General features: G+C 46.3%; 9 protein-coding genes and 1 long non-coding RNA gene across 25 annotated transcripts; 6 read left to right on the top strand and 4 right to left on the bottom strand.

Moving 5' to 3' along the window:
* Positions 1-48,311: 48,311 nt before the first annotated feature.
* On the bottom strand, positions 48,312-85,991 carry PDGFC (platelet derived growth factor C). Its single transcript, XM_078603019.1, has 6 exons — positions 84,453-85,991; positions 69,428-69,611; positions 66,688-66,874; positions 59,739-61,845; positions 58,272-58,492; positions 48,312-51,593 (listed from the first exon to the last, which is right to left on the bottom strand). The coding sequence occupies exons 1-6, from the start codon at positions 84,592-84,594 to the stop codon at positions 51,483-51,485; spliced, it is 2,952 nt and encodes a 983-aa protein (XP_078459145.1). The 5' UTR covers positions 84,595-85,991; the 3' UTR covers positions 48,312-51,482.
* Positions 85,992-91,011: 5,020 nt separating this feature from the next.
* Positions 91,012-101,937, bottom strand: PPME1 (protein phosphatase methylesterase 1). Its single transcript, XM_078603005.1, has 13 exons — positions 101,779-101,937; positions 99,985-100,084; positions 99,396-99,488; positions 98,940-98,997; positions 98,666-98,717; positions 97,773-97,927; positions 97,289-97,379; positions 96,613-96,678; positions 96,010-96,136; positions 94,389-94,518; positions 93,925-93,969; positions 93,199-93,263; positions 91,012-92,846 (listed from the first exon to the last, which is right to left on the bottom strand). Exons 1-13 carry the CDS (start codon positions 101,871-101,873, stop codon positions 92,775-92,777), a joined length of 1,149 nt encoding a protein of 382 aa, XP_078459131.1. The 5' UTR covers positions 101,874-101,937; the 3' UTR covers positions 91,012-92,774.
* A 1,679-nt stretch (positions 101,938-103,616) lies between these two features.
* Positions 103,617-149,797, top strand: C2CD3 (C2 domain containing 3 centriole elongation regulator). 7 transcript variants are annotated; one of them, XM_078603015.1, is made up of 35 exons: positions 103,618-103,775; positions 104,604-104,924; positions 105,611-105,768; positions 105,947-106,182; positions 106,726-106,937; positions 107,044-107,167; positions 107,692-107,889; positions 108,671-108,830; positions 108,929-109,071; positions 109,420-109,641; positions 110,010-110,125; positions 110,873-110,991; positions 111,600-111,734; positions 111,902-112,040; positions 112,540-112,892; positions 113,422-113,573; positions 114,058-114,307; positions 114,921-115,086; positions 115,636-115,828; positions 116,275-116,447; positions 116,954-117,089; positions 117,474-117,736; positions 118,535-118,630; positions 119,070-119,275; positions 120,683-121,133; positions 121,326-121,697; positions 122,416-122,554; positions 123,731-123,795; positions 124,649-124,839; positions 130,287-130,411; positions 132,172-132,402; positions 133,674-133,906; positions 135,277-136,375; positions 136,906-137,014; positions 145,600-147,101. In XM_078603015.1, the coding sequence occupies exons 1-35, from the start codon at positions 103,745-103,747 to the stop codon at positions 145,633-145,635; spliced, it is 7,353 nt and encodes a 2,450-aa protein (XP_078459141.1). In that variant the 5' UTR covers positions 103,618-103,744; the 3' UTR covers positions 145,636-147,101. The 7 variants fall into 7 exon arrangements, with proteins under 7 accessions (XP_078459143.1, XP_078459142.1, XP_078459141.1 ...); XM_078603014.1 differs by lacking the exon at positions 145,600-147,101 and adding an exon at positions 139,567-141,613; XM_078603013.1 differs by having other exon boundaries at positions 103,619-103,775; positions 104,640-104,924; positions 147,011-149,797.
* Positions 149,798-151,749: 1,952 nt separating this feature from the next.
* On the bottom strand, positions 151,750-154,898 carry LOC144724129 (uncharacterized). The gene is made up of 2 exons (XR_013586442.1): positions 153,375-154,898; positions 151,750-152,209 (listed from the first exon to the last, which is right to left on the bottom strand). It is a non-coding gene; the product is annotated as an uncharacterized LOC144724129 (long non-coding RNA).
* Positions 154,899-156,164: 1,266 nt separating this feature from the next.
* UCP2 (uncoupling protein 2) lies at positions 156,165-166,531 on the top strand. Of its 3 annotated transcripts, none has more exons than XM_078603025.1 (8): positions 156,165-156,339; positions 158,887-159,030; positions 159,961-160,277; positions 160,846-161,065; positions 162,492-162,689; positions 163,050-163,151; positions 163,835-164,015; positions 165,096-166,531. In XM_078603025.1, exons 3-8 carry the CDS (start codon positions 160,152-160,154, stop codon positions 165,208-165,210), a joined length of 942 nt encoding a protein of 313 aa, XP_078459151.1. In that variant the 5' UTR covers positions 156,165-156,339; positions 158,887-159,030; positions 159,961-160,151; the 3' UTR covers positions 165,211-166,531. The 3 variants fall into 3 exon arrangements, with proteins under 3 accessions (XP_078459151.1, XP_078459149.1, XP_078459150.1); XM_078603023.1 differs by having other exon boundaries at positions 158,851-159,030; XM_078603024.1 differs by lacking the exon at positions 156,165-156,339 and adding an exon at positions 158,148-158,172 and having other exon boundaries at positions 158,851-159,030.
* Positions 166,532-191,899: 25,368 nt separating this feature from the next.
* On the top strand, positions 191,900-207,166 carry LOC144723925 (uncharacterized). Its single transcript, XM_078602699.1, has 8 exons — positions 191,900-192,283; positions 192,416-192,425; positions 194,176-194,225; positions 195,875-196,296; positions 197,649-197,694; positions 202,604-203,028; positions 204,388-204,394; positions 204,672-207,166. Exons 1-8 carry the CDS (start codon positions 191,933-191,935, stop codon positions 205,674-205,676), a joined length of 2,316 nt encoding a protein of 771 aa, XP_078458825.1. The 5' UTR covers positions 191,900-191,932; the 3' UTR covers positions 205,677-207,166.
* Positions 207,167-210,755: 3,589 nt separating this feature from the next.
* LOC144723924 (mitochondria-eating protein-like) lies at positions 210,756-217,454 on the top strand. Its single transcript, XM_078602698.1, has 6 exons — positions 210,756-211,100; positions 212,346-212,451; positions 213,366-213,466; positions 215,889-216,007; positions 216,509-216,604; positions 217,211-217,454. The coding sequence occupies exons 1-6, from the start codon at positions 210,888-210,890 to the stop codon at positions 217,452-217,454; spliced, it is 879 nt and encodes a 292-aa protein (XP_078458824.1). The 5' UTR covers positions 210,756-210,887.
* A 3,580-nt stretch (positions 217,455-221,034) lies between these two features.
* ASIC5 (acid sensing ion channel subunit family member 5) lies at positions 221,035-232,954 on the top strand. The gene is given in 11 exon segments (XM_078602697.1): positions 221,035-221,069; positions 221,847-221,994; positions 221,996-222,114; positions 222,998-223,226; positions 224,596-224,730; positions 226,081-226,230; positions 227,340-227,487; positions 228,803-228,859; positions 229,604-229,772; positions 231,466-231,557; positions 232,640-232,954. Coding segments are annotated over 11 exon segments (1,458 nt in total). The 3' UTR covers positions 232,816-232,954.
* Positions 232,955-233,661: 707 nt separating this feature from the next.
* THOC2 (THO complex subunit 2) lies at positions 233,662-266,698 on the bottom strand. Of its 4 annotated transcripts, XM_078603004.1 has the most exons (38): positions 266,591-266,698; positions 265,261-265,319; positions 264,632-264,723; positions 264,437-264,488; positions 264,247-264,317; positions 263,460-263,581; positions 262,968-263,101; positions 262,403-262,572; positions 261,353-261,445; positions 261,091-261,246; positions 260,487-260,659; positions 259,261-259,456; positions 258,408-258,449; positions 257,936-258,066; positions 256,420-256,521; positions 256,141-256,225; positions 254,955-255,048; positions 254,417-254,497; positions 253,286-253,382; positions 252,584-252,701; positions 251,226-251,405; positions 250,068-250,232; positions 248,495-248,767; positions 247,510-247,651; positions 246,343-246,500; positions 245,371-245,499; positions 244,697-244,828; positions 243,856-244,040; positions 242,918-243,141; positions 241,767-241,866; positions 241,024-241,502; positions 240,357-240,415; positions 238,057-238,092; positions 237,638-237,769; positions 237,063-237,129; positions 236,027-236,184; positions 235,173-235,246; positions 233,662-234,854 (listed from the first exon to the last, which is right to left on the bottom strand). In XM_078603004.1, the coding sequence occupies exons 1-38, from the start codon at positions 266,653-266,655 to the stop codon at positions 234,824-234,826; spliced, it is 4,857 nt and encodes a 1,618-aa protein (XP_078459130.1). In that variant the 5' UTR covers positions 266,656-266,698; the 3' UTR covers positions 233,662-234,823. The 4 variants fall into 4 exon arrangements, with proteins under 4 accessions (XP_078459130.1, XP_078459127.1, XP_078459128.1 ...); XM_078603001.1 differs by lacking the exon at positions 233,662-234,854 and having other exon boundaries at positions 234,973-235,246; XM_078603002.1 differs by lacking the exon at positions 233,662-234,854 and having other exon boundaries at positions 234,973-235,246; positions 241,024-241,499.
* Positions 266,699-267,035: 337 nt separating this feature from the next.
* AASDHPPT (aminoadipate-semialdehyde dehydrogenase-phosphopantetheinyl transferase) lies at positions 267,036-287,921 on the top strand. Of its 5 annotated transcripts, none has more exons than XM_078602996.1 (7): positions 267,036-267,369; positions 268,773-268,929; positions 269,398-269,665; positions 277,044-277,165; positions 280,933-281,094; positions 282,890-282,955; positions 285,171-287,921. In XM_078602996.1, exons 1-7 carry the CDS (start codon positions 267,230-267,232, stop codon positions 285,345-285,347), a joined length of 1,092 nt encoding a protein of 363 aa, XP_078459122.1. In that variant the 5' UTR covers positions 267,036-267,229; the 3' UTR covers positions 285,348-287,921. The 5 variants fall into 5 exon arrangements, with proteins under 5 accessions (XP_078459122.1, XP_078459123.1, XP_078459126.1 ...); XM_078602997.1 differs by having other exon boundaries at positions 267,042-267,369; positions 285,176-287,921; XM_078603000.1 differs by lacking the exon at positions 267,036-267,369 and adding an exon at positions 267,376-267,528.
* Positions 287,922-288,358: the final 437 nt, after the last annotated feature.

Genomic DNA, 288,358 nt, shown 5'->3' with positions numbered 1-288,358 from the left:
AACGCACATTCACCCACTCGCCCACCAACTCACTTGCTTACCCACTCACTCGCCCACCTATTCTCTCACACACACACAAATTCTGTCACTAAATCACATGCTTGCTCTTCCGTCTACCAACACATCCACTCCCCCATCGACTTGCTCGATCACTCAAATGCTCACCCGTCCACTCGCCCCGCACACTCCCCACCCACTCTCACTAATCCACTCAACCACTCGCTCGCTCGCTCTCTCTATTTGTTTACGATCAGAGGAAACAAGAAGATGCTCGGTTTAGTCGGCATTTTGCTTCGTTCATCATGTCGGGTTTTCCCCCATTGCTTTTCTTTCTGTGCTCCCCCCCCCCCCCCCCTTTAAATGAAATATTATTTGTGTTTTCCCATTGTGAAACAAACTCAATCTGTGCTACTTTCTTCGTAGACACAAACCTCAACACGAAGAAGCACGTTCTGCTCCTCCTCTTTACCCCTTCCCTATCTCTTTACCCCTCAATTTCTCTCTCTCTTTTTAAACTACGACAAGTGCTGCATCTGCACCCAGCACACCTCGCAGTCCCATCGCCTCCGCCGGTAGGTAGCTCGTGTCTCCATGCAGCGGTCTCCGTCTCCTGCCACCGAGCACACGGCCTCCTCCAGCGCCCACTGCTCTCTCTCTCTCTCGCGCTCTCGCGCTCTGCTTAAGGCACGGCTCCGGCTGGAGCACGCCATGTACCACACACATGTCGGTGATGTGCACGTCGTCTTCGAACACTGGGGAGCCGGAAAAGCCCCTCTCTGTACCAGCGTGGACGGCACCCTCGTGTTCACCTTCTGAAGCGCTCGCTCGTCGCCGTGGCGTGCGCGATGACCACCACCACCACAACCACTACCACCACCACGTGACTTTTATTTTGTGTTGTGCGCGGTCCTTTTAGCGCCACAGCGCGTGGATTTGTAGCGTTTATTTTCATTTGTTTGCTGGTGACTTTGTGTGTTTCGTATCGAAATCGCCTCCAGTGCTTTTTCTCCTGGCGGCAATAAAAGTTGTTTGAAAGTCAAAGTCGTTCTCTCTCTCTGGTGCGCACAGTGGCCCGTGCCACCTCGACACGCACAGCAGGCCAGCATCGCTCAGTGCGCGCTTGGCACGTGCTTGGTGTTTGAGTCTGGTATGCACGGCTATGCTTTCGGTTAAAGACGGAGTGAGCGTGCACATGCACGTTATGTCCGCCTGCGCGCACTGATTATTATTATTGTATAGCCACCCTTAACAGCAGTGCAGAGTAATGATGTATATTGAGTGCACAGACATGTTGTTTTGACTTAGGGCAGTGCGACCGTATTATGTTTCTCATGTAGTCGTGAAACCTAACACTCTATGTTTTGTTCCCAGGAAGACTAAGGGATCCCACTGCTCTATAATTACTGTCAACTCTCCCTCGCAGATAGAAGAGGAGGGTTTCCACTTTCAGAACGATGTAGTTCCTTTTCATCCCGCCTCACCTACACAATCTATGTCTCCAATGTATCTCTCCCAATTGTCTCCAGTTCAACTGCGCTTCGTTGCTTCGGAAGTTTTTGTTTTGGCCGGGTTGACATCAACATCAACAACAACAACCACAACAAACTGACAGCCAATGCAATCGATGCGACCAAGGGTAACATCCACGGATGGAGATGGAGCAATGAAATCGGTTCTCGTGAAGGTGTTGTCTTTTTATTTTATTTATCGCTGGACCTTGAAACGGTAACGGCTTGTGGAGAGGGACCCTTCAGCCATAAGTGGATAGATCAAGGCTCATGATGAACTAAATAATCTAAGAAATGTAACCATCCCGAGGTGAACTCTATACATATGATGGTGTGTGTGTGTGTTTGCTATACACTCATGTGTGATTTTTGTTTTACTATAGCAAGTGATGTGCCCCTTTGGACGCTGTTTTTTCGGCACAAGTGGAGTTGGGCTGGGGATATGCGTCGGCATTCCAGCGCAGACTCGAAACACTTTATTAGTTTTGTTGAGCCATCCAAATAATGTTTCAATAAAAACCATTGTGGAACGAAAAAAAACATCTATGAACATGAATTAACTTGTTGCTTACCCAAAAGGTATTTAACTCTAGATTTGAAGCTTTCGTGACGGCAAAGATTCAAACTCTTTGGTTTTTTCGGTAAAGTCACGTGGGTAAAAAATAAAATGAAAACAACTAAATTAAATCACGACGTTTCGGAGGCAACCCAAGCTTCCGTCTTCAGGTAGAACCGTGATTTGGGCTGTAACGGTTCCACTTGAAGACGGAAGCTTGTGTTGCCTCCAAAACATCGTGATTTAATTTAGTTGTTTGCATTTATTTTATATTTTACCTACGTGACTTTACCGAAAAAACCAAAGAATATGTCCAAAATGTATTTATTAATATTTTACGTCTGTTTGCCTCAATATGCCGCGGCGCACTGCGCTCCAAAACCGGCAACTCGGGTTCAATTCCCAGTGACGAAGTGACATCTGAACCAGTCCTGAGCCCTCTCCTCTGGTGCAGCGTCAACGTCGGCGCGGGGGAGAAAGGTGTCAAGGCGTGGTGCTGGCCCCATCATTCGACGTTCAGGCCTCAACAGCACTTTCCCGACAGCCTATGCAGGCTATGCGGGTGGATCTGTCCTTACTATGCACGCATGTATCTATATGCGGTATATAAACGTTGATGTTTGCTTTATCAGGAATGTTGGAGCCTTGTGTTCTGCTCGCGTCTGATCTCCCAGGGTGGTTTAGGGTGCCGAGTGCCGATGGGACCTCACAAGAGTCGGTGCTATGCAAATCAATTGTCAAAATGCTTCCAAGCTGACAAAAATAACAAGGAACTGTACCATAAATATGTTAAGGCTTTATTAATTTTAATTTGTGGCGTTAACATACACACTCGCCTCCCAGCCCGCGGGCTTTGTTATTGTAAGCAGCGCTCCAGACAAGCTGTCCAGTGGGCGTTTCATGCGTTGAAACAAATATGACTTGCGCGTGACATTTTAATGAAATGTATAATAATTAAAAAAAACTACGAGCAGCGATCATCATGCCCGCACGGCTTGAGATGGCGTGACAACAACAACAGCAGCAACAACAACAACCTGGCGCACACGTGATAGAGGGGAGCCATCGTGGTTAGATTTTTGTGTCCCATGAAGGGTCGTTGAGGGACATGAGGTTTTGCATTTTTTGGGAAATAACGTTTTTTTTTGTAAGTTTCTCAATGAAAAAGAGTTTCTGGCTTTTCTTTTCATCCGTCGTTTTAGTTTTTCCAATAGTTGCTTTGTGCAATACAAGGCCATATTTAACGCATACCCCACAAGTTAGCATTTTAATATTATACTTTAAAGATTATACAATACGTATTGATCAAAATGTCTCTGACTAGAATAAGAATGTTGCATTTAGGCTCTGAAAAAAGTACAGTAGAGTTGTGTGAAAAGAGGGGGATGAATTATTCAGACCCGAAGCCATATCTGGAGCATTGCGTGAAAGTGTTCATAACGTGATGGAACTTCCACAAGGCGTCATGCTCACTGTGTTTGCCATAATCTTTCTCCACCATTCATTTGCTTCGCTACCTCTTGTCCACAAGGAAACCCTGTTGAGATTAGTTTTTGTTCATTGCCGTTGTTGGTGGGCGATACATGACTGATTTCATTTCAAGCAGATGCTTGTTTTGGCCACGACACAAACACCACACTGTTTAAAACAAGGAAACCTTGGAAGGATTGGTTTTTCCCTTTCTGTGCCTCATCATTCAGGCATGCTACGAACTAATTAATGTAGCCTTCGCCACGTTGCCCTGCTGAGGGTGCTTAGGTGTGCCACTTGATACAGCTATCGTGCTGTGACGGTTCCACCTGAAGACGGAAGCTTGTGTTGCCTCCGAAACGTCGTGATTTTTATTTTATTTTTATTTTACTTTCATCAATTTTATTTTTTTACCTACGTGACTTTACCGAAAAAAACCTAATAATATGTGCCACACACTGCCTGGGGTGGCACAGCCTCGCTCGCGTGCTCTCGCTCCCAAGTTCGCAGCAACACGCCCGGGAGTGTGAAGGCCAGAGGGGCCTCCTAGGGGAATATCCTGCCAGTCCAAATTAGGGAACGTAATCGGCAGCAGATGTTGTACAAGGTCAACATCGTTTGTGTTTTGTTTAGTTCACAAAACACTTGGCTCTACATTTGGCCTTAAACCCAAGGCTGTGGTGTTCCCCCCCCCCACCCACTACAGGAAGCTGCAGGTGTTTGAACTGTGGTGACTTCACTTGATTTGTTGTGCGGAGAGGTCAGTTGCCCGGTGATTATCGGGGACGCAGAGATTTGGCACGAGCTTATCTGCTTGTCACGCGCTCTTAGAAGCTGTGTGTACGCTGCACTGTAGCGAGCCACGGCGTGTCCTGTTGGCTCCGATTCACCCCGTGTGTCCCTCCTGCGATCCGTGTGCTCGAGTTCCTTGAGGGGGGGAAAAAACAACAACCGTGGGTCACCGAAAATTAAATGCCAAAGCTTTTGTGTTCCCGTAGTGCACAATATAAAAACCACTCCATCTAAATGCCACCCATGAGCTCCAATTTCTGTGCGTACTCTGAACGAACATGATGGAGGGGGAGGGGGTGGGGAGCGATTTGAGATGCATGTGTATTTAGACGTGCAGAGTGTTTTTTTTATTGTTGATCTTGCTCTCATTTTCGATCATCGGGGAGATTTCAAACGCGTCGGGCGTGTGGACAGAGCCACGAGGGTGGAGTGGCACGCTCCGAGCGTGCGTCCACCGGCCAAATCGTCTTGCGTGTGCAGGTGCTGTGTGAATTGTGTCCCATCAGAATCAATCAGAAAGGGTTTTATTCGCCATGAAAGTTTGTACAGACAAGGAATTTACTATGGCAGGAAGGTGCATACATTCAACATGTAGGAATCTTAAAACTTAAATAAGTGGTATACAGTCTAACTATACTAAAATTACAAAGTCTAACTAATACTAAGGGGCTAAAGTATGTAACATTTTAAATAAGTATACAATATAAAATGTAAACTAGCCGTAATATACAATCTTAAAATACAAAAATACAAACAGGGTAACATGTTGTAAAGATGGCAAGGTGTAATTTTGTAGATAAAATGTTAAAGTAAGTGTAAAAGGCATTTTAAGCCCTTGGCCTTGCTGAAGAGGCCAACAGCGGATGGGAAGAAACTGTGTTTATGACGTAGGGGCATGAGAGGCGGTGATGGTTTAAGGAGATCTTCATCTCAGTCGTGGCTAGACCAAGGTTTGATGATGATGATGATAATGAAACGTGAACTGCCATTGGCGGGGCAAATGGTTCAGCAAGTGCTCGAGCAATAACACGCGCGCGTCGATGGCTGACACATTCTAAACACTCTCTCGCATATTGGAATGCTCCGCAGTTGATTGTTAGCACCTGTGCTTCTCGGCGCTTGGTCAATGTCAGGCGCTATAACGAATGGCAGGGGAACGATTCATGTTGCCCGCGGATTTGGCTTGCCGCCTATAAATATCCACGACAGGGCCACACACACGAAGAGACCCGGCGCACGTTTGCCTTCAACGGGGCACAACTTTGCTCGTTCAAAATGTGAATAGTCACCTCCCACGATCATTGCGATCCAACAAGCCGCCAAAGACAAAGATCGCCCATATAGTCCTAACAGACTGTTGGGGCAAGTGCTGTTGGCGAGCACCTAATGAAGGCCCGCACGAGGGGGTGGGTGGCCATCAACCACGCCCGGCCGCCTTTGTCTCCCCATTGGCGATGTTTACACACCGCACCAGGTACTCATTTGAGGCTGAGTCGACCTACGGGAGGCCCAGGATCCGTTTCAGACAATCGTCACCGGTGTTGGCCGTGAGCGGCTTCCACGCACAGCTGTGCTAACCTGCTGCGCTAACCCGCTGCGCCACCGCTCTCCAACAAGCCACCCGGCACACAATACTTTAATCGCTCCGTCTCCACGGTGGAGGTCCTCTCGGGCGCGTTGCCTCCCTTGACTGCCATTCCGTCATTGTTCTCGACCCTTTTGCCACAATTTCTTCCAGTGACGGGTCCGTGCAACGTGCGATAGACAATGTTTACCTGTCTCCTGCAGTTTCCCGTCCTCTGTGCCATTGCGTGCTGTGTGTTTATTGCAATGCTGTTTGTCTTGTTACTTCTTCGGCATCCATTGTGAGTTGTTTTAAAATAAACAGAATGTCAGAGTGCACGTGAATCACAGCAGCACCCCCGTTTCGAGCATCAATAAAGTTAGCAATTTTATTTTAAAAGTGTATTCCTTATAAGGGCAATTCTCTGCTGGAATGCTTCTATAGTTCATTTCACCAACACAGTGTCAGGCGAACAGGAACTTGGTGTCCACTAAGGAGTACGGAAAACAACTCTGCTTTGTCTGATTTCTTTAAATGTATTTGTGTAGGCTGTGTAATCTTAACATAATTTTCTTACGTGGCATTTTTTCTCTTTTGACAGTCACTCCTGGGTTCATGTTATGGTTGTATTACGTGTTTTATTTTAACAGCAGCCTCATGGTATTCATCGCCGTCATTATAAGCCATGCTATTTCCACTGCTGGATGAAGGCCTCTTCGCAATGCGATAATCCACCCAACTCCTACACATGCTACCAAGTCTGTTCGTCTTGACCATTCGCCATCATCCCTGCTGGGAAAGTTGCTTTACCAAGCCTACTTGGGTTTTATTGACAAGTCATTACGATATCTCGAACTTGCATGTATTCTCTGAGCCACGTGTTCCTCTTTGTCTCTCGTTGTAATCCTAGTCGTGTACCTCCCCTTGCTCCTTTGTACACGTATTGGCTGTCGTGCCAGATGCATGATCCCATATGTCATCGCCAATGATTTTCAAACTCCAAATGTTTAATATGTGTGTGTGCTGCTGCTGCTGCTGCTAGCCCTTGCTTATGGTACTTGACATTATCGAGGTCTTTAAAAAAATCCATCTTTCTTCTTGTCCACCTCGTTATATCATCAGTTTGACCCTGGCCACAATTCAAACACTGTCCTGGGTATTCATACTTAAATGTGTTTTACCAGATATGTTCCTTGAGCATACTTCTTCAATTGTTTAGTGACATTTGTTTGCCACTTATTTATGTTAAATACAATTCTGCAGGCTTTTTTTTTTCCATTAATTTTCTGTGGTTAATTTACAGTTATTCACAGCAACATTAGAAGATGTCTGGTTTTGAGAAATAAATGCAGAAACTTAAATGAAACAAAATCCTATGACAGTCATGAGAACAACAATGAAAACATTAATAATCTACCAGCCATTGTCAATCTAATTCTGGATGAAGGCCTCCCCCTATGTGTCCATAATGGTTATTTGACCATACTTCACCATGTTGGTGAAGGGTGGGGGGTGATCCAGGAGCGGTTCACATGTTACTTGCCAATTATATTGTTAGCCATGGCCGGGAATCGAACTCTGGTAACATGCTTCATATCCACCGCACCACTACACCCTATCCTGATTAAACCGTTTGTAACTGGATGTGATAGATTACAATGAACCGATTTCAAATTGAAACGTATACACTCTGTACGAAATGCATTATTTTACAATATTTAGGACGTCTACATTATGCTCCTGTTTGTGAGGAGGATGAGATTTTCCCGGCACGCATTTTCTATTCTGAACATCTATTTCTCAAACGACAAATGAAGGGCCCTCATTTGAATAGCACACAGAAAATAATAACGTTATATAATAGTAATATTATAGGGAAACCGGCACTGTGCAGATACTGTGCCGGCGACAGTGGGCCCCTGTTTGAAGGAAACCCGCCGGTGTTTTTCTTTTGCGTCTTTTTCTGGGTTTCACGGGAAAGGGCTTGAAGCCAGACTTGAGGCCACACACGCACACACACACCCACTCACGCACACACCCACGCACACACGTACGCACACACACACACCTACCCACACCCACCAACAAACACACACACACCCACACACCAACAAACACACACACACCCACACAAACACACACACACCCACACAAACACACCCACCAACCAACACACACCCACCAACATATACACACACACCCACCATGCTGCACGAGGACGTGCAGAGAATTTCGCTCTGGCCTGACCCCCTCCCACCCCCCCACCGCCCCTCCTCCGTGCGCCTGTCACAATGTGCCCTCTCTGAGTGGACGCACGCACGCACCCACACACCCACCCACCCACACCCACACAAAGATCCCCCGTGTAGCCTTAACAGACTGTTAGGGCAAGTGCGGTTAGCGAGCACCTATGAATGCCGGCACGGCACACGAGGAGGTGGGTGGCCAACACCGCGCTCGGCCGCCTTTGTCTCCCCAGTGGCTATGTTTACACACCGCACCAAGTACTCAGTTTAGGCCGAGTCAACTTAGGGGAAGCCCAGGACCGGTTTTGATAATCGTCACTGGTGTTGTCCGTGAGCGGAAATCGGATTCTGATTGCCGGGTCCGTAGTGCAGAACGCTAACCGCTACACTACCACGACACACGCACACACGCACTAGTAACCATGGCTGTGTGGGTGCATGTCAATTGCTTGTGTATTCAGCCTCTTCCCCCCCCGACCCCGGCCCACCAAGTCCACCCACGGTGGGTGCTACAAAAACTGCTCCTGTTTGGAAGTGGTGAGTCACAGGACTCTTGATAAGCCCAGCCGACAGCCTCGCTACTGTTGCTGCTGCTGCTACTGCTGCTGCTATTGCTTCAGCTGAGATTGCTGTTAGGCCAATGGTGAGACATTGTCATGGTCATTTATGTGTCTAGGAAAGTCTCGCTGAGTATCAAGACTTTTGTAGGGTCCTGCTTTGTGATTTTTGGCAAGTCCTTTAAAGTGTCTTGCATGCGAGTTTATATAATAGAAATTCCATGGATATAAAATAAATAACACTTAATGGTCCGTAGAGATGGTTTCATGAACCCACTTTCCGTACTGCAAACTCCTTGCGCAACGAGTTTTTTTTCTCTTCACAAATCTCCGGGATCCACCAGCACTTATCTCTTGGGTTCACATCGGGGTTCCGGCTGTCTGGTTAAACCGAATTCTTAAGGTGTCGTCAGTCGATGACCTCGGTATGGTCATCAATAACTGTTCGATGAGCTGTTTCACTTAATTTGGCAGCATTTCAGCTGTGATTTTTTTTTATCCACTCCAGTTTGCCACCACGCAACGTAAGAGCACGGCACCCCCTAGAGTAGCTTAGACTTTTAATAATATGGGTTTTCCCCTTTTTTCTGGCAACAAAACTGAAACCTTTTCACAAGAAATCATGTGTGCATTAACCACAATACTTGTGATCAGAATGCAAACAAAAAACACACTGATAATATATACATTATCCTTGAAACTGATTGGTCCACACCAGAGACAGCTTTCTTTTGAGCTTCGTCTCAATTGGTGCGAGACCAGAGGACGCCAAAAGGCGTACAGCACAAAGACAATTTATTATCAGAGTGTGTTTTTTGTTTGCATTTTGACCACAAGTATTGTGGTTAATGCACACATGATTCCTTGTAAAAAGGTTTCAGTTTTGTTGCCAGAAAAAAAGAGGAAAAACCCTGTTATTCTACTTTGGTACTGACAAAGGAGGTCGAATGATGTAGCTTCGATTTCTCTTGAAGACATCTCAAAATTAGTTCTGTAATATCACCTTCTGCAGGCTGGTTTCTAATATAGTGCGATGCACTGCTCTCTGACAGTGCAATTACAAATAACATTTGATTAAAATGTAGGAATTCATTTTAATTTTGCGTGTGGCCACCATTGAACACCTCTCAAAAGTGAAGTTGACACCCTGCTTAAGAAAGCATACCGGGATGCTCATTCCATTTATGGCCCTGAGCCAGTGGTGGAAATTCCACATTCGTATGGTGGCTATCCGTGACTTCATAGGACTCCACCTCCTGCCATTCTCTCAATTTTCTTTCAGAAATGAAATCACTGCCAGTGATGCACAGAAAGGAGCACCACTACCCTCGCCATTCGCCACTAAGTGACAGTGACCCCACCACAGTGCCCGTGCCAGGTCAGGTGCACTTTGAGGCCACGTAAAGTATCGAAGGCTAAATCCAGGAGGAGATCACGGGGCAAACCCAGGTGCCATGGGTTGACTGACCGAGATGACTGGCAGATGCACACCAACTGTGTACCCCCTACCGTGCCAGTGGTGTGCCCACACACGAAGACTAAAACACGCCGAGCACGGAGGTACAACCCAGGGACACCACGGCGCCCCAACCAATCGCACCACCAGCTCACCAGTGGCACTACCGCACCACTACGCCCACACACTGATACATGGCTGCCCTCGTGCACATTCCGTGAATTTCTGCGGCCGGGATGGAATTCGATAGTGGGCGATAAGACTCCCCCGCCCGCCCGCCTCACGTTAAGCAAAAGGCCTGATGACTGGGAAAATGGGGATGGTTCACTTCCTGCGGGTATTGATGTTGTGATACTTTCCCCATCACGTCCTTTTCATCTTGCCGCTTGTTTATTTTATTTATTTATTTTGATTAGCCAGGGGGATGATGCCTCGGTTTGGCTGAGTAAGCGGGGTTGTTGGGCCGGGCATTTCTACCGGAGCCGAAGAAATCTTCAGCCGCGCACATCCCTGTCTTGCCCCGTTCGCCGAAGGCGGTGAATTCCGATGGTTGTGTGAGTGCGTGTCGTTGCGTGCGTCTGCGTGCGTGCGTCTGCGTGCGCGGTAATCCGTCTCGATGTCCAAAGGGGGGGGGCCCTTCCCTGAAGGCCACGATGAGGATGGGGGGCAACTTTAGGCCGATCGTTGCCAAAAATCTTCACCGTCGACGCATTTTACTCGCGACGGCCACTTGCACAGGAGCGGGATACGGTGACCCGGGCCCTCTCGAAAATGGGTGCGGCAACTATTTCCGGTGAACATTGCTGATGCCAACTGCCACAATTTCCCAAATGTGCTTGTGTTATGGTGTTGCTTACGACCAAATAGCCTGGATTAAGCCCGATTCCACCAGATTTCAGAAGATAATTAGAGTTTTGGCCTGTTCTTGCTTGGATGGGGGACCACCATGCGTCAACGTGAGTTTCTCGTTTCCTGCAGAGTCGGTGTTGCTGGCAGCAGAGTGCAGTGTAGCAACAATATATTATGCTACTGTACTCATGTGCTGCCATGCCCATGCATCGTACGTTCATCAACCTGCACCGATCCGTTCTCACAATCGTGCGGAGGCCTTCATCCAGCAGTGGATTGACCAAAAACAGGGCTGTGGAATGGAGATGTTGTACGTCGCTGCGTTTGTATTTGCTGCGTCGTGGTGAAACGTGTAAAGAGGGCGTTTATTTGCCAGCCAAACCCTCGTCACCCAGTGGTTGAGACTTTTAGTCTCTTGATACACGGTGCACAGCGAGCTCGAGGAGGGATCTTTATCTCCGAATGTATTCGCTTGCGTGCTGTTAATGCTGTGTCGTAGTGAGGCCTTATTTTACTGTGTTCAGTATCAGGGGTTAAACTTTACTCACTAATGTAGTCAACATGCAGCGATTTGCTGGGCCATATAATACTGTAATATCCGACGAGACCATGAAATTCAGTTTCCCATAGGTACTATTTTTTTGTTGTACAAAATCTGTGTGCGCGTGTGGGCAATAGTCGGTGTAGGTTGACTCGGCCTTAAATTAGTCCCTCGTTTGGTGTGTAATCATCGCCATTGGATTGACAAAGGGCTGTAAGTATTTTTTTGTACACAATATAAGTCAAAGGAATGTCACAATTTAAGAAGAGACAGTATGTACAGACCTACATCATTAATTAATGCAGCGTAAAATTTAAAGGCAAATGATGTAGTTTACCGAATATTCTGTGATATTTGAAGATTTAGTTTCCAAATATTCCTGCTATACTTTAGGGTCACGGAGTCCATTTTAATGTGACGCCGTTAACATATTTTGGGCCACCCTCAATTTGTATTGGAAAAACAAAACCTGTTGATTTGCGGATGCCTTCGGTCTCTCTGTGAACACTATGAACACCACAAATTGGCCCTGCAGTGGGACGCATATCACATTAAACCAGGGCGCTGTGGTCGTGGCTCGGCGCAGAGCCTCTCCTCTCTCATCAGTTGTGCCCAGCCTTGAGCGTCCCGTGAATGGTGGGGGGGTTATCTGGGAGCTCCGGTTTCCTTCCACGTGAAGCCACTTACTCGTGAATGGAATTGGCCAAACATCCCATCCTGGTGAAGGAACAAAAAGCTGTTGGGACTCGGTCGTACTTTCCTGCGTAATTGAAAGTGAATTATAACTCTGATAGGACAATTGAGGTTGGAATTGCCGCTTAAACCGTATCAAACGCGAACCACAATCAACGCACGATCTTGCTTGCTCTACGTGCGTTTTCGAAGTAAACTAAGCGACCGTAAATGATAGCGGCAATCGGATAACTTGCCATAATTCTTTCCTCGTCATTTCAAATTTACGAGAAGCGTCAAAAATTACCGCAGTAAACAAGCGATTCTGTTTCCACTGAGGCCTCTCAACCGCAAGCGATTGCACCCATGGCCTCGTGGATGCTATTACGCAAAGGCTGGCTTCGCCAGCGCGATCGTTTTGCATGGATGGGGCAATTCATAACTTGTGGATAAGTCTTTGATGATGAGCTTCTCAAGTTGCCAGTTCATCAATTGGTTCAGAATGTCCTCGGACACAGAAAACATTGTAGGCAAATCATAGCCATTGGCGACGGACTGCATCTGCGGATGCGTGAATGCTTTCGGTATAAACACTGCTGCTGGAAAGACGCATTGTATAAAGTCCATGAATGTGAATTCTTATACTTCACCAATTTGTTTGAGAATCGCGTGGAGGTCATGTTTTTCGATTCTCGTGTGGAGGTCATGATTTTCGATTCTCACGTGGCATGTAATGGGGTTTACGTCTCCCCTGCAGCCACTAGAGGGCGCTACCATTCACAACTTGAAAGGAAAGAATTGCTTCTGATTGGAATTGCGACCCTGAACCGACGTGCGGGGCATCGTTTTCACCCCCCCCAATAAGCCACACGCTGTGCAGTTTACCGATGTGGCTGTAATGTCATTGGGCGCATCTCGCCTCGCCAACGTCGCGTGTTGTGATCACTGTCGTGGATCGCCGTGGACGGAGCTTAGTTGTCACGCTCGGGTGTAATTGGCTGTAACAAATTGATGTTGGTACTTTCCAAGGTAAAGCGACGTCTATATCTGCCCGCAATACGGAGAAGTTAAGTGGATTATTTAACAATGCAAGTCCAGGCATATTTTTATTTTATTTGAAAAGGGGCTGTAATTGTTTTCAGGGAGGTAAGAGAAATAAGTGCAAGTTTATGGGAATGGCACATTTCCAGGGAACGTTTAGTCAGCTACCAAATATGGGAAGAAATGTAATTGCGAGGAAATTGGTTCACCCGCAAATTTCTATGAAGTCCCAAGGCCATTGCCGCCTTCCTGTTGCTTATTGCAGCCGTTGTCGGCGCAGGCTCGACAGGGACTTGATGAAAGGTTACGGAATGCAATGACGGAAAAATTACAACTCGGGCCCATGATGGCTTTTTGGTGATCTGCGAAAACCTGCAAAGGAAAAGGAAATCTGCGGACGCCGAACCGCGGTCAAAAACAGCAACTTGACTCATTCACTTACCTGCAGCACTTGCAAGCTGTTTAATGTCAGAAAATTATAAAACCAACGATTTTTTTTACATCGCAGTTGCTGCGGCACAAAGGCCCAAAACATCGAGTGGTAAGAAACATCCAGCACCGTTGAAAGTATCATCGATAAAAGTTACCACGATTGTTAAATTGAACACGGTTATGAATGCTTGGTGAAAATATATGATCGGAAGGGAAATCCAAAGTCGTGCAGTGGAATGAACATAGCATAAAGGGAAGCGTCGTGACTGACAGTAACGGAAAGTGTGGGGCTTGAACACAGTCGAGATGAGATGACACGATCACTGGTTGAGAAAGTCCCCAAAATGGGTGGGAGGCGTCAATGATTCACGTCCACGGGAACGGTAACCATGTCGGCAGCGATAGAAGAGCGATAAGGAAGTGACTGTCCACTGGGCAAGCGAGTGATTGGAGTGACTGTTGATGTCAGTCTCCGGTCTATTATTTTATCTTCATCTGCAAAAAAAAAAACACATTCCTTTAAAAAAAAACTCGTGAAAAATAAAACTTGACGCGCATTGAGGATTTGTTTTTGGCCATGACGACGGATAGGCAGCCGAGCTTTGCGTGATGTTTTTAGAAACTCTGTGCAACTGTGCGTCACCTCGACAAAAAGGGGGGGGGGATTTCCCTGGCCGTGCTCATGCGAGACTAATTGTTCCACCAGTGGCGACTCGGGTCCCCTCCGAGTCGCGGAGAGCCATGAGTCATCGCCTGCCGTGTTTACCATTCACGACGCCCATTCTCCCAAGTCTGCTACAACTTGCACCGAAGAGGCCCCTTTCATACAAATCGACGTCGTGCTTAGATCGCTTTCATGCAACAGTGCAAACATTTGTGGCTTCTTGAAGATGCGTGCTTTGTGAGCGTGACTCGAAGCCAGTCAGGAGGTGTCATAGCAGTCCGGGTTGCGTAGAGTCGTAACACAACTGCCTTGTGTTCGTATGTTTAAAGCTGACACAATACGTATTATTATTTAATCTTCCAATGTACCGGTCTTTTTACTGCGATAGCACCGCACAGAGAATCAATTTACTCACTCGACAATTCTCTTCTCAGACCGTGGGGCCCAGGTGATCCCAGACAAAGTATTTAGGATGAAACGATCTCGATTTGAAGCTTTCGTGACTGCAGGAATCCATATTCTTTGGTTCTTTCGGCAAAGTCACGTGGGTAGAAATAAAATAAATCACGACGTTTCGAACGCGACCATTGCCGTAATGGCGCTATTTATTCATCAAATCGAGGCCTCGCACAGTGTCCCTTGTGCTACACAAGTTAATATTTGTAATGTTGCATGTCAGAGCTATAGGCGACAATAATTGCGGATTCAGCTAATGGGCCGATCATAAATGATGTCACGCACCGGGGGGGGGGGGGTAAGACATTTGTGACGATGTGTGACGACGAGGGGGGGGGGGTGGAAATGTGACGTCACATCAAAATGCGCAACTTTAAATAAATACAGACAACACGTTATACTTAATTAAATATACTTTTTAATAAATGTTTTCTCCTACAACATCAGAGTGCAGCGGCACATTAAATACGCACTACAATGACAATAGTTTACAGCGATTTGAAGCATGTTAAAAAAATTGGGGGGGGGCAGAGCTTTGTGACGTCATTTGAGGGGGTGTCTGACTTTTTGTGACGCCGTGTGACGATGGGGGGGGGGGGGTCAAAAATCGCTCAAAATCGCGTGACGTCATTTATGGACGGCCCCTGAAGCGTGCATCGAGTTGCTCTTGAATTTGACATTTGCCGCAAGTTGTATGTACACGTCTCCTCTCTGGTTTCTAATTGATCTTGGCTTATTTACTGTTGAGCAGTGTTGGCAGCACTGTGAGCTAAACAATGGGACTGTAATATGCGTGTGGGGTGAGATATGGGTGATCTGTGTGAGAATGGATTATATAGGCACGTGGCTGGGTGAATCATCAGTGGTGCAATGGTTAGCGCACTGTGCTACGAGTTTGATTCCTGGCCACGGCAAACATCAGCAGAGAGTGATATTTGAACCGATCCTCAACCCTTTCCTTCACCAATCTGTGCTGACCAGCATGGTGCAGTCTGTGTCGGACAACCCACGCGATTGACCTGATGTCAGCAGGTCTTAGCGATACGCAAAGGTTGCTTGACGTGATTTGTTTAAGTCAAACATTTGTAGTAATATGTTTTACCCTTTCATCTGGTACAAAAACTGACACCTTTATACAAAGGGTCATGTTTGCAATAACCACAACACAAGCAGTCAAAATGCAAACAAAAAGAAACAACTCTGATAATGATAATGATATGCACTGTCCTTGAAGTTGATTGGTCCACACCCGAGACAGCTTTTCTTATAGCCTAGTCTCCATTGGTGTTGGACCAGGTGACGCCAAAAAGCGTACAACTCAAAACATCGGGTGTGGACCAATCAACTTCAAGGACACTGCATATCATTATCATTATCAGAGTTGTTTCTTTTTGTTTGCATTTTGACTGCTTGTGTTGTGGTTATTGCAAACATGACCCCTTGTATAAAGGTGTCAGTTTTTGTACCAGATGAAAGGGTAAAAACCTATTACTATATTCAACATTTGTATTTCTAATTTATTCGTCCCCGTGTGCCGTCGCTCTGTTTCTGTGTTCCCATCAATCGCTGGCCCCATTCTTGCGCAAGAGATTTGACTTTTCGGCGGATTTTTTTCACCCCATGAAATCTTCTCGACGAGTTGGCTAAAAAAGCACCGCGCTAACAGTTTTCAGAGCAGGGCGGCGGGATAAAAAAAATCAAACGAGATGCGAGAACTCGGGGTACATTGTCTCATTGGCATGTAAGGGCACATCTGCCTCGAGGTGCGTGGTAGACGCAGGATGTCTGCTGGGCATGTGCTGCTTCCAATGATTCACGACTTAAAATCAATGCTTTTGTTCATCATGCATGCAGGGAATCGTTCTCGGATTGAATTATTACCAGGTAAGGCCCACTGAGCTATATAGCTCTTTTTCAGAAGCGACCTGTCTATCACAAATGATAGTTCGACGAAGTGGCTTGTCATGTGGATGTTTAGAACAGCCAAAGACTCGAAACGCACGTTCCTGAACGTGGAGAGAAAACCCGGAGGACCCGAACAAAACTGTCAGAGCATGTTTATTGTTTGTATTTTCACCACAAGTATCTGCGGTTAATGTAGATATGATTCCTTGCAAAATGTTTCAGTTTGGTGTTTTATCATCTTAACACCTGTTTTGTTGCCAGAAAAAAGGGGAAAACTTATTCTTACAAGCGTGCACTCCTCGCACAGTGTTTTATAAGTCCCAGGGGGACATTACTATCAGATGGCTGGCAATAAATTACCATAACGTGGGTGAGAAATGGGTGCTCTCCAAATGTGAGTTTAATTTGTTGGCTTATCAGCAAAGAATTTATCAATAATAAAAATTGATTTGTATCTCCCTTTGTCCGTCGACTGCTGGATGAGGGCCTGCTCATGCCACGTTGATCATCGGAGCGTTGCTTCGTGGAAGTCCTCTGGAACCAGTTTCGAGATCACTTGCCACGGATATTAGCCATATCCTGAGAATCAAACTCGGGTCGCTGTGCCACGCTTGCGTCCGAATCTTGGGGGACCGTGAATGAATGAATGCCTTACCCGACTGATACAAGAGACGTCATCTACAATTTAAAGCGATCACAAATGAAATGGCATTCTGTTTCATGTTTTGCCCTACCCTGTGGCTCCATAGAAAGTTACAGGCGCAGCTGTGTTTGTAGTATTCGGTTTGTGCCGCAGATAATGTGCCAAGCGAGGAAAATACAATCGCTAATTATTTCCATCCTCGGCAGCGTGTGAGCCATGGGCATCATCCACACGGCTCTCTGAGTGGCCGGTACTGCTACATCGAGAGTGGCAATGCCCATTAGGAAAGGGCGGCCGTGGGAAAGACCGAGTTAGAGACCCCCCCCCCCCCCAGCGTGTGGCCCACGTTGTGCTCCCCAGGTGTGTCCGCACGCCCCGACCAAGCAAACAAAAAAGCCGAGCAACTCGACATAACGCTGGCAGTGGCGCTTTATCTGCAACGGGTTACGTCTCGCCACTTATCCTTCTCCCGACAGCGGGGTCTTTAATGATTGTTTTCAGGCCTTGTCACGTTCGCCAAGAAAGACTCGCAGCGTAAACCGGATACATTCCTGCTGACGATTGCCAACTCGCGCGGCGCGTTCTTAAGCAAGCTGTCTACAGGCCATCCAGGTGTGTGGACATTGATTACAGGGCGCCCCATTACTCTGCCGGGCCTGGAATCTCCTCCATCCCTTTCGTGCCGCACCCAAATCCCTCCTCGCCTGAGTGAGTGCGCGTGCGTGGGGTGTGGGTGCGCTCGTGAACAGCACTTGCCCCCAACAGTCTGTACAGGCTATACGGGGGATCTTTGCCTTCGTCTGCGTGTGGCGGTGTGCATGGGGGAGGGGGGAGAGAGCGGCGTAGCGGTGTGCGCTTCCAACCCCGCGGCTCACGGCCAACATCAGTGGCGGGCATCTGAACTGCTCCTGGGCCTTCCCAAAGTTTAAAAACAAAATCAGCTTCAAATGAGTGTCTGCGCTGCGTCAACATCGGCGCTGGGAGAACAAAGGTCGTGGTGCTAGCCACACCATCACCTCGGGCACCATTCCGGCCTTCAGAGCGGCTTAGTGAGTAACACCTGCCACTATCGTCGGCAATGTGGCACACTCCTGTTTTGTTTGCATGGGCAGTGAGTGATTGCATAATGGCTCGTGCCATGCAATGCACTTCCAGCACCCCGGGTTCCATTCCTAAAAGTAGATAATCCTGGTGGCAAGTGGTATTTATAATTATTATAATACATCATGTCGTGTATTTATTTATTTGCCCAGGAAAGCCCGTGCGAAATCTCAAGAACTTTCGAGTGGAATCTGATTTCAGTTGTTTGGCTATTTCCATCCGTGAACGTTTTGCATGTTTCAAACCTGCTCTGGCTCTCCCCTAGATCAGCTCGGCTTAAAACAGTACCTGCTATCATATGGCCATGGTTATCAGCAAAGGGTTTATCATGGGCCAGTGTGCTACACCTGCCTTCATAGTTGCCCACCAACAACAACACGCGCCCCAAACAGACTGAGCGGCTTCATCAAGGGACCATCTCTTGATGATGTTCACCTCCATACGCCGGTGCTCTTGGCAGGCGCGCGCGCGCGTGCGTGCGGTGCCCTCTGCCCTCCGAACCACACAAACCGAGATCCCATTCCCGCCCACGGCTACGCTTCGACTCGTCCCCCTAAATAGAGACCCGGAGCGCAGCGCGCGAACACCGCTCGCCTGCCAAAGCGGCGAGCGGCCACGTCGCCTCCCCGGCGTTCGCGTTCGCCGCGTTGCTCCGAATCTTCTGTCGACGCGCCTCGCGCTGCGCCCGCTAAACCCTTCGCGTGCGTAACTCGACGGCGTGCCTGCCCTTAACAGGCGCTCGCAAACAGCCCTCGCCCTTCTCATGGCGATTGGTGGTGGGGGGGGGACCTTCTCGACTGTGTCTGTGCCCCCCTCCACCCCGAGCTGAATCGTCCCCGGACACGTGAGCGCACGCACGCGCACGCCCTTCCGCGCGCGCGCCGCAGTTGGCTGGGAATGCGCGTGCCCGTGCGCGTGCCCGTGGCCGCGCGCCAGCGACTTTGCCCACCGCTGCTTGGCGCGACCCGCAAGCCGCAAGCGGCACAAACAGGAAGCCCGAGGAATGTCTCCGTCTCTGCACCTCATCGTCCTGCCACGAGTTCACTCCCATCTCACGCTCCCTCTCTCTCTCCCTGTCCATCTCCCTGTCTGTCTCTCTCCATGTCTGTGCGTCTGTCTGAACCCTCCCTGTGCCTCGCTCTTTATATCCATGTCTGTGCCTTTCCTCCCTGTCTCTCTGTCTGTCCACCTCCATGTCTGGTTGTTTGTGAGTCTCCTTGTCCATTTCTCTGTCTGTCCATCTTCCTCTCTCTCTCTCTCTGTCTATCTCCTTAGTTGTTAACCACTTAATTTCGCAATTGTTATCCGCGAAGCTCTTTCCCTCCTCTCCTCCCACTAAAATGACTCAATGTCCTCTCGGTCTCCTCTCATCATCATCAGCCACTGCTGGATGAAGGCCTCTACTAGCTGCCACCATCTCTCACCGTCCTGCGACAGAGCGAACCATCTAGCACCTGCACACGAGCTGACTTCACCACTCCGTCTCCACGGTGGATGATCTATGCGTCATCGTTCTTCTTCCTCTCTGAGAAACGCGTTTTTTTTTTTTGCCGCAAGCTGCAAATGCTCCCCGGATATCTTCCCACAGGCTGTGTACCTCTCACTTAATCCCCATTTCACTCTCTCTCCCCTTTGTTTTCTTTACGATTGCCTCTCTTTTTCCATTCCTCAATTTGGCACAGGGATACTGGGCCACGGCCAGGTATGCGGGTGCCCGGGTTTAGATTGTATTGGCACGGCCCTCGGCTTTTGTAACAAACATGGTTAAAAAAATATGTAATGGTTACTGCACTTGAGTTTTCGCAGGCATAGAGAGCCTTTTTGAGTTGTGTGTGCTCAACTTTCTCTTCCACCCCCGTCCCTTTCTCTCACTCTGTCAAAATGTTTGGTTTTCCACTCTCCATATTCACTGCCATCCCAGACCCAAATGTCACTTGCTCATTTGACACGAATGCCAACTCTCAGTGAAAGGTGTAAATTCTCACAGCCTCCTGCGATCGCCTGCGCTGAAAGGGACTGTGCCATCAGCCTGGGTGACCTAACGCCCATTGAAACCTTCACCGGAAGCAGCTGTACACTGACTGAATTGTGTGTACAATTCAGCGAACGCTTTAAACATACTCTTTGATTCTTTCGGTAAAGTCACGTAGGTCTTAAACAAAATTATATAAATTAAATCACGACGTTGCTGCCAGCTTGAGTAGTTTCTTGCTGTGGTTGTTCCCACCTGATGACGGACGCTTGTGTTGCGTACGAAACGTCGTGATTTGATTTAATTTATATTATTTTGTTATATACCTACGTGACTTTACCGAATGAACCAAAGAGTATGGATTCCTGCAGTCACGAAAACTTCAGATCTAGCTTTAAACATAGTCGGTCATATGCCATGTACATATATACGAGGGAAATACACTGCAATTTCTAGGGCCCCGCTAGCATCTGTGTCGAGTGATGTATTAACCGGTCTTAGACACCTGCCCCCCTTCCAGCTATGACAAACTTGCAGTGACCTGTGTGGTGAAGTATGGTCAAACAACCCCGCATGACCGACATAGCGTGGAGAAGCCTTTAACCACCAGTAGGTTGACAAAGGCTGTTAATTATTAATCGTCCTGAATGCACCTATGGGGGTCTATACAAGTCATTTACAATCACTGCATAATATGACTGAACTCATCGCGACTGACCGGGTGAGTGATGTTCATTCCAACGGCGTTCTACAAGGGCGAGGGAGCTGAAATTTGGAACGAACATAGTCGAGTCTATGATTATCACTAAAACAAAACAAAATGCCAAAACTAACATTTTAGAATTTGGACCCCCCAAAGATCACAGCTGCGGGAGCTGATTGTCCCTATCGCAGGGCAGGGTTAGCCTCGTGCTGTACTTTGTTCCGAGGCTGTGTTAAACACTTACAAGTGTACAATCACCATCATCGGCGAAGCAAGTGATTTGCCTCTCCATTGAGTGTGACACGAAAGTCAATACAAAGCAGAGAAACGTGCTGACCTTTACTGATACTAAATGCAAATAATATAAATAATAAGGATGAAATATGTTCATGTTTTTTTCAGTAGGACAGGGAAAAAATGTGGTGTTTTGGTTGGCTGGCTGGTTGGCCTTCATTACAAACACGGCTCTTATATATTTGAAAGATGGGCAATACACCTGAATTCCTACATTTACTGTCGTTCATTTTAAGAATCTGTGCACGAACGCTGAAGCAGTCCAATACTCCACACGACTGCTATACAGCATTCTCCAGATTATAAGACACGCTGAAAAAACGAAGACGCACACCAGAACTTGTTGCCAGTGTCAATACAACTATACAAATCTGGTCTCGCACGCACACACCTGCTGGATTATAAGATGCATTATAAGATGGTTTACATATAACCCTCTATCCATGGTTGCCAGGTCTGAGAATCAAACTTTGGTTGCTGAGTTCACAGTGCGGTGCTAATCACTGTGTCACTGCTCCCCATACTAGATAGACATCCATTATTTCATACCAGTCAATAGCCAAAAGCACAGTAAATAAATTATTATGTGGTCCATGGGGTATTCATATAAATGTATATACATATGACTGAGTTAATTATCACTATTCCAGGTATTGTTACCGTGTCCAGTGTAAAATAAAGATGTTCAACTCAGTGGCGAAGGAAGGGCATGGATAGTTATTAGTCTGCGATTGCGTCCTCGGCACATTTTCATCAACTCGGAAGGTTTTGGAGCAGCATCTCTAGCAGTGGCGAATGAACTCCGGAGGGATTGCAAGCCAACACCCAGAAACCAAAAACCGACCCCCGTTCAACAATAAACACGGAGTACTCGTGGCATTGTGGGTATATGTATTTATGCGGTGTCCTGACATCAGTTTAAATTTAAAGTTTCAATATATATTTTGCTTGAAATAAGGTTTCGTTGACGTGAAATGGGATAGCGTTGAATTCCACAAGCAAAGGGTTTAAGTTACTAAACCATCCGTGGCCGTGAAGACTTGCAATGCTAGGAATCTCCGAGGCCCTATTAGCCCTATGCCCTGGTGTTTGTACATGGCGGCCTATGTGCGCGGTGCAAATTAAGCACCTTATTTTTGAAGCTTCTGCAGACGGGGCACCTGTTCAAAAGGAGAGCGTGACAGACGCGACTCGCCCGAGCTGCAACGGGAGGAGAACCCGCGTGGGCTTCCGAGATGAGAAAAAAATATTTCTACCGTGATCTGAAACGCCAGTGGATCTATTCCAAAGGGTTTTTTAGAGCAACTCAATGCGGGGGTTCAGAAGAAGAAGAAGAAAAAAAGCCGACGTGAAACTTTCCCCTTCAAGATTTTGCTCCACACGCACGGGTCGCTTACGAATGTTTTGCCGGCATCACAATCTGCTGACGTTTTAAACGGCGGTGTTTTGCATTTTTGATCGGTGATTTTTTTGTTCGACCCCCTCGAGTAATTGAGCCGTCTCGCCAACGAGGGAAAAGAGGTCTGCGCTTTAACAAAAGTGAGCAAATCCCACATTGCGTGTGTGTGTGTGTACGTGTTAATGTGCTTGGAAAGTGTATGTAATGAGGAGTAGTCTGAATGGTTTTATGAGACAAAAAAGACAAACCCACTCTGCGTTACAGTCATGTCTTAGTACGTACTGATACATAACGGGAAGATGCAATAATTGCGAGGAGCGGTGATGCTTCACATCTTGCATATTGCATGGGGTGTGTGCACCGCGTTCCTTAACGCCGTATCTCACGGCTAATCTGTTTCCCGTGAGGATGGCCAGAACAACGACTTGCTGATGATCAACGAGGGGCGCGGCTCGGCTACACTGCTGAGCAGCCCCAACGACGAAGCTCCCGATCACAACCGAGCACTGCACTGCACTGAATTAGCTGGGAGAGTGCCGCCAATTGCCTTGTTATTATACCGATAAATCGGTGTCGCAATTGCAAATAACATCCATTGTGACAAAAAATAAGAATAGGTTTTACCCTTTCTGGCAATACAACAGGTGTTAAGATGTTCAAACACCAAATAGAAACCTTTGTGCAAGGAATCTTGTCTGCATTAACCACAGATACTTGTGGTGAACATGAAAACAAACATGCTCTGATAATGTTGCATTGTCGTGGAAACCGATTGGCCTACGTCAGAGACGGCCTTCTTATTTTTTCATACTTTGATACTGGCAAAAAGCTCCCAATTTTGTTTTACATCTATTGCCTGAGCAGCCTCTGGCCTTGCTTACCTTAAGTGCACAGCTGCGCCTTAAATTAAAAGATGCAGAGGCTGCAGAGAGGTTTCTTTTTGAGTTTCAGGGAGGGGGAAATGTTCCTCACATCTCAGCGGCACCCATTTCATCTGAAACCTGGTAAACACCAGAACGGTCCCAACGCTCCCCGGAATATAACCAGCCGTCACATTTCTCTCATTCTCCGTGCACGCGGCTTTTTATATCCATACTGTTGCTACGCTCCTATACATAGACCTGGGCGCAGCCAGCTCCAGAGGGGGGCCCCACAGATCCCCGGCTCCCGGTAGAAGTCGGGCGAGGTTGACACCACCGCTCCAGGCATTCGCGATCTTGGGGCGGCGAAGTGGAGCGTTGTTGGGGTGGGACTACGAAGAGCGCTTCCGAGTGCGGAACCCAGAGCCCGTAAGTTGGCCGGCCTGGTGGCGGGTTTAGTAAGCGATTTTCAATTTATGCTCTTTGTTTTTATTCGGTAAAGTCACGTAGGTAAAAAATAAAATAAATAAATGAAAACAACTAAATTCAATCACGACGTTTCGGGCGCAACACAAGCGTCCTTCTTCAGGTGGGGACAACATAGCGAAAGCGATTTTCAATTTGCCTGTTCCCCGTTGGAATCGCAGCAGACGAAGTGGATGTGCGACCCACTTCCTTCCAGCATCCCCGGCCACGATTTGGCAATGTGCAGAAGTGCTATCGTGGAGGAGTTAATTGGGTAGCGGTGATCTTTTTTTTTTAAAGCATTGCCCACCGAAGCACATTTCTTCCTTATTACAGATACACTTTATAGTTGTGCGAACATAATGGCATCTCAAGAGCCTGTACAGAAACGGCGAATAACAATTCTTACTTAAAATAATTACGAAAATAAAAGTAATTGTTGGGGGCGGGGGGGGGGTTGCCGCCACATCCCTACAAACGACCGGGGCCCTCCATTGGAGAATGGTCCGTTGTGTTTGTTTTACCAGTGGCGTATTTAATGTCGCGACGAGAAGGCAATTGGTTGAACTCGAGTTAAAGCATTCAAAATTGAGCGCAGCAACAACAAGACACACTCCGGCACGGTTGTGCGTTTGCAGGGGAGGAGGCACGCGTGTGCGTGCGTGCGTGTGCGTGCGTGTGTCAGGGGTGCACCATCTGGAATTTGTGTTGGCTGCAGGAGCAGCTCCGATTATTCGCGAGTGGGTGGGATGAGGCTGTGGGAGTGGACGTAGCGGAATTTGTTTCCGCAGATCAACTTTGAAATGTAGAACTCGGCTTCTCTCACCCATGCAGACAATCCCACTCTCGCGCTGTTGGTTTCCATTTTGGAATGTCAGACACGGGAGCAAATTACCTTTCCTGGCAGGTAAACGACTTCTGAGAAGGGGAGGGGGAGTGTATAGGACGGATGTATAGAGAGGAACACAGACCAGTGAACATATGCAAATTGCAGATACCAAATTGACTGTTTAGAAAAGTAAGGTGGCTTGAGCAGGATCCATTGCCCTCTGGGATGATTGCCGATAGACGGTAATGGATATGAAAGGGCAATGAAAGGATGCACGGGTGCGATATGGATCAATGCATCGCAAGAACGGTGATAGTGATGGCATGGAGAGGCCTTTATCCAGCAGTGGATAGATAATGGCTCCTAATGATGAGTAAGTGAGCTCTGAAGGCCTCGCATTATATATTTTGTATAAATTGCGAATTATTTATTTTAATGTAAGTGAATATTAATGTTGACCAGGCAAGCCTCGCAGACTTTCATGAATTTTTTGCAGAAGGGTCCTGCATTGGGATCTTTGGTCAATTCCGTTTAGGAGTGTTCGGCACGTGGGCGATAAACCTCCGTGCCTGGGGAGAGGAGAGCCTTGTACACACGATGGGACCGCACACTCACAGCTCCACGCAGATGTACACAATAATCCCCTTTTGCTTTGACCACCTCGTGGTCACCATGCTGCAGTCCACGTCTTCCAAAGTTTCTGATTTCGTGCAGGGTGTCACATCCGAGTACAAAACCAAGGCCGGACGCTGTTGAGCCTGGGTTAGAGGTGACGAGATCGCTCACATCGTAACGATCTTCTCAGCTTACAGTGACAAACAGGCGTTTGCTTGCAATAAAATGCACAATGCACGTTGGTTTTGTGATTATAGCAATTAGGAATCTTACACTGATGACTAAATTGGTGGCTTGTCAGCGATGATGAATGGTGTGTACGCTCGTTACCCTAACGATGCCACTTGAATTAGCCACACGGCGGGGGATGCGCTGTGAAGTGGTTTGGTGTGGAGGCCTTTGTTGACACTGCGGGACGCAATGCGTCCCAGCTGAGTGAGAGAGAGAGAACTTTTGGTTAACGTGCAGTGCCAAGGTTTGTGACAAATTTTGCCGTGAGGCAAACACAACCTCGACAAGAGAAAACAAGGACGGTTATTCACCCAACAACGCGTGCTCTGTTAATGCGGAATAGTTTGGTGATTGTTTGCTTTTTTCTGAGTTTGCATAATTATTTTACGGGTGGAAATCCTTCTTCCTGCAATTAACGACCATTTTCTTGTTATTGTTCAGTTCAAGGAAATAAAGTGGTACAATTCCTCACCGTGAACAGCACAAGTTGAGGGCAAGGCTATAATTTTTATTAAAATACCTGGCCTTGAATCAAGGACAAAGTCAAAAGTGATGCCAACAAATATTAGTCTTGTAAAAAGTTAGGGTGAACAAAAAAATTTAACGGTTTCACACACACACACTGCCTTACTTGTCGCAGCTGTACCTTGCTGCTGCTGCGCCTGCTGCTACTGCTATTGGCATGTGCTGAGTGTTTCAGTTAACTCCGCCTTTGCATCAGGTGGGTTGGGTCTGAAGATAAACGGCGATGAGTGGTGGGCTGATCTGAGGAGACCGAGTGGAAATGACCGGGATTGAACTAAGTTTGTTCATTAATCCTCTTCATCCCCGATGGGACGCAATGCCGCAATGGATTCTCTCCACTTCTTCCTGTCCTTGGCAACATCGCATTGAACTAAACTAGACAATGTTTATGTCACCAGGTAAGGCCCACTGAGCCATAGCGCTTTTTTTTTTCTTCCAGAAGCGACCTGGCCACAAATCAAAGTTCAACGAAGTGGCTTGTCGTGTGGATGTAAAAACCGGAGGACCCGGAGAAAAATCCACGCGACCACAGAGAGAGGAGAGAGAGAGAGAGAGGGACACGCAAACTCGAAATCTATAGGCGGCATGGTCTGGATGGAATCCACGACCTCCTGTATAGCAGGCGAGGTAGTTGACATCTCCTAGCCACCGTGGCGCCCCTGATGGGTTGGGCGCACAGCCAGTAGTTACCGCACCCTGCACCGTGGCGTCTCGGTAGCAAAAAAAGTGCTTTGCAAGAGCTGTGCTGTTTGCTTTTGTTTGCTTTTTTAAGAAAACTTTTTTTTTGGGTGGAAATACTCTCTTCTTCTGTTGTTAATACATTAAGAAAATTTTCGAAAAAATATATATTTATATTTGGTATCCTAATAATACTTTGTTGTGCAGTAGAAATTATTTAAATATTTCACTTTTTTGGTAAACTTTTTCAACTTAGCCGATGTGTCCTGGCACTACATCTAAAAGTTTGTTTATCTGAAAATGAGTAATTTTAATCCAGACAGCCCATGTTTCATGCCTGCAAACCGTGTTAGATTTTAAACATTTAAAGACGCTCTGTAAGTGACTGATACCACATTCCAAGCACTCAGACCCCAGCAAATAAGGCTTCAAAAAAACACAGGAGTTTATTTTGTTGAAATATAATCGTTCGCATATCAACGTTTAATCTGTTGTTCTTTGGTACAATTTGCACTATTGTACTTCCATTGCGAGGCTATAGAAAAACAAAAAACCTTGCTAGCCGTTTGTATATTTATTGTGTCATTTAAAACCGTGCCGCAAATGAAAATGCCCGTGACTAATTGGCGCGTGTAAGTTAAGAGGAGTGTTTTAAAAAATAACAACCAAAAATTAATTACACGGTCAGGTTCACGGGCCAAACGAGAACGGGCCACACGTAGGAGTGGGATAGATCGCAGCTGTTCACCACCTACGCAGCCGACGTCGGCATGGAAAGGCATTTCATCCAACAGACCGCGAAATTACGTGGTTGATGATTAGGTGTGTAAAAGATGTGTCGAGTCTGACGCCGACGATGACTGTTTTGTGCACGAGCATTTATGATTAAAAAAAAAGTCTGTGCTGTGTTGATTTTGTTCGTGTGACCCCCACATCACCCCTGCCTGCAGCCACTAGAGGCATGCAATTGACGACAATGTAAATATAAAATAATAATAATCATCATTGCATGCCCGCACGAGGATATATGGAGTCGAAGTGCTTGTGCACGCAAACGAGTGTGGGCAGAAGCTCGCCTCCGCTTACGGGGCTGGGCTAAATGATGACAATTCCACATTCATACGGTGGGAACAAGAATCACCGTAGGACGGACACCCGACAAAGGTCCGAGTCATTCCCAGACCTGGGATTTGAACTCGCAACCATCCAATTCTGTTGGGACAATGCAATGCGTCGCAAGCAGAGGCGAGCGAGTGACTTTCAATCGGACCTATGCTCTACCATGGGCAAGTTTCTGGATTGCAAAGGTTCAGTCTCCCCCAAAGTGACTCAGCCTCCCTCTGCACAATTAGCCTCTGACATGTCCCCCATAGTAAGAGGGCGATAGACGGCCACGGTCTGGGTTTGTTGGTGAGCATTTAGCTACGAGGCGGTTTGTGCCAGACCCAACTTGCACGTCCTGGTTTTAAAAATCCACCAGAGGTCGGAGCGCTGAGATGGCACTGCCGAGAAGCTGGTTCACAGCCTGGCAGGCAGCCGTGATTAAACCGGGTTCTGAAATTGTTGAGAGGTTTGATGATTGTCTCAGTTTGGTCACTAATGGCTGCATAGAAAAAAATCGCGTTAAATTTGATTCAGGCACTTAATCTGGCTAAGTTAAACTAAGCTGTACACTAAACAAAAAAATGTTGCCTAAATTCCAGTTGTGAGAATCAAAACTGTTCGTTTGATTGTCATGTGACACACATTACTCTCAGTAACTAAATCTATAATTCATCAGATGGTCACATTTGCTGAAATGTATTGACACGGTGACCTGAGATTTGATGACTAACGTGTAATCTTTCAGAAACCGTTGATGGTTTTTGCATAACGCACCAAGGCTGGGTGTTTTTTTTACTTATTTTCGCGTGTCGTTTGACGTTTACTCTCAGTGGTAGAGCAGGTGGGCATGCAGGGTGTTGTCACCCGTGTTTATGTTGAACAGAGGCCACATGAAGGAATCTCAGAAGTAATTCTGTGATATTCACTTCCTTGGGCTGTTCTCGAACGCAACGGGATTGCTATGCCCTGCTAGGGATCCAAAGAGTTTCATTGATAGTGCAATCGAAAAAAATTGAAAAAATGACAAAATAAATCAGGATGATGATGACTGCGACGACGACGATGATGACCACAAACTCTATGTTGTCGTCAAAACGACTCGCTTGTTGCATGTACTTATGTTGAACTTATTTCGCACCGTACGTAGCCCACCGTGCTAAGTGGAGGTGCGGAGGGTGGACAACAAACAAAATAAACTAAATGTAGTTCTAAAGAAATTAGTTAGTCAATCTATATGATTTAAAAGTGCTTCGATCCAGTGGCTTCCCAATATCAGAAGGAAGAGCGTTCCAGACGGCCACAGAAGCTCATCTGAAAGCACGCGACGCGGTTACCGCCGTCTTTGTCCGATGCGTTCGCCAAAAAGCTGCGCCCCCGATGCAGCTTTCAGCTAAGGGCCGCCACGCCCCAACTTGGTGTCATGGTGCGGCTTGGTGACTTCCCGTAAACGCTCACGGGCGAGGAGGTCGAGGCAGTAATTCGCACCGCAGTAGAACTCCGACACCGATAGTCTCAATTGGGAACACAATCGTGGAATGGAGAACGACTCCTGAATGCACCTTGCGATGGGAGCTGTGTGCGGCGGCTGCGGCTGCTTAAGGACGGCTCGGTTCGGGATCGCCCCCGGGGCTTTTTTCGGGATGGGGGTGGCAGGGCGTGGGAGGGCCCAGATTTCTCTGGAGGGGGGGTGTTGGCCTGTGAGTTGGAAGAACAAGGATGCATTTTTAGGGGATGAGGGTTCAAGGCAAATGTGTATTTAAAGGGTGCGGTGAATGTAACAGTACTTATTTTCACGGTGGCATTTCGAGAATTACTATCTACAAATCTCCAGCAATTTAATGGCCCTGTGACTCGCTAACTTGTCTTGAAAGCCAGAAGGCTATTTTACAATTGGACCAAAACAATTGCAGCAAAATTGCAGAGATCCTATTCATTCTATGAGATCTCTTTTACCAGTGGCAAAATATAGTAGTAGGTTTTTACCCTTTTAAAATGGTACAAATAAAGGTGTCAGTTTTGTACCAGTTTAAAAGGGTAAAAACCTACTACTATCCTATTCATTGTCACGTGTTTATGTACATGTCCAGTTTTAGTGGCGGCACAGCGGTTCACACACCACACTTATCAACCCGGCGACCTGAGTTCGATTCCTGGCCACGGCTAATATCAGTGGCGAATGAGATCTGAACTGACTTTAGACTCTACCCTTCACCATTGTTGCGCTGACCAGCGTGGTGAAGTGTTGTCGGGCAACTCCCCGCGACTGACACAACGCTCGGGGGAGGCCCTCATTCGGCAGTGAATCCATCGGCGGCTGATGATGCTGCTGCTCTGTCTTCACGTCTTAACCTTTCACACGCTACTAATATCTGCACGCTGGTCTGTTTCAGCACAGCGGTGCCACGCCGGCTCCGTGAGTGCGCGCAGTAAGAGCAGCGCTCTCTCTTCTCTCGCCCGGTGCCCGCTGTGCGTTTCATCACCGCGTTTCCCGGCGAAGACGCGGCCACCCCGAGGCTGCTGCACGCCATCACGCGCCGTGTCACCCCGCCACCAAGTGATGCACCGCGCGCGCGTGATGCAATGACGCGCTCAGCCACCCTCCTTGCGGAACCCATCGGAGCGCGTTTCAGCAGGTGCTCGGTGTGTATGCACCTGAGTGCAGTACCGTACCGCACCACGTTGTGATATGCCACGCGTCCGGGTTTGACTCCCGGCCACGGATAATATTAGTGGCACGTGATCGGTGGACCGATCATGGCCTCCAACCCCCAATCATTCCAACCCACGCTGGCCAACGTGGTGAAGTTGTGTGATCAAACACCCCCACCCAAACCAACACGGCATGGTGAGGCCTTCATCCGCCAGCAGTGACATTGTATTGGTTACAAATTGATCGACATACTTCAATGAATCTATTGTAAGTGGCTATGCCCACAAGTATTCTGCACCCTGCACATCTACACGTGATATGGAACAGGATAAATACAGCTTCTCAAATGTTTTTTTTTATGATTATATATCTATGCTGTATAATAATAATAATAATAACAAATTTCAGTCATTTGTCGATCCACTGCTGGATAACGGCTTCCCTTTTGCCATGTTGGTCATTTCCTGACAATGTGGGAACTACATTGAGAGATGCAGGTTGGTGAACGGAAAGCCCCGAGGATAGGTTCAGATTTCACTCACTACCAATTTTAACCATGGCTGGGATTCAAACTCGGGTGGCTGGGGTCCATAGTGCAGTGCGCACTGACCACCAGCATCACTCTCCCACAAGATCGCTGTAATTGCAGTCCAGTAGGTTCTTCATTGAATGCACCATTGCAATCATTGCTATTACTGTCATTGTGCCCCCGTTCAAGTCCAGGCCCAAGTCATTCTGCTTCTGCTCTGAATAATGTCTTAAAATAACTAAATAAATAGATGCAATATATTAATAAAAGTATATCTGCCTCCGCTGTTGCCCATGGCGCACACATCTCGCTGTTGAGACGACGTCACATTTCGACGTATTGCAAATCTACGTTGTGTTACGGTATTTGTTTTGCTGGATTTTGTTTTCGGCTGTATTGTAGATATGTGCACACGTTTGTATATGATGCATCCAAGTTGTTTGATAGTGCCCCGTCGTCTTGTACAAGCAAACGTGTACGTTAAGCGCGGCCACATATTTGAACTGAACACGTGTCGAGTCTGTTTTTCATCAAAGTGTGGAGGTGTGTTTATGCTTAGCGGTCAGCGCAGCTTAGCTTTACGAGGGAAAACTTTACCGTTGATTTGGAGCTCTGCTAAAGGACGTCCTCCTCGTTTTCTTGCGATACGAACCCTGCACGCGTCGGAAAATTGGCACGGAGGTTTACGGGAGAGAGAAAGGTGGCTTGCTCATGATTAATTGCGGCACGGGCCTCCTGTAAAAACACACAGAGGGGGGACTTACAAGCCAGGAAAATGTGCACGTTGGCACCCAAAGTCAATTCATCAACAGCGTCTGCTGCTGCAAAAAAAAAGTACGTAAAAAAACACAACCGAAAAAAATATACCGCCACTCGTGCGGTGTAGAGAAAAAAAACCTTGGGTGGGCAGCGAATACTGTGGAAGCCTTGGGAAATTCCTATGAAAGATACAAATAAATAAAGAACAGAAAGGAGCCGCACCCATGCGCTGTGTAAGTGCAAAAAACAATAGCATCCGTCGCGCTTTTTGTGCGTGAAATGAAAGTCGTGGGTCTTACGGGGATTTCAGACATCCCTTTCCGCTGTCTGCGAGGGCACACATTTGGACTGCGTGGCTCAGGATGCGACCTGTTGGGCTTTGTCTGCCCGGGGCTTTTAAGCACGAACCTTCTTTCCATTCCCTCTGGCTTCTCGCAGAAGAAACAAGGGCCACACCTTACGACGCCAAAAAGAAACAATTTCGCTAAATAAAAAAATTAAAATGTTTTTTTGGTAACTTTTCACCGATGGGGCTTGCACTGTTTATTGGTTTAACGTTTGGCCAAATATGCATTGGCGGCACAATAAAAGTAGGCGAGCGGCAGCAAGTTTCCACTTCAAGGCCTGCGCCTCATCTTAATTTCCTTCTAATTGGCAGCATTACAACGTGAACGAGCCAAATCGTTTCCATTGTTGCAAACAAAAAACAAAAACGCGAAACTCCGTTCGGCAGCCAGAAAAACGCATTTTAAGAAAATACGCATCGAGTATGAGGCAAGTGCACATGCAATAAATATTGGTGTTTTTTTTTCGCTTTCCTTAAACCTTGCTACACTACACAGTTGGATTACGCGCATTTTCCTGTCAAATTAATTCATTAATTTGGTGGCGACAGCTCGCTCTCGTGCGTGTAGATCGATGAACGGGCACGCTGCTCTCCGTTGCCCGAGATTTGTTCGTTGCACCAAAGAGTCCCTAGGCAGGTGATGGATTCTACTGAAAGCTGGGCAAACTAAAGCGAAACTTTTTTTATTTTACGAGTTAAGGCTCACAGAGCGGTTATAGCTCTTTTGCAGAGGCGACTTGGCCACAAATGATAGTTCAACGAAGTGGCTTATGATGTGGAAATTTAAAATATCCAAATACTCTAAATGCGTGATGTTGATTCTAAATGTGGAGGGGAACACCGGAGGACCCGGAGTAAAATCCACTCAACCACGGGGAGAGAGACACGCAAACTCCAAATATACAGCATGAACAATTTACATAGGTTTGACCATTTTTGACAATAAAACTAATTTAGAGATGGTCAAACACCGAATAGATACCCTATGCAAGAATATTCAAATATACAGGGGTCAGGATTGAATCCACGACCTCCTGCATACCAGGCGAGGGTGATAACATCTCGACACCTGGGCAAGTGGCATTCAGGGGGACGATGCTCCATGTGGTAAACACGGCACAGAATGATCACAAACCACACAACTCTGCGATACTGACGTTTACAATCACTGTGGTGCCAGCTGCAGTGGATTTTTTTAGGGCCACGAGGCGCTTATATTTCTTTGCATTCGAGCCAAGTATCGTGCAGTCCACCTGTACAAAAATATTCAAGAATTGGCCAAACATCCCCCCCCAAGCGTCGTTGGTGAGAGGTAGAAAGGGTAGTAATTCAGGACCAGGCAAGCCACCATAGACCCCTGGTGATGTCACTCGCGGTGCGTAGGGGTTGCGGTGGTTGAGACTGCCCCGTGCGTGATGTCACCCTGCTGCTCAAACTGCCCAGCTCGTGTTTTTGTTTTTACTTTCTGTGCACTTTATGTTTATACGGTTGCCTTGTACAGCATTTGCAGATGTTCTAATTTATAAACACCCCGTAAATTATTGTTCTTATAAAACAGGCTTTTTCTGGAAAAAAAGTATTGAGACTCTTGAGGATTTACTCGGCAAATAAAGAGGTACTGTTAATATAATGTATACGTTAAAATGTGTGTCATTTAAAATAATAACAATAATAATAATTTACAACCCTTTGTCCATCCACCGCTGGATGGAGGCATCCCTATACCGTATTGGTTATGAGAGTTGTTTGATCTTAACCTCGCCACGTTGGTCAGTGACGGGAGAGGGTCTAGGACTGTACTCTTGGTTTTTTCGGTAAAGTCACGTCGGTAAAAGAGAGAAAATAAATTAAATAACGACGTTTCGGAAGCAACACAAGCAACCGTCATCATGTGATTTAATTTATTTTCTCTTTTTTACCTACGTGACATTACCGAAAAAACAAAAGAGTATGGACCTTTGCCGTCACGAAAACTTCAAATCTAGAATTAAGGTCCAGGACTGTTTCAGATATTTATTCACCACTGATGTAAACCATGGCCAGGAATTGAACTAAGGAACTAAGGTTCGTGGCACTATGTGTGCCAACCCACTGGGCCAGCGCTACTCCCCTGAGGGTCATTGCATCATACGAAACGCGTGACCGCAGTGAATCATACTTGAGTGTTGGAGAAAGGCTTCGGCGTGATGTGAAGGAAAAATCCTCGCACGATACACTCAACAAAATGACATTTCCAAACCACAAAAAATATTAAAATGTTTTAGTTTACTTAACCCCTCGTGGTAAATGGAAAGGATTGTTTTTTGGAACCGTTCAAAATTGGCTTTGCAGCCGTGATTGCCGTTCAAAGGCTTTCTTCTCTCGATTTTTTTCTGGTTCGTGGCCTCAACGCGGCCTCCCATTGTGGCTTTGTAGCGCGCGTGGCGGTAATCTCAATGATCTGAAGCAACAGCAGAAGAAGAAAAAGAAGAGGAAAAAACTCTCTGGCAGCCAGAGACGGTGTCACCGAGGACCTCTCGGCATGCACGGCACCTCTTCCGCACTCCGCCCCGGCGCTATCCGCTGTGATCTGCGGCTTCTGCAGACCTTTGTTGCCATCGCCAGCGACGCGTGGCACCGCATTAAAGGCAGCTGCGGCAGCTGCGGCAGATCACCAAGCGTGACCAACCTGCAGCGGAGGAGCGTGCCGTGGTTGTGCCCTAGCGAGGACGGCGGCGTTGCAATGCGGTGCACGTTGAAGCAGCAATGGCCTCAGTGCCCGGGCTGAAGAGACTTGAATAATAACCATCGTAATGTACAGCGCGTTGGAAAACCCCTGCTGGGTAAACACCCCCCCCCACGTCCCAGTCCTCCGCCCACACACTGCAATGGTCATGAAATATTGTTTGACCATACTTCAAAATGTTTTGTTCGTACAGATAAGATATCACTGGCCACTGATGCTAGCCACGGGCTGGAAATCAAACTTAGGTAGCCAGCTTCGTTGTGCAGTGCACTAACCACTGAACCACTGCTCCATCCGAAGAACACTTTACCATCATCAATTGTTGAACTACCACTGCGATATGAATAAAGTCATCTATAGCAGGCTATACTTCAGGCAGTTACCCTTTTCAGATACTGCATTCCCTGAAAATAATAACATTCAGTGTTGCCTGGTAGTCGGTTCCCTTTCCCACAATGTTTCCCATGTGTGGAAAAAGCATTGCATCTGTCGCACACGAATGAAGAGGCATTACTTGGTTGTGATTAGTTTGTTGTCCTTCCCCCGTACCTCCGATTAGCGCCGTGGGCTAGGTACGGTGCCAAAGAGCTCCATCATACTATACATTCACACTCACCATTTCCCTCCCAGTCACTGATTTAATTTGTCAATTCGGCCCTTTGGTTCTATTTTCGTCTTTCTCACTTGTGCATATGAATCTAAGCGCGTTTAAATCGTAACTTCTGCCTAATTTTAAAATGTGTTTTTTTCTGAATTATTAGGTCTGTTCTACACCTTATAAATCAGCTTCTCCACTTTATTCAGGTTTTATTGCTTAATGTTTCATACTTGTGTTTGTTCTCGATCTCCGTGTGCGGTTGGTTCTGTATGTCATGTGTTCTGTACCGCATGAGCTCTCCCTTGGGAGAGAGAAAACAAAGACTTTTCATCTCAATGAGCCTCCGTCTCACTTTTCATAAAGTGTGGTTTGTTTCACAACTGCTGTGCTATTTACAGGAAATGTTGATCCGCCTGTCACTTGTCGGGGGTTCACTCGCCACCTCGGGCAGATTCGATTAATTGTCAAACTTTAGGGGGTCCCCCAATTTGATTCAACAATCGATTCTTTTTGCTTCGATTTTTTTTTAACCGTCTCAGCATTCGCACAGTTTCTTTGTCTCATTCGTACGCACACACAAATATACAATCATCAATTCTTACACAAGCTATTCGATTGGTGTTTTCGTGGGCCTTGCCAATCGATATTCATCGATTTGAACCCATTGCATTGTTGCATTTCTACTGATTTGTCTTCTCGTCAGCTCTGACTTGAACTCGACGGTGTCGATGCTCATTCTATTCCCGGTGCTGGTCCGCTGACACTTCTCAGCATGGAAATGAAAATGAAGCAACCGACATGAATGCGTGCTGAAATAATTTTGAAATACGAGTCGGGAACATTCTTTTGTGCGCGTGCTTGGTGCGCGTGTGTGCGCGTGTGTGCGCGTGTGTGTGCGTGCAACAGGTATTGTAAGTCTCATCGGAGTTGCAAACTGCCTTCCGCAGATTTCTACGTGGCCCTGGTCACGGGTTTTTTGTGTAGCAGCTGTGGTTGCAAGGTCTCCATCGGCATTACAAAGCGCGCCTTTGTACTCGGTTTTAGATGGAGACACTTTTAGTGTTGGTCCCACCTGCGACGACTATCTTCCGTTAACCATGACAAGAGAGAAGCGGGTCTCTTCCTGATAAGACACAGAAGTATCTTTTTGCGAGGACGATAGTGGTGACATGTGATGACGGCAAAATAGTTTTGCGTACGGTGAAAGACACGACTATAATACCGTCTGATGTTACCAGAACATACACCGCGCGTCATACTGCGTGGGTGTGCGTGCAAGGGAGCTCTGAGCCCCGGTGTGACCTGGTTTCATTCCCAACCACGGCTAACAGCGGTGGCGAGGGATATCTGTACTGGTTCTGGTCACCTCCCCGCATATTGCTCCCGCTTGAATAAGTACCCGACGTGTCGTGTAAACATTAGCAGAGACAAAGGTGGCTCTGGCCGCATAGGGTGGCTTGCAACAGCACTTTCCTCAACGGTTTACAGGGCTACGTGGGGAGATCTTTGAGTGCAGACGGCGGTGCAATGGTTTCTGCACTGCGCTGTTATGCCAGCAACCTGGGGTTCATTCCCAGTCACGTTCCCATCACTGCCGAGTGGGATCTGAACCTGCCCTCTAAGTAATTAAGTGTGGACATTTGTTGTCGTGCACTCTTAAGATTCCTGTCAATCACGAATGCGCCCTGGTCACGTATCGCGAGCTCTGTGGAACACCACTCTTCTGGGTCTGTTGCAAAACTGGCTCGGACATCAATAACAGGACTCAAGCATCTGCCTGTAGCCTGTTCCAGGTCTCCGAGCCGGAGATCCAACAGCAGCTCTGGCCCTGTGCCTCTCCTAAGGTAACGCGGCCTTAGATGAGAACCCGATCGCACGTGTAACTTGTGTTGATATAAATACTGGAACGACAACAAAAACAAAAGCAGGTGTTTTTTTACGTTGAACTTCTTTTGCACCGCACGTAGCCAACCGTGCTAATCGGAGGTATGATGCTGGTGGCCTCATCGCCCGTTGTTTTCGCCATTCCCAGCCTTAATAACAGCATCAGAGATACTCATGATGCTGAAGGTAGTTATTTTAAGTCTTCTGTTAAAACTGTGGCCTTTTTGTGTTTCCCTTTCATCACTGCTGAGTGCACAGCTGGAAAATCCTCGCGGCAAGCAGACACCACGTCGCACTCTTTCCCCTGGAACGAATCCCAACCAAAAAAAATCCATATCCCCACCTGAGTTTGCATTCTATTCCTAAAGCGGGCACGCGGAGAGGACTTGCAACCAGCGCAGAGGTCGCGGTAAATACTGTAGCCACTGATGCGAAAAATAAGGAGCACTCACGCCAGATTTCTGGGAAGAAGGAAGGCGTGTTGTCTGCCACGGGGACCGTGAGTGCCAAAGAAAACCACACGTGGTCAACATCGGCAAAGAAAATAAAATAAAAGTAAACGTCTCCTTCTGCAAACACGCAGAGCTCGAAGGTGCTCGATGCTGCTAGCGCTTAAACTGCACGACTTTGGCCATCAGTTGTACGGCGGTGTTTGCTTGTGTCTATTGTTAAGGCCTCGAGTTCATTTGTTTGTCAAGTTTCGTAGTCTGGTCAACAGAGTTGTCTCCTCCAACCTCCACCCACCACCACCCCATACTTCGTCTCACCTACAGTTAACCACAAGGGCCGGTGTTCTCCTCCTCGACACATTTTGCAGATCAAGTTCTGTTCTTGTGCGACACTTCTATATGCTGTGGCAACGAGGTGCATGCAGAAGGGCAGTACAGCAAGTAGGTTTGCCGAGCTATCGGCGCACAGTTTTTTGACGAATGTTTTCTCTTCATGTGCAGAGGTCCTCTCCATGCAGTCCAATTAAATTTATCAACTAAAACACTGAAAAGTAATTTGGTAGGCATGACACGACTAACTGAATAATCAATCAAACTGATTCTTACGCTCATGATACAAGCTTTGAAGTGTGTGAGAATCACGTGCTTACAAATTATATGCTAATGTTACAATTATGCTAATAGGGTGAAGCTAAACTTTACAAACAGGACTAAAACTACAAGAACAACAAAACAAGATTAACTCCCGAGTCGAATCGCAACCCCATTTCGTGAAAATCATCAAATTGTGGGGCTGACACTGGTACCTTATTAGGAAGTGGACAAACGTATCCTAGGAGAGCGGTGGCACAATGGTTAGCGCACTGCACTCTGTGCCGAAGTTCACTTCCAGGCCGTGACTAACATGGCTTGGAATATCTGAATCAAATCTGAATCAGTCCAGGGCACCCCCTTCACCAACCCTTGCTCACCGGCGTGATGAAAGCGTGTCCAAACAACCCCCACACGACTTAACAGGGCACAAGGGAGACCTTCATCCAGCGTTTAATTGACTAAAAGGAAAAACATCGATAGTATATATTCTTTCTGAAATGTAATTCCAAAGACATAGGCTTCTTCTGGGTGAACATTACAAAATGTCCCGTCCGTCATCGTAACATTTATCCGGCGCTGCTAACTGGTTGTGGAGGCCAGCAGACTGTGGCGTATATCGCGTTCGACATGGGCTCTGCTGCAATGAAATAACCGGGGGGGTGGGGGGTGGTGCCTGGGGGGGCTTTCCTGCAGTCGGTGGGCCCCGGTGCAGTTGCACAGCCTGCGCACGTGATCGCTGCCCAACTGCCAGGAGACACAGGGGGGCTGATTGCTGCGATCAGCCGGCCATTGCTTGACGTTGCCCTCCTGAAGATGTTCCCGCTTGCAAGCAGGGCAACATTAATAACGCCCGGATCGAGTTTTCCTACGGAACACAAACCAGCTCCGGTCTGCCCTACTCCTCGCCTCGCGGTCAGGCCCGCCAATGTTCTCTGGGTCGACTCATTACTCAATTACATCATCGGCCGTAAAAGACATTGCCCATGTGTTCATAAAAAACATCTCATTGTACAATCTTATTAGAGTCACATTTAATAACCGTAGTATAATTTTGAGCAAATGTTGTTCTCTCTCCGTATTTATTTATTTTTGTCGGTGTTTCTTTTCCTTTTTTGCTCTGCCGGTCAAGGGCACGGTCGGTTCAAATGGCTATTTTGTTGTTTTTGGTGCCAGTCTGCCGGCTTTGAAGCCTTCTCCACAAAACATCGTAAGGTTCGGGCGAGCCAGGCACAGACTGTGCCCTGCCTGTGCCAAAATAAACAAATTCTGCAAGGTATGTGGTGTTCTCTGCCCGCGTTCGCTGAATCGCCAAACTCCATGCATGCATCTACGCAGGTATCTTGTTCTTTGCCTTCTCATTTAGCATCGACGAAGTGGATATGTGGACGGAGCGGTGAAGCGGTGGCGAGTGTGTAAATTGTGCTAAAACAAAACCCGGCGTCCCGAGTTCAGTTGCCAGCCACGGCTAAACAGTCAGTGGTGAGCGATTATAAAAACCAGTCCTGGACCCCCATTTTATCCATCCGCGGTGACCAGCGTGAAGAACTGCGTGGCCAAACAAAGTCTGTGACTGAGCGTTAGGGGCTGTCCATAAATGACGTCACGCGATTTTGGACGATTTTTGACCCCCCCCTCGTCACACGGCGTCACAAAAAGTCAGACCCCCCCCCCTCAAATATGACATCACAAAGCTCTGCCCCCCCAAATAAAACATGCTTCAAATCGCCTTAAACTATTGTCATTGTAGTGCGTATTAAATGTGGTGCTGCACTCTGATGTTGTAGGAGAAAACATTTATTAAAAACTCTATTTATTTTAGTAGAACGTGTTGTCTATATTTATTTAAAGTTGCACATTTTGATGTGACGTCACATTTCTCACCCCCCCCCCCCCTCGTCACACATCGTCACAAATGTCTGACCCCCCCCCTCCCTAGGTGCGTGACGTCATTTATGGACGGCCCCTTACTTGGGAGGTCTTCGTCCGGCAGTTCAATTGTTAACTTGCAGCCTGCGCGTCATTCAGACGTCGTTGTCCGTCTGTCTCTCTCACCCTCCAGCCAGCAAAACTTCGTTTACATTCACTACTTTAATGAGCCAAGAATGTCTGTGTGTCCCGCGCGTGACGTCACTCCACGTCGTCCAGCCCCCCTCATTCATACTCATGAACAGGTGACGTCCTTCACATGGACCCCCCCCCCTCCCTCATTAATAATCATGAGCGGGTGACGTCACTCCACATCGAACAGCCCTCCACATTAATAATCATGAAGAGGTGACGTCTTCCAAATGGACACCCCCCCCTATTAATAATAATTAGCGGGTGACGTCACTCCATATGGGGGGGCGAGGCGCCTCCTCCCCCCTCTGATACAGCCCTGCAGGATGAGTCTAGCCTACCAGCATGATCACTCCCACTGATACAGCCCTGCAGGATGAGACTAACCTACCAGCATGATCACTCCCACTGGTACAGCCCTGCAGGATGAGACTAACCTACCAGCATGATCACTCCCACTGGTACAGCCCTGCAGGATGAGACTAACCTACCAGCATGATCACTCCCACTGGTACAGCCCTGCAGGATGAGACTAACCTACCAGCATGATCACTCCCACTGGTACAGCCCTGCAGGATGAGACTAACCTACCAGCATGATCACTCCCACTGATACAGCCCTGCAGGATGAGACTAACCTACCAGCATGATCACTCCCACTGGTACAGCCCTGCAGGATGAGACTAACCTACCAGCATGATCACTCCCACTGATACAGCCCTGCAGGATGAGTCTAACCTACCAGCATGATCACTCCCACTGGTACAGCCCTGCAGGATGAGACTAACCTACCAGCACGATCACTCCCACTGATACAGCCCTGCAGGATGAGACTAACCTACCAGCATGATCACGCCCACTGATACAGCCCTGCAGGATGAGACTAACCTACCAGCACGATCACTCCCACTGATACAGCCCTGCAGGATGAGACTAACCTACCAGCATGATCACGCCCACTGATACAGCCCTGCAGGATGAGACTAACCTACCAGCACGATCACTCCCACTGATACAGCTCTGCAGGATGAGACTAACCTACCAGCACGATCACTCCCACTGATACAGCCCTGCAGGATGAGACTAACCTACCAGCATGATCACTCCCACTGATACAGCCCTGCAGGATGAGACTAACCTACCAGCACGATCACTCCCACTGATACAGCCCTGCAGGATGAGACTAACCTACCAGCATGATCACTCCCACTGATACAGCCCTGCAGGATGAGACTAACCTACCAGCACGATCACTCCCACTGATACAGCCCTGCAGGATGAGACTAACCTACCAGCATGATCACTCCCACTGGTACAGCCCTGCAGGATGAGACTAACCTACCAGCACGACGACTCCCACTGATACAGCCCTGCAGGATGAGACTAACCTACCAGCATGATCACTCCCACTGATACAGCCCTGCAGGATGAGACTAACCTACCAGCACGATCACTCCCACTGATACAGCCCTGCAGGATGAGACTAACCTACCAGCATGATCACTCCCACTGGTACAGCCCTGCAGGATGAGACTAACCTACCAGCACGATCACTCCCACTGATACAGCCCTGCAGGATGAGACTAACCTACCAGCATGATCACTCCCACTGATACAGCCCTGCAGGATGAGACTAACCTACCAGCACGATCACTCCCACTGATACAGCCCTGCAGGATGAGTCTAGCCTACCAGCACGATCACTCCCACTGATACAGCCCTGCAGGATGAGACTAACCTACCAGCAGGACTCAGTCAAGGCTTTTTTCCTGCTATAAGTGAAGAACGATTATTATATGTATTATTTGGGGTGTGACAATTCCCCCCCCCACCCCGACAATTTGATGAATGGTCACGATTCTTCATCGCGATTAGATTCAAGGATTTATTTTTTCATTTTAAGAATTGTTCGACATATAACGGCCTCGAGTGGCTGCAGCTGCAGGGGCTGCTCGAACCCATTGACGCCCATTACATTTACACATCAGATTAAAACGCGATTCTTACACGCGTCAAAATCCAACCTACATATTAACTGACCAATCGACGCATTCTCCCCACCACTCGTATTGTACGTGTGTGTACGTTGAACTTCTTTCGCACCGTACGTAGCCAACCGCGCCGATATGGCAGTGCGGGAGAAAGGTCAACACACTGAACACAAAAAGCAGTTCTAAGCGATGAAATAACAAAAGCAATCATCTCTCAACATTTATTTCGCAGAACTAGAAGCCTGCGATTGAGCGGTGCTGGCTAACTTCATTGAAAGTACAAATGCACAACGTCCATTGATTGTCCCTGTATATGCTTCAAAATACACCGCAGCCTTTAAACGGTGCATAATGTTCTCTAAAAGGCGGCGGCGGTTGCCAGAAGGGGTTATTAAAAGCACATTTCGTCGAAGGCTCTTGCACTCCTTCTCTTTGCCTGCGATCGCTGTGCCAGGAATGTTATCTAGCCCGTTGCCAGCCTGAGCTTTCGTACGCTGCAGGACAATTGGTGCTTCTCCCTTGCCTCAGCACTCGACCTGCTTGAGTCCTTCATCCCATTATTAGGCTGGAGAAATGTGGTTACAGTTATGGCAAGAGTTGCAATAATTAAAATTCATCCTCAACCCTTTGTAAATCCAATGTTGGGATGAAGGCCCTTCCCTGCCCCCCGCCGCCACACCATTCCGTGTCTGCGATGGGTGTTGTTTAACCATACTTCACCACGCTGGTTAATACGGGGTTGTGAAAAGAGGGGAACCAGGACCGGTTAAGATTTCACTCGCCACGGATATTGGGCGTAGCCAGCAGTCGGTGCAGTAAAAGTGGTTTCCTGCTGTCACGAGCTTGCAAAAGGGCTCATCCCTTGTGGCTGCCCAGAGCCAGGTGTAATGTGCACGTCTAGAGGGCAAATTCTGTTGACTTGGCACAAAGTGTTTTTAATTTTTAATAGCCCCTCTATATGTGATGGGTGGAGTCCACCACCCCTGACCGGGATTTGAACTTAGAATTTCTCAAATGTGAGTCACAGGCTTCTGCAACTGTGCCACGCGACTAGAAGTCAAATAAGTAAATGAATGTTTCGTTCGTCATGGGCCTTCTACGTGAAAAGTATCCAGCAGCATTTATTCAAGCGAGAAAGCTTCCGGACTGGGTTCTGAGCAGAGGCAGGCTTGCTGCGTAATATGGATGGATATCAGGTGTCGTCCTATCGCTGCCAAAATAATTTAGTTGAAGTCACTCATTTGAATAGGCGGCGAGGTTCATGAGAAGCTCAGTCTCACTTCCGAAGGGCATCACGTCCACAGAAGGAATCAGAAACGCAAGCATCGCCTTCAAAGTCCTGGGTAACTCCCTACGTAGTCAAGGGATTTATTTTTTATTCTCTGCATTTGAAATATTTTGAAGACTCTGTTTAAAAAAAGAATATTTTTTCGTCTAAGAAAAAGAAAACTATCAGTATATTTGGACTTGCAAATACGTTACAGTCCATCTGGTCGCATTTCTACATGATAGGGGGGCACTCCGAGTTTCTGTATTGACGGTGTTGATTTAAAAGGAGTAAGTGAAGTGAATTGTACCCATTTGCACCCAATCTTGAGTGGGGAAATGGCAAAGTGATGCAATACCGGCAAGAGGAACTCAGATGCTTTTGCTTAGAGAAACAAAAACTACAGAGAATGCGAAACAACAACAACGTTAACATCTGAACTTCGATAGAACACAGAGCACGTCCCTTGGACCAAGGTCACCTCACTGTCCGTGATAGAAAAAGCACCAGGTGTGCATTGCATATGATTATATTTTATTTCTTCATTCTGTAAGGGAAATAAAGTGCGAATTTTATATTACTTCACCATCACGCTTCTTATATAATTATCAACCGAGTCTCAAGACTCTCTTTCAGAAAGGATGTATGTATGTTGAACTTCTTTCGCACGGCACGTAAACAACCGTGCTAATTGGAGGTGCGGATTCTGCTTTGGAAAGTTTGTTTGATTCCTCTTGCACCGTTCTTGCATGTGGGACAAAGACGAGAGCACTCCAGGAAAACTTGGACGTAACTTTCTAGAAAGTAGACGATTAATCGATTAATATTGATTCTTTTCAACCTCACGATATGCTCATCGAATAGTTTGTGTGTGGAGAGGACCAAGTGTCTCTTTCAGCTATTAGAAGCAGTTATATTTACCACGATATTGAAGAATAATTACTTAATTGAATCTCGACCCTGACTCTTACAACACCTGATTTATGCATTGTGGTCGCCCATTCAAGCACTATCCGGACCCAAACCTTGACTTTCGAAACATGACGACATCTGTGAAAACGAGCTTCATACCTCATCGGATTCTTCCAGTCTAAATATAGATTCTGCTCAAGATTCCGATTGATTCTGACATCGGGCACATTCATCGCTGTATTCCACACTAGCAGGGCTCCAAATATTCTCGCTGGCAGGAGGGTATCCACTCACAAATGCTGCTATGAACTGGGAGGTGCTCGTAACGTTAGACTCCTCTCTAAAAGCACAAATGGCAGAAATGTCAATAACTAGAGGAGTGGCAGCACCTGCAGTGGATTATGTTCTTCAGGTGAGCACAATTAAGATCATTACCTTCCCCCCCCCCTCCCCCCCCGTCTATTTCTCCGAGACGTTGATTCTCACAATCCTGCATGCAGGAGCTTCGTGTTACCACCGGCTCTAGCCTTTGTGTGCCTGGCAAAAGCGTAATTACAACCCACACAGCAAGGCAAGTGCCCGCACCCACCCCCTAACCTTTTGTCTCGCGATCACAATAGAGGCATTCTCTGCTGCGCCCTCTGGATTGTGGAGTATCGCTGCTTCCAGAGCCGACTGAAGTGGTGCCACAGGCCCATTACCTTTGCAGGGCTTCGACCAAAGTTGGTCCAAAAGGCAAACTTATGACGAATTGGCGATGACGCAAAGATCGTGTGTCACTGCGGCTCCTGCGTTATCGGTTGACGTGACTCGTCACTATCTTTGCACGTCCGCTATTGTCAGATGTAGGAGTGATGCCCGTTAAGGTGTTGGTCATAGAGCTCGACTTTAAAATAAACTTGCCAGAACAGAGGCTTCTGGCCTATCAATATGAGCGGCTGGGATGTTGTTTTTAATAGAACCAGTCAGATGTAATCACTAAGAGGAGGTTTTGATTTAAAGCTTTCGTGACTGCAGGGATTCATATTCTTGGTTCTTTCGGTAAAGTCACGTAGAAGGGAAATAATAAAATAATAAACATATAAAACAATAAAAATTCTCACGACGTTTCGACTGCAACACAAGCAATCAAACACCTGATGATGATGATTGCTTGTGTTGCAGTCGAAACGTCGTGAGAAATTTTATTGTTTATATATTTTATGTTTATTATTTCCCTTCTACGTGACTTTACCGAAAGAACCAAGAATATAAGAGGAGGTTGTTGATGGAGGAGAGGGCAGGCAAAATGACGTAGGCATTGTGAGAGTGGCTTCCTGATACCAGTGATGAAGGAAAGACCCAGAGCCAGAAGGTGGTGCTGGTGGTGGTGAGACTACCTCACTATTTTGTTTTATTTTACCAGGTAAGGCCCACTAAGAACTATGTAACTCTTTTCCAGAAGCGACCTGGCCACAAATGATAGCTCAGCGAAGTGGCTTATCATCGTGTGGATATTTGTAGCAGCCAAATACTCTGAACGCACGTTTCTAAAATGTGGAGGATAAAACCGAAGGACCCGGAGAGAAATCGACGCGACCACGGGAGGAGAGAGACATGCAAGCTCCAAATATACAGGCGTCAGGGTCGGGATCAAACCCATGAGTTCCTGTATAACAGGCGAGGCAGTTGACATCTAACCACCGTTCTTCCTGTAAGACGGGTCAACAGTGCAACAGCTGACAGATTTGGCACGAGAAAGGAAGCGGTGGCGAAGTGTTGTGCTATGAAACGCATTGGTCGTGTGATAACTCCTTCTTATCTGTGACTTTGTTTGCTTTTCACAGCTCTCAAATACCGCTGCTCCAAGAAAGCCACCGCCTGAGTTCTGCTATCCAACAATGCACCCCAACATAGCTGCTGACACTTGTAATTATTGAGCCCAGCTGGGTCTACATTGTTGGGTTTTTTCAGCAGCAATCAGGGGTCATTATTAGAGCTTTTAAAGTACATCAGGGTGAGACAGTTCCCATTTATTCGTCTCCTTGGTGATGGTCGTAGTAGTTGTAGAATGTAAATTGTCCGTGGGATGAGGGCCTCCCCACAGCGTGCTGGCCACGGTCGGTATATGACCACACCTCATTACGATGGTCAATGTACGCCTTTTGGCGTCATCTGGTCCAAGACCAATGGAGACTGGGCTCTAACAAAAGCTGTCTCGGGTGTGGACCAATCAACTTCAAGGACAGTGCATATCATTATCATCATCAGAGTTGTTTCTTTTTTGTTTGCATTTTGACTGCTTGTGTTGTGGTTATTGCAAACATGATGCCTTGTATTAAAGGTGTCAGTTTTTGTTCCAGTTGAAAGGGTAAAAACCTATTACTATGACGGTTGATTTGTTTTGCATTGCCCCGCAGGGAGCCCCTCAGCCTGTCGCCACCCGTCGTGCAGGGTGGTCGCCCCTTCAAACGCAAGGCTCAAGCCTGCTTAGCTTCCGTAATCTGAGATCGGTCGCAATTTGAGTCATTTGAACAGAGGCAGAAATCGAACTCCCTTTGTTTGATGCCAATTGATCCATCACCGAATTGCAAATAACAATGAACGCTCGCGATGTGACATCGGCAAGGCAATAGGATTAATCTCACTCGTCACCACCGACTTAAAATTTGACTGCCGAACAAACCACTCTCAAAATCCCAGCCCCTGGTGCATCCGTCCCTACCTCTGACGACGGTAAACCTAGAAAGCTGCGCAGGAATTGATTTGGGCGTCAGGACCGGAGTGTCTGAAAGCCCTGGGCCCCTGCTCCATTTGTCCCAAGCTTCTTGAGGCCTCGCGGAATGCGGTTCTGCGTGTTTCCGAGACGCGTTTACACGGGGACCCCCCCTCCTCCTCCTCCACCTCACTGGGCGGTGCCGGTCTTTGTTGCTCGGACTGAACTTGCAAGGGAAGGGCGAGGCTGGGATGCTCGATGTCGAGGACGCTCACAGTGGCGTGGGGGGGGCACTACCAACGTGGCAGGGAGCGAAACGGCAGAATAAGAGGGCCTAATTGCCACGGGCCTTCAACGTGAACGTAGCGGGCCCGACCCTCCCGGGACGTGCCGATTTGCTTGATCTGCCGGTGAGGGGCCACCCGTGGCCTCGGAGTAGAAAATAGAGACGTGTGGGGATTGATCGTGGGGGTTTGCGCGCATAAAATTGAGGGCTTCCTTTTCAGAACAATCAGGGTAATTAGGAGAACAAAGAGTACTTTATTTATAATCTCACCTCATGCCAGAGTGCCGTTCTAGGAATAGCTTGGATATTTGCCAGAGAAATATTTGTGGAAGGACTTTGGTGTGATTTGTCAAAAAATAAAAAAAATGTTGGCGCGGGGGGGGGTAGACGCGACGGCACTTCGCGCATCAAACAAAAGAATGACACCGTGGTAAGGTCGCATTTGCCGTGTTTAAAACGTTTCGTTTTATTATTTTCCATAATGCTTCTTGGTTTAAATACGGGACAAAAAAAATAGCGGGAGAAAACCAACCAACGCAGAGAACCAAACTTTTACACTTTTCCTGGACAACAACAAAACATTTCATAAAGGAAAGTCTTTTTTTTCGTTGTTGTTTATTTGTTGCAGAAATACGGGGCAGTGGTGTACAAAAAACAGGTGTGCGTTTAATTTAAAAAGACGACGTCAAAAAAAATACAACGGCTTACGCAACGGATCGATGATAATCTGTGGAAAAGCAAAATAACCCCCCTCCCATGTTAATGATCATCAGCGCGCTTCCCAAGGAGGGATACAGCCTGTCTCTGGCATCGTCCAATGTCACTCGTAATCGCGTGAGATATTCACTGTGACACTTGTTGCCCTCGCAATGCCCCCTGGTGCACCCATGGGCATTGCCACCCCCCCTCATCCAACATCCAACAATCACTCTCAGTCACAAGGGCCGTTACAAAACATCAGCGGCTTGTCTGGTTTCCTTTATAAAATTGGAATCGAGGAGTCAAGCGGAGTCAAACTAAAGCCAACGACGATAATAGCGGGCATTGGGCAGCCTTTTATTTAAATAAAAAACTGCAAAAATGTTCGTAGTATGGTCGCTCAAGAATTCCTTTTAAAAATGCTCCTTTTGTTGCGCGCCTGTGTGGATTGAGGAGCATGTGTTTTGTTTTAAACTCGGAGACCACTTCGGTTTTTTACGCCGCTCGTTCCTCCGTGGCTAAAGTTAACCGTTAAATGGACCGTAAAGTAAATGTACAATTAACTTGAGACAATCATAATGCATTGCCCGCCACCGACGTTTGAACCGTGTTCCCTTGGAACAATTAGAGGGCAGAGTGCGACGAATCGCTGCTCTTAAATTGCTTTCTTGAGTTTTGAGGATGGCGTGCAGTGTGGTTTTGTTATCGTTCACGAAGCGCGTACATATTGCATTGAACCAGAGTCTCAGGCCTGAAGGAGAATGGCACTGCTGGCATCTAGAAAGAATGCGGGCAAACGATATTCTCATCCCAGGCATCTTTCGCTGGGCTCACAATCGAAACCAAAATGAACGGCGATCGGCCTTCAAGAGCCTTGCCCATTCAAAATAATTAATTACGATAATACAAAAACAGCATAAATGCCCTTAACACTATCATTTATGTAATATTTACAAGAAAACAGCACCTACATCATATAAATTAAGTACACAGACGAAGAATTATTACTCTACGGGCGGTGAAAATGTCTTAAAATAAGACAGTAGTGGGGCACCATACCTTTTTTTTTTTTTTACAAAACCTGTTGTCTTGAAATGGTACAAATCTCAAACAAGCACATTCGTTTTTTATATAAAGTTTGGGAATTATTACCGTGATGTCCTTTTTTTCCATGAGTCTCAATATCTCTCTCCCCAAAATTAACGTATCCTTACTGCACATTTTTTTAAACCTAAATTTGCCCTTGACTACTCTCGTGTACTGCACGGGTATCGTGGTATATTGCAAGGAACATATTTAAGTGCTTTGACGTTTTGTTTCGCTTCCTTACTGTTGCGTTTTTCGACCGAGCGTAGCATCGGCGCACAGCAAAGAGGAGGAAGCGCCTTGGCGATGCGAAGAATTCTCCTCTTTGGCTTTTAAAGCATCGCCTTCTGTAAAGCAGTGCTTTAAAAGCCAGGAGTGAGCAAATAGGCCAACGTGAATTGCTTTCATAAACCAGAAACACAAAAAATATATATATAAAAACACCAGCAGCTTTCTCGTCCCTCTTTCAACACGCAATTTTTTTGTGTCATTTTCTGTTTCTTTTTCAATTCTCTTCAATCGCCCCCCCCCCCCTTTTCTTGTTCTCCCTCCCTCCCTCCCTGCCTCTCTCTGGACCATTCATACAGCCCGTTCCGGGAGAAGGACGAGGAAACAAAACATTTTGTAAACGCGGAGAGAAGCCTCGAGTGCGATTTTGAGCGATGGGGGAGGGAGGAGAGAAAAACGAAAAATAACAAATGTGGGATGGCAGGTGCCCAGGGGTAGCTCCAGTGAAAGGGGCGCTCATCCCGAACAACAGAATCCTCAGCGTCGGTCACAGGCCCAGCCAGGGAGGCCTTCAGGCACGCGTAGAAACTGTTTACAGGATTTAATTTTGTATGTTTGGTTGGTGGTGGTGGGTGGGGGAGCGGTTATTTAATATATCTGAGCCACTTCTGCGCTTTTCTGCGGCACGACCACCAATCCGTACGCGTCTCTCTCTCTCTCTCAATCACTCTCAACCCACAGCACCACCCTTCACCCCCCCCCCCCCCCCAGGAGGGGCTTTGCGTGTCCTGCTGGAAAGCTCTGCCTCGAACGGCATCGCCGTTAACCGTCCAGAGGAGCCCTTTAAAATGATAAAACGACGATGCCCTTGGGGCTTTTTCTCCTTTTGAGGCCCTCTCCGTTGCGTGACGCGCGCCATTCCTTTGGCAAGTAAAAGTTCGCCGAGTTTGTGCAATCAATTGCTGCTGACTTGAGTCTTTTCTGAGCAGCCGTGCCCTGTGGTGGGAGAGGAACAGCGGTGTTGAGGGGGCAGGGGGGGAATTGTGGGGTGGAGGAGGAGGAGTAGGTGGGTGGGGAGCCGCCGCAGTTGCTTGTCCTTAAACAGGTCCTTTTGGCCTCGTATCCCCAGCTAAGTGGCCTGGGTCTGCGTGACCAATTTGGCAGGGCGCCGGTAGACGCGACTGGCGGCGCGTGCCCCCTCCCCAGCCCCACGGCTCCCACTCTTGGATACCACGTCTTGTTGTTCGTGCCGTTGTCGGCGCTAGCTTCAGTCCTGATTGGGTTGCTTGTGCTTGTCGGGGGTGGGGGGCAGGGGTGGGTCGTGGTTGGTCTTGGGCTGTTGTGCTTTGCACGAGGAGCGCAGTGGCGTTGCTGTCAGTGGCGGCGCTGCTGCTGCTGCTGCTGTTTGTATTGTTTGAAGGCTGCTGCTCGATGCAAGTGGGGAAATTGCTGACAAATTGTCTTTGGCATTGAGGCTGTGACTGCTGGATTGCGCTGCTGCTGCTGTCGTCGTCGTCGCTGCTGCTGCTGTTGTCGCTGTTGTTTGTGGTGCAGCCATAAGTGCGATTATTATTCGTTTGTGGATGACTTGGCCACGATTTATCCGTTGACCCCGTTGGCACAGGTGCACTGGCACGCCTCGTGGTGCTCCAGGTGCACGTCCGTCAGGTTCTTGTGAAAGCTTCCTCTCCACGCCTTTATCTGCAAGACCTACGACGGCACCACCACCACCACGTGCACACACACACGCACGCACGCGCAACACACATGGACACAGTTAAATATTCCTTCAAGATCAAGATGTCATCAAGACAAAAGCCGTTGAAGCCACCACGCCTCGCCAACATGTTCTACCCTCTGCCAGATCGCACAGCTGCCACACAGTAGACGGGCGGGTCTCCAACAGAGGTGTCACGTGTCTCGCCTCCTAGACCGCCGGAGTAATTAGAGAACATCAACTAAGGCTCGTATCGTGCTCGAGGCGGTGACATGACCCAGCACTAGGCCTGGCCACTGTTGTCTCGGCAGTCTTGACGTCTACACTCTGTCCAAGGTAATCGGCGAGGCCTGAGTAGACCTAGGGGAGACCCATGACCGCTTCATACACCCTGACGTGCCAATGCTGTTATCCATGGCCGGCAATAAAACTCAGGTGGCTGGATTTGTAGCACAGTTCACTGCCAACTGGGCCACTGCTCCCAATAACAACACAATCCACGTATAAGCACACATACAAACTCGCACACACACATAAGCACAAAAATCAAGATCTGCTTTTAGCCTCCGCTGTTCGTGAGAACATTATTCCACTTTGGTCAGCACTGCACGCAAAGGGGTCTGGCCAAAACAATTCACTCCCATTTACCTTTAGGCTGAGTTAACCTAGGCAAGGTTAACCTGGGTAAGTTACCGTTTGCAAGCTCCTGAGAATGTTCAGGCCTCATGTTTTATATATTTTTTTGCTATTTTTTGTTCAGGAATAATGTTATGCATAGCCAGGAATCGATTCTAGGATGCTGATACAGAGGAAGCAAACAGTGACCACTGAGCTACATCATCAAATCCCTTCTGTTTATCCATCAAGGATGTGGTAAAAAGCGCTGTTAACAAGCACCTATGAAGGTTGACGTGGTACACGGGGAAGTTGTCATGGCCAGCGCCACGACAAAATGCCGATGCCTCCCTCGCGCTGATCTTCACTCGCTGCGCCAGATTCATTATCATAGAAGGCCGAGAGGGCCTAGGACATGCTTCAAGCAGATGAAGATGCCACTTTCCGTTTATGTTTATCCATGGCCAGGAATCGAACTCGCAGCACCGGAATTGTAGGACGTCGCACGAGCTTATGCACCATAACTCCACGTGCACACGCACGCGCGCACATGAAATAACACCTTTGGTCACACTTTGTGTGCAGCGCTAAAACGGCCTTAATCTAAAGCCTTCCCACACCAACTTTATTGACAGGAACAGATTAAATTTCTCCGTTTCATCTGCGCATGAGTTCGATATTAAATCTCCACCGTCTAGCCGCCTATTCCAATTCAGCATACTGCGGTGGAACAAATGTGGTTGGATGAAATATGTGAAACCGAAGTCAGCCCTCGAAATGTGCTTTCCAAAGAGGGTGCGTAGTAGGGTTTATTGTTTCTGCACGAACATTATGTTTTATGTGTGTGTGTGTCCGTGTGCATGGGGGACAGGAGTGCATTGCCGAATGCGATGCATGACGGACACTGCCGCCCAAGTCTTGATTCGCAGCTATGGCCAACTTACGTGGCGCGTGACATCTGAACCGATCCCTGGGCCTTCCCCTCTAAGTCAGCTGAATTTCAAATAAGTACCGGGCACATCGTGGAAACATCAGCACTGGGGAGACAACGTTGTCTGGTGTGTTGTGGCCTGAATAGCGGCTCGCTCCCAGTCGTGCCTCGACCCTGGAGACCGAGGTTTTTGTTCTTGGCCATGCGCAGTATCAGGGGCACGTGGTTCCCGATTCATCCGGCCTACCTTCCCCCAGCTGGTGTCAGCTGAGTAGCTGGTGCGGTGGTGTGGTCACCAGGAGCGTTGAGTAAACAAACGGTGTCTGGGTGTGCGTGGTGCAGGCCCACACACCGCTCATGCACGCAACCATTCCAGCACTAATATATGTTCACCAACAGCACTTGCCCCAAGCTATCCCGACTTTTCTGTTTACAGTAGAGGGTTGAATAGTGCACTTTTGTGGACAGGATATTAAAGGTACACAGCGACCCACGTATGCCTCGTTTCGATCCAAAGACACTGACAAGACGCTCAATGTTGACCCGGTAAGATAACGCCGACGCTTGGTCGCTGTGACACTTTTAGCATCTTGGACCCCAACAGATTTCGCTCGCCCCCCCCCACGAGGGTGTTTGCAGATTCCATCGGCTGGCGTCGATGCAGCGGCGCTACGATACAGCGGGTAAATAATCGTTCTCTCGAGGCCAATTAATTTACCCGCTAGGGATGCTTCCCTGGTGGAACGGTTGCCACGCTGGACATTGCAACGAGAGAGGAGGTCGCCGGTCCGATCTGCCAGCGTGCCGCTTGAAACAACTGGCCAAGTTTCCCTGTAACCCTCTGCCTCAGCGCAGCGGTGTAAACGGGTTACCGCCGCAGTTGATTTGCAGGTGGTGTGTGTGTGTTGGTAAATTGTGGGTATTCCCGCTCTTTTTCGAAAACGTCTGGCCAGGTGTGGAGGAGAAGTAGGCCAACGAATCTTCAAGAGGACCTTCTCCCAGCAGTGGCGTGGGGAAAAATGTGCAGGGCTGCATCTGTAACGTTGACTATTCACCTAAGATAGTCGCCTTGCTGAGTCTCGTTAACTCTTTGTCATGCCCCCCATCATTTGGGATGTTGGGCCAAATCCATTTCTCGGTGTTTGGCATGTGGAATGAAAGCAGAAAAGCTGGAGAAACCCACCGAGCGTGTGGGGGGGGGGGTAACATTTCATCGCGCCACACAGATGCATTCAATGATCCATTAGGGCAATGAGCTGACCACCTTGTAGCTCTTTAAGAAGGATTACACATTTCACATCGGTAGATTAGCTTTGTTATTCATTTACATTTTTTTAAAATCCTCTTGTTTGTGATACAACTGAATGATGCTTACAGTTAAAACATTCCAGAGGAATATGGAAAAACCCCCATCCTGCCCTGCCTTGGCTCGCAATGCCTTCCGCATGTGGAATAATCATTTGCAGGGGAGAGCGATGATTTTCTTTCCGTGAAGGCCAAACGACGTGAGATGTGAACGAGTGATCCGAGTGGCAAGACACACAGAGCTCTCCTAGGTGACGATTTAAGCCTTGGGGGACATCGATGATGATGGACATGGACGATGATGATAAATCGACATCAATGATCAATCAATCATTGATAATGGACATCGATGATGATCATCATGGACATCGATGATGATGATGATAATGGACGTCGATTACGATGATGATAATCGACATCGATGATCAATCAATGATCATGGATATCGATGATGATGATCATGGACATCGATGATGATGATGATGATCGACATCAATGATCATGGTCAATCGATGGTGATGATGATCATGGACATCAATGATGATGATGATCGACATCAATGATCATGGACATCGATGATGATGATGATCATGGACATCGATGATGATGATTACGGTCCAAGTGCAATGTACTTCGAGGGTACCGAGCCGTAGTCTACGGCAGCCCCATCAAGGTGGCGTCAGTGATGTCTGTGCCAGACAATGTACTTTCTCCATCGGAATTCACAGCCACTCAAACTTGATCGCGACACGGGCATCGTCTGCGATGCTTTGTCCCCGAGGCTCCAGTTTCTTGGGATTTTCTCCCACGCTCCTCACCCTCCACACCTATACAGTTCCACCCCTCACCAGCTGTAACAAGCTAATTGTTTAATCCTCAATTGACGTATTTAATGTGTCGTGACGTTTGGCCAATGTTATAATCGGTTCCGGTAGTTATATTAATATTACACTTCTAGCAGTGGCGTCAGTTCACTTTTGAAGTCGGCTGTTTGTTTCGTTTCAGGGATTTCCCAAACAAATGATGTGACCCCCCCCCCCCACACATAAAGTGTGCCACGTAAAAACGAGGCAATGTTTTCGGACAGTTTTTATTGTGGCTGTGATTATCTTTTGCTATAAATAACGCGTTAGAAACGAATTTAACAGCAATTTGGAAGGGGCTTGATTTTTATTGGCCCTGTCTCCCATTGCTCCCAACCTCTGCACCTTACCTACAGGCACGCACTCGCGCGCACACACACAGGCAGATATTTTACAACATGTTTGTTCTCCTTTTCTCTTGCTCCGAACTCTCACCCCCTCCCTCCCCTCCCTCTCCTGCCTCCCCCTCTCTTTTTTTTCCATCAAATTTTTTTTTGCAGTTGCAGGGCTGCACATTCCGTTGCCTCTCGCGGTTATACAACAAGCAGCTGCACGACCCCTCCAGCACGCGCCTCGCATAGCTCTAACCCCACAGGTGATCGGCCCAACGAGGCCAAACGGCACGCGGCTTTTCCCATCAGACCCCCCCCCCACCCCCCGAAACGATGCCCCCCCCCACCCACCCACCCAGCCACCCACCGCAAAATCCAACATCGCCACCGTCGGCTTTGATCAATCCGCTGTTGCACGAAGGCGCCCTCAAGACGGTACCGTAATCTAATTCTAGATTTGAAGCTTTCGTGACTGCAAGGATTCGTATTCTTAGGTTTTTTCGGTAAAGTCACGTAGGTAAAACATTAAAATTAATAAAAGTAAAATAAAATAAAAATAAAATAAAAATAAAATAAAAATCACGATGTTTCGGAGGCAACACAAGCTTCCGTCTTCAGGTGGAACCGTCACAGCACGCTTGCTTACTTGATACAGCAAGAGTGCTGTGACGGTTCCACCTGATGCCCCCGTCATTTAGCCCTTGACCATCGCCCATCATCACACGGAGCGGCGTGTCCTGCCGAATCCCACTTTACTTCTCCTAACAGATTTCATCGATGACTTTAAAATCTGCGCGTACGTTCTCTAAGCCAGCGGGTTCCCAACCTTTTCTCGACGCCCGGAAAATAATTTGTGGAAACGTCGCGGAGTGCAAAATAATGTCGTTTTGCGCAGGAACGAAATGGAATTTGCCACAATTCCACTCTCCGCTCCCCCCCCCACGCCACGGCAGGTGGTCACGTGTGGCCTGCAGGCTGCAGGTTGTGAACCACTTCTCGAAGTTGTGTGCTCCGCTCACAGGTCCATAATTACTTAATTTTGGGTTAAATGGTGTCGGTTTGTAATCTTTCAAATTTATCTATATTTATATATACTTATATATTTGCTCATATGTGTTTTATCATGTTATATTTCGCACCTCTGATTAACACGGCTGGCTACGTACCTTGCTAAAGAAGTTCAACATACATATACATACATAAACTTTTTTTTTATCCACATTATATCGACATGATCTCACCCAGAGAAATTAGTTATGAATTATAATATCGGTCCTGAAAGTCTATTTATGAAATTGTTCCTCTTACCATGTCTTGGCATGTACTAAGCGTGCATTTCTCCATGTTTGTGTAGTTGTCAGTGTTTGTTACACATGTCAACCCGTGTGATGTGGCCATATGCCACGGTCAGCTTTTGTACCAATTGGAGTCACCCATGCACTTGAAAACACAAATTCTTGCAGCCGGCCCTTTCACATCGCGTGCTTGTTATTTTAAACGTATCTTTTTTTTTCTCTTCTGTCTAAATCCCTACGTTGCAGGCTGGCCTTGACCAATTAAAGTTTCAGCTGTGGCTCTGCATGCAGCGGCACTCTCCAGGGTTAGCTTGTTTTGTTTTTCCCGAGGCTTGTGAAATGACCCTAAATATTTGGCTGGGAACGGTTGGCTTTGTAACGCCAGTCCACTCTGCAACGGATTAGTCGCGTGCAAGATAAGAGCTTAACATGAGGCCAGCCTTGACAGCAAAATTCAGCACGGCACGGGGAAGCTGCACGGCGAGGAAAATCATTTTTGGATAATTCCTAGAACACTTGACCCTCAAATGCAGCGATTCTTAGAGAAGGTTATATTTAAACTCGGCAGACACGCAAATATTTAAGGTTTCGGTTCGCTGCTTGATGAAGATCTCCCCAGGCCCTGTTCGTGTTCGTCATGGGAGTAGTCGACCACGCTTCACCACGATGGTCATTTTGGTGGGGGGAGGGGGGGGTGTGCCCAAGACCGGTTCCGATATCACGTGCTGCTGATGTTGGCCATGAAGGGGAATCCCACTCGGGTCACCAGGCGAGCAGCTCCCCCATGGTTTAGGATATAGTGAGGAGAACAACGCTTGGTGGTAAAGCGGCTGCCTGGCACGTGGGTTGCTGCACAACACAGGACAGCAAGCCCTATTCATGACAATTCATTAACTTACTTGGGGGCAGGAGGTCGTGGGTTCAACCACAACCCTGACACCTGTATATGTGGAGTTTGCATGTCTCTCTCCCCGTGGTCACGTGGATTTTTCTCGAGGTTCTCCGGCTTTTCCCTCCACATTTGGATTCAACATCACGCGTTTAGAGTATTTAGCTGCTATAAGTTTCCACGCGACAAGCCGCTTCGTTGAGCAATCATTTGTGGCCAGGTCGCTTCTGAAAAAGAGCTACATACCTCAGTGGGCCTTACCTGCTAAAAAAATATAAATAAAGTAGTTTTCATTTAGTTTTACTATGTGTACAAAACGAGTATAATACATCCGTGTGGCCAAATGCAGCTAAACAAACCGGTCATCTGCGCGTGCCCTCCCCCCGACCCCTGCAACCTCACGGCCCCCACAACCCGCGCGTACCGCCGGGCGCTGGTTACCTCGTGCACCTTGCGCGCCGTGCGCGTGGCCTTGCAGCGGCACTGCGTGCAGTTGTGGGCGCAGCAGGCGCAGTTCCCGCCGCAGCGGCGCACGAGCACGCAGCTCGGCCAGAAGACGGTGTCGGTGCGGCCAAGCTCCTCGCGCAGCGACACCGAGTAGTTGCGCGGCGTGCAGCTGTAGAGGCGCACCTCCTCCCGCAGGCGGTTCAGGTTGAGTTCCCCTGCGAGAGCAGACGCCCCGCGTGGAGGCGGTGTCAGTGCACGGTGGCCGGCGCACGTGTGTGCCGACGCAGTTATGTACGTTGAACTTCTTTCGCGCCGTACGTAGCCAACCGCGCTAATCGGAGGTGCCGGGGAGAAGGACGACCAACTAACGCACACAAAGCAGTTCTAAAGATGTTGGTTGTCAGCGAAGATTGAAAAGTGCACAACTCCAAGTGGCTTCCTAATAGCGGAAGGAAGAGCGTTCCAGACGGCCGCAAAAGCTCGGGCACGGTCGCTGGTTTGGTTGACAGACCATGGGTATGATTTACGTTTTGGTAAATTTCTCTGAAGTTTAAAAAAATATGTATATTTTAAAAAGATTTTACCACTATTTTTTGGGGGGAGAGAAATATTTGCCGTGTTTCGGCCGTTTCAGCGAGATGTGAATGTGGTTTAGAGTATTAAATACATCGCGGCTGGCATGTACTAAGGCGGAAATCGCAAGTTTGTGAATTCACTCAGGCCTTTGATTAGTCACAGTGCCTTTGTCTCATCTCCGCGAGCAGTTGTGCACGTTGTCAATTCTGTCTCGAGACGAGATAAACTGAGGACACCACCAAAGCTGTCCGGGTACATAGAGATGCCTTTTTAATTTCTGCTAGTTTGGGTGCAACACACACGGAAAAAAAACTCGTAATGGGCTGATGTCAGATTAAATGATGTTCTTGATGGGAATAAAGTACTCGGTATATAGTGGAGTGTATTATCATCACCGTAAGATTCCTAAAATGTAAATGTTTCAATTTGGTTCCCAAATTGTATGGCCCAGATGTTTCTTGGTTTCCTACTCAGGCAGAGTCAGCCTGAAGGTCAAGTTTCGTGCTGAACACTCACAAATACACGATCCCCATCATCAGTGAGCCAAGCAATTTCCCTCCTGTGCAGTGTGTGACCCTAAAGCCGACAGAAAACAGACAAAAGTCCCTTTGCCAGTTACTAACGTGGCACTGGAATGTGTTGCATGTAGGCCGCAAACAATCTGTGCCCGACCATCGACATTTAAGCCTCCTGAATGCAAACAACCGAAGCACCCAAAGCTTTTGCAGCCAATTTAAACCGTCGGCGCAGATGCGGTCGGGTTTGGGATCAGAGCCAGTGTCGGGGGGGGGGGGTGGAGGGCCTCGGCACTCCACTGGGCACCAAACACTCTGTCACAAGTTGGATGATATCAGTAGGGGGTGGGGGTAGCTTCGCCATCCTTACCGTTCCAGCGGCGGCCGTGAGCCGAGCTCCTCCCGCGAGCCTGCGGGACCGAGAAGGCCAGCCTGTCGAGCTCCACCTGCCACGACTCGGGCTCCAGGAACTTCACCATGTCCTCCAGCGTCTCGAACGCGGACAGCGTGTGCGAAAGCACCTCCATGGCGGAGCTCGCCAGCGGAGGGCCCAGGGTCCCCGGTGCCCCCGGCGCCGCCGAGCCCGCGGCACCGGCGGCCCCGCCGGCGGCACCGGCCCCATCGGCGGCCCCGCCGTGCGTGCCCAGGGAGTACGCGGTGGCGGCAGGGAGCACGTCCGCCTGGTGCCCGTGTCGCGCCGGGACGTGCATCTCCGCACTTAGCGACGTCCCGACGGGAACCCTGCTGAGTGCCGTCTGTGGTTGCTGCTGCTGCTGCTGCTGGTGATGCTGCTGCTGCTGTTGCGACTGGTGTGACTTGTGGTGGTGGTGTTGATACTGCTGCTGGTGCTGCTGCTGCTGCTGCTGCTGGTGCTGCTGCTGCTGGTGCTGCTGCTGGTGCTGCTGCTGCTGGTGCTGCTGCTGCTGGTGCTGCTGCTGCTGGTGCTGCTGCTGGTGCTGGTGCTGCTGCTCCCCATTCTGGTGCGTGCTGGCAGAAACGGCCAGCTCCTTGGCTCGCGTTCCAACCGCCAGAGCGGCGTCGGCGCCGTGCTGCTTGCTGCCCACGTGGGGCTTCTCCACCTCCAGCGTGCTCATGGGGTGCTTGGCCGCTTCCGCCGTGTGCTTGTCCCCGCCCGCGACGCTGCCGGCACCCAGCTTGCCGTGCTCCTGCGCGCGTTTCTGGGCGTGCATGTCGGCGAGGTGCTTGCTCACGTTCTGCAGGCCCGCGCCGCCGCCGGGCTGCCTGGCGCCCACGGCGGCGTGGTGAGCGTCCCCTCCGTGAGTTCCCGGCGTCCCCTCAGCTGGCCGATCCGCGACACGGTGCTGCGTCCCACTCGCGAGCGTGGCCACGGGCAACTTCGCCATCCCATGCACCGGCATGCCAGCGCCGGTGCCAGCCGACTTTTCGGATTCTGAGCCGACGCCGCGGCTGACGCTGCTGCTGCTGACGCCGCTCACGTGCGTTCCCGCCGGGTGCCTGGCCCGGTACGTGTACGTGCTGTGGTGCGGCTGCGTGCCCGTGCTTTCTGGCGGCACTTCCGCCACCGCCGCCTTGTCGATGGGAGCGTGCGAACCGGTGCCGGCCGTGCCGGCCGCGTGCGTGCCCACGACAAGCCTCTGCCTCATCGGATGCGACTGCGACCCCGCGCTTCCCAACGCGTCTTCTGGCTTGTCGGCGACGCGGTGGGAACCCGCGGACCACGCCGAGTGCGTGCCCACGGGGAGCCTCGCTCCGTGGACCTGCACCGCCGTGCTCCCGGTGGGAGTTTCTGCCGACTTCTCGACGTGACGGTGGGAACCGACGGCGATGGTGCCGCCGAGGTGGGTTCCCACCGGCACCCCGGCGCCTTGCGTCTGCGAGCCCTGGCGATGCGAGTGCCCTCCCGTGCCTCCCGTTGCATCTTCCGGCCTATCGGCGGCGCGGTGGGCGCCGGTGCCACCTGCGTGCGTTCCCACGGGAACCCTCGCTGCGTGCGTCGGCGTACGCTGATGATGCGACTGCGTCCCCGTATCTCCCGTCGCCTCTTCCGGCCTGTCGACCGCTCGCTGCGGCAGAACCGTGCCGACCGTGCCGCCGGAGAGCATCCCCGCGGGGACCCTCGCTCCGAGCGTCTGCTGCGGGTGGGAACCCGTGCCCGCCGGCGTTTCGGCCGGCTTGTCGGCGAGACGCCGCTGGGAACCCGTGCCGACGGCCCCTCCTCCGGACGGCGCCGACGCCGCCGCGGCCAAGGGGCTGCCGACGCCCAATTGCGTCTGCCCCGCGTGGTGCGCGGCGAGCACCGAGCCCCTCGCCGCCAGCGTCCCCGTCGCCGCCGCGGCGGCACCGGCGTCCGGAGTCAGGGCGGCGCCGCGGACCCCGGTCAGCGGCGCGGTGCCGATCGGCAGCATGGCGCCGGTGGCGGAGTCGGAGGCCGTGCCGGTGCCGACGGGTCCTCTGTGTAGGGTCCCCACCGCCAGGCCTGTGCCGCCAGACAGCTCCTGCAGGAAACCGATTTGTACGTTGTGTGAGCTTTTGTCGTTATCATCAGCGTCGGTCGTGATCTATCCGCGGCTGGATAAGGGCCTCTCCCAGATGCTGCAATCTTGCGCTGCCCTACGATGAAATACAATCCATGTGGCACCTGCATGCAAACGTATTTCATCAATCCATCTCTGCAGTGGGCATGTTCTTGATTTTGGATTTCATTCCATCGATCGTCTCGACCACCAGCCATGCAGGAGGGCGTGGGTTCGATCCCGACCCTGATGCCTGCTGTATATTTGGTTGCGTGGATTTTTTCCTCGGGTTCTCTCTTTTTTCCCCTCCACATTTAGAAACATGCATTTAGATCAATTCGATTATTTGGCTGCGATATATTTCCACATGATAAGCCACTTCGTTGAGCTATCACTTGTGGCCTGGTCGCTTCTGATAAATAATCTAATAGCTCGGTGGGCTTTTTAGTGATTTGCTTTCTTTTCGTATACTTTGCACTCCTAGCGTGTGTTCATACTGTTTGCTGTTGCAACTTTCAGACCCTGCTCTGACTGAACATCTGTGAAACAGAGCTTTAAAGCTCATGGCATTACTCCAGTATAAATCAATATTCGGATTCTGCTTCCAGCGGGCGTGTCCTGCCGAAGCCTCACTTGCCTTCATTAACGGTCAAGACGATGTCTCTAACTTGCATTCGTGTTTTTATTGGCGTTGTCATTAGCTATATCCAGATTGGATGATATCCAAATTGCGTGCAATGGAGTCAAGCCATGAAATGAAGAAACACCCCTCTGGGATGATAACAACAGCCAGCTGAGCATTACTCTGTGTCAGGGACCAGCCCCCAGATGATGGCATCACAGAACTACTTCTGGACTCTGTTCAATGGGTGCCTCATGTGCAACATTGGATTTCACACGCTACCCTCTCCCCACCATATAGAGTTGCAATTTGATTTGCGTGTAATTTATTTTGGGTCTCATTTTTTACTGCACCGTCCCAAGTAACATTATCGTGCCGTGCAATTTGCGTAAGTGGTAGGTAAACAATCGATTCCACCACGTGGTGGACTCTACGCGTGTATCATAATACGAATTGACTCTCATCAACGACTCAAAAGCATCGTCACGTACTCTCTGCTCGACAGCTCTAAGGAATATCCGCTGCGTTTCAGTCCTTTTTTCTTTATTTACATGTATAAATGTGTACGCATCACATGATATTCATCTATTTAATACATGTTGTTCATCAGAGTCTGGATATAATTAGGAGTATGAACGTGATTTTCTTTTGCCAGGTTTCACGATGACCACGTCACGAAATGTGCAAAAACGACTCTGTCCAGCGACTTGTCCAGTTGACAAGTCGCTTTTAATCGTGGATGGTCCGAGCGCCTTCGGAGGCTATGCTCTCTCCGTCGGAGCGAGTTGCGACTGCTCTGACACAGGTGCTCGGGCAGCCTCTGAGCCACCCTTCGACCGGAATTCATTTAGCCGAGTGCTCCGTTGCGCTTCCGTTGAGAGCCGCCGTTAAAAAAGACGGAAGGGGGGAACGTTCGGAGGAATGGCCAACACAAATGTTTTGCCTCAACCTCGGTGATTCCATTCAGGGCTTTGTTTGGTCCGCCAACCAAGCCGGTAGCCACGCTTTCTTGTCAGTACTCATTAGACGAAAGAAATCAAAACAATATGGAGGCGTTTCCGCGGAGGCCATGCTCTACGCGGCTCGCCTCCAAATCGTTACAACTCCAGCCAACGCATCATCGTTCATTGCGATTATTATCATCATTTAATGTTAAGTCGACGGCGTCAGGCCATATTCATTTTTTTTAAATGGCCTCTGCGGCAACAAGTGGCCTGAGCTTCCTCGTTGTGACTAATTATACGGTGGGTTATTCGGCGCCACGTCCCCTGCCAAGGGAACTGTGCAACAGCAATAACGCTGAACAGTGCAAAAGCTGCGCTCAGTGCCTATTTGGAAAGGCATCCGAAGTGTGCCGCAGCATCAAATATAGACGTCGTGCGCACGCAAGTGTACACGTCGGGGGTCCATCCGTGCGCGGCCGCGTTGGTGAAATGCGTTTTAACGACGAATGAGCATTCCGCGTGACGAACGTAACCTTCGGCGTTTATAATCTGCGTGTCGCCGGGGATGGGTGGTCGGAAGCACAGCCACTGCGGGAGGTGGAACAGAAGTTGAAAGGTGCGTGGACAGACATGCATGCTGGGAATTGCATTTTTGGGACGGAGATAGGAAGACGAGCTTCAGAGGACAAGCACAGATTGGTCAGATCACACTGAGCGTTCATAAAAGTTGAGTGATCCTGGGCAGGACACATCATGGCTAGCACGGATGATGGTCGATGGATGATGGCCGGTGATGGGATGGCAGTCAATAAAGGGAGCACACCTTCGAGGATGACTACCGCAAGGGGTGATGACATCGGTTCGTGTGCTGCAGTGAGATGGATTATGGTATGTATGTATGTATGTTGAACTTCTTTCGCACCGTACGTAGTCAACCGTGCTAATCAGAGGTACGGGGAAAGGACAACAAACTAAACACAAAAAGTATTGCAGGACTCTGTGAAGTGACAATATGGAGATGACTTTATACAACGGTGGACAGATCGTGGCTAAGGATGATGATGATGATAATAATTCCTGACCGTTGAAATTCAAGAACTGTTCCAAGTTAAACACATTCCTGCAGAGGGAGCTGGTAGGAACGTTGGGTTGCTCGGTCAATGGCCAGGGTCAACGGCGGCGTGGTGTATTCCGCAAATATGGCCGACTGTGAGGGCGGGCACAAGCCGGCGTGAGTAGGTTAAACGTTGAGTTTTATAAGGGCACCACGGGGTGACCAGCCCCTCCCCACCCAGCCCCACCCCTCCCACCCCCAACCCAGCCCCACCCTCTCCACCATCCCCACCCAGCCCCTCCCCACCCTCCCCACCCAGCCCCTCCCCACCCTCCCCACCCAGCCCCTCCCCACCCTCCCCTCCCAACCCAGCCCCTCCCACCCCACCCAGCCCCTCCCTGCACGACGGACACAATAATCCCCTGTGGGCTGGTGTAACCAGGAGGTTCCTGCCAGTAAAATCCAGCCTCTTAAATAAGCATGGGGGCAGCACTCCTCTCGTGTTTACGGCGTTGAGCCAGTGAAATAACTTCCCATTCCTATAGTGGTGGTAAGCGCATCAACAGGGAAAATGTAGTTGACGTCTCACGAATTGCTATTTATTTTAAAACCCTAGAGGGGTGATGAGTAATTTCTTCCAACCACTGCAACACCGCACAGGATAACACTTGAAAAGTAGTAACGTTTGGTAGTAAAGAGTAACGTATAGTAACGTTCATTAATATGCATGGTCAGTGTTTTGGTTAAAGAGATGTACCATTGGTATACCTGTCGCTGCGGACTATGGCGCTGTGGACCCTGCCGCCTGAGTTTGATTCGTGGCCACGGCTAACATCACTGGCAGAGTGAACTGAACCTGGTTACCTCATTCACCGACCCACGCTCGCCAGCATGGTGAGCTCTGGCCAAACAACACCTGTGACCGATACGGTGGGTTGTTTGACGAGCAAGTGTATTCACAAAGGCTGTAAATCGTGGTTATAAATATGAAGGCATTCCGAAAAAAAGGCTGAGGTCATTCATTATATATTTACATACTTATTATGAAAAAAGTCCTTTTGCATAGCCGTACCCTAGAGTATGATCATAAAATCTAAGCTGGCTCTACCTCCCGGACCGAATTAAACCACAGCGGCCCAAGCGCTGTTATTAAATTAGCCCAACGGATGTTCTGACAGCTTCGCGTGCCGCTGGCCAGCCATGCCGGACCGTCAAACAGAGAGACAATCGGCCACCCGCACCTCCTCGGACACAAAGCATGGCTCGCACTCGACCCAATCCGCGAGGGTGATGCTGCCGCCAATAACGGTGAGCCGCATTTTTTTTTTTTTACAATTCGATTAAAATGTAACGATTGCGGCGGGCACGTGGTGAGCTCTGGTGCCTCCGTTGGCTGCAGGGGGGGTTCACGCGAACCCCGTTACATAGAAGACGCACACGTGTCGAGAAACGCCGGTTCTTGCCAGACAATCGATGATTGTTCGACGCATTGGTCCACACCTCGTGGACACCCTGTATGATTAACAATGATCATACATGCAAGGGGCCATTTCTAGGTGGCAAAAGGGTGTGATCATGACCCCCCCCCCCCCCCCCGGCTTTCTGTCGCTCCCCAACTCCGACCAGGCCTATACCATAACACCTCCTTATCAATCCCTTTAGTTTTACTGTATAACAAATACACCACCACTTACAATAACTCAATTCTTAATTTCCAATTACTATCATGCTATGGTACAAAATTTATCATTTCTGTAAAGCACCTTTGTAAAGGCTCTATATAGATCTCATTAGGATAAGATAGACGTGATCTTATCATCAACATCATCATTCCATGCATGTCACATGACATCACCATACTTTTGTGTATGGCTAAAAGTGGCTTCCTACGCAATCCACGAGCTCCTTCCCTGAGTGCCGTCACCAGGACTTCAATTGTGGCCGGGGTCTGTCCAAGTCGGTGATCCAGAATAGTTTTTGTTCTACTCCCGCACACAGAACACCACATCAGATGTACCACTCGCTCCACTTGCGGCTACAAGTCACGTGCCGACTCCCGTCTACCGGTGGGCCGCAAAAAATATTCCCGTGAGAAATGTAAAGCTCACCCCCCCTTACCCCCTGTCCCCCCAGCTTTCGCCAAACGTTCCGTCTCTGCGGCGAGCGAGCGGTGGCGGCAGCGGCTTAGCGAGCGGCGCACCCACCGTGTCCACGGACGAGTAGTAGAGGCGGAATCCCGGCTTGGCGGGGAAGTACTCGTCGGAGCGAAAGCGCACGAGCAACTGGTTCGACTTGGAGATCTGCTTGCCGCTGGGCGCCTTGGCCCCGCACCACCGGCCCCGCACGCTGCTGGCGCCGTCTGCCACGTCCTCCACCTCCACGTAGTCGTACCTGCGCGCCCGGCACGCCGACAACATTTCCCGCACCTCCGATTAGCACGGTTGGCTCCGTATGACGCGTTATAAGTTCCACAATACGTTGCGTACATTCACTCCACCGTGTGAGCCGGGGACTGCACGCTAGCCGTGTTAGGGCTGCACGTGGGATGGTGCGGCTGCCTCCCGCCAGCGGCGAATCGAGGAGTCGCCTGACTGTGACTACGCTAAAGTGCGTTACACCACTTGCATCACTGATCAATGGTGCCCGATTCTCGCTTCTATAGGAATGGAATCCATCGGACAACCCCAGACACCACAGAATAGCGTTAGAAACTCAACGTGTGTTTTTATGAACTCGTTCGTTTTGGTTTGCAAATGCCGTATGAAAATAATAAAAACACACTGGGTGTCATGCAGTGGAGTAGTGTGGTTGGGATGAAGTGCTAGGAATAACATGGAACTCCCTGTCCAATTTTGCCCAATTCTTTTTGTGGCTTAGCTCCTCGACACCTCTGACCCATGGGCCCAGGCACAGTTGCACCATCTGCACTCTCGATAGCTACGCGACTGCCAGTGATGCAAACTCCTTAAATTGGACCTAACCAAGCCCCTATGTGTTAAAACTTAATTTGGAGCTTTATGTACACTATGTGTTGCTCGATAAATCTTCTGAAGTCTTCAAAACTGTCGCTAGACAATGCATCACGTATTAAACACATACAGTAAATTGGTACAGGACGCTTGACGCAGAATATGGCAGGAATTGCTCCTAAGTGTACATAATGCCATCGTCCCTGAAAGTCGTTACATTTGTCGCTGTTTGCTCTGAGAAAATTCTAGCGGTGGGTAACCCAATGGTTTGCCAGATCCTCCGACAAAATCTCTGCGTTGCCAAATCTGGCCCACGGGGCTCCGTGCTGCGCAGCCGGGGGGGATGATATCCCTCCTCGGCGAGTCGCTCGGCCGTGGAGCGGACTGAGCTCCCGTCGCTCGATCCCGGGCAGGGTGAGTGGTTCGGGACGGGGTGGGGGGGGACCCCCCTTTGCTTTACGCTGACAACAAAAACAAACGAGCGAGCCGTGGGACCCTTGTGAACCACGCCCGCGCGCCTGCTCGCGCGCTACAGAGGGCGTGCGCCCGGCTCCCGTGCTCTCTGTCCCACCTGCCCCCGGCGGTGTTTTTTTGCGAGTGCCCCTTGTTGCCCTTTGCCCTGGCATGCGCACTTAGGGCCATATAGAGGCACGGAGTGAAAGTCCCCCCCACCCCCCTGTAATCGGAGGACTGCATCTGATGCCGTTCGTTCCCCACACTATACCTCGGCCCTGATCCCATTACCCTCCCCGTTGCCACCCTCCGAGCTCCTCCCGCTCGCTGTCCCAAAACGACACCGGTTGCCGACCCGAACCCACGCCTTGTCCCCGAACGCCAACGCGACAACTGGGGCTTTAAAGTTTTTTTTCCGCCAGCTGCCGTTCCCCATTGTCGTGGCGATGGCGATGACTGGCGGACGGGCAGAGCGAGCTGCGTGGCCACGGTGGTGACGAGAGCCACTCGTGGCACTCATCGTGCAGTCAAAACACACGACGCAAATAAAAAAACAACGTATTGCCGGATTATCCATCTGCCATTCTCCCGCCACTGCTGAATGGAGGCAAAGGATTCTGCCAATTGGCATGGGGCTTACTTCCGAGTTCTGCCCTGAGGCCCAGTTGGCCTCCAGAGGGGCAGCTGGGACGGAGCGAGAGGGCACTCTGCTTAAGCACGTGACAACGAACACTGGAGAGGAGAGTGGGGCGGGGGGGCTCTTTTGCGATGCCACAATTCAGATGTCAACAATGTTACGTATTGTTAAATAGTGGGGGGGGGCAGTGTCATTCTGAGACCCTCTCTCTGGCAAGGCACCCCTGGCCGGGTGCCTCAAAAACATCGAGTTCTTTTTTTGTGTGCCTTGGCTGATTTGCTTTTAAACGATAAACTAAGACGTAGAAATGTTCGCTTTAATTGTTCGATGCTGCAGGCCACTAGACACAGTGCAGAGCACCTGCAGCTACCTCCATACTCAGAGCGGCGGTCCCAGGCTCGGCACTAGCGACTGAGCCACACAATCTGTTCTGCAACAAACTGGCGAGCAAGGGACTTAAGGGAGCCTTGGTTTCGCAATGCATTTCTCGTGCGCTTGCACCCATTCAAAGCAGTGCACGCACTGGCAAATGCCCTCCAACACGCGAATACAAATCGCACTGGCATGCAGCATAACGTGAAATGTTTACGTATTTTCTTAATTCAATTTCAAAGCCAATGTTGCCCATAAACCTCACAGACATGAGCACCGTTCCTTGGCGAACTGTACTGAATGTTTTAGGGGGTTTGTAGTTTTAGTGAAAACGTATGAGGTGTTCACCGACAGATGGATTGACGAGCAAACGAACAGACTGACAGACGTCAGGATGAACATAACACTGCTTGGGCATTGCACTGAGTATCCCATCGGCTCCCTAAACTAGGAGAGGGCATGCAGAGGCGACAGGGAAGGCCGCCCCCCTGGGATCTCTGGCGCCGTCCGTACTTGCACACGCTGTGCTCGGGCTCCTCCAGACCGAATCTCTCGTCGAATCCGAGCTGAATTCTCGCGCCAGCCTTGGCCAGGAGCCGCCACTGCAGGGCCAAGCCGCGCGGGTAGCCCAACGGGAAGCGAGGGCTCTGCAGGAATCCGTCGCCCAGCACGTACACCGTCTCCTCGGCTATGCCATCTGCAGCGACGGCACAAAAAACAACAACAACAACAACAAAACAGCGCGTCACTTAAGAGGGAGACGCAGCGCAGACAACAGAGAGGGCTTAAAGATCTTCAGCAACTCAACGTTTTCACAGCGCCCTCGTCAATCCACCGATGGACGAAGCCCGCGCACGTGTCGGCCGTGGGGGTTTGGTTTGGCCATGCTTTGCCACGCTGCTCTGTGCGGGTTGGCGAAGAAAGGGCCTCAGGGCCCGCACAGATGTTGCTCAACGCCGATGTTATCCTTGTTGCGGGGAATGAACCAAGGTCTCTCGGTTTATAGTGCAGTGTGTGCTAACCACTCCACCACAATAAATGTGTTATCTTATCAATACGTCCCTAGGCTGTGTGTCCCAGACTCCCTGACCCGTGTTTGAAGCCGAGATTATTAGAAAAAAAGGCTTCAAAGTTAAGGTCAAGAGTCATATTATGGCACTCTCCTGTGATCCCCAACCACCATGCATTTCAACAATGTTAGTTCTAGGTGTGTGATAACGAATCAATCCATCGACTAAAATTGCTTATCACGCTTGGGATACGCGCATCGAATTTTGCGTGCAAGAAATCCATTATTTGCAATGCATAACAGAGAAACGAATGATACGCTAATGTTTTATATATGTAGGGTAATGCATAAAATACAATTGTACATGTGGGATATAGAAACTGAGAAACTATACAAAAAGACAGTAACAATTTTACGAAAATAAATACTTCAATCGAACCACAATACTGAATTGTGACAATTCATGCAATCACTGAGGGTTTCTATCTAGTTAATGCGGTGCCATCATGATGGCACTTTGAGAGAGGGTCTGACCTTGAGATTTTAAAACCCCGTCCAATTTATCGAAACTTCAAACTCAAGTCGGACATCCCGAGGCTCCACAGCAAAGGTTGGCATCGACAGCATGAGGGCCCTTTTGTATTTTTGATTTTGTGCTGTATCCCTTTAAAACTGGGAGACCGTCAAAATTAACTGACTAAAGGGGGGGGGGGGGATTTGTGGTACTCTACCAAACTCTGTTACTGAACCGATGATAAAACCACATTCGCCAATTAATTCCGGGGCGCCACATTTTCTCCGTTGCTGCTGCCACATTCACTTACTTGAAATTAAATATGGCTTAAGTCCCTCAAGATTCCCAGCACTTATAGTGACGCCACGTTCGAAGACAAGACTATACACACGCGCATACCACACAAGTCTGCTGGCATCGTGCCTGTTGGGTTAAAATGAAATCCCTGCATGTCTTTAGTGATTTTTTTTGTTGTTGAAAGAATTGTGTGGAGGGGTTGATTTTCTTCGTCTACTTCTTTTCCTCCTCCTCCTTCTTCCACGCTGCCTTCCCTGTCAATCGAAGCGAAGTTGGATTTCGCACACCGTGCGAAAGAAAAACGATGAAAGGAAAGTCGAGAAGATCAGTTTAATAACAACCCGGGCTGTCGGTGATACAAGAATAATTTAAACGGCCACAACAGCGACGAGAAATATTGCATCTACAAAAAATTATTGGGGCTGCTGGCAAAATCTCCGCGTAAAGGAATGAGGAACATTCAGCGTGTCGCCCCTTTAACAGCCACAAAGAAAAGTCTCAAATTAAATCATTGCACACCTGCGCAGATGTAGCGGGCCTGCCTTGGGACGGCAGCGCAGGTGAGTGCGCCCTGTGAATCGGGCAGCAGTGCCCTCCGAACGCAATTGGAATGAGGATTTTTGTTTAAAGATCGCGAGACACGGCACCGATGTTCCCTGAAGCTTCGACAAGCTGAGAAGGAACGCGTCCAGTGCACAAGGGTTATTCACTACCAGGTGAACGGCGTTTGAGACAAAAGTCTCTTTTGATGGGTCAATCAGGCTTGCAAAACAGACAAAGCACAGTATAACTTAGGTGTAAAAAAACCCAAGCAATCGTGAAGATTAGAACAAAATCGTAGCGTATGATAAAAAATTAAGCGTGTGGGAATGAACTGATGGAGCAGTGGCACGGTGGCTGGCAAGCTGCACTCATAACTCGGTAAGCTGCGGTGGTTTGTGCCATCTTCACCGATCTTGAGCCCCCCCCCCCCACTTCACCAACACAAACTCGTCCGGTGAAATACTGTATCATCAAATAGCCCTGTGGCCCTCCCCACCCCCCCGCCCCCCCCCGTGACCGTCATAGCGTGGGGAAAAGCTTCATCCAGCAGTGGATGAACAAAGAGGCTGTAAATTCACTCGTGTACACAGCAAGCATGCAAACAGACGCACTTTCAGCCGCGCCTTTTTCCCCGAGCAAACCGGAGTGGCCCAACGCAGCGTGGACGGAGCCGGCGGCGTCTCGGGGCCGGCCAGCCTCGTGAGTGCGCCACGCGTGCCATGTGCTTCATGTAACGCTCATATTTGACAACGTCCAAGTCACGAATGTTCCATCGATGTTTTCTCTGCGGTGGGCGGCCGAAGTTGCGTTTTCATTCAATCAGCGATAGCATCCCCAGTGGCCACGTGTAGTCCTCGAAAATTCTAAATTGAAAACTCATTTCCTTAAGAACTGCTTTTTTATCTCTCTCCGTCTCTTTAAATTCTTAGTTTGTTGTCCCCCCCCCCCACCCGCACAACTCCGACGAGCACGGCTGGCTCCGTACGGTGCGAAAGAAGTCCAACAGGCATGCTCACATATTCACAGAGACGTCCTCTGAACTTATCCGGTCGTCGACAAACGCGCGGCGTCCGCAGCGGCGCGGGTCTCATCACGAAGACTCCGACACTCCACCCCCCACACGGTGGAGGCTGGCTGCGCAGAGACTCTGCCCTGTGTCTGGCACGTGTCGAGCGAGGCGCCACTGACGGCTTGGCACGATGCAGGCAGGCGGACCGACTCAGCCGCGGCTCCGAGATCCGTGGGATCAGGAACGCGGTGGCACTCAGCGGCAGCAGCAGCAAGCAGTTGGTGCCCCCTCGATCGACGCGGCATGAGACCCCCTTTGCCAGTACCACAATATAATGATAGGGTTTTCTTCCCCTTTTTTCTGGCAACAAAACTGAAACATTCTTACAAGGATTCGTGTCTACATTAACCACAATACTTGCAGGCAAAATGCAAACAAGTATTGTGGTTAATGCAGACATGAATCCTTGTAAAAAGGTTTCAGTTTTATTTCCAGAAAAAAGGGGAAAACCCCCTATTATTATCGACTCGGCGTTGTTGCTTTCAGCTGCTGATTGATGAGGCCCCCCTCCCCCCTCGATGGGTGGCTCGCGATTAATGGGAATCCTCAATTCGCGATGTGGGTGTGGATGTTGCCACTTGAAGCTGTCGTCTGTACGCTGGGGAGCCACCCTAGACGCTCGGTTCCTTGAGGAAACTGCACTTAAACACTCTGACGCCTCCTCCTTCTCACTTAACACTGACGCCTCCAACTCCTCCTCATTTAAACGAGTAGTAGGTAGGGAGGTGAACCTTTTGTTTGTGTGATTGAGAACGAGGCACTGAAAGCCGCAGCGCCGACACGCAGTTTGGTTATTCGAGAGCTACAAACGCATGCACCGTGCTGATCATACAACAGCCATCGTCCATCGTCTCTCCTCTGCCGGATGAAGCTATCGCCACGCCGCTTGCATCCGTCACGCCCCTGCGATGCCACGGTCCATCGATTGCACGGTTCATCAGTGTCAACTCTATCGTCGTGGTGGTTGTCTTGATGGTAGTCGGGTCGCATTTCCCTGCCAATCCGTCGCCAGTTTCGCCCATTGGCCGTAGCCCCCCCCCCTGCATCGAATTGTCGTGCCAAAAGCCCGCTCGCTGCCCATCGAGTCCGATACGCGCTGTGCGTGTGCACTCTCCGATTCGCGTTGCCACGTGTTTTCCGCTCCCCGTCTCGCGGCGTAAATTCAAGTACAGTATTCATTGTGTCTCTGATTCTGGGTGCACTTTTAAGCTTTTTGTCGCATTTCCTCAAGAACAAATAAAAAATAAGAGTATAGAGAAGTGAAGTTTTAAACAAACAAAAAGAAGAGCCTGCTTTCCCAATCGTGTGGGCCCGTTCCTTGTACGCGAGGCTGAATAGTGAATTGGGGGTGTTACACCGTTAGGCTATGCGCAGTTAAAAATCACATTTTATTTCTAACTTTAAACTAAAAAAACCATCGCGTTTTGTTATTTCTGTGAGCCCCCTTTACCACCCCACCCCCTAACTTCCCCGCTCACCCCCCCCCCCCGGGGGCTCCCCGCCGCCTCCTCCCCCCCGTCTGTCGTGCTGCCTTACAACGCCCAGAACTGAACACACAAAAAATAATTCCATTGCAGTTGACCACGAGTCGAGACACATTTTGGAAACTCGTGCTCAGTGAAATTTCCAACCACAAGAACTTGACATTGACACTGCCCGCAGTCATTCCAACCGTGTAATACAAAATGATACTTTAATGCTTGAATAGTCAAGTACTGTTCCCACATTGCTGACTTTATTCGCCTGATTGATATGCCCCCGAGATGCGGTTGCGTCTTTAGGTGCGGCTGCATTTTGATGCCATACAAAAAACGAATATTAATTGTATTTGTATCACTTTCCCAGGTGAAAGTCCATTAAAATCACCGACTCATTCGCAGGATTGTGATTGCTATGTAAAAACAATTCTTCTCGCTATGTAGTGGCAGGGAATTTGAAAGAGTCCCACTGAACTATGATGCTGGCATGCAATGGCTTACTCCAGAGTGGTGAAGTCATCGCGTCTTGAATTCCCTGTGTTGTGGTGAATTTCCACAGACATTGCTTAATGATTACGGAAACTGCACTTGTCCCTATACCAATGCTTGCAGACTTAAGAAGTGAATACGATTAGTTATAGTTATCACTATAGTTATTACGAGGTAATTTATGATACGTAAATAAGGCAGGCAAACCTCGCGGTAAATATAAATTTAACATTTAGGTAGAAGCAGGCCCATTGGTTGATGGATGTGAATGTTATTTTGTTTGACAATGAAATAAACCTTTCCCTGTTTATCATTCTTGTTATTATTTTAGTGCATAATCATGCAATAAATATTGTTTTGTAGCTTTTCCTTTAGCGACGTTGCAGCACATACGCAGAGCACTTGAAAGACTGCAGGGAACATTGTCAACAAAAGTGCCGTTGTTTTTATTGTTGTAGCAACTCTGCAGAATCAAGATTGGATGTAGAGGTGCATCTTTGCAATTGCTTTACTCACACCGCTGCTGGCAGAAGGGCCTTCACTCGAGGGTGTGTTTGGCCTACTCTTCTATACTACTGGCCAGACATTTTGCAAGAGGTAGGGAGTCCCCACACTTCACCCCACGATACGCAACCTGCCGACAGAGTAACCGCGGTGTTCCCAGTTGTACCGCTGGCTGGACGAAGGCTGGGAGATTTGACAAACTTGCCCGATGTTTGCTGCGTTGACGGACCAAACTGGTGACCTCTGGATTGTGAGTGCGGTGTGCCAATCATTACACTCTGGCAGCATGCCGAGAATGGATTTGTGCGATCTCTCTCAAAAGGAGATTCTTCAATGGGACGCTATGAATTAAGGTCCGTAAATGAACTCCTCCTTTCAAACGACATTCTAACCACTGTATTCGTTCATGATTGTTCACCAACTTGTGTGTATATTTCCTGAGGAGGTAAAGTAATTGTCGAATCACTGAAAATGTAAATAAAATAAACTGACTTAGTGGCTACAAGGGCCTTTATCCCAGATCGTCTTCCGATAGCGATGTCGGGACAAGCGCAGTCATATTTCTATCGGCTAAACTCAAAAGTAACGTGATGCTTTTTTGAAATGTAGAATTTAACTTTTTCGGTGACCCCCTGCATGAGTTCAATTCAGAAACGGTGGCATCTTTTGGACTCAGGCGCACCCTCCAAAACAAATCTGAACTGAATGTTTTGTGGCTGTAGCCCATCGGGAAGACGGTTAGAATTAGCGCCTGGACAGACACTCGCTTGCAATCAGATACTAAATATAAGCAGTGTTGAGCCTTCTCCTCCTGCCGCTCGCGTGCAACACCGAGGCGTCGAAAACACACGCTGCCTGGCCACGTGTGGACAGGGCGCCCGCAGATAAAATAAGGAGGGCGGCTGCCACCATGGCTCTCGGGTGTCCATTACACAATCATTAGAGGCTTCGTCGTTTTGCCCTGCGGGGGGGGGGGGTCAAAGTTTTGACAGCTCCTGTGCCAGAGCATCTGCCACCAGCGGCTGCCACCCCCACACCCCCCATCTCTTACTGCAACCCACCGCCTGTAATGTGGCACCGCATATTGTGTCCTTCTAAATTTGACACTCCGCTATGCCCGCGTCCGTAGCTCTCGGCTTTTATAAAGCAATGTCCTCCTCGTGCTAGAGTGCCCCTTTAATTCGTGAAGCCAATTAGAAATCCGGGTTTCCATGGAACCGTGTCTTTGAGACGGCAGCCGGTGTCAAATGAATATGGTCCATAAGCATTGGTGTGGATTGCCTATTAATCACGTTCTGCAGAGGAGCGAAACAAGAGTTTTGCTTTGTCAGTGTAAGTTTTTATTTTAGACAAGTCAAGTTTTGTTAAATAAAATGTAACTTATTTACATTAAACAGTGGAATTAAAGTGTATTTTCTAGATGTATAAATCCCACCCCCCCCTCTCAAGCAATGAAATGAATGTCCAAGCAAACCCCCCCCCCCCCCTCTTGACTTCATGATGCACCATTACCACCTGTCACTTGACGGGCACTTATCTTATGCAAAGCCTCGGCCACAGCAAAGAAATGTGGCATTTCCACCGGTGGCTTAGGGCTATGACTGGGAAATAAGTGCATTTGTATGGGGAAGCACTTTGACTTTGACACCCAAATGCTAAAACATCCACGGATTATTTAGCTACAATCTCTCAACTGTAAAAAAAATAACTGAAAGACAAAGTTTTGTTTTGATTGCTCCATCCGGTGTTCGTGGAGGGCTTTTTCCTTATAACATCAGGCAACCGAGCAGTTTTTGTGCAATTAGCAGCACTGCTGATGAGGGTTTTTGCTGCTGCTGGAAAACACTGGTCCATGAGGCTGATAGGCTACGTCTAAATGTAATCTTAATGTGGAGGTGCAGACCTTTTGTCTCTGTTTATTTTAGAGCACTGTAAGTAGGGTTGCCACCCCCCCCCCCCATATCTCAGAAACACGCGCGCACATCAGCCAGGGGTTTAATGAACCACACAGCACCGGCAGCATCCACAACCCATAGCGTTGGGCAATAACAACGTTGGGCTATTTATATGCGACCACAAGCATGTGCACGGTGCAGCATACATTTCTGCAAGTGGAAACACTTGCCAATTAAGAACACAAAAGAAATGCCGTGCGTGTAAGTACACGTGTTTTGTGTGAACGTGGATGTTGTTAAGCAAATACAGACTGAATACGTCTCTGTATGGTGTACATATGTATTTATAGATGTGCATTATGTGGTGCAGTCTGGTTAAGATCCCAGCCAACCAAGTCTGACCCAGGCTCTGCATATTGGTGTATTTGGCATAAGCCTCGCGTGGGTCGACTCAGCCTCAACTTAGTATCCGTTCTGGTGTGCTCATTATTAGCCGATTCTGATGACATAACAGTCTAAATGGTTACATCCGTGCCTACAGTAGAGCTACGACGACTATGCCTGTGTATAGTAAAACTTCACCTGTAGGTGGGTATAAGCAGACGAGAATACTGCATGTGTGTGTGTGCAAGGGCTAAGCCAATGGCAATAGACCACAACCTCTGTCCTCGCAGTTCACGTGGGCATGAGCACACTTTGTTGTACAACAGCGCAGTATATTGATAGCGAGGGCATTACTTAGAATTACTTAATGGTGCCAATGAAATGCCACCGTGTAATGGGACAAAGGTTTCGGTTGAAAATAAACTTCAGACGATCAGCACTGTCATTGCAGAACGGATTAAGGTTGAATGAAATGGTTAGGCAATGCTAACTCAGCAGGGAACATTCTTATAACCTATTCTTATAACTCAGCATTGTTAAGGCGCAGGCTGAAAAAAACACTATTATAAATGATACGCCTTTGCTAATGTCATGGGTCTATAAGATTAGCGAGTCACCTTATGCTCAAACTCACGTTCAGTGATTATCACCTCTTGCTGGTCTTCAATCACTGGTAGAAATTCCACATTCCTTTGGCCGGGGAGGCAATGCTGTATATCCATGGAACAAGCAACTGCTGACTGCAAGCCAGGCAGTGTCGTTTCACAAATTGGTGCTCAAATAGTAACCACAATGACATGGTGATACTGCTACTGATGATGCTGGATTATTCTTCGGCTGTCTCTGATGCTGCCCCGGGTGGTGATGATGGTAATCTGACGATTGCTGCTATCGTTGATCTCCCTGCTCATGATGATGATATCATTTTATTCAGAAGCTAAATCCACCTTGGCTGGGAATTGAACCCAAAGCCTCACTGACAGTCTTCGTGCTCTTGCGTGGTGGTTGTTGTGATTGATAGACACTCTAACGATGTTCTGGAAGGGCTTAGAAAGCCAAACATTCCTCATGTAGTTGAGCCTTTGCTTATGACTCGAGAGATTCAAAAGCCAACATATTTCCTAAAAGTTTTACTCTTTCATTTTTGAACTTGGCCCTGCGGAGCTTTGCTATTGGAGGTTTGGAAGGATGCCGAATCAAAATGTGACATCAGAAATATGATCACTCGATTTCTCTGATACTTTTGTTGCAATCGTTATGACCCTGAAGCCAATGGAAATCAGGCAAAACTACCCTTACCGGTGACCAGCATTACATCCACGTGCAATAGAATTGAGATGTGGTGTGCTAGTGTGGTGCAGCGTGATTGGCATGGGCCCTGGTACAAGGAATACAATGGAGGACCCTTAGGCCTCTCCAGCCTGTGGGCCCTGGCCCAGTTGCATGACCTGCACACTCTCGATAGCTACTCCAATGGTCATGGTGGCATGGTTCTGTGCACACACACACATACACACTGTACAGCGCGCATCCATCTGTCCAAGTTGCATTCTTTGGCCACGCATTGTGGCCTCTTCCCAACAAAGCAGCGTGTGTGTGCGTGCCCTTTGCTAAATGGCTTTGCCATCGGGCGAGCCATACATCCGTTAGAGCACGCGGGTTGCGGTGCTTTGCCTTTATGTCGAATTATATAAGGCAGGCGAATTACTTGATTTACCAGTGATCCGTTTCGTCCACGTGCAGTGTTTCTTTAGGCTGATCTCGCCCTATATCAGTGAAACCAATCAACTTGAGGGCCATATTTTTGGGGGAGGTACAAATGAGTAAATCTTGCTTTTGGGATATATTTAATTATGAGCGTATATTTGTTTATGAATCTGAGCCAAATTTAATCAGTATTACCCTTCTGGAACGTTACTAGAATTTCCACACAATAACTCAGTCGCATCTGTCTACGTATATTGATAACGGATATAAGTAATGTCTACGATAAATACACACACACACATTGCTCAGTGACACGGTGTGGTAACCATTGGCCCTGGTGCAAGGAATGAAATGGAGCCCCTTGTGTAATTCTCCCCTTCTTTTTTCGATGTAAAGCTTTCGTGACAGCAGGGATTCATCTTCTTGGTTCTTTCGGTAAAGTCACGTAGAAGGGAGATAATAAAGTAATAAAAATAAACTATAAAAAGATAATTATTTAATAAAATATTTACTTTATTATTTGTATTACTTTTTTAATTAAATAATACAAATAAAACATAGCAAAATAAGTAATTAATAAAAAAATTATTTTATGATGTTTTTTCATTATTTTATTATCTCCCTTCTACGTGACTTTACCGAAAGAACCAAGAAGATCTCCCCTTCTTCATAACCTGGCGCCAGGGCCCCCCGGCCTGTGGGCCCTGGCGCAGTTGCACCGCCTGCACACTCGAAAGTTACATCGCTGATATTGCTGTAGCCTGCGTCTGTATGTACTTATGCATGTTGAACTTATTTCGCACCGTACGTAGCCAACCGTGCTAATCAGAGGCGTGGGGGAAGGACAACAAACTCAACACAAAAAAGCAGCTCTAAAAAAATGAGTTTTCAATCTCGATTTAAAAGTGCATAGCTGCGGAGGATTCCTAATATCGGAAGGAAGAGATGGAAAGGGATGGGGAGGGGTGACGGGTGAAGGGGCAGAGCTTGGAATCGCAGCATGAACTTGCTCGGGAAAAGAGGGAGGGGGAGGAGGAAGACCCTATGCGCTATTAAGTCACAACCAAGAATTTATAGCTGGGAGGCGAACTTGCGTCAACAAAAACAAAATAGCGAGCGAACGATGATAAAAGTGTTCAGCGCATGTATTTGACCAACGTGAAGGCACTCAACTTAACCATTAAGCTACGCTGTTAAAATTCCTATGTGAGAACAGGCACATACGTTCATCTATAAAAATGTTGTTTATGGAATGCAATAAAGAAAAGAATGAGAATGTGCTGCTGCTGCCAGAATCTGTACGCCTTTTTCTCTCTCACTGTGTATCTTTGGCTCTTGTGTGTGTCATTGTGACATGGTGTGAAAATTACAAACGCGGTGGTTGTTTTCAGTTGGGGGACGGGGCATTGGTGTAGCCGGGGCTGGCATGGGCCCTGACGCACGAAAATAATATCCGCTCTCTCCAGGTACCCAGTGGCTGGACACCTCTGGCCTGTGGGCCCCGGTTCAACTGCACTACTTGCTAGCTGTACCGCTGATGCAGGCCTTGCTTGTATGCCAAGCAGTGAGAATAGTAACAGAATCATTATGCTATGTTCATTCGATTCACATGGATTGCACATGACGAGTTTACGTGACCTACATCGGCCAATAGCCGGGCAGTTGTGTCTATACACACGTGGTCTGTAACCGAGCACTTCGGAGGCAGCGACGATTGTTGGATCGCTACAAACTTTGTGAAACTACCTTCCCATGGGCGTCGAGGTACCATACCCTGGCTCGAAACGAGAAGGCGGCACGGCGATAGAGTGTTGCCTCCTCGCGTGCGAGGATTGTCTCGGGGTGATCCCGTTTCCTCCCACTCGTATGAACACTCGTGAAATTTGCTGAAAAGATCTCAAAAATAAAGACCTTTCCTGAAAATGGGTCACACGACTCGGTGTGGCTGTCCTGGATAAAATAAGTGAAAAAAATATATACAGTAACTACAACCCACGACCTTCATCATGGTGTATCTATATACACATGTTCTTTGGGAGGGGGGGGGTGTAGGGTTAAGGTTGTTAAAATGCATTGTTAAACGGTCACGCACGCAACATGAGCACGTTCCGAGAAGCATTGTGTGCCAGCAAGTGCTGCTGCTGTTGCTGCATCACGTTTCAGAGTCGCACGTTGTTATTCCAGCGAGCCCCCTCCACAACACTTCCCTTGCAATGTGATTCTCATATTTCCCGTCGTCGTGTTCGTTACAATGAACTGATGGGAGGCTGCATTTGTTTTACTTTTTGATTTTTTTTTACAGCGCTGCTGACGTTAAATGAGACAGTTGAGTTGAGGGTTCCAGGAGACTCATTCTCTAAGGTTCCTCACCCGCCCTCCCCCCCACACCACCAGTCCCAGCCTTGGTAGCTGACACTTGGGGAGGGAGGAATCCCCACCCAGTCTGTAACCACTCTCCCTACTCGGAGGCCCCACTGCACCCTGCAGGCATCAGGTGATGGTGTACGTGTCAGTCAATCCGCAGCGCTGTCTGATGGCTTTGTGGACAAGAATGACCCCCAATGGCATTTCGTTCCTAGAATCGGAGATTCTTCTTCTCACTCAATATATTCTGGGTCATCGGTAGACTGGTGAAAGGCACGTGGCGAGTTAGCCTGTAGCCGTAGTTGAGACTCGGCGCGACACGCACGGTGCGGAAATATTTTCTGAATCGCCGACTCACGGAGAGAAACATTTACGCGCTGTACAATCGCACATTCTTACGATGTTACATTCGGTGACTGGCAGGTCCTTTGTGTATTGCTGTAAAATTACATTACCTTGGAATTGACCATCTTCACCGTGTGTGTGTATATATAATATACCGTAAATAGTTTCCCCGGCGCTGCACAGTGTGTATGTAGATAGATTGCGCAAGGTCACATTTTCTTATAAATAGTTTCTGCACTGCATTTCCTTGGAAAATGTGAAAAGATACTCTGATAGCAAATTAGGTGTGTGTGTGTATGTGCGTGACATTGCAACCAAAAGACATTATTTGTTTCATCGTAAAACAATGTAACTCAATATGACTTTTCAGGTGGGGTCCTGCATTGGGATGTTTAGCCAATTCCACTCGTGCGTGTTTGGCTCTAGATGAGAGGAAACTGAAGAGCCCAGAACAAAGCCCACGAGCCGCCCTAGACTGGTGGCACTCGGCACTGCCATCTGATGGCCTCCTCCTCACGGCTCGAGTTCTACGCCAGCTGGAAAGCCCTGGTGATCTGCTTGCCAAGTACTAACCAGGCTCACACCTGCTTAGCTAGCGAGGTCTGACGAGGTCGCGAATGCATTCAGAAGCTGTTTCCTCGTACACAGTGAAAGCACCAATAAACAAATGAATGGCTGAATGAGAAGTAAGAAATATTGTGTGTAACACTGAGGACCGTTATGATCTACGTGGACATACATAGACTCTATATTAAAGTGATTCTTTTGGGATCTTACCCAAATAGACTGGGATCCGGTTTCAGCATCATCACCGGTAATGACAATATGGCACCGGTGTATACATACTGGATATGTTAGGTTGTACGTATCCGTACCTTTGTGTAGTGTTTACGAATGCCAAATTACTTAAAGGGACGGCTTACATTTTTAATAGTAACAGTTTTTTTTTCTGCAGTCAGATAGAAGGGATATCTCAACGTTTGAGCCTCTTGGCTTTCTTCACTTAATACTAAGGTGTGTAAAAGAACAACTTAGTCAATTATATTGCAAGAGATATCTGTTCAGAGCAGTGAATGGGATTGGGCAGAACACGGTGGCTAGAAGAAGACACGATGGCCGGGTGACGAGACGAGTGCTAGAATGTCAGCCAGGGGAGAGAACAGCCCAGGCAAGATGCCCACTGTGGAGATGGAGCGATGAAGTGGGCTCACGTGCAGGCGCGAGATGGATTGGGGAGGCCTACAAGCAGGAAACGTCTTGACAGCGAGGTCGTAGATGGTGACGCGGTGGGGGTTCGTGATGATGCAGATTAGTAGGTTGGGTGATGCGGGTCTTGTGCAATGCAATTCGCCGTTACTTCATGCACAAGTCTAGCGAGGCATCTACCACATTGGCTGCCTGACTCTACTGTCGCCCATGGAACTGCAGCATAGCTTGCATACTGCGTATAATTATCGCAGTTGGCAGCCCGTTATCAATCCACTGCTGGATGTGTTTTTTTATCATACTTCACCGTGCTGGTCAGTGCAGGTTGATGAAGACAAAAGGCGAGGGGCCCAGACAGATTCAGTTATTAGTCGTGGCTCGAAAAATATATATATATTGTCATAATGTACTGCCCTTTGTCCATCTGTTACTGGCTGAAGGCTTCCCCAGGCATTGTGTAGGCTATGCTACACGCATGTGAGTGCGTGTGTGTAGTCTGACCAACAGGTTTTCCGTTTAATAAGGGGGTATTGTAAGAGGGTGGAATTGCGCAAAATGTTAGGCATTTCCCTCGGGCTGCTGCAGGCAACTTAAACGCTTTGCTGACTTCAACTGCGCGCGTGTAGCAGTGGCGATTGTCCGAACGCGTCCTCTGGTTCCCCGCACTGCATGGTGCGATGTGTAAAACATCAGCACCGGGGAGACAAAGGCGGCCGGACGTGGTTCCGGCCACACCGCTCCCGTCGCACCGCTTAATAACTGCTCGCAAAGCAGCGCGTGCTCCCATCGGTCTGGACGGTTTTTCGGCGAACTTTATCCTCTAGGATGTGATACGCGTGCCGTCATTCTGCGGTTGGGCAGCGTAGAGGCGATACAAGGTGACTTACACGCCTTGAAGAGCGATCGGTACTCGTGTGGGCGAGGTGATGATCAGCAAGCGGCATAGCAAAGGCGATGACAACAGAGTCGTAAGAGAATGCACGTGGAGTTCGGAGGCTCTTGACGCAATCGCGGAAACGCGGCACAGACAGCAGCGGTCAAAGGCCGTGGCATGTGCCATGTCTTGTTGACTTTCTGAGCAAGGCACCGATGCATATTGACTCGCCAGGCTAAACGTGGTCGTACTATATCCGAAATGCCGTGCAGGTAAAAAGGCGACGAGTTTGCGGCGTTATCATACTGCGAGCTGATGATCGTGCTGACCGCTGGCGATGATGATAGTGCTGATACCGATGATTCTCATGATGAACCTACTGCTGCCGCTAATTATACTTCTGCTGCTGCAGCTGCTGTTGCAGATGGAGTTGCTGTCCAATGAAGACGCGTCTGCTCTATGCTGATGGCGATATATCGTACGATGAGAGTGCTGGTGTTAGTGATGATGATGTTGCCGATGCTGATGTTTCTTCTGCGTGTACTAACGATGGTGATTGTGATCCTACCGTCGCTGATGATGACACTGACGACGATACACTGCATCATAATGAGTCTGATGCCGGCGCTGCTGCTACTGCCCTCGATTATATTGCCTTGTGACGATGGTGATTCCGCTGCTCCTGATGATAATATTGATGGTGCATAGTACTAGAATTACTATGGTACTGCTGCTACCTACCGCTACTAACCGTGCGCATGATGCTCCTGCTGTTGACACCGTACCTGGTAGTTCTAGGCGAGAAGCACCGTGGTCCCCCCCCCCCCCCGTGTCCCTGTGGTCACTCCGCTCCCACTCACCGTTCCTTGTCTTGGGCGCGTTGCGTGACGCCTTCAGCATCTCCGACTGAGCTCCCACGGCACTCCCGGGGCGCGCTCCCTGGCTGAGCAGCAGCAGCAGGAACAGTGGCGCGCCAAGAAGCGACGACATTCCGCTCCGCATAGCTCGCAGCGAGCACCGACAGTGAACGAAACTAAACCAGGGTACAACCAAAGCGGGCAGACACCGCCACGGTCGATGGGCAGCGCTGGAGGCGACTTAGGCTCGTCACCACGGGCTCTGACAGCCCCTTAGAGTCCGTCCTTGTTGCAGCAGCCGCTACCGCACGTGGTGCCTGCGCTCTTTACGCGCGACCCACTCTTGGTTACAGCCGGAGCGGCGCGCGAGTTGAAGGGAGGAGACACCTGCCGTTCGCTACTGCTGCTGCTGCTTCTGCTGCTGCTTCTGAAGCTGCTTCTGCTGTTGCCGTACAAAGTCCTGCAGAAGTGTCGCGGATCGCCGTTAAATTACGCCTCTCTGCTGTCGTCGCTGTTGCTGTTATAGCTGCGTTAGTTGTTGCTGCTGTTGTTGTTTGAGCTGTGATTGCGGGACGCTAGGCTTACTGCTGCTACTGCTGCTGCAAGTTTGTCGCTCTCCCGTCCACTCCGCCCGCCTGTGCGCGCGCTTCGCGCCTCGCTGTTTCAAACCCACGGAGCGTCGTTGTTGTTCTTTGCCGAGTGGCTGTCTCGCATCGAGTCCCCTTTCGCTTTCTCGTTAATTTAAAACCAAAAGCGAAAACGGAGCAACGCTACCCGCCTCTCCCTCCCTGGCCGCTCGAGGGAACAGCGAGACGATGCGTGCGTGCGTGCGGAAGCACAACGCCGATGATCGCGTTTCGACTGCAGACTCTCTCGCCGCGCTCTCTGTGCCCTTCCACTCACTGCACACGCGGCTCTGTCGATGTGTCGAGATGGCTGTCCGCGAGCAGCGCGCCTGCTCGTCTGGCTGCTTGTCGGTCGGTCGGTGCCGTCTGTCCGTCTGGCCCCTGTGCGCGCGCGCGGTTCGATGTGTCGAGTCTGGGCCCCTTCCTGAGCGTGTCGCTCGCAGGCACGCAGCCGGGGAAGGCAGTCTGGGGGTCTATGCTCGGTGCTGCGTGCTGGCCCCGCAGTTTAATAAGACCGACTTGTGTAGAGCAACCTCCGCCCCTCTCTCTCTCTCACACACATACACGCGCACGTACCAGAAAGAATATACTGGCCTCAGGCCAAGGAAATGAGCTCAAGCCCTATGGAAGCGACGCAGCAGCTTAGACCGTAGCCGCGGCTGTGGCTTATTTTAAGTCCTCTGGCAAGGCGAGCGCCGATCGCCAGCTGAGAATGGTTGGGGTGCAGTGGCGTTTCAGATGTTTGCAGGGGAGGCAGGGGAGGGAGGGAAGGGAAGCATGCGGGGGTGGTGTGGGATGGAATGGAGGAGGCGACAATTATGAGTGGCACATTTCCCGAGGGCACAGACGGACTGGGTATATGGGGCAGCAGGACTGCCGTGTCTCACAGCGACGGGGTCGGGGTTTTTTCCCCCCTTTCTCCCCACAAGAACTGAAGGGGGAGTAGTCCGTACAGGTGTTGCGAGTCTGTGTATTTTCCGACGCGTTTGCCAGGTCTGAGCGGGTCTCCTGCGTAGGCAAAGAGGCCCAGGAGTGAGCAGATCATAAATCTTCATCACCCCCCCCACGCCCCCGTCACGCCACGCTGTCTGAAGTCTATAAGGCGAATGCGATGCATATATAGCAGGGTCGTAAGCAGGTTATTGCCAAGTCGGATCGTTTGAGCGTAGAGATAGATGATACACTCCGACTGTTGACTTCGACACAAGAGAAATGAGAACCCAGGCAAAGGCATTGAGGACATCGGTGTTTCTTTTTTAAATCGCGGCCAGGGTTGTTGTGGACAGCGCCCTTGTTTATCAATCCACTGCTGGATGAGGGAGGGCATCTCCGCGCCTGTACGGGTCACTGGGTTGTTTGATTAGAATCCTACATCGTGCCGCCGCGGGCGGGTGAAAGTGGAACGCATGGATGTGGGATTACAGAGTGGTCCACAAGTCTTGTGACCCTTTAATTTTTATTTCTCTTTTCAATATTCATTTCTGTTTTAAATAAACATTACTTTTAAACATGAAGCTTTAGATAATTAAATGGGGGGGGGGGGGGTCTCACGACACATCTGGACCACCATGTACATCACAGTACAATGTATTGTGATGTCCTGCCCTCGACTGCACACAACGCAACCCCGCAGCAGCCTATAGCACCTGTAAGTAGCGGCATGGCGGTCGCCCATCCAATGCTATTCAGACTCAAGCCCTGCTTAGCCGAGTTCCCTGTAAGTTTTTTTTTTATATAGATCGCGTAAATATTTGTATGAATCGTTAAACCCGCCACCAGCCCACCACGACACAAATTTACGTGATATAACCCCCCAAAAAAACCTGTATTATGGATGATATTGGTCGCGAAAGCCTACGTGTTAAACTTAGTTCCCTGTATCTGACGGAACCGGGCACATTCATTGTGATAAGGTCATATGGCCTTGGTTTTTTCAGTCACCTACAATTTAAACCATCGCCAGCAATACAACCATCAGCAGCAACAGCACCAGCAGCGCCACTTACCGGATTATTATCATATCCACGACTGCAGAGTGAATAGTGAATACTCCACAAGTGAAAGTTTCGCTTGGCTCGCAGTAGCCGCCGGGTTCGCTCGCGGCCATAGGATTAAGCGGTAGGGCAACGCGTTTATTTGACCCCTGTGCTCAGACCCCAAACTGCCTCTTTTCCCATAGCCACGTATGACGATGACGGTGGTGGTGGTGGTGGTTTCAGTTGTTAGGCTGTTTCTCTTGTCTGCTGGCGTTATCAGCTCTTGGTGTGGGTCAGTGTGCGCCCCTTGACCTGAGACGTCACACCTAGACGCATCACCGCTCGCTCTGCCCTTTCGCGGACTGGACGCTTGCCTGTCGCTGATGCCGATAATAATAACGAGGCTCTTGATCTTGATGAGATTTACAACGCGGGCAGGACCCCTGAATGGTTGGAGGGTCGGGGTCACGCCTGTGGTGTCGTGGATCTTGGCTTCGTCCGCTCCTCATTGATTTGTAGAGTAGGAGTTTCGAAAACTTCAGTCCGCACGACCCATTCCCAACCCCGCTACGTTCTTTTATTCATACCCCTCCCCCGCGTTTACCGATTTACTCTCCATTCAAACACAAATCAACTCGTTCCACGCTGCACGCGCCCAATGATTGTTAAACGTCCCACGTGACGCGCGAAGCAATTAACGCGTCACGTGACACGCGTGCGCTCACATCGAGATCTCAATCTTAATACAAAGCGGATCAACGCAAGCAGCGTGAACAGCGTTCATGCACAGCGGCAATACTGGTAGGAACCTCCTGGTTACACCAGCCCACAGGGGATTATTGTGTCCGTCGTGCAGGGAGGGGCTGAGTGGGGAGGGAGGGGAGGGGCTGGGTGGGGAGGGGCTGGGTGGGGTGGGGTGGGGAGGGTGGGGAGGGGCTGGGTGGGGAGGGTGGGGAGGGGCTGGGTGGGGAGGGGCTGGGTGGGGAGGGTGGGGAGGGACTGGGTGGGGGGTGGGAGGTGCTGGGTGGGGCTGGGTGGGGAAGGGGCTGGTCACCCCGTGGTGCCCTTATAAAACTCAACGTTTAACCTACTCACGCCGGCTTGTGCCCGCCCTCACAGTCGGGCATGTTTGCGGAATACACCACGCCGCCGTTGACCCTGGCCATTGACCGAGCAACCCAACGTTCCTACCAGCTCCCTCCGCAGGAATGTGTTTGTTGTAACGTATTCCACCCAATGTAACGCTCAGTTTACTTATAACACAAGCAACAGGGACATTACAAATGGCTTAAATGTGGCTTTATTTTCAAATTTGTAACAATGCGCACAAGTTGGCATGTACACTTATTTTATTAAACCATCTTAGGTCTTGCTCGTTACTCCGCAGCCTAATTGTCAGCCAAGTACGACACAGAGGCTTCGCTACGCAAACAAAACGTTGTTGTACAACAAAACGCGTGACTGCATCTTTCAGATTGCGTTACACGTAAACATTGCCGAGAGAAAAGTCACCGCAGCTCACGGATTCCTTCCAAAGATTTTCGTTCCCAGGTTTCTGCGGGCAGCCTCTGTCGACTAAACATCCTCGCGGTGACAAAGGCAGCGGCAATACAGAAAACAAACACCTTTGCCAAGGAAAGGCAGGCACGCTTCCTGACTTCTCTATTCTTGATTTCATTCTTGACCAGAAGGCGACAGGGCAGTGTATCCAAGAAAAACACGCGGAAGAATGTTACAGCAGCTGCAACCGAAAAAAAAATATTCACGCGTATGGAAGTGTCAACGTACGCCAACATAAAATGTTTTACCGAGGAACGCGTGCAGGACATCTGTAAAGTGATCGCAGCTACACACGAAGGCGATGTATAAGAAGGTATGCCTAACAAACGGTGGTGTTACATAAGTGATTAAACTTACTGCGAAAAAATAGAACGCCCGAACTGCGAGGTTAACGGCTGTTGAAATGTAACACCCATTTCACCATCTCGCAACACTCTCGACAAGCAGATAATAGATTTACTGTGCAGGAATGCTTGAAATGAAGACCGTTAATGAGGGATGGCTGCCTGCCCTTGAGCCTAGCAGCGCTTCATCTCGACAAACGCCCTCCACATATATCATCCTTGGGGCACATAAGTGTCCTTTGTATTCCTGCCTCTGCTTGTGACTTAATGCCCCGTTGTTACCGTTTTGCTCTTCTGACAAGCCGTCCCTATTTTCCGACGAGCACTTATGCTAGAAGTGCTTTGGTTTTCACAAGTGGGACAGATGCCTCCGCACGAATGTGCACCCTAATGCCCTCGCTGGTGTACAAATGTCCCTCCTTGCATGTCAAACTTTGCCACGGCCTGTTTCTTGACACGTTCCAATACAGTATGCTTGGATGAAAACACGAGGTGGGTTGATAAGTTGAGTTCATGTGTAGCGATGTTCCCTCGACAGTACTGAGCACTACGCGGTTCCTTTACAATATTAAGGGCAAAACAAATGTCATTTGGTGCTTGCAATTAGAACACTGCACCTTTTTTACACAATACATTCAGATCTATGAGCAGGCGAAGAGATTAAATAAATAACAACATATACACTGAAGAGTAACGTATGAGTCATTTAACTAGGATTGCCTCACCGAGTGTCAATTACCCTCTTTGAGGCGGGGCATGCGTTGTGCGGAGGAAATGTGATCACCTGGATAAAACCTGCACAGGAGGGCATAATGCTCAAATGTATGCAAAACAGGTGCATCATAAACCCACTTCCTTGGTCATCTCACAACCTCTGAGTTTTACAAATCTGTGACCCACCAACCCTTGCATTCCAAAGTGCTCAAATAAAGGTATGCACCACTCAAGCATCGACCTAAAGTGAACCTAAACGACTTGAGCAGAAATAATCGAGAGTTTTAAACTTCGATCATGTGTTTTTTTTTTACACGAAGCTACGTACACGGGGGGGGGGGGGGGGGGTTGCAGTGGCAGTGCGCGTGAGTGCAAGGCGAGCGACACGACTTTAGAGAACTGCATGCGAAAGTCGTCCGCCACGACACCAAGTCAAGTTACTCGAACCGACGCGGTGACCGGACACAACCTCGGTGCACAAGGTGCAGCGCATGCTTCAGCACCCCGGTAAAAATCTGCAAGATAACACATCCACAGTCACGATCATTCTGCTGCTGGATGAAGGCCGATCCACAAGCTATCGTCACCTCACACGTGAATGTGTTCCCTGCTTTGGCTGTCAACCCATTGTTGTTCTCTATTGCCACAATTATTCCTTCTAACAATGCGTTCTGCCCAAGCCAACTTAATTTTCTTCAAAGTTCAAATGAAGTATTTAACCAGGGTACGTTCTCTCATCCAAGTGGTCCTCTTTATATCATTGTAATTCTAAGCTTGCAATATCACAATGCCTTTTTAACTATTGCATTGTGACTTGTTGGAGTAGCATGTCAATTTCAAATAAGTTATGAAACCTCTTACAATAGCTTGAAAACTCACGTAAAAACTAACAAGACAAATCACACTCATTGTAAAGCATTTTACCCACAAAAGTCAAAATAAGGGAATTCCAGCAGTTGCCAATACAATGTAAATCGATACGTGGTGGCAGTAGTTCATGACCCAAGTTCCGTTTCCAGCCGTGGCTAACATCAGCGAAGAGTCAGGGCGCAACTGGTCCTGGGAACCACCGCTTCACAGAGCTGCACGGACCATCTTGGTGCGTGTGGTCTCAACCCCCATGACTGAAAATGTATTTATAGGCCTTCATCCAACAGTGCATTGAGAAGGGGCTGTAAAATCTTAAAACCATAATTTATATACTGCAGTGCCTTTGGTGAAACCAACGAATACTACATCATGTAGACACTAGCGGGATGTCCGCGGAGGCTTAGCAATAATTCCTTTTAAGGGGAGTTTTCTGCCAAAATGTAGTGTTTGTCTACAAATAATATTTCCTCACTATTTTTTGTAAACTTTATTTGCAACCAACAATGGTACAGTGTTATAGGCGGAAACACATTTTGGCGAGTTACGTAGTGGATAAATATACGTACAAATTCCTCCTTACACAAAATGCGTCCCTCTTACGAAATGCATTTACCAAAAAAACAAACGTTTACATGTAGATTTAAGCAGTTAGCCTCTCATCGATCAAAGTAGAACATCCCTTTGAACACATTTCCGTGGAACGCTTTTGGAATCGTATCAATTTTTCCCTGACTTTTTACGCCCGATTCCTGTCTGGCACAGGACATGACGCATCGTTGACCACCACCTGAAACTGCATTCGTTAAATACTTTGTTTAGGGACGGCACAGGCATGCGCGATGACGCCACCGCATGCATTGACAGGCAAGGCGCGCTCGTCCGTGGGTGACGGTCGCTTGCCGGGTTTTGGCGAGAGTTGACCGATCGTTCTGGAAAACCGCCGTGAGCTCATTCCACCTCCGCACACAGAATATCCCCAACGGGGCACATCTATCCATTGTACGATTTTGAATATGGCCTTGTGTCATAGGGCCAGTGATTGTAAATGAGATAAACAGCACCAGGCTTTCCAGATTGATTTAAATGTAGGGATTTATATTCCCCTGTTACAAGGGCTCAGTGGGAAATGTTTTCAAAAGATCAACATTCTTCACTTGTCATGCATATTAACATGCCACTCACCGTAACATCTGACAATTAAGCCACAATGGGGCACAACAGCTTTTCCTTTTTTACATATACTTAGCAAAACTTTTATTTATTCGAAGTTAAAGTTACATACATTACAATAAACCATCAATAATGTTATGGGCACGACTTTTTTGTTACTTTCTACAGTAAGGCATAAGCGTGCGGGAGTAAGTTCGGTTTGAGAACAGAACCATGTGATCAGATTCCGGGTCCGATTGGATGCAAGGTACCATCTAACCAGAATTCATCCATCTACTCGAAATTATCTATTCCATTTCGGTGCAGCTTTATAAAAATTGCTGCCGTGCAATGGGTGGTCAGAAATTTTGCATTCTTTTTATGTTTGAGGCGAGCACCTACCTTCATCGGAGTTGACGTAATCAGTCGACAAACAATGATTCAACAAAGAAAATCTAGTCTTACACATATGGTACATACATCGAATCATGCCTGTGAGAATGGAAAACGCAGTTTATGCAAATAATATTCTAATGCTGCACTTAGCGAACATAGCTGTATAAGCGAGATAGAACAAAAAAAACGCGCACAAACGTGATGGTAGAATTTAGGACATGACCCCATACATGGACTCCTCGACTTAAGAACAAGTTAGGTTCCAGATGTCTGTTCGTAAGTCGATTTGTTCGTAAGTCCAACTTTACTCCTATCGATTCCAAACACGTTGTACGCCATGTACACAAAACATGGGGAATGGATTTAAAAGTTGTATAATCTCCTGTCGGTGGAGATGCCACTGGTTCTTCATGTTCTGCAGATGTAGATGCCACCACCGCCATCTATAGCACAGCGGTTGAACTTACAAATCTCGGTCCGAACAGGCAACTGGACATATGGGCAGGTTTGTTCATATCTCTGAAAATTTGTAAATCGAATGTTGCTAAGTCGAGGAGGCCCAGTATTATGAAAATGTCTTTATTCATCTGACAGTGAGGGGTGAACATGACACGCTCATTCAAGAGGTAGCCAAAAGCAATGATAAAATAAGAACTCATGATATAGAGGCAGCAGCTATGCAGCTCGTTCTTACACTTTAAAATCTCCTTTGGATTCCACGACACGGTGACGGAGCATAAACGTTGAAATTGCATCAGCAACCTGGAAGGGGGAAAAAAAGAAAATAAAGAGGTGGATATATAAAATAACTCGTTACAAAATTCTACTTTGCTATTTAACCAATAATAATATGAACAAATTATTTCATGATACGGCTGCGTTTGCAGTGGTGCACAATTAACGGAAAAAAAACTCAACACAATCGTCAATGTAAAACTGCCTGTAACGTTCTTGACAATTGCACATAATGTACTATGAAGAAGGGCCAACGCCCAAAACGTTAATTTTATTAAACACTTTGCCCATTTTTAAGGGCGATGCTATTGACGAATGTGTTGAATTGAGTACGAAATTAAAACAGAGTGAATGGAGGAAAAGAAAAAACTCTGCCCACTTTGTCCGGAGCGTCCTCGTGCACCGCGTGCCCACACTGCGGCAGCACCTGCATCTGAAACTTGCCTGCGTGAACGGTTGGGGTTACAAAAAGGGCAGCGCACGTAACAGCAGTGAGGCCATCGCAGACACACGAAATACAAGGCTCTTACCCAGCAATGGATGGAAACGATAGGTAAAGTTGCTGTACAGTAGTCCCTCGGTGAACGTTTTCTAATCCGTTCCACGAAAACTGTTAGCCAAAATAACTGTTAATGGAATATAGGAATTATTACGTGTTAAAAGCGTTCATCCGTTCCACTAACGAGCGCTCGGATTGGCCGCAATTGGCACCCGCGTGCATATCGTAAACATACCGATTAATACAAATGTCAACGTTAGTCGAAACCATGGCGTACCGTGGGAGGCATAGGGTTAACCGAAAAGCCGTGAACCAATGTCACTGTTAACCGAGGGACGACTGTATTACGTGTTAAATGAACATCCTCAGATGAAGCTGACATTGAAGTAATTTTTTTCGGAGAGTGCTGTTACAGATGTGTCATCGAGACAACTTGAGAGTTTGAGTTGCTCTTTAAGATATCACGTTCCCAATAAGAGGGATGTAAACATATCGTGAGAGGGCGAGGAAAGTTTAGGAAAAAGTTAATATTAAATAGTTAGTATGAAGCTGGGTTGCGTAATTCTATCTTCATGGTTTATATTTTGTATGTAATGAAGTGCTTACCTTGCATTTGCCCAATGGTTAAGTCTTTATCCAAGCGGTCAACACCTGCACTTGAGTAGAGGAGGTAGCAAATGTAATAAATGCATTGGCAGAATAAAATAAAAATCTAAAATAACATTTCCAATAAAAGATGCTGGTAGTTACACTCGAATAGCAATACAACACGAGAATAAATTATCATAACATTTGTGAATTTATGTACAAGCAGCCTTTTCAATAAATACAGGTCAGGGATACACAATTCTGGTCCTCAGGTGTCACGGTGTCATATAGATTTCATTCCAACTCAGCTTTCAATTACTGAACCAAAACCGTTAATTTAACGAATAATTTGCTTTATTAGACATTTTTCATTGGTGTGGGCCATTTCAGCAGTGAGAAGTTTCAAAATGATCTATAAATCAAGTTATCCACAGGACCTCTGTGCTAAGTGATTGTTGCCAAGTTTGGAATGGGAGGAGCACCGGCCAACAGAAGCATCTTGGGCACTGGGCAGGAGAGGAAGAGCATGGAGAGGCCCCGGAACCAGCCTTCCCAGAAGCGCTCCGTGGTCGAGAGGTCAATTCGCCACGTGTACAGGGCGCCCTCCTCTGACTGCGCACGCACACGTTTCATTAGCACAGGTTAAACACGGTGTCATCTGCAGGTCTGAAGTTCAACTGCCAAGTTGATTTTGCTTAACTGGGCAAGAACTCAAAAGAGACCAGGATAGTCTCAGTTGCAAGAATAACCTGGGGAATGATTCTGCAAAAAGGGGGCGATGATTGCGTTGTATCGTTCTAATAAGCCTGGGTGTGTTTAAAATAAACCAATCCACAAAACACAACTCAACATGCATGGTTATACCGAAAAAATAAACGTATTGAACATCCTTTGAGTTTAACGATATGGCAAAGTTGACTTTACGTTGCATACATTTTAAAACAAAGGATGGATGTTTTTCTTGTTTCGTATAGTGGGGGGTTGATCGGCAATGTTAATATGTTCACATCGACATTGCCGAGCCAGTGGATGGCCTCAGGAGCCGCTGCCACTGGGAGGTTCCGAAGGTCCTTTTGAATCAGGAGGCTCAGGTTGGCCACGATGCGGGCGTACGGACAAGATGGTTGCGTGTCTCTTAAAATATTCTGGAGGAGGTATGTGGGAACAAAACTGGCAGTCATTCGGGCGGCTTTGGCTTCAACATTTTTTGAGCTTTGGTGCGGGTACTGCTGGACCAAGCTGAAGCCACAGAATTCAGTCGCCAAGTAAAATATCAGCACCAGTGCTGCTGCACGGAGCGTCCTAGTGCTGCCCCCCCATGTTGTACGAAGCTGATCCTGGCTTTGACCTTTTCGCACGTCTTTTCCACACGACTTTTAAAGTTCATACTCCGGTTGAAGGTTATGCCCTTTGAATTTCAGGCTGGCCTTGTTTTTTTTTTACCTGCCAGCCAGAAGAGGTGATGTCAAGTGGCTCTTTTGTGACCTTGCCGTTGTAATGGATGGCTGTCACCGTTGTTTTTCAGGGGTTGGGGTTTAGTTACCGACGGAGATCATATTTCCCCACTGCTTTGAGGTGAGTGGTTAGGCTAGTTTGCCATTAAAGGTATTTCACAATATTTACTGATGAAAATCTTACCTTTCAGCAAGACTGTCTCAAAACACGAAATGCAAAAAACATTTTTTTTGCTTTGCAAAGTGACTATATTTCAATGCTGAGGCCATTATATATTGTAATTTGAAGTACTCTTTCCATTTTATGAGAAATCCAATCAGCCATGAAATTGTGTGCTGGCCAGAATCAAAAGCACATGACATGCAAAAGATATTTAAGACAGCAAAAGCACGTCATGGAATTGCAGCAAATCTGTACACATCCTGTACGAGAGCTGAATATAAATATATCTATTGTAATGATACTTTCCATTTTAGTCAACCAATATTCTAATTAAACCATATTTAATCAACAAATATAGTAGAAAGGGAATTCGTTCCATGGGTGAGAAATTGACTATTTTCTCCAAAAGCGAACTTACAGTTGAACGGTTTATTTAAGATAACTGTTTGGCAGAGTGTAATTACATCATTTTAATTGAATGCCAACCTGTGGTGGTGATGCTGGCTGTGTGGTGTGATTGGACTCTTCCTTGTCTCCCTCCTCATCCTCCTCTCGAATGCCCTCGCAGAACGAACCGTTTCCTTTGGACGGACTCGCGTTCCCACTCTCGCATCTGTGAGCAACCAACATGAGCAAGTTGGTAAAAAGTAAGGGTGGAGCAATGCATCGATTAACATCAAGTCTTAAGCACACCATTTGTGTAATTCATCCATGTTGTATGTAAAGAGTTAACGTCACTGCTACAACCACTTAAGGCACTACCATTCAGCATAATGTAAAACAATACACAAGCTTATGAAGAACCCCACAAGTCATAAAATCTCTGAAGATGTGAAGAAAAGGATCCCAGTAAAAATGCCCTTCCTTTTCTTGATAAACTACATGTAACATGATGCTAACAATAAACAATGTTTATAAAATCTAAATGTTAATAGAAACATTTTATATCCGGTACTCAAACTATGATAGTGTATACTGAAACACAATTTCATCAAAATTGCCGACAAGTGTTTTAAGGAGCCTAAAAGTATGGAATTCCCGAGTTGGGCTGGCAGCGAATGTAGTTAACACAAAGGGAGACAGCATTACCTTTTCACCTGCCCACCCATAGAGACTCGCGCAGACTCCAGGTTCCTGATTTGGCCACTCTTGACACTGCATACAGCAGCACAAGCATCATAATCAGCATCACAAGCATCATAATCAGCATCACATCAATACAACACCAAGGCTAATTCGGATTGCTTTGGGTGAGCAGTGTGAAAAATCAATGGCACGCAGTGTTAATCCAGCTCCATAATAATGAATGCGAGTTCTTATTCTATGCTGTGTGTAACGATTTAATTATAGTTCTTAATGAAAGCATCATTTGAGTTATAATTCCAGAATTTGTCAATTATAGTGATTTTTTCATTGAGCTATATTCTAGTCTCATCATTGTTAAACAGTTAAGATGGATTTATAGTATCTATAGCATTGTGTAGTCCTACTTATATTTATTTTAAGATAATAATAGGTGAGAATATTTTACGTACAATTCAGAAACACATAGTTCATAGAAGCAGATAAACTCAACTATATTGTGACTGACACCATTAAACAACTTTCTTCCTCTGTTCACATCCTTAACATGTAACTTTCGGTTACAGTTTAACTCTAGTTGTTGCCAAAATCAGGTTGCTCTCTTGTTTGTTCAACAGTAACACCGGTCACCCAATTTGACATCTTGAGTTTTTTTTTGTTAATGCACAAATTGAGTATTTACCTCCACTCAATGGCATTCTCAACAGACTTGAATGTCTTTGGTCGACCACGCAGAAAGTTTTGCATGCTGTTTAAGGCATCCATCGCCGTTCCTGTTTGACAGCAGAGGACACCACAAGGCTCTGAACGTCTGGTCCTTTAAGATGGTGGGTCATCAACTCAAAGACACCTTTGGGTAGTGTCTGCTTGCTGTGCCGACAGCAGATATGCGATATTATGTTTTAACAAATGTTGATGATGATTGCGCATGGAGGAATAGCAATATTTCAGAGTATGTTAAGCTTTTCATTTTTATTCAAGATCTTTGGGAGATGGGAACAAACACATGCAAATATGAGAGATTCCAAAAGCCACCAAAGTTGTTGTATCCACGAGCATCCCAACACAAATCACGTAGCAAAACCACGCACAAAGGAAGCATGGCACAGATGTTTCTGATGGCGAAACTCCTCATTAAACAAGATCTCAATGTGTTTGGCGGCCACCTTCCACCACGTCAATGACGATGAGGCCGACAAGCGTGGGGATGACATTGGCCGTGGCCGCGTGGACGGCGATGGCTCCGCCCATGCTGTGCCCAACCATGATAACGGGGAGGGGATTCTCCCCGTACAGGGCCTCCACCACGGCACCCACATCCCTGCAAGCATGAACGCACGCGGGTCGGCACGTCACGCTCATCGTAAGCATCATCTGTATTCAAGATAAGCCGTTCACTTCAGTAAGCGCATATTGCAGTACTATAGCATGGGTCAGACACATGGGCATTGACAAAAGAAAATGGAACAAAAACTGAATATTGTGGAAATATGCATGGAGACCCTGCATACAATTGCAATGAGAAACAGATGAACATATGGATTAGAGGAAATCCATAAAGTTACACACAGTATATTGATGACTCTTTGGGTCTTTTGGTAAAGTCACGTAGATAGAAAAAAAATATTTAAAAAATATTAGCATGAATTCCTGCAGTCACGAAAGCTTTAAGTCAAGTATATTGACTTAAGAAAAGTCGGCTTGAGCAGAGGACATGTTGCTTGAAGGTACGATGGCTGGTGGTCAAGACTAATGTCCGAGTGAATGCATAATGAGAGAATGCACAAGAGAGAAGAACCTTTTTTTTACTGCCCTAACATGCAATTCATTTTTTGGGCAAATTAAGTGAATACTTAATGTGATAATCTTTTGTGCATTAATTCGTAACCAGGCTGAAACCATAAACCCATCACACTTCAGAACCTGGTTTAATTACAGGTAGCTTACCCATATTTTAACAAAGCAGTGCCAGGTCAAATGTATATATTTTAATAAAATCCTGTCTTGTGGATAGGTAAAAATAAATGGAATGTATAGCTCGGCATTGCTCTCTACTTACTTGGCCATCGTTTCTGCTGACAAGTCCTCAGGATTGCTTACGTGTGTGTCCCCTGTCAAACACACACACACACACACGGATTGTGTTCGTCATCAAATCGTCTTTGATTCACACTTAAAACCAGTACATTGTTAGAAGAATATGAATTCTGTACCGGATGTTGTTAGGCAAACGGAGTGTTATTGTCGGAAGGCACAATATACGATCCTTGATAATGGTTTCAAGAAGCTAATTTCGAAACTAAAAAAGTGACGAAAGCGGTTTCGGCTCTCACCGTGTCCACGAAGGTCGACAGCCACCACACGGCACTCAATGTTGCTGCTAATAGCTGCCTGGTGGTGACAAATGCAACAGCTAAATGCACTTACAGGAGACATTTGCTTTACTCGGTAATCATAAAAAAAAAATCACAAGTAGTCAATAGGCATGCAACAATTCACCCCCTTTGACAAAAAAGTGAATTACTTTGATTCACGGTCATGATTGAACTCAAGAAACCATTATATTTGTCTAGTTTGCATTGCCTGTCTCTTATGTTGTCTTGTAAATTCTATTAGTCAAAAGGTGCATGAGCATACAATATTTGAGACGAACTATTACATGCTTATATTGTGAGCATAGGAATTGCTTATCAACAATACATTTTTACATGTCTAGTTGTAAGCTATAGGGTTAGTAGTACAAGATATTATCTAAATACCGTGCTGTGTCGCGCTTGCACATGTAATACCGTAAAAACAGCCCAGGAGAGTGCTGAGTGTCCCCCTCCATGCAAGAGTAAGAGCACAGGGCCCTCTGATCCACTTCGGTATACTCGGAAGGTGTTTGGCAAGGTCAGGAAATACCAGGTGAACAACGTGTACACATAGTTAGCATGTTCATGCAGCTCCTCTCTAAAGGTTCCTGTTTCACTCTCTTTTGACAGAAAATAAACACTTAGGTTTTTTCAATTATATTACTGGAATTCTAATCAAGCCACTGGTGTACAATATATTTCATGTAAAGAGTGGCTTACATTAAATCATTAGACACATTGTGATACAAGTGTATGGAGCCATAAAAGGGTGACATTGTTATGGATAATGCATCTGCATCAGATTGTTTTTTGTTTATTAATAACGTCCGCAACTGGCAGAAGTGGCAGCTGAGGACATGTAGAATTACAGGGGTTTTTTGTTTGGTTATGTTTCAGTTAGAAGACCTACAATCCAAAATGCTATAATTTCAACCAAAGCCATTTAAATAATCGTGAACAAAATCAATGTAAAACTAATATCAAGCGTCGGTGGCTTCATTAATTTGCAAATTAAAAAGGATATTCCCTTATCATCTCCTTCCCCCACCTCCACATCATCCATGGATTCGAAGTAGAGGTTCCATGACACCGGGGTAAAGTCTCTTCTGCGGCCGAACCCATGGCTGAAATGACACACAACACACCGTGCCCATGTATTTTCCTGCCCTGTTTCATTGCTAAGGTCTTTGTGTAGCACGTGCCCTGCTTGTCAGAGGATAGGTTAATGGGCTTTGCGTGTCAAGTTGGGACAATTCCGTTTTCGAAGAAAACCCTTGCAAACATAACTCTCAAACATCACACAAGTCATAAAACTGCACTGTCAAACATCACACGTCATGAAAAACAATGATGTCCATACTGCCTTCTACAGGCACGCGAGTGAAAACGTGCTCCATCACACAGGTTTTTTTGGGGTTAGATCGCGTAAATGTGTCGTTAAACCCGCCACCACCCGACACAGCCAATTGGTAAGGTTTGTCACGTAAACAGAACGTGTCAATTCGTTACTAGTGCAGCCCACCGGTGTGTTGGAGAGCAAAGCCACAACATTTACAATCCGAGTCCGACGTTTCGCCAGTAATTACAACTAGCGTCATTAGGCGACAGTCAGATTTGTGGATAAATCCTCCTGTTTTGTTCCTTAAATAGAGGGGTAGATGTTATGACATCTTACTAATTGGCTGTGTCGGGTGGTGGCGGCGGGTCTAGTGACACATTTACATATTTATGCGATCTAACCCAAAAAACATTTATTATGGATATATTGCTCGCGAAAGCCTACTACGTGTTAAACTGAAAACGTGCTGTTCATCCAGGTTTTTGTCTCGCGGCTCAAGACGTGGCAATCCCCCGCATGTCTCCCATCATTCATCATCGCGATGGCTCTTGCATGGAAGAGCGATTCGGGGACTCACAATGTCTAGGTGACCAATCAACCAACAACCCATTATCAACAGACCCAATCTCGGAATGGCTGAAATGCATGCCATAATCTTGAACGTACGAGATAAGGTGAATTGACCCCACGACCCGCAAGGCGTGGGAGTCCTTCATCCAGCAGTGGTTAGAAAAAGGGCTTCAAATGACATCTGCACGCAGTATACTTTCCAGGTCTACAACTGCAAATTGTGATGTGGTTATTGCACGAGTGGACAGCGGGTGGCGGTGAGGTTTACTGGCAACTTGCGAGGAATGGCAATGTTCATAAAACAGTTTTTTTGGGGTTAGATCGCGTAAATTTACCCCCCCCCCCAAAAAACCCTGTACTACGGATGAAATTGTTCGCGAAAGCCTACGTGTTAAAATGTCTATGTTATTCCGGTACGAGTGTATAAAAAGCGGCACCATTCGCTTGATAAAATCACCGAATCTCACGCACGGATATGGAGCGAGTGAGAGGCGCGATCGCGTCGCGTGCAGGACGACTTTGTGTTGTCTACCAAACGTTAAGACGGAACCCAGGGAAACTAAATCTCTCTCTCTGTCTTCCAGAGTGCGTTGCCGGGCCGTCACAGACGACGAGTTCAACGCTCGTCACGAGAACGAAGGCACACTTGTAGTAGTAGTAGTAATGAAGGCACACTTTTTTTAAGTTTCGCCCACAACGCTCCATATCATCATTGCCCTCTCGTGCAACCCCCCACGTCAGTGCGAAATGCCTTTACGGTGGCACGACGCCGACTCTGCGACTCCTCTTTCGCATTAACAAAGCGTCAACAACCCGTGCGTCGCCAGCCACGACCCACTGGAACAATCGCGTGTATACAGTACATTATTAAATATCTTCATTTTAGATGCGCGGCCCGTGCAAAGCGACCTCTTGGAGGCGGCCGAGGCGGAGGAGGAGCTGCCGGGGACGTGAGGTCTGGGCGGTAGACGGTTCAGCTGCACCTTCTTCTGCAGGGATGACATCTTCACCTATCACGCGCACTGTACCTACCACTGCGCACTGTACACTCTTCTTCACATTTCCCAGCGCGCTTCGGTGGCGGCGGCGGTGCTGATTGGTGCGCGGCTACCCCGCCGTCAACCAATCGCGAGCGAGCGTTTGCTGGGCGCGCTTGTATGTGCTGGGAAATGTAATGGTGGTGGTGTTGACGGTGGGCGTTGTTAAAGCTGTTTAAATAATTCTAGATTTGAAGCTTTCGTGACTGCAAGGATTCATATTCTTAGGTTTTTTCGGTAAAGTCACGCAGCTTGATACAGCTGTCGTGGCTGTGACGGTTCCACCTGAAGACGGAAGCTTGTGTTGCCTCCGAAACGTCGTGATTTTCATTTTATTTTACTTTTATTAATTTTAATGTTAAAGCTGTTTAAATAATTAACAAGATGCGGATTCGTGAACGCTTAAACGTTGTCAGTGTTTAATAATCTTAAACAAAAAACAACACAAAAGCCGTATTATTTGGGTAAACAAAAACTAATAATAACTTGACTGTATTCTTGTTTCTTTCGGTAAAGTCACATTTTCTTGCTGTGGATTTCACACCTGATGACGATTGCTTGTGTTGCAGTCGAATCGTCGTGAAAATTTTTATTGTTTTAAGTCTCTATTATTTTATCATTTCCCTTCTACGTGACTTTACCGAAAGAACCTAGAATATGAATCCCTGCAGTCACGAAAGCTTTAAATAAAAAAAATAACCTAGTTACTATAAAGGGCCGTCCATAAATGACGTCACGCGATTTTGGACAATTTTTGACCCCCCCCCTCGTCACGTGGCGTCATAAAAAGTCAGACCCTCCCCTCAAATATGACGTCACAAAGCTTTGCCCCCCCCCCCAAAACCATATTTCCATTTTGAAAATAAAACATGTTTCAAATCGCTTTAAACTATTGTCATTGTAGTGCGTATTTAATGTGGCGCTGCACTCTGATGTTGTAGGAGAAAACATTTATTAAAAAGTCTATTTAATTAAGTAGAACGTGTTATCTGTTTATTTAAAGTTGCGCATTTTGATGTGACGTCACATTTCTCACCCCCCCCCTCGTCACACATCGTCACAAATGTCTGACCCCCCCCCTAGGTGTGTGACGTCATTTATGGGCGGCCCCTAACCCTATAGTTGTTACTCTTAGGTTTTTTCGATAAAGTCACGTAGGTAAAAAATAAATGATAATAAAAATAATGAATAATAAAAATAAAATAATAAACCAGCAATATAGGGGGAAATAATTAAATAAATAGACAGACTTTGCGGAATAATAATATAAATAATGCTTTATTATTTGATTTCTATTATTATTTATGTTATTTTTATTATTTATTATTATTTGTATTATTTTTTCTATTATTTTTATACTTAACCTACATGACTTTACCGAAAAAACCTAAGAGTATGAATCCTTGCAATCACGAAAGCTTCAAAATCTATAACCTATAGTTGTTGCTGCTGCTGCATCGACCGCAGCCAACAACAACGAGGAGAAAGCGGCGCGCGCGAATCCCAGGCGCGAAACACCCTTTCAAATCCCTACAACGCATAGGCGTGAGTGCTACATGTGCGAGCCCTCCCATTGGCCAGGGCCTCTGCGGCGACGTCGCACGCGATTGGTTGACGAGTCGCCGCCAACCACGTGGTCACAGTCAACAACGGCGACGTCGCGCGCGATTGGTTGACGAGTCGCCGCCCCCACGTGGTCACCGTCAACAACGGCGGCGGCGCGCGCGTGTGCAGTGGGAAATGTGAACGCGTTGTCGCCGTGCGTGTGTGCGTTAGTCGAGGCAAGCTTGTCACCCTCAGCGCCTTAATTGTTGTTTATTCTCATTGTTGCTGCGAGCATGAAGACGAAGAGGGGCAAGACGAAGAAGTGTAAGGTCGAGGTGGCCGCGTGTGTTCGCTCGTTGCCGAGCTACGGGCCTGAGGCCATTCTCGCGGTCCCGTTCGTGATCGCTGTCGTTGGCGATCGCAACACATCACGACACGCAATGTGGTTCTCTGTTGTATTACAGTATATTTCCATTGTGTCTGCGCTTGATCAACGCCCGTCTTAGACATTGCTTCTGTCATTCGCCAGACAGCTGCTGTGTGTACGAGTCTTAATGTGTTTTTTTTGTTAATTTCCGTCAACTTTTATCTATTACAGCGCTTCGGTAGATAAAGTGCACATTCTGTAGACCTCACGTAGGATACACATTATAGCAGTGTGTGTCATGAGCGTTTCTAGGTCGTGTGATCATTTTTCATGGCCATTTGTCAATCCATTGCTGGATGTATGTGTTGGACTTCTTTTGCACCGTACGTAGCCAACCACGCTAATCGGAGGTGGATTGATGGCTTCCTCACACCGTGTCGGTCACGGGGGGTCGCTTGAACATACTTCACCATGCTGGTCAATGCGGATGGCTGGGAATCGCATTCGGGTAACGTTGTGAAGTAATTGTATGAGGGGGTTAACCACGCGGTGTGCAAACCACTGCACCACCACTGTAATTCTGCCAACACCGTTGTGGTTTGCAAAGCAGTGGTTTGGGGCCGATTAACAAGCTGGAAAATGAAGTTTTTTTTTTAACCCGAATTCGGCAACGTTCGCATGGTGTTTCCCTGACCAAAATTTTCACAAATTGCGAAATCTAGCGTGCTTCAAACCAGTGACATAAACGTTCCACAACACTTTCAACATACATCCAACATGCACAGTGTGTGTATTCCCCCCCACCACCAACCATGCCACAGTGCCCAGCGAGGTGACCCCGGCGACCAGCCTGCCTCCGCTGGTGGAAGGGCAGCCACGATGTTTCCTGCGCATCAGGGTGGGTGCCCTGGTGTGGTCGGCAGGTGGAGCGGGTCCTCGGGTTTCCACGCTGCTCCACACTCCGCTTGTGCGTTTGCGCTGGTGGGGGGAGGGTTCAGGCGGCACCATCTTCAGACCCCACTTGGCTGGGGGCACTCGTTCGCCGCAGAGCTTCGCCCGCTTTTCCGTGTGCTGCGGACCAAAGCAGTTCTCTTCCTACCTGTCAGGTGAGAGTCGTGGGGTCAGATGCTACCTGAGGGCCTGATTTGACCAGGACAGTTTCCCACACAGATTAGTCTATTATCATGTAATACAATTTTTTAAAAAAATACTCTAAAGCCACATTTCAATGGTTGCAAATGGTGACTGTGATGCCTCTGTAGTCAAAATTAAATTTAGACAGGTGTGCCTCTGTGGTGTTGTCATGTCATCCAAAATGTACAATGTAATACATTTTCCAATGTAATCCTAGACCAGATAGTTCACCTGCCAGTTCTACCTTGGATGGAAAAAACATCACATTTGTGTTTTTGAGATTAGTGGCAATACAAATTAAGCCATTACAACAAGAAAACTATTGAACAGTGATGCGAAATAATGGAAATGTGTTGAATTTTAGGAGGCAGGGTGGTTGGGTGTAGAGTGTTGCATTGTTATTTGCCTTCTTGGTACCCATTTATGCCCTGTCACCTGCAGTGTATGTGAAACGGCTCCAAAAAAATCAAATACTTACATTTATGTGAAATTGTCACTTTTGTCAATTATTGGCTGTGAAGTGGCAATGGTTGAAAATGATGTTGCCACTAGAACAACAGCTCTTTTAAGGGTAAATGGAAACCGTGAAAATTATGTTGGTCTATTGGAATGTTGACTGTTGAACCTCTTGACTCCTGCTGCCTGTGGGCTTTGCCAGACATGGGAAATCTGGTACTGGAAGTGCTTGCCAAGCTGGAGCACCTTCCTGTCGGGCGCGTGCACATCAATCACATCTCCCGGCTGTCGGCCACGCAGCCGATCTCTGGCTCCTTCCCCATCCTCTCCTCCACGTCGCATAAGCTCGGAGAGCTGCAGGTATCTCTTTCTTTACCTTCACCCACCTGCACTGACCAGCGTGGCAGAGTATCGTCAAATAACCCCCACATAGCGCATGGCATGGGGAAGCTGTTGCTTAGCAGTATATTGCCAAAGGGCTTTACTTGACGAAATCGTGTGATGCAGCTGTTGTTCTGCAACACTTGTCACCATGCAGGTTTCTATGACTTTGGAGGCTCTGGCGGACACATCCGACGGCAGAAACTCGGTGCCCACGACGGACATGAGTGTGAATGGCCACCATGGGGACGCGTCGGCTCCTCTCGCCTTGGTCCACGCCTCTGTGGAGGGCGGCTTAGCAAGCGTGGAGATGGATCCATCCACCCGTAGGCTCTCGTTGCAGTCGAGCAGTGGACATGAGTCCGCAGGAAGCAGCCTGCCAAACACCCCCAGGTAAACGCATTGAGTGTAGTCATCAGACAATGGGCCACTCTTTGCCTAACAGTAATAATTAGCCATGCAATGATGCATTGATTTTGATAAAAAAAAATCGTTCCCCTCATGATACCCATGCTTGGAATTTCAGACAAATGCATGGAGCAAGGAACAAACACAAACGAGAGATGTATTCATTCTTAAGGAATGTAAGTGCATTTTGGTTGGATGCATCGGTAGATGGGATGACGACTGATGGAGGAGACTGGTGTGAGAATGGCAGTCAAAGCAGGGAACAGGCCCAGGAGGCCAACCGTTGCAGAGACAAGAGTGATAAGATCATCTCATCGCAAAAATGCGAAGCATTGTGGTACCAAGGACCGTATAGGGAGGCAAGGGGAGGCTTTTATGCAGCAGAAAATATAACATGGCTTATGGTGACCATAATGCTTTAGCTTATAATACAATACTTAAAACGTCGTGTAAAGTGGAGTTGAAACCAGTTTATTTTTGAGTGTAACACATAATATAATTGTTCGCACATCATCATGTCGTTTGCAGAGGAAAGGACCACCTGTACTTCCAGAGTGGACACAAAGGCACCACGGGAAATAACGCTTTCAACTTGGAGCAAGTGTCGCACAGTGGTCTGCTCGTGTCACCCAACAAAGAGCAGCCTTCTTCAACCGAAGCCAATCAACAACCTGGTTACAACCAGGATCAACAGGCAGAAGAGTTTGGTGGGACCCAGAACACAGCAGATGTTATCTCTGGTAACAACAATAATTATAGACTGATAATTTATTCATGCCTATGACCAAATCACTCTTTGTTCATTTAGCCCTAGTAAGCTCATCCTTGTTCTGTGCTCTGCTGCAGTGCTTCTGGACCGAGGCAGACGTTTGAGGGACGCCATGGTGGTGTCGTCCATGCACATTGACCCTCCCCATTCCACTATGAACGCGGGACCTACTGAGACGTTTTCACATACGGGTACCTCCGGGTAAAGATGCAACAGTGTTAAACACGAATCTGAACGTCACTTTGGTTAACTTTTGTTTAGTGAACCAAACACCACTACTAAAAAAATATTGATTGTTTTATTTTAAAGGAACGTTGAAATAGTTACATTTATGCTAAAAGTTGACTTCGTTTACAACAAGCTGATAATATTTTTGGGAATTTTTTTTTTAAGGAAGAGCCATTACATAAACATATGAACTTCATGTGCTTTCGGCAATATCATGTTTCAACATAGTTTTCTAAGTAGTTGTAGCCATTTGATTTAATTAACTTGAAAAAACTGCAATCCCAATAATGCTCAGTCCACCTCTTTACTGCCCCTTTTGAAAGCTTTTGAATACCTATTTGAGAATTAACCTTGCTGCCCAGTGTTTTCATAGAACAGTATAACATCATCATGATGTCTTAACATTGTTCTGTTATTCTTGAGTCTTTCGGTAAAGTCACGTGGATAGGTTCAAAAAAAAAAAACTGATCCGTTATTTTGTGTGTCACTGACAACAGGCCGTCCCCTACCCCATCAGTGAAGCTGCTAAGGAACCTGCTGAATGCTGATGACTTCCATGCACATGGCGGCAAGGGCTCCCAACCTCCGTCTCTCAGACTGCTCCGCCATGGGGCTACGGTTGGACCCGACACGGAGCTCCGTAGTGAGCCCATCGCAGACACGGAGATGCGAGCTGTGGAGCTGCTCCTTGGAAGGTAACCGGAGTCCCCCTGGAGAGAAACAGCAGGGAATGCTGAATTAAATTCACAATTAACTCACTGTCATGCATACATATGTCTTTTTGTACTTAATATTTTTTCTGTTTTCTACTAGTTACATTACCATTATATTATTGGTGTCATGAAACTGATGCATTTAAATTCTGAACTCTCACAATGAGCAGTGCACCACCTCGTGTCAGATAAAATTACATCATGACTACTTTTGAAGCTCCTTCCGTAAGCAACCTGTTATCTATACTAAGTGTTTCGTGGCAATCAAATCTAAATGTTTAGTCCTCAGCTGGATTAGCTGAATTAAGTGACAGTTTTCTGCAGTGACCATGCTGTGAGACCATTCAATTAACTGCACTTGAAAAAAAACCAGATTCGAACCTAGAATTTTATCAGTGCTGGTTCAGTGCTCGGACATGAGAGAGCCACCTGTCTACCTCACAAATGTATCTGCTAAATGCAATTGTGGCTGCTTAAGTGATGCTTCTGATCCGTAAAGCAATACAAGAGACGCTTGATCACCTACAGCGGCATAGTTATTGAGTGTGCAGGAAGTTCAACTGAATGGGGGCCCACAGGCTCGAGGGGCCCAAGTGCCAGACTACCAAGAGGAGGGACGATTGACAGTGGGGCCCCATTTAATTCCTTGCAGCAGGACCCTTGCCAACCCTACTCTACGACGGATCATATAATCACACCAGGCCGAGCCATGGATGTTAGTGTGGCCAGAATGCGATCGGCTTGGTGTTTTGTGGTGCGCCAGCTCTGACATGGGTGACCTATCGGCGCTGGGCTACTGGGACGGGACGGGCTCGATGCCGGACACACCGCTGTCGGAGCGCGGAGGCCCCATGGACGAGAGTGATATCAACGGGCCACTGCATGACCAGAGCCTCCTGGAAGACCTCTTCTACAGGGGGCTGGCAAGTCTCTTACACACACCTTCACACTCGTACAGCTTCCTGTGGAGAAGAAATAAAGATTGATCTCTTCACTATCACTTTGGCTGTGCTTGTAACAGGGATCTTCGGGCAGCCAGAGTGAAGCGGGATCTGGAGAGGAGACCAGGTCACGGCGTCTGGGTGGAAAGGGCCCACAGGGGGATGTGGACCGGGATGTACCACCCCCGGAGACCAGCCACCCATCATCACTCCGGCAATCCAGGTAGGTGGGACATTTGCACATGGTAGGCTAACGATAATATTAAATAGCAGTAAACATGTAATTTTTCCACAAACACATGAATTTGGGCCCATTATATTTAAAAAGAGCACTCGCCACCACAGTTATTCTTTAACTTACATTTTTTACAAATGGCTGCAACTAGGAGGGATAACTCACTTGTGTTACACTTGTCCTTGAAAAAGAAACACCGGCCAAGTGGTTCAATAATAATGCCCTGTCAGGGATAATATTTTGCATCATCTCATGATGATGCGACGCTCGTAACACAGTTTGAACGGACTGACGGGGCTGCCCACTCCTAACGCTGATCACCGTTCGCGCACTCAGGCCCGACGGTGCCCGGCGGCAGCCGCCTCCGTCGCAGCAGCAGCTGGGTTTGGATTTGGAAGCGGGCAGGCTGGCGCTACTGGGACGCGTGCACCTGGCCCGCGTCGTCGTCGGAGCGTTGCACCTGCCCGGAGAGGCAGCAGCGGCGTCGCCCTCGCGCCACGCTGAGGGCCGCAGCTCGGGGAAGCCCCCTCGCCCTCGCATTGCCGCTGGGAAAAAATGGTTCGTCAAGTTTTAAGCGTGGAACATTTCACACCCCTCCCCCTCACGTAATTCCATGAATTGTCACGATTCAGGGTCACGATTCAAGAATGTCATTTTTGTGTGTTTTTCTTATATTCTGTACATTAGCCTAAAGGTGTAATTGCCGAGTGAAATGGAAACCAGTTCTGCCCCCTACTCCCCCTTCACCTACCCGCACTGTCAGGTGGGGTGAAGTATGGTCAAACAACCCCAATGACCAACACGGCATGGTTAGGCCTTCATCCAATCGTGGATTGACAAGAGGCTGTAAATTATAGCTGATGCGCCATTCATTTGTTTTCATCTATGATTAAGTAAACATAATTATTGTTGTCTTCTTTCTGAAGCACATATTTTGTGGAGTATCACTTCCCGGTGCCGACAAACGTGAAGGACGCTTCAGGGCAGACAGCACTGATGACAGAGGTCACTCGTGTTGCCTCCAGCAAAATTATTGGTGGAGGTAAGTGAAATACAAACCAAACATCCATACCTTTATTCTCATCATCATTTTGAACCTCAGGGGTGGAGCAGTGGCACAGTTTTTAGTCCACTGTGCTATATATCTGGCACATTCTATTACTGGCCACATCGGTGGTGAGTGATATCTGAACCATTCCTGGGGGGGGAGGCGTTCATCCAGCAATGGATTGACAAAAGGCTCTACGAAGGGCTCTTCATCAAATGCTGTGTTTAAAACGTGTGTTTTGAGCTAATTGTATGGAAATGGTGTATATGTAAATGATATGCACATTGTATGATACTTTCTATTCGCCTTCTTTAAGCAAAAACAGGTTAATAGATTTTCTCAATAGTAGTCGTACCAGGTGTAATGGTACACATTCCCGGACCCCCCCCCAAAAAAACTAGACATTCATCATTAAAATAGATTTTACAACACAATATATAGTCGAGTTATGATTCAAGCCATGGCTCTTATTGTTGAGCATGTGTTTTTTATTAGGAACAAATGCAAAGTGGTGTTTACGTAAATGATAGATTGTGATGCAAAAATACGGAGTGTACGCCTCTGCGGGTGTCTCTTTTTCAGTTAGAGTGATGCATTGTTGTAAATGAAATGCTGGAAAATGATGCAAAATGGAAAACATACAAAGTGCACCCCACCGTGGGTGGTTCATGTTGAGTTTGTGTGACGCATTGTGGTTGTTGCCGACCGTGCTGTCTGTGCTGCTCTCTCCGCGTGGGGCAGCGGTCAGGTTCCAGCAGCGCTCCGTGTTCCCCGTGTTCTTTGGCGGGGAGATGCTGCGCCACTGGTGGAACACGGAGCTGCTCTTCAGAGTGTACGCACGCCGCGCCACTCAGAGAAAGGTGGGGACACATCCGGCGGAGTGAGCTCTGGAGTGGCAGCGTTATGTAGGATGCATAATTAGTATGAAGAAATCCATCTAGCACCTACACGTGAGCCGATTTCACTGCTCCATCTCCACGGTGGATATCCTATTGTACACATTCCTCAGAGTGGCTGCCACTTCGATGGCCATCATCTCTTCTAGCGACGGGTATTGCCCAAGTACGCTTACTTTTCTTAACGGTCTATATCTCTTGATTTCATAATGCTGCCTAATCCATGCCCTTCTCTTCCTGGATCTCAAAGCGTGCATCTCTCCATGAGCACGCCTCAGGGAATACAATTTAAACATAAGAATTAGTCTCCCTGTGTGCTATGCCACAATTGTGTACACATATGTGAAATAACTGCTGATGTCCACATACTCATTTGAATCTTAATATGAAGAAAAAAGTCAGCTGTTAGGATAATATATGCTAGACTTTGTGAAGTTATGCGGCTGCACAAAGCGCTGTGTGCGTTCAAATTTGTAGCTATTGGCACAACGTGGTCATGTTGATATGCTAAAATGTTAGTTTCTTACAGTTATGTGTTGTGCTAATGGGTGTGCTGTTGTCGTGTTTGGCAGGCGGCCCTGGTCGGCACGGCCCACCTGCCCCTGCGTACCGTCATGCAGTCAGAACAGTTGAGCGTGAGTGCTTCCCTGGGGGTGGAATCCATTCCCAGTGAGGATGGGGCTGAGTTGAACCTTGGACCCCTAAAGGTAAGGCTCTTGGGCACTCAAAGTTATCATATATGCATGTCAATTGTATGACCAACTCACTTTTAATTGAACAATACCGCTTTGTTGCAGCACCCTGCTATTCTGTGCCCCTCTTCTGACGTGGGTCATACTTCTGAAAGGCCCTCTGTTTGGTGGGTGTGCTGTAGGTATCCATTGAACTGGCTGCAGACAGCAAGGACTTCACTCAGTCGATGAGCAAACCGGCCGGAGGAAACAAGCACGCGGCTTACACCGTGACCAGCCCTGGCCCCAGCGTCCGCCCTGCTGATGCACAGCCTCACCAGGGTCAGTTCCAGTGTTCAATTGGGCGTTCTTATTGTATATATGAGCAGCCCCAGCTTACACTTTGGTCATCACGAAATATCAAGCGTTCATTCTCTGAGTCCTGCGCTTGGAATATAATTTACATGAAAGGAAGATGCAATCTCGTAAACAGATATCGTTTGTAGATGCTTAGCTCTTCTGAGTGTATTGCATGCTGTCAGACATGAGCTTTACACTTAAAATCACATTCAAGCACGCTTTTGTGGCACACTGGTGATGTCACTGTGGGGTCACTCCCTTGATTTTAAATATAATGCTCACTCAAAATACTGTGACGGAGGACCTTACAGAGCATTTAACAGTTTTTTTTTCTCATTAACGACACTTAAAACTAAAATCCACAAGCCCTAGAACACCCAGCCTAGGTGTGTATCTACATAATAACTTTTATGGATTGCAGCGTACTTACGATCACTTTGAATGTTACATTTTCTGTATTCTTATGGTGTTTTTTTTGCAGCACCATTGGCTAAACGGCTGGATGCAGGCGGGCCAGTGCGAAGCCTGTTAGCAGAGTTTGACTCTTCGACAAAGCCCATGCAGCCAGGTGGCAGGAGCAGCAACAATAACAATGAACACGTCTACGAAGAACCAGAAAATGTCCAGGGGCCCTTGCCGCCTCTGTTGTTGCATGCCCTGCTCCTGGTGGCCGATGGGAAGAGGCTGTACAGCCCCTCGTCACGGCTGTCTGGGGGCAGCGCCCAGCAGGAGCCCAGCAGTGCGTACCTCGTGTGCAAGCTGTTCAGCAGCCAGGAGGTGACTCGCTCGGCCGTGTGCTGGAGCAGCGCCACTCCTCTCTTTAACTACTCCCAGGTTTGTGCTTTCATCCCCATCCTTCACTGGAGACCTGAGCTCCGCAACTGGCAGGCTGCAGCTCATGTGTCACATTTGGCCCAGCGGGGGGCTCTTGTAGTAAGTAGCCTGTGCAGTGAGCTAGACGAGGTAGAGATTCGAGTGCTATAGAAAAGGAATGAATATTAGCCAGCTGTAGGAACACTAGGTGAGAGACGTAGAGTCAGGGGTTACAAAGTAGGGGCTGCATTTGCAGTTGTCATGGCGTCAGGTCACTCTGTGACAGCATAATACTATGAGTTTAAAGCATCGTATGACATGTCATGTGGCCACAATCGCACGCTAGTTTAATTAGTAGCTGGGTTGGAAAACGTAAGAATCCTGTTATAGACCTTGTGAAAGCCCATGGAGAAGTTAACCTGTGTAAACGTATACAGTTCAGAGATTTATAGTGGCTAGGATATTTTTTTTTATACAAAATGTGGGATTTTTTTATTCAGTTGCAAATCATATAGTAGGCCGTTGCATGCTGATTTGTGTCTTGCTGCAGGTATCGCCTGTTCAGGTGACCCCTCAGCTGCTAGAAAGGATGAACAACAACGTGATGGTGATCGAGGTGTGGAACAAGGAGGCCGGACCTGGACCGGACCAGCTCATTGGTCTGGCCAAGCTTCCACTTCATCATTTCCACATGTCTTTCAGGTGAGAATTGGAGCCATCGCCTGGAACGTCAACCCTCACGACCCACACGATATGAAGAATTCCTCATCTAGCAGTGGACTAAAAAATGACGCTGTACATGTACGCAAATAAGTATTCTGTTTCCATGGCGTACATCGATTTTGCATAAACCATCACGTGAACTTCGGTCATCCTCGCAGCGGCTTTTGTCTGGCCATCGAACAAAGACGGGCACCGGGCATCGCATAGCGTGCTTTGAGATGCATTTCTGCGGCCGTCTGGAATGCTCTTCCTTCCAATATTTGGAAGCCGCTGGAGTTATGCACTTTTAAACCTAGATTGGAAACTAATTGCTTTAGATCTGCTTTTTGTGTTTAGTTTGTTTTCCTTCCCCGCACCTCCAATTAGCACGGTTGGCTATGTACAGTGCGAAATAAGTTCAACATACGTACATACATACTTATATTTGTTGATCGAATTTTTCTGATCTGCTCTATTCTCTCAGAGACCCAAACGTGTCGCGTCTGCTGCTGGAGGCGCAGTACCCCGTGGTGGCCGTGGACGGGTACATGCCCGTGGTGGACGTGTTTTCAGGGAGTCGTGTTGGCGAGCTCCGGGCGCTGCTCGCTATGGGCTCCTCCAATCAGGTGTTGGCACTGCAGCGGCTGAAGGGAGAGGAGGTGACGTCCGTACCCACTTTCCATCGTGCCGCTCGTTCGATGGGCGACTCTGCAGCACAGCCTTCTTCTTCCCAGGTCAGCTGCAGTGCGAATTCATGCGTTTATAGTAGCGGTGTAATAACTCATTCCCCGCAAGAATTGATGCTTTTCATGATGCAGGGTGAGGTTCGATTCGATCCTGACTATTTTGCAATATTGTTCCATGTAGAATCTATAGTGTTAAATAATCTATAGGCTTAATTTTTTTTCAACATACAGGAATCATAAATATTCTTACATCATTTGAAGCGTATCAGTGGTTGCATGCCAAGTGTTCTACCACATTTCACTGCATGTTGTATTCTTATTAGGTTATGACATTTGCCACTGGAAGTGTTTCAAATCCACTGTACTGGGATTTGGCCAGGAGTTTTTAGTACATTGGCATTTTGTTATGCCACCACCTGCAAGTTGTGGGTTCCGTTCAATACGTACCAGCACTGTGATGTAGTGTGGTTTGCATGGGCCCAGATGCCAAGGAATGAATTGGGACCTTGTGTCCACTTTACTCAACATTTGTGGTCGGGCATATGGGCCCCTCACTGGCCCCTGCATTCCGGTACAATTGTGCTGCCTGCGCACTCGATAGCTACACCACTGGACCTACACTTGGACAATTTTCTGTCCCCAATACGAATCTCACTCCCAGGTTCCGTTGCAAGAGCCGGAGCAGTTCGGTCTGCGGGAGGAGCACGTGTTTGAGGTGCACGTGGGCTCCGTGCGGGGTCTGGTCCCACTGCAGTCCGGCGTGTGGGGCGAGGCTGACTGCTACGTGCAGTACCACTTCCCTGCACAGCCCAACGTGGACGAGCCAGGTGCAGCACTCTAGCCATTAAAGGTTCTTTTAACAGGCATGGGCCTAGAGCATACCTAGTTTTTGTCGTAAAAAATATTGATTAGGAGTACCATTTAGGAAGTTGTCGATATTCGATACTAATTATTAAAGGTTTGTGATTCTGATGATGGTATATATTGTTTGTGGATGTAATTAATGGTCCTGTACATTTAGCAGAGATAAACTGATATAATTTGTAAATTTTTTACTTTCAAATTATTTGCACTGGGCATGGTAACAAAATATTACGAATGATTATGCCGTATTGTAAATACAATTGATGTTAGTAATAAATTATGATGACTTAAGTGGTAATTGATGATCGTACCAATAGTGGCAACTAGCAATGGTGCCACTAATTTACGGTAACGGTAATAATGTTATCGTTGTATAACGTTGTAAGCGAACGATAAATGGTGTTTGCATCGATTGACAATGTTGCCGGTGGAATGGGTGATGCTGCTTCGCGACTGTTGTCTGCAGTCTTTTTGAGTTCCGTTCCCACCTGCCCCTTTGCGTCGCCGCACAGGCCTGTCCATGTGTGCGTACCGCACGGCCACAACGCTGTGCGTCCCGGACCCCGTCTTCCGGGACACGCAGACGCACGCGCTGGTGGCCTCGCCCGGGGAACCTGTGCAGAGGCTGCTGCTGGAAGCATGCTCGCGCCAGGGCGGCCCGGACTCGCCGGGCGGTGGGGGCATCCACTTCGAAGTCTGGTGCAGGTACGACAAGCGCTGCACCTCGACTCCCCTTGCTTCGTTCACATGTGGGCATTAAGAGGAAGGTCCGTGATGTAGCCGGATCGCTCGCCAGGCTAATGCGTCGAGGAACTAAGGCGACATCACCAAGATCTTTGATTTTCTGCAGCTGCTGATTAAACTGGTTATCTTTGAATATATATTTAATTGTGTACACGTGAATTCAATATAATCTAAAGTCGTTTATACAAAACACATGTAAGCGTGAATTTACATGAGACGATTCTGTAGATCGGCTTGCCAAAAGTAGGGTAAAGAAGAGGCAACGACAGGTTAATAACTCTCTTGAAATCGTGTTCACTCTCATACCCTTTTGGCTGATTGACTGGCTGCCTGTCTATATTTCATTCTCTTTCCATATATTTGTCGTTCTGTCTGGCCATGCATCCATGTTTCTGTTTCCCTTGCAGGTACTATTACCCGAATGTGCGCGAGCAGCTGGTGGCTCGGGGCACTCTGCCGCTAGCCAAACTGTGCGCCATGGTAACGCTGCAACGGCGTGGGGAGGCAGGTGCGCAGGCCTTCTCCCTGCCTCTCAAGGCACAAACGGCCCCCGGGCATCACCCTCCACATCCGTCGGCGGGTGAGATCACTCTTTAGAGTATTTGGCTGTTATAAATTTCCACGTGATAAGCCACTTCGTTGAGCTATCATTTGTGACCAGGTCACTTCTGAAAAAGAGCTATATATTTCAGTGGGCCTTACCTGGTAAAATAAAAGTTTAGTTTAGTTTGAAGTGTGAAATGAAGAAGCACAGGGGCTCGCATTGTACCGTTTAATAATTATGTGCATATTATTCAGGGAAGCCTCACTGAGTCTCAAGACTCTTCTTCAGGCCGGTCTGCATTGCGACATTTGCCAAATTATCTTTTGAGTTATTCTTTGGGTCTTTCGGTAAGTCACGTAGAATTAAATGGGTGTACCTGCAGAAAAAACTCAATATACTGGCGACTTCGGCACCCCGCGGGTTTGGGATTTTTGTCCATCAGCGTGATCCACCAATCCTTGCTTGCTAAGCGCTGGAATGATAGCGTGCGTCACCAACACGCCTGGCATGTCCAGGGTAACGCAGAGCTGCTATCCCTGCAGGTTTGCTGGAGCTGAGTGTGGCGTATAAACACAGGCCCATCACAGGCCCCACACATGCCGAGCCCGGGGCGAGCCCTCACCTTGTGACGCTCGCTCTGACTGTCCATCGAGCCATGGGCCTGCAAGCGGCCGCCAGGTAATCAGATGCACGCAACCCCTCATCTGCTTCAGGCAAATCGGTACAAATTAACCATCATTAACCCTTACCCAGCAGTATCAAAAACCTACCATCAGGAGGTGGCCAGGTGGCTCATGATGGCCCTCCCATGTTATTGCTATCCTCTGATATTTCTGTGACTTGATGCCACAATCCATCATCACCGTCGGTGATCCCCTCGGGCACATTCTTTCTCCTTTGGCTGCCATTCCACCGTTTCAACACATCGTAGCGGACATCGTTTTCAGTTACTTTCCATTAAGACGTGTTGTATGTCAATTGAATTTTTATATTTACTTTTCAATGATTGGTTGCATTCACACGACGATCGTGACGCTGCGTCTGCCCGTCGTGTCAAACCAGGCTCGCGGCAGAACGCGACCCGTCCATGCACTACCCGGCGGAGGCGGGCGTGAACGCGTGCGTGTCGCTGGGCCTGTCGTTGGCGGTGGCGGCCGCTGGTCGCGAGAACGTGACGCGTGCCGTGGCGCGCTCCTTCTCCCCGGAGTTTGAGCACGGGGCCGAGGTGGCGTGCCACGTGGTGTCACGCGGCACGGCCGGGGAAAGCCGCAGCCTCGCCGAGACGCTCTGCTCCGCGCACGCCATCTTCACCGTCGTGCACCAAAGTACTTGTGTGTTTCTGAGACAGAGTTACGTTTGATGGCAGACAAACGGGTTGAGGGGGGGGGGTACTTTGATCTGGCCGGTTGCTTCTCTGGTTAGAGTGCTTGACTTTTAGTTGGAAGTTCAAGTTCTTCACTCGTACCAATGGCGCAACACTTAGAGTATGAGTGTTGTAAGCAGTTAGTTATTGATGATACGTGAGTGGGTTAACCAGGTTCTGTGCTTGCGAATAAATAAATATATTTACACATGCTCCGGTTTAATTATTTGCTGCTCCTCACTCGCCACAGTTCTGGTTCAGTCCCCAAACATGTAGGCAAATATAGCGATTACTTTAAGGTGCAATTAAAACAGACAAAAATTTTCACCCCTATTATATGTCGGTAAATAATACGTGTTTTTATAGCCTGGTTTACATGTTTTGCACGATCCAGGCCACCCTTCCCCCTCATTACCCCCGATAAACAAGTGTTGATTATATTCTCATTGTTTTTGTTTACCCAGGAGACCCTCGCTGAGTCTAAGGAGCCACTTGAAGCAGGGGTCCAGCTATCTGACATTTGGACAGTTGCTTTTTATTGTAATTTTCTTGATAGAAAGCTGCGGTGCCTGGAGCAAATTCTTCCATCTAGGCGTATAACATTAAAACTCCGCACGGGTTTGCCGAAAAACCTACTCGCTGTGCATGCCTTTCTTACAGGCACCATGTTCACGTCCAGCAGGCCGATCCACCTATCACAACACCTCGGCCTGGGTCCACCGTAACTGATGGCAGCCGCCGCCGCTTGTGTTTGTGTCAGACTCGCGCGGCCGCTCCAGTGACGCGGCCCGAGCAAGAGGAGCCGTCCTGGGAGTGACGCGAGTGCCTCTCGCCGCGCTCCTGTCCCGCACCTCAGGCGAGGAGAGCCGCCTGACGTCACCCTTCCCTTCTGCAAAAAACCCTAACGAGCTAGCGGTTGTTGACCCAGCAAGCAAGGCGTGGGGATGCCCTCGTCCCTCAGTGAATTGAAAAAGAGCTGTGCAAATGCATAGTCTGTTGTGTGCTGACCCTCGCGTCCCCGCACATGCTTGGCACTCTTCTGATGCCCTCCGATCCCTTAGCTATTCGCACTCCGTACGCTTATCAGAACTTCATATAACTATCCCCTACCCTTGCTGCATGCCCAAAGTCTTTGGTGTAATAATCCCTCTTGGTGCTTTCAATAATGGCATGGACAAAGAGCATCACGCCACTTTATGGAATGGCCTCAGAAAATGTTACCTCATAAGTTGTTCTGGGCGCACTTGAAGAGACTTTTCCTCCATAATGTTTATATATTTTTTCCTGAATTGTAGGAATCCATGGCTGGTTCCCGGTGAGCCCGGCGGGAGTCGGCCATGGAGGAGGAGGGGAGGCACCTGACCCTCTAAACCAGTGTGTCGGTGGCCTGGAGCTCTCCGTCGCCTTTGCACATGCAGGCGACCGAGAGAAAGTACTCCAGGCTGCTCGGTACCTGGGATGGAAGCATCATTGCATGGAGCAGGAGGAGGAGGGTGATGCGGTAAGGAATGAATTGTGTACGAGCACGATTCGACGTGGGTATCGTGAGCGCAAGAATTTATTTTGATCAAAGAATCTCTTTCCTCTCCATTGCCATGCAGCATTCATTAATTCCCACACTTTAAAAGTACATGGAAAATATCCACTGTGGCAGAATAAACCAGTTATATCCCAAAAAGGCAGTAAAGGCAACATACCCATGCAATGTGATTTAAAAACCTACCTACTATAAATTACTAATATAAAACACATGTGCATTATTGAACTACTATACAATGAAGCTACAACTAAATACTTTCTAACTTGGTTTTGCTTTTATTTGATGCATTATAAAAGTAATGAAACAATATTCCATAATTTCTCATTAAGATATTTTAATCGTCAAGTTCCTTGTTATATTTGAGAGCCGCTCCAAAACTAATAATTTATCAAAAAACAACCTTGAGTCCTGTAATTTTTGCATCCAGAACAAGGCATGTGCGACACGTCAACCCATTCAGCAATAAGATGAATTGCTACATATTCTATGAATATTTCGGTAAAGTCACGTAGATATAAAAAATTATAAAAAATAAAGTGAGTAAAAATATCACGACGTTTCGATCAAAACACAAGCGGTCGTCATCAGACAAAGGAGTCAGTCTCTAAAGGCAACCTGTTTATAAAGGTTTGCGGATGGGCGTAGCACCAGGAGCATGGGCGGTGGACGAGTGCCAATGCAGCAGCAATGCCAATGCAGCAGCAATGCCAATGCAGCAAAGGGCTGCCAAGAAATCCCTGCACCCCGCTCCATACACCACACTGCTGACGGTGGAGGTTGATTGACAAGAAAACACAAGTCAAGTCATGACCCAAAGTGGTTGATGACATCTTTCCAATGATTGCCGAGTCTATAACCATCCTCTCGGTTGAAATTGTCTCTGTGTTTGTATATATGGATGGCTTCATAAACGAATCTTTGTTGATAGCCAGTAGGCTTGCAAAGTACCATCGTCTTAGAAAAATCTATTTCCTGTGAGTCAGCCACATTAAGATAATGATCAGCTTCGGCAAAAGTATTGGTCCTACCGTGTTTCACATCTGCCGTATATTCACAAACACGGTCCGAGACATGTCGCTTAGTTTTTCCAATGTAACTGCTGCCGCAGATACAGCTTAGTTTGTAGATGCCGGGATATTGCAATTGCTACAATTTGGGTCATTATTTGATTGAAGGCTCAATGTATGTTTTTCTCACTTTTCATGTCTTGTTTGTATTGTTTATTTTTTGTTCTCTTGTCCTACCTCATTTAATTAAGCACACGATTCAATGCATCGTTCACATGACGATTGCTTTTAATCGCTGATTCAAACCGTTAACATGCCTATACTGATCAAATTCTATCTGTGCATACCGTCCGATGTCCAGATGTCAGAGGAGGCCTTCATTGAAGCTACCGTTGTTCTCAAAGTGGCCGTGCCCAAGGCCTGGCTCCCAGAAAGATGCCTTCCCGACTTCAACGCCCCGTCCCGCCCCGCCCCGGAAGACATCCACTGCTATCTCCGCTACCGGCTGTACGATGCAGAGGCAGTGTGCTCGCGGCCACGCAGGCCCCAGCGCTCCTGCGAAGACGGGGCGGCTCTAGACCTGCACCACGCTCGCACGTTCCGCCTGCCGCTCGCTCGCCCGCTGCGCTGGTACATGCGGGAGGAGCGGCTCGAGCTGCAGCTGTGGGCATCTGGCGCCGGGCAGAAGATCGGCTCTCGCTCCCGGCGTCCGCACGACACGGACCGGTTGATCGGTTCGGCTTTTGTCGACCTGTCGTCTCTTGTGCCGCCGCGGCCGCAACGGCACACTCAGAATAAATGCACAGTGAGCGGTGAGTGGGACGCCAGGCAACCGATAATTCGCATAAACACACAGCCAGTGGGAGAGGCGCGGAATGAGCAGTGGGCGATGGGTGCAGTGAGAAATAGGTGTGTGGAGTAAAAGACGATGTTCCATGTATGAGGGCCGTCGCGATTGAAGGAGCATACTTGCATCTCCGCCCTGTGGCTTGTCGCTGTCCTAGGTGTGTACCCGCTGTTCAAGTACGGCGCCGATGACTTGGCCGGTGCGGCGCTGCGCGTGCATGTGACAAGCTCCCTCGACGGGCGACACGTCTCGGGTGATGCCACCCCTCACGCCGCCCTCCCATCCGACGGTGAAGCCACCGATGAGGAGGAGGAAGACGACGACGATGGCTACAATGACAGGGATGCGACGAACGAATCGGGCTGGAAGCGTCTGCGGGGCGACAATGAATTAGACGGCCAAGGGAGGAGCCGCGGAGCGAAGAGAGACATCGGGAAGTGTGGCACGACGGCTCCGAGTGAGGACGAGGTGGCCGACAGCTTCCCGGCACTCGTCATGGTCGAGCGGGCCATGCACCTGTCCTGCGTTGGTGAGGAGACACTTTCGGAGGCGAAGCGAAGCCACGGGGGTGACTGAGAGCAGCTGGCTTAATGGAGTTAAAATGATGGCCTTTTCTGGCTGTGCGTGCAATGATTGTGACAATTATTCAGCGTTCGTGCAGTTGGACGATGATAGGTGACGGCTGTCTAAAACTGTGTGTGCTACAAACCCAGTGACCTGAGTTTTATTTCTGGCCACGTCTAATAATATCTGAGCCTGTCCTGGGCCACCCCTTGGCTTAGCCAGACTGAGTTGAGTATTCGTTGTGGTGTGTAAAATGAGCACTGGGGAGCCAGAGGAACCCAGGCACTGCTGGCTACACCCCCGCTCGTGCGCTGTTCCAGCCTTAATGGGCTCGCTAACAACACTTTAGTCAATGTAGGCTCTACTTGGGGCCTTGTTTTTGTACTGTAACAATCCCATTCATCAAGATTAAATGACTGGCCATGCAAAATACCGGTGATGATTGCTATACGATTCTGACCTGGGCTATCCGTAGGTCGACTTAGCCTTAGGTAAAGATGAGTGAACGAAAGTATGTGTGTGTGCTGGCTTTAAAGTGCACATTGCCGGGCACAAGCGCCGTGGTAACATCACGGCCATTTAGTGGCGAATGGCGGTTGTTGCTGGTCGGTAGTTGCCATCAACCATGTGGTGTAACGTGGCTCAACGGAGTCGGTGTTCGTCTTTGTGAACATGCCTCGCAGGGAGCCCACGGAGTCGCCAGGGGGCACCGCCGCTCAGCTTCCGCGTCTCCTATGCAGTTTGCGGCGCTGCTGAGCCCGTGTTCACCGAAGCCGTCGGCACCTCCAGCTCGCCCGTCTGGGAGCACCACCTTCAGACACGGTAGCTCGCCACGCTGTGAGAACACTCGTGTGTACACAGAGCCTAAGTGGCACGTTGAGGCTTTCCAAGGTAAATAAATCGACGTGAAGTATTACAAATATATTATTTTACGTCGCACTTTTGGCACAGCTCAGTGATGCCCGTGATGACTTGCGCACCTGCATACCAGCACGTGATTGTAGGTTACGACAATGTACTCTTAAGAATTGGCCAGTCATGGGCATTTGTAACAATACGTAATTCATGGTTACACCCAAGCACGTCACTTGAATTAATTTTTAGAAACAGTGTCAATCAGTTGTGTTGTGGGCTTTACATGGGCATCTGCTGATATCATCATAATGTGTGGCATGCATTTCTGTACATACTCTGTTATTTTCTAAACAGTACATTGCTGGGAGATGGATGAACAATAGTTTATATGTGTAATTAAAATAAATGATCTTCATGTTCATCAAACATAGGTTGATGCTCATCTTCTGTTTACAGCCCTGAATCGGTGGTAGAAATTCCACCCATTTATGTTGCGGCAAATTTTGTCTGTAAGGTGACCGTCTTTAACTTCCCACAAAATGGAACTCGTTTTTACTGACGCCAGAGTAAGGAAGGGCTGAATTTACTAACGCCTGACTGGAATTTTTAACTCGCAATCTTCCCACTGTGAGTGGCGCTCTCTAACCACTTGGCTGGATGGTGTGATGTTCTGATATCAACACCATTTTTTTATATTCATTACGTATCACTTGAACTCTACGCGGTAGTTATAATTCTTTTAATTTCTTTCATTTCAACTCGACGTGAACCCGGTACAGAGCACTGATCACAGAACAAGAAGGGGGGGGTGGGGGGGCTGAAATCCCGCAAGCTAAAGGCAGAGATCGACACGGCAGGGCTTGATGAAGACGGGTGGATTGGGGGCTCTGCTCCACCCAGGTGGGAAGCCTCTAGCAGAGAAGTGAAAGTTTATACGGGGTGGGAAGATAAGCGAGAAGATAGCTAACATACAAGGGGAGAAGGGAGGTGGGAGAGAGAAGGGGAGGGGACGAGGTGGAGGGGGGGGCAGGCGTTATAGTTTAATAAGCTTCGCTTTGCCTCCGTCACTTAAGGCGTTAATGTTGTGCGTCTGATGTCTCCTTTGTGCCCAAAACATCGACTCCTTGCACTGCGTTGCGACAGCCTCTCAACACAGCTTCTCCTTGACCCCAGGCAAAGTCTGGTCTTCAAAGTGTGGCACAGCACAGGTATGGCAATCAAGAGTTGTTTTAGCAACAAACATAAGGTGTGTTGTGTGTAATAATGCATATCATTATATTATTAATATCTTCTTGCCTGTTCAATTTTGTATCTGACTCCTTGCCTTCTTATCGACCTGTGTGCCTGTATTGATGTCCTTTGTCAACACGCTTTGTGTTCCCCTAAATTATTTTGCGCAGTCATCGGTACATTCACCAGACAAAGGCAGCGCCATCTTTACACATGTGCGACATGTGCGACATGTGTACATGTACATGGCCCCCACTTTAGGCCCCTCAAAAAATATATGTCTGCGTGTTTCTTTCCCTGTGTCTCATCCCATCCTCTGCCTCTATTTGTTTACGTATCCAGCTGTCTGTGTCTCTGTCATTCTGTCTCTCTTACTGTGTGTTTCCCTCTCTGTGGGGAGCACAGGTGGTGCATTTTATCACTCTTTTCAGTCATTTAACCCATAACACCTGGGTTTGCCCCATGACCTCTTGCCAGCGAGCCTTCAACACTTTACGTGGCTTTAAAGTGCGCCAAGTTTAGCACACGAGCTATGCTAACGTCACAGCCACTTAGTTGTGAATGGCGGCCGTTGTTGTTGCCTCTGGCTCTTCCACCTAATTTCAAATGAGTTCACCTTTAGTGTGTTGTTATGACTCTGTATTTGTTTATGCATATGATATTCGATTATTTTGTCTTCGTGTGTAAACATACAGCCATTTATTCAGAGTTTTGCTGGACTTGGAATCTTTCGGCGAGCTATGCTGTTTGAGTAGTGACATCGGCCTCTGTGTTTTCCGTCCCCTTACACGGTTGTCGAAATTTCGCACTCTTGTCCACGCGTCCCCACAGGTCAAGGGGAGCGTGCGCTGGGATTCGCGTCTGTGGACCTCAGCGCGCTGCTCTCGGGCTTTCAGAGCGTTTGCGGTTGGTACAACGTCGTGGACGTTAATGGGCAGTGCCGGGGCCAGATCAAGGTGGCCGTCACGCCCACCGAGGGCGTGGTTCACCTCCGGGCTGCACGCTGGCAGCACGCCGATACCGTAAGCCTCGCGCTGCCCGCTGCGGCACCGCGGTTGACAGAAATAGTAGGCAGTGCAATAAATCGTCCTCCTCGAGATATGATGAAGTGTCAAATTCACAGTCACGCCTGCAGTTCGAGATTGATGTTCGTGTTTTGTTTTTGTGTCGTTTGTACAAATGGTGTTCACTCCCTTTGCCGAAATGTAACATTGGCATATTTTTTTTATTTGCATAATTGTGTAAATAATGTTTTTTTACGTACATGTGTTCTGAGTGTAAACTTCATGTGGCTGGACTTGAACAGAAGTGATTGGCAGTATATTCTGAAGTCTCTTAAAGTCGACAGTGTGTGGCTGTGATTGAGAACGACTGCCCACAATTCTGTTCCTTGAGATTTACAGAAAGTGTGACAGTGTTTTACACCGAATTACTTAATCAGTTACCCTACTTATAGCAGTTTATCAATACATATTTTTTACGTCATTTACAACTGACTCTTGAAACAAGCATATTTGTTTTTCATATGAACCTTGTTTATATGACCCACAAATATCCGAAAAGGTCACGGAAACTCACCGGGGTGAAACACCCATACCTGCTTAACTTGCCCACCAGACCACGTCCGTAGTCACTTGGGCAGGGACTATTTCTAGACTGGTGACGTCTGCGATGTCTCCATGCCACATATGGCAGCCTTACTGGCATGGTTTTTATTGCTTGCAAAAGCTAAGAACATGCCAGCTGCTATGGTCATATCACGCTTTGCTGTGATGAACTTCCTCTGCAAATGCATCACCTGGACAGTTGACAATGCAGATGGGATGTGTGCTGGCTGCATCAATAGAGTCCATCCACCCGATTAAGTTGGTCCGACTGCTAGCCGTTCGTGTAAACACGGCTACGGTGGGCCCCATTGTAAAGTATAGATTGCATCTGAGTTATTGTATGTTGGAGCAGTGTTATTCTTTAGCACAGATGGCATATCTTTTTAAATCCTTTATATTAAGTTCGCTTGCTTGCTTGCTTGCGTGCTTGCGTGCTTGCTTGCTTGCTTACGACCGTGTAAATCTTTTGGTCGTTTTTTAACCCACTTCCCGTGATCCAATCGAGTTGACATTTTCCACACAGACTCGTTGTGCGTGACAATTAATGTTCGTGAAAAAAAATTCCCAAAATGTTACACTTTTTAGGCAAAAAAAATGTATTTTACATATATTCAAATAGAACTAATTCATGGCTTTGGCTGAACGTCACAGTGTAAGAGCCCAGAGCGTAACCCCTCCACAGGCCGTGGCGGAGTAGCGCAGTTGGTAGCGCCCTCGCTTCCCATGCCAAAGGTCGCGGGATCGATCCCCGCGTCCTCCACAGGCGAATATATTTTTAAATCCTTTATATTAAGTTCGCTTGCTTAGGACCGTGCACATCTTTCGCTCGTTTTTTAACCCACTTCCCGTGATCCAATCGAGCTGACATTTTCCACACAGACTCGTTGTGTGTGACAATTAATTTTCATGAAAAAAAATTCCACAATTTTACAATGTTTAGGGAAAACAAATTAAATATTTAATTACCAATTGCTTAATGGTGGCAGACAATCATCTGACCCATAGGTGGCAGCCATCTCAAGCCAGAGGACGAGAGGACTCTAGCCGCCACGCATATAAAGGATTTATAGTGAAAAACTTTGTTTTTACGGGTTTACTTGTTAGATACTGTGACTGTCCACACCATGGCAGTGGCGACACTTGCTGACATGCAAGCTAAACCTGTCGACCATTGTCATAGGGGTCATCAAGTGCTTGAATGTTTAATTCCCAAGATGCATAAGCAAACAACTCTATTCAAAGAGATTGGTTAGCCTTAACATGATGTGTATAAGTATTATGTGTCTCCATTATACAAGTAGGAACAACAGGTTCCACACTACCCACCAGGGATTATTTGTCTGTCTGTCGTGCATATTTGTCTGTCGTGCACGAATGCGCTGTCCAACCAAGTTCCTACCTGCCCACTCCGAAGGAACGTGTTTACACTGATGATTGTGTTGGGCCAATTCATTAAGTAGTGTAGCCATTGTAGTACATGCTGATGTGATAATCTTCCATTGTAAATGTCATGATACCCACAGTTCATTATTACACAGTAAATTCATTACCGTCATCGTCCTGATTTATTTATGTTTAGAAACTGGTAAAGGAAGCTTAATAGAGGGCCGATTATGTTGTCTGACAGCAGACCTTTATGAGCAGTTGTATGCTTTGTTTGCATCTCTTAATTCACGCTATCATATTTCTCCATAGATGCGGTGTCCTACTCTCCGCATACAAACACAGAAGTAGGGTAATATTTACAGATGACAATTCAACAGCGGGTAGTCTGTTTTTCACGCAGCACATTATGCCGTTTAATTCTGGAAGGGGACAGGAGTGGTCTTAGGTAGAACACGAGCATACATGTTGATGCCACATGTTTTTCCATGGTCATTTAGCAGATTTGGACGGTTGAGTGGCTTGGCAACAGTCCAGATATATAATGATGGAGCACTCTACTGTGTACATGGAAACTAGTAGCAGCCCAGATAGAATTGATTAACGATTCCAGATCTAATTATATGCCACAATGTACAGCAAAATCAGGCAGTCTGGATAATTTTCCATTGCTTTGAAATGTCAAAAAAATCAATTCGGAATAAATGCATCAACTTGTTACTTAACTGTCGTGAACATAACACAAAGTCCCGTTGCTTTCATGTCGCTCCAAAATATGGCGCTTGATTGTAAGTTTGCCGGATATTTTCTCGAGAATATTTTTTTATGGTGGAATCCATTGGAACAGACATTAATGGTTGCATTATGGTTTTATTATATTTTCATGGTAAATGTTTATGATGCTATTCCCATTACTGTATTTTGTTAAGGCTTTTCTTTTCCTTTTCAATATACTTGGAAAACCACAACATTAATTTACAAGAGCAGTGTCTCCTGTAAATAATTTAAACTCTTCTCATTGTTTATATTTTTAGGAAATGTGGAACTTTAGCTAATTATGGAGGGCTGTTGGTGACTTTTTTTTGCTGGCTATCTAAAACCCGCATATGCGTGTAATGCCTTTTAATAATTGTAAGTGTATTCAGTGTTTCTATTGTCTGGACAAGGCTGATTGGTAAACTGGGGGAAAGATCATGTTGCACACAGGACACTTTTGGCATATTTGGCGATAGCTTTGAGGCAGATGCTTGCCCAGGGGGCAAGACAGGGCATTTAAAAACCGCGTGCTCGACATTTGAAATGTGACGCTGGTACTTGCGTCAACATGGCTCCAATCCTTCCAGGAGATGTGCCAACGCCGGCCCATGTTGCATGATGGAACTTGTGATACAGGTGCCTATATTTATAGCTGTGTTTTATGAACTCTCACGTAGGTATGTGTGTATATTGAACTTCTTTCACACTGTTCATAGCCAACCGTGCTAACCAGAGGTACAGGGGGAAGGACAACAAACTAAACGCAAAAAGCAGTTCTAAAGAAATTTGTTTTTAATCTGGAGTTCAAAATGCATAGCTCCAGTGGCTTCCTAATATCGGAAGAAAGAGCGTTCCAGACGGCCGCAGAAGCGCATCTGAAAGCGCGCAATGCAGTGACCTTCGTTGTTTGATGGCTAGCCAAAATCAAGAGTGTATTGCATGGGCCCTATCTTAGGTAAATACCTGGTGTACTGATTTGAGTTATATTAACATGTGTAAACGGTCGCCAGATACCAAGTACCTCAGGAGAATGATTAAAGCGTAGGTAATGGGTTATATTAATGCATGGAGGGTGTGTTGAGATGGACTTTGTGGCATTGGTAGGAACTTAATTTCACTGTCTGGGGAAGCGCTTGTAGGCAAGTTTGAGGGAGAATGTGTTCATAATAGCTTGAGTGCCAATGGGGGGGAACATTCATGCAAACCCGTGTTGTAATGAAAATAAACAACACTCTGAACACTATAGAATAAAATGACATTCTGAACGCTGGAATGAAAAGAGGGAAAATCCAGATTATGGCCACTGTGCTTAAGATTAGCGAGGTATAAGCTGTGCACAGGAGGTTCTTATTTATAGAACATATTTTCAAGTGTTCTAAATTTAGAGCAACAGCTTTTGGAACAAGTGTTTTTTGGTAGCCTTTTTCCCCACCATCTGGTAAATACTTTTTCAGAAATGCATTTGATAAGGCTCTTATCTGGTAAGTGCTGTTGGTGAAGGTGGGGAGCGGTGGTGTGGCAGCATAGAAGTACAGTCCAACCAGGGATTTTGCCGGACTGCCCTATACTGCCCACCATATTGAGCTGCCAAGCGCCAACCTCTTTGTGCATTGTGGTCATTGGTTACCCATCCAAGTACTATCCAGGCTCAATTCTGCGTAGCTTCTAAAATAATGATGTGGGGAGCAATCTGGGTGATTTGGTCATAGACTGACAACCATTAAAATGAATGAAACATTGGAACATTAGGTCGTAACAAAACATTTGAGTCCCATTCTATAGTATTTGAAAATGTAGTCTCCCCTCCCCCCAAATGAAATATATTTAAAATATGTGAGCACTTTTATTTCATCTAAGTGAATGTGACCAAGCGTGACTTGATATGGCAGCGTGTAGCAGGCAGCAACCTACAAAAAGAGCTGACGACGAGGTCATCTGTGGGCAGTTTTAAAGAGACTGAAAAACTTTCTCAAATATCTTCCTGCTATTGGATGCACTAGCTCATTGGGAAAGGAAACTAATTTTATCTCGAGTATCTTCATGTTTTGTGCATTATCCATTGAGGCTTCTTATGTAATTCCACAGTGCTGAAATGTAAATATGCAGCTGTTTAGCCATGTTATTTGCAGCATAAAAAAGGTCTTAAGTACCTTGTCCGACCGTATGTGAATTTCAAATGTTTTGGTTAAAATCTTGGAAGCAAAAGTCGCAATAATAAAAACTCTAAAACGTGAATGCAATGTCTGCAGGTTATCACGTGAACACGTCACATACCATTGCACAATTATGTGTTGCATAATACAGAATAAGATACAATTACAATATAGTTGTCCACCCACTACACTACAAACCCAATAACTTATTTTCCAACCCTGATCATGGTTAACATTAATGGTGAGTGATATTCGAACAAGACGTTGGTGGGACAGCCCATTTCTCCAACTCACATTGACCAGCGTGGTGAAGTATGCCAGAAAAAAAATCCACTATCTACATAGTGTGGGGAGGCCATCATACAGCAATGAATTGACAAAGGGCTGTGAATTAACAATACGTGTCATTTTTATGAACCACCTACGTGCAACCGAACATTAAGTATGAATAAAAAAATGCAATTGAAAACTGTCTTCTGCAAAAGACGTGGAATTCACGACAACATGCGCTAAGTTTCTTGCCCCGATGTTTAATTTTGTGTTGTGTTTCGTGCACCACTGTGTCCCAAGGTCCCAGTGCAGCCAAAGTCCCGAGGACCGCATTATCAAACAACTGCCGTCTACAGCATGTTTCCAAGCCATATCAGCAGATTCCCTGAGCAGCACATCAGTACAAGCGCTACGCTCAATGACAGGTGTGGAAATCGTGGTTATGTAATGCCAACGATCACAGCGCTGCATAATACGACATTGCCTGAGCCCTGAGCTAAGCCCTTGTGTTACTGACCTTGGGATCTTGCCAGTGGCAGATAATTGATCCAGTTTGTGGAGGAAGGTGACACATTACAATTTCTCCCTATTTAATTTGAAATAATACGTTCTAATAAAGTAGAATTTGTAATGCTCAACGGTTTTCGTCCACTCTCAAGAGAGTGATTCAGAGAAGTCTGAAACCAAAGACAAGCAGCTAAGCAGCCAGAACCGGTGGAAACAATTTCCCAATCTCTGTGGTCCTATAAGTAACCATAACCCAACCCCAATAATCAGTGTTTATTTCGAATGGGACAAATACAGATTAACATTTGATTTAGTTTCGGCACCTTTCAAGCATTCGACGAATCAAAGTCTACGTGCCGAATCCAGGGCCGAATTTGTCGGCAGAGAGAGTGCGTGGCGTGGAGAACTCGTGTGCAGCAGTAGCAGGTGGTAACAACTCCCAATACATCAACGCATAATGCTGGGATATCATTCGGCGAGTACTATTTGATTTACATTTGAAATTCTGTTTAATAGTATTATATTATTCATAATTTAGATTCAATGTTATATAATAGCGGTATTGTGTATAATTCACGTTAAATGCTGTACAGGAGTGTTATGTAGCATATAGGTCGACTCAGCCTCAAATTAGTACTTGGTGCGGTGTGTAAACATCTCTACTGGGGAGACAAAGGTGGTCGGGCTTGGTCCTGGCCACCCACCCCCTCGTGTACTGTGCTGGCCTTCATAGGTGCTCGCTAACAGCACTTGCCCTCACAGTCTGTCAAAGGCTATACACAGGGTGTCTTTGTCTTTATAGTAAATAATGCGTTTAAAGTTCTTAATAGCTTCATAGCGTTTAATACATTTTAAGCACTGTACAGTCACGTTAAATAATGTTACATATTGATACATTTCAAATGCTAACCAGTAGCAACATGCAACACTTGGAGAAAATGCACAAATTAGTGACACCTTATTGACCGTAAAAAAAAGCATTGGGCAAGGCGCTTAGCAAGAAGGGATAATGGCTGACGGGTCGGGTATTTCACGAGTGTGTGCGATCCACCAACCCTCACATCTAAAGTTCCGCATCACAGGCACGCTGGCCGCCAGCCGTGCTGCATCCACTGCTGAATGAAGATGTCCCCGAGTCGTAGCCATTCCTCGTGGTCTCATGATGCAACTATCCACCGAGCTCCAACACACGAGCCGATCTCATCTCTCCCTCTCCGTGTGCTGTTCGTGATTTTTTGGTTACTGCTCCGTGGTCAGTCTCGACCACGGGCCATCATCCCGTCAAGAGCAGTGTCTTCCTGCCCAAGCCCACTTGTCTCTTCAGAATAGTTATTCTGGTGTCTCGAATGTCAATTTTTGTCTGTGATACGTGTGTTCTTCTTCCTGTCTCTCCATGCTTATTTGTGCACTTTTTAACTTAAATTTTTCATTCATTTTCTTTGCCAGTGTCCATATTTATTATTCATATGTCAGAGCAGGTAATAAGCTCAGATTGAAAACACTCTTCTTTGGGCACATTGGTATATGGCTCTTTATTTATTTAAGCGGTGTCGCTGAAACAGCCCTGTATCCGATTTTCTGACTTACAGGCTTGAGCACCGTCATTATATTGCTGTTTGTAAATTCATGAAACATTTGCTCATCGACGCCGGCGCTGTTTGCTGCTGTGGCGGCACAGGGCAACGGCGGCGGGCGTCGGCACAAGCCGCTCGCGCTTCCGGGAGCACCGCGACAACGTGCGCCGCTTCCACCAGTCTCTGCAACAGCCAGAGGGGAGCGCGCCCGGGGAGGCATCCGGTCCCACGCATGCAGAGTCCGTGGGCAGCAACGGCAGCAGCGGTGGCAGCGTCAGCGATGGAAGTGGAGACTCCAGTGAGCCCGCGAAATCCACCCTCCTGAAGAGCCTCAGGTAGCAGCGGGCTAAGGGGCAACAGCCCAAGCTTGTGTGCAGAAGGTGGCAGCTTGAAAGGAAGTTTGTTTAAGGCTGTCACATTTCTGCGAGGTTCGCCCGAGGCACCGGGTGATCTGGGTGTCCCTTGTTCGGTTGGCACCGCCCACTTTTTAATAGCCGCACGGTCTGACATGATCTGCGCAGTGGAGGATGTGAACCTCATTTTCATTGGGGATTAATCGAGATGACCACTGTAAGTGAATGTGCAGCACTTGTAGGATTGGGCAGGTGGAATTAATAATGAGCTATGGTGACTTGGCCAGACCAAAAATATATAAAACGCCTTTCGTCTCCTATTTCCATATATAATGAGCCTTTTAGAAATGCACAGTATTGATGTTCTGTTAAAAGAAACAGGTTTTTATTAGGCTGCCAGTTTTTATTGTAATGTGCTCTATTCATTTATTTAATACCAATCAGGTTTTTGCATGAAAGGTTACAAGCAGTCCATATATATGTATTTTGTCAGCTTCTGCTGCTGCTCTATTCCTTTTTCGTATGGTGGGGAGCTGATCAGCAACGCTGCTATGTTCATTTGGAGATGGATGAGTGAGTTGATGGCTTCAGGAGCAGCCTAGTGAATATCTGAAAATGCTGCCGGGCAATGGATCGAAGCGGGCAGTGGCGTTACACGGAGGTCCACGGTTTGAGATTTGTGGCCACGGTATGCAGTGTGGACCCCTCATTAACTTTCCGTCGTTGATAGGAGGTAGCCGCATCTGCCGTGCGAAGTTTGAATTGAATTCAATGCCGACCATTTTTTTTGTGGCAAATTGAAACTGCGATGTTTTTCTGTGGGTTCAGGAATTAAGTGCTTGCTTAGGTTTGTATCACGATGGCGAGATGTTCACTACTTGGTCAGGTATACAGGTCGTGGTTTTGATCCTGACCCTTGACACCAGTATATTCGGAATTTGCATGTTCTCCCCGTTGTCACGTGGATTTTACTCCAGGTCCTCTGGGTTTTCCTTTCACATTTAGAATCAACATCACGCATTTAGAGTATTTGGCTGCTGTAAATTTCCACATGATAAGCCACTTCATTAAGCAATCATTTGTGGCCAGGTCGCTTCTGAAAAAGAGCTATATAGCCCAGTGGGCCTTACCTGGTAAAATGAAAAAAAATTAATAGTTTTAGGTTGTTCTCCACTGTGTCTCCAGAACTACTACTGTGAGCCGTGACCATGCCACCCACCTCAACGAAGACACCCTCGCATGTTTTCCTACAGGAAGAACCTGCGGGAGCTGGACGACATGCAACGCTTCTTCACCAAAAGGCTGTCGGTCGTGCCGGATCCTTGGCAGAGGCAGTCGGAGGGGCCCCGTAAGGGAACAGTCGGGGAACAGAGCCACCCGCTGTGTACGGGTGGCACAGAGCCAACGGGCACGGGCGGTGAGATGCATGACGAGCTGCTGGAGAAGTCCAGTCGCCTGGTGTCAGAGGTCAACAGCCTCATGTGCGGTCAGTAATTAGTTTACTTACAAGGAAGTAAGCAAATATAAATCATCGTCGCCATTCTCATTTGTAACTCAAACCATTACCATGTGTTACATGTCATTATTTATAACATCACACTACACACCAATCATTGAACAACCATCATATTGACAATATAATTGAAATTATAGTTAATGACTATTACCACAACCAACACCAATTATATTCATCGCCATATTTTCTATAATCTTTCTACCGCTGGTTTACAGCGTTCACACCACGCCATCACCATCTCTCAAGGGTCCTCCTAAATCACAATCCACGATCCATCCGATTTGTGCGCATGAGTCGCTCTCATCGACTCCTCAACATGGTGGCAGGCGTTCATTCCATCATCTGGCTTTGACCCTTCAGCCATTATTCCTTCCAGTGATATGCCCTCTCCAAACGCACTCATGTTTAATAACAGTCAACGCAAAGAGGCATGGGTAAAATTTATTTTTGCAAGTACACCGATATCTATAAAAGAGCATATTGATCAGAAAACATGCAAATCCGTGGCCTATTGACTATTTAGTCACCAACATAAAATAGCAGTCCATTACCCAATGAGCTGTCTAGTCCAGTACTTGCATATCAACGTTTATTTCTGCGAGGGAAATTTAGACTGGTTTAGAGTACCATCTGTTTAGTTTAGCAATTGTTCGGATCATTAAAGAAATTGTCCAGGGTTGCCTTGCATTACAGGTAAGAGACCTCCACAAACACTGTGAGATGACCATTCGGTGCACTGTTCTTAATTGACTTGTACTAATGTGGTGATTGCATAAGCGGCCTCAATGGATAGTGTTGATGGATAGCGGCCTAAAATGGACTGTGCACAACAGCACAAATAGTCGTACTTCCAATTGAGGACGTTTTCGATGTGCGTAACATTTTAGGTTAAAATAAGGATTTTCAAATGACATTCATTGTGCTGCACCATGCTCTAACTTTTAACATTCACTGAAATTAAATTCAAGTGCAGTTGAAGGCATTTTGCATTACATGCATCTGATGATTAGTAATAGCATTCTGCGCTTGATTGCAAGATGACGGGTGGAGTTTGAATATTGCCGATTTAAATTTTGCCATGAGCCAGTTGGCAAGGAGTTGACATTTCGTTTCCTACAGCTGCTCGCCAATTATTGTAGGTCATTCACGTATGACGTTGTATGCCTGAGACGTAAGCATAAGCAAGTCATCATAAGTCAGAGTCAACGCTAACTTCCAATTTTTTTAAAATCATTCCTGTAATTTGCATTGCCTATTTGCGTACGATTACCCATTGCTGTACTGAAAAAGATGGCCTGTGTGTTAATGCTAGATAGGCTAATCCATGCATGGATAATCAGGTTTGCGTGGTGCAGCAGGCACGGCGCTGCCACCGTCGGCACAAGAGCCTGTGTTCGAGGAGAATGCTGACAGCGTGGAGCCGGCCCACCTGTCTGATCGATCAACGACCGCCAGGGAACACGAGCCGGCTGATTCATGGGATCCAGTGGGCATTGGTGACCACCTGCTGCCCATCTCGTTTGATGCGGAAACACCTATGTCCGCGCGCATGTTTACAAATGCTGCCGAGCTCGCATCTGGCAGCCTGTCAGCCGAGGATGACGACTTCCGTCGAGATGAACACTACGCGCACCAAATCGACGGATTTGATGACATCATTGGCACTGGCGTCAGAGATTTTGTCATCGGGAGCGCAAGCGATTACGGTGACGGTGACTTTGACGAGCACGTCGTGGAGCCACGAACACTGAACGACATCTCGGTGATCACGGACAAGACGAGCCCCTGGTCCAGCGTCGTGTCCGACCCCGAGTCCCACGCTCATGGCAGACCCAGAGCAGAGTACAGTCTCACTTCACTCATCCCGTCGGAAGAAGGCACGCGGAGGAACACGAGCAGTCCTGAGCAGCCCACTCTTACTGCCGCGCCCGACTTTAAACAGATAGACACAGATCCTGCTGTGATGGACGATGGTGAAATAAGTAGACTTGCATCTGTTGGCTTGGAAGAGCTGGGGCCTGAAAGTTCAGAAAATGATAACATGCCCATCCCATCACAGGGTATGCATTCACAAAACAATGACCACTGCGCATTGCTAGAAGTGGACATCAACGATGAACAGTTTGATGACGCGAGGGCTGATGCAGATGCTGATGTTGCAGCCTCCTCGGTGAGTGCTGCTGCATCGGTTATTTCGGAGCGACAGACTGAGAACACCCTTTCTGAAAATGAGGAGACGGATCACGGGGAATTTGAAGGCACGCGTGAGAGCCACGGTTCTTCTTCGAGTCACAGCGATCAAGAGCGAACCACTGAGAAACGTGTCGGTCAGATAGTCTCTCGGGACGAACGCAGAGCAGCAGCAAGTGATGAGCACTCATCCGATGAGGAGCAGGAGGCGCAAGGAATTGAAGAAGTGGAGGAAAGCGACTTGAATGTGTATCCTTAATTGCGCTGAGAAATCTTTAAAAGAGCATCGTTCCACCATTATCAGTCGCTGCCATCATCACAATATGAGAGACATCCGTTTTTATTATTCCGTAGTTAATTATTTGAATGGAATATAATTGGGTTCTTCCCATATTAAGTATAATAAATGTATTCTTGGTTATTTCGGTAAAGTCACGTAGAAAAAACACACCTGATGATGATTGCTTGTGTTGCAATCGAAACGTCGCGAGAATTTTATGTTTTATTTTTATTTATTATTTCCCTTCTACGTGACTTTACCAAAAGAACCAAGACTATGAATCCCTGCAATCACGAAAGCTTTAAATCGAAATGTAATCGGAATATTACTGGTGATGTTTTGAAGTGAATGGTAAAATTGACCTATTGTAATGTAACATTTTCCATTTGAACGGCCTAGTTTGTTTGCTATTTTAAGCTTTGGCTGTTTCCACCAAGTCTTTAGAATCCAAAGTTTCTATGAAGTGAGTCATTATCTTAACTTGATGCCATGCCACTAGCCCTGGACCAGAGCCTCTGCCCAACTTCTTCCTGCCACCTCGTGACTTGGAGGCTTCAATGAGGGCACTGAGGCTGGCCCCTGTATTCCCTGCATTCTCCGCACGGAAGGTGAGAGAGACTGGCACTCACGCCCGCATTTCCCTCTGCAAGTTATAAAACTACCGACTGTACGAGAGATGATTTTGTGCAAGTCCGATTTTCTCATTTCTCTTCTGTCTCCCAATTCTATAACCAGGTTGTTCATTCAAAATCTATTAAATGTCTTTTAAAATGCCAAAGCCTGTGTTTAACATACATATACATATGAACGTATTGGCGGTATACACCGGTGCGCAGTATAAAAAAAAAACTACTTTTCACAATAATTATTTATTTTCCTGCAATTCGCAACCCCGGTCAGAAAATCGTGCGGGGTGCGTCAAAATCATTTCTCGTGATGTCGAAGCATTCAGAAGATGAATGTCAGTTCAAATGTTTATTTTAGGCTGTTTTATAAGGACCGGTGTGTTATGCTGCACCGGTGTACTGCCAATACATCCATGTCTCCCAACTATTTGGAGCACTGGTTAGAGCTCGGCTCAAGGGCAAAAAGTTGAGCTAAAATTCCTAACTGGTATGATCTTGGCTTATCATCGCTCATGGGTTCATAAGATAACTACCACTCTGGGATGTGAACAGTGGTTTTTCTCCTGTGGACAGACTGTCCTATAGATAGGTTTATCCGCAAACAAATGTCCCGCATTAGTTTGAGAATAGATATGTTTGTACCGTATGCGACAACATGGCCGCAAAGCTGCCGCACTAATGCCCTTCCTGGGAAGCTGTCTCAGCAACGGTAACTGGTGGTGGTGAAAGAGACGTCGATCATCATAATCGCCATTGGTTTAAGACGATAATTATATTAATACGATAGTGATGACAGCGGCGGCAGTTATGGGTCACAAAGACAGGGGGACAACAAGCATATTTATCTTCATCCATTACCTTTCTCATCATAATCATAAGTCTTCTTTCACATTTGCATAACTTAAAAAAATGTATAATGAATTTTGTGCTTTACTGTGCACGGATTTGCTTTGGGCCATGAATTCTGCAGATAAGATATATTTGGTGCCCATCTGGGGGGCTGCTTTTGCACTTTTTTATTTGAAAAGTCATGGACTTAGGAGTCCAAGGCACAGGTTAAAGTTATGAATCATTAATCGGCCAGACCCCACGGATATCGAATTACAGACATCTCACTGGATGATTTTTAGAAGGCCCTTCGACTCGAATTACAGACATCTCACTGGATGATTTTTTGAAGGCCTTTAGACGACATTAACTTGAAACATTTGTACATATGAACACTGTACTTTTTAACCTTTGAATAGAAAATCATAATTCAAAGTTGTTTTGTCAATCCACTGCTGGATGATAGCCTTCCCATGCCATATTAGTCACGAGGATTGGTTGACCATACTTTACCGGATTCGTTAGTGCTGGTCGTTGTACCACTTGCCACTAATGTGAGCCGTGGCTGAAACTCGAACCCAGGTAACCAGGTTCAGTTCGCTAACCCACAGGGTCAACGCTCTACCAAACGATAAATAAAAACCCTCTTGTAAATCCACTGCTTATGTTTGTATTAAGAGTACAACCAAGAACCTCGTACTTTAGCAACAAACACTATGAATAGCTCATCCTGCCAAATGGCAACAATGCATCACATTCACTCTGTAGGGTTATTTCTAAGTCATAATAACTCATACTTAAGCCTACAGTGCTGCCTTCATGAATAAAATAATCGCGGTCAGTTTCTGCTGCCCTTTACTGGGAACATAACACAGTTTGGGCATTCACATTGACAGTTTAAAATTGAGGAGCGACCCTCAACCGGTGATCTTTGTCAGGGACCACTCCAAGCTCTGGAAACGAGTTTTCGTCATTCTGGTAGGTAGTCACATTCACAGGCCATTCATTGAAGACCCCCCATGGATACTCCAGCTGTTTATATTCACGAACCTTTGGTATGCTCACTGTATTTAACATATTGCCCCGGCCCCCCCCCAGTGTGATATTTAAAGTTCCCATATAATTGATCCTAAGTTTGTATTATTAATGCTCAGAAATGAAACATCTGAGCCTGTTATGTGAACATTGCGGTTGCCGTAAAAGACACATTTTCAACGAGTGATAGATTCTCTGGAAGTGCGTTTCCTGTCCCAACGCAAGTGAAAGCCCCATCGAGAGGATGTCGCTGGGGACGAATAATTAATTTCAAGTTAACACATTCATCCTGTATCCCCAGTATACTTCCCCGTGACTCGTTGGCTCGCCGTTCAAAGTCGTGTTTATTCTTAGCCCGAATTAAAACAAATCTCACTTGGTTCAGGGATCAGTATAACCAAGTCACCCTGGAAGTGAAACATTTTTGTCAGACCTCAAAAGTCAAGTAAACGTAAGCCTGGCTGTGTGTGGGATGGGGGGGAGACCTGCTTGGGAGGACCTGGTGGTGTCAACTCAGACTGCACAAGCCCGACACATTACCGTACAGCAGTAGCCATCATGTATGTATGTTGAACTTGTTTCGCATCGTACGTAGCCAACCGTGCTAATAGGAGGTGCACCTGTTAGCATTGTGTCTTACCCCTAATATGCATAGTTTGTTTTCTCTCCAGGTGTTGCAGTTTTCTCCCACATGCCAAACAACTAAGCAAAATAGTTACAAATTCTAGTGTGGCACCCTCCTGAAAACATATATGGAAAAAAAAATCCCACGAGGACCCATTGAGACTCTCTTGGATACGTTATTAACATCAGACAAAGGATTTAATTCAGGGTTTGGCGGCTCGTTTGTTTAATCTGGACTTAAAGCTTTCGTGACTGCAGGAATTCATATTCTTTGGGTCTTTCGGTAAAGCCACGTAGATAGAACAAATAATAAAAATAATAACAATATCACAACGTTTCGATCGCAACACAAGCAATATAATATATTCTCGGCAGCTCTCCCGCTATATTTTTCACCTGATGACGATTGCTTGTGTTACGATCGAAACGTCGTGATTTTTTTGTATTTGTTCTCTCTACGTGGCTTTACCGAAAGACCCAAATAATACGTTTCTTTAATCTTCGTTTGATGGCCACACTGAAGGTTTTGCAGAATATTGTGGTTTTACTGCAACGGTTTATTTTTTTCGCTGAGTGCTGAATGTGGCCGTGTGAATCACCTCCACCGTTATTTTACTTATATACAGGAGATCATCGATATACAATAGATAATAGATATACAGTAGATCATCGATTATCCGGTTGCTTCGGGGCATTGCGGATTGAAAAAAAAATGCTAAATAATCGATAATAATTATTTAAAATTGCACATTATTGTATGACATGCTTTTTAGGTGTTGTTTTTTGTGTGTTTTAAATGTGTTTACTGTATGCAATTGGCATAAATAAACATACAAATAGACGGATAAATATCCTACTTTAAAATGTTATTGTATTTACTGTACCGTACTTACCACTCCTTTCTCGAAGACTCTGCGTGGGGTGATGTATATACGTACAGTATTTTAATTGTTTAAGTTGTACGTAGTGTATCATGTAATGTATATAATTATAGAACACTGAAATCAAGCTGAGCTACTTTTCTAGTCTCGCACATCGTGCCGATCGCCGGACTGGTTACAGCATCTGGAGCGGTTTTGCCGGATCGGCCCGGGACCGCAGCAAGATAATGTTGGAAGCAGCTGAATAATCGATGATCAAGGCAGCTTTGTGTTCATCATGATCAAAATATACGTTCGTCACCGCAGCAGGCAGCATCAGATTTTTGTGAAAGAATCCAGTAAAACGGATGCGGCCTAGAGGAAAGTTGTCACGTGAACATTGATATACCCCATTGGATTACCAACAACCCTCCACTGACTATAATGATGCACGGCATCATACTGTGAGTGGATTCACGTATGTGTGCACGTGTCACAAAGCCATTCCTAATGTGGTCAAATTTACTTCTGTGTCATTATCTGAGCTTCCTGTAGCAAGCAGTGTTGGAGAGAAACGTGCATTCACTTGGTCTCCACTTTCTGTTGACCTATGCACCTATCACATTGCAAGCCAGTGTTTCTCAGTATGAAGGCACCATAGCAGGCACAGGCTTAACTGTTCCAAACATAAACGCGAATACTGGATAGCAAATCCTCGGGTCGGCGGACCTATTGGGTGCAAACCAAAGAGTTTGGCGAGCTGCTAAACTAATTTATTATCAATGTAAAAACTACCCTGTTACTGTGTTGCTGTAAATGTATTACGGTGTGTGTTATTGTACCCACCATTCCCCAGGCACCCTTAGCCTATCACCTCCCCACCATCACCCACCACTAACGACGTATTGTTAAGTACATTTGTTACACTTGACTTATTTTATACATTCTGAACAATGTAACATGTTCTCGTGTATTTATATTATACGTTATAGATTGCATCACATATTATAAAGTACATAGCATGTGCATTCAATTCTATTCTATTACTGTTTCTTATATATTCTATTACAGCATTTCATCTGTATTTTAAAAAAAGAAAACAACATTTTATTGCTGACCTGGTGCGTCTATGTGTAAAATCTAGCTTGCCGGGGTTTCACTGCATGCACACTTGAGGAAATGTTAACTGCAAACATTGACCTATTAAAATCATGGCCACGTATTCGTACCGTCATTGAATTACACACCTCGGTGTGGCTGTGGGTGTGTGCGCGTCATTTGCGCAAGTGACTGGCGGATCATTCAGTATCGAGCAGCGTGAAGTTTACGCTGTAGGCCACCAAATTTGCGAGCGTGTTTACGAGTATAGGTGCTGCGAGAGATGCCTGCAAGGCTCCTTGTATGTTGCTGGTCCATGTGGACACATGAACAAAGAGAATGCGGGTGAAAGGTTGCCCGCTAACAGTTGGCACAAAGGTCCCCAGCTGAGCCCCGTTACGATAACTGTGCGTGGCTTTTCCATCAAGCCATTTTCATGAAGCCCTCGGATATCCCAGCTGCAGTCTTTTTAAATGTAGCTTTGCAGTTGTATCACAATTCTACAGTTGAATCGCTGTGGTTTCCTGCGTTGACGAGGAAGGTGATACAACAAAAATGTTTTAACCGTGCCAGTCGGCTACTGTACGATTCTAATTTTGTTTCAACTTAAGCTGCTGACATTTAACATTAAACCTCATCGCACTCTACAGGCTTGTTCAGGAATGTCACTTTAGGCCAAGAACCTGCTTTTTTTTTAAACTCGACTTTCCCGAATGTATATTTATGGTGAGCCCTCATTAAATGTTTTCATCCTTGTTGGTGCTATAATTCAACTCCTGTAGAGCGATGCCCCCATCCCGAACGCCAACTCCTGCCACGGCTTTTGTGGGTTTTTGGGGGGGGGGGGAGGGGGGCAGCAGCGTTACGGGAGATCCCTTTATCCGTGAGCATCGGGAGCTGTTTTCAACCGGTGTATTTAACACACTGCCCCAGCAACAGAATTGCTTGCTCCGGACTTGGTTAAGAACCATTGGCTGGGCTGTAGCGTCACGTTGCCCTTTCCGAAGCCCTCCTTCCCAATCCGCCCGCATGACGAGAGAGCTGAAAAACAAGCGTCATTTGACTCTCCTCCCTTGCACACCAATCTGTGAAAGGGGCAAGCTGCTGCCGCCACCACCGCGCCTACTCGTTGTTTTTCAAAAGGGATCTCCGTTTCCCAGCCGGCAGAAGAGCGGCTTGTTGTCTCACCCACCTAGCATTTGCCTTTCAGCTTCATGAAGGGGGTCGGCCAAGCCCTCTGTGTCCTGTTTCGTGTGTGAGCACTCGAGCTTAAATAAAACATGAGCTGTTCTTTGTTGCACACTCGTCAATGTAGAACTCCTGAATCCCCGACGCTCATTATCATCATAATAACTGTGTGGGTACAGTATTAATCGTTAACCATGTGCCTTCCTGTTGTAAATGTACTCTAGTTACAATATTGTGAAAGTTGTGCTTTCGATGAGACGTTAGTGCTTGCATACGTGGATCTATACAATGCCATTGCATTCATTTTCGAGAGCAAATGAAAAACCAACTGTTTTCTCCATTGGATAAATTTTTAAGTAACGTATAAAAAGAAAATAGCAAAAGCTACTTGGTTCATTAATTACATATTATTATGCGTTTACCCGACATTCAAGGCTCTTGTAACGGGAGTGTTTAAAAGTTTGAGATTATCACAGCGCAACACACATAATTGCATTAGGTGATGTTCTTCGCCTTAATTGCCGAGAAGAACATCTGCGCTGATGTATGGTTGCAGCAGCTGTAATTTGCTGTTAATCTCTTTATCATCTCATGGACTGTTTCATTCAGTGTACATGGGGTATTGCCATGGCATTGGCTTGCAGGGTCAGGGTCCCCCCCCCTTATAGATGCACATCGTAATACCTTGTCCAGCTCCCTCCTATCAGCTTTAACACAAGGCAGCGTTAAGCTGATAGAACCATACTCTATTTAATTGACTGAAGATAAAGTTTCGTATAAGGAAGAGGTCATTGTGTGCTATTTTTGTTGCCTAGAGTACCTGGAACATTCCCTATTGTGATTCCAGAATGGAAGGGTTGTGCAGTGTGTTGCAAATACTGGAATAGACATGCTTTTGTAAAGCATGTTTAGTCGGTGTATTTTACCATTGTGATTGAAATGGTTTTAGATATATAACGCAAACATGTACATCGCGTCATCCGTGAACATTATGTGCATGTAAATAGAATGCTGTACTTTTACAATGTCCTCACAAGTATCCATTACTCGTGTTGCTTCCATGCAAATACAATAACAAGTGCAGCTTGAGCCGACATATTTGATCCTTGATTTTGTAGAGACTCGTGTTGTGCTTTGTACCCTTAAATAATGAGAAACTGCTATCTGGTGCATTTGGCATGGTCACGGTTCTTCAGGCTGCCAACTTCCATTCTCTGCGAATGTTGAAAGCGATAGAAAGCATTTGTTTGAGTATCTCAGACATATATAACAGCACATTGACACAAACTTAAAAGCAAGCATAGTTGTAAAGGAGCCCGTAATTGATCCCTGTTTGTTCATTATGGTGATCATGTTCTAAACAATGTCCTTCAATGCTTTACATTTCTACTATGTAGTAGTACCAGGTCGGAATATATTTGGGGGTATTTAGCCAACCATGCTGATGGGAGGTGCTGCGGTTGTAAAGCTGCTTATGCATTTTTTTGGGTGATGCGCACAAACAGGTTCAATCTGGAACAGTCAAGCCCAGCACCATTGTACAGAAATGTGGAAGTGAAATGATAAAAGAGCAGGCATGAGAGCTTGAAACTAAGATGGAACTTTTTTTTTTATCAAAAGCAATATTGATGAATACAAATTGCAATATTTTATTAAACATACAAATGTACAGCACACTCCAAAGGTACAAGCACATACATATGCAAACGCACAAAATTACATTCAAAATAATTGCGTAGTAAGGTGACTATCGAAGCACGTGACCCAGGATAGAACAGACATTAAAGACCCTTTCATATAATTCTGAAATTTAATTAAAGCCTTGACGAATACAAATTGCATTTAAATCATATTGCCTTCCACGCATGTTCACAGGGATCTACGATTCAAAAGATAGTAATTACCTCGGTGAACGAATCCTCTGGGAACGAAGCTCATTTAGAACGAAGTCCGCATTAAGTTTGACAGCTGAATTCAACACAGCACGTGCAAAACAAAACAATATTGGAATCTTTTTTTGGGGAGCTCGCAAAAAAAGATACCAAATCTTACTGTTTTTGCACACTGTTAATGATGCGATGCTTCGGGTGTCTTGGCACTTCCTGCATGCTCTGTTGGAACATATAATAAATATATAACCTCAAAGAACGGTGATGGAGGGGGGCGGTGGAGTGGGCTGAACTTGTTTTTTGGCTCGAGGTTTTAGACAGGTCATTACAGTACAAGGGGGGAGAGAGAGAGAATAAAACCCCACAAGAAGCACTCGATGCTGACATTAATGCTGGACCATGCACCACCGGGTTCGAATATTTTGACCCCGATGTGTGTCCCCGAGCACTTTTGCACGGGCATCGTTCGGTGATTGTCAAAGTCCTTCACGCCGAGTGTTTCATGTGTTACTTGAAGCCAGGACGGCTCAAGCGTTCGAGGCCGTGGTTGTAACGGTGTTGAAATATTGAATTACGGGATGATAACTGATTTTTTTTTTTAAATGCAACAATGATGTTTTGCAATTATTCAAAGTTGTCCAAAGTATCGTTGGTTGGCACACAATGTGTTTATTTGGAAAGTCTAAACATATAGAAGCAGATTATATTTTCCGCCTGAGGACGACCGCTTGTGTTGCTATCGAAACGTCGTGACATTATTTTTTGTTTTATTCTATTTGTCTACCTACGTGACTTTACCGAACGAACCAAAGAGTATGGATTCCTGCAGTCACGAAAGCTTCAAATCAAGATATAGAAGCTGAACTTGTAAAAGCCCAATTTGTCTGATAGTTTTTTTTGCCGCTCAGGATAATTAATGTACATCTCCTTTACAGGTCCAATGTTACGTAATAAGTGGAAACATTTCCTGTTGTTGTTTCAAGCTGCCCGGCACTGCTTAGACTTTGCCAAGTACGACAATTTTCTTTGTTCCGGTTTCCAACAGATTGGCGGGCGGGGGTGGGGGGTGCCTCTACTATAACCGCACAGCGAACTGCTCAGTGGCGCTGACTGGCTCTGGCTGGTTTTTGCACGACTGACGCAATGGGAAGAATGCATTTCCAAAATTACTGTGCGATGGGTATAGCGTGACCAGCTATTGGGCAACAGCGGATAATGTGAACATCACCTGTGCCACACCACTATGCAAACCTAACTTGGTCAAGAAAATTTGCCGACAAAGGGCAGACTGTGCAGCAGCAGCAGCAGCTTCTGCATGAAAGGAAAACGTACTAAACATAGACTCCGATGTGTATTTCATCTTGCGTTATACAGATATAGAACTGTATGAATAGAGTGCGCAATATACGCGCTGCGTCTTCAACATTATTTAATCTTCTTGCAATTTTCTCCAGGTTAGTAACACATTTGTTTTGGAGAGAAAGAGCAATGATTATAGACTGATTAATAATGCAAAAGGGTATATGCATAGCAACAGACTGAACACGTTTTTGCGGAAAATATCACGTTACGTACTATATTTACCATATCCCGGCATCGCTATAGATATGGAAATGACCACTTTACACTCGCTGCTGTTCACACGGCAGAAGAGATTAACTTCAACTGGAGGACACTTGCAGTTGGCCTCATCACACAATCCTGCTCGCGAATTGAGCGCTGTGAGCCGTGCCATAAATTCCCCCTCCCCACCACCACCACCAGCCACCCACCCACCCAAGTGAGATTGTTTTTCCTTCTAAATCTTGCACTGGACAAGCAGGGGCCCGTCCTATCCCAGTGCTCTGATTGGTTGTCTTGGCCCTGCATTCACGCGACTGCTCCTCGTGAGATGCTAATCCTGGGGCCTCTGGACATTCCACTTGGGACACCCGTTCAGTGGGGCCCCTCGCCCCATCTCTCCCTGCCCCTCTTCCCGCCTCTCTCTCCCCCACGAAGACGTAGGTGGGTGTGCGCTGCACAAACAACGCCTGCTGAGAGCAGCAATGTTCCCGGCCCGACGGAGGACTTTGACCTCTTATAACCCTGTCCTGTTTTTCGCTTCCAACGTTCCTTTGGAACGTAATTTAGTTTTACGTGAATTTACAGTTGGTGCATTGTTTTTGTCCTACTGCTTTGTTTGAGCCAATATTGCTGATGTATTATCTGGCTGTTTATATATACAGGTCTCGCTTGAAGGATACTTGTTGTCTTGATGGACTTTCAACAATTTGATTAGTACAGTTGTGAGTAGAGATGCCCCTTTGTCACTGATGACAATGTCGAAAGTATGTGCTGCAGATGACATTTTGAATGTCCATCTGCAACGCGCGTCTCGTTAATGTGCACTTCGAAGCCATCAAAATCAATAACTGCATTGTCTGCCATGTGATCTTGCCCTTGCCCGTGCGTGACAGGAGGGCGAGATTGGCACAAGCGGGGCAAACGCGCGCCGCACTCCGCGACTCCAAGCCCACCTGGCACCGTCACTTCCCCCAGACCAAACCAAACGCATCGCGAAGATCTTTTCCAGCCGCTACTCCAAGCCAGAATAGTGCGTGCGTACGTGCGCACACGTGCTTGCGAGTGGACATGCGTGCCTGCGTCGCGCTGAAAGGTCTCGATGTCTCGACAGTGAGCTAAATCTGTGGGAGAGTCTGGCCAACTTTAAACGTGCATCACGGTTGTGGTGCTGGGGCCGTGCAGGCAATGCTGGTATCGGATCGCCCTTCTCTCGATGGTGGTCTGTCGACGTGATGCCGATTGATATTGCAGGTATCACCCTGATATCGGATGTCCCTTGAAAAGCAATAGCTCTCTTTTCCTCGTGTCCTGAGGACTGGTAAAAAAAAAATTGTAATTCTTTATCAACTTTTGCATACCTTTAGCAATATCGTGCGATATAGACAATCTCCAGATAATAATGAGAAATTGGAATTGATGGTCAGTGGTTTCCCACTAAAATGGGCATGGAGAGTGATCTTGTGTTTACAGCTCGTGGTGAGAGCGGGTTAAACCTAAATTGAAAACTCAATTCTTTAGAAGTGCTTTTTGTGTTTAGTTCGTTTTCCTTCTGCAGCACGGTTGGCTACGTACGGTGCAAAAGAAGTTCAACATTACATAAGGACAACCAGAGTTTAACTTCACACAAATTAATTGTATTGACCAAGCAGGGATAGAGGGCCGAGTCCACCCTAAGAACTCGCATGCACTCTGACTACTGTACCTCCTAGCAGGATGTTAGTTTATATTCTTAACATACATGGTATCACAATGCTGCTCTTGCTATACACATGCGTATTGCAGTGCTTGGCAATGCGCCTATTTATATACATTATAGACACGTATAACTCAATGCTGGATAGTTGAAGTTGTTAAAGCCACACCTTCCAACGTATGGGACCAAATGTAAAAATAGAATAGTTTCAACCACAACCTATGAGCCAATCGTAACCTTCGGTTATATGGTGCAATTTTCTTACAATATTTCTCTTCCATTTAGATGTATTTGAACAAGGTTCATGCTTCTGTTTGAAGCCGATTACACCGATTAATATTTGTCCATAATCTTATCAGCTGCTATAGATTTAAAGCTTTTGTGACTGCAGGGATTCATATTCTTCGTTCTTTCGGTAAAGTCACGTAGAAGTGAAATAATAAAATAATATGAATATAAAACAATAAAAAAATAAAATTGTTTAATATTCATATTATTTTATTATTTCACTTCTACGTGACTTTACCGAAAGAACCAAGAATATAGCTGCTAAAGAATTATGAAAAAAAAAAATCGACATTTAAAGTATACACTGGAACACTGTCAAATAGAGCATGGCGCACTTTGTCCTGTCAACACCTACAAATTAGACTTCCAAACATAGGCAGGCAGGGCTTTTCGGCCCTGACATGTGAGTGAACACAGTTCCCCCCACACTTGTGTACGACGGCAGTAGCACGCGAATGCGCTGTAGTTTGTGATTATATTCTTGGGGTTTTTCGGTAAAGTCACGTAGGTAAAAAATTAAAAATAAAATAAAAATCACGACGTTTCGGAGGCTTGTGTTGCCTCCGAAACGTCGTGATTTTAATTTTTATTTTTTACCTACGTGACTTTACCGAAAAAACCCAAGAATATGATCCTTGCAGTCACGAAAGCTTCAAATCTAGTTTGTGATTAATAAGTGCACTTGTAATTGAGAGTGATTTTTTTGTGTTTGTTTCAGTTGTGTGCGATGTTTTTGTCGTGTTTTCAAACATGAGTGTGTATTATGCAAACGAAGTTAACCCGAGGGCGGAGGCCTTTGGGACCCTGTTCCTTGTTTTCCAGTTTAAACGTGTGCAGCTGAACCATGCATAATAAAAGGAAATCATAAAGTAGTGAATTGGTCGGGATGAGTTTCGCAGTGGTTGTGTCAACCACTGCTCCACTGGAACGGTCGTTTTGAGAGGCGATCGTTTGGCCAAGATCGGTCTGAGCTTGGCATGAGACACCTTCACCGCATTCCAGTCACTGGAATTATGCCACCTGTCTTGAAACTATGAGCAGATAAGGATACAACACAATCCTTTGTTGGACTGTACGTCTATGCTCCCCCATCTATCTACTCCCAGCCTCCATCAAGCCGCACTGACCGTGATGATGAAGTCTGGTCGAAATTTCCCTGCACTGCATGAAGAGGCCTTCACCCAGCAGTAGATGGACAAAAGAGCTGTAGGAGTGAAACTATGAGCCAGGAGTACACAGCCTCCCAAGCTACAGATGCAAAATGTTACAGCCTGCAGAGTAACGTTCTTCTCAAGATAGTTGTTGAAGCATGATGTCACCGTGAAGTTGTTTTATGTCACCTTCATGAGCCGACTTTTAACCCTAAACATGTTTTGGAATCTAGCCGAACTGCACACATATTTGGGCAGCATTAACAGTGGCTGTTGATTGTATAGAATGCACTAAATAGGTTCTTATCTTCCAGATTCATTATACTGTGTGTATATTTTATACAGTTCAATTATATACTTACATAGGTTGAACACAATAGAAATTAAATGTATCTATTGATTTCTTTAGAAGCATACATTCCTTCACGTGCCCAGAGATGTACATTTTATGTAATAGTTTCCCTACAAGATCTTTATAAAGTAAATGTTTTGTATCCAGTCCTGGATAAAACGTGATTGCACTGAAAAAAATAAAATTCTCAATTTTACTTTTAATGCAGGTGCTGTAAGTTATTGGGAGATATTGAAACTTGATTTAACCTGGCGAAAGTCAGTTTAACCAGCTGTTTTATATTAAGCATTATGTAATCGGTGCAAGTTGCTTCACAAACTCGAGATAATACAGTACTCGTTTAAATCATATGGCTACTCGGGGTAGTTCATTCCATCTCTGATAGCTATTCCATCTCTAAAAGCTGTTCTATTCTACTGACGTACGTAATTTTTAACCTTCTGGCGGGACCCCGGGGTCCCATAAGCCCCCGGCTCTCGCATCAACTGCATTGCGACGTCATTGTATGTCTGTTGAAGGCGAACGACACGGCGATATATTCCTCACGACGAGCTCGACACGATGCGCTAATCGGAGTGTTAAAGTTTTGTTTCTTCTGCGCATTTGTCCTCGCTGCTGCGCTTGGGCGTGACATGACAACAGAATAATCCGCGCCAGGCGTTTTTGTGTGCGCGGTGGGACGGAGTCGCCAAAAATAAATACATTTTTAATATTTTATTCGGGACCCCGGGGTCCCGCCATAAGGTTATATTACACAAATGAAATAGAAACGCTAAATTTAGAGAAAAACAAGTTTGGTACCGAGTGCCTTTTGTTTGGAAAATCTGGTTCGAGTGGTATTGGCCCTGACGTCAAAATGCCCCGTCTAAATGTTTTCGTACGTGTTGTCTCGCAAGAAATCATTCTCAAGAACCGTGCTTGTGCCAGAGCTCCGAGCTTGCGTCTCAAATGAGGCGGGCCGTGAGCGAACAACCCACGTCCCGCGCCCTTCACCATTGGGTGGGGAGTGGACACACCTTCCCGACTGCACGCAAACGCGTCTTGTGCTTGCTGGTTGCCACATCATCGTCACGATGCGCGTGAATGTGGGGGTAGTTTGCGTGGCGTGTTGAATCGGTGTTTCGCTCACCGTGCTACGACTCGACGCGACACGAGTAACACCGTCCCGTGGCAAGACTCGACCTTAAACGAGTACCCGGGTGTGATGTGTAAGCATCGGCCACTGGGGGCACAGAGACGGCGCGAGCCACAACCACCGGGTAGTATTCCGTTACAACTCAATAGGTGTTCGCTAATCGCATGACCCCACGCTCTGTAATGTTAAAAGGGAAATTATTTTGTGCGACTCATCACTCGGACAATTAGCATTGAGACGTTAACTATCTGGATCGTTTTATAGTCGGTTGTTACCCCCCTCCTAAGCGTGGGGTTCCTCTTAGCCCTCCAATTTGCTCGACACAAAATCAACATTCCAAGCATGAACCTGGCTGAAACATGAGTCGAGGTGCAGCGGGATTTTGTTCTGGGCAAGTGCATTACTGCTGTACCGCGGTTATACAATACTGTCGTAAGAGTATTTCAAATGTGTGGTTAGTGTTGTGCACTGGCACGGGCACACAATAGCCATTGGTAATGATCACGTGGTATTTTATTAGATTTGAATTCCCTAATGCAGCTGTAGTATTAATCAAATCGTCGAGTGTGTAAACTGACTCCGTGGTTAACGGTGCCACCAAGCCTCCTTAGATTACAGACAATTTGCGCATTAGGGTAGAGCTAATTCAGGGCCATCATCAAATCTGCACATTCGTGACGAGCCATTTTACATTTCATTCAACCCAACGTTAAAGTACATCATTAAATGTTAATTGATGATCATTAAATTGTTATTGAGTTTCAAATGTGTTGTCCTTCCCGCGCACCTCCGATTAGCACGGTTGGCTACGTACATCACACCCTTTGCAAGTGAGCCACTAATCGCTTTTTAGTATTTACATTTAAATAGCCGCGCAGTGCCGTTTCATGTGGACATTCGCGGCATGCAAAGTCGAGAGCGACCGTGATAGGCGGGCGGCATTTGAATGAGAGGCCTCTTGCGTGGGTTTTTGTTGTTGTACAGCGTTTAAAAAAAAGAGTTTGAAAAAAATGCACCGAGCGTCGTTGCTATAATGGCCAACTTCCACCGTGATCTGTGTGCTCTGTTTGGTTTGCTAATTGTAAGTGATGCGGGTTTACTCTCCAACACACCGGTGAGCTGAACTAGTAAACTAATTTGCACATTGTTTACGTGACAAATCTTACGAATTGGCTATGTCGGGTGGTGTCGGGTTTAACCGACACATTTATATTTACGCGATCTAACCCCCAGCCCCCCCCCCAATAAAAAATAATAAACACCTTGATTAAGTGTTCTGTTTCGCCCACGTGTTTACGTCGGCATAAGTTGTTTCCCACATTCCAATAGCTAGCCATGATGGGTCAGCCCTCACCCGTCAACATGCCCGCCCCAAGAAGACCACAGCAAACCGGGATGGGTGGTGGGGGCTTCAATTCCATACATCAACGAGTTCGTCATCGGCACCGGATGAGTGAGCGAGTCCAGGGAGACCTGGATAACAATCAAACAAAGTAGGGGCAGGGGAAGAACACAAATCCATCATAAGTTACCAAAGTAAATGAAGTGAATGAGGGATTTGAGTAAAACATCTGTCAGGAGATGATTCAATATTAACAAATACATAATTATATATATAAAATGCAGTATACGCGTTACTGTCTGGATAGGCCCATAGTAAGAATTTAGTGATACAGTACAATGGTGTCTCTTTGTACTTCTGTTCATAATAGCCCTCTTCTAGCGGAACGAGATTGCACCTACATCGTAAAGAACTTCATTGACATGGCAACACTTTGTCTTCAGAGAGATTAACTTTAGAATAACGACCTCAACTTAAAGTGCACTTATTGTAACGCATGCCAATTAGCTTATGCATAAGCAATCACTATCGTTGTCCTTGCCACTGATGTTCAAAGGACATTCATATGTATGTGTGTTGAACTTCTTGCGCAGTGTAAGTAGCCAACCCTGCTAATCGGAGGTGCGAGAGGAGGACAACAAACTAAACACACAAAACGCAGTTCTAAATGAGTTTTCAAACTCGATTAAAAAGTGCATAGCTCTAATGGCTTGCGAATATCGGAAGGAAGAGCGTTCCAGACGGCCACGGACGCGCATCTGAAAGCGGTGACCGCCGTCTTTGTCTTTGCTCGATGGCTTCGCCAAAAGACGCAGCTGCCGCTGCTGCTGCTGAGAGGATGAGCGGATTGAGCGTAATGATGGTGTATGGCGAGATCAGCGAAGTTTTGTGGTTCATTTGTGCCAAGCGCCTTGGATGGACATGGTCGGAGCTTGCAAGTGCCGTCATAGTCGAGTTCACAGTACCCTCGTGGCATATGCAGCCTCCACACGTGCGCGTCTTAAGCCACGCAAACACTCTGATGCCATGTTTCAGTTGCACAAAATGAAAATCGGGAGAAACATTTACTTTGAAGAAATTCTCAAGTTCCAGCGGCCTGAGCGAGCCGTGTGTGTTGCCCATTCAAGTGTCACACTGTTGACTACCCCTTGAACAGACGCACGCGTGACGGTGCTGTGGAGGTTTGTACAAAAATACATGCGGGGGCCACGTGGCGTGACGCGCTCGCTCCCGCCGCAGTCAATACACACGTGTCTCGGGTTGTTTTCTACTTAACGTGTGCTTTTAAAAGAACACCTCAGTTATTTTTCCACCATCATCGGTCCACTGTTGGATGAATGCGTTCCCATGCCACCACGGTCGTGTGATGTCGCAATCCCCTGAGCAGATGCACACGTGCCCGATCATTGCTTTTTTGCTCCATAATTTCTCCGCTTTTGGTTCCCACGCCGACGCAAGTCTTCAACCAGCAAGCCATCGCCACGCCTTCTCGCCTGCTGATGCGTGGACAATAGCAGAGAATCAAAGCTTGGGAGGGTCGAGACATCGTCTCAAAAATCCCATCGCTTATTGCTGTAAAACGACACAAACGCACGCGTCACTTGATACACTATACTGCTGCAATTACCACGTCGTTCTAATGTACATCCCTTGGTCAATCTACTGCTAAGATGAAGATGTTCGCACACCGCGCCAGCCATGGTGTTGCTTGACTATACTTCACCGATTTGAAGCTTTCGTGACTGCAAGGATTCATATTCTTAGGTTTTTTTCGGTAAAGTCACGTAGGTAAAAAAATTGTAATCAAAATTTATAAAAGTAAAATAAAAAATAAAATAAAACTCACGACGTTTCGGAGGCAACACAAGCCTCCGTCTTCAGGTGGAACCGTCACAGCACGATAGCTGTATTAATTTAATGTTTTTACCTACGTGACTTTACCGAAAAAAACCTAAGAATATATTTCACCGCGCTGGTCAGAACGAGTTGGTTAAGGGATGCGGGAACGGTGGCGCAGTAGTTGACGCCGTTATAAGTCCGGTTTTGTTTCAGCTCTGTGTGACTCACGCGTGGCGCAGATTAACCCATCGCTTAGCACCTGCCGCTTGCTTCGCACTTTGCAAGGACGTTCTCTGCTCCGCCGTTTGATGTGGGACGGCGGCACTGATGGCTGCGGTGCTGTGGATGGAATATTTATGGCACCCCTGCCTCTCCAGGAAGACACTATGGACGGAGAGAAGCATAACATCTGATGTATAACGATACATCGGTTGATATCAGTTATGTATATTTAAAAAATAACCGTACGTGCATCGAGCCGAGTAGGATGGGATGATAGGGAAAGTGAGCTTACCACCGCGCCACTGATTCACCCACAATAGAGGTTCCTTCAAATATATTTTTAACGGATAATACTACACTGTAACATGAAAACAAATGTATGTTAATAGCTTCAAAAAGCCATCGTTGTCAACACGTGCCTGGAATCTTCTCCAGGTGGTCTCCAGAGCCCGGAGGCCACATTCATCGTGGTATTGTTGCCAATTCTCGGAAGTGTGATAATTTTTTAAGCGCCCTGTATATATTATGGAGATTAAAACGAGGTTTTCAATAAATGTAATGAAGTCATTTATACCAAGTGGCTTTGTGAGACCAACGACGCCAGTCTAAAACAAGAGTTCTGCAAGAAACACTGAACAATTTGCTCTCTGGCTTAATTTTGATGACATGTGATTTTTTTTATACCTATACGTGACTTTACCGAAAGAACGAAAGAGTAATAGAAATGATGCCCTTAGCTTGCGAACGCTCTCTAATCTTCTTGGTTATTTCGGTAAAGTCACGTAGAAGGGAAATAATAAAAGAAAGAAAGAAAACATAATTTTTTTTTATTTTATTATGCGTTCTTTTAATTATTTAATTATTTCCCTTCTACGTGACTTTACCGAAAGAACCAAGAAGATGAATCCCTGCAGTCACGAAAGCTTTAAATCGAAATTTAACCCTCTCTAATTTGCGTGTTCCTCTTTTTGTGTCTCGGTGTAATTCCAAGCATGTGCCTCTCGATGCTTCTTCAGCAGCTTTGATTTACATTTCCTTTGTCAGTGTCCGTGTTTGAATATGAAAGTGACGAGAAAAAAACATCGTCACAACAGGACAATGCAACGCATTTGTGCATTTTTGGAATGTCCACGTTGCTGATCAATGTCTCACCAGCGAGGTAATCTATGGGTTCATGCCTTTGATGTGCCTTGTTAAATATTAAACCCAGGAACGCATCTCTGCTCGGTGAGACTATTTCACATCGCTAATTAACAAATACATTTGACTTGAATCATTCTAGATTCTTCATTTAAGCAATCACACCCTGCGTCAATTTCTGCATTTGGATATTTAAACCATAAGGCCATCAAATTGCGTGTAGAACATGAAAATACGTTGCAATCTCACTGGAGGAAACGTGTTTGTGTGCAACATTCAATACTAATTCACGGCCACTGCGTCAATCCACTGCTGGATGAAGGGCTTCCCACGCCAGGTCAATTATCGGGGTTGTATGACCATACTTCACCACCCTTGTAGTTGAGAGGTTAGCGAGTGGAAGTGGGTGAGCTCAGACGCGTTTCAGATATCACTCGCCACTGACTCAAGCCGTGACCAGTCCAATAAATCAATGCGCCTATCAGATATACACATTTTTTAATGATCAGTTACGGGAGAAATCATTGCGACTAAAGAGAGACCTGTATTAAACACATGTGAGTGCGATACGGCAGAAACGCAAAGCCAAATCTTTTCCCCTGCGACTTACAATCGAATTAACAACATCACTTTTACTATTCCAAGACACGAAAGTGAATTCGTTGTCAGTTGAATCGTCAACGGTGAGGTCGGCACGTGGAGGAACGGGCATGGATGGGGTTGGTGGGGAGGCTGGAGGAGCGGAGATGAGTGGAGGGGAGGGAGGTAGAGGAGGGAGGGGAGGGAGTGGAGTGGAGGCAGAGGAGGGGAGGGGAGTGAGCGGAGGGAGGAGACCTGGGACGATGTCGTCACCACTTCCCGGCCTTTAAAAGCGACGGCTGCGCTGAAGCCCCCCACAGGACGAAGTCGTCAAGCACCCCCACACCTCCCACTGGCATCTCGCTTCTTCCACCATCACCATCACAGCAGCAGCAGCAGCAGCTCGCATAGGCCGGGCTGGTCTCCAGGCACAAGCGGCGCCCTGCTGGAGGAGGACTTCTCGCCCAGCACCTCGATTCGGGTGAGTAACCCCCAAGCCCGCCCGGCTTCTCCGCGTGTGATCGCGATGGTTGGGGACGGCTTGGCCAAGGCTCGGGTTAGAAACGCGCTGGGGGGCTAGGGACATGGGGGACATGGGGGGCTGGGGACACGTGGGCTGGGGGGCTGGGGGGCTGGGAGGCTGGGGACATGGGAGGCTGGGGACATGGGAGGCTGGGGACATGGGGGGCTGGGAGGCTGGGAAGCTGGGGACATGGGGGCTGGGGACATGGGGACCGTTGTACTAACAATGCCAACTCCTCTTCCTAGTGCAGACGTTGGTACGTTGGCTGGACGTCTGAAAGTAGAACGTGCCGGGTCGTGTGCACTGTACTCGTCTTGCGTTGTCCACGTGCTCGCTCGCCCACGTGGCCACTGTAGCGCCGTGACCGCGAACTCGCCGTTCACGATGTTGGCGACTTTGCGTATCGCTCGCTCGCTCGCTGTGCGCGGTGAGCTTTGTGTCGAGGCGGAGAGCCCATGGAGAACGAAGAACGAAGTTTTCTCTCTCTCTCTCTCGCTCTCTCTTGGATAACGCGCACCATGGCGAGGCTATCGTATACACACACACAGGCAGGCAGTGGATTAAAACGAAGGGCTGTGTGAGAGGCACGCGTATTGCCAGACCTGCCAGACCTGCTCGAATAGTGATTGTGAGTGGGGAGCAAGCGAGCGAGTGATTGTGAGTGTGGAGCGGTGGTGATGCGCTTAGCGTGCTGCGCTGCGCACCCGGCGACCCTGGTTTCCGCTCGCGGTGTTGGGGATTGTCTGAACCGGGCCTCTCCTAGGTCGACCCGGCCTCCAATGAGCACCTGGGGCGGTGTTTAAATCATCGCCACTGGGAGAGACAAAGGCGGTCGGGCGTGGTGCTGGCCAACCACCCCCCCCCCCCCCTCGTGTACCGTTCCGGCCTTTAGGTGCTGCTCGCTAACAGCACTTGCCCCTACAGTCTGTTAAGGCTACACTGGGGGTCTTTGTCTGTATATGGGCACTGGTGTGTGTGGTTGGCTATCGATCTGTCTCAACACGCGCATTGTTCAATGCGGAACCGGCTCAGAGCCGCGACTTGCATGGCCACTCCCCGGCGTGAGTCGTCAACGTGCCACGCCACGGAAACAAAGACAAAGATCCCCCGTGTAGCCTGTCACAGACTGTAGGGGCAAGTGCTGTTAGCGAGCAGCAGTGCCTATAAAGGCCGGCACGGCACACGAGGGGGTGGGTGGCCAGCGCTACACCCGGCTGCCTTTGTCTCTCCCAGTGGCGATGATTTAAACACCGCACAAGGTACTCATTTGAGGCTGAGTCGACCTAGGGGAGGCCCAGGACCGGTTCAGACAATCGTCACTGGGTGTTGGTCGAACTCGGGTCGCCGGGTTCGTGGCGCAGCGTAGCGCTAACCGCTGCACCACCGCTCCCCGCACACACCACACGCACCACCTCCTTGCTAAAGTTCAGGGGTCGTCAATGTGCGCTCATTGTTTTAAGGACTTTCTTCGTGGTGTTATTTATTAAGCACCACCGTCTCGTGTTCACCACGTGTGCATTGGGGGCTCTTAAAATATTGAGGGTTTTTTACCGCATGAGAGAAGAGAAAAACACAACGGCTCCTCGTTGTTATGTTGGATGCCGGCCCCTGCCACAATGGAAACAGCTGTTGGGCAACGTCGTTGTTGCCTGTTTTTGTTGCCCAACTGTGCCAAGTTCACCCGGGCAAATGAACGGAATAATTAATGAAATGGTGCAGTGGTAAAAACATTTGTGTGTGTGTGTCTGCGAAGATGGAGGAGGGATCTTCCTCCTGGCCTCGCCGCCAACGGTGTTGGGTCGTGGGCGTTCATCTCGGATCTCTTGCTTCGCCGCGCTGATTCATCAGAGGGGGGGGGGGCTCGTGTAATCCGTCGCTCGCCACTGATGTTAGCCGTGGCCTTGGGTCGTAGCGTGGTGCGGGTTTAGCCGCTGCGACCACCGCTCTCTCCCCATAGTTGCTGGCCGAAGTGGAAACTATTGTAAATGATGGCACGTGGCTTTATAAAGAGACTGTTAAATTTCGATTTAAAGCTTTCGTGACTGCAGGGATTCATCTTCTTGGTTCGGTAAAGTCACGTAGAAGGGAAATAATAAAACAATATTATTTCCCTTCTACGTGACTTTACCGAAAGGACCAAGAAGAAAAAAAAAAGAGACCGTTGTTATAATCCACTGCTGGATGAAGGCCTGGGGTTTCTTTTTAAAACCTTTATTTCGATTGAACGTTAAAAGCACACTGAGAGCAACTGATGACGGTGATGCGACCGTATGTATTATTTTTGACGGGTACTGTATAATTGACCATGTGCTTGAACTTTAATGCATTGTAAATTGATGATATCGGCCTCGCTGCTGAATGCGAAAGGCGGCCCTCTTCCAGCAGCGGGTTCGCGAAAGGGCTGTGCATGTCACCACTGTGTACGCGTGTCGTAAACTTTCGTCTTGTTTCGCGCCCCCCCTTGTGCAGGGGAGCGGACTGGCTGTGTTTCGCGGACTGCAACAGGATCGTATTATGCGCTTAAAGAGTCGCGTCCCCGCCACTCTTATGGAAGAAGCCCTGGTCCAAGAATTCTGCCAAACGGTCCACTACAGTGAAAGGGACGCGTTTCGGGAGTCTTGATGAGCTGAGAACCCTTTTCCCATCAAGGTGAGGACTTGCAACCACCACCAACCCTTCCTCCTCCTCCGTGGTTTTCGTTTGAGGCTCCAGTCTTGGCTGCTGTTGTCGCTGCCGCAACGTGTTCAATTCAACGTACTCGGGGCGTCTTGGTGAAATGCACTTTTAATCTGTGGCATGGGCGAAGTTGCGAATGCTCTAGCGTCATCTTGTGGCGAGTGTCATAATTGCCCGAGCCACGAAGCATGTGGTGTATGTGTTATGTAATGGTAGACATTTTAACACGTAGGCTTTCGCGACAAATATCGTCCATAATAATGTGTTTTTGGTTTGGATCGCGATCTAGCCCAAAACACCTCTTATGGTTAAACATTTGTCATGGCCACTGAGAAATTAAGAGATAAATAAAACCAAACTTTTATCCGAAATAAGATTTAGTAGGTTACAGTTTTCCAAAATGGGATTCTTGTGATTTAATGTAGTTATGTACAGGGTTATCCCGATTGTTATTATAATGATTCTGTCCTTTGTAAATCCTCGGCTGGATGAAGCCCTCTCCACTTCATGTTAATCGTTGGGCTCATTTGACCATACTTCACTATGCTGGTCAGTGCGGGCTTGTTGAGGAGTTGCAGACCAAGGCTGGTTTGGTTATTGCTCGTCACTGGAACCTATTTCAACGTCAAATTTTAGTAATTCTCTCAAGTCTTGTAAATATATCCTGTGATTTTTCTTTTCCAAAACTTGTATTACATTGAATGGCTGCTGCTTAAACTAAAATGAGTTTACTACAAATGACCAGAGCAGGGATTGTCTTCATCTGAAGTGGAGTCATACGTGTTATTGAGCTTTCTTGAGTAAACATTTTCCAAATGAAGAATTTTTAATGTATAGGAATTCGTAATTTCAAAATCCTTGTTATTAAACTCTGTTTTTCTATATTTGTTTTGTTGTCCCCAGATTTCGGGCAGAGTACACCTACCTGCATCTTCATTACATCAGTCCCGCCACCACTACCACCTCTACCAACCCTCCGCTCATTTCGTGCTATAAAATACATTCAGAATTAGGCTTTTTTTCACGTTTGTGGAAAAAAACGTTTTGGAAATATCCGCCGCAAGTCAACATAACACGCTCGCACAGAGGGGAAAATGGTTGGTCTTCGGCCCACGGATGTTCCGCCGACCGCGGCTGTGAAGTTCATCGGAGCCGGCACTGCGGCGTGCATTGCCGACCTCATCACGTTCCCTCTGGACACGGCTAAAGTCCGCCTGCAGGTACGGAGTGCGCTGCTGTGGCACCACCGCAGATGCACTGCTTGAGTGTCGACTTAAACCGAGAGTCGCCGTGCGCCTCCTACGCTCGCGCGTCGCCAGAGGTCTCGGCATCGTTACGCTGTCTGAAATTATGGCACTGGAAAAACAAATGTGGTTGTTGTTGTTAGTATCACGATGGTAGAGCGGCATCGTCTGTCAGGAGGCACTGCAGCCGAGGGGATTGGATTATGGGGCGACTTGGTTTGACACATGGTGAGCGATGAAGGGTTTTTAATCCCCAACCTCGTATTACGTGGTGTATTTACCCATCACTTGTAGAGTAATACTGGGTTTCCTAAAACCTTTACTTACCTAATACCTAAAACGCACGTGTTGCCAATCCTAATTTGTCCTGCCAAAATTAAGTCGATTGTCTGAACATCTGCTGGTCGAGAGAATCGAGAGAGGCGACTCCATTTTATATTACCCAGCGGTCCACTTTGGGCGCGTGGCAAATCGCTCGCGGGTCAACGAAATAAGGTCTTTCCGACGTCGACCGTCTCTTCATCTCCCGCGTTTGTGCCGTCAGGTCCAGGGCGAGTGCCAGCGCGGCGGAGAGGGGGCGGCGCGCTCTGCCGGCGTACAATACCGCGGTGTGTTCGGCACCATCGCGGCCATGGTGCGCACGGAGGGCCCGCGCAGCCTCTACAGCGGCCTCGTCGCCGGGCTGCAACGACAGATGAGCTTCGCCTCGGTCCGCATCGGCCTGTACGACTCCGTCAAGAACTTCTACACCAACGGCGCTGAACGTGAGCTGCCGCCGCTGCTTTTGCGTGGTTTTTTTTATTGTTTGCGGGACGGCGGTGAATTAATTTGTAAGCTCGTGGTACGCGCAAGGATGGGTTAAACCAACTTTAACACCTTCTACAAATGATTACGAACTCGTCAGATTATGAACTCGTCGGACAGGCTGGAAATTAGATTAACAATGCCTGCAAAGGTTGACTTGTCAACGGAAAAGGGTGCGCTTGTGACTGTAAGATAGGTGTCCTCCAATTATGCATTGCATTTTTACTTAAAACTTTCGTGACTGCATCTACGTGACTTTACCGAAAGAACCGAAGAATATGCGCATTGCATGTCGCGTATTGTCACCATCCTGCGTGTAAATTGCACACGGCGTTGTTTTGGATCGCCAGCTTAAAACGAGTCAAATTTGTGGCCGTGTTATTTTGGACCGCAAATTAGGAGATTGTTTTCGATTTGTATATCTCGGTGTGACCTATTCACCACAATGTAAACAAAAACACGCACAAGTTTTAAATAATCTAGTATTTATTAATGGCAATGGAACGGGGTCACCTGCTTGTGAAAATGTTCAGTTTGTGGTCACCAGAAAGTAGATTAGATTTCCAGCAGCTTATCGGTGCAGGCTTGAGTGATATCCCCTTGTGTGGATGGGTTTTCTCCAGGAACATGAGTGTTTTGGAAAAAAACAGTACTCTTCGTAAGCTGTTATCAAGACTTGTTGACACGATCCTGGTTACAGAGAAAGTAATGTAATTGTATAGTCTTTGTGGATTCAATATGCCATATGTAAGCATTAACCACTAATTCCGACTGTACTCTGTGAATAGTTATAATCCACTGAAAGTCTCTATTAGTAACTGTTACTGAGAGTGGTCGTGCAGTTGTTCAAGCACCGCACGATGAACCCGGTGACCTGAGTTCCATTATTGCTCGTAGCTAACATTGGCGATGAGCGATTTTTTTTTCTATAAACTGGTGCCGAGTGTTCCCTTTGCCAACCTGCACTGACAAGCGCTGTGAAGTATGGTCAAATAACCCCCACGACTGACATGCCCTACAACCGATATGGTGTGGGGAGGCCTTCATCCAGCAGTGGATTGACAGACAGTCAACGATTTTTTTTTTTACCATTTTACATTTGCCAGGTATCTCTTGCCCAAAGCGCGAATGAGTTTAAGTAGTTTATATACCGCAAGGGTATACAGTATTACTGCCTGGCACACAAATGTACATTATGCAATACGTTAGGGAATTCTGCTGAGTATAGATATGTGAATCTCAGATTGGCCACTGTTGTTCTTTGAGATAGGACGAGGTCACCTTGGCTCGAAATGAGGAATTTGAAAACTGATGTTGAATTGTAATGTGATTTTTGCATAGTTGACTTATTTTTTTCCATTTTTTTTTTTTGCGTGCGCATCGCAGACGCGGGGATTGGCTGCCGCCTACTGGCCGGCTGCACCACTGGTGCGATGGCCGTGACCTTTGCGCAGCCCACCGATGTGGTGAAGGTTCGATTCCAGGCGCAGGTGAACATGCTGGGCACCTCCAAGCGCTACAGCGGAACCATCAATGCCTACAAGACCATCGCACGGGAGGAGGGCGTCCGTGGCCTCTGGAAAGGTAAATGCACGGCCGTGTTGCAGCCTTCCGTCTCTTTACAAACGCATCCCCCGCTCTCTCTCTGTCTCTCCATTCCCAATATCGTGCTGTTGGTGTCGTGTTGCGAGACGGAGAATCCGTTGAGAAATCTCGTGTCGCAGCGTGCCCCCTTCAGCCTCGAAGGCTTCTGGGGAGTGGGGAAGCCTTAGGTTTTTCACGGGGACTTCTTAATGTTAACAAATATTGTTCAATCGGCCTTGTTTAAATACTTTTAAAAACGATGAGACGTCGTACGTTCCCATGCACTCGTCTAATGAGATGGTCGTATTAAGTTGAACCACGCGTGATGGTCGTGTAATTCTTCTGATTGTGACCGTGTAGGCACCGGCCCCAACATCACGCGCAACGCCATCGTGAACTGCGCAGAGCTCGTGACCTATGACATCATCAAGGACACCATCCTCAAGTACAAACTGCTGACTGGTGAGGCCCCCCCACACGCACCTACGCACGCATGCACCAACTAGTGCAAGAGGTTGCACGCTGGCAGTGCAGTGCATCCTTAGGTCTGGGCAGGGTTCATTCTTCCAACCCGGTTTTTGTTTTGACGGGGCATTGCTCCCATAACCGTGAAAAAACTGCCACCCTTAAAATGTTCCGAAGCCCCGTATTTAACACGAAGGGAACACTAATGCCAAGCATGTGTGATTTTTTTTTTCACCCCCCCCCCCCCACGCGGCAAAACATTTTATGCAATTTGCTCATTTAGGCAGTTGCAATTTCGATATGAATGATCAATTGAATATCTTCTGATGCTTCATATTTTATTCATATCTATTTTTATCTTATTCGTACGATTTTTTTTCTATGAAACCTAATCCGAGGCATGTGACTTTCATTTAATCGTCTGTCAAATCTCACATGCACGTATTGCGAGCGTTGTGTTAATTCGCATGTTTACATGAGCGACTCGGGACCCTCTTATTATTTTTGGACGCACCCCAGTCCACGGCAGGATGCACGCAACACATTTTGTACACCCGATTTTCAGGTGCATGTCTGCATTTGATTATTGTTTAGCCTGCCGGTTGACTTGTCAAGCGCGCCACTCACCCGGGCTGCCCTGGCCAATCTCAATCCGATTCCCTCTCCTCCGTCTCTCGCAGACAACCTGCCCTGCCACTTCGTGTCCGCCTTCGGAGCGGGCTTCTGCACCACCATTGTGGCGTCTCCTGTGGATGTGGTGAAGACGCGGTACATGAACTCTGCCCCCGGCCGGTATCCCAGTGCCTTCAACTGTGCCTACCTCATGCTGACTAAAGAAGGAGCCATGGCTTTTTACAAAGGGTAAGAGCGTCAAGCACCTGCCCCCTCGCCGCGATGGTTGCGTGACGTGATCTTTAAACTCGCAGCTTACGCCGCTCCCCCCGTGTATGCCCATCGTCTCCACTTGTGTGTATTGCTTGTCCGTTTGGCGTAGTGGTAGGTAGTTGGCACGTACTTTTTCTTAAATATTCACGTTAGATTCTTAATACACATTACAGTAAAACCTTGGATTACGAGCATAATTCGTTCCGGACACGTGTTTTGTAATCCAAAGCACTCGTATATCAGTTGTGATCACGTGACGCTCGGCAGACAAAGAGTGTACACGTACTACTCGTATTGCAAGACCTCGCTCGTTTGTCAAATTAATATTTATTTAAAAAAAATTGCTCGTCTTGCAAAACACTCGCAGACCAAGTTACTCGCAATCTAAGGTTTTACTGTTGTACTTGTATGAAATTGAGTGCGTACAGAACAATTTATTTACAATTTGCGCAAATGATTTGGTGCGACGTTGGCTTGGGAACAAACAATAAATCAATCTCAATTTAGACTGGAGAGCCAAACTTTCCAATGCAAAACAAAGATTTGATGCTTTGTATTTAGATGTGATTGATTGGGATGGGGGATGCTTAATCATTACATGCCAATTCCACTCTTATTAAATAAGCGTCATACCAATTTTAAGAGGGCACAGGACCTCCATGTCAGATACGCCGCTACGAGCGCGATGATGAAAGTGGATGTAGAGACGCACCCTCGGATATGTCTCATAAAATATCATTGTTTGCATTTTGTATATTTACATGTACACACACCCAATGTTGAGGTCTGTGTTTTAAATGAATAAGTTTTTTTTTATAATGAAAGCATTAGTCACTAAAAATACACTTTAATATTCTAACAGAAATCGCCTACATGATGATCAACAAATTGCTTCTTGATCGCACCTTGTCTTGCATTGGTTTAACACGTCACGTGATCCTCTTGGCTTGCAATGATTGGGGGGAGCGGGGGGTGGGGAGATTGGATCTTCATCTCGCATGGCTGTGTGTTCGCGTTGCTTGACGCGCGCGTTTTCCGTGCGTGCGTCGCTTGCAGGTTTGTGCCGTCGTTCCTGCGCCTGGGCTCCTGGAACGTGGTGATGTTCGTCACGTACGAGCAGCTCAAGCGCGGCATCATGATGGCCAAGCAGTCGTGGGAGGTGCCCTTCTAGAAGGAGGTTGTGTGCAGCCCCCCAACGGTCCGTCGTTCCGTGCACGTGACCAAGCACGCGAACGGCAGCCAAGTGGTGCAAGACGTGTCGTCGGACAGAACAACATTACGCACAGCAAACATTTTGCTCGAAATAATTAATATTCTTCTTCTTCATAGGGCTCATTGCTCCAGCCGTTACTGCCCCTGATCTATGTTTTCCCCAAATATTAAGGGGTTTTTTTTGTTTTGCCTGTGTTGCTCGTCAATGTGAAACACTTGCTTTGAAACTCTTTAATTATTGTAAATGGCCAAGTTTAAGTTGACTTGCGGTGGAAGGAAGAATTCGCGCGTTAAACCCAGACCAGGTTAGGGTCCTATTCCACCAATGCTCTGCCTTTATCGTTTACGCCTTTGCCGCATATTCCAGGATGTTTCGCAGCAAAAATAATTATTTTTCCTATTTTTTTTTAGTCTGTATTTTGAGTTTTTATCATTAAATTGTTGTGCCTTTTGATCGCTGGTCGAAATTTACTTTTTTTTTTATTAGTGGCAGTTGTAAGTAGTACAACTGTTCTAGTACATGGTGATTATTTAAATGACTTTAGGAGGATGTCTTCTCTGGTGATATTTGCACAGCTGAGGAATCTTTGTTTGTGCTTAAACTTTGGGCATTAACCATACGAGGATTTTAATTTCCCTTTTATCATATTTGCAGCAGCTTCAACCTTTTTAATGAACTTACAACCATGTGTTGACCAGCATTTTTCCGGGTTTTTTTGACCTTGCGACAGCATTGTTAAACTAACTGCATCACTTATGCACAATTGTAAGTAGACCAAAACTGTAAGATTGCTGAATTTCGGACGCTCGGTTAAGTGAGCAATAATTAATGTGTATTTTATAAGGCGACAGCTGCTGGTACAATTAGAGTGGTGGACGTCTTTCTCGAATGGCTGATTTATTTGCGCGTGTGTGGGGGGGGGGTATACGACTATAATTTAACGTTTACATTTCAAACTAGCGCGTGTTTTCTATGGATGGTTCACATTAGGCCCCACAAACGACAGGGTTGAGGATATTTGAATTCCACATGAATAACTTATCGTGGCGGTTCTGAATCCTGATGTGTTTTATCTCCTGGTGCATGCCCGAGTTGTGCTTCTCTGTGGTTCATTTCTCTGCGATGGTACGTGAAAGCTAACTGGGTGCTTTGTTGACACGTTTTTGAAACTATGCACACGCGCGCGCGCGCACATCTTCAGTTTACCGACACAGCTTGCTGTGGGCGTTTTGAAAATGTTGGTTTAATTAAATAAACTTGCATGTTTTAAAATGTACAAGTGATCGTGTTCCTTGTCTTATTTCAGCCACAAAAAAACGCAACTACAGCGTGATACACCTTCACGCGTAAACGTGAAATGTAATTTAATGATGGAGAGTAACGAGGAAAACCTCACTGTGCATGGTGGTGGTGGGGGGGTGCGCAAGTGTCCAGACCTTTTGTCAAACTTTTGCTGAAGGCCTCCCCAGTGTTCGTCTGCCCCGAGCGAGAAGTAGCGGGGGAGGGTGCCACGTGTCTCGTGCTAAGAGGACTTTAAAACACAAACACACCAAAGTCTTGCTCTTCACCCCCCACCTTGTGTGATTTACGAAGGCTACCGATATCCGTTGCTTGCAGCTGTGTGGAACTCTATTGTCCGGCCCGCTCCAACGATTGCTGATGGTTTGTATCTCGCATGAAGGTTGCGATTTAAAGCCATACTACAACATGGTGCATCGGTGGTGCTTCGCCAGTCCTTGAGATGTGTGCCAATGATAATTGCAACTTCAATAGCGCCTTTTATTAACTAAGGCGCTTTTACATGCCAATGGGGGTGGGGTAAGAAGTGGTCTAAGTTAACATGGTAAAAGACTTCCAAATGATACATTATTTTCGGTGGAACTTGAAGGCTTCAAACGGAGCCGGATTCCGTTGGCAGCCTTTGTCAGAAACCACCCCAGTGCCAGTGGCACGGAACCGAGGGCCCAGAAGTCACCCCTGGATGTTGAGCTTCGGCATGTAGATGCAGAGGAGATTTTATAACTCTGCCGAATCGTCATTGCCACAAATGTAAAAGATGTTGCGTGAGGTTGTTGAACCGCTGGAGTTGCAATCATTGTCATGGAGCTGGGCCTCGGACCATGTGCCTGCCGGTCCAAATGGGTCAAGGCCCTCGATGTGAACGATGCAATGTGCGACCAAAGTGACGTCAAATGCAGATTCTGCGCGCGTCTTCACACTCGCTGGAGCCTTATCGATGTCTTTGTTTAACCAAATGCTTCTCGGCGACTGGGAATGGGAGAGCCTTCAAAACCCGTTCCCGATTCCAGCCTCGTCAAAGAGTTATTAACAAAGTAAAAACCGAACCCCCCATAACCCTGCGGTTCACAACCTTCGACGCGGCGGACCCTGGGTTGGAACCGCGATGGTCGAACGTTCACGAACATTGTGCGTTTCATGGGTGGAAAAAACCTGATTTTTCCAGCGGCAGGCATCGGGTTTTTTCTGTAATACAATTAAACCCGATTTCGGGGAATTAAGACCTGGTTTAATGAATACGAAACTCTAATCCAAGGCTTAGGCTGCTTCCTCGTCGGTGCTGCTATCGTACTCGGGGCCGTCGGGCACGGGGTAGTCGTAGAATGCGGCGGGCAGGTTGGTCTTGATGAACACGAGCTTCTCCACAATCGTGGGCGCCAGTGAGTTCCTTAGCTTGGAATGGATGAAGCCCATCGTTGAGAAGTTGGTGCGTTTCGGTGACGGCGCACGGCGATGCCGTGAACACAAACGACCTCAAGCGCGACAACTCCACGACGTTTAAATGCTTCCACGTGGCACGCTTCCACGTGCGACGTGATTGGGGGGGGGGCGGGGCGGAGTGATGAAGAGGGCGGGAGCAAACACCCCACGCTCTCTGATTGGTTAAGGGCACGTGCAACGAGAGGATTGGCGGGGGGGGGGTGAGAGTCGGGGGGGGTGAGAGTCGGGGGGGGGGGGCGAGAGTCGGGGGGGGGGTTGGGCCCGGGGTGAGGGGGCGAGAGAGGCGACGATTGGTGGAGGGGGAGGTGCGGTGATGAGGGGCGCAGGCAGAAAGAGGTGAAAAGAGGGGGCGGGAGGCGCAGTTTGTGGGGGGGGCGATGCGAGAGAGAGCGAGGGTGCAGGTGTGGGACCCGTGTCGTGAAATAAAGACGTTACCTCGTGGAAACACACAAAAAATAAAGACCTTGCCTTGTGGATACAAAAAAGAAAGATCTTATCTCGTGGAAACAAAAAAATAAAGATCTTACCTCGTGGAAACAAAACGGGGCCAGTTTCCTTAACAGTGATGACGTCACAATGCTGCAACAGTGACGACGTCACCATGCTTCAACTACAACAGCACTTGAAGCATTGTGACGTCATCACTGTTTAATGGTCGAGCGGAAAGTATCCGGCGCTACAAATCACAGAGTCCTGCGTTCTAATCCACCTTTAACATTTTATTTAAATGTTTTTTTACTCATCAATCATAAATACGAAGTAAATTATTATGGGTTTTTTGTTTATTTTATATTTTTCAAAAAAGATAACTGAAGCGAGTATTGAAAAGGAGAATGATTTAGTAACCAGAAAACACACAACACTCACTAAGCCCTCGTGGTGGAGGGGTAAGTAATCTCGCCTCTGGAGCTGGCGACCCGGGTTCAAATCCCCAAGTGAGTCTATAAAAAAAATAACGCTATGAGGTGTTGAAATGGTACGTGGAAAGATGGTTGAGCATCCGAAAGATGTTGGTTGATGTTTGAAGACGCTGTGGAAGTCAGCACGAAAATAGGAAGCGAACTGTGTGGTGTGGAAACCGGGCAATCCCACATGAAGGAACGAACATGTGTGAATGGGCAGGACAGATGGAACCCGCAGGGTTGATGACGCTGAAGAAGAGGTGCAATACCAGAGGACCTGTAAAGAGGAAATGAATCAAGATTTTTTTTTATATTGATCCCGCTACAATTTTGGCCACTAGGGGGCGCTGTTTTGACCACTAGGGTGCGCTGTTTTGACCACTAGGGGCGCTGTTCTATGAGAAACTCCATTGAAAGTGTCACTTTCTTGCAATTAAATGCTTTTAAACCGGCTTTTCAATATACTGAAGCTCCAAAGCTATTGTTTTATGCAAAATCTCAATAAAATCTGCCACTGGAACTCAAAAGGTAACTTGATAATGGTAAAATAAAATTGTTCAGCTACCCAGGAAGCGCTACTGAGCTATAATTTAGCGTTAACATGCTGTTTTCACAACAAATTTTACCAAAAACCATCTCAAAGATATAATGATATATTTCCAAACTAATTAAATTTGGCTTTTTCAATCTTTAAAAACCATAAAACAGCAACCTGTGGCGAATTATGGTCAAATAACCCACCACGATCTGCACAAACTGGGACAGTTATTATTCTCGCAGGAGATTGACAAAATAACTGCATTAGCTGAAACAGCAACTAGTTTGTACTCTGCAATAAGTATGTTTCGTCTTTTGTTTTTGTTGAAAAATAGCCGGGAAACTGGCTAAACTATATCCAGTTGAGTAATTCTATAAAATACCAATTAAAAGTTACTGATCAGGTTAATAATTCTTCACACCAAATTATGACTGGCACACCTGATTTATCCGCTGATAATCGGTGCCGAAAACCTCCCGTGCAATTGCGAAATCTCATTTTGAAAATCACAGGTGAGCGAACCATTCGAGCAACGGTACTTAAGAAACCATTCCCTTCCTATCTCCCCCCTCTGATCGTGCTCCACTCCCCCCGTGCCCACGCCGCCCCATGCAGCCGGAGGCATCAACTCTCCAAAGCCCAGTCAGGATCCACTCTTCCTCCTATCGCTGCCCTCTCTGTCTCAAAACTCCCTCTCCGTAATCGCCCACACCGCAGACACCATCCTCCTGTTCAAGTCCCAGGCTCAAGGCCCTTCCTCTTCAACTCTGCCTGTGGCTCTCCCGTTCAAATGACTCACCTCTCTCCTCCACTCCTCCAGCGCAAAGCTTTAAAACAAGCCGCGCTCTGATGTCCTTCGCTCCCAGGATCATCACCGCCGCCCCGTGTGTGTCTGTACCCCGGCGCTGAGATCCGGTCACATACACAGACACAGAGACACACCAAGGCGCTTCACAAATCCCACCCTACACCGTCGAGGATTTCCATTGCGAGTGTTGCCCTCTAGCGGTACGGGAGATGCAGCACGAACCTGACCGGTGGGGAGAACGGGTTTGGAGACGTGAATCTGGTGCCCGTGTCTGTCTGCGCTGTGCACACGAAGCCTGCCTCTGGCCACCGGAGGCGTGGGAGGCTGCTCACTGTTCTTGCCTGGTTTTATATAAAATAAAATAAAGATTTTACCCGCCCACAGGTGCAAGGGATACCATCACCGGAGCACGCAGCTTGCATGGATTTAAATTTGATGTTAATAGCGCTGGGACATCGGCAGAAAACAAATCCAGACAGAATCCGTTTATTAGACAGAGACTGTGACGTTAGATTACCGTAGGTAAAAAATAAAATTAAAAGTTAATACAAGTAATAATGGAAATAAAATAAAAAGTAAATAATAAATGATTTTATTTGTTTTATTTCCATTATTACTTTTATTAACTTTTAATTTTATTTTTTACCTACGTGACTTTACCGAAAAAACCTAACAGTATGAATCCTTGCAGTCACGAAAGCTTCAAATCTAGAGTTAGATTACCGGGCAATTGAATATTATCTCTCTCTATATATAGACAGTAATAACTTTGACCCACTCGCCAAATCGAATCACATCTCTAAAGATGACCAGATTGCATAGCCGGTGCTTCAGGCTGCTGAGCTGTGATGGAAAACCGAGCGCAGTGAAGCAAAATCAATTGTATCCACTGTACTGTACGTCTAGGCTCCCTCGTCTTTGCTACCTGCCTTGACCAACCAGCACTGATAAGCGTGGTGAAATATGGTCAAACAGCGTCCATGGTCGACACAGAAGTGAACATGACTTGTAACAGAGAAGCACTAGGTGCCACATGGTGCCACGTTAAGTTTGTGGGGAATAACAGCCATTTTCTGTACTCTTGAGGTGGAAGCAATTAGGAAATAACACTTATGTAGAGAACTTCCCACGAACGCACTCGGAGACGGAGGTAAGTTAAGGGCTTTCGCCGAGGGTTTATTAAAGCTTAACAATAACACACAAGGGTACACAACTCCCAAGGGGCTAGGGGTCCTACTCTGAGTCCGGGTTCCTGCCGGCTAGCTCCGGTCTCTCTCTCTCGTGTCGGATCGTGGAGTCTACCGACTCCACCGACCGGAGAGAGAAGCACCTCTACGGCTACCACCGGCTTCTCCCCAGACTCACTATTCGATCCCTCTCTCTATCCCTGGTTCCCTCTTCACCCTGCTTACTCTACCTGTTCCCACAGTGACCCCGCTTACGTCACGGGGTCTCCCTTAAGTACCCTAGGAGACGTGACGTCATCGCACTGAACGGCACATCTGACGTCACGTCCCCATTTTACTCCTCTACACTTAGTACCCAGGAACCGAAGCAAACGTTGACGAAACTGGTTACGCAGCAGATTGACTATTTTCTTTCGTAGACTTTTACAGCGATCTCGCAGGCGCTGTAAAAGTTCCGCACATTTATTGCTAATAAACAAACACATCTTTCAGCATTTGCAGTTCACTCGAGTTAGACGTTTACCTATTGTCATGTAGACCACTTTACGTCCGATGTTTTTATTGTTGTATATTACGCTATGCTGCCACGTCTAAGCTATCTGTATTCAGTAATCCGCACTGACCAGCGTGGTGAAGTATGGTCAAATTACACTAAAATACATTGGTGTTACAATGGAGTTGTTGAGCAGATATCCTTGAAAAAAAGACTGCTGGTCTCAATGGGCCCTTACGTGGTGTGAAAAAAAAAGAAGATGCGTTTATGTATCACCACCACCGCCATCATCTTCATTAGCAGTAGCCATAAACATTCTACTGCTGGATGAAGATGTTTGCAAGCCAAAGAGCAGCAACTGAGTTCTGTGTTTTGCTCCCACGCCACTGACACAAGAGCACAAACACGCCGCCCTACAGCTCACCCAGCCCACCAGGTGATCTACCTGAACCTCGCCCAGCCCACGAGATGATTCACCTGAACCTTACCCAGCCCACCAGGTGATTCACCTGAACCTCACCCAGCCCACAGGTGATTCACCTGAACCTCACCCAGCCCACCAGGTGATTCACCTGAACGTTGCCCAGCCCACAGGTGATTCACCTGAACCTCACCCAGCCCACCAGGTGATTCACCTGAACCTTGCCCAGCCGGCCATCGTATATCGATCGATACCTCAGACTGCCTGCCAGTATCTGCACAAGAAGCCGGCAGCCGGTATGTGACTTAGCTGGGACTCACCACCAGAGTTGAACATCACACGGCCCTTCTTTCTATCAACCAGGACTGTGTTTGCCTGCCCAATATAACTTTGTTGGTCCTCAAGGCCCGCAGGCTGATGACCTAAATTGTAATTTTGTGTTTACGTAGTGGCACAAACCCACGGTACATTAATGTATCTAACATAGCATCGTTGATAATCCACCACGAACGACGTCACAATGTGTGTACTGCTATCCCATTATTGCTCATCTGACAAAACCTCACCGAATATTTAAACAATGCCAGAAGATGCACGCGGGCAGGTCTGATTGTTTGTATTATTTTAGAGAATTACAAAAAAACATGTTACCAGGATGGTAAACCAGATTATCGAGAAAACCCCAAACGTACGACAGAGTGACTCGGCCTGGAACACAGACAGCGCAGCCACCTACATGCAGCACGACTTCTGTAATCACGTGTGCCAACACCGTATCCATTGTTCAATGCTGGTACTCTTATAAACAACAACCTGAACGAGCTTTCTCGACTTCTCCCCCCCTCCCTCAAGACGCAATTCTGCCTCCCTGCTCCAGCTGTTCACAATAATCACCGCCGCGTAGCGCAGCCTGAGCCAAGTTCCACTTGCTGGAAACAATCTGGAAGCGGCCGTGGCCTCCCGTGCCACATCGCCAGCTTCCTCTGGTGGTCTACACCAGGGGGCGTGGGCAACCCGCAATAACAAGAAGACGCATTTGTGTTTACAGATTCGGTTTAAAAAAAAAAACCCACCACAACTCAATATATCAAAAGCCACACGGGTATGCGGACAACGTCACAAAGCAGTCCTTACAGCAGGGGTAGGGAACGTCCGGCCCGCGGGCCGTATGAGGCCCACGAAATCATTTGGTGTGGCCCTGCCAAGGCAACCGCAGGCGGACTCGAAATTCAATAAATCTCTAGGAGCAAACCTGGAAGAGCAGTTGCGAGTAGCAACATCATCAATACCGGCTAACATCACACGCCTCACCAAAGAGAAGCAGTTCCAGCCATCGCATAAGGGGCGAGTTAATTCAACGTTTGACCAAATATAACAGGCTAATTTTAAAGTTGATCATTTTGTATGGCCCGCGAATGATGTTATAAATATCCAAATGGCCCTTGGCACAAAAAAGGTTCCCCACCCCTGCCTTAAAGAGATCCACAGGTTTCCGACCCCCCCCCCCCCTGGTCTATGCTGGATACAAACAGCAGCGTCTCAGCCGCGTGTGGGTGGACGAGTTTGAAGGGAGGTCTTTCGGAGGAAGGCGGCGCAGGGCAGCACGTTCATCCGACTCGGGGGTTCTCAGCCCCTGGGGGTGCACGCACACCAACCGGGGGTGCGAGATGCCCGTTCTGGGTGGGGTGGCGAGACACGGACAGATTTGTCTAGACCAGGGGTGGGGAACCTTTTGTCTGCCAAGGGCCATTTGGATATTTATAACATCATTCGCGGGCCATAGAAAATGATCAACTTAAATATTTGCTTGTTATATTTGGTCAAACAATTAATTAACTCACCCCTAATGTGATGGCTGGAACTGCTTCTCTTTGGCGAGGCGTGTGATGTTAGCTGGTGTTGATGATGTTGCTGCTCGCAACTGCTCTTCCAGGTTTGCTCCTAGAGATTTATTGAATTTCGAGTCGCGCCTGCGGTTGCCTTGGCAGGGCCACACCAAATGATTTCGCGGGCCTCATACGGCCCGCGGGCCGGACGTTCCCCACCCCTGGTTTAGAAGGTACATCGTTCGAAAACAAATTGAGCCCGGGGTACTTAAGTAACAACTTACTTTGTTTCATCAAACCCCAATGTATTTATAAACATTATAAAAACAATGATTGAGAACCAAAAATGGGCGCAAGGCTGCTGTTAAGAACCCACAGCCACAAAACACGCAAGCTACCTCTAGTATCCTGCATCACCCCGTTGTTTGTTGTTGTTGTTGGTTGTTGTTGTTTTCCGCCGCAAGAAGCTGAGCAGTGCGGTGACGCCACGCGCCTTGATGACGCGCGGACGACTCCCCGTGTAGCCTCCACCGACTGTTTGGGGCCAGTGCTGTTAGCGAGCACCTATTAAGGCTTTGCACCTATTAAGGCTGGCACGGCACACGAAGGGGGGGGTAGCACCACCGCACACCGCGGCCTTTGTTCTCCCGGTGTTGATGCACACACACCGCGATTGGGGTAACTCGTTTAAGGCTGAGTCGACCTAGGGGAGAACCCAGGCACGTTTCAGAATCAGAATTATTTTTCAGACTCAGAATCTTTAGTTAGGCTGGTGGAATCCGACGAGCTATGAAGCTCTTCTCTTTTTTACAGATGTCCGCTAGCTCAGAGAGCTGTCACTGATATTGGCCGTGAGCGTAGGGCAGCGCGCTAACCACTGCGCCATCGCTCACAAGAACCACCACCGCCGTTCGCCACCAAGTGGCGGCGACATCACCACGGCGCTTGTGCCACGCTTGGTGCACTTCGATGCCACGTGAAGTATCGAGGCTCTCTGCCGGAAGGAGGGTACGGGGCAGACCCAGGTCCCATGGGTGAATTGTCATATTCGTGCGCGTATCTAAAGCTATATAATATACACGCAGCATGTATTTGATCGTTGTGATTATGGTGGTGGTAGTGGTGATGATGACTTCTCAAGCCATGTTTTATTCGAATCAAAGATGCCCCCCCCCCTTAACTTTAATCAAAAGCGTTTCGCCAACAACTTTACCAGTGACCGCTTTTTAAAAGCCACACAGACACCGTCCAAACCTGTGACTAAATCACCAAGAATGTGCCCCATCTCGTTGCGTGTCGGGAGCTAATCAGACATGAGCCTGGACCGTGCTCGGATGGGTGACCACCGTGCAGTAGAGGGCAGTGCAGCAAAAAAAATCATTGTACCGTACTCCTATGCTCCCCGCCTTCACCCACTCACACTTGACCGGCGTGGTGAAGTATGGCGTTTGCCTCTTTTTTTACTACTTCTCGTATCTCCTCGACCTCACTCAAAGGGCAGCAATTTAAGATCTAAATTCCAAGGGATACCCAGTGGTCGTGAGTTCGTGAATGATTAAAAGGACAAAATAGTCTTCATTATTTCCCAGAAAGGGTGCAAAGGCAGACCAGGTGAGCGACGTACATGTTGACACAGGGACAAGAGATTGTCATCGCATCCTTAAAAAGTGAACAGAAACTTTACTCATAGATCGCACTCTACCCTGAAGGTAAGTAAGCCGTGAAACATATTTGAAACATAAACATATTTGCCCTTTAAATAGCCAATTTGTATGCACATCCTCTTGGCTCTTTCGGTAAAGGCATGTAGAGTGGAAAATAATATAATATTATGTTTTATTTTTATTATTTAAAAATTTCCATTCTACGTGACTTTACCGAAAGAACCAAGAAGATGAATCCCTGCAGTCACGAAAACTTTAAATAGAAATTGTATGCACATGTCACATATTGTGTACGTATATTTGTATGGTATGTTGAATTTGTTTCGCAGCGTGCGTAGCCAGCCGTGCTACCTCTGATCAAAGTACCCGAAAGGTGCCGGTTGACGTGGGATCTGAAAAGCGAAGCCGGGCTGTGAGCTGTCAGCTGATTTGGGGTTGATGTCAGCAGAGGGTAATGTATCAAAAGCCATAGTTGTCACTGTATTAAGCTCCAATGTCTATGCCGCCCTCACCTTCACCAACCTGCACTGACCAGCGTGGTGAAGTACGCTAAAACAATGCACATCCAACAATGGATGTGCATTGTTTCCGTTTCTCCGGACTACAGTATTCGAAAAAAAAAATCTGGACCGCGGACCACTGAGGATCATGTGAAGAGACCTGCTGTGGATCAGTACAATTCACTTTACACGACGCTATTTAAAATAAAATTAAAAGCTGTTCAGTTTTAATTTGCTTGAAAATAAATAGGTTCGATGCAAAAAAATATCGAATACCTCCTTCCAAAAACGTATATTTTCTTTCCAAAAATTATATTATAACGAATACATTGAGGAAATAGTGCATACGGTTGAAGACGAAATAATATACGTGTGATGGATATCATCAGTTAAAAAATGTGTGCTCTCTGATAAAAAAAACACACCACGAAAATAAAGAGTACTCAGGGTACCCACAACCTGCTATGGTATAAGGCGCGATAAATATGTTTTTGATAATATATTGTAAAATACCAGACTCATAAGAGAACACTCACACGACATTGCCACATATTTTTTCCAGGCTGTGGGAAAGATGCGTATTATGAATTCTCTATTATGGATGATATTGGTCGCGAAAGCCTACGTGTTAAACGAAAAATATGCTTATTATTAATTCCATGGGTGATCTTCTGTAAATGCGTATGTGCATGTAACCATATTACCGCAGTAAACATACGATAAGCAACAGCACAGGACATCAGAAACGTGGAAGATGATCTTACCTCGTAATCTGCTCATGATCAATTTCCACCCAATCAGTACTAAACACCACTTTTACAGAGTCGTGTTAGTCAGGTACTTGAGATAACCTTAAAGTAACACATACCATAAATCTTCATGACTTCCATAACCTTTGAATCTACCTTCAGAACATGCTTAACATTTATAAAGTCAACATAAGCTCGAGCGTCTTGAATCTTGGGTGTACAGGGTCCTATGTTGAACATATAAGGTGGTTAAATGACAGTTGATTTACTAACTTTCCATGGGAGTCGAGACTTGACAATGACTTATATTGGACCAGCACCGTGACCACCTGATGCACTATAATTACAAAGTTGATGCACAATTTTCCTCCTGGTGTTCGATAACATGAAATATGTATTTATTGACTTAACTTCAACAGGTGAAAACTCGTTGAGTCAAACGAAGTCTCTTTTGCAATGGAAACAACGGTCACCACGTGGCCAACATTCAAACCTCTGCGGGCAGATGTAAGAGGTCTACATCAGGAGTTTCAGTTGCTCCCTCAGCCCGAAATCAGATCATCCAACACGGCACCGTAGACAAAATCACACCCTCACGGTCCAGCACGTTTATCACTATCACAAGATGTGTGTCATCGTGTTGTCTTAATTGTAACGCGGATGCAGAATTTCACAGAAGCTGCCAAGTTTAGTTGTTAATTGTTCTGCCTCCGATTCCTTCTACATCGCACGTGTGGCTATGATCGTACTTGTAATCACGATCGTGGCTGTAATTGTGAATGGTAAGTCGACGTGCGAGTTACTGATGTTAGCGCGGGTAGTTTCGATTGTGGTGATAATTACGATTGATGTTATTGGCAAAGAAAAATATGTGCGGAAAGTCCCCAATTTTTTTTGTCTTAAAATATATTATAATTTCTGTTCACGGAAGGGATAAAAGGGGCTTCCCCACAACTTGCACAGCACGAATTGTTACATTTTTGTTGTTGTCAAAAACACCCTGCGGTGATTCCGTTGGGATTTGCATTGCTGATTCATCCTAACTCGTGGTTTAACTGCAGGCATTAACAACGAGCATTACAATTCAAGATTATTGTCGGCCCATGTGTCCGTCCATTCCCAGGACAGTTCACACAAGCCCTGAAGCAGTCAGCTGCGAGCCGTACCACGCAGCTCACCCATAACGATACCCAGATCTGTACCAGTGTTTTGGGCCAGTTTGGCAATACGCTAATTTCACAACGGTGCTCATGTTATTAAAAAACAAACACAACACGTAAGTTTTACTGGTAGGAACCTCCTGGTTACACCAGCCCACAGGGGATTATTGTGTCCGTCGTGCTGGGAGGGGCTGGGTGGGGAGGGAGGGGCTGGGTGGGGAAGGGAGGGTGGGGGAGGGGCTGGGTAAGGAGGGGAGGGTGGGGAGGGGCTGAGTGGGGAAGAGAGGGTGGGGAGGGGCTGGGTGGGGAGGGTTGGGCTGGGTGGGGGGTGGGAGGGTTGGGGCTTGGTGGGAAGGGGCTGGTCACCCCGTGGTGCCCTTATTAAACTCAACGTTTAACCTACTCACGCCGGCTTGTGCCCGCCCTCACAGTCGGCCATATTTGCGGAATACACCACGCCGCCGTTGACCCTGGCCATTGACCGAGCAACCCAACGTTCCTACCAGCTCCCTCCGCAGGAATGTGTTATGGTCAGCCCGATTTTCACGATCGGCTAATAGCGCCATGCAGCTGAATGGTGTTGAAGTGTGCTCGTCCATTGACGCGCTTCATCAGATTGCTTGTGTTGCAGTCGAAACGTCGTGAGAATTGTTATTGTTTTATATTAATATTATTTTATTATTTCCCTTCTACGTGACTTTACCGAAAGAACCAAGAATATAATTGTTCTGTTAATACACAGTAGATTAAGGCTCACGATGCATGCATCTAAGAGGGTGTGTAAGAATAGATGTTTTTCGATTCTTATATGCTCTACGCAATATGTTCACATGATCTCTGCCGCCGCTAGATCTGTCCACAAATGATAGCTCAACGAAGTGGCTTAACACGTGGAAATATATAGCAGCCACCAAATACTCAAAACGCACGTTGCTGATTCTAAATGTGGAGGGGAAAACCGGAGGAGCCGGAGAAAAATCCACGCGACCACGGGTAGAGAGAGAGAGAGACACCGCAAAACTCCGAATATACAGCAGCAGGCGTCATGGTCGGAATGGAACCCACAACCACCTGCATACCAGGCGAGGGAGTTAACATCTCCCAGCCACCGTGGCGACACCGTGCGATAATAAAATACCGCCAATAAAACAATCAACACGTGACACGTGAACCTGTGACGTGAAGGTCCCGCTGAGCAGCACTCCGCTCCTGCCCGTTCCGGGATGGGGGTGGGCCCCCCCCCCGCCCGTGCACCTCATTTGAGACTCCGTGAGAATGGGGACCATCTCAAGTCGAGCTGCCGTTCTCTGTCTTTAAGATTGTCATATTCTTAGGTTTTTTCGGTAAAGTCACGTAGGTAAAAAAAATAAAATTAATTAATTTTTAATTAAAATTTTTTACCTACGTGACTTTACCGAAAAAAACCTAAGAATATGAATCCTTGCAGTCACGAAAGCTTCAAATCTAGAATTAAAGATTGTCGCTTAAATGCTCGATTCCTTGCGAGGGCGAGGCACGAAACGGGGTGCAAGGTCTTACCGACTGGTCGATATGTGACCTTACTGGCACTTATTGTTACTTGTTAAATCTTTGTTCAAACTAATAATGATTGTAACACTACCAAACAGGGGTGTGAAGTGACGTGGGGATTTAGTGAGTGTGGGCAGATAAGGGGCGCTTTCAGAAACTACAAGGTAGAGAGCTACTGAAGGTTTTAGCTGTCCAAACCGTATACTGTTCAAGATCATATATCATAACATCATAGTTTAATGATGTTTGTACATGTGCAGCAATTTGTATCAATCCGCTACTGGATGAGTGCATCCCAAACTATTTCTGGGCATGTTTTTTTTTTTACCATTATTTACCAAACCGGCCCATGCAGGTTTGGTGAGTCCAAGACTGGATCAGATATTCGCCACTGGATGTTGGCTGTAGTCGGGAATCAAACGCAGACTGCTGGGATCTTAGCACGGTGCAATAGCACTGCTCAACGAGATATCGGAATGTTTTATGCATCTCGTGATTTTACACCCATTGCGCAATGGGGATGACATTTGGGGGGGCAATGTTGAATTTCTATAAAAGCCACGCCCTCACACAATGCTTCCTACTGAAAAGGTGTGAGCGAGAGGAAGTATTTTGACTTGGCTTCAGCATCCCCAGAGGTAAGCACCGTCACTGACTCATCGCGGATGAGCAGTGTGTACCTACCTGTACGTCTAGACATGTTTGTACATCCAGGAGTAGATTTGGGCTTCTTCCTCTCGTGCGGGCCGTCGGGGTTATATGACCATACTTCACCACGCTGATCCAGTGTTGGTTTATTAAAATGGGGGGGGGGGCTTAGCTGTGGGAGCCCGTATCTTTGTAAGTTCACACTCACAACATTGTGCCCAAAGATGTTCTCAAGCGTAAACACGACTGTTAATCCTGTCTCATGCTGGTATCCTGTCATTTATACAACCGCGATGTTTAGTGACGTTAGGAAATGCCATGTGGGACGTGGTGGTTATTTGACCATACTTCACCGGGATGGCCTGTACTTTACTCGGGTCGTATGATACGTTTGTTTTTTGCATCACTGGAAACTGAATTTAAAAAACTATTCAGTAACACGTTTGTCGCATATAGAAACGAACAGCAATAAACATTAACATGTGAACTGGGAACGATGGTGTAATCGTTACAACACTGGACGTGCAATCCAGAGGTCGCCGGTTCTATTCGATCTCCCGGTGCGGCAGTTGACACAATGGGAGGCAGGTTTCTTCAGTCAGCCGACTGGTGAGCCAGCCGTGTACGACGTGAACAGCACGGGTCGATCGACAGGTCGCGTCTGGTGGGGTCAAATGTGGGTATACCCACCTCTTCCAAGACGTCTACTCCCTCTAGTGGATTCTTCCACCAACAGTGCCAAGAGCAAGGAAATGCAGGGCTGCACCTTTAGCCTTTACATTATAAACAAGACGATTGTACTTAAGCCGCCGTGCGGTTTGTACATTCGCGCGTGCCAGTGCCCTTTTACTAAAATTCTGCTGTAAACGGTTACCGGTTTCTGACTTTCTGATTCGGTAATCGAGGTTGAAAGACGGTCATTTAGACAGTCGGGGAATGTACCTGGATTCACGTAGAAGCATATATGTACGATACAATGATGCACGTTACTGCCACTGTCTTCTGATCTAACAACCAAGCGTGCATGGTAGTCACCCATATTGAAGATCCACAGTAATATCCACTACGGCTTTGACGATTCGCCACCCACCCATCGCAATTCAACAAATTATCGTTTTCAGAGTCCACTCGAAAATCTAATTTTTTTTTTTACATTGTGGCTAAAAGTAGCGGCCTCTAGCGGCTGCAGAAGTTACGAAAACCTACTGTGAACAGCATAATACGAATCCAAAAACATCGAATCTTACACACGCTATTAGACGCATGTGTCGTGAGTTTGAACAATCTACAGTTTAATAAGAGCAAATACCGGTTGGGTCAGAGCACGTGACTGACAATCAGATGCTTGCCAGCTTCTATCACTGCTGGCGGTCGACCCAACCCATCATCCTGGGTCGATACAATATTTCCACTTTGGAGTGCGTGAATTATCCACAAGGTGTCCCACAGATATCGCTCCCACCCACAGGAATGTGAAATTTCCTTTGGGGGTAAATAGGTGTCAACATATTATTGCCGTTCCACCTTCGAAAAGGGATAATCTGAGCAGACACAAGCTGGAAGCTCATTACTCCCACTATCAAATGTTAAAGTGACCAATGTGAACACATTATTGAGATAAAACCAAATAATCCCCATCGTGAAAATGTTTCCTCGCAAGTTTTAGTTTTTTAAAGATTGTAGGTAATTCATCATCTATACCATCTTGTCCTGGTTCCTGAAGGTCAGAATGTGCCCATGATAAGCTCAGTAGGCCAAAATCAAGCATGCAAGTGCTGTGACTGAAAGATAATTGAAGTTTTTTTCTCGTGGCGTTTCAGGTTTCAACCCACGACCCCTTGCCATTCGCCAATTGACATGATCTATACAATGTACCACGGCACCACCATCGATGGTGCAAGGAACATCTTTGCCACGGGCTTCAGGCGATCACAACACGGCATGCTGGGTCCCGGTGTCTACGTGAGTCGTGACGTAAACAAGGCGAGATGTTACCCCCTGAACTGTCCTGCCGACCAGAGGGTCATCCTGAAGGTGAAGGTCAGGGTGGGCAAAGTGAAGAAGATCGACAGACAGGACCACCCGCTGCGTCTCACCTGGCACGACCACGGCTACAACACCGCCTGGATGCCCCCCAACTGCGGGGTCACGAACAGCGGCAGGGAGGAGGACTGCGTCTGGAATCCGGGCAGAGTGCAGCTCATTGGCGTGATGGAAGCGCCTCCTGGATTCTTCACGTCTTTTCCTGATGCCAGCAGTGAACAGAAATGTTCGCCCTCCTGATTACACGCGTGCAGTTTGAGAGCCAGTTCTGCGTGTTCGTTGGGTTTTTCTATCTCGATAATCAGATTCACTCCCTATGCAAAGGCGATCAGATCTTAGTAGTTTATTACACATTCTCGTCAGCACGATGCTCTTAACATCATTGAGACTGGGTGGGGGTTTGCGGATAATTTTACCGGTATATGTGTTTTTTTTAGCGTATCTCCTTTCGTCTCTTATGCTAATGTGTACGTATGGTTTTTGTATGTTGAACTTCTTTCGCACCGTACCTAACCAACCATGCTCATTGGAGGTGTGCGGGAAGGACATCAAAATATAGTCAACAAGAGGCACGGACTGAACATCCCTGCCAGCATGATGCTTCTGGCATTGTTCAGATTAGGTGTGGTTGTCAAGTAAACAAATAAATGGTTATACAAAAACTGCTGTTCCGATTTTCATTATTGCTTTTTAATGTATACTTTTCATTCAGCTTCTACTTTTTACAACTTGTATATAGTTAAAGTCACGTAGAAGGGAAATAATAAAATAATATAAATATAAAACAATAACAATTCTCACGACGTTTCGACTGCAACACAGGCAATCATCATCAGGTGTGAAATCCACAGCAAGAACATGTTCTTGAGAATTTGTATTGTTTTATATTTATATTATTTTATTATTTCCCTTCTACGTGACTTTACCGAAAGAACCAAGAATATGAATCCCTGCAGTCACGAAAGCTTCAAATCAAAATTTGTATATAGTTCTGCAAGCAATTCTCATGATCCATGTTTAGGCCAAGTTGTAGTTTCTTTTCTCGGCTTTTAGATGACGAAGATGTCGAATTGTCTCCTCCATAGTCAGGGCCTGCGACTCCAGCTTGCACGTCCATGCCACCTGATCTCTGTAACACTGGTCAACACACTTTTATGGCATAAGGTATTCCAACAGTTTTAAGGTTATTTTGGGGTGCTGATTCCAAATCTGGCATCAGTTTTTGTCTATCACATGAGGTTTTTGAGATATCAAATATTGCATTTTCAATAAAAACTGCAGAAGAAAAATATTAAATAAATGTGGATATCTGCATAAAATGATATTATAAACACACTATCCTAAAAATACAGCACTATATTTTAACACTAAAGCAGTCACTGACTCGCAACAACTTGCATCATAAGTGACAGAGTTAATTTCGGGTAAAATCAATGAAAATGGGGTATGCCGATAGCATAAAAATGATGTGATAGAGCAAATCTGAGATCAGATTTGGAATCAGCACCCTGAAATTAGTCTAAAACAGCTGCAAAAGTCCAGGCCAGAAATTTTTTTTTTGTTGACCAGTGTAATGAAACATAATAAAGATCTGTGTATCCAGCACAATTTGTAACCCAGTGCTGTAGTTAATTCTCTAAACAGGGGAAGCTAATAGCAGGCATATGATTGAGGCAACACTGTCTTTCTTTGTAACCAGGGGAAAAAATTTTTGAAAATGTATTTAACACACTAAAATATGTGCATTGCAAGTATATTCCGCAAAAACACCATCCATAAGAACTGCACTGTGCCCATATCGTCTTAAATATGTTTCCAGCCTGCACTAATTTTTGCATTTGACAAATATCATTGATTGTTTATAAGGTACTAAAATCACCTTTAATCTGTTTAATTTAAACTTTTCTGTAACTTAGTTTTGTCATTTGTGATGTCATCAATCTGGAGGTAATCTGCCAGAGATCATTTGCGCTGCATGGAATTGTTTGCAATATTTTCAACTCCTCAGGCGGTACAGTTGTTGTTTTTGTTCAGATTTTAGGGTGTTCTGCTTTTATCAAATATGACTCATCGTGGTCTCTTAAGTTCTCACCTGATTAAACAAAATAAACTTACATCTTGTGTTGTGGTTACTTTCCTCATCATTTACAGATTTGAATCTCTCAGCAACCTTCCGTTAGCCATTATCTCTGTGGAGGTTTGGACTGCGTCCCCAATGCAGTCACAGCAGCTGCATGAGTCACAGTCCTGAACCTCACCAATTTCCCCTCAGCAACAGGCGGAGGAGGGACAATGTCAACCCCGGTTGCAAGCAATTATGAAATTCACACTTGCAACCTCCATCAATAAGCCAAGGCCAGGCGATTGTGGGTTTAATGCGGTCCCAGGTGGACACCCACCACCGCAGTGGAAGGATGACAGGTGCATCTTGCAGATGACAAGCCCATAGCCAGTGGACTGATCAGCTCCACGGAAGGTTCTGGTGTCAAGGAAATGGGCCCGCATTCGCTGATTCGTCACTATATGGTCCAGCAGATGATCTTGATTGGACCTGGCATGCATCCATGATGTGCCGATGCGTCAATACCAGAAGAGTGTGTTGGTTATTACAAGCCCCATGGGCTAAATAGAAGTGGAGGAGCCTCCTACCGTTGTTATTAACCTGATCTGGCCAATATCTTACAATCACTCTGACCCAGGCTCGTGTGTGATGACCCACTCTGGCATTAAAGTCACCCAACATGATGACTCGATCCTGAGTGGCCACCTTACCTAGCACCTCCGACAGGAGGTCATAGAAGGCATTTGACTAATCGGTCCGATAAGCGAGACACCCCTCTACAACAAAGACAAAATAAACACACCATCACACTTTCCTTTAGACAGTCGGTCTGGTCGTAGGTTAGGCTGTTGCTTTGGCGATTATTGTTATCGGTTTGGGTATTGTAAATTATCTTGCACTCCGCCAACGAAAGATCTACTTGCTCATACACCATACACTCACACAGATCCCACATTGTAGACTTAAAAGACTGTTGGGGCAAGTGCTGTTAGCCAGCCCCTATGAAGGCCGGCATGGCACACGAGGGGGTGAGTGGTCACCATCATGCCTAGCCGCATGTCTTCCTCGAAGAGATCTTTACACACCGCATCAGGTATGCACTTGAGGCCGAGTCGACCTAGGGGAGGCCTACAACCGGTTCAGATCATCGTCAGTGAGTGAGATTCGAACTCCTATCACCAGGTTCGTAGTGCAGTGCGTTAACCACTGATACGCTGTACACATACATATCGATTGAGGAAAAGTTATCTAACGCCATGTCCACGGGTAATTTTCTCAACCCAGATCTGCAGTTGCCCTTTGATTTCATGAACGATGGCAGATGTTGATACAGAGCAAAAACTATTATTTTACATTGCGGTGGTTGAGCCAGGAAAATTGCCATCAGGAGAAGCGGAGTGTTTCGCTGTGATGACGACGCCTTCGTAATGGTGAACCGGGCATGGACGCAGGTTGGCACCACCTCGATGGGGTTTGAATCCCAGAGAAGAGCGCTCCAGTGACGTAATGACGTTGGATAATTCACTAGGCACGCAGTGGGCTTTTCACATTGCAGTGGATGTATTAAGGACCGATATAAGTTGGCCTAACGGTGTCAACACAAATCGATCCATCAACTATTATCGATTTCTAATGTTAAGATATTTACATCAGTTGCGCGTGGAAGAGTTGATATTTGAATTCGGTTTGTCGGATTGCATGATTTCACATTGTCATCACAGCTGCTAGAGGCCGCTATATTCACAATAATGTAAACATTAACAATTATAAATATTTTTATCAAATCACGCCAATTCAGAATATCATCGATTGGTGGTGGTGGTGTTGGCGCAGAACGATATGGGACATTCTGATGATTTTGATTCGAGGTGCATTCATGTGTAGTGTAATAGCGCCGGCTGGTGAACAGCGGCGACAACTATGGTGGACAGACAGCGCACACGCCGGTGAGGTTGAGCACGGTGTGCTGGCAGAGCGGAGGAACAAGGGCAAGGGTCAAGGGGGACCCCATCTGGAAGACCCTGGAACTTGCTCGTGAGTTCGAGAAGGGAGGCGTGGTCAGGGCGGAGCCAGGCCGCGCTGGGAGCATAAAAGGAGCCGAGAGCGGGAACTCGAGACTGCCGGTTCTGGGAGTGGACTCGTCTCGTCGTTGCTCAACGTCTCTGCTAGATATTGCGCTAAGAAAAACACTCAATTGATTTTGATAACGTTGAAGTGTTGTGTAAAACTAATTATTACTGGTCAAGACTAATTAGAGAATCTATTGAAATTGAGAGAAACAGAAATAACTTAAATCGCTCTGACAGCTACAGGCTTAGTGCGGCCTGGAAGGGTATTATTAAATAAATACAATTCCTTATAAGGGAAACAAATACCAATGAATAACAATTGAATGATTACCAATCTAGATAATTACAATACCCTCCCCCTCTTTGCCTCGAATCACTGCACCAGATTGAATTAAATGATGACGTCACCCTGCTGCTGCTCGATTTAAGACCGGAAGCAACAGGAGAGCTTCACCATTCTTGCCCGATGAAGCTGATTGTAATTACCAGCGAAACGTCGTACTACTCAAATTTTTAAATGCTGTTGATTCTCTCTTCAACACACCGGTGGGCTAAAGAAGTGAATTATTTTTTCCTTTGAAAAACGTGACACATTTTTACTGTTTGGCCGTGTCGGGTGGTGGAGGGTCACGACACATTTATAAAGAACGCGATCTGACCCAAAAACCTATATTATGAAGAAAGATATTAGTTGGCTATCTCAGTCAGCGCCGTCAGTGTTAGACGCCTAGTGTTGTGTACAGGCTAAGATGAGCTCCTGTGGAGAGTGTGTGGACGAGACCGTAAAAGTTGTGTTAATAAAGAAGGTGCCTCCTACAAACTCTTGTCTCCGAATCATTGACACTGCACATGTAACAAAGCATAAACCGAGTGCACTGATTAGAAAATACGGAAGCATCTTTTGACTTTCGTAACACTTGCCTCTCTTCCTACTTATCTCTTCAGCCTCACTCAAAGGGCAGCAATTTAAGCTCTAAATTCCAGGAGGCTACGGTCATTGGTTCGTGAAAGATTAAAAACATAAAAAATCTTCATTATAACTAGATTCGAAGCTTTCGTGACTGCAGGAATTACTCTTTGGTTCTTTCGGTAAAGTCACGTATAAAATAAAATCAAACAACAATAGAATACGACGTTTCGATTGCAACACAAGCAACCATCATCAGATAAGAATGAATTCTTACCTGATGATGGTTGCTTGTGTCTACGTGACTTTACCGAAAAAAAACAAAGAATCTTCATTATTTCCCAGAAAGGGTGTAAAGGAAGACCAGGTGAGTGACGTACATGTTTACACAGGGGCAAGAGATTCTCATCGCAGCCTAAAAAAGCTCAAAGTGAACAGAAACTTGACTGAAGGTAAGTAAGCCGTGAAATATATTTGCCCTTTAAATAACCAATTTGTATGCACATGTCACATATTGTGTACGTATATTTGTAGGTATGTTGAATTTGATTCGCAGCGTACGTAGCCAGCCGTACTAATCGCAGGTACCTCTGATCAAAGCACCCGAAAGGTGCCTGTTGACGTGCTGTGAGCCTGGCTAGTGCTTGGACGGGCGACGAGCGTGCGACATCAGGTGCTGTCAGCTGCTTTGGGGTTGATGTCAATAGAGGGTAATGTATCAAAAGCCATAGTTGTCGCTGTATTAAGCTCCAATGTCTATGCCGCCCTCACCTTCACCATCCTGCACTGACCAGCGTGGTAAAGTACGCTCAAACAACCCACACACAAGCGCGGGGAGACCCACAATCAGAATCTTTCTTTATGCTTGTGGAATCCGATAAGCTATAAAGCTCTTTTTTGCAGATGTCCAGTAGGGGCGGATCAGAATTAGACAACAATATGAAAACACGATTGGTGTGCACAGTATAGGGAAGGTGTACAAATCACTTTTACAAACTACGCAAATAAAACACCATTTATTTTGCCAGGTAAATCCCAGTGAGCTATTAGCTTCTCTTTCAGAAGCGACCCGGCTACAAATGGTAGCTCTCGGGAGTGGCTTATCACGTGGAAATGTATCGCAGCAATATAACATTGGATTGATGAAATGTGTTTACCTGCATGTTGCATAACCACATGTTAAATGATTGCCCGTTTCCAATTACTACAGTTTGTTTTAAGAAAACAAAAGATCGGGACCACAGACGATCATGTGAAGGAACCTCACGGTGTCGATGTACAATTGACTTTACACGGCACTAATCTAGTATTGAAGCTTTCGTGACTGCAGAAATTATACTCATTGGTTTTTTTCGGTAAAGTCACGTATGTAGAAATAAAATAAATGTAAATAAATATAATTTAATTAAAATAAATCACGACGTTTCGAACGCAACACAAGCGCTATTTGTATGCACATGTCACGTATCATTGATGATTTTTATTAAATTTTATTTTATTTCTACCTACGTGACTTTTACCGAAAAAAGCAATGAGTTTACACGACACTTTGAAAAAAAAAATGGTGTTCAGTTTGAGTTTGCAAAATAAATAGGTTCGATGCAAAATCAAATGTGTACATCTCCTTCCACAAACGTTAGAAGGAGGTGTATTACTGGTAGGAACCTCCTCGTTACACCAGCCCACAGGGGATTATTGTGTCCGTCCGTCCGTTGTGCAGGGAGGGGCTGGGTGGGGAGGGTGGGGCTGGGTGGGGAGGGGCTGGATAGGGAGGGTGGTGAGGGGCTGGGTGGTGAGGGGCTGGGTGGGGAGGGTGGGGAGGGGCTGGTCACCCCGTGGTGCCCTTATAAAACTCAACGTTTAACCTACTCACGCCGGCTTGTGCCCGCCATTATCCTCACGGTCCTGCATTGACACAGCCAATCTCAATTCAGCAAATAATGATGAAAGAGACAAATACAGCAGAAGAACTGCTGAGGCAGGCCTACACCTTGACTTTACCGAACGAACCAAAGAGTATTAAATGTTGGATTAAGGAATTATATCTGCAGCCTGATCACCAAAGATTGTCAACAAAACCCTGAAATGTTTTTTGCAATTTGGGAAAATGCCACTCTGATCATTTAGAAGTATGTTTAACTGTCATGTAGCGAACACAACTCCAGGTGGCCTGGAAGGCAGGGTTCCGTGGGTCCATTGAAGAGATCCCAGACGGCGCTCCGTAATGCTCGCTTCGATGGGGCATTCAATAATGCAAATGATTGCACTGCACCGTTCTACAATAGGGATGCCATTGGGTGCAAATGTTGAACTCTTATAAAAGCCACGCCCTCTCAGTGCTTCGTCTTGGCTGATTATAAAGGTGTGAGCGAGAGCAAGTACTTAGAATACAGCTTCCGCACCCCCGAGGTAAGGACCGTCACTCACTCCTCGCGAATGAGCAGTGTGTACCTGTACGTCTAGACATGTTTGTACATCCAGGAGTAGATTTGGGCTTCTTCCTCTCGTGCGGGCCGTCGGGGTTATTTGACCATACTTCTCCACGCTGGTCCAGTGTGGGTTTATTAAAACGGTATCTTTGTTAGTTCACGCTCACTATATTGTGCCCAACGATGTTCTCAAGAGTAAACACGTCTGTTAATCCTGTCTCATGCTGGTATCCTGTCATTTATACAACCGCGATGATTAGTGACGTTAGGAAATGCCATGTGGGACGTGGTGGTTGTTTGACCATACTTCACCAGGATGGCCTGTACTTTACTTGGGTTGTATAATACGTGTTTTTTTTGCATTACTGGAAACTGAATAAAAAAAATTCGGTAACACGTTTGTCGCATATAGAAACGAACAGCAATTAAGCTCAACATGTTATCTGGGAACGATGGTGTAATCGCTACAACACTGGACGTGCAATCCAGAGGTCACCGGTTCTATTCGATCTCCCGGTGCGACAGTTGACACAATGGGGCACAGGTTTCTTCAGTCAGCCGACTCTGGTGAGCCAGCCGTGTACGATGTGAACAGCACGGGTCGATCGGCAGGTCGCGTCTGGTGGGGTAAAATGTGGGTACACCCACTTCTTCCAAGACGTCTCGTCAGCGTTGAAGAGCTCCCTCTAGTGAACTCTTCCGCCAGCAGTGCCATGAGCAAGCGCATTTCAGCGTCACCCATGTTTAGTACTAAATACGGGTGGCTCTGACGATTCGCCACCCATCGCAATTCAACGAATTTTCTTGATTCAGAGTCAACTCCAGAATTGATTTTTGTTCCATTGTGGCAAAAGTAGTGACCTCTAGCGGCCGCAGAGATCACGTTAAACCCATTGCGAACAGCATATAAGAATCGAAAAACATTCTTACACATGCTATTAAATGCATGCATCGTGAGTCTTAAGAATATACTATTTGTTAACACAACAATAACCGGTTGGGTCATAGCACGTTGCCGACCATCAGTAGGTTGCTCGCTCATATCGCTGCTGGCGGTTGACTCCAACCCATCAACCTGGGTCGATAAAATAAGTACCACTTTGGAGCGAGTGAATTATCCGGAGGGTGAGTGACATATATGGCTCCCACCCACGGAAATGTGTAATTTCAATTGGGGGTTGATGGGTGTAACCAGATTACGGACATTCCTCAATTTAAATGCACATACGTCAAGTGTTATAAAATGTGTTTCGGTTCAACAAAAATGGGGAAGCCTCGTTAAACTCATAAATAAGAAATGTTGTAGATATGCATGTAATATTGTATAGAGTAGAATCGGTTTTGACACTTACCTTGAGTGCCGATGCTGGCTTGCTTGTTGTAAGGGGCGCAATGAGTCACCACAATTGCGCGCACACACACACACGGGGCCACGTACACACACACAGACAGACAACAACGACAACGATCCCTCGTGTAGCCTTTCACAGGCTGTTGGGGCAAGTGCTGTTAGCGAGCGTCGCCTATGAAGGTCGGCACGGCACACGAGAGGGTGGGTGGCTCGTACCACGGCCGGTTGCCTTTAACTCCCCAGTGGCGATGTTCACACACCGACCTAGGGGAGGCCCAGAACTGCTTTCAGATAATCGTCACTGGTGTTGGTCGTCAGCTGGAATCGAAATATGGTCGCCGTGTTGGTAGCCTATTGCACTACTGCTCGCTACAAACACGCACACACAAAAACCCTCACTCCCAGCGTGACTTATTACATCTCGTGGAGGATCACTTCGCTGAACAAAATAGTTCCGTGGGTCAGTCAGTTTTTTTATGTTTGAAATTCATAATCAATATCATCTTGTTCTAGTTCATTAAGGTCAGAATGAGCCTTTTTTTAGCTCAGTAGGCCAAACTCACAAATGCAAGGGCTGTAACTGAAAGACAATTGAAGTTTCTCTCGTGGTGTTTCAGGTTTCAACTCACAACCCCTTGGCAATAGCCAATTGACATGATCTTTACAATGTACCACGGCACCACCATAGATGGTGCAAGGAACATCTTCGCCAAGGGCTTCCGTCGATCAGAAGACGGCATGCTGGGTCCCGGTGTCTACGTGAGTCGTGACATAAACAAGGCCAGATGTTACCCCCTGAACTGTCCTGCCGACCAGAGGGTCATCCTGAAGGTGAAGGTCAGGGTGGGCAAAGTGAAGAAGATCGACAGACAGGACCACCCCCTGCGTCTCACCTGGCACGACCACGGCTACAACACCGCCTGGGTGCCCCCCAACTGCGGGATGGTGAACAGCGGCAGGGAGGAGGACTGCGTCTGGAATCCGAGGAGAGTGCAGCTCATTGGCGTGGCGGAAGCGCCTCCTGGATTCTACAAGCCTGTTTCTGATTCAAGCAGTGAAGACTGATATTTGTCATCTTGATTACTAAGGCAGTAGAGAGAGTAGGTGGATGCACTTTACACGTGTGCAGTTTGAGAGTCAGTTCCTCGTGTTCGTTGAGGTTTTTTTTGCCCGATACGTTCTGGTTTACTCATGAAGAAACAATCAAAGATAAGTACTTCCTAGACATTCTTACAAGCGTGATGCTCCTCGCATTGTTGAGACTGTGTAGGGTTTTCGAGTAATTTCCTGGTATATGTGGGTGTCTTTTAGATAACCGCCTTGTTTCTTCATCATGGGACCTCCTTTGCCAGTACCAAAATATACTAATAGGGTTTTCCCCTTTTCTTCTGGCAACAAAACTGACACCTATTGCAAGGAATCATGCTTACATTAACCACAATACTTGCAGTCAAATGCAAACAAAAAACACCAGATGACGCCAAAAGTGCGCCTTTTGGCGTCATCTGGTCGAACACCATAAGAGACTAGGCTCTAAAAAAAGCTGTCTCTGGTGTGGACCAATCAGTTTCAAAGACAATGCATAAATTATCAGAGTATTGTTTTTTGTTTGCATTTGACTGCAAGTATTGTGGTTAATGTAAGCATGATTCCTTGCAAAAGGTGTCAGTTTTGTTGCCAGAAAAAAGGGGAAAACCCCTATTAGTACGCCTTGTTTCTCTTATGCAAATATAGTCAAGAGGCACTAACAGAACATCCCTGCCAGCATGATACTTCTGACATTGTTGAGATTAGGTGCGATTTTGTGGTGCCAACAATATATTGCATCTAGCTTCTACTTTGAATAACTTACATCTAGTTCTGAATGCAATGTTTCGTGAACCATGTTTTTTGGGTTAGGCCACGTTGTAGTGTAATGCCAAAATTATTGTAATTTACCCTCCACACCCAGCAAGATTGTCACGTTTACAAATATATTTACATGTGCCAATGTGTTGATCAATACAGCTCACTGGTGGCTTCAGAATTTGACTTGATTCTAATTTAAGTCAATATAATATACTGCCCTGCATTATGACCTTTATACTTGTTCAACGCATTAACTTTGAGAGTAGAATATAGCTTGTCGTCGCAGCCTCTATTGTGTTACTTTACAACGCTTGTATTACAATTATCCTTGTGATTAGGCATAGTATGTAGATTAATACTTGTAATTTTTCAAGTTAACTTTTATTAATTTGCAATGTCATAATTATTTCTGGGATATCCAATGAAGTATTCAATTACCCTTTATCGTTCCGATCACTTAACTAATCTGGTAAGACAATAGTTGGCATATTGTAAACACGTGTGCAGCTGGAAGATGGGGGGGGGGGCTTGATGACATTATCAGCGGCCACACCCCCTAGGTGTGGCTTGTCGGGGGTTCCCCGGCTGTCATAGCTTGTCGTCGCAGCCGCTATTCATTATTAAATGTTGCACACTCGAAATGAAGGACGTGGGCAGGTGCTCCAAATCGAGGGCAAACACATTTATTGTGACAATCTGTAAAACGCAACAGCACGTGTGTCACACACAGCAATCCTCAACCGAGTCGCCATTAACCACGTGACTGGTTTACAGGTCAGGTTACTCAATAACCCTGCCAGCCACCTACAGGCCCGACTCAGTATCGCATGCTGGTGACAACGTGCATTGATGTACTGCACAGCACATAATGACCTTCACAAAACCAAAATTTACTCCATTCCTAATGTGCCACAAACGGCCTAGTTGAGTTTGATTTAAAACCCCACAGTATGGTGAGGCTGGTATCTGGCATTGATTTGACAAGGGTTGTATAGTATTACATAATATGGTTGTGCGGGGGCGCCTGCGGTGCCCCCCAACAACCACAGCCTGCGGCGGCCCCCAACAGGCTGGTCAAGTAAATCCTTACGATCCACTCGCACAGCGTGCGAGTGGGCCTTCATCCAGCAGTGGACTGAAGCACCCCAAAAACTACAGTACTAATGTAATTAGAACCGTGTGCCTTGTTTGTCAGATACAAATTTTGAAGAACTCACCTTTAACTACTTTTCAACATAATGGCTTGAGAGATGATAGGATGTACGGCTGATAGTGAATTATGATTTTTAAAAAAACTAAAGAAAAATGCGAGCGGCTTCGCTGTACTTGAGGACTTTTGATAAGTCGAATAAGAGCGGATTTACGCGGATTTCACTTAAAACGTTCACTCTACATACCTTGTTTGACGATCCCGCGATGTCACTTAATGTGAATAAATGAAAATGTATCTAAACTTTAGTTGTGATATTGACATTCACTTCTAAGAGCTATCACTTTTTAATCAGTGAAAGAACTGTTAGGATAATTTGGAAGCTCTTAAGGGGTCTTAGGTTTGAATAATTGCATTGATTAGGTATAGCCCTTTGAGCCATGCGGCTCTTGAGTCGGGTGCAACCGCAACGAACGAAATATGAACACAGAACATCTTATAACGACGGAGCGCACCCCGGGAGCGCGAGCCTCAGTCGGCCATCAGTGGAGAGCACGGGGCTCCATCAGGGCAGCAGTGGAGAGAGCACGGCTCTCTCTCATGGCAGCAGTGGAGAGAGCACGGCTCTCCCTCAGAGCAGCAGTGGAGAGAGCACGGCTCTCCCTCAGAGCAGCAGCGGAGAGAACACGGCTCTCCCTCATGGCAGCAGTGGAGAGAGCACGGCTCTCCCTCAGGGCAGCAGTGGAGAGAGCACGGCTCTCCCTCAGAGCAGCAGTGGAGAGAGCACGGCTCTCCCTCAGAGCAGCAGTGGAGAGAGCACGGCTCTCCCTCAGGGCAGCAGTGGAGAGAGCACGGCTCTCCCTCAGAGCAGCAGCGGAGAGAACACGGCTCTCCCTCAGAGCAGCAGCGGAGAGAACACGGCTCTCCCTCAGAGCAGCAGTGGAGAGAGCACGGCTCTACCCAGGGCAGCAGTGGAGAGAGCGCGGCTCTCCCTCAGGGCAGCAGTGGAGAGAGCGCGTCTGGTTCCCTCATGGCAGCAGTGGAGACAGCGCGGCTCTCCCTCGAGCCAGCAGTGGAGAGCACGGGGTCCCTCAGGGCAGCAGTGGAGAGAGCACGTCTGGCAACCTCATGGCAGCAGTGGAGATAGCGCGGCTTTCCCTCAGGGCAGCAGTGGACAGAGCACGGCTCTGCCTCACTCCACTCAGCCGTCTCCTCACTGTCACTCACCTGTATCTTGCTCGTGGTCACGTGACGCACTTCAACCAATCTGGGGGCGTACATGTTTGGGAGGGGAACACCTCTGGTTGGCTGCTTGCTCGCGGTCACGTGACACACTTCAACCAACCGTGCCGCGTTAATCACAGTGAGAAAATGACAGAATGACAGAGCTGGGTGTTTATATATATGTATAATATAAAAAATGAAAATTATTTTAACAAATGGTTTCATTTTTTTTCTCTGGGCATAACTTTATCATTCTGTCTTCTATACCACAGATCTGGCACGTGCGAGAGTCCACCAATATAAACATGGATTATCTTTTGGGGATTGTTTTTTTGAAATACAAAATCTCGACGCTATTAAGAGGAAGTCCCAAGAACAACACCGTGTACACCATGTACCACGGCACCAGCGAGGATGGGGCCAGAGCCATCCTCTCCGGGGGCTTCAGACAGTCCACTGATGGCATGCTGGGCCCTGGGGTGTACGTGAGCCGTGATGTTTACAAGGCCGAGGCATACCCACGAAACGTACCACGCAAAAAAAGAGTGGTTCTGAAGCTCCAAGTGAATGTGGGAAGAGTGAAGAAGATCAACAGACAGAACCATCCCCTGCAAAAGGCCTGGCATCTTGAAGGCTACGACACTGCATGGGTGCCACCCAATTGTGGGATGGTACCCAGTGGACTAGAGGAGGAATGTGTTTGGGACCCGGACAGAGTGACGGTCATTGATGTGGTGCAAGCGCCTCCATATTTTGAGTATTCGCCTCTAGCTGTGCCAAGATCCAAATACGTATAGTTTAGCCCAGTATATCCAGCACACTTAATAACCCAGTGTTGTAGTTAATTCTCAAAACAGGGGACGCTAACATCAGTAGTAAGATTCAAGCAACCCTGCGCATTTCTTTATAACCAAGGAAAATTCACAACTTTGCAGACAGATTTAACACACACAAATATGTACATTATAAGTATATTGGTCAAAACCACCATCAGTAAGAACACCACTGTGACCATATCGTCCAAAATATATTTTTGTGGCCTGCACAAATTTTTGCATTTGACATCATTGATTGTTCATATAGGAGTACTATGATCACCCTAAATGTGTTTAATGTTAACGTTTATGCAGCTTAGTTTTGTAATTTTACGATGTGATCGATCTGGAGGCAATCTGCCAGAGATGATTTCCGCTGCAGGGAATTGTTTGCAATATTTTCAATTCCTCATGCGGTTCAGTTGTTTTTGTTCTTTTTGCATTGTGTAATGCTTTAATCATGTTTGTGACCCAGCTCACTCTTACAAATGACTCATCGTGGTCTCTTGAGTTCCCACCCGATTAAACAAAGTAAACTTGAATATTGTTTTGGTTCGTTTCCTCTTTTACAGATTTAAATCTCGCAGCAAGGGGACATTATTGCGGTGGGGGTGTTGCAATATATTCCAACCGTTAAAAGCTATACGTAATATAGTAGTAGGTTTTTACCCTTTTAAACTGGTACAAAACTGACACCTTTATTCAAGGCATCATGTTTGCAATAACCACAACACAAGTAGTCAAAAAACCAAACAAAAAGAAGCAACTCTGATAATGATAATAATATGCACTGTCCTGTAACGTTTCATGCGACTTCCTAACATTATTTCCAACTATCAATGCAGATAAATTGATGCTATGAACCTGAAGCGAGCCCCTACTAGTGTCCCATCCGTTCCACTACATCATCTACCATATTATTGATTTAACTCGCTGTCTGTTGTCGTATCCTCAAATCTTGTAACTCAATTTTAACCCACTTCCCAATGTGGTATCGACTGAAAACTTGGTATACTTATGTCTTACTGATGACAATACTATATTCTATCATAAAATGAAATATTTTTAAACATTGTTTTATATATGTTATGTTTTGGCTTAGGTCTAATTGTCCACGGTAAACTGACGTTGGCTGTAATTGGCCACGGCCCCTTACGTTATGGCAAGCTTAAATATGTATGCTGGGCCCGGCGGCGTCTGCCGTTGTTGCTGCTCTTGTCGGCACCTCAAATATATTTTCATAATCATAAAAATATATTAATAATCATGAAAATATATTCGAATTTCTGTTGACAAAATTATTAAAAGGGGCTTCCCCGCACACTTTTCACAGCGCAAATTGTAACTTTTTTACTGAAAAACACCCTGCGGTGATTCCGGTGAGATTTGCATTGCAGATTCATCCTAACTCGTGGTTTGACTGCAGGCATTAACTCCGAGCATTACATTTTAAGATTACGTCGGCCCCTGTGTCTGTCAATTCTCACTTCACACAAACCTTGAAGCAGTCAGCTGCGAGCCTTACCACGCAGCTCACCGATACCAACACCCAGATCTGTACCGGCGTTTTGGGCCAGTTTGGCAATGAGCTATTTTCAAAACAGCGTTCTTATTTAAGGAACAATTAAAAGTGATTGTTATGTTTATCCTGATTGGCATGACTGACTTAGAATGCGAGCTCGTGGGTGTTAGAGTGCGCGCACCCAATATGCGTGCGTGGTAATTTACGCATTTCTTTGTGTGGTCATATTCATGAGGAACAGAAAAGCTTCCTTGTTGGACTTGCTTGGCAGCTTGTCCTTTTTCTTTAAAACAGTAGAATCATCCATTCAGCTTGACTCGTCGGCTCATGCTGTTCACCTGTCAACTGCAGCACGAGAGCAACGTGGTCTGGTTTCCCTGTTGTCATTATTTAAAAAGCGACGCACGCACCTCCCAATGTTGTTTTCCCCACACCACAGATGAGCACGGTTGGCTACGTATGGTACGAAAGAAATTCAACATATAAGCTGGCTGTGGGTCTTTTGAAAATGTGTTGCTCGGATGAATCACACATTTACAAAGACAGAGATACCCTATACTGTATAGCCTTTAAATACACTACTGCGGAGGGAGCTGGTAGGAACGTTGGATTGCTCGGTCAATGGCCAGGGTCAACGGCGGCGTGGTGTATTCCGCAAATATGGCCGACTGTGCGGGCGGGCACAAGCCGGCGTGAGTAGGTTATACGTTGAGTTTTATAAGGGCACCACGGGGTGACCAGCCCCTCCTCACCCAGCCCCACCCCTTCCACCCCCCACCCAGCCACACCCTCCCCACCCAGTCCCTCCCCACCCTCCCCACCCAGCCCTTCCCCACCCTCCCCACCCAGCCCCTCCCCACCCTCCCCTCCTCACCCAGCCCCTCTCTCCCCACCCAGCCCCTTCCTGCACGACAGACGGACGGACACAATAATCCCCTGTGGGTTGGTGTAACCAGGAGGTTCCTACCAGTAACAGACTGTTGGGGGCAAACACGGTTAGCGAGCACCTATTAAGGCAGGTATGGCACACGAGGGGATGGGTGGCCAGGACCACACGTGGACGCTTTTGAATTTAAACACCGTACCAGGTACTCATTTAAGGCTGAGTCGACCTAGGGGAGGCCCAGGACTGGTTCAGATATTCTTTACCGATATTAGGCGTGAGCGGGAATCAAACACGGGACTCCAGGTTCAAAGCCGAGTGCGCTAACCATTGCAAACACACAGCCAAGTACGTCCCACCATGTAAATTACATTGGGTTTCTTTTTTTAAATCCTTTATATTAAGTTCGCTTGCTTGATTAGGACCGTGCAAATCTTTCGGTCGTTTTTTAACCCACTTCCCGTGATCCAATCGAGCTGACATTTTCCACACAGACTCGTTGTGCGTGACAATTAATGTTCGTGAAATTTTTTTCCAAAATTTTACACTTTTTAGGACAAAAATATTATATTTAATTACCAATTGTTTAATTCTGCCATGCAATCATCTGACCCATAGGTGGCAGCCATCTCAAGCCAGAGGACGAGAGGACTCTAGCCGCCACGCATATAAAGGATTTATAGTGAAAAACTTTGTTTTTACAGGTTATACTTGTTTTACGTGCGCTAAACAAAAAAAAACACTACTACACGATGAAAAATAGCAATAAATACTTAAAAAAGCATGAACTAAGTAAAGTGAAGGGAAAAAAAGATTATTTCGAATTTCGAAATAACGTATAGTCAAACAACCCCCAGGACTGTGTAGGGAAGGCCTTCATCCAGTAGATTATGATTCTTAAACACTTGAAGGTGCAGCAGTAATTCAGTGGTTAGCACACTGCATCATGAACCTGGCCTGCTTTCTGAGTTCGAATCCTGGCCATGGCTATCATCAGTGGCGAGCGATGTCCTGAACCAGTCCTGTCCCACCACCCCCTCGTCACCAATGTTCACCGATCAGCGTGGTGAAGAACGGCCAAGCAAACGACGTTTCGATCGCAACACAAGCGGTCGTCATCAGGAACGGGGATTTTCACTTTATTTTTTATCATTTTATTATTATATATTTTTTCACATCTACGTGACTTTACCGAAAGAACCATAGAATATCGCACGTGTGGTTATGATTGTATTTGTAATCACGATTGTGGTTGTAATTATGAATGTTAAATATATGTGCTGGTAATTATTATTTTGCGAGTGAATCGCGTTAGCGCGAGCAATTACGATTGTGGAAATAATTATGATTGTAGTTATTTTCAAAGTACAATACGCTATCTGTGGAAAGTCCCTAGAAATTAGTCAAAAATATGTTAGGGGCTACCCCACACACCTTGCACCGCACGAATTGTTACATTTTTGTCAAAAAACATCCTGCGGTGATTTCGGTGGGATTTGCATAGCATATTTATCCTAACTTATCACACAACTCACCAATACCAATACCCAGATCTGTAAAATTTTCTTCTTAGATATTTAAGGTGCAGCAGTAGTTCAGTGGTTAGCACACTGCATCATGAACCTGGCTGGCTTCCTAAGTTAGATTCCCCGCCAGGGCTGACATCAGTGGCGAGCGCTGTCCGAACAAGTCCTGTCCCACCACCCCCCATCACCAATGTTCACCGATCGGCGTGGTAAAGAACCGCCAAGCAACCCCCATCTCTGACAGTGTGGGGTGGCGGGGGCGACCTTCCCCCAGATCTGTACCAGTGTTTTGGGCCAGTTTGGCAAAGCGCTATTTTGAAAACAGTGCTCATAAAAAAACAATAACTAATTTTGATGGTCAGTCCTATTAGCACGATTGGCACAAGCTGGTGGGGGTTAAGAGTGCGCATGCCTAAATGCATAGGTTCATTCATTCAGCTTGACTCGTCGGTTATTTCTGCTGTTCACCTCTCAACTGCAGCATGAGAGCAAAGTTGCGCCTGGTTTCCCCATTTAAATTGTTTCAAAAAGCGATGCACGCACCTCTCAGTTTACCAAGACAAGCTGGGTAGTGAGTCTTTTGAAATATGTTGCTCAAATGCAGGGGTGGGGAACCTTTTTTCTGCCAAGGGCCATTTGGATATTTACAACATCATTCGCGGGCCATACAAAATGATCAACTTTAAAATTTGCCTGTTATATTTGGTCAAACATTTAATTAACTCACCCCTAATGTGATGGCTGTAACTGCTTCTCTTTGGTGAGGCGTGTGATGTTAGCTGGTATTGATGATGCTGCTACTCGCAACTGCTTTTCCAGGTTTGCTCCTAGATTTATTGAATTTCGAGTCCCGCCTGCGGTTGCCTTGGCAGAGCCAGACCCAAATGAACTCGCGGGCCTCATACGGCCCGCGGGCCGGACGTTCCCCACCCCTGCTCTAATGAATCACACATATACAAAGGCTAATATCCCCTCTATAGCCTTTAGCAGACTGTTGGGGTAGGCACGGTTAGCGAGCATCTATTAAGCCTGGCTTGGCACACGATAGGATGGGTGGCCAGCACCGCGACTTGCCACTTTTGTTTACTCAGTGCTGATGTTTTAATGGTGGACACCACACCCGGACTGGTTCAGATATTCGTTGTCGAAGTTGGCCGTGAACAGGAACCAAACACGGGTCGCCAGGTTCGTAGAATAGTGCGCTAACCAATGCACCACTGCTCCCCACACAGTAAAATAGAACAGATGCACATACACAACAAATTACTTTTGCAATGCACTCGAAATGCAAGAAATGTTCCACCATATAAACTAGTTTGTTAATGTATATCAATTAGCAAAACTAAAAAACACACGTACTAAACTGTGAAAAAACAATACGTAAACATAAAAAACTATGATAATTGGTTCTTTACCCTTCTATCTGGCAACAAAACTGACACCTTTTTACAAGGAGTCATGTTTGCATAGACCGCAATACCTGCAGTCATAATACAAACAAAAGAACATAACTCTGATAATGTGCACTGTCCTTAAAGTTGATTGATCCACACCCGAGACAGCTTTCCTTAGAGCCTAGTCTCATATGGGTTGGACCAGATGACGCCAAAAGGCGCACAACTCAAAGACAATGCACCATCAGAGTATGAGAGCTCGGGGCAAGCATCTACACTATGGGAACCTCATTTGCCAGTAAAAATATGATAAATATGATTTGTTGCCAGATAGAAGGGTAAAGAACCAATTATCAAAATCACGTAGGTAAATGAAATAAATTAAAATGAAAACAACTAAATTAAAACAAATCACGACGTTTCGAAGGCAACACAAGCCTCCGTCATCAGGTGGCTGCTCCAGCAAAATTCATACGGGGGCATACGCACACACACTCACTTTCACACACTCCCAGCGCGAGACTGACTCATTACATCTCGTGGAGGATCGCTCGACAGAACAAAATATTTCCGCTAATGGAAGCTTGTTTGTAAGTGCGGGTGTTCGCAAGTTGGGTGTTCATACATCGAGGACTGCCTGTATTGCCGTTCCACATTCGAGCAGCGATAATCTCGGAGAAGACACAAGTTGGAAGCCTCATTACTCCCACTTGAACAACAGAAGAAAAGTTTACGAATTAGAAACACAAGATTAAAATTCCATTTTTCGTTCCCATATTTTTTCCCCTCCAAATTTGTAAGGAGTTCATGAATCAATACCATATTGTCCTGGTTCCTTAAGGTCAGAATGAGCCCTTTTTAGCTCGGTAGCCCAAACTAACAAATGCTCGTGCTGTGGCTGATAGACAATTTAAGTTTCTCTCGTGGTGTTTCAGGTTTCAACTCACGACCCCTTGCCAATAGCCAATTGACATGATCTATACAATGTACCACGGCACCGACATCGATGGTGCAAGGAACATCTTCGCCAGGGGCTTCCGGCGATCAGAAGACGGCATGCTGGGTCCCGGTGTCTACGTGAGTCGTGACATAAACAAGGCCAGATGTTACCCAGTGAACTGTCCTGCCAACCAGAGGGTCATCCTGAAGGTGAAGGTCAGGGTGGGCATGGTGAAGAAGATCGACAGCCAGGACCACCCACTGCGTTTCACCTGGCACGAGCACGGCTACAACACCGCCTGGGTGCCCCCCAACTGCGGGATGGTGAACAGCGGCAGGGAGGAGGACTGCGTCTGGAATCCGAGCAGAGTGCAGCTCATTGGCGTGGCGGAAGCGCCTCCTGGATTCTTCACGTCTTTTTCTGATTCCAGCAGTGAACACCGATATATGCATTATTGAAAACCAAGGCAGGACTGAGTAGGTGGCTGCACGATGCATGTGTGCAGTGAGATAGCCAGTTCTTCATGTTCGTTCGGTGTTTTTCTCGATAATCTGGTTTACTCCATAATGAAAAGATAAGCACTTCATAGACATTCTTGCCAGCATGACGCTCTTCGAAATGTTGAAACCGCGTGGGGTTTTCGAGTCATGTCCTGGTATGTGGATGTATTTTAGACAACTGCCTTTTCGTCTCTTATGCAAATATGGTCAACACGAGGCACGAACTGAACATCCCTGCCCGCATGGCGCTTCTGGCATTATTGAGATTAGATGCGGTTTTGTCGGGTCAACAATGTCTTGCATGCAGCTTCTCCTCCTTAGAACTCGGGTCGAGTTCTGCACGCAATGTTTCATGATCCATATTTTTGGGTTAAGCCACGTTGTAGTTTTATGCCAACATTACCCTCCACCACCCAGAAAGATTGTCACATTTACAAATATATCATTCCTATGTGTAATGTATTGATTAATACAACTCATTGGTGGCTTCAGAATTTGACTTGGTTTTAAATTCAGTCAACAAAATATACTGTACTGTCCTGCATTATGAGCTATCTACTTGTTCAACTATTAACTTTGAGAATAGAATAATATAGGCCAGTGTTAGTTAACAAAGCTTGTATTCAAATTATCCTTGTGATTTGGCTTATTATGCACGTTAATACTTGTAATCTGTAAACTTTTCTTAATTTGCAATGTCATCATTATTTCTGGGATTTCCGATGAAGTATTCAAATCCAGTACCTTTTTTCATTCCGATCACTCAACTAATCTGATAACACTAGGCTGTTGGGGGGCGCCTATGGCAGCAGTGGAGATAGCGCGGCTCTCCCTCAGGGCAGCAATGGACAGAGCACGGCTCTGCCTCAGGGCAGCAATGGAGAGAACGCGTCTGGCACCCTCACGGCAGCAGTGGAGACAGCACGGCTCTCCCTAAGCCAGCAGTGGAGAGCATGGGGTCTCTAAGAGCAGCAGTGGACGGAGCACGGCTCTGCTTCACTGTCACTCACCCGTCTCCCCCAGGCCAGCAGTGGACAGAGCACGGCTCTGCCTCACTCTCTCGTCACCTCACTTTCACTAACCTGTCTCTTGCTCGCGGTCACGTGACGCACTTCAACCAATCCGGGAGCGTACATTTTTGGGAGGGGCGCAGCTCTGGTTAGCTGCTTGCTCGCGGTCACGTGACGCACTTCAACCAATCCGTGCCGCGTTAATCACAGAATCAGTCACAGAATGACAGAGCTGGGAGTTTATATATTAGTATGACAATAGTTGGCATATCGTTTCACCTCGTGCCACGTGTGCAGCTGGAAAGTGATGGGTTGGGCTTCATGGCATCATGCGGAGGTGTGTGCCTGTCGGGGGTTCCCCAGCTGTTAGAGACAGCTTGTTGTAGCAGCCGCTATTTATCGTAAAATTGCCGACCTTGATTAAAAACTCCAAGGCATGGGGAGGCCTGTATCCAGCATTGGTTTGACGAGGGTTGCATAGTATTATAGTATCAAAAATTATGGTGAATTATTTAGACAAATGGTTTCACATGAATTGTTTCTCTAGACGTAACTTTATCATTCTGCCTTATACACCACAGATCTGCCACGTGAGAGAGTCCACCAATGTAAACATGGAGTATCTTTCAGGAATAAAAAAAGACCTGAAAAACAAAATCTCGACACTATTAAGAGGCGAAACCCCCAAGAACAACACCGTGTACACCATGTACCACGGCACCAGCGTGGGTGGAGCCAGAGCCATCCTCTCCGAGGGATTTAGACAGTCCACTGATGGCATGCTGGGCCCTGGGGTGTACGTCAGCCGAGATATTGACAAGGCCGAGGCATACCCACGAAACATACCACACGACGACAGGGTGGTTCTGGAGCTCCAAGTTAACGTGGGAAGAGTGAAGAAGATCGACAGACAGAACCACCCCCTGCAAAAGGCCTGGCGTTTTGAAGGCTACGACACTGCATGGGTGCCACCCAACTGTGGGATGGTGCCCAGTGGGCTGGAGGAGGAATGTGTTTGGGACCCGGACAGAGTGACGGTCATTGCTGTGGTGCAAGCGCCTCCATATTTTGAGTATTCGCCTCCAGCTGATGTGTCCATGCCTTCAGGTGCCAGGATGGCTCCTCGATGTTTTGGGTATGCGCCTGCAGCTATGTCGATGGGTCAATGGGGCAGGAGCGCTCCATATTTGGGGTATGCGCCTGCAGCTATGTCGATGGGCCAATGGAGCAGGAGTGCTCCATATTTGGGGTATGCATCTCCAGCTATGTCGATGGGTCAATGGGGCAGTAGCGCTCCATATGTTGGGTATGCATCTCCAGCTATGTCGATGGGTCAATGGGGCAGGATCGCTCCAAATGTTGGGCATGCATCTCCAGCTATGTCGATGGGTCAATGGGGCAGTAGCGCTCCATATGTTGGGTATGCATCTCCAGCTATGTCGATGGGTCAATGGGGCAGGATTGCTCCATATGTTGGGCATGCATCTCCAGCTATGTCGATGGGCCAATGGAGCAGTAGCGCTCCATATGTTGGGTATGCATCTCCAGCTATGTCGATGGGTCAATGGGGCAGGATCGCTCCATAGGTTGGGTATGCGCCTCCAGCTGATACATCCATGCATCCATGTGTCAGGTGGACTTCTCAATATTATGGGTAAGCGCCTCCAACTGAAATGTAAATGCCTGGTGTCAGATTGGCTCCTCCATAGTTAGGGCCCTCGCCTCCAGCTTGCATGTCCATGCCTCCAGGTTTCTGTAATAAAACTAATCATGCAAATAAATTAACTTCTAGACATCACTTCCTATTTCCTGCTCACCTGTAGGGCATATGATAATACATCCCACCTATTTTAAACATGTATATTAACAAAGCAAGCTGCGGATCATTTTCAATGGCAGACAATTAAAACCGCAGACATATTCATAGAAAAGTGTATTCCACATCGTATAATCCAGCAGTGTGGTTACTTCTCTAAACCCATAGACGGCGCTACCATTTCCAAGTAAATACTGCCCGACTCGAAACAGCACAGGGGAAACTAAAAGGTGTTGTAGGTTTGAGGCAACGCTGTGCGTTTCTTCGTAACCAAGTACAATCCACATCTTTGCAAATATAAACACACACAAAGATGTGCAATGCAACATTAGACCTCCTTTGCCAGTACCAAAATATACTAGGGTTTTCCCCCTTTATTTCTAGCAACAAAACTGAAACCTTTTTACGAGGAAACGTGTGTGCATTAACCACAATACTTGTGGTCAAAATGCAAACAAAAAACACACTCTGATAATATATGATGCATTGTCCTTGAAACTGATTGGTCCACACCAGAGACGGCTTTCTTTTGAGCCTCGTCTCAATTGGTGCTAGACCAGAGGACGCCAAAAGGCGTACAGCTCAAAGACAATGCACTCTCAAAGTAATGAGGGCTCGGGTAAGCAGACCTCCTTTGCCAATACCAAAATATAATAATAGGGGGTTTCCCCTTTTTTCTGGCAACAAAACTGAATTTTTTTTTTACAAGCAATCGTGTGCATTAACCATCTCTGGTGTGAACCAATCAGTTTCAAGGACAATGCAGGGATTATCAGAGTGTGTTTTTTTTGCATTTTGACCACAGGTATTGTGGTTAATGCACCACATGATTCCTTGTAAAAAGGTTTCAGTTTAGTTGCCAGAAAAAAGGGAAAACCCCTATTATTATGTGCAATGCAAGTATATTATGCAAAACAACCAGTCCATAATAACTGCTTTGTGACCATATTGATATGTTTTAAGCCTTGCACTAATTTTTTGCATTTTACGTATATTTCGTCGTTTTATACAGTAGAACTATAGCCACCCTGTAATCTTTAATGCTAACGTTTCTGTAGCAAAGTTTTTGTAATTTGTCATGTGATCAATCTCGAGGTAATCTGCCAAAGGTTATTTGTGCTGCCGGAAATTGTTTGCAATAATTTCGATTCCTCATGCGGTACAGGAGTTTATGAAAAAAAAATGTTTGTTATGCTTTTATCATGTTGGTGACGCAGCTCATTGTGACCTAATTAAACAAAATAAACTTCATTGCTTCTATTGTGGCCAATTTTCTCAACATTTACAGATTGGATTCTCTCAGCAAGGAGATGGGGGTGGGGGGGTGCAATGTCTTTTTAACTTTTAAAAGCGATAGTTCATGTACAATGCTCGTTTATTAAAGTTTCATGGGCTTTCCTTACAACACGATTTCGAACTGTCAATGCATATACATTGTTATGAATCTGTACCGACACCCCTAACAATCCCGCATCAAGCGAGGTACTTTGTTCCATCAAACCAATGCATTAACATTCTACATTTGTTTTACGATTGAGAACCAAAGGGGTGCAAATCTGCAGCAAAGGTGAAGAACCACTGCACTAGAGCATCTACCTGTTTACAAGTTTAACCTAGCGGCTTCAGACACGCACTGTAGAGGGCTTCTCATTTATTTCTCGTCGGCATACATACAGTGACGACTTTAATGACACAGCCACTAATTCGTATCCCTGACTGACTATATAACTGGCTGACTATACAGCAACACCGGCTATGTCTGACTATACAGCGACGATGACTATACAGCGACGATGACAATGTTTAACTTTAGAGTGAGACAGCTACATAACGACGCCGCAGAGACAGCAGCGACGAGGACCACGAACGCCCAGAACTCCCAGAACTGCGTTCCGCTCTCCCTTATATACCTTAGCGCGGCCATGCCCCGCCCCTGACCACGCCCCGCCCTTGGCCACGCCCCTCTTCGCGAAGTTTCTCGCGGGTTCTGAGAGCTTCCCGATACCCCCCCTCTTTGACCCTTGCCCCCCCCTTGTGGTCATTCCTCTGTAACTGAGCTGTGTGCTGCACCTACAGGCACCTCTGGCGTAACGCGTCCTCTCACCCCCACCCCTATACTGCGCGAATTCACAGGCGATTCATCTTGAAGGGGCACACTTGACGCTTCCGCCGTGCGGTTCTCAGTCACGCGCTCAAGAGAAAACAAAACTATTTCCAAGTAAATAAAAATACTTTTAATTATAAAAAATAAGTTTCAAGAAATTTCCGATGGCGTCACAGAAGCGCTCAGAGCGGCGGGCTGGGGAGAGCCGTCGTCGATCCCTCTCCACAGCTGTGCACCACTTTAGGTTGCAGCACCTCCACACATCACACCAAGGCCGTAGCCACGGTGGCAACATTGGGGGGGACCAAATCTCCCAGGGGGTCTGGGGGTCCCAACCCAGAAAAATTAATATAAATTGGAAAACTAATTTCTTGCCATTTCCTGCCTAAAATATAAAAAAATTGACTAAAACATGCGATGGACTTTTGATTATTTTTGACAATAATGTCTAAGAGTGTATTATATTACGTTGCTCTGTTTTTTTTACATTTTCTTGTTTCATTGTATGTAATGGCAGAGATTAGGGATTCATTAAGTACAACCATAGCCACAATCATATAAACATAAATCTATGCATTGTTACATGAAGACAAGTCCAGATACCAGATATTGTGGCCAAGGTTTCGCCAATTGTTTTTATTTACATAGCATAGCGATTATAATTTTTTATAGCAATATCTTGGGGGGGACATTTTGAGCATATTTGAATATTGGGGGGGGATGTGTCCGCCCCAATACAGTATATATTATAGTTACGGCCTGGCATTACATCGACAAGACATCCACGCATGGACACGGAGACGCAAAGACAAAGATCCCCCGTAAATCCTTCGCCAGACTGCTGGGGCAAGAGCTGTAAGCAAGCACCTATAAAGGCCGGCCGCCTTTGTCTCCCCAGTGGCGATGTTTACACATTTGAGGCTGAGTCGACCTAGGGGAGGCCCAGGACCGGTTCAGACAATCGTCACTGGCGGTGGCCGTGAGCGGGAATCGAACTCGGGTGGCCAGGTTCGTAGCGCAGCGCGGTAGCCGCGACAATACCACGCATACACACACAGACATACACACACAGACATACACACAGACACACACACAGACACACAGACATACACACACAGACATACATACACACACATACACACACAGACATACACACAGACACACATAGACACGCACAGACACACACACAGATATACACAGACACACACACAGACACACACACAGACATACACACACATACACAGACGAACACAGACACACACACAGAAACACAACAACCGCCAGTCGCCACTAAGTGGCGGTGACGTCACCACGACGCTCGTGCCAGGCCATGTGCACCTTGAGGCCACGTGAAGTGTCGAACGCCCGCTGGCAGGAGGTCACTCACAAAACACGCGCCACAAACCGCCCAAACGAACTCAAAGCGCCGCGAGGCGTCACCGAGAGCAGTCGGTTAGAGGCGGCCACACAGACGTCGTCACACGCTCGAAATCACAACACTCCTCGCACTAAGATCTTCCGTATCGCCTATTAACAGACTGCTGGGGATGGGTGGCCAACACCACGCCCGGCCGCCTTTGTCTCCCCAGCGCTGATGCTGTGCACATCGCACCAGGTACCCGTTTAAGGCTGAGTCGACCTATGGCAGGCCCAAGACCGCTTCAAATGGCCGGGTTCGTAGCGCAGTGCGCTAACCGCTGCACCACCGCTCCAAGAGCTGCCGTCCGCCACTGTGGCAGTTGTCATCACTACGGCGCTTGTGCCAGGCTAGGTGCACCTTTAGGCAAAGACAAAGATCCCCCGTATAGCCTTTAACAGACTAGGGGCAAGTGCTGTTAGCGAGCGCCTATGAAGGCCGGCACGGCACACGAGGGTGTGGGTGGCCAGCGCCACGCCCGGCCGTCTTTGTCTCCCCAGTGTTTACACACCGCACCAGGTACTTATTTGAGGCCGAGTCAACCTAGGGGAGGCCCAGGACCGTTTCAAATAAACGAACTCGGACCTCCGGGGTTTGTAGCGCAGTGCGCTAACCACTGCGCCACCGCTCCCCATGGACACACACACAGGGGGGGATAGATCGATTAGAGTACAAATTGAGAATATAAAAGTTGCAGCTAAGCGCGTGCGATAATAAACATGCCGTTTCGCACACGCGACCGTAACAACTTCAACAACTTCGTTATATAAACAACACGGACTCGTTGGACACCCAGCGACTGATAAGCTATCATTAGCGGCCAGGTCGCTTCTGAAAAATAAGCTGAGTGGGGTCTTTACCGGGTAAAATAAAAACAAAGTTTAAATATTCTTGGTTCTTTCGGTTAAGTCACGTAGAAGGGAAATAATAAAATGATACAAATATAAAACATGTTTTATTTTATTATATTATTTTATATAATAAAAATATCGACTTTACCGAAAGAACCAAGAATATGAATCCCTGCAGTCACGAAAGCTTTAAATCAAAGTTTAAATAGTTTTAGTTTAATGAAGTAATACAAATATAAAACAATATTTTTTAAATATTTTTTTTATATTTGTATTATAAAATAATACGAATATTTTTTTTATTTGTATTATTTTAAAACAATAATTTGTTTATAGTTTTATATTTGTTTTATTTAATAATAATACAAATATAAAACAATACAATTTTTGTAAAATATGTGTATTATTTTATTATTTCCCTTCTACGTGACTTTACCGAAAGAACCAAGAATATGAATCCCTGCAGTCACGAAAGCTTTAAATCAAAGTTTAAAAAGTTTTAGTTCAAACTAACCCCCTCCCCTGCCCGCACACCCAGACCGAGACCAACACCGCCTGTGGCCACCTCCAAGGGCACCCAAACGCGCGCGTCCCACCGCACAGCGCTGCATGGCGGGACGACTCAGGCGGCAGATGCCCGAAGGCGACTTTCGCCGTAGGCGGCGGGGGTCCAACCCGGGCTGGAGGGCACAGGAGGAGGAGGATGACGGCGGGCAGCCCACGAGCACGCGAGCCATGGCAGAGTCACTGCGACGTCTCGCCAACAGCGGCGCGTACGGAGCCCTGCAGGAGAGGTTGGACTCCTGGCAAGGCGACTTCCACGTGAGCTTCGAAGCGCGCCTCGTTGGGGGGGGGGGGGCGTCTGCGTGAGGTGTCATCCGTGGCATTGTCGAGGGCGCGCTCCCCTTCCAGAGCTGCCGATCCGTTTTTGTTCTCGGCCCATCGGCGTGCCTCCTTCTCTTCTTCCTCCTACTCGCGACGTTGTTTTGGGCACTTGAGAGTTTTTAAGTTGGAACGATGTCACGCACCCCTGTGTATGATCTCTAATCCGCGTGTTCCTCTCTCTCTGTCTGTATCTGTCTGTCGCGGTGAAATTCCAAGGATACATCTCCCGGTTCTTATTTGTGCACTTTGCAATCTTTGTTCGAGATGTTTAACACGTAGGAGGAGGCTTTCGAGAGTAATATCCATGATATCGGTTTTTTTTTGGGTTAGATCGCGTAAATATGTGTGTCGTTAAACCCGCCACCACCGGATACAGCCAATTAGTAATTACTAAGTCGTACAAATGGTACTCAGATTGTAAATGTTGTGGATTTGCTCTCCAACACACCGGTGTGCTGTACGAGTAACGAATTGGCACGTTCTGTTCACGTGACAAACCTTACTAATTGGCTTTGTCGTGTGGTGGCGGGTTTAACGACCCATTTATGTTCACGCTATTTAACAAAAAAACGATATTATGTTTGTTCGAGATCTTATATGAAGACCGTGTTTCTGAACCATGTCTGATAACACGCAGTACACGCACGGATTACACACTTTATTCACGAGGCACATTGGAATGGTTCTTTCCCACGGGTAGAAACAGTTTTGCCCCTTTATTCAGGTTCTTAAATTGAAAAAAAAAATCAAACAAACCTATTTAAATTAAAGTACTGTATCAGGCAGTGGTAGTTTGTGTTCATTTTAATTACTCTCTATATGTCGTGATGTCTACAGTAAAAAAGCCAAATACAATCCACCGACTTACAGGATTGTAATTATTGCAGCAGTTAACTGGGCATTCATTTGGCAAGCTCTACCTACCAGGAGTTGAGTTTTCTTACTCTGCACAACTTTGCCACCAGCTGATTGTGCAGCTGAGATTTAAGTCTCAAGTCAACTCAAATCCAGATCTGGCTCGCCGAGAAAATGCCCAATTGCCTCGTGGCCCAGTCAATCTCTGCTGACTTACACCTTCGGAATGACTATAGCAAGTGTGTTTGTGCATCGAGCCAAGCGGCAAGTGACAGTTGTTTTGCGATATGACTTGGCATGTCCTTACGCGTGTTGTGTTGTCCGCAGGCCAACAGCAGCAATGAAAACTTGACCCACTGCTGTGAGCTCATTGAGAGGACCTCAAAGGTGCAGAATCAGCTTTTGAACATGATGAGCAATAAGACCAACCAAGGTATGGGTAGCCCAGAGTCCAGCAAGCTGCCAATAGCACAGCTAACAACCGCACAGCCAACACCCACACACAAACTGCCCCAGCAAGCACCCATTTATACGGGGCATGCATTCAGTACTGAAGGGATGCTGGCATACTGAATTTTTAATCCAAAGGTCAATGGTTTAATTTGCCAGCATGGTAGTTGAAACAATGGGTGCGTTTCTATGACACCCCTACCTCTGTCCATCAAACAGGATAAATTGGTATATTGTGTATCACAATTTGTCAATCACACGACCTGTGGTCTGGTCGTGTGAATACTCCCAACTCTGTACAAGACTTCTTACCAGCATTAAAGAGTAGGCCAAATTTTCTCTAGCAGGGTTCATTATAGCTCCCTCTAGTGGAGGCCATTCTGCCAGCAGTGGGTTTAGCAACTTACTGCAGGGCTGCACTTTTAATAATCAGCCCACAAATTAAAATATATTGGACATTACTCACTTGCCAATGTTGCTCAGGGTTTCTTAAACTCCACTATTCATTAATTATTCACTATTCATTCTTCGTGCTGCATTTTTCTAGGTGCAATACACATATGCATGCAATGAACGACCGTCTCAATTTACATTCGGAGAATATTAATGACCATTGAAAGATTGACTGTAGGACCGAACAAGCATTGGCTTTTGGACACTCCGATCATGTTGCCAGAACCCACACCGGTGGAGTCAGGACATAGCCTGCACCTAGCTGAACGGGTGATACGTAGCAATTGACCAGAAACGAGAAATCACCATGTACATTGCCTGCGGACTAGTCGTGTGGATCCCCTACTCGCTGAGCACACCATATCCCGGGCTGTTGGCGGTGCCCCACCTCTCCATGCGGAAGAACGCTGTGAAGCCAACACGGAGCCTCTCTCGCTCTCCTAGGTGGGCCCACCGCCAGCGCCAAGTCACGTCTCCTGCCCTTTCAGAGCAACGTCGCCGTCTCCCCGGGCGTATCGCCCAACACCAGCCTCACCCTCATCAGGGTACTTGCCACGAGCTTGTCCGCCATCTCTCGCGTTGCGGACACAAATGTCCGCTTGGCTGGGGAGGGCGTTTGGCCGCACGGTTGTGGCGTGAAAACACACTCCACTCGGAGACGCAAAGGGTGTTCAAGTACTTTGTAGAGCAATGATGGTCATCTTCATACAAAGGGGAAACCCACTATCAATGTCACGCATGCAAAGCCATAGATCCCCATATAACCTTTGACAGACTGTTGGGGAAAGTGCTGTTAGCGAGCACTTATGAAGGCCGGCACGGCATACGAGGGGGTGGGTGGCAGCCACCATGCCCGGCTGCTTTTGTCTCTCCAGTGCTGATATGTTCACACACCGCATCAGGTACCCATTTTAGTCCAAGTTGACCTTGGGGAGGCCCAGTACCGGTTGAGATAATCGTCGCTGATATTGGTCGTGAACTGGAAACGAACTCGTCACCAGGTTTAACCACTGCACTGCAGCTTCCCACGAAAGTACACACGTACACACACACACACACCGCCTACCCCTTCACACCCACTCTGTCCACCGTCTTTTCACTGGCCCATCTGGCAGAGTCCAGGCCCTTTACAAGGCCCAATGCGCCGTCGGAGGCGGTGCTGCATGTATGTCACCCACAAGTCCCAAAGCAGTGGCTGCAAGCAGCTTGGTAGGCTTGGGTATTATCGTTCACTCCTGGCTCTGAGCTCCCCCAGCTCCCATCCTCTCAGCTGCACCTCCTGAGAATCACGCAGTTGCACGCTCGGACCTTCCCAGGCAGTCCCAGTCTTGCCTCAACTACACAGGAGCTGGGTCTCTTTATACTGCAGAGGCCAGACCATTCAACCAATGGGGTGTCTTGATAACCTGTGCACCTACATGATTTTATCTGTGCTCCAAATCCATATAAGCCCCCTCCAAACAAACCAAAGTACAGGTGGCATTATTTTGTGATAATCCCTCTCATGACTGAATATCCCTCACAACCACTTTCAAGACCAATTCTCACTGTGCGTGGCCAAACTGTGGGGAAGGAAACGACCAAATTCATGCGTGGACTACTTCCCACCAACTAATTTTCACCTTCACCTATGCTGCCCATCACCACACTGGCAACCTTTCGCCACTAAACATACCTCTACCAAAAATATACCAAAACTATGAAAGTAAGGGAAAGATAAAAAAAACAGGCTAGTTAGGGTAGGAATTGAACCACCAAGCCCAGAGCATTTTTGCTTCTGTCGCAGTCCAAATCTTCTTTATCAACTCCACTTGTGTCCCAGCCCCATGCCTCGAATGGTCTCGGGTTTGCCTCGTACCACGTCGCAATACCCCACGGCTGTAAAATACTGTGGCGGAATTTGTGAAGAAGCAACTTTTTCTGCAGAGCAGAGAAGTAAACAAATGCTGTACCACCTGCACACACTCGATAGCTGACGCCATTGCTTCTGAGCTTCGTCACTCGGTTGTCACCTGTCTGGGTTTACGGGATAGAGGCTTTGACCAGGACAGTCCGCGAATTGCCAGGATTTGGTTTGTGCCAAGATCTTATGATATTGTGTTGATCTTTCTGACTGAACTTTGCAGTTTTGATTGACCTATGCTGACAAAGAAATATGTGTGGGTTTAGTCTAAAGCGGAAAAGGTGGCAACCCCCAAGTCACAGTTATCTTGCCAAATTTCGGATGGTGAAATGCTCGTGCAGCAGCTCACTTGCCGCTTGCTGCAGAGGTTCGTGGTTCAAGTCGCACGGCCGCCCTGGTTAATGCTGCAGATGTATAAACCAAAAATACACGACCTCTGCTTCACAGTGGACATTCCACAACCTGCGATGTTTATTCATAATAGAGTATGCCACGTGTCCCGGCGTCACAGTCCCAATTTGACCAAATCTTAAAATTGCTCGCAAATTACCCAATCGTTAACTATGAATCTACTGCATATTTACTATTCGGTAAAGTCACGTAGGTAAAAAATTTAAATTAATAAAAGTAAAATATAACTAAAATAAAATAAAAAGAATCACGACGTTGCGGAGGCAACACAAGCTTCCGTCTTCAGGTGGAACCGTCACAGCACGATTGCTGTATCAAGTACGATTGCTGTATCAAGTAAGATACAGCTATCGTGCTGTGACTGTTCCACCCGAAGACGGAAGCTTGTGTTGCCTCCGAAACGTCGTGATTTTATTTTTATTTAACTTTTATTAATTTTAATTTTTTACCTACGTGACTTTACCGAAAAAACCTAAAAATATGAATCCTTGCAGTCACGAAAGCTTCAAATCTAGAATGCATATTTACTCACGTGCGAAACATAGCTCCTTCGCGACAGCCTTGCGCCCTAATAAATGGCGCAAATGCCAAATGCACCGATGCTCCGATTGGTCTTGACTAACTCACCCAACACGTGAGCGTCTCGTGTTCAGGAGACGGCGCAGAAGGAGCGGCAGCTGCAAGACCTGTGTGCGCGCCACATGCGGGAGGTGGGATCGCTCGAGTCGGAGCTGCGATCCACGCGCCAGTCGCTGAGCAACGCCAAGCAGCGGTGGGTGATTTGCCGCTCTGCGCACCCTGATGCCTAAAAATGAAAATGTAACGATTATTTTTACGTAGCGTCGTCGTTCATGCAAGTTGCATCTCACGGTCGCTGAGGAACGGCGGATAAGCTGGAATGCTGCCAGGCGATGAGCCAGTGCCAACAACTGCTGTGGAGTTCTCTATTTATTAAGATGTTTTCTGGCAAGTAGTGAGTGTTTATGCTCTGGCTGCGTCTCACATGTAAAACACTCTTTAAAAAGTACATTTCTCTTTAGTTTTTTCTGGTTGAAGCAATTCCGCAAAGCAATGCAATGACTTATCAGGAAAGGCAACACTTTTAAATTAAAAAGAGTGTATTCTTTTCGATACAATGGATTTTGACTGTGTGTCGGGACGGGTTGTACGAGTGCACACATGTACAGCCCCTTGTCAGTCCACTGCTGAATGAGGCCTTCTTCCTACCGTCCGTGATTGAGGGTTTTCCCCATGCCAACATTTTCTATTCCAGCCTGAAAAACATGGCCGACGAGCTTGAAGCCTCAAAGACCAATTCAGCCTCCACCTACCTGGCGTCTGAGGAGGAGATCCTTCAGCTGAGGGCGGAGTAAGGGCCTCTCGGCTCACACTGACGGACAGGAATATGCAGCTTTGTTGGCTACTGGAGGCTTCGTCTGTACCAAATGCTCACTCAACATTGACCTCTCGATCGCCTCCGCTGTTAACGCACGCACCGCTCCAGATTGAGCGTCGGAGCCAAAACGATATGTTTGGACCCTTGCCCCAATCCTGGGAGATGTATGCCACTCAGCTCTTGTGAAGGAGGAGGGAAACCTAGCAATCAGGCAGAAGGTCACTGCATCTGGAAAAGAGTCGATTACTTTTCAGCTCTTGAAAATGTTTTTGGTTCATTTGGATATAAATGATAAAAAAAATAGTGCAAACGTGCATTGTTTGCGGCACAAATGGCCAACTCTTTTTTAAATAAGGTCACTGAGATGTTTAACGTTTTCATTGAAGCAGACGGCGTTTTTTATTTTATTATCAATACACCCCAAATGCAGTATTAGCCAGGTCAGTCGCTAGGCTGTAACCGCAAACCTCTGCAACAAGCAACGTACCGTGTCACGATAACCGTGGACGTGTGTGTGTGTGTGCGTGCGTGTGTGTGTGCGTGTGTGTGCGTGCGTGTGTGTGCGCGTGCGTGCGTCAGCCTGCAAGCGGCGCGCGAGGAGGCCGAGGTGAACCGGCGCGAGCGCGAGGACAGCGAGAGGCAGGCGCGGCACCTGCAGGCCGAGATGGCGACGCTGCAGCAGGAGAAGGCGCGCCTGCTGGAGCGCATGTCGTACGTGCAGCGCGCCGCGTCCATCGCGCTCCCCGCTCTCTCTCCGCACGCTCTGCCCCCACTGTCGGTCATGCTCACGAAGCGTTTTTATTTTTATTCGACTCAGCGATGAATATTAGCGGGCAAAAATCATCCAGTGTGTGACGATGACTACGACAGCAACAAATACCTAAGCATGGTTGGCTATGATGAGACACGTTTTAAAACTCAACGTTTAACCTACTCACGCCGGCTTGTGCCCGCCCACACAGTCGGGCATATTTGCGGAATACACCACGCCGCCGTTGACCCTGGCCATTGACCGAGCAACCCAACGTTCCTACCAGCTCCCTCCGCAGGAGGAATGTGTTTAAGATACAGTCTAGCTCGGGTCAGCAACCAGCGGTTCCAGAGCCGCGTGCGGTGGCTCTCTAAGGAACTACTTCGTGACAGTTATTCAGGACCACCGTCTCGTTTTCACCACACTGTGCATTGCAGCTCTTGAAATGTTGAGTTTTTTTTCCCCACCGAATTCGATAAAAAATGCTCTTCTTGTTATTTTGGTTGCTGACCCCTGGCCTAGCGCGATGTAATGGTGGCTCCCTTAATAGACCGGGTTGCCAGCTTGTATTCATTACCATTGCTGTATGCTGCGGAGTTGAGAATAAATTACGCACGGTCTCCGCTGACTAGGAAACTACAGAGTACAGATACTACCTTGTTTTATCTGACGTGGTGAGACTGGGCTGGATGATGCGTGCAAACAGATGTACTGTTTGAACGGACTCTCAGCTGGTAAATTAAGGGTGACTGAAGCGACGTGAAGAAGGAAGGAAGATTGCACGTGTAATGCTGAGTAGCTGTGCAAGTGTCGCGTCAAAACAACGAGTGTTTACACTTATGGTGGCCCGCAGGGTAGTGCTACAGGTGTTTGCCGTTGTTAAGTGCCGGACGCCAGCTGTTCCCAGGTCGTCACTATCACACGAGGTTAATGTGTTGACCACAGAAACCTTTCACACTGGTGTGGGGGTAGGAGAACCGTGAATATTAATTGGGTTGGATGGGCCACACGTGGTAATTCGTGTTCGATGCCTGGTTAAAATGTAAAAAAGCCAATTGAAAATGTCAAGTAAAAAAGTAAAAATCACCAAAAAGTCAAACACAAATGTTACGTCCTCATTTTCGTTGTTGTTGCTGTTGTTGTTGCTGTTGTTGTTCAAGGGGATGGCTCTCGATGCCTTGCCACGAGCGCAGCGCTCCGCCTCGACGCAGGGCGTCTCCGACTCGCAGCTCCTCTCCACCTCGCTGGGCTTCTCCGGTCCGCAGCTCCTCCGCGCTTCGCCGCCACATGGCGACGTGCCCGCGCCACTCCACAGCTTCGTGCCATGCCCGCCTGCCGGAGCGTTTCAAGTCCGCCTCGAGAGGCGGCCGTTTCGACGCGCGGAGCCGTCCAACGCCGCTGCTGCTGCGACACCGCAGCGACGCGTAGACCCCGCAGCGTGTCGCCTCCGTGGCCGTCGTTGTGCGTGCGCTGTTCTCCTCCCCCCTGGTGTGACGGCGGAGCTCCGGGCGACGCGTCGCGTTCGTCGCACTTTGCTGCCGCACGCTCGTCCGTCGTGAGCACTTCACATAATTGTACCCGGAAAACAGTCAAATGTGTCGAAGGCAATGGTGGCGTACGCAACGATTCTATGACGTGAGGTTATTACGTGAAATAAACTCAACTAACCCACTCTCCGGTCTTGCGCTGCGTGTGTCTCTTCCTCCGAGCGCGCTCTCTGTTCCCCGAGAGCGCTCTTGCTCCCACGGTCGCCCTCCCCGCCATCCCTCCCGCGCCTCCTCACTCGCGCTGCCATGAACGCTGAGCCTGCCCCGTTCCTCGTTGGAGCGCCAAACTCTTCCCCCGCTGTTCAACTGCCACCCGACTCCACCTCCCCCCCTCCTCCTCATCCCTTCCCCTCTACTCTGCTCCCCTGCACTTGCCCCTGCCATGATCCACTCTGATGTTCAAAACGTCGGACACCGTCGGGCGTAATGTCGAACATGAAAACAAATCAGAGTGCCATACGGCGCAACTGTAAACACCTACACTGCATACTCTTAGGTTTTTTCGGTAAAGTCACGTAGGTAAAAAATAAAATTAAAAGTTAATAAAAGTAATAATGGAAATAAAATAAAATATTAATGAAAGCAATAATGGAAATAAAATAAAATAATTAATTTATTTTATTTCCATTATTACTTTTATTAACGTTCAATTTTATTTTTTACCTACGTGACTTTATCGAAAAAACCTAAGAGTATGAATCCTTGCAGTCACGAAAGCTTCAAATCTAGAATTAATACCTACGCTGCAGTATCATTTCCAGTCCCAGTGGTAGTTGTGGCGACACAGTGGGCGTCGCAAATTAAATCTCCACCTTTCGCAGTCGTTTGCGATCTGCACAATATCCGCGGCCTACCGCCCTGTCCAAGACACCAAGTCGTCATCCGTTTGGTCCTTGGTTGACCTCCCTTCCTCGTCCCTTTGACCGAGACTTGCAGGATGGTGTTGGAAGGTTTTTTTCTCGTATACGAGTGACAGAGCAAAGCACAGCAGCTTCCTCTTTTTTTTTTATTGCCAGTTGTGGTTCGTGTAATTTGTACGCTGGGCAGTGGGTGAAATCTGAAGCGGTCTTTGGAAGCACAACATCTCAAAAGCCTGGATTAGCTTGTATGTGAATCGGGTATTTTTGTTTACAGTAGGTTTAAAAAAAATCGGGAGTCGAAAGTGCACTCTTCAAGTAAATGCATTCATTTTGTAAATACTGTATGGAAAGATGTGGAGAGTTGTTGCTTTCCAAGTTGAATGCTGCCTGGACATGGAGACCGATGATGATGATTGTCCGGAAGTCATCACCACCAGGGGCACTTTTGCAACCACACCTGGGCATCGCTTCCTCTCGTGCCTGTTGCAAAGGCAACAGCACCAACCTGCCAGTGTCCATTCTAACAGCATCCCAAAGATAACATTCAAGCGTTACGTTATTAAGAACGGACCACGTTTTAACACGTTGTCAGAGCACAGTGTTAGTAACTAAATGTAATGAATACCTTGATGAAAATTTTCGTACGAGATGATCAGTAAATTTTAAACACGAGATCACGAGAACAATTTTCAAGAGCGCTAAGTGGATGAACAAAGAATCATACAAATGGTGAAATGTATGTATGAATTCATTGAGAAATGAATGGATAGAGAGTTGGGTGTATAGCCAAACTAATATAGATGCATTAATGGGTGTATTCGTGGAGATACATCTGGATGAGTGGATGTATTGACGGATGATCAAATAGCCGTATGGATGAGTCGCTAGCTTTAGACAGCGTTGCAAATCACCGCGCCACCGCTCCAAAAGACATTGCCTCGTCACAGATGCAAAACTTTACACGCGCAATTAGCGTGTGTGACAAAGCGCTCATTGAACGCATTTATGGACGTAATCGAGAATTCGGATAACGATGTTTGAGCACTTTGGTAACAAAACAGAATAGCGATGGGACGCAGGCAACACGCGTTGTGACAAATTGTACAAACATTTGCCCGCAGAGGGCTTCCCGCGTGCTCTACAGGCGCAAATATTGTCTCTCAGTAAGTGGCACATGTTTATATAGAGAAGACTGGCTCCAAGGCTCTACTCAAATTACGAACGCGGTGGAAGGGCGATCGCGCGATGAAGATTTTCAACGCGCCGTGCCTGCAGAAAAGGTAAGCTCTTAGTAATCGGCTAATCGCTCATCCAAGTGTGACCGACATGCACGTGTCTCTTTAAACAATAGCAGTTAGCATAATAATGAATGATGGTTTACAGAACCATGCCAATCTACTTTTAAAAAGAGGGCACCTCCACTCCGTGTTTGTCATGTGGGTTATTTGACCATACTTCACCATGTTGGTAGTGCAGGTTTATGAAGTGTTGCTCGCGGTGGGGGGGGGGGGTTGGAGAGAGCCCATCCAATGATGTTAGCCGTGGTTGGGAATCGAACTTATGTTGCTGTGTTCAAAGCGCGGTGCATAATAATCAAACGTGCCATCGGTATCATTTACATTGATTTCAATGATTTTTGGAAAATATTAATGGCTTTAAATCCTGCATGTCTATGTGTGTATGTTATTATTTATATGCTTAAGATAATATATAGTGTCTAATGAGCCATGGGAAATATCATAGCCATGGAAAATATCATTGAGAGCATTTTAATGCTGTAGATCAGCATTAATAAAATCTAAGGTTGGAAAATACTGCCAAAATGTTAGTTACCCTTACTGCTGATTATTATGATTACAGATGACAATAGTGATGTGTGAATGTTAGCTGACAATGCCAAGTCAACTCTGGCTAGGATGTGAATTGTGAACTCATCAATGGAAGCCCCTGCAGCTCCATCAACAGACCTGCAACCATGCCATTGTCAAGCATTGAAGCCACCACCACCACCGTCCACACACCCACCCGATCCTCCCTTTGCATTGCTCCACGGCAAGCCCTGCAGGGCCCACGGACTCGCCAAAGGAGGCGATTGCCTTTTCCTCCTCCACGAGTCTTCACGGGGTGGCACGGGCAACCTCCGCGCAGAGCCGGGCACAGAGGGCCTTCTGGATGACGGTGGTGGTGGCGGGCGTGGCCATGGCGGGGGTGGCAGGTGGCACTGCGTCTCGCCGCCTACTACGCCTGGCCCACGAGCACCTCGCTCACGCTGCACTACGTGCGGGACCTCTCCTTCCCCGCCGTCACCTTCTGCAACTACAATCGGTGATGACGGCGCGCGGTGAACACCCGTGTTAGCCAGCGCACGTGTACCCTCGGCAGGTCCGTCACGTGCGTCCGTGCGTGCGCACTCCGCTTCAGTATTGGTTCCGTAGCTCGCAATGCGCGCATCATATCACGTGAGAAAGATTACACGGTTGTTTTTTTAAATTGTATCTCTCCTATGTAATGTGTTGAAATGACCCCGGCAACTGCTGGACGTTGCTTAGTTCAGCTCAATGTGAAATACATTACCCTTGGATTGAATCATAACATTGAATGATGGCAATTCACACAGTCGCCAAATTGGGTAAGCATTACCCCCTGCCATATATACACGTACTGTGAATACATCTTTGTATCTACCCATTTATCCATACATCCATCTATACAAATGTCCAATTATCAGTCTCCTAATCCATCCATTCATCGACTAATCCATTAATCAAAGATGAGCAGCTGATGAAAGCCACGCAAGTTGCTATGCTGCTGCAGATTCTGGAGGACGGTGGATGGATGTTGTATGGGTGATGGATTATTGATGAGTTCTAGATTTGAAGTTTTCGTATTAATGAGTTAGTGATAATGGATGGGTGGATGATGAGTTTGGTGAATGACCGGTTGATGGATAAGTGATGGCTCGTTGATAGATGAGTGGGTGGAGCGATGGCTGGGTGATGATGCGTGGGTAATTGCTGGATGAGGGGCTTTGTTGGTTGATGTTCAATGGATGGGTGGAAGCGTAGTGATGATGACGACAGTGACAACAACGATGACGACAACGTGGACGGTGACAATGACAGCAAACGGCGATGGTGATAATGGCAACGTCAACCACGACTAAGACAATGACGTCAAACAGCGACGACGCGGGCTCTGCGTGACACAGGTATCGCCGCAGCTCTCTGCAGGGAACCACGGATCTGCTGGCCGCTCTCAGCATCCTGTCGGCCGGCGTTGTCGACGAGTGGCCAGAGGAGGTGGCGGACGAGGTGCGCCGCTTCTGGGAAGAAAACCTCAACTTCAGCACGCGCACCTTCACGCGCAAGCACGGATTTCAGCTCAACCCAGCCTCGCTGCTCGAGTGCAACTTTAACTCCAGGCCTTGCGGACCTCAGGTGGTCAAGTCCCGCTTCAGCGCTTGTGGTTCAGATGGCAGAGCACCCCCCCCCGCCCCGCGAGCGCGTGTCACAATGCACAGTGGAGGCGTTCGCCGTTGTCTCAGAGCCATCCCACACGTGGCTGGGATGGCTGAGCTGGCACCGCTGAGAACCTGAGTTTGACTCCGGGTAGCCGCCTGTGGTTGAACCGGGTTCTCGAGTGCAGTGAGTTTGATGGTCGTGGTCCACACACCACCCCTCCCCCCTATCGCATTCCTGTTGATTCTGCACTTTATTTGTATAGATTACAGCTCTCAGAAATGATTGGTTTTACTGTCACGCTCCGAACATTACTCTCTGTAGCAGGGGGTGAGAAAAGTGATGTCTGCTGCTGTGCGGAACAGCGGTCACTTGAAGCGATCTCAGAAGTACTGGACACCTGTGAAAATTAGAGCTTTATCGCTGATCGGATTCCTCCAGTATAAATATTTTTATTCTGAGTAGCTCTGTAATATTATTTTCTGTGGGCCGTTTTCTAACATCTGATTGGACACTTGCGTCTCGTGACATTATACTGATCGCACAAACGGGATAGAATTTGAAAAAAAAATCTAAGAAACAAAGTGTCTTCTTGACCCTGAGCCAGCGGTCTATTAAATTCTAGACAGTAAAAAACAAGTGAAGCTCAAATGCAGTGAAGAGCATCAGGATAAATTCAAAGTTACCAACGTGCATATTGGGATCCTTGTTAAAATGAATTAACGCACACCAGAGGAAATAAGGAATTAGGTTTAGATAATTAAATTTATAACCAGGTAAGAGCCCATTACGATAAGAAGATTAATTTTCAAGGAAGCCCTGATGTTCAGCAGACATTTTTTTTACGGAAACCAACAGGGCTTAATTTCAGCTGGGTCTATCCGGTGGAGTCACTCGTCAAATGTTTCCATACGCTGCAGCACACCACATCCAGTATATCTCTCGCTATGCCTGTGGCAAATAACTCACGTGCCTACTCCAGCCCACCCATGACTCAAACATATCCAGTGAGAAATCTAGATCTGAGTACCACTATTCTGGAAATTGATGATACGTGAAAACCAGCCTTCATATCATCGTCATCATCATCACCATGAGTTTAACCTAATGCACGTTAGCAAGTAAATTTAGCGATCTTGTATTTTATTAGGAAGTTGAACTATGCCATAAGAAACAAAACATTGGTTTAATGGTTTTGCAGTTATCGTGAAAACTCGTGCAGTATCTTCGGACGGGCGGACAACTTTTTAACACATTTAGCGACAAGCGGCCTTTGCACTTGCTTAAAATCGTAAAAAAAACGCGTCCATGTCACTGCCCAACCCCAACTGACGGCACCACCCCACAGGATTTCCAGCACGTGTTCACAGAATACGGCAATTGCTACACATTCAACGGCGGCTTCAGTGAAGAACAAAGATCGCTCAAGCAGAAGACAGCCGGAGCTGGGAAAGGCCTCCAGGTCCTTTTTGATGTGCAGCAGGTGACCGCAAACTTGACTGGTGCCATCATCAGAAGTTTCATCATCATCAGAAGTTTCATCATCATCAGAAGTTTCATTATCATCAGAAGTTCCATCATTATCATCATTTTCAGTGGGTTTTCATCAGTAGTGGTTGTTCATCGAATTATGCTGGGTGGTCTGATGCTATAGGCAACCCAGCAGCAAGATCATCATTATCATCATCATCCATGATCTATCCATTGCTGTATTCAGGGCTCCCCAAGCTGCCATCATCTGTCACGACTCATAAAATCAGGCAACGCAGCAGCATTTGTTTAAGAGGCAACACACCACTGATGACATTCAGAAATCCCATTTCGTGATAAACTACAATGTTCCATTGACTGAATGTAGTGAAAGATACCCTAACTTGTTTTATTTTATATTTCTGTGTAAATGAATTCATTACTGGCACTCGGTGAAGGTATGCATAATGAAAACTATATAAATAAATAGAAAAACATCTTTTTTTTCCAAAAAGGTAACATCTCATTGAAATGGCATGCTTCTTTTAAAAAAAATCTGGGTAAAAACAAGAACGATTTAAGCAATTATACATTACGGCAATTATAAAATGCAAAATTATTAATATTTGAGTGAAAGAATCAACTGGTTTATGTCTGTCATCACAAATATGCGCTTCACTCTGATTGCAGTCCTTACACCGACATATACACATTTCCACTGTACAGGTGTCACCATATTGCAGCTCTAATTTAACGTTAATTCTGAATTTTCTTCACAGCCTCAGATAACAAAACAATATCGAATAGCTCGCTGCTGTTCTAATATCCATTTGTGCAAGGGCGCTGGCCATCCTTGATCATAGCAAACATCTGCCATCTAGTGGAAACGTGTGGAAAAAACATTGCAGTACGAGTAGGGTTATGTCCCATTCACCATGCATTTTTTTTTATTGCCTCGACATAAGAGGTGTTAACTACCTCGCCTGGTATACAGGAGGTCGTGGGGTTTGATCCCGACCCTGATGCCTGTGTATTTGAAGTTTGCATGTTCTCCTCGTGGTTGCGTGGATTTTTCTCCGGGTCCTCTGGTTTTTCCCTCCACATTTCGAAAAAGCGTTTGGAGTATTTGGCTGCTATATATTTCCACGTGATAATCCACTTCATTGGGCTATCATTTGTGGCCAGGTCGCTTCCGAACAGAGCGATATATCTCAGTGGGCCTTACCTGGTAAAATAAAAAAAAAATTCGCTTATCGCAGTAACAGTTTATAGCTCACGTTATTATGGAAACCACCTTCGCTCTCACGTGTCGTGATTGTGCACTCACCACGGAAGAGTGCTGTGCTAATTGCGAGGCGTGCAGTGGGACTACTGGGAGAACCCCGAGTTGGGCTTCACGGGAGTCGGGATCCGTCTGGTTGTGCACGACCCAGACGAGCCCCCGCAAGTGGAGGCGCTCGGTCTGTCCATTGGCGTGGGGACCCAGGCGTACGTGTCAGTCCAGCACACCAAGGTGTATACACACGCATGGGGCATGGGGCACAGGTGCGAGTAGGTAGATTCGTAGCAGTGGCATAGCGTGCTTGGCAATGGGAGCCCTTGACCACTTTTCTGTGCCCTGAGTGACTGACCTGTGGGCTCCAGTGTAGTTGAACAGTCTGCACACATCGATAGCTAGGATTCATAATAAAGGTGTTTGGGGTTAGATCGCGTAAGTATGAATGCGTCGTAAGCCTCCACCACCCGACACAGCCAGTAAGGTTTGTCACGTAGACAAATCGTGCTAATTAGTTACTACTTTTACAATTTGAGTTTGACGTTTTGCTGGTAATTACATCCAGCATCATTGAGCCACAATCGTGAAGCAATCCACCTGCTTCCAGTCTTAAACCTTACTGGCCGTGTCGGGTGGTGGAGGGTTACGACATATTATACTTACGCGGTCTAACCCAAAACCCTTTATTATGAATAACATTGGTCATGGAAACCTACGTTTGCACGCTTCGCTTCAGTAGCCGCTCAGCTGTGGTAGAAGCCCAAGATCACCTTCCAGACTGTGAGATGTCACGCTTTTTCCTTTGCTGCCTGCTCTTCAGGGAAGGCAAGAGCTTTCGGTAACCAGAATGGGGCTTGTCCAGTGTAGTGCATTGAATAATGAGGCAACCAAGCAGCAATTTGTAAAATACCACATTGCTAAATAGACTGGGAGAGTCTATGCTGCTCCAGTATTTTGCGCAGTGGCACATTGGTGGTGTGGGGGCGCTGGGCACGTGGTTGGAGGTAGACTCATCGCTAGATGCTTTCAGGCTTGACAAAGCAAATATCACCACTTTATGGGAAGTACACCACGTTTGTCCTATCAATAGACTCACTCCTGCCATTTAGAAAAAGTTTAATTTCTATTTCCGGATGTTAAAAGTCTACCATGGGCCTGCACCCACCGCGGCCCTCCCCAGTGTTTCCCCTCTTGTCTGGCTCGACTCCTCCACGCGCTCTCCGCTCCCCCGGCAACCCAAAGCCTCCTGCCAGAGCTCTTTCCCACGGCTGCCGCTCCATCCATCATTAGTCTCGACCACGATATTGTTGCCGTTGATGGAATTTTGGTTGCCGCGTCTCGTCCAGAGCATCAACCAACAGTACCCGTGGGGGGACTGCGACCCCAGCAAGAAGTTGCAGTCCCCGGCGCCTTACAGCATGGCTCGCTGCATCCAGGAGTGCGAGGCTGACTTGGTGGAGAGAATTTGCGGCTGCAAGCCCTTCAACTTCCCAGGTGCGTGCACATCACGCAGCACATCAACAACATCGCACAATTGTGTGTGGTTGCTTTTTACAGCGCGACGTGCCCAAAAATCGACATGTTGTTGTTACGCGCCGTGCCTTGGCAACTCCGTTCCGAGTCACATTCGGGATGCGGGTCCACAGTTGAGTCCTTTTGAAGTCGAACTTAAAATGTATTTAATTCTAGATTTGAAGTTTTCGTGACTGCAAGGATTCATACTCTTTGGTTTTTCGATAAAGTCACGTAGTTGTTTTTTTCATTTAATTTTTTCTTTTATTTTATATCTTTTACCTTTCGTGACTTTACCGAAAAACCAAAGAGTATTAAAATTAATTTGTTTGCGATTAAACGGAGCGTAGATGCGGTACAATATTCATCGTTTCAAAAACTGCAGGGCGCTAACTTCAGAGGAGAAAGAGTGACCTCCCCCTCGAAGAGAGGGCATTATGATAGAAGGCCTATGTTTCTGGAGCAGAGATTACGTGGCCATTATATGGCAGTGCAGCAAGTAGGTTCATGACCTCGCAACCAAATTTTGAGGCACCAAACGGGGAGACTTGTCAGTGTGCCCCAGCTGGAATGGTGGCACACAAGCTACATCTCAGATTATGTCAAATTACTCAATCGCCATGCATAGTCACAACATTTTAAGGTCTCCGTGATAAAGTCTCGCACCGTAGGATATGCGATGAAGCACACACGTGGCCCACAGTTTTGGAGGCAAAAGTTGGCAGCTCACGCAAGTTTTGCGGAACTCTCCAAAAGCCATTGGGCCGCGAGCTGACAATTTGATGACTGTGCAGCAAAGTTGGTTCGTGAACTCGTCTGTGTGCCGGAAGCACCGAGCGCTGTCCCGTCGCGTGCGTCGTGGGGTTTTCTCCGGGTTCTCCGACTTCCCTCCCACGCGAATCTAAATGGTCAAGATAAAGGAATGGGACAAATGTCCCATTGCAAGATTCTCGTGATAAGAATCCTTGCGGTTCAGCGATGCCTTCCTGGATGGAGGAGATCACCGCCCGCATTAAATATCACAGAGCTCTCACCGGGACGAACATGCATCAACAAACTGAATGGATATTTTTCGATTTAAAGCTTTCGTGACTGCAGGGATTCATATTCTTGGTTCTTTCGGTAAAGTCACGTAGAATGGAAATAATAATAATAATTATTATTTTATTATTTCCATTCTACGTGACTTTACCGAAAGAACCAAGAAGATGAATGGATATTATATCGGCAGGTGTGTCCTCATGCCCGACTGGAGACGCTGCTGTTGTTGTTGCTGCTGCTGCTGTTGTTGTTGCAGGTGACATAGAGGAGTGTTCGTTGTACCAGCACTACCACTGCGCCCGAGACGCGTTGGGTACGTGATGTCCCTCTGACACATGTGTGGTTGATTGTAATGCATTGTTTTCTGACCACGACAACCACCACCAAAGTGGGCGATTGGAGTGGTTGTCTTGTTGTGGTGGCGGTGGTGGTGAAGTTGACAATGATATTGGTGCTGCTGCTGCCGGTGCTTTGCGATGGATGCATGCCTGGTGATGGCAGTGATGACCAACTACTATTTCGGTAATGATTCTTACTTTCCCCGATTGTATTCCGACTGATAAATTTGGTTGTGAGAACTCTCCTTCAACTCCCGGTGAGCTGAAACAACAACAACAGCAATGATAATAAACTCCACGTTAAATGATTCTACGTGTAACAATGTATGGCTTTGTCAGGTGGTGGAGGGTCTTACGACATAATTTTTGACAAATAATTACGTGACCTAACCAAACAATCAATTATTCATCATGAAGATTTTGCCGATGCTGCTTTGCTGTTGCTGCTGAGTGTGCTGCTGATGCAGCTGATGATGATGGTGCTGTCGATGGTGCTGATGATGATGCTGATGATGATGCTGATGGTGCTGTCGATGATGCTGATGATGATGTTGATGATGATGATGCTGATGATGATGGTGCTGTCGATGGTGCTGATGATGATGCTGATGATGATGGTGCTGTCGATGATGCTGATGATGATGGTGCTGTTGATGATGCTGATGATGCTGATGATGCCGATGCTGCTTGATCGGTGGCTGAGCACCTCCGGGCTGTAGTTCTCTCGCAGGCGCAGGGGATGTGCACAGGGGGGTCCCACCTGTCGCAGTGCCCCGTGCCGTGTCTGCAGAAGGGCTTCCCGTCCTCCGTGTCCTACGCCACCTTCCCGAGCCTGCAGGCATCGCATCGCTACGAGAGATCAATCAACCACAGCCTCGCCTACATGAGGTGCAGCCCCACACAACCAGAGTCTCGCCTACACGAGGTGCAGCCCCACACAACCACAACCTCGCCTACACGAGGTGCAGCGTTGGTGTACGGTGATTTTTTTCTGCAATATTTTGCTGTCTTTTCTTGGATTTTCTGTTTGCACTTCGTCACATATTCACTTTAAGATGTTTTTTTGTTCATGTTTTTGGTTTTTGTTTTGTTGCGGTTGCACCCGATTCAAGAGCCGAATGGCTCACAGGGCTATACCTAATAAATGAACTTGAACTTGAACACAACCACAGTCCACGTCCCCCCCTCCTCGACCACAGCATCTCTCCCTTCCTCCCTCCCCGTCAACAGAACCACAGCCTCAACAGAGCCTGAATGGCGTACAGCCCAAACCAACCATAGCCATCATCACAACCGCAGGATCTCCCCCTCCGTTTCTACACAAAGGCAGCCACAAACTCCATTTCTTCTCCACACAACCACGCTTGGTTGTCTCCCTCTCCTCAGCTTATCCCCTCTCCTCTGTCACAACCGCAATCAACAGCCGATGCCCTAGAGACCTCGACAGTACAAATGAGACGGACGTTCAAGACGAGTCGGGGTAAGACGGGGACACAGAGCGGAGGCGTTAGAGGCAGAAACGAACGAGGTCAGAACGCGTAAAGCCAGACAATGTTCGAGCCATTAAATAATCGATGCTTGAACAAGAACAACGTATCGAAACGTCGGGAGAAGACGCATTAGAAGCCAACTTGAACACACACACACACATTAATAACCACCCCATTCATGTTCGCGTTATAAAGCACTAACCCTACACCTCTACCTAATTGGTGGTACATTTTGAGTCACTCAATCACATCAATTCATTACCTTCGACCAAAGCACCCAGAATGCGCCCACTCTCCCCGGAGCTCGCAAGCTCAGCCGGTTCGAGCCTGGTGGATAGCGCACGACAATGGGCACTTGTGGGGCTACGTCGTCAGGAGGGGATAGTGCTGGAAAATCGATTTGTTGTATTGTGCAGTCCGTACGATGCCTTCGTCAACCGGCAGTGACCAGCGTGGTGAAGTATGGTCAAAAAACCGCCCCCCCCCCAACGACAACCACGACCCGCACGGCGTGGTGATGCCCTCAACTAGCAGTGGATTGACCAACGCGGATGTACGTGTTGTACATGGGAGCCCGCTGGGATCGTGCTCGTGTTACACGTGTCTCGTTGCATCGCATCGAACCCCCACCACGGCGCACCTTTCTTTCCACGTTGAACAATAAATGCAATGCACGCCGGTTAACTGAACATACTTCCCCGCCGTGGTCAGTGCACGTGGGTGAACGTGACGGTGCGTGGACGTGGAAGCATAGAAGTGCAGCACAAGTTGAACGATTTTTTCGGTTCGATTCAGATTCGGACGGCGGCCTTGTTGCGTGCGTGTGTCCTGGTGTTGGGGTGTGTTTACCAATCATCAGGCACGCGCAAGCACGTAAACACAATTCTAGATTTGAAGCTTTCGTGACTGCAAGGATTCATACTCTTAGTTTTTTCGGTAAAGTCACGTAGGTGATTTTAATTTTTTTAAATTTTTATTTCATTTGTTTACTTACGTGACTTTACCGAAAAAACTAAGAGTACGTAAATACAAATTTGGTAAATGCGGTGCCGTATTTGATGTGTTGCCCAATGTGACCGTCTTATCAACAGAGAAAACTTGGTGTCCATCGACGTTGCGTACACGGGCCTGAACTACGCGCTCATCCAGCAGCAGAAGACCCTGCCAGAGAGCGTCTTACTCAGTGGGTGGTCCACACGACCGTGGCAGGACGTCAAGCAGACATAACAGACGCAAACATCACTCAACAATGATTGTTTATCCCCCCCCTCTCCAAGTAACACATTCCTGCGAAAAAAACTGGTAGGAACGTTGGGTTGCTCGGTCAATGGCCAGGGTCAACGGCGGCGTATTCCGCAAATATGCCCGACTGTGAGGGTGGGAACAAGCCGGCGTGAGTAGGTTAAACGTTGAGTTTTATAAGGGCACCACGGGGTGACCAGCCCCTCCCCACCCAGCCCCAAACCCTCCCCACCCAGCCCATCCCCTCCCTCCCCCCTCCCCACCCAGCCCCTCCCTCCCCACCCAGCCCCTCCCTGCACGACGGACGGACACAATACAGTACTCCCCTGTGGGCTGTTGGAACCAGTGGGTTCCTACCAGTATTAACTCGTGTGTGTGCCACGGCTCCGTTTCACGGGGCAAAGGAATCTCCATTTGGAACCCTGCAGGTAGCAAGTGCATCACACAATGTTCAAGGGGCCTGGAAGATGATTTCCCACTTACGCACCAGGAGACCTTTTGTGTCCCGCAAAGAATGATAGTGACACACGGCGGTGAAAATTATACATGTTAAGTCACAAAGGTGGAATTTAGCCAAATCAAGTGAGAAACGAAATATAATAATGAATGGATATTTTATTCGTGCAGTCATTTGTAGATAACTGGGCTGAGACCATCTTGCTACGTTTGTGAAAGCGGTTGAATAACAAATAACATGGCACCGTATAATAATGTACTTTAGATTACGTACGTTACAAAATACGCTTTACTCAATTGTGTACACTTCAGCCTGGGCGGTTGTGTTAAACAAAACCAATCCATGCCCCATCCCCGGAGCCAAAGCATATCCACACAAGACGCTGCTTTATTCCCACGTAACATCTACGGCCTCACCCAGCCCACCCACTCTCCTGCATTCCTCAATACCCCCTACCCCCCCCATCGCGATGTAAACGAGCCTCCTCCCTTACCTGTTCGTCGCTTGTGGACGAGAGTGTGGACAGGGTAGCTGCGCTAAGCATCACCGTATGTGCGCGCGTGCAGGCGACATAGGAGGACAACTGGGGCTGTTTGTGGGCGCCAGCGTGATAACCATCATCGAGGTGCTGGAGTTCGTGGCTCGCAGCGCCGCAAAGGCCCTCAATGCTGTCGCTTCCTTCCTGGGCAACCGCGCAGCCACCTGCACCAAGGCTGCATTGTCACCTCCCGTGCAAGGCTAAATGATCATTTCCAATGTCATTATTCCACGTCGCTAGCGCGGTTTCAATCCAGCTTGTGGACGTGTCCAGGAGTGTTATGGAGCGCACGTGATGGCAATTGAACGGGTTAAGTTTTCTATACAAGGACAATGTCAATCAACCTTGCTCATCCCAATTACTTTAATACACCATGTGAGCTACTGAGCTTGGGTTAATCATTTTGAAGTGCCCTTTTCAGTTATTAATTTCCGATAATCTCCACTCAATGAAAAGCATCGTTGATAAACGAGTCATATAACCTATGACCCTCATTCAAACGCATCTAAAACATTGGCTCGTTTAGTGCTGGACAATTATCGTTTCACGGAGCTAAACAATGTATTCAGTGAGAAGCTACTTTCCTAAGTAATTCTGCAATGTTAATAAGTCAAATGCATTTCCTCAATAAAAAATCAACAAAATGTTCTACTCCTGTTATCTGCTGAGGACTTAGACAAAGACCCCCCCCCCTAAAGTCTTAACATACTGTTGGGGCAAGTGCTATTAGCGAACACCGATGACACTAGGTACTCATTTGAGGCCGAGTCGACCTGGGAATCACACGGACGTCTCCGCGCTCACATGCAACACGTACTTCACACACTTTCGGCCCTGCCTAGGGTCACCCTTTTAACGACAAATCACACGAAAGCGGACACAAACAACCCGTGAAACATGAACGGGCCCAACCAACGGATCTCACCAGCACACGCGGTGATTGCTTCATCGGAGTGAAACTATGCAAATATATCACGCACTACTGAGACACTGAGTGAACACATTGACAAAACGAGCAGATATTCCCAGTAAGCAGGAACGCAAACAATATTAAAATGAGCCATTTATTTTTTCAGTAACAATCAAAAATGCAATATAATACATTTAACTGTAGTTTTTCAGCCATTTGTCCAACAGCCCTATTACAGAAACAAACGATAATAAACACAACCACGAGTCGGCCAATATAAATCATTTACATTATGCATTTCGAAAGACATGAGGACTGTGGCTGGACATGAACACAAAAAATTAAAACCAAACAATGATTTTATTTCACCCTCTTTTACAATTTAACTTTCAATAAACAGAACGAAACGGTTAAAAACTAGGAAAACATTTTGAAATAAGTAAATAATACAAGCCTGAAAAACCTGCCGCGCGTTTGAGAAATAACCCCAGCCACGCGTACACAATTTAACCAAGTTTATTCACATTCAAACTAACGCCCCTGGTTTGCGATATTTATTTGAATCCGATACAAAAGGATAAAATTGCTCAGGGCTGTGTAAAACAGATTCCTCTGCATCCACCGCCTGGTGCAGAGCTACAACATAATTTACAATGGCTCCACACTCGCCAGCGGAAAAGGGGGAGCACGCATAACTTTTTTACCATTTCATGACTATTCATTTTCTACCGGTTACAATACACACACCGCTCCCTCAAGCACGCATTCCACTTGGTTAAGAGCTCCTTGTGACAAAAGGAGTACGGTGGCGATCCACGGCAAATATAAAAATGCATTCACTTGGATTTCAAAAGTCAAGTGTGTGCTCACAAATGTGACAACTGTGCAATCTTTGCTGCTCAGATTGCAAAAACGGGTTCCTTGGTCAGATGTGTTACGCTTGCCAGAGCGGAGTGGCTTGTAATAATTTTATTCCTAAGCTTAGTCCATCCTGTGGGGAAGTTACAAAAAAATTTAACTGGGCTATCAATCTGCAGCTCACAGCACTTGGGGTGCGCAGTATATAAATAGCAGGGCCGCATTATTTTGACGCAGAGTGGATGACGTAACATCGCCTTATGAGAACCGTTGGGTTCGAAGGCAGTGTGTGGGAGAATGATGTGGCTTTCTGCACTGCAGATGACAAAGCAACACTCATAATCCACACATTTTGTAAAGATATTTAAAAATATTTAATTTTTTGTGTGTAGCATCACGCCGACCCTGCTTTCCCACCATGGTGCATCTGTCCCAGGAAAGGGATCATCTGTGTTTGTCTGAAGATGATTTATGAGTGACACAGTTAAGGCATAACAGTAATTCAACGATGCTACCAATACACAAACATTGCATTTAAATGTATTTCATCAACCATCTCCAAGCCTCATGAAATGACCCCGGAATATACCAATAAACAGATTACTTTCACACTCATAAGTGCTCATGACCAAACTGTCATTTCAGCCAAACCGAGTTTGTAAATTAACAGAAAACCATCTTGTTGCATTTAGCGGTTGGGAGATTTTGGCAATGGGGTGTGAACAAAAAGAACTCTTACACCATGCTACTCTTAACACTGCGCCGCTGCACACCTGTGCTCGACAAAGGATATTGCTTTTTTTCCTCCTTTCCCCGGGCTCCGTCCTTTTTCTCCTTCTTTTCCTTCTCTTTCTCATGATGGATATCCTGAGCGAAAGATAATCACACGCACAAAGATCCCCGGTATAGCCTTAACAATCTGTCGGGGCAAGTGCCGTCAGCATGCACCGATGAAGCCCGGCACGGCAAACGAGGGGGTGGGTGGCCAGCACCATGCCAGTGGCGATGTTTATACACTGCACCAGGTACTCATTTGAGGCTGAGGATCGGTTCACATAATCGTTACTGGTGCTGGCCGCGAGCGGGAATCGAACTCGGGTCCCCGGGTTCGGAGGGCAGCATGCTTACCGCGATACTACCATTCCACACTCGCTATTTGCACAATCATAGCTCATGTGCTTCACAAACTCTACAGCATTAATCCCTCTGGTACATGCCTACTCGTGGAATAGCAATGTGAACTGTACATAAATGTCAGTTTAACACGTAGGCTTTCGCGACCAATATTGTTCATAATCAACGATTTTTGGGTTTAGATCGCGTTATTTATAAATAAGGAGGGTTACGACACATTTATAAATAACGCGATCTAAACCCAAAAATCGTTGATTATGTACATAAATGTGCTATGAAATAAGCGCTATCGCCTGAAATGCTGCCAATTGTATTATTTTTCCTTTTAATGCCATAGTGCTTTTTGACAAATATGTCGATTTCTTTTTTGGAATTGGCGCTCGTGCACCACTGCCCGACACAGCATCGCCGAATAATTTGTATGGAAATGATGCCTCACTTGTAAACACGGGAAGGAGGCTTGAAGTCGGCTATGCGTGGAGGTTAGAGACAACCAGTGGGTTACGACCGTACCTTCTTGCCACTCGAGGAACTTCCTTTCTCGTGTTTTGAGAAGTCTCCTGCAATCTTCTCCTTGTTGCCAGACACCTTGGAGCTCTTGCTTTTATCCTTGTCCCTCTCCTTGGGAGAGTCAGTCGGGCTGTTGCTCTTGCTGTGCTTCGTCCCCATGTCTTAAAATCACGAGACAAAGAGCCCCCCTTAGAGCCCTAACAGACTTTTGGGGCAAGTGCTGTTAAGCGAGCACCTATGAAAGGACGGCACGAATCACGAGGTGGTGGGTGGCCAATACCACGCACTGGCCGCCTTTGTTTCCATAGTAGCGATGATTACACAACTGCACCAGGTATTCGACTTAAGGGAGGCCCAGGACCAGTTCAGATAATTGGTGACGATGGCCGTGAGCGGGAATCGAATTCGGGTCGCCGGGTTCATAGCGCACCACGCTACCTGCGACGCGACCGCCAAAATAAAAGACATGCGCCCTTCACAAATATCTAATGCAAAGAGATTTTCAAGGTAAAATATTCGTGTTAAAAATGTAATGTCAATGTAAAACAGGATAACCAAGTCAATATGACCCATTTTTCATTAAAAAGGTTCTTCCAAATGAAAATATTAGTCTATTTCATAAAAAAAAATAAAGAGTTCAGCTGCCTACGACAAAATCACAAGGAATGCCAACGGTCTCATCGAACTGAAAAACTAGAAGGGGTAGGGTAGGGCCTGAACCTGAATAGTGTGCAAATTGATAACCATCATGTACGTCTGGTTGTTATAGGCTGCTTCTGGGCGACATGGTCAACGGCAGATGGCAGAGCAGTAACATCTATTGTTATACCGTACTTTATATGCCCCCCGCCTTTACCAACCCGCACCGACCAACATCAAATACGGTCAAAGGACCTGTACGGGGTGGGGAGAGGGCACTATGTACACTACAAAAGTGCTGTAAACGCACACATTTAGTTCTTACAATCAGTTTTGAACGATAAAACACTCACAGGATGTACGTGTGTGTGTGTATAAACAGCTGAGATGAGCTACTTACTCAGGCCGTTTTCATCTTTCCGGCGCTTGTTTTCGTTGGACGGATCTCGCTCAGCCCCCGAATGGTCCTGTGCAATAAGGGCACAAAAAAACAGCCCCCTTCATTAACCAAAAAATATTGGCTTACCAGCCATCATCAGTCTAATGGAGAAAGCTTGGTAGTCATTTTAAGACTTCATCTATTTTTATACTCCAAATATTGATTGCATCACAACATGTAAAAATACATTTTCTTAGAATTATTCTTTAAACTTCCATTATTTCCTCAATCATTTAATTCTCAAAAGCAGCGCAAGTTATATGAATGTGTAGTTAATACAATTGTAGACGAGAAATGCCGAAGGAGACTCGAATATATATTTTTTGATCAAATCTCAACTCGCTAATCGTGACACTTTGAGCTAGCAAAAAGAAAACGTGCCATCTTGTCAAGGAAAACATTGCTCCATTTAACATTCAACAGTTTGTAAGCCATCGCGAACCGGGGCCTGCGGAAGACCGTTACCATCGCACCGCTTTTGCATGAAGCGGGGCCACCTGCACAGGTGGAGTCACGGGAGGGGGCGGGTGCCGTACCCGCTTGCGTTCCTTCTTGTCGCGATCGCGCGAGCGCTCGTGAAACTGCTCCCTCCTCTCCACGTCCCGCTCTCTGCTGTGGGAGCGCCCGCGGGCCCCACCCCCGCTGCCGAGCTGGTGTAGGTTTTGGAGCTGCCCGGGGACGAAGCCACCAAGCACAGCACACGTTAAGCTCTCAGTAGCCGCCTCCGGCAAGCCATTCACCTGCAAACACCTGAGGCAATTGCAACTCAGCCCAAAGTTTCATCTAAAAGGAGTCAACATTACCCGAATGGAAAATAACGTTGGTACTATAACGAAAAGGACAATTGGAAATTGCTGCTGACCACTTTACATACAGCTACCACTAAATTAAGGTAGTATAAAAATGTACTTTCAGAAAAATGGCAACGGTAAAGACCAATGGGTAGCATGCAAACCTTGGCTGATGGGTCTCTGAACTCTCCCTGTCCATCCTGTTGGGGGAGTGAGAAGGGGAGACGAAAGATAAAGAGACCCGAGCTGAGGAGCAGGGCGGCAGTAGCACGGCATTCTGGGAACCAGCGGTGGGCACTCCTCCAATCCGGCATGATGACGGCCATCTCCTCCCACCTCCTTGGAAAGAGGGGCGGCTTGGCAGAACAGGTTAGGACTTGGGAGGAACTTTTCTGCAGAAGAACGATGAGATGCAGCCTCCTCCAAAGCAACTGAATTTGAGAGAAGTCCCAGCTCTTTCGACTCATGAACTAAAGCTCCAACCCAAACCATGGCCTCCTTCGAATCGCCATCATTAACCCTAAAGCAGCCCGGCGAGTTTCAGATCCACATCTGAGTTTTGGAGAGCAGCAAAGCAACGTTCACAACCTGCTCATGGTTTCAAGTTACAGATGACAAAAATGTAGAAATATACAATGTCAGTGCACGGTGTAACTTGACTACTTCAAAACAATATTTACATGTATGCCTGAGAGGCATATAGCTGCCTTTAGATCATTATCTTGACAATATGAGCACTATTCCAGTGTCACAATGTAAAAAAAAAGTACAATTTCAATTCAATGGAATTATACCGGCGTCACATTGCAACATTTAGTTCAGGAAGCTTATGTCACACAAAGATTAAGAAAGTCACGAATGCTTAAGTGTAGCCTAAACCATAAATGTTTGGGCCTTAAACATTGAAGTTACATTTTCACAGACTAAAGCTTAACAAAAGTCCATTGTTGTAAGAAAATACATTCAATTACATTACACGTAGAAAAAAATGTCATATACACAATGTACATTGAGGTATTGATCACACAATTTACTGGATATAAAATCTTAAAAACATCTTTCCAATTACCATCCATTTTACGTCGCTCTTAAAATAATCTACGTTCAGAAAAAATCGCGTGACGCAAAGCACAAAGTGGTTCCGATTTACAAAGCGAGTAAAGTGCACACCGAGCGAGTAGTTTACCTACTGCACTGCACCCCATCCCTCAACTAACGGAATCATAGTGCGATACTTAGAATGCTGGGAAGCAAAGCACCCCCTTTAAATGATTATCGTTGGCAATCACAGCACAACATTTTTTTAGCTCCACAGACAGCGCCAACCTGATCAGGAAATCTTCCAAACTCACGCAGCTCGTGGTCTCCCTCAACCGGCCGTACCGATGGCAAATCGCGCCACGAGAGTGCCAGGGTTTTTATTTCATTTTTTTTACCCTGGGCTCCACGCGGCACCATCGCTCGCTCAGCGCAAGGGCCATCTCCATCGCCTTTCTCCAGCGGGGAGGGGAGGGAAGTGCGGGCCGGCTTGGGGAGTGGGCTTTGCTGGACACGGCCGGCGCGTGCGGCGACATCCTCAAGGGTGGAGACGCTACGGAGGAACCAACGCCAGCAAGAGTCCCACACGAGCTCGAACGCCGGAGACACCAACCATTCGGCGATGGAGGAGGTGGCTGCCTACAGCTGTGGAGGATTTTCTACAGGGGGCTTTTTTACACACTGGAATGCTTGGCGACTGCTGGCAGGACTTCTTGAAGGAACTTAAAAATGCTCAGGATCAGAATGCTCTCATGGTATTTTGGGAGGAGAAATAAATAGGTGGATATGGAAAATGAAAAAGATATTTTAGAGGCGGCATCCTGTGCATCATCTTCCCCTGGTCTTCCACTGAAAGGCACCGAAGGCATCATCATCTTCACTCCTTCCTCTTCCTCCATCTTCAGCTTCATTCTCCTACAGCAAACTGGCACACTTTTCTTGGCTATCTCTTTTTTTTTTCTTGACGATTGCACTTTTTGTAAAACGACTGGGACCCGTGTATGTACAAGGCACTTTTCAGCTCTGGCTCCAACCAAACTCCGAAAATATTTTTTTTCTTTTTTTTTTTCCACAATATATAACTAAAAAAATCTAGGTCCATTAAAACTTTTTACAAGATCTATTTTAATTTTAATTTAAGAAAAAAGCCTGATCTTTTTTTTTTAAACGGCTTTGTATTCCATTTCTGCTTTAGTCCACAAAACACTGAAGAAGGTGCGCGATGGTTGAAAGGAGACCTGGTCGCCCGAAAAAGCTTCATCCTTGTAGAACGCGTTGCAAGAATACTTTAAAAAATGAATTGCTGGGATGACCAATATTTCCGGGTATTTCCTGCAGAACTCCAGACAGCAGCAGCTACTTCCGAGGAACCCCTCTCTCTCTCTCTCCCCTTCTTCCCATTCTCGTGTTGTTATACGATACTAACCTTTACAGCGGAGGCATGGGATGGCGAGGTGTGGCTGTCGAGCTTACGCCGCTTTTGCTCTGCAATGACAGAAAGGCACAAAGCACACGGTCAGGTACCATTCCTGGGATTAAGTGCATGCCGTTGCAGTTTGGAACCAAGAGCACACATCATCGACACCGCACAAAAGTTAACTCTCGATTATCCGTGGGCGGATTAACCGTTTTTTCGAAAAACAAGTAAATGTTTATACGGACGATTGCTAATTATCAGCTGCTGATCGTCACTCGTCTAGGGTCAGCATTAATGTGAATGTAAACATGTCCGCACGTAAACAGATTACTTTGACAATAACAGATGGCACACGTGTCTTGACACTAATAATATTTTGATAAACAAGAGAAACTGTTTCATTGTCCAATTTGTATGTTTTGCATTATCTGTGCTCTTGATTGATGCAGTTCATCCCTCTGCACCACATTACCTCATATTATGCTTACTGGTGAACTTCAGCAAGTCTAGCCTAAGTACAAAACTTTATTGATGCTGGATGAATAACAGAAATTCACCAGTCCAATGTTGGTTCACTTAGCTCGAACAAAGCATTGCCAAAGCGTTAGTAACGGAACAAAAGAGAGCGTGAAAACCAGGAGCTGCAAAAATAGATTTAGGCGGACACAAAACTTGCCTCTATCAGAATCTGACATATCCAAGCGCGGCGTGGGCGACTTCAAGGTCCCGGAGCTCGACGACGCCGAAGGGGACGTCAGGTTGGATCTCTCGCTCTTTTGCCCATCCTTCGACTTGCCCTCTTTCTCCTTGCCGAAATCTCGCTCCTGCCGACCCTCCGAGCCGCCAGCCGGCGGCGTGGAAGTCGGCGGCGGCAGCTGTTTTGACTTCTCCTCCTTGCCGAAGGAGGACTTGTCGTCCTTTTTCGCCTTGTCGCGATCCTTATCCCGGTCGGACGACTTTGCCGTGCGCTCCTTGGGCTCCCCCCCCCTGCTTCCACGCTCGTCACGGCCCGAGCGCTCGTCACGAGACGTGCGCTCCTTGCTGCTGCTGCTGCCTCCGCCTCCGGCCTTGCCCTCCGGAATCCCAGCTTCCCTGTCCCACCGCTCCTTGTCTTTAGTCATCGACGGGTCCTCTTTGTCCTTACTGCTTTTGCTACTGAAAAACAGCGGGTGGCCCGTCAATGTTGAGCATGTGTAAAACGACGCAGCTGCAACAGTTCACAAGCATCAGTGAATACAATGGCCAATGATTTCTTCTCAAGTGTCAGTCGCTTTGTTTGCTTTAGTATCGGCATTAATGTGAGCATCTGTTTATGCATTTTAAAATGTAGGATAGAATCACATGCAACATAATCTCATGAGGAGAGAAAACAAACTCCCGGGGATCCCATTAAGCAAACACCTTCAAATGAAAACTCACCTGGTGGAGTTGCTCCCATTTCCTGCTGCCTTCACAGCCATAGAGCTGCTACTTTTCCCCGTGGGTTTCCCACCACTGGACAGCTTTTCCTTGGATTTCTCTGCAAGTGGCGAGTACAATCATACAATTATTATACAACATGCAATGCACCTTTACATGCAGTCAATAGTTAAAACATCTATTGCGCGCTTCTTGTGTGTTTACACGCAATTAGCTACATTCAGCGAGGCGACCTCCATGTTTATGCAAAAAGGAGTGCTGTAAGGCAGAGGTGATGCTGCCCCTTCTTCCTCTCGCACATAACATGGGTGTCACCCCAATTGCCTAAATGGCCGATATGGGCTTCTTTTTTTTATTTTATGAACTCTAAAGTGTAGTGAAATTAATACACAGCAAATACTTTCCATCGCAAGGGTAGTGTTCTTGAAAATAGCCGAAATCACCAAATCGGTGATCCGCAAACTCAAAGGCACATGGGAAAACTAGGGTTTGGTTCACGGTTTGTAATACACCTTTTTTATGTTACCCTAAATTCAAACAGGAAGAATTCTGAATTAAAGTGTTATAACTTGTATGGTAAATGTATCAAATGAAAATAATTAATGTAGTGTACCGTAGTGTAAAATACTCGACTGTACACTACAGGAAGAAAAATCACACGGCTGAACCTCACTGCCTCACTGGAGGCTGGAAACACCACTAGATCTGGGACCCACGATGGGCCGCTTGGGAAAACTCGATGGAGACAAGATAGTGCGCGTGTTCTTCTGTGGTAGCATCATCGCGAGCAAAACAGCTACGACGCATACAGAAATCTCGCGGTCAACCGCGAATGGTTGAGCCACAGGGGTGCGATCGATGAACTGTGCCTCAATAAATTTGGCACGAAATCGCTAAATCGCAAGAGCTAAACTCGCAAGAGAAAATAGTTTGCCGGGATGGTTTTTTGGTGTAGTCATTGGTAACAGGATTGAGACCATCAACTCGCTACACTTGAGAATCGCGGTTTAATCACAGACCGCCACCTGGATGCAGAGACAGGACCTCAGCGGTGCCAACTCAACCGTCCTGACCCGAGTCACCCGGTCACCTCCCAAACATTTCTTAAAATCCACCAATGTTGGGCGAGTCTGCAGGGGTGCGGGGCTCACCTCCATCGCCCTGGCTGCCGTCGTCCGCGCGGCCGCCCGTGGTTATGTTGTGCGCGGTGCCGTGGCCCTCGTTCGACTGCCCGTTGGCCTGCGCGGGGCTGGTGGACGAGCTGTGCGTGGTCGGCGTGGAGGAGGGGGTGCCCGCCGCCTTGGGCGGCTCCTTGTGGTGGAAGTCGTTCTCGGGTACCATGGCCACCTTCTTGCTTTTCAGCTGCCCCGAGTAGCTGCCAATCACGTCACGCCAAGTTTAGAGCCGGGGGAGTGGTGGCGGGCGGGGGTGAGAGGCAAAGGTGCGGTTCGGGTTCGGCGTGCGGTTGCGCAGAAGTGTGGCAACCCGAGAGGAGGTGAAGGATGTGGAGGCTCTGCTAACCGAAAAGGCCGACCACCAAATAATCGGGACATCACCACTAATGCCTTATGGACGGCAAATGAAAAGCTATCAACAACAATGACACCGTCATTCATTGACAGGGCCGAGTTGTCCTGTTAGTTGTGAACATGTTTTTTTTCTAACGCTTAAGATAAAATACTTAACAGGAGCACTGAAGCACCGACTAGTCGTGATTATTTACCATTCATCCTTGTGATCCCAAACAACTGCCAGGTAAATACAATTACGTGCCAAGATTTTCACAAGCAATGTTTTCACAACTTGGCTAGTCATAAACTCATTGGTCAGGTTTACGATAAGGATCATTTAATATTGTCGATGTACAATATCCTCTAGATGAATCACAATGTTACGTTTTATGCCTTATGTTTTCAGAATATGTATAATGGCCACTGTTTACATTTTTTGTCACTGCAAAACATGATCAAATTAGTAGATGCCAACGGTGACGACTGTGCCTACGCATATATACGTTTGATTTGTAAGCCAAAGGAATATGTTTTCCCCACGAGCCATCAGTCTTTTGGCCGACCAAGGTCACCGTTACCCCATGGCGAGAGCGTAGAGGTCGGGCCGTTTCTCCTTCTCATCCTGGCAAATCTTCTGCACGCGACGCTCCAGTGCCTGGCCCAGGTTGAGCACTTTGGGGTAGAAGGGCAGGATCTTGGTGAGCACAATGAGGATGTTGCGGATGTGCGTGTACTCGCCCGTCTCCAGACAGTTCACCGATGCCTGTGGGAGAAATTCAACATCATCATTATGTAACTATTCATTGATTAGAACTGACCATTACAGAGGGAGTGAAATTTCACAATCCAGCATATCGTGCACGAGATGGCAGGAAGATAAGTCTATTGGACATTTTATAAAGGCAATACAATGCATATACAATATCTAGTATGAAATAAAATTACGTGAAGGAAAACCACTGACAATTAAAACCCCCAGTGGTGTCCATTTTATCAACCCCAGAAGGAAGAACAGCCGAGTCAACTTCTGGCCAAGATTGAAACTTGCAATCTTCTCATTGCTAATCGCTTATTCTAACCATGTACCAATCTGGCCGGATTAGCACGGTTGGCTACGTACGGTATGAAAGAAGTTCAACATACATACATACACAAATAGCAAACTTGGTATTTCGCACATTTGCACGATGCAAATGTTATATGGCCTCGTGTTACTTCCTAAAATAATTCATGCAAAATTACAATCGGTCAGGTAGCGGAGCACTTGTGATGTTGTTATTACACTGCGATGTGGATCTGGTGACAGGAGGTCGATGCAATCGTGAGGTGGGCAAGGTGGGCAAGGTGGGCAAGGTGGGCAAGGTGGGCGAGGATCCATGGTACACTCAGGGGCCACGCGAAAGGGCAACACACGCCCACCTTTGTGAGCTTGTAGTGCCACTTGTAGACGACGTGGCGGAAGTTCTCGTAGTCCAGATGGTCCGCTTTGTTGGCGCCGTCCGAGCCAACGGCCCGCAGGATCGTGATGAACCCGGGGAAGCTTCCGCATTCCTGACGGAGAATAATGAAACAAATTTAACATTTGACCACATTCATGCTTCATCTCCAATTTTATATTTCAAATTGTCCCACGAGCAACACGTCTTGGAGATAAAAATAAATATCCATTTGGAACCCCTTGCAGCGAGCATAGGCTGTTTTGTATGCCTTTAATAAAGAGTGTTGTTGCAAGTTAACTGGATTGTTTGACTATTAATGAAGTGAATTACCATGGCATACAGGTTAGTGCACTGGACTCGGTCAAGGCAGCAAGGAGTGTAAAAATGTCTCGACCTTCCACGAGCACATTACACACATCATCAATACCGAGCACACTTCCAATAATCCGCCGTGACATACCACACTCTGTAGGGCAAAGCGTGGAGCATTACTAACCATTCCAAACCCAGACAAGCGAGTTAAAAGTACATGAAAAGGTAGGGGTGAACCCGGTTGACAGCGACTGGGGTGCTATTTCAAGCGGCGCAGACCTTTTCCCCAACGTTTTTGATGGATGTTTTTAATAACACAAAGCCCGCCGCCCTGCGCTTCACCTTGTCGTAGATGGCGCGGTCGCGGTGCCAGCGCGTCACCGTGTCCAGCATGCTGCACAAGAAGCGCCCGTAGCGACTCGCCTCGTTCTCCGTGCAGCTCGCCACTGTGTAGATGATGTCCGAGAAAACCTGGCGCGACAAACGTAAAAGATTATTCGGCTTGCTTGTAGATGAGTGAAATGCACCAACTTTGTCTCTTCGCAAGTGACACACTTAGTGCATAAAAAAACATGAGATTGCACAGATGGAGCCGTCCCGCAGTGGTTCACGTGCTGCACTGTGAACCTGGTGACCTGATTCTAGATTAGAAGTTTTCGTGACTGCAAGGATTCATACTCTTTGGTTTTTTCGGTAAAGTCACGTAGGTAAAAAATGTTAATAAATTAAATCATGACGTTTCGGGCGCAACACAAGTGTGTCACACACTTAAGCGGTGTGCTTTCGCTAAATAAATTAAGCGTTGTGCTTTCGCTAAGTTGTCCCCACCTGAAGAAGGACGCTCGTGTTGCGCAAGATACGTCGTGATTTAATTTATTTAAATTTTTCACCTGGTGACCTGAGTTTGTTAGCCACAGTTAACATCAGTGGCGAGTGATATCTGAACACTGAGGTCCTCCCTTGACCAACTCTGACCAGTCTGGTGACTGATAATAAAGTAACCCACACGATCAACATGTCGTGGAGAGGCCTTCTTCCAGCAGAGGATTGGTCAAGGGATGCAACAATGCAAGTGTTATGCGTGCACTGGTGTGTAACGGTTCTGATTAAAATCGATTCTTCCGCTCAAGACGCATGTAACAAATTGCACATCTAAGAATATTATTTATAATTTGAGAGAAATATCTCCTTTGAATCAGTGCCCTGTGTTAACATGGGACATGTTTCGCAATCATCATGTGTACAAAAATGTAATTTTCTCAGTGGGTTATCCGTTGTGCAGCGTGATTGGAACAAGTGCTCTTGCAGAAGTACCCGGTCGTAGCACAGCAGCGTGGAGAAGTTGTTGGTCCTGAGCTGGTGCACGAGTTCCACAAACTTGGCGCAGTAGACTGCGTCGCTCGACGTGAAGATGCAGCGCGGGAAAACGCACAGCTGCAGGAACTTCGTGATGGTCTCATTCTTCGTTGACTCTGTAAAGCGGCAGGGAAAAAGTTGTGGGTGGGGAACAGTCAAAATCAAGAGAGAATTATAACACCATGAAAAGCCAGTAGAGCGAAGCTCCTGCATTTTAATGAGCAGTCTCCCATGGTTAAATCATTGAGGTTTGAAGCCTCAAATACATAAATTAATGCATTGAAAAATGTATTAAATTAGGGCTTTCAATAACTCCAGCATGCAAAGAAAACTCGTATAAGTTTGGGCCTATTGAATTGACTTCACAAGTGGTTCTGTGATGTCATCTTCCTGGGATATTACATTGATACGAGGTGGTGCACAGGCTTGCTCTAAGAGGTTCTGCACGCAAATTTAATCTCATGGCATCATGTCCATCGCAGAAAAACACTATTTGTAAACAACACTTGAATACTATGAGATCTCTTTTACCAGTGGCAAAATATAATGGTAGGTTTTTACCCTTTTAACTGGTACAAAACTGACACCTTTATTCAAGGCATCATGTTTGCAATGACCACAACACAAGTAGTCAATAAAGCAAACAAAAAGAAGCAACTCTGATAAGGATAATAAGGACAGTGCATATTATTATCCTTATCAGAGTTCCTTCTTTTTGTTTGCTTTATTGACTACTTGTGTTGTGGTCATTGCAAACATGATGCCTTGAATAAAGGTGTCAGTTTTGTACCAATTAAAAGGGTAAAAACCTACCATAACACTTGAATATTTCAATAGACTTAAATGCTTTGTGTAATAAAGTTGCGGAAAGCTTTTAGCCAACAATATCTTGTAATTTTGACAGTCTTGGGAAGGTCACGTAGAAGGGAAATAATAAAAATAAAACATGTTTAATTTTTATTATTGTATTATTTCCCTTCTACGTGACTTTACCGAAAGAACCAATAAGATGAATCCCTGCAGTCACGAAAGCTTTAAATTGAAATTTTATCTTGGTAAGGCTAAAGTCAAGAGCCTGGCATTTTGCGTGCGCGTCGTGTTGAGGGCAAGAGGGGCGTGTCGTACTTGCAAGGAACCAATTGTCCTTCTCCTGCCGTAGCCGAATCAGCACTCGATTCCCGTGTTCTTGTTGCTTCTTCTCTTCGTCGTTCAGCTTGTCCACCAGTGCCATGCACCGCTCCTTTTCCTTCTTCTTCTTGTTTGGAGGCTGCGGAGTCAAACGCGGGAAAGCACCAGTCAGCCGACGAAATTATTTGCTTGCTTTAATATTCAGGCAGCTCCGTGTAGTCTCGCGGTCGGCTTGCTTGCCAATAAAGGGAGTTATCACAGAACATTGTCTGCAATAATGCAGAGAAAATTCAATGTGCACCACTGTCAACGTACATTTGGTATTACAAGCCTTAAAAACAAATTAAAAGCTGCTTGCAACCAAACAGCAAAATGTATTCCCCCTGATTCACATCCCCTTTGCAATGGTTAATATAAATGAGGTAAATTAACCGAGCATAGTTGAAATGTTTTTAAGCAATTTGGGAATAATTTGAGTCACTTATAAGAATTAGAAGCATTTACTTTCTCCAAAGAAACCTGGCTGGGTATCAACTTTTTTCAGTAGGTCCTGCTTTTGATCTTCAGCAAATGTCTTCCCAAAGCAGTGTTTTTTCAGTTGGAGCAAACTGGAGTACACCGCAAACACGAAATAGCCAAATATCCACTGGGTGGCGCAATGGTAACTTGTGCCTCAAAGTAAGGACCTGGGGTTTGACTCCAGACTCGGGTGCCTTTCAGTGCCGAGTTTTTGTTCTCCCTCTGTTCTGCAGGACTTTCTTCCAAGTTATCCAGTTGTGTCCCATAGCAAAGAAAACTTACAATGGGGCATACACCAAAATCCACCAACCATTGGACTACCACTGACCCATACGACAAGAGGAGTTACGGTCTGGGGTAGTGGTCCAACACCAGCCGCGGTCAAGAGGACCATACACTTTAAAAAGCTTAACTTCAGCGATGAACGAACACCATCCTCCGTTACGCTGTGAAAGCCACGCACCATGTCCTGCGTGTCGTCGATGGCGCGCAACTGTGCCCTGAGCTTGCCGACCTCGCGCTCGTAGCTCGCCGTGGGCACCGACAGGTCATACATGCTGAGCGTCCAGAAGGTGCCATAGAACTGTGGGCTGATGTCCTCCCAGACGCGCGTCGGGTGAAGTGCCGTCACCGCCTCCTGCACGGGGCTCATCACCGCCATGCTCGCTTGGATGTAACGCTGCGTCTTGTTCAGTTTGTTGCCTTTGTCGGCCTTCTTGAGCTCCTCGTACTTGGACTGACGGCGGACACAGGGCGAGGGATGCAAGCGAGCTAAAATAGACGATCAAGCCCGAGTGACTGATGCAACGCTAATAGTGTTCTAGAACAGTTACACGCCTGAGATTTGGCACAGATATAGCCAATTAAAAAATATGAACAAAATAAATCTGTATAATTTGGGCACTCAAAATATACATTAATTCTAGATTTGAAGCTTTCGTGACTGCAAGGAATCATATTCTTAGGTTTTTTCGGTAAAGTCACGTAGGTAAAACATCAAAATTAATAAAAATAAAATAAAATAAAAAATCACGACGTTTCGGAGGCAACACAAGTCTCCGTCATCAGGTGGGACCGTCACAGCCGGATTAGCTGCATCAAGTGAGGCAATGATTCAAGATGTAATCCCTTAAAAGCAAGTTGAGGGGGGGAGGAGAGGGGGGGGGGAGCTCATCAGAATGTGGTAGCCAATGAATGGAACGTAATTCATTGATGCAGCTACTCCGGCTGTGACGGTCCCACCTGAAGACGGAGACTTGTGTTGCCTCCGAAACGTCGTGATTTTTTATTTTATTTTATTTTTATTAATTTTGATGTTTTACCTACGTGACTTTACCGAAAAAACCTAAGAATACAAAATATACATCTCAGAGATAATTTGGTTTTACTTCCTAGGGCAGCCTGACATTCTAATTTGCTTTAAGTCTCGCGGCAAACACTAATAATATATAAAATCATCATCCTTGGTGAACCAAACCATCACTTGCTTTTAGCATATTTATAAAATGACATTAGTATTGTGTATACATTACATTTTATCATGACAAATTCACCAGGCAACTTGCAACAACCCACAGTTCTTAAATAAACTGGTTGTGATTATATTGCTTATCTGAGCTGATTATTATCAGTGGTAGTAAACCTGTTATTATTCATGTGCAGTGCATCAGACATTATGTAACCAGCTATTTTGCAAAAGGATCTCCACAATGCAAGGAAAGTTTATCATAAACATTGATTCTTACAAATGCCAATTATCCACATACCAGAAGCTAAATCATCAATATTAATTGATGAATTCCACTATTATTGTATGTATGAATATTCGCGCCCTAGATGGCCACCAAGGGAGGTTCATGTGCCCGAGAGGATGTCTATAACGGAGATGGAAATAAAGGATTAACTCGTATGCAGGTGCTAGATGGATTGTTGCATCGTGAGAGATGCTAACAGCTTGGGGAAGCCTTCATCCAGCAGTGGACTGATCATGACTAAGGATGATGAAAGGACGGATAGAGGAATTTTCGAACACTCACCATGATCTGGTGTGCGTACATCGGCCGGCAAAGGAAAAAGGCGGCGTCGTGCGGCGCGTGAAACTGCAGGCACAGCATGTCGATGGGCGCCATGCGTCGAACGTAGTCCTCCGTGCTCATGTTGGATGCCAGGAATCCTCCAAACTGCACAAGCGTGTCATGGCACTGCCGGGGAAAACAGAACCCGTGTCATGATGCACACGTGTGTTTGCAGACCGTGGCGACGCAATGTGTTCGCTGGGCCAGCAGGGAAGTTACGAGCAGTTCTGTGGTTGCTCAGAGGCATCTCAGACTGGTAATTTATTGCAACAGAGCAACATTAATAAAGTACATGCTCACAAACCAAGAGATCACTCAATGAATCAATCATATGAGACTCATGATGGTGCATGCCTGTAATCCAGCAGCACTCAGAAGGCTCAAGTTGGTGGAAATATTTTAAACCAAGAAATGCCAAGCCTAATTTTCATGTTTTGAATTATCACTAGTTTTACTTTAACCGAGCCATTCCCTATCGAACTAAACCAGATAAGAGGCATGAATGTAGTGTGTGACAGATTATGGAGCGGCTCTGCTTCTTGCAGAGGTGGTTGCCCAACAGTCTCAAGACAATGTTTCAGCAGGATACTGCAATGGGACGTGTGGTCACAGTTTTTAAGGCGTTTAACATGTAGGCGTTCGCAACCAGTATTATTAATAATAAAGTTTTTGGGTTAGATCGCGTTATTATAAATGTGTCGCAACCCTCCACCACCCGACCATTAAAAAATGTGTCACATTAACAAAACGCCAATTAGTTACTTCATCAGCCCACCGGTGTGTTTTAATTATGAAGTGTTTAAGGAGTGTGTTGGATGTGGGAGGAAACTAGTGTACCCAGGGAAAGCCTGTGCAGATTGAGAGATGTCAAGGTATGCACAGACAGGTTAAAAAACACTTTTATTGTTTTATGTATCGTCTGTTTTCATTTAAGCCTTCGGTCACTCAGCTATCAACATAACCGGTGCGTGCATTACATGTGCGAATGGGTGGGGAATGTCCCATTTTCCATGTATTATTCAATTGTTCACGTGCTGGACCAAACACGAACAAATCAAGAGTTAACTGTAACAGCAGCATCAAATGTGTATGTGGCAGTGAAATGTGTGCGGACCGCACCTGGTCGTAGAGCTTGCCGACGAGCTTGAGGTGCTTGGCGCCGCCCTCGTGGAAGACGACGCCATTGCGTTGCTGCGCCATGAGCAGGCAAAGTGGTAGCGCCAGGTCGTGGTCCAGCAGGGCGTCCTTGAGACGCTGCGACGATTTCTTCGTGTTCCTGATCTGCCCAAAGTAGCCACCCTGCAGGAGCACATGCACACACAAGTCAAGCGCCACCGTGACTGTCACTGTATTATATGTAGCTTTAATTTCGCCATAAAGAAAGAGTCATAACCTAGCGACATTTTCTTTACTGTATTTGACGTAATACTAAAAACAAGTGTTTATTAGAAATGCCACTATTTACTAGGGCCGTAACAAGGTCGACCAGTAGAGTGTTCGCCACTTGCTGCAGAGGCTCGTGGTTTGAATACAGCGGTAGCCTGATTATTGTGTGTTTAATAACCATAATAATGCTACACTCCATCAGCTTCACTCACAGTGGACGTTAAAGATCAGCTGATGTAATTTGCGATAGAAGGCCATTGCGTGCCAGGGCCAAAATCTGTCTAATTCGAAAATTACCTGCAAATTACTCAATTTGGAATATGCATAGCAATCATCGCCCCTACTGGCAGACTCATGCCCTAGGTTACTCTTGTAAATGAGACTTTCCTGATGTCTTGCATTCTCACCTGGTTAAACAAAATAAGCTCAAAACTTGATGACCGACGAATGACTTCATTCTTCATTGAATATACAATTAGCATACAATGTATAATTTCCATGAATCAATTTCACACACAAGGTTCAAAAACAAGCACAGGGTGCTGTGCAATTTGTCCTAATAATAACGTTCTCCCTGCTCACCTTGAACCAAGGTCGAGGTGAATCTAGATTTATGATGTCAATCATCAGTCATTGTCACCGCGTCACATTGGGGGGGGGCAACTGCGCTGTTTCTCATTCTTTAGGACAGAATCCACAAATTTTTCTCCTACTTTCCGATAAACAGATAAAAATTTTTATATTTTTAAAATAATTGCTTTAACCATAGATCTGGCCCAAAGGTAAAGTAGAAAACAATAAAAATGCAGGACATTGAAATACAAGCTTTGGCTAGTTTATGAAATTCACAGAAAGCACTGCCTTATCAATTTGCCTCATTGCCAGTGACGGAAGCAAATCACCAATAAAAAGTTCGCAGCACATCAATCGGGTCGTGTGTGCATAAAACAGCATTGTCAGTTAATGCTCTTAACAAACTTGGCTGAAACGCACGGCAGGAGACTCCAGCGCTGAATCATTCATTATCCATCTCCTGGGGTTTAGATTAAAGCCCTCCGTGAATGATGGGGTTCGCGGCTGCCCCTCCTCACCTCGGCTCGGAGGAGCTCTCCCCCGGCCATCGCCTCCAGCTGCTCGTTGGTGATCTCCTCCGTGATCTCGATGCCGGCCATCTTCTGCACCACCTCCTTGAGTATCAGCAGGTCAAAACTGCGAGGCACACGGAGCTTGTATCAACAAAGCGGCCAGGCTAGGTAACAAGTAGAGGCCACGTGAAGTTTCAAAGGTTCATTGGCAGGTCATAAGAGAGACCCAGGTGTTGTGGGTAAACTGACTGAGATGAATGATGCACCACCTGTGCTTACCACTCCTAACAAACTTGCATCACAAAAATGTTGACCAACGCTCACGCGCCATTTTTTTTACTTTACGCATAAAATGCGTATCTTAAAATGTATGTTAAGTTGAATATGTAAACTGGATTGGCAATGGTTTTAAAGGCTACAAGCAGCAGCTTGAATATTTAAGTAGCCCATTTGTTTACACTAGTTTTACTCCCAATTAAAGATCATATTTTTTCTCAACAATTAAAAACAAAAATATCACAAGTTGTCTTCCACTACATGTAAAGTATCTTAAGTTCTGATTGCAATTAAAATTCCCACTGGATTGCATTGCAAGTGATAAAATACAAGCAGTGGTGTACAAACACCATGATTTGATTGAGGCTGTGGGCTTGGTATCAATATCTCCATGATAAATATCGACATCAGTCGCACCATAAGGATGCTTACCTCTTCCCAGCCTTGAGCTGATTGGCTACGTACTGCAGGAGGCCAGTGAGCTCTATTGGGTACTTGCGAAAAACAGCTCCACAAAAGCTTGCGAGACCTGTAAAACAACCCACACAGGTTCCTGCTCACCCCTGCACCAAGCTGGAGGAGCTGCATAACACGATGTGAGTGGGCAAAGCTCCAGTTGAGAAGTCGTGTTTTGGTAGCGACACTCGTAAGAGTGATGATGATGGATGAGAGTTGAGAACATGGCACTTGCAAAGGGGCAGCAAACGTAAACAAAAAAGCCCTGTACCACAAAATTATTGATATTAATTGTGTTAATTGGTGTAAGCTGATTAAATATAAGGATAATTAAAGATAAGGATGATTAGGTAAAGAAATAAACAATAAAAACAAGCTGGCAAGTTAGATCATAACTATCCATCTTGTTCAGGGACTTGATTAGATGAAGAAATATGCACATGTAAACACTAATGTACACGTCAAGCATACGAGCTTATTTCCCTACATAATTATGTACATTGCGTTATGGGTTTTGTTCTCATCTCAAATGAAAAAGCTTTTTTGAAACGGATTTGCAGCAATCATTCTCAAACTTTACAAATCTTCGTAATGCTACTGGCAAGCTGTGACGTAATTTTGTATATACCGCACGTAGCTAACCGTGCCAATCAGAGTGTCTGGTTTAAGTGTTATGACATTTAAATGGAAACAGCTTAAGTGTTATTGAAAATGTACTTTGAAGGGCCATTGATCGAATGCCACTGATTTTATATATATAATTTTAAGGCACCGTTATTGACGAGTGTGTTGAGTTTATTGTGAATTGTGCACAACTATAATTCAATCCACATTCTATTTTATTGAGCATAACAAAACGTAGTCAATCACCTCTTGAGAATGAGGGACCCTGAAAGACTAAAATAGGTTGGTTATTTGGCGATGGTTGACCTATTCTCTTTCCATACTAGTCAAGAGTGGAGAAATACTGTTCGGCAAATACAAAACAACGGGTCATTAGATTCCAACACTGGGTAACGGATGAGTGTAATGTAACCTCTACAAGTTGGAATGATGGGCTACAAAGTTTATCACAGTGTGCTGTGAATCCCTCCTACAGATTCTTACTTTGAAGCCAAAGGGAGATGGTGGTGTCATCGTGCTTCATCTTCTCCTTGTCTGGATTCGCGAGCGCTTCTATGATACAGTCTGTGGCATTCAGTCAAGGAAAACATCCTCCCTCCTAAACACTGAACCTGCCCAGCAACAATGTAGCTAAAATCATGTTTCTTTCTAGCTCACAAGATAAACAAATAAACAAGGGTCAACAACGCTGGTAAAATCATCATTGTCCATGATCAATCCACTGCTGGTATAAGTACTCATACCAACGTGCCTCCAGACATTTCTTAATCAATGGATATAAGCTGCTAAGACATAGAATGCAAAACATGGCTCGTAAAACAAGCGTGAGAAATAAATGTCATTAACTTAAGTAATGTGATTAATAATGTCTACATTAAATATGAACGGTGCCACGTTTTTTTTTATCAATTGTGCACAAGCTTACTCTGTACAAATGAGTTTGCATTCAAAGTAAAAGTGCCAAGACTGCAGCAGGATTCGACTTTGGTCATATGAAAAACCCTATGGGCAAAAAGGATACAGGCAAGCACATCATACGAGAGGGAGGTGAGGTACTTGAGCGAGTCCACCACTGGGTTGATCAAGTTGTCGTATTTCTGGATTTGAGATAAGATCTGTAAAACAAATACGAAACAGTGGTGTTAGACAGGGCATGCAAACATCTTTTACGTGTCAAAAAGCGATAGGGAACTTGAGGGGTTAATTATAGGGCATAAGACCCTACACCAAAATTCAATAAGTTGACGTGTTCACGCGCTTTGAGCGTTTCAAAACATAGAAAACATTTTAATCTGATGTTTCACTCATAGTAAAGGCACATTTAAAGCTGTACATCAAAGTAGCCATTGCAACAAAAAAACAGAAATATACAATTATAGGATGCAAGCTGGACTGTAAAATGAGTGCAATCATTTCCTACAGAAAATGAGTTCAATCATGCCAGCACTTACTGCCGGCCTCGCCGTACATTTCAAGCGAAAAGGAACCTGTGTGCCTTGTCAAGACTGAATGCTCCATGTTCAGCCAGAAATTTCCCGTGACCCCATTCAGACGGAGCAAATGAAGTATAACGCAATTGTGAGCAAGGTCAGCAGAGGTGCCCTGTCCTCATATTTCTCGATTTTAACCACTCGTGGATGAATCCCACATAGCTCACTCGTCGATTGCCTGGGCGTGCGGGGACAAATTACACTGGCCGAGTGGACGGACAAAGTCTACACACAGCAGGGGCCGCCGTGGAGGCAATCGCCCGTTACACGCTGCCTGTCGAGCACCGGGACAGCAAAACGTGCATCAAAACAATGGCGCAGTATTCTGCACCCGGAACGCGAGCACTAACATTAGGTGGACAGAAACAATGACACACAAGCTTATCTAATGGTGTGTCAGAATTGTACTGCTTTCAGGACTAGTCTAGACAGAGTAGGTTTTGTCGTGCAAAGTGTTGAAGATTTTCCAGACGTTTATATTTTCAGCATGGATGTTTTCCTAAATTAAATCATGTGGAAATAATAAAATGCACAACAAGCCATTTAAAGCGGTTTAAATTTGTATAGAATTCCTAAAAATTCTGAATAAATAATAATGGCATGTAAACAATGATGCACATGTGTTGAACTTCTTGCGCACCGTATGCAGCCAACCATGCTAATCGTGTGGCGATGCGGAGAAAGGACAACAATTAAAATGTTGTCAGATAAACTTACATAGTCGAAGAGAATGGTGGGGTTGCTGTGACTCAGTTTCCCAATCTGCCTGCCCGAAGGCTTCACATTTTCCTTGGTCAAACGCCTGCAATGAAATGTAGATAAGGGGAAATCATAATCAGCACTGTAGTCAAAATCACACGAACAAAAAACGCACGAGAGAAAACAGATTTACAAAAATTACATAAACCATTGATGCAAGGAAAATTTAAGCGTATACAAATAACAAGCATAGCTTCTACTGAAACTGCTCAATATTGTCCTTCTGAACACACTCACTTCATGAGGTACTTCGATCTGTCGACGGTCTGCACTTTGATCCTGACGAGCTGTGTGTGGCTGGCGTATGTTTCGTTCTTCCACTGCCCATAAAGCCGATACCTTGGGAGAAACAGCAGAGGAGGGGAAATGGCGAAAGGGTCACATCCTCAAACTGTGGCACCAAAATCACCAACCCAAATTATCTGCAAACCTCCAAACATGTACTAAAGGTTGCACACATCCTGTCACCAAACTCACCACACCATGTGCTCATGCTTTGGGACTGAGTATTTAATAGAGTTATTTTCATAAAAAAACGTAATTTCTTCATGTATAAATTCAGTGCCGGCAGACAAGTTGCTACGTTGATGGGCTGCATTCTCCCAAAACAACAACTGCCGTGCGCAAAGGCCAAATCTCAGGTGCACTTACTCTTTAAAAATGAAAATTACAGAAATTGCAAACATTGTTCAATTTGACACCAGTAAGCAGTGTGCAACACGGGGGTGTCTAAAGAATTCTGATAAATAAAACCAGACGGATGACCAAATGTCATTGTTGAAAATGATGAATTTCAGTTTTGGGACATTTCAATATTACAGATTTTTTTTTTTAATACACTTCCATACTTCCACAAAAATAAATGCAGTGGCCAAACTTCAAAAGCAGCTGCAGGGAATATCACACGGCACAAGTTAAATCCATTTAGCATGATCCCTTAAAATCAGGCACATTAATTTAATGGACAGCAAATGTTTGTCTGGTAATTGACTGCAATTATTACTTACGTGTCAGGGAAAGAGCTCTAATTATCCAAAATTCACAGGTTCCGCGTACAGACCATTGTAATACCCCTAATGTTCCTCGGAAAATTGGCTTTTCTATGCAATTTTCAGTTTAAAAAAAACATTTTTTCCATGTTCTTTGAAATGTTTTCGTAAAAATAGATAGCAGGCAGGAATTACAAATATCAAACCCTCAAATACTAGTCTATAATAGTCCACACACAAAGACAAACACAGCATTTTTGTGCCACCTACCATATGCATTCTGATGCATTTTTACCAAAACAGCAGTAAAGGAATATTAATCCTTGACTTTCTCTTATGATATTCATATTCCATTTCCTCAAGGATAACATACGATTAAACTGCTCGGACTGAAATAGTTCTAGAACTAATACAATAGTTTATTTTTCCATATATTCATAATATAAACCAATCATCTTGGTATATTATATATTCGGAATTTCCATACTCTACCATTATCACCATGTTATTAAAACTAAATGAACGTACCAGCAAAATTATTTGATGCAAAAGAAACCACTTTTCCCTTCTCCACTTCCAGAACAAAGTTAAGAAAATAGTGCTTAAATGTCCTTGAAAATCTCAAATGTTTTGCTTCCCATCGCAAGGTAAAAGTTTGGAAAAAGCAACTCCATTTTCTGTATTTAACAATAAGCAATTACGCTCGACGATTAGGGAAATCACTTAATGGTGTGAGCGATAAGGTAAGAGGGTGCCAGACGAACCTGTACTGGTAGGGGAAGCAGCGCACCAGCCCCCACAGCTCCTCAGAGATGCACGCATTGCACTCCATGAGTGACAGAGAAGGTAGCAGTACTTGGTCCGTGATACTTAGGAAACAACTCAGCAGAGATTCCTGAAACAAGACCATTTTACAAAAATAATAACATTGATATTGTGCTTTCATCGAATAAAACATTCGAAATTACCTTAGAATAAAAACACATAATAAAATACGAAACTATAAACCATGCCGCATTCAAGCATGTACCGCTTTCATTTTAAGCCTTACCATTCATAGGTCTACGCTTGATAGATGTGGAATGTTAATTGTAATTAAAATGTATTCTGCACATTTGATTAACATTCCAAGCTTAACAATTGGAGACTGTGCAGTCTATAAACATCATATTTATCAAACTTCACGTAATTAAAAAGGTACTGCTTGGTCCTGTATGAATGCTATTGTATGCTCACCCATTTTTCTTTATCGCTTGATTTTGATGCATCCGCTGAATACTGAAGATAAAAAGACATCCAAATTGAACTCCAAGAATGAAATATAACTCTTAATAAAAATTTGCATGCCATATAAAATGTGTTAATCTTTGCTAAGCAACAAACTCAAAATATTCAAGCATTTATATGCACCCAGTGGATAACAAAACAACTCAATGAACATGACCCAATACTGGACTTTAATGCATACCTTAAATATTTTAACTGCTGTACATAGCAGAATGAATTTATGAATATCAAATTTACGTGCAGATGGGATGAAATATATATATGAACAGGAAAGAACACGCCAATCACTTCAATTAAATACAATTGAACAGTGACAGCTATAAGGAATGCGAGTTCATTGATTGAAAATGACTTCTCTGGAGATAAACATTGAATCATATGTACAATAATTTATCATTTACGATTTATGCAAATTCTTTCAACATTTTTGTGTAAAGGTTTAAACAACTCAAGAGCAACAAATGGGATGAAATATAATAGATAGAATGAGAAAAAAAAGTTACAATCTTAAAATGATCTTGACTGCAAACTGTGACAATAGGACCTAAAGGGCAGAGTGTCAATTGTTGTCTCGTAATTGTTGCCAAAGTCCTTCTAAACAAGGGGCGCAAGTCACACCTACACAATAAAAACATGTGAGCATTCAGTCATGCAATAAACAATGTAAACATCCTATCAGTTTCTTGCACAGAATGTGAAGGCAGGGCATGTTCTCCTAGCATTAAAACGTGCGTAGCGGGCGTTTTCGCTTTGTGCGTTCTGCTACTGGACAAGGTGGGGGGGAGGGAGACGGATTCTGCACCTCCTTCATGAACGCCATGCCGAGGCGTACAATCTTGGCGAAGAGCACGGGGTCGTGGCTGAGGTGCGGCCCGACGTAGGTGAGCATCTGGAAAATATCGCGCCGCATGTCCCAGAAAGAGCGCACCAGCGGCAGCGCCCGCGGATTCTGCAGCGGCGGGAACGGCCGTCCCTTGGCTCCACGCGGCAGTCCCGACCTGAAAGAAGCGTTGAACATTAAACGCGTTATTTAACTTTCAAGTACATAGCGGTCTCAGCCCCATCACAAATTACTTTTCATGAGTCATGAAATAAAATTAGATTTTTTTTTACCAAACTTGGCAAAATTATAGATCTGTTATGTAGAAATATTCTGTTTCGACTGCCATGTGATAAACATCCCTTGACAGCATGTGACAAAGTGCAGTAGTTCTAGGGTGGTTAAGAGTTCACTAGAAGTAATTTTGTAATCACTTCTGCGATTTCTTCCACAAGCTGTTCTCTAACTGCTCTGTAAGAGTTAAGAATAAACTATCTTAATCTATGACGTGATGCTGAGAGCACAAATTGAATAGACTTAACAATGATAAAAACATTGGGGAAGAAGAAAATACTGTATAGATTAGTTCCACAGGGAAGTGGTAGAACTGATGAGACAAAGGATTATAATTAAGATTTTTTAGAAATAACATTGATGAAAAATAGCACAAGTTAATGTCTGAAAAGTATGCTTTACGTCAGCGAAGTCATGGGCTCGGACGGCAATTTGTAATGTGTGTGGAGAAAAACACCCACACATAAGGTAACAAATATTACATAAACTTACATCTGACAGATGTGTGCACAGTGGAAGACCCCAAGGTTTATGTAATGCAACCCAAATACAGCCTGTCCAGCTTTAAAGAAAACTGTAAAAAAATGAAAATGCTTTTATCTTGTCGATATTTAACTAGATGCTACATCCTCGGCTGCCAGAACACGTTTGAAGCTTGTTAATGAGAAAATGTACTTAAAACATTCTGGTCAGGCACACTTGAATTGCACTGCAGAGATGCTAGAGCACTGAAGATGTAGTGAAATGTGCAATATGACGTCAAAAGGCCAGATGCTGTTATTTCAAAGTCTTTTTCTCACAAACAAAGTTTCAAACTTGTGTCTGATCATCCAGGACAATATTGGTTTGTACCTACAAAGGCTAATTCATTTTAGGTTGGGTCTTTCTTCAGGTGAATGTTGCAGTGAACTCACCTCCTATACAAAGGCTCTATGGTAGAGTGTATAAGCAGGCACATTGCTGCAGCTATGGGCCTCTGGGATGAGGTGAAGAAGGGTGGCAGGCGGTCCATGATGCATTGGGAGTGCTGCCAGTCGCCAACCCTCAGCAAGGCCTCCAACAGGCCCAACTTCTGGTTGTCTGGCAACTGAAACAAAAAAAAGCACGAAACCTATGCACGGGTGGATCATAGCCTTCCCTCGCCGTATAGCTCCTTGGGGTTATTTGGTAATACTTCAACACATGTGGTGTAAGTGCAGGTTGGTAAAGGTGGAGAACAATTATATGGGGAGCCTCGAAGTAAAGCACAACAATCCATTTTGCTGCACTGTCGTCTGGTCCCCACCATATAGCCCCATAGTCATAGACAACCTCGATTTGCATGGTCACACATATAAGCACTTTACAGACTGGACCTTTCTGAGCTTCTGAGCTCTAATGAGAGGGGTCGCATTCCGGGTGATTTGGTGACATACCGCACATTGTTTGTACCGACAAAAATGCACCGAGTGTCCGTATTCACATGCAAGCATGCGAGCATGATCAAGAGAAATCAGGAAGATTCACAAATAAAAGTACCTTTTCTTTCGGCTCGTCCTCCTTGTCCTTTTCCTTCTCCTTCTCCTCAGGCTTGTCGGTGGGCAGCACGACCATGTTCATCTTGCGGAAGAGTTGCCGGACTTCGGCAAACTCCCGCTTGTGCTGCTCAACCATCTCGCTGTCCACGGGCAGGAGCTGCGTGAATAAGTTTTGGAGCGAGAAGCAAAATTAACCGTGAACACAGGGCTATAAAGGATGGGGGGCACAGAGCAGAAGCGGGTGAATGTTAGCGGGCACTTACGTGCACATAGAGGTCTTCCAAGTCGATCAGCTCACTCTGCAGCAGTAGGGCTGCCACACGGTACAGAGACTGTGGCGTCTCTCCATTTGGTTCCTAATGAGAACAAAAAAATACAAAGCCTTTTTAAAAACAAGTAAATATAAGTTATGACGGTCTCCCCATGCTGTTAGTCATAGGGGTTGCTTGACCATACTTCACCGTGCTGCTCTGTAAGTAATGGGTCGGGGGGGGGGTCAAGACTGGTTCCAATGTCACTTGCCACTGCTGTTAGAAAATGAGGCCAGGAATCGAACTCTGATTGCTGATTGATGCCTTGTTCATCGCACAATGTTAACCACTGCAACACTACTCCCACCATATAACTAGGTAAAGGCCAAAACATTTCTCAAAGGAGACACATGATAAATATATTTGAGTGAATAAAGAGTTTGATTTCACTTGAAGACAGTTATTAATTCATTTGTCCATTTTACAATTGTTATCAGTGCCATTAAACACTTTCAAATATAATTATACAACTATGGGAAAGGGTTTCTGGAAGATAAAATCAGAGAACTACTGTTGTTGTCTCTTGAATTGGCTGTTATCCAAACTATAGGTGGTGCACCTTCTCGTATATGGAGGACTTCGTTACACGACAATAAATACATTTTTTTTTTAAATACTAAGCTCCAAAATATATGTAATGATGTGATGTGGTCACAGATGACCAGACTAAAACCATACATTCTACTACACTCAAGCTGGTTTAACCACAGATCATTGATTGGAGTGCAATGTAGAATCTCGGTAGTGGCAGTCAACATGGTATTAAGCCCTGAAGCACCTGGCCAGCTCATAGATTTAGTCTAACAAATAAAAAAAATGTCTGTCAGAAAACTGTGCTCATTCCACAACCAAACTTTAAACCCTGGCATCGGCACAAAACGTCTGTCAACAGCCAAGTATTGACAACAATTACAAATAACACAATTACAAATAACAGCATAAATCATGCAAGTTACAGTTGAGTTGGTGAGTAATGAACAGAACTGAGGCCTTTACACCAACCTGGTAAAAGTGGAACTTGAACCCAAGGACGTGGCAGAGTGTTTGTGGCTCGCACGTGTTCATGTAAGACTCCAGCAGAGGCAGATAAAATTCTTGCGCGTACTCAGGCCGGCATTCGAATGCCTCAAGTACAAGATCCAGCACGCGATTGGGGTCCAGGTTAAAGCAGCCTGGAATGTCACCGCCAAGACGCAGTTGATACAGTCGACAACGAACACATGTTAAGAAGGCCTGAATAGATTTTGAAATGAAATTGTATTACGGCACTATGTTTGATAGAAAAACGATTTAGTAAAAATGGACTCCGACGCTCATTAGAAATACATAGAATTATATAAGCATATAAAACGGCAGATGGGATAGTACAAACAATAGACTCTACAATCGAGATATTAATAGACAACAATCCCAAACAGAATTTAGCCCAAACCATGAGAATGAATACAATTCTGGGGTAAATTTTGACATAACAAAAAAAACAAGCTTTATAAAAACACGATTTGGGTTAGACAGATGATTCAAATACACACAGCTAACAAGCAGATAACAATTATGAAGGTCTCACCAATAAGGGACTTGATGCTCTCCAGCATAATGTCACTCGTGATGATCCCAGACAAGTCCTGACACAGCTCGGTGAACAGCTTCCCATATCCCTCATTCTCTTCTCGCAGGAGGTTGAACTTCTGTTGCTTGTAACTGTAAGCGAGCGAGAAAAGCAAGCTTACAACCCAAGTGCCTTTATGTTTCAAAGCAGCTACGTCAAAAGGACTGCCATGTCCTTGAAGAGTAATGTCAGCATGACGGCATCACTGAAGTGTCAGAATGGAAGATCAAGTGTGTAAAAAAAAAACGCACGTATATTTGTTGAAACGCAACAAATATTGCACTATATTTAGGGACATATGATTGTCATAACCGCTCTGTAATGGGTAAATTAACGTACTAGTTTGCATCATGCACCGGATTAGACATCACATAACTTTTGAAATGGGGCCAGGCCACAACGAAGTTATAAAGTGAAGTTGTAGTGCAGCTCAGATGGTGGGGCACTTACAAGAGTTTGGTTTTGATCTTCACAGATTTTTGGTTGAACTGGGAGGCCTGTTTGATTAGACCCAACGTCTCCAGTGTCTCTGGGTCCAGGCGCTCTTTCAACACCACCTCGGACACCAGAGGCTATGAGACACAACACAAGTGTAAACAACAATGAAGATGTATCTAAAACAAGGAATGTGTTATGAATAGCAATGACACAACCTTTAACTGGGAGCTGTTCTATGAATCTATTTTAAAAACTGCAATTTCAGTTGAATATCAAATTCCTTAAAACAATTTATGTGTGCCTAAATATACACTATTTTTTTTTATTAATAGTTAATAGCTGATCTTTATCAAGTCCAGGTGTCCATTTAGAGACCACTACACTAGACAACGTATTGCAAGCAGCAGCAAGGGAGGCAGTAGCTAGTAATGTATGGACTATACCACAAACAATATTGAACAGAGAACATTGGAATGTCACAGCTTAAGTATCTTACATTTAATATCAATGTTTGTACTGCAGGTGGTCTGAAGCAAAACCCACATCACTGCAAAATAGCGTATGCTCTTTCTTTTAAAAAATATTTTTCAGAATTGTATCCTGGTTATGCTATTCTCATCATGTATGTTGAACCTCTTCTGTCATAGGCGACTGCTTGAGCAGAGTAACAATTTGTTTTAGAGGACGGCCCATGAAAGTGCATAAGACAGAGCTACGAGTAAGAGGGTTCAATGTCACGTTGCTACGTGGGAAAAAGCTTGTGTGCATGTTTGCTCATGTGTTGCTGCTGGGGACTCACAGTGCATGCTTGGACTAGTTGTACAAATCGCTCACGCTGAGCCTTCTCCTCAAGGCAGCTTGTCTCAATATCTGTCGGAGGTCAAAGAGAGAATAATATTTTCCCAAAATTTCAAACAATTGCAGACATGAATTGCCATGTGGAAAAAAAAATATCGGTGCACAATCTGTAAAGTAATGGGTCAACATACCAAGGATGCAGAACACATCCGCAAGTACGGATGGCAAGTCATTCCTCAAGTCCTGTTGGTGTAAAATTGTAACACAAAATCAGAATGGAAATGCATAATATGCGTTATTTATTTTAAAACTTAAAAAATGGACACGCTGTATAGGTGGTATCTGAATGTCACAATAACGCATAAATCGCATAAAAAGTAACTTACCAGTACCTCACTGAGTACTCCCATGGCATGGTCCAGTTTCAAAGTATTTTTAATGACGTTAGAGACCAGCTCGTATAGGGCACGGCGGATGTCTGTGGAAAAATATCAAGACAATAATTACGCTCAAGTAATTCAGTCAAGAGAAAATAACGCTTTGTCCGAAATACAACTACTGGAATTATAGAAACTATGTTGAGAGAATATCGGTCTGTGACCCATCATAGACTGCAGAAGGCTCACAAGGGGTTCCACGAGGTACTATTTACTCAAACGACAGCTGGGCACATATCTCTCTGAAACAGTTATGTTTGTATCTTTCATGTTTTCATTGATAAAATCCTTTGTGAAGGTTGTGAACCAAAGACCCAGCGTCGAAGTACTGCATCAGACGACACTGCGCGCAAAAGTACACTTCGCATCCGAGGCACCTCCTTACGTAATAAACACAACAGGGAACATATATTAAGGGCCATTCGGGTCACAGACTACAGTTATTACGCACGAGGCCGAGAATTGAAAGTCCGTAATGGGTTCACGTGCCTTGACTCTGTCCATGTCCTCAAGCAAATGCCACGCCAGAGTTGGAACCAATCATATTGGAATAGAAAAAAATATGAAAGATTGAGCACCTTTGACAGATGTGTCGCTTGCGTTCCCATCTTCCGAGAGGTTCAGGCACAGCTTCAAGCTGCAACATGACAAGTGAAAAAGCACTCCATTGATCAAACGGGAAGGTTGCATTTGCAGCTATACAGTATAGTGTCAACGCATCCGGAAGTGTCCTTTCAAACCACTAACCGGGGACAATAGTTGACCCCGTTGTGATTACCACTGCCTTACGGAATTACTGGTTGAAAACATGTAGTAGTGGGTATTGTTTGCCTTAAGTGACATTGTGCTGAAAGCTGTTATGCGTATTGTCCTGATATATTACAGTATTTCAATAATGCACCGTCAATAAAGACTGTATAACGCATACCACAGCTTCCACGCCACTGGATACGTTGCATGATACCTTAAATTGAATTCCTTGCAACTTTTTTTTGCAAAAACAAGTTAACCGTCTTCATAAACCGTCTCGAAAATAAATCGTTTCCGCCTCGTTTCACGGTTTACTAAAACCCGCCTCACTAAATTGCTTTACTGTTTCAGGTGCAACGTCTAATTGGCAACAAGGGGCATTACATATCTGCTACGTGTCAACACGTGTAATAAGCGCTCGAGTACGAGTTCAGGGTAAAATGCTGGCGGTGGTAATGTCTTCCCCACTTCATGAGGGAATCTTCTTTGGATTCTACGCTGCGTTCATTTTTCCCAACCAGGAGCGATAGCTTAACCATTTAGTGCAAGCCTGACACATTCCACAAGCATGTGCTTAGTGCACTGTAAGGCGAGTTTTATTTTGTAAAATGTAACAATGATTTTAGTAGCTGTACATGTAGTGAGCGCACTTTAAATTACCTCTGTTTTCATTATTAATTTCATGCACCATGAAACGTTTAGAAAAGTTAACTTCTATTGTTACGTTACATGTTTGTGCGTCAACTGCTTTTGTTTTTAATGCAAACTACCTTCCATTTTTCGTTTAAATGTCAGTTTTAACATTTGCAATCGTCCACAAACTTGAAACCGTTTGATAACTTTTCAATGTGATCAGTTTCCGACATCTACACATTTCACATAAACTGTTTATAGCGCCCCTCACTTTGCGCATCAAAAACAGTTTAAACAACACGAATTCTTCGTCGTTATTGTCATTAATGCCGAGGCCTTGGCCACGCCTCAGCCTCCTGCTCGCCTAAGGCGCACACCACCGCGCCATTCGCCCGCCTCCTTTTATACAATCGGAATGCGCGCGCGTGGACCCCTCCCAAAAAAACCATTCTCCACGTACGGACGGGGGTGGCGAGGCTCGCCGGCTTTAAACCGTTGCGATTGCCGATTTAAAAGGAAACTCACAAGTCGGACCGCCCGCCTTTATCCCAGCTCCTACAAATGTCGGGAGTGCACAACGCCGCCGCCATCTTGAACAACCCCCCCCCCACCACGACCGCAGTACCCGGATGTTAACCCGATGGGTCGTGACGCCACTTCCGTTGGTTGACCTCGCGCAGCCGTGACGCGTCTGTTTTGGATGGCAACACCATATTTGGGCATAGCTCAGTTGGGGTGGGTAGGGGGAGGAACGTCATTTCCGTTAGACGAATTCGTTTTAGGTGACAAAAATAAAGGACAGATTTGAAGCTTTCGTGACTGCAAGGATTCATACTCTTAGGTTTTTTCGGTAAAGTCACGTAGGTAAAAATAAATAATAAAAATATTTTATTTTTGTTATTTATTTTTACCTACGTGACATTACCGAAAAAAACCTAAGACTAAAAAGAAAGGACACTCGGGCACGTTCGTTCGTTGTCGTCGTCGTCAAAGAGCGTGGCCTCCGAAGTGAAACTATATAACAGGCGACGTTTCGGAAAGCGGCTCCTTCCTCGGAGCGTTGTTGGCGGTGACGTGAAGGTGAAAAGTTTAGTCGGCCATCTTACGTGGGGACACCCCTCTGTTACTGAGGTGAGCGGTCCACCCACTGACCGACCCACTGCGATGACGTCACGTAGCGTAGCACACCAACCCCGTTACACATCCCTACGCAAGATGGCCTCGTGTGCGAGTCACTCGCCCCGTCCCCCGTCAAGGCGAGCCGCCATGCCGTCTCCATCGCAACACGCTGGAACTATTAAACGGTAGGGAGGCGATCGGTGATCCGCTTGTTGCGCATCGAACAGGCGATCGATCGGCCTGCTGACCGTGGCCGCTTCTCGGGCGGGTGGGGAAGGACGTCTGTGCGCTTCGTTTACGCGCGCGACGCATTTGCAGACGTCGCTGCGAGGAGAGTCGTCTGGGTGGGTTGGTGATGCACGGAGGGTGAGGACCGCCCCCCACATCGCTGCAGCTGTGGCACTGTTCAAACAATGTCTCGTGTTGTTGATTACTGTCCCACTGGCTAAGTTCAGCGGGGGTTCTTTGCACGCGTGAATGTATGTATACTACGTTGAACCTCTTTTGCAAAGTTCCTATGATCACCGTTTCATTGCTGTCATGGCTTTATTTTGGTGATTTCGAAAAGTTTTTTGGTTGGGCCATGTTTGTTGTAGTACGGAGTTCGACTGATGGCCTTAATCTAAGTTGTCTTGTGGTTGTTGTTGTTGTTGTTTGACTTGCATCCCACTGGGGTGTTTGTACACAGCGTTTGTGTACGGTGTTTTTTCTGCAATATTTTGCTGTCTTTTCTTGATTTTTCTGTTTGCACTTAGTCACATAGTCACTTTAAGATGTTTTTTGTTCATGTTTTTGTTTGTTGCGATTGCACCCGATTCAAGAGCCGAATGGCTCACAGGGCTATACCTAATACATGAACTTGTACCGTACTTAGCCTACGCGCTAATCGGCGGTGCGGGGATAAGACAAGCTAAACACACGAAGCCCTAGGGTTCGAGCCGCGGGTTTCCTCTGCAGTGTCAAATTATTGTTATAAAACTCAAATATAATTATGCGTTCATGGCTTATCGTTGCACGTCACCCTTGATAAATTGCCAGCGATAAAATTCCTCGAAATACGTCTGATCTCGTCAGATCTTGGAAAGCTGAGCAATTTTCGTCAATAAATGTGAGGCGTACATACACATGTAATTCTGGACTCATTGATACAAATTGAGGGTTTAGGCTCATGATACATGCATGGAATTGTGCTTGTACGAATCAATCATATTGGGACTTGTGCATATGTATAGATATATTTAGTATTACCTCAATCTTGCAGTTGCAGAACAATTGGCAAAAAAACCTCTTGAATCACAACCCACTTAATGTGACATGTCACTGATCTGAAAAAGGAGTGAAATGGGTTTCAATTCACAATATAAAATATTTCATTGTCGGTAGCCCTCAAGCATGGTTATAGAGATTGTATGGGGGTAATTTAGGGGTAATTTGGGGGTAATTTGTCCAAAGCCTCAGATCCAAAGGGACCTCAGAAATGGCTCAAGGGGCCTCATTTTGCCTCGGGCTTCCAAAAAAACGTGTGGGGGCCAGCGTTGTAGTTTCTAATGATGTACCTTGCATCACTTTTGTTTCTCTCTGGCTGCAGCGTCATGTGTGGAGTGGGTGGAGTGCGCTGGGCGTTTCGCACGGCGGGCTGGCAACCCACACGCTCCGAATGGCTCCTGGCCACTCGTTGCATTCAGGCAGAGGAGAGGCAGCGCGTCTCCGAGTTCGTCTTTGTCGAGGATGCCAAAGCAGCAATGGTGCGTCGTATGTATTTTCACCGCCCTGTAAGGGACATACTTCTTTGGGGAAGATGGCCTTTGTTTGCGTAATTTGCACAGATGTTTTATGTTGTTTAAAAATAGTTAAAGAGAGGGCTTCTCAATAGAATTACATTTTTTTTAATGTTACTTTCACCCCATACACCCCCTTTCAGTTGTTTTTCTCCATTTCCGATAGATGGGCCATTAGCATCATGACCTGAGACTAAATAATATTTTGAGCTGTCAGTGAGCTGTGCACCACCCTGTATCAGAATTATAGCCTTGGAAGCTACAGCTGCGTGTCCTGGGTCCCTCCTCCACCAACTATAGTCAAACATTCTCCATTACCGGCACAGCCATCATCCAGCAGTGGATAGACAAAGGGCTCTTAACACCCATGATTGTCTCATTAAATGTTTTTTAACAGTATTTGCAACTGTTTTAAGAGTGACCTCTTGTTTCTAGGCCGGCCGTTTACTTCTGCGCAAGGCGATCGTGGAGATGTTGGGTCTGCCATGGGAGCGCGTTCGATTGGGCCGTACCGCCCAGGGAAAACCCGTGCTGCTAACCTCTGACCCTCGCCCTGTTCTCGACTCTGAAAACGTCACGGAGCATGGCCTGGACTCGGTTGGAGCCCTGGGCTTTAACGTGTCCCATCAAGGGGACTTCACTGTGCTGGCTGCAGAGCTTGGACATACCATTGGGGTGGACATCATGAAACATCAGCTGAGAGGTGATGTTATAGTTGATGATACGATATCAAATTTCGCAATATGACGATTACCACTATAATTTTTCCCATAGGTCTGTAATTATATGACTTATTTTTTTATTGTTTTGTGCTTTGATGTACATGTACTTTCAACATGAATGAAACAATATAAATTTCTTAAACTGTAGTTCACTGAAAATGAACCTGCTATAATCCTCTTATTCTTTGTAACTTTGTAACTTTAATTCACATGCTGTCAGTTATATGAGAGAAATAAACATAAATTAACTATTACAATCGGCTTATTTTAACTTGTAATGCAGGAAAACAAGCATGTTTAATGGGTGATATAACTATTTTGCTATTTCACTCATATTTCTTGTCACAAAATAAGATTATGAAATAAAATGAGCAATGATAAACGGTCATTACGGTTATCATGGACCTTGCAGCGTACAACACATCATGGTGTAGCCATGTCGTGGCAATCTTAAAGAGAGATTTTTACATCACATGTCCTTTATACCTGCCTGAGATGGACCTGAGCAGCACCTTATGTGTGGTAGGTGGACCTCACACAGGCACGTTTGATGGATATTCGCGTTTATGTTGCATTGCCAAGATGTACAAAAGAGTACAACTAGGGCTTTAGAGGAAATGCTAGTTTTACTTTTTACTACATGTACTTTGGTTTGAACATGGCATTTCTGACCAGGCTGTATAAACGCACACCATACCCTCAGTGTGTTGCAACAAATGCATTACACCCACATGGGTAACATTTTAATTCACAGCAGGCCGGCTGTAATGCTGTCTCTGAAAGCAACGCAAACTTTTAACAGCTGTGATGGATTACTCTGCCATTCCCATAACAAAGGTTGTGCTAGCTTGTATGTTCAGATTATAGTGCAAAAACATTCATCTTCATCAGCCATGATCTGTCCAGTGCTGGATGAATGCCTCCTTAAGCTGTTACCATCTCTCCTGGTTTAGTTTTGCTAAAATCCATCTTGCTCACGAGCCCATTTTATCACTCCATCTATGCAATGGACTTCTATTGTGTCTTGCCTACGCATCACTTTTCTGTCAATGTTATTTAACTTGTATAAGAGAATAGGTGTTCCCCTTTTTTTCTGGCAACAAGACAGGTGTTAAGATGTTAAAACACCAAACTGAAACCTTTTACAAGGAATCATGTCTGCATTAACCACAATACTTGTGGTCTGAATGCAAACAAAAAACATACTCTGATAATATATGCATTGTCTTTGAAACTGATTGGTCCACACCAGAGACAGCTTTCTTTTGAGCCTAGTCTCAAAACGGTGTTAGACCAGAGGACGCCACACGTATATCCAAACACAGACATAACTTCAACCGTGATGATGGGTACAAACTGAGTAATCATTGGAAAGATGTTATTAACCATGCAAAAAAGATTTAACTACACATTTTTGGACCATCTTATTTAACAGGTACTAGTCTACTTTACCGAGTGTTGACATCCCCAGCGTTTAACAGTACTCTCCTTTTTGTATTTGGATTGTCAACCAACACCAGGTAAAACAACAACATGTGCACCTATTGTTCTCTTTTAGCCCCGCCCACCCCCCCCCAACACGTTCCTTTCATTGGCTGCCACATTCAGATAACCCCCCTCCCCCCTCCTCCCCTCTTAACTTGTATTTAAGGGCTTGTCTCTTGGAATTTTGCCTCACTTGATACAGTAAATCTAGCTGTGACGGTCCCACCTGATGACGGAGACTTGTGTTGCCTCCGAAACGGCGTGATTTATTATTTTATTTCTATTATTTTATTTTTATTATTTATTTTTACCTACGTGACTTTACCGAAAAAACCTAAGAGTAGGTGCTATGGAAGCTCTGCTGGAGACGGCCGAGCTTTGTGTCGGAATGAGGGAAGTAACAGCGGTCGCCGTGGCACAGTTGAAAGTCGGCATCATCATTTCAGGTTAATCCGTCTGCTGCCCCCTGCCACGTTCTGCGGTGTAATCTGGCAGCTGGCATTTGTCGGGAGCCCTTTCGTGTTTGAAATGACTTATCATACACTCAATATACTCTGCAGCAAGATGGGAACCCTGCAATAAGTTGATTTATGGATTGCTTTTGGCAGGGTGAATTGTTTGAACCTGCTCTTCTTGCAGCATCTTCTTAGGTTTTTTCGGTAAAGTCACGTAGGTCAAAATTAATGAAAATAAAATAAAATAAAAAACAAAAAACACGACGTTTCGGAGGCAACACAAGTCTCCGTCATCAGGTGGGACCGTCACAGCCAGATTAGCTGCATCAAGTGAGGCAACGATTCAAGATGTAATCCCTTAAAAGCGAGTTGAGGGGGGGAGGAGAGGGAGGGGGGAGCTCATCAGACTATGGTAGCCAATGAATGGAACGTATCGGGAGGGAGGGGGGGTTATTTTCATTAATTTTGACCTACGTGACTTTACCGAAAAAACCTAAGAAGATGATTCCTTGCAGTCACGAAAGCTTCAAATCTAGAATTCTTGCAGCATGTCTTCCCAGCATGGAGGAGTTAATGGGGTGATAAAGTTCTGGACCGATGCTTCTCGATTCCATGCATCGTGGCATGTCCACCAACTTACTTGTCTTATGGTCTAGTACAGACTATTTACATGATTCAATTGCCCTGATTTGGGCATCATGAGTCGATTTAAGAATTAGATATTTTTTTGTCTCAACTGTACTGTGTCCTCTGTCTTGTCTGCCTGATACGTTCTGTCTTGTTCCGTCTAATTCGTTTCATTAGCCTTAACGTTAAAATTACATTTTAGATAATTTGCATGAAATTTGCGTAAATTAGAAAATACTGTAGTGATTTTTACATGCCTTAATGGAGATATTTGCAGCTTATTAATCCGGTATATCATAAAAATGGCTCCTATTAGGGGTAATGTGCATGTTGCCAGTTTCAGAAGGGTTGGAGAGCTTCTGAATGCAGCTTATAAACATATTTCAGGATCCAGTTCAAGGCCTTGATCCCATCATCTGGAGCCCATTGGCAATCACTTCTGGTTTCACCAGCCTCAATTTATTTACCACCCTGACCAATCAGAAACTTTCTAAGGCCCCTGACTCAGGAAGGCGAAGTCACTGATCAAAGGAAATTCCATGATCATCTCTATACATATATATAAGTATGTTGGAATCTGAGAGTACAATGAGCGATAACTGTATGTTGGTTTTAGAAAAGAAAAGTTGCACGAAGTGCTTTGCTGAAAATGTTCTTTAAGGAACTCCATTCCCACCTCACCAATTCATCTTTTAATTCTGGCTATTTCCCTAGTATTATGAAGAGTGGACAAGTCACTCCGCTGATAAATAAAACTGGTCTTTATCCCCTAGTCTTTAATAACGATCGACATATTACAATATCTCCACATCTAAGGCCCTTGGAAGGCTTGCTTTGAACTCAAAACTGATATCTTCCAGTCTCCCAACTTCCGTGGTCTGCAATCGGCTATCGACGAGCTCACTTACGAAATCTTGGCTGTCGTTGACCATGGATCTGCTGCTGTGCTCACCATTCTTTGACTCTATAAGCCACAGTATTTTGTGCGAATGCTTTGATCATGACTTTGGTGTTTCCAGAATAACCCTTGACTAGATTCGGTCCTATTTGACTGCGGAGTTCTCCTCACTACCAGTAAATTGTCTTGTAGGGGTTCCCCAGGGTTCTGTTCTCAGACCCATCCTGTTCACCATCTCCCCAATTGGTCGCTTCATCGAGAATCATGGCATTGGCTATCACAACTATGCTTATGTTAAACTTCATAATACTTACCCTTCACCGTCGCCGTCCGTTATTCCTGCTCTTACTGACTGCTGGTCTGTTCGATCCATACGTATCTGAGGCCATGACCATAGGCAGTTAACTTTCCCTCATGCGCTCTACCCCTGATCTGTAAATAGCTGGGTGTCTCAAACACAACAACCAACCCAACTTAAGATTCTTGGTCTCCTATTAGATTATAATCTGAGTTTCGACTTTTACTTTTCATCGATTGTCTGCATTTCCAATTACCATCTCACTGGGCAATTCGTCCTTTCCTGAACATTGTTGGCAAACACCGTTGCCTGCTCTATTGTCGGATATTAGACTGGACACCACTGCAATGCACTCTTCTCCAGCATGTCTACAAAAAATCCCAGATGTCTCCAGCTCATTCAAGACTCCCTTGACCACGCAGTGCTCGGCACGAGGCGCAATCCCTTCATCCATTCCTCAGAGCATCTAAATTAACTCCGCTGGCTTCCAGTTCAGCACCGCATCCTGTACAAAGGCACCGTACTATATTACGAAGCACACACATTATGGGTCAATCAGCATATTTATCTTCCACCGTCTCATCGTACGTCCCATCTCGCAACCGCTGAACTGCCTCAAGCATGCTCACTCATTGTCAAGTCCCGAGTGTCTCTAAGCATACAAGAGGTGCGTTTCTCCGTCGTGGCTCCAGTCAGAATCTGAATACTTTTCTCCTTCATTCTCACGCGCCTTTGAATGTCCTTTTAAGTAAAATTTCTGCGTGTTATACTTTTAATAATGAATGAATGGAAGGGCTTGTCTTTGGATCATCTCAGGCGCTGGAGGTAATTAAGCTGATGCATGACCATGCATCCATAATTGAACAACCAGGCATGCTGTGTTTTTTTGGCATCTATCTTCATGAAAGCATCAGGAATATAGCGTTGGCTTTGCATTTACGTGCCAATTTAAATGCATGAGACACGTAGCATTAGTTGCAGAACAACAGCTATTAGGACCAGTCCAAGAGCACAGTTGGATGCGTTTCTATTTTTGGTTTGCTGGAAGTGTCATGTGCTCATAATTTCAAAAAAGGTAGTGGATCTTAGATAAAATTTGGCACAATTTCAGTCATGCCATAATCCAGGGAACAAAATGTGGAATAACGGGCCAACATCTGGTTCCTATACTATGCTGTGTTGGCTAAGCTTAAATGTTTGTCACATCTATGATGATAATAAATCACACTTGTGAAATGCCTTTCAACTAAAAAATCAATGAAAAGCACCTTACAATAAGCGTACGAATCATACGCCATCACATCGCACTCAATATTAATCATGCAGCTTTCAACCATTACTGCACGTCCTGTTCCGACAAGCCTTACAATATGCCCATACATCATGCATCATCTTCACACTCTAATAGTAACCGTGCAGCATTCAACCATTTACAACACACACATCCTCTTATCAGCAGCATTACAAAAAGTATATATGTTACACATTAGGATATCACACTCAAAATAATCATTCAGCATTTAACAAATTTACCACATCCTATTCTCATAACCCATGCGCATTTAGAAAATTGCTTAAGAAAGGACCATGTTTTGAGTCCGGACTTAAAACCAAACAAGGGCACAACTAAAGCTGTAAACATGTGAAAAGCATAACAAAGTGTACATTTGAAATGTATACATTGAATGTGGTCATGAATAGATTGCCATTTTTGTTAAATCTAAATGTCGACAATCTATGACTTGTACAACATTTTTTTTTAGCAACTCCTTAAAAACTACACCAAGTCAGTTGTGCCGATGGGTAGACAGATGGATAGCAGTGTCACGAGAGAGAAGATATGTCTGCTCCTGCAATTTCCTTGGAGCACGTGGCCCGTGCGATTCGCTGACATTTCTGTTTGTCGCTTTCAAAGAGATGCCGCGTCGGCGAGAGCGTACACACCAAGTGGCGCGGGCGACCTGTGCGTCCAAGCACAGCCACGATGATGCCACTTCAACGCTGCTGATGTTGTTGCATTCGTTATTTAACCAGGAGATGAAATATGACCCGTTGAGACATGCATGAAACATTGCCTCTGTTGCAAGGGCAACCTGGGTTAATGCAGCCACCTGCATGCATCTCCCATACCTCTCTATTACCCCATCATGTTAAACATTTGGGGCGTAACGATCCATTGATTCATCAATTGATATGGATTCTTAAGCTCATGGTTTATACGATTGTTTTGTCATTCCATTTGTGGACGAGTGCAGCCCCACGCTGTGTGAGTCTTGGGGGTTTACCATACTTCACCACGCTGGTCAGTGCGTGTTGGTGAAGGAGGAGCAGCATAGACATGGAACGTAGAGAGTACAATACAACAATGCATTTTGCTGCACTGTGCATTAATGACAAAGTCGCACCATAGCTGAATATACCAACCCAATACGTATTGTGGTCAACCAAGCAATATCCAGGCTCAAACCTGATTAGCCTCGTAAGATCTGACAAGATCGATTACATTTCTGGTGATTGGTCAATGGGGTGCATGCATCCATACGTACATCGAATCGCATATTTAGAAAAAGATGTTTTTAGATTTGCTTATGTTGTATGTAATGGGTTCACGTGACCCCTGCATCTGCCAGAAGCTGCTACATTCACCACGGTGTTGAAATAAAGAATGTGGTATATTCTTGAAGGAAATCACAGCCCCAAATCGAGTAAAATTCGCCGAATTGCCACAGCGGTGAATCGTTACACCCCTAATAAACGTAGTGAGACCCCAATGAGAGCCGCAGTCGGTGCTCATGACTCCATGTCTCTTTGAAAACGATTGCAAGCGAAAGAATGAGGTTCTGTGTAGAGGCAGTATTTTTTTAGCTCATGGGCAGATTCACTTTTGATGTCAAATCCAAGCGTAAAAATATATTTCTATCAATATGCTGTGGTTAAAGTTGATGCGTTGTAATTTAAATGCTGGCCCGTTTTTTGGTTTGTGATGTATGTTGATGTCTGTCTTTTTATCCGACTGAGTTATTGTTATAAGATAATTAAGAACACCAATTCAAAAGAGAAATATCGATTTTTTTTAGTAGTTTAAGGTATTTCTTTCCTCCGATTGGCAATATATGCAGCTCTCAGAAAGTACATCTGCTGCTCAGTTTAATACTGTAATGGATGAATTTGACCAAATCACCTTTCGTAATGGTAATATTATTGACTGTACTTGTCAGCGAAATCTTATGCAGTTATTTCTGGCCCTCTTGCAAGTTCAGTTCCGCTTCTGATTATGATGTAAATACTCAATTTGTATGCGACCCCATCAATATTTTGCAGAGAAAAGGGCGGCACAATGCCAGCTCCGCTTGCTGTGACTGGGATGTCACCATGTGTCCATTCCTGTCTTAGTGGAGACGGCTTAGTGAAATCCATCCCAATAATGGCGACAGGCGTACAAATCCGCACATTCAAATGAAAATGACATCCTCTTTCCACCTACCGCCCCTCCATCCCCACTCTGTCCTGACTGTCCCTTGCATTCTAAAACCCCTTTGTTTTTTTTATTATTCCGCTACGCCGCTTACTCATCACACGCCCATTTCTTTCCCAAGGTCGGCAGACCACGGAGGAGTTTTTCAGGCTGATGAGCCGGCAGTTCACGCCACTTGAGTGGAGAACCATCCGCAGTGGAGGCAGTGACTGGGAGAAGCTTGGGCTCTTCTACAGACACTGGGTATGGACGGATGCAGAGCCAGATCAGGCAAACAAGCTCGGATAAATCATGCTTGTCCATTAATTTTCTGATGCTTTCTAGCATGCGTTTGTCAACAAAACTGTTTAAATCGCAGCATGTAAACCCAATGGATAGCTGTCAGGGCAACATATATTTGCATATTTGCAGAGTAATTTTTGCTGTGGTTTGTGTTTCTACATTTTGGCAACTCTTCAGTCCTGTTACTAGTCCCTGTAAGGACTATGAGTTTCTTCCTTCAAGGACTTAGACATAGTCTTTGCAGTGAGAAAGCATGTTTTGTAGTTGAGATCTAAGCAGGACTTCATGTCCCATTGTTTAAGGGTATTATTACGTTTAATACGTTCTTAAAGCTATGTTTGTCTTTTGTAGACAAACAGATGTGGATAGATGAGGAAAAATTCGGGCAGGGACAAGGCAGACACATGCCTAAACGTAAAGATGCGGACACTGGCTTAGTGTCACGAATCCAAAAAGGCAGGCATTACGAATACCTTAAGCATGCACTTCAGAAGAAAATGTCATGAATTGTGTATTTAGCTGCTCCTTTAATTATTTAATGGGGCGGAACAGTGGCACAGTGATGAGTGCGCTGCACTGTGAACCTGCCAACCGGAGTTTGATTCCTGGCAATAACGAATGGGAGTGGCCGGTGATTCTGAACTGGTCCTGAACCTTTCTTCACCAACCTGCGTTGTTTCGGCATGAAGTGCGGTCAAAAAGTCGACATGACCGATGCGGCTTAGGGGGGCCATTGACGAATCGTGTGCTCTGTTGCCAAAGGGACTAAATTATGTGTTATTGAAAAAATGTTCGGAGCAACATTTTTGTTTACAAGTAATTTCTGCTCATAAACAAAGACCAGACATTCTTCAAGCATACGTGTGGTAACAGTGCACGAATTGAAAGAGTGTATTGAAATATACAAAATAAAAAAAATAATGCTAAATGGATTTTAAATTGTAGGTCATAATTCAGTGTGTGAAACAGTTGCTTCTAACAATGGATTACTTGGAGCTATGCACTTTTAAATCTAGATTGAAAACTAATTGATTTAAAACTTATTTTTGTCTTCTTGGTTCTTTTATTATTTTATTACTTCCCTTCTACGTGACTTTACCGAAAGAACCAAGAAGATGAATCCCTGCAGTCACGAAAGCTTTAAATCGAAACTTATTTTTGTGTTTCGTTTGTTGTTCTTCCCACGTGCCTCTGACTAGCACAGAGTTGGCTACGTACGGTGTGAAAGAAATTCAACACACGCATATAGACGGAGAGAGAAGCAGTCACCCTGTGCTAAGCAGGGCAGCTGTTAATAACCGCTGTGCCTCGAGCTGGCCGTTTATTGAGCTTTATTGATTGGACACGGGTCGTAAACTTTCCCCAGAGGAGACTTCAGGGTTTCTAACGTTTTGCTGTTACATCCGTAAGTACGGCGCACAAGCCCGGCGTGTTTGTTAATCAGAGCACCTAATAGAAGTGAATGCTGACTCCAAATGTTCCAATCTTCATTTGATAGAGGGGAAAGAGTTCAAACACATATATATAACCAGTGGCAAAACAAAGATTGTTTCATTTGTATGTACACCAGTCATGGAACGATTCATCATTTCATTAAGTAAAATCGATTGGCAAGCTCACAATACACGTGTTTAATCATGCGTGTATGAATCACCTATGTACAATATGCAAATGACATGGCAGTGTTACGTTAAGGGTAATGGAGTGAATGGGACAGAACTAATGAAAAACATTAACAAAACCTTACAAATTAGACTTAGAGCCATCGATTCTTGAGTAGAATTGTGGCCCTAGATTGTGAATATTCACAATCGGGAAGTGGAGGGATAATCGTCGTTACATATGAAATGTACACCATAAGCACATGCATATCGCATGTCCTTTGTTTTAAGTTAGATAATAACCTATATGCAAACAGTAGTTCTACTATGGATATGCTCACCCTTGCCATAGATATGTGGAGTAAACAAAACTATTTTTGTCATATCAGGTAAGGCCTATTGCGCTATATAGCTCTTTTTCACAAGCGACCTGGCCACAAATGATAGCTCAACAAAGTGGCTCCTCATGTGGAAATGTATAGCAGCTAAATACTCTTAACACATGTTTATAAATGTGGAGGTGAAATCCTAAGGACCCGGAGAAAAAATCCACACAACCACATGCAAACTACAAATATACAGGCGTCGGGGTTGGGATCGAACCCAAGACCTCATGTGTACCAGGCGAGGTCGTTCGCTTATGGGCACTACGAGACTATCTTCAGACTGTGCCTTCTTGTGTTCGTTTGTGCTGGAAACCAAAATGCCTTTCGACTGGTGTGTGCAAAAATATGTCAGGATATTTATTTCCTCAGCCTATATTTGTATACGCTTACATGTTGTATGAATTGGCATATCTTCTAAGCATGCCATGTATGTGTGTAGATCGTTAACGTTTTATATTTTGGTGTTTATTAATTCGTTGCTTGTGCAATTCACAGCATGGTCACAGTTCTATTTGACAGATTATCGATCTGTAGAATTTTTCAATGTTTACCCCAAAACCCCTTCAACAGTGAAGTCACATCTGCTCGATGGCTATGCCTCTCAGTGTTCAAACAATGCAGTTCAATGCAGCACACTCATAAAGCATCACCTCGTGAAGATAAAGACCTCACTGGATGGCAGGATTGAATGCTCCATTGTGACAATACAGTAATAATGTATGAGCTGTTGAGGTCAGCACTTTAAATAAAAAAGCCTGTTTTGTGAGCAGTCTTTAAATTGATAGCTGTGCAAGTATTGTGAATCAGGCACACCAAGTGCAATCGATGAATAAGGTTTCACGCAAGTAATGTGTTTCAATTCATGGTGACATTAGTAGTTGTGACTTGCTGCTATTCTGTCACAATGCCTCTTATCAGCTATTCGGATGATATCACTCATGACCCAAAAAATCCAGACGAGACTGCAAAAGCCAAAGAAAGCTCAAGCAGGCTTCCAGTTGATGTTAAGTGGCATCAATGCCACAGTTGCCACAAAGAGACAAATATTAAAAAAAAAAACTCCCGTTGACTCAAATGTGTTCGTTTGGCCTTTCAGACATTTACACACATCACTTGTGGTGAGTTAATCTGATAAGATATAATATAATTTCCAAGCTGCCTATGCTCGGTGTGATTTAGTGATAAAGCTGATAGAAATATGTCAAATCTGTGCTGAGCCATTCAGAATACCTGCAACGCGATCTATTTGTCTAGGGTCTGGATTCCTGACAGGTTAGCCTGGCACTTTGGTGAATTATGGTGCAGCACTGTCAGCCACCGTGGATTGAAAGTAGCTGTGGGCGCATCTTCCACAAAAAACAATGTGCCGTGACTCAGAGGTCGCAATCGGGTACCCAATACCCGTATCCTACCCGATACCTGTTTGCGACTCTGGTGTGGCCGGGTACGGATACGTGTAGGCTGTAAGTCACTGATGAGTAACCGTTTGTCACTCATTTCCCAACGTCTTGTTTCTTCTCACAATTCAAGTTCCTAGAATCAACCCACCCGCGTCTGCAACATGGCTTCATCCCAGAGGTCGCAATCAGGTACCCGATACCCGTACCCTACCCGTACCCGGCCGGGTATCGGGTACGGGTATGGGTAAGGAATCAAAACTCGTTTGCGACCTCTGCCGTGACTCATGTCGCTTCATTCACAACGGTTACTGCCTTGCCTGCGCCTGTGATCCCCCGTGCAGTGTCTGAAGGAGAGCTACGTGAAGGGTGTCGGCGTTGGACTCGGCTTGAACCTGCAGCGGGTCGAGTTTCGGCTGGGATCGCCGCGTGTCGACGTGTCGGCCGTGACGCAGGACACCAGGCTCTTCCTTGACGGTGCTGAGGACACCGGGTGGCTCTTTCAGGTACCTACAACCAAATTCGCAGCGGTCATGTTCCCGCATTTGCAGGGGAAAAATCCACAGCAGATATGTGAAGAAATGTTCACGGTTGAAACATGTTAGATTGGCCTTTCAAACATGCGCCCAATCTCGCCAGATCTCAGAACCTAGTTAGTTATTGCGTGGTTTAACTTACCGGGGCGTGCCAGGTGTTGCACGCGTGGGGCTGCGTGGCGACCAGGAGATGGCAGCGTTAAGTGTCACCCCCTCATGTGTGGAGGGTTTTCGCCAGTAATCTGGTGTCCTCCCACACAAAGCCAAACTCTCATGGGTGAAATTGACCAAACACCCCAATGTAGAACCGTCCTGAAAACAATCCTGAGTGAGACTCGGTGATGCTTTCACAGCTAAATAATTGGCATGGTATTAATTGGTTTTAGGTGCATTGGAAATAGTGGCACTAGTCCTGTGTCCCCTCCTGCCTCTAGCATGAAAATGAGCACAATATTTATTGCTTGGTCTTTCATAAGTTTAGATTGCAAGCAAAAGTGTGAGTTGATTGTTTCTCTTTAAGCACTGTAAGGCAGGCTTACATTTTATCTTCGCTAGCCCCGGCTTAGTTTACACCCCTTGTAATCTCTGGCTGAAGAGCTGTCTTGTGCTGTGTAATCCTCAAATAAAAATTGGTCTTGCTCAGAGATCCTCTCCCATAGAACTCTGTAAGCTTGGCCATCGGAATGATTTCCTCTGGGATTTGTCATTAACTCCAAATCCTCCTGTTCCTGAATATAACCAGCCTCATTGACACGGAGCACTCTGCTGGCTAATCGAGCCACTATGGGCAACGTAGCATGCGTAAATAATAAAAAAAAACAAGGCCCGTTTGTAAACCATGTTGATTAGCTTCATTGAGCTGCCTTCTATCAAAGTCTTAAGCAGACAGGGCCTATTTTGGAGATCGGTTGCAATCAGCTACCTGACCGCACTCTGAATTAAACACTACATTGTGATAATAATGTTTACTTTTACATAGCATAGTTTATGCAAAATCGATTAGGAACCACAGACAAGCGAGGAGGCAGCAGCCAGGTGGTGGGCCAGCATCAACTATTGCCCAAACTATGCAGTCCTATATATATTAAGATGCTTTCAACCAACTAATGAGTGTTTATACATGGAGGAGGAAACTATAGTGCCTGGATAAAACTGCAGTGTGGGAGGGTGAGACACTCTTTCCCATACAGAAGGGACAGGTGATATCTTAGTTGAAATTTATTGAGCGCCTTTGATCAAGGCATTTAACATAACAAAAAATATATGAGAAATAATTGATTGAGATGGCAGGCACGTGCAAGGGATTAGGAATGGGTGACCATGATAGAGTAAGTAGGTGTTAGGAAAGCGGGGAGGGAAGAGAAAGATAATGGGAAATGGATAAGTGGTGAGCTTTAAGAGAGGAACGGAAGGAGGTTAAGGAGAGGTGCTACGTAATATTAGTCTGTATTTGGCTGTATCGCTCTATGCCGCTAACCAAGGTGTGGCACCCACGGAAAGGGAGTTTTTGTAACATTTTTCCAATCCACCAACTTTCACCTCCACAGTGCTGGATCATAAGAGTGCCCAACCACTGCCTGGCTAAATAGTAATGGTTTTGAAGATGGTGTTAAGTCGCAGATTGCAGAACAGCAATGGATTATTGAATCTATCTGTGTGGAACTTTGAGTGTCAACCATTTACACGTGGGTTTTCACACGTGGGTTTTCACTTGATGAGTTTTTAAAAGACGTCGCGTCCTAATTACGAACGGGTTGTCTTGCAGGAGACGATGCTGGATGAATCCCACTTTGTAGCTGTGGCTGTGGATCGACACTCAACAGTCTGCCAGGTGTGAATGATGTTTCATGTTTTTTTTGCCTATGTTTCCCACAATTCAGTCTGATTATGCGATTATGCTATTGATGTAATATCATGACACACACACACACAAAATACAAATTGAACTCGCACAAAGCATGCAATCAACGCCATAGTCGAGAATGGTCGGTGGAAGGAGATAGCATATTTTTAAGTAACCTCTTATCCACACGAGAGCGACTGCACTTTCTCGCCTGTCCTGCTACAGAGATAAATGATCATTGCACGATGTTCAAACCAATATTTCTTAATTCTCAGCTGGTATTCATCATTAGGCCATGGTCAGTCCACTGCTAAATGAAGGCCTCCCCAAGCTGTCATATGATCCTGCCATTTCATAATAATCCACTAAATACCTCAAAACGAGCTTATTTTCAAAAGAAGTGAAAAAAAAAATCTTATATGTTTGGGGATATTTTTTTTTTTACTATTGAATTTCAACCCTGGATCTTAGCAGTGCCTGCTCAGCACTCCGACCTCTGAGCCACCTCCAAGATGACATTCCTTAATTGCGTGAATCGACTGTGGGGAATTTCCTTTGTTCCGTGGCGGTCACGTACTGCACAAAGCTCCGCCAGGGGGTGGGGGGGTGCGTCACAGCGCAAGGTCGCCTGGGGCCACGCATTTAGACTTGGGCCGCCCTAACGGGATTAAGCACCGTGACCCCCGCTCCCTCTGACATTTTGCATTGTGGCTGCCTAAGATACAATTTGTAGATAAATACGTAAACAACAGCCAACGCTTTCTTTGTAGGTTAGTCACGATTTTTTAAAAAAATTATATTTTTTGACAACATAGCTTTTAGGGTTGCATTGCGTGTTGTTGGGCACGATCAACTCAGTTGCTGAATCAGCTCCGTTGCTGACGAAGCTCCCAGTGTGTGGAGCGAAATGTGAAATATCATGCCCAACAATGCCCGGTACAGACCAAAAACACACCAGAGAGCTTTGCTCTGTTTCTTTGAAACAAACTGCTGCGATTGAACTAACAGTGCCATGGTCTAAAATATATATATTTGCTGTCTTTTTGATTATTATCTTCACGTTTAAGTATTTCATTATCATTATCATAGGCTATGATTACATCACTGCTGGACAAAGCCACCATAATCTGACAGTCCGGTAATGCAGCAATCCTTCTGGCATCTGCACGTGAGCTGATTTTGTCATTCAATCTCCGCGGTGATTGAGTGACGAAATCAGGCACATTCCTTCCTTTGGCTGTCTTTATTCATTGCCTGTGATATAGGGTTATGGTGCATCGTCTCTGTGGGACGATCACCCCTCTCTGTACCTGTGTTGCTCTCTCTGTGTATTTTGGTGATATTTGTCTGCTTATATGTCTGTCTGTGGTTTTCTGGTTAGATTTTGTGTCGCTATTTCATTATACCTGATGATGATTGCTTGTGTTGCAATCGAAACGTCGTATGCAATTATTTAATTTATTACTTTATCTTTATACGTGACTTTACCGAAAGAACCAAAGAATAATTCCTGCAGTCACGAAAGCTCCAAAATTAAGAGTGCATCGTCTCGCTTGTGATATAGTACTGCTGATATAGGGTCATGCACAATTATACATTTTCAATATAACAGTTCGATAAAAAACAACGTGTATATGTAAATCATGTCAGCCTGGAAATAAAAATAGAGTAGAGAATTATGTATTTTGGGGTATGTAAGGTATTTTTAGGTTATGGTAACATGGGGCGGAGCTGTTTCACAGTGGCTAGTGCACTGCACTGTGCACCCATTAACTTGAGTTCGATTCCTGGCCATGGCTGACATCAATTGTGAGTGAAATCCAGTCCTAGGAAACCCCCCTCCCCTGCCCGGCGTGGTGAAGTTGGTCAAACAAGCCCCACAACAAACACTGCATAAGATGGCCTTCATCCAGCAGTGGATTAACAAAGGACGCAGAATATTAACTCATTTATTATTGCAACGTGTCTACAATTTGGATATGAGCTGAGTATGCAAAGTATTTTAAGCCATTTATTTTATTTTGTTGTCATTCTCTTGAGTTTGGGAGCATGCAACGTGAAATACAGAAATGGTAAATGCTACTAAATGTGGAAAAGTGTTAACGGCATTATGGTATTAAAACATCCCATTGAATGTACAGCAGTGTTTTTAAATACCTAAAATTAACTTTTAATTACCGTGTTTCATTTGTCTTTTGGGAAGCACAGACATCCAAAGGTCACAGGCGTGGCGATGAATCACCGTGCGTGCGGCCGTTCGTCGCGCTCACCTTCCAAGACCTCATGTCGACGGCTGCCCCCTTGTCCCTTGAAGAACCAGAATTCTGGGAAAATTTTAAAGCAAAAAATCTCAAAACGTTCGACACGTAGGGAAGAATAAACACAAACGTGCGTTCCCTTGTTGAGATGCAAATTATATTTTATTTTCGTGCCCCTCTTACAATCGGGCGGCGTGGTGAAAGCCTCCATACTTTTCTTATCGCATCTAATTAATGTGACATTCTTGGCTTCCTTTCACCATTGCCTCGGGATGTAAAACAAATACCTTGCAGATAATTAGCAAGATAATAATAGAAGGCCAATGGTTAGGCAAGTGCAGGATATGCGCCTTTTTTTAATTAGGTTTGTTTACCAATGATGGGGTTGCGGAAGAGGGTTACGGTTAGCCTGAAGGAATGTGATCATTTATCAACTTTTCTATGCAAAGTGTCAAGTGTGAGCAAGAGCGAGTTGTGGTTATTTGAGTGTATTCATCAGTGGAGTAATACAAAACTAGAATTCTGTTTTTATTGGGTTGCGCCGCCCATGGGAGTCGAGAGATTACACATGCTCAGTGGCTTCCTTGATTGAGGCTAAACAGAATTTTAATGAAATTTTTTGCAGTCTGAGCTTTGTTCGAAGTGCACCGGTAAAATGTCAGTTCTCGGAAGGCAACGTTGATTTTGCAGTTTTGTTCACATTCCCCTTGGATATAAATACTCCTGTGAAGCAATTCTGCCGAGCATGCCTTTTGTGTTCCAGCGTCATGGCTGAATTTGATAAGGGATAATTTCCAGAGGTCTGAGTTCTCTGCTAGCTTGTGGGACTCGGCTGCATTGCAGCGTGTCATTTATCTGGGTCGTGGCAGGAGATAGTTGGCACAGTACACGGGAAACTGAGTGCTATTATAATTAAGTGGTATCCTTTGGGGCAATGCCGATATTTGTTTAAAAAATGTGTCACGTCGAAATTCTTCACCAGATGACTGCCACTCTTAATAGGGTTTTCATATTGCTGAAATAATGAAGCTGAAATGAAATGGAAGGCCTTTTATTCAATTCATAGTTAGATTGTCAATCCCTGTGTATGGTATATATGTAATGTTGAATGGAGAAAACGAGAAGGGATTGGTCTTGAATGGTGCCTATTTAAAGCACATCCCTGCTCAAATGAGCTATGGGACTGCACTCATCTCTTCGCGGCAGAGGCCCGTTTCTCCAAGTGATGACCACCGGTTGAATTTTCACACGGTTGTACTCGAGCTGACTGGAATTAGAACTTGCACCCATCTCTTGGTGACCAGAATGCTCATATCACAACACCATTGGTGACTAAGCTCTACATTGATATGGGACTACTAGAGTAATTATGGTACAATGTATAATAATAACAAGAACAATTTACAGCACCTTGTCAATCCACTGCTGGATGAAGGCCGCCTAGCATTTGCGTAGGTAATGGGGGTTTGTTTGACCATATTTCACCACTGGTCAATTTGTGTTTGTGAAGGGGAGACTCGGCACTGGTTCAGATATCACTCACCATTGGCGTTACCCATGTCTAGGAATTCAGTATATTTATACCGAGGGAATCCAATAAAGTTACAACAACAAATAATATGAAAACACGATAGGAGTGCAAAGTATAGAAAAGGTAAGGAAATCATGAAAAATATTTTACCAGGTAAAGCCCACTGAGCTATTAGCTTCTTTTTTAGAAGCGACCTGGCCACAAATAATAGCTCAATGAAGTGGCTTGTCATGTGGAAGCTTCCGTGACTGCAGGGATTCATATTTTTATTTATTATTTTATTGTTTTCCTTCTACGTGACTTTACCGAAAGACCCAAAGAATATGATATAACCTTGGCATCATTCCTTCGCATGCCATCTTTTGCATTAATAAAATGGGGTACTGGGAGATGTATTGAATGCTCATTTCTACAACGTCTCTGCTATCTTTGCCGTCTATACGCACTATATGAGTATAGCTCAAAGAGTGAGTACTTGTAATATGTTATTACGTTTGTTACAAACATTTTTAGGAATTGGCATTTCTGCCACTTAGTATCGATCGTGCCACACAAGGGATATGGTTATTGTCAACCGCGACCTGCATAGCGGTGAGGCGAAGGGGTCACAGCGGGCTAGTGAGGGGACTGATGGGGCATAAAGTTCCCGCTCGTACCGCTTGCGAATTCTTAATCCACTCACATTGTAACTCCGATGAGCACGGTTGGCTACGCACGGTGCGAAAGAAGTTCAGCGTACACGCGTACGTGCTATGCCACAGCAAGTGCGTGACTAGCACCCTAATTTCATTACGCTGCCGTCTTCTTACTTGAGCTCACGCGTGTCTAAAGGCGACACCGATTTGGGCAGATGCTCCTGCTTCTGGCCGACATGGAAACGCGACTGCCACGCAGCACGCTTGCTAATCGGTGACATTCGCAGTGGCTCTTTTTTTATGGATGAAGAATCTGCATTGAAATGTTTCACGTCGGCTGCTGCCTGTTATCATTCCGTCGGCTGCGTGCAAGATGTAATCTCTCGGGGAAAAAAAAAGTATTATACGCCGTGCATTAAATCTACCGCAATGCAGTTTATCACCTATTAAAATGCTGAATCTTGTTTTTGATGTCACGTTCGGCCGATTTTATAATTTCACAATGAATAAAACGCCGCTGAATGCCGGAACGTTTCGCTTACGTTTGTTTAATAAAAGCGTAAGATCCTGTCAAATTTAAACCACCGAGTCGGTAATTAAAATCCCATAACGTCCCTGTTCGTTGTAAGTTGGGCTGACTTCAATTCATTTCAGCAAATTGCTTTTTTGACATGGAAGTAATTAATCTGACTCAACGAAGGGCCACGGGCCTGGCTCCGGCTGCATGGTGCATCGGGATTGATTAGTCCAGTAATGACCGAGGTCTTACCTGAAATTGTCTGCATCACCTGCCACCAGAAAAACCGAGGAGGAGTTTGTGCAGCCCCGACCAGAGCTTGGAGCTACCAGTGCTGTGCACTTTATGCCCATAATACATCCTCAACATTGTAAGAATTATTTACAGCCCTTCAACGAGCCACTGCTGGATGAAGGCCTCCCCACGCCTACTGGACATCTGTGAAAAAAC

Source organism: Lampetra planeri, chromosome 19 (genome assembly GCF_965212315.1).
Source record: "Lampetra planeri chromosome 19, kcLamPlan1.2.h2, whole genome shotgun sequence".
NCBI classification, from domain to species: domain Eukaryota; kingdom Metazoa; phylum Chordata; class Hyperoartia; order Petromyzontiformes; family Petromyzontidae; genus Lampetra; species Lampetra planeri.
The sequence above is the reverse complement of the archived record's forward strand: the minus strand, read 5'-3'. Positions and strand labels throughout refer to the sequence as shown.

Coding starts and splice junctions, on each gene's coding strand:
- PDGFC (XM_078603019.1), bottom strand. CDS start 84,594: ATGCGGAGCGGAATGTCGTCGCTTCTTGGCGCGCCACTGTTCCTGCTG. Junction 66,875..69,427: donor CCCGAGCACAGCGTGTGCAA/GTACGGACGGCG, acceptor CCGGGCGCGCAG/GTACGACTACGTGGAGGTGG. Junction 51,594..58,271: donor CGGCGCGCAAGGTGCACGAG/GTAACCAGCGCC, acceptor GTGCCGTCGTAG/GTCTTGCAGATAAAGGCGTG.
- PPME1 (XM_078603005.1), bottom strand. CDS start 101,873: ATGTCATCCCTGCAGAAGAAGGTGCAGCTGAACCGTCTACCGCCCAGA. Junction 98,998..99,395: donor TCTCCTGGGCTGTTTTTACG/GTATTACATGTG, acceptor TGTCACCACCAG/GCAGCTATTAGCAGCAACAT. Junction 93,970..94,388: donor CAAGATGCTTCTGTTGGCCG/GTGCTCCTCCCA, acceptor ACTCAAGTGCAG/GTGTTGACCGCTTGGATAAA.
- C2CD3 (XM_078603011.1), top strand. CDS start 103,745: ATGAAGACGAAGAGGGGCAAGACGAAGAAGT. Junction 130,412..132,171: donor AGCGCTACGCTCAATGACAG/GTGTGGAAATCG, acceptor GTGGCGGCACAG/GGCAACGGCGGCGGGCGTCG. Junction 133,907..135,276: donor GGTCAACAGCCTCATGTGCG/GTCAGTAATTAG, acceptor ATGGATAATCAG/GTTTGCGTGGTGCAGCAGGC.
- UCP2 (XM_078603025.1), top strand. CDS start 160,152: ATGGTTGGTCTTCGGCCCACGGATGTTCCGCCGACCGCGGCTGTGAAG. Junction 161,066..162,491: donor CTACACCAACGGCGCTGAAC/GTGAGCTGCCGC, acceptor TGCGCATCGCAG/ACGCGGGGATTGGCTGCCGC. Junction 164,016..165,095: donor GCCATGGCTTTTTACAAAGG/GTAAGAGCGTCA, acceptor CGTCGCTTGCAG/GTTTGTGCCGTCGTTCCTGC.
- LOC144723925 (XM_078602699.1), top strand. CDS start 191,933: ATGATCTTTACAATGTACCACGGCACCACCATAGATGGTGCAAGGAAC. Junction 194,226..195,874: donor TAAATCCTTACGATCCACTC/GCACAGCGTGCG, acceptor GGAAGTCCCAAG/AACAACACCGTGTACACCAT. Junction 197,695..202,603: donor AACACCCTGCGGTGATTCCG/GTGAGATTTGCA, acceptor CCTTGCCAATAG/CCAATTGACATGATCTATAC.
- LOC144723924 (XM_078602698.1), top strand. CDS start 210,888: ATGGCGGGACGACTCAGGCGGCAGATGCCCGAAGGCGACTTTCGCCGT. Junction 211,101..212,345: donor CCTGGCAAGGCGACTTCCAC/GTGAGCTTCGAA, acceptor TGTTGTCCGCAG/GCCAACAGCAGCAATGAAAA. Junction 216,605..217,210: donor ATCCTTCAGCTGAGGGCGGA/GTAAGGGCCTCT, acceptor TGCGTGCGTCAG/CCTGCAAGCGGCGCGCGAGG.
- THOC2 (XM_078603001.1), bottom strand. CDS start 266,655: ATGGCGGCGGCGTTGTGCACTCCCGACATTTGTAGGAGCTGGGATAAA. Junction 245,500..246,342: donor CGCTGCTGTGCTACGACCGG/GTACTTCTGCAA, acceptor TTGTCGCGCCAG/GTTTTCTCGGACATCATCTA. Junction 238,093..240,356: donor CCCATGCCTCCGCTGTAAAG/GTTAGTATCGTA, acceptor CTCCCCCAACAG/GATGGACAGGGAGAGTTCAG.
- AASDHPPT (XM_078602996.1), top strand. CDS start 267,230: ATGACGTCACGTAGCGTAGCACACCAACCCCGTTACACATCCCTACGC. Junction 269,666..277,043: donor CATGAAACATCAGCTGAGAG/GTGATGTTATAG, acceptor TTCTTTCCCAAG/GTCGGCAGACCACGGAGGAG. Junction 282,956..285,170: donor GACACTCAACAGTCTGCCAG/GTGTGAATGATG, acceptor TCTTTTGGGAAG/CACAGACATCCAAAGGTCAC.